At 49.7% G+C, this 276,499-nt stretch overlaps 14 protein-coding genes and 2 long non-coding RNA genes across 40 annotated transcripts in view; 4 read left to right on the forward strand and 12 right to left on the reverse strand.

The window, feature by feature from the left end:
* The window catches only part of CDK18 (cyclin dependent kinase 18), an 18,444-nt gene extending 13,999 nt beyond the window's left edge, over positions 1-4,445 (forward strand). Inside the window, exon 15 of the mRNA XM_033009349.2 lies at positions 1-4,445. This exon is cut by the window's left edge and continues 545 nt beyond it. The gene's annotated coding sequence lies outside the window, so the exon portion shown is untranslated.
* Positions 4,446-8,221: 3,776 nt separating this feature from the next.
* On the forward strand, positions 8,222-32,080 carry MFSD4A (major facilitator superfamily domain containing 4A). Of its 2 annotated transcripts, none has more exons than XM_033009347.2 (10): positions 8,222-8,520; positions 16,065-16,263; positions 16,400-16,639; positions 22,081-22,249; positions 23,952-24,067; positions 25,121-25,294; positions 27,233-27,380; positions 28,048-28,118; positions 28,337-28,457; positions 29,088-32,080. In XM_033009347.2, exons 1-10 carry the CDS (start codon positions 8,468-8,470, stop codon positions 29,150-29,152), a joined length of 1,356 nt encoding a protein of 451 aa, XP_032865238.2. In that variant the 5' UTR covers positions 8,222-8,467; the 3' UTR covers positions 29,153-32,080. The 2 variants fall into 2 exon arrangements, with proteins under 2 accessions (XP_032865238.2, XP_032865237.2); XM_033009346.2 differs by lacking the exon at positions 8,222-8,520 and adding an exon at positions 9,553-9,890.
* A 1,995-nt stretch (positions 32,081-34,075) lies between these two features.
* Positions 34,076-66,988, reverse strand: ELK4 (ETS transcription factor ELK4). 4 transcript variants are annotated; one of them, XM_033009352.2, is made up of 5 exons: positions 66,887-66,988; positions 44,428-44,643; positions 42,068-42,991; positions 40,765-40,881; positions 34,076-39,593 (listed from the first exon to the last, which is right to left on the reverse strand). In XM_033009352.2, the coding sequence occupies exons 2-5, from the start codon at positions 44,632-44,634 to the stop codon at positions 39,495-39,497; spliced, it is 1,347 nt and encodes a 448-aa protein (XP_032865243.2). In that variant the 5' UTR covers positions 44,635-44,643; positions 66,887-66,988; the 3' UTR covers positions 34,076-39,494. The 4 variants fall into 4 exon arrangements, with proteins under 4 accessions (XP_032865243.2, XP_032865242.2, XP_032865241.2 ...); XM_033009351.2 differs by lacking the exon at positions 66,887-66,988 and adding an exon at positions 54,324-54,343; XM_033009350.2 differs by lacking the exon at positions 66,887-66,988 and adding an exon at positions 53,947-54,218.
* LOC116965557 lies at positions 51,838-52,809 on the reverse strand. The gene is made up of 2 exons (XR_004409468.2): positions 52,524-52,809; positions 51,838-52,433 (listed from the first exon to the last, which is right to left on the reverse strand). It is a non-coding gene; the product is annotated as an uncharacterized LOC116965557 (long non-coding RNA).
* On the reverse strand, positions 63,780-71,009 carry LOC104358798 (Krueppel-like factor 15). Of its 3 annotated transcripts, XM_042800337.1 has the most exons (4): positions 70,975-71,009; positions 70,635-70,751; positions 66,887-67,907; positions 63,780-64,171 (listed from the first exon to the last, which is right to left on the reverse strand). In XM_042800337.1, the coding sequence occupies exons 3-4, from the start codon at positions 67,798-67,800 to the stop codon at positions 63,994-63,996; spliced, it is 1,092 nt and encodes a 363-aa protein (XP_042656271.1). In that variant the 5' UTR covers positions 67,801-67,907; positions 70,635-70,751; positions 70,975-71,009; the 3' UTR covers positions 63,780-63,993. The 3 variants fall into 3 exon arrangements, with proteins under 3 accessions (XP_042656271.1, XP_042656272.1, XP_032865246.2); XM_042800338.1 differs by lacking the exon at positions 70,975-71,009 and having other exon boundaries at positions 70,635-70,752; XM_033009355.2 differs by lacking the exons at positions 70,635-70,751; positions 70,975-71,009 and adding an exon at positions 68,012-68,170.
* A 2,421-nt stretch (positions 71,010-73,430) lies between these two features.
* Positions 73,431-105,312, reverse strand: SLC45A3 (solute carrier family 45 member 3). 2 transcript variants are annotated; one of them, XM_042800093.1, is made up of 7 exons: positions 105,252-105,312; positions 104,545-104,726; positions 104,331-104,440; positions 84,910-85,331; positions 83,820-84,653; positions 82,014-82,279; positions 73,431-78,433 (listed from the first exon to the last, which is right to left on the reverse strand). In XM_042800093.1, the coding sequence occupies exons 4-7, from the start codon at positions 85,079-85,081 to the stop codon at positions 77,987-77,989; spliced, it is 1,719 nt and encodes a 572-aa protein (XP_042656027.1). In that variant the 5' UTR covers positions 85,082-85,331; positions 104,331-104,440; positions 104,545-104,726; positions 105,252-105,312; the 3' UTR covers positions 73,431-77,986. The 2 variants fall into 2 exon arrangements, with proteins under 2 accessions (XP_042656027.1, XP_042656026.1); XM_042800092.1 differs by lacking the exon at positions 105,252-105,312 and adding an exon at positions 105,020-105,097.
* A 15,319-nt stretch (positions 105,313-120,631) lies between these two features.
* On the reverse strand, positions 120,632-139,652 carry NUCKS1 (nuclear casein kinase and cyclin dependent kinase substrate 1). Of its 2 annotated transcripts, none has more exons than XM_042799957.1 (8): positions 139,362-139,652; positions 131,435-131,484; positions 130,272-130,377; positions 128,424-128,479; positions 127,947-128,099; positions 127,532-127,684; positions 126,571-126,720; positions 120,632-125,869 (listed from the first exon to the last, which is right to left on the reverse strand). In XM_042799957.1, exons 1-8 carry the CDS (start codon positions 139,376-139,378, stop codon positions 125,670-125,672), a joined length of 885 nt encoding a protein of 294 aa, XP_042655891.1. In that variant the 5' UTR covers positions 139,379-139,652; the 3' UTR covers positions 120,632-125,669. The 2 variants fall into 2 exon arrangements, with proteins under 2 accessions (XP_042655891.1, XP_042655892.1); XM_042799958.1 differs by having other exon boundaries at positions 126,571-126,717; positions 139,362-139,650.
* A 2,125-nt stretch (positions 139,653-141,777) lies between these two features.
* RAB29 (RAB29, member RAS oncogene family) lies at positions 141,778-151,289 on the reverse strand. 2 transcript variants are annotated; one of them, XM_033009614.2, is made up of 5 exons: positions 151,131-151,289; positions 149,089-149,160; positions 147,232-147,413; positions 145,964-146,085; positions 141,778-145,279 (listed from the first exon to the last, which is right to left on the reverse strand). In XM_033009614.2, the coding sequence occupies exons 1-5, from the start codon at positions 151,252-151,254 to the stop codon at positions 145,162-145,164; spliced, it is 618 nt and encodes a 205-aa protein (XP_032865505.2). In that variant the 5' UTR covers positions 151,255-151,289; the 3' UTR covers positions 141,778-145,161. The 2 variants fall into 2 exon arrangements, with proteins under 2 accessions (XP_032865505.2, XP_032865504.2); XM_033009613.2 differs by having other exon boundaries at positions 151,138-151,240.
* A 1,573-nt stretch (positions 151,290-152,862) lies between these two features.
* SLC41A1 (solute carrier family 41 member 1) lies at positions 152,863-177,165 on the reverse strand. 6 transcript variants are annotated; one of them, XM_033009460.2, is made up of 12 exons: positions 175,363-177,165; positions 174,544-174,674; positions 172,436-173,670; positions 166,675-166,782; positions 162,564-162,635; positions 162,099-162,243; positions 161,856-162,002; positions 160,934-161,081; positions 160,333-160,412; positions 159,385-159,519; positions 158,258-158,406; positions 152,863-156,597 (listed from the first exon to the last, which is right to left on the reverse strand). In XM_033009460.2, the coding sequence occupies exons 3-12, from the start codon at positions 172,811-172,813 to the stop codon at positions 156,412-156,414; spliced, it is 1,548 nt and encodes a 515-aa protein (XP_032865351.1). In that variant the 5' UTR covers positions 172,814-173,670; positions 174,544-174,674; positions 175,363-177,165; the 3' UTR covers positions 152,863-156,411. The 6 variants fall into 6 exon arrangements, with proteins under 6 accessions (XP_032865351.1, XP_042655880.1, XP_042655879.1 ...); XM_042799946.1 differs by having other exon boundaries at positions 172,436-173,200; positions 173,589-173,670; positions 174,544-177,165; XM_042799945.1 differs by lacking the exons at positions 174,544-174,674; positions 175,363-177,165 and adding an exon at positions 174,224-174,286.
* A 4,234-nt stretch (positions 177,166-181,399) lies between these two features.
* Positions 181,400-193,873, reverse strand: PM20D1 (peptidase M20 domain containing 1). 2 transcript variants are annotated; one of them, XM_033009555.2, is made up of 13 exons: positions 193,639-193,873; positions 192,137-192,223; positions 191,298-191,530; positions 189,782-189,868; positions 188,844-188,977; positions 188,275-188,394; positions 187,429-187,504; positions 187,144-187,205; positions 186,811-186,889; positions 185,667-185,738; positions 184,751-184,919; positions 183,935-184,034; positions 181,400-183,103 (listed from the first exon to the last, which is right to left on the reverse strand). In XM_033009555.2, the coding sequence occupies exons 1-13, from the start codon at positions 193,841-193,843 to the stop codon at positions 182,974-182,976; spliced, it is 1,554 nt and encodes a 517-aa protein (XP_032865446.2). In that variant the 5' UTR covers positions 193,844-193,873; the 3' UTR covers positions 181,400-182,973. The 2 variants fall into 2 exon arrangements, with proteins under 2 accessions (XP_032865446.2, XP_042656160.1); XM_042800226.1 differs by lacking the exon at positions 183,935-184,034 and having other exon boundaries at positions 182,987-183,103.
* A 1,938-nt stretch (positions 193,874-195,811) lies between these two features.
* SLC26A9 (solute carrier family 26 member 9) lies at positions 195,812-219,104 on the reverse strand. 2 transcript variants are annotated; one of them, XM_033009365.2, is made up of 21 exons: positions 219,019-219,104; positions 210,976-211,102; positions 209,806-209,945; positions 209,383-209,493; positions 208,911-209,086; positions 208,327-208,491; positions 207,589-207,741; positions 207,110-207,192; positions 206,684-206,831; positions 205,839-205,952; positions 205,298-205,375; positions 204,860-204,955; positions 202,448-202,554; positions 201,803-201,872; positions 201,478-201,570; positions 200,921-201,037; positions 200,030-200,347; positions 199,745-199,799; positions 199,199-199,344; positions 198,351-198,428; positions 195,812-197,735 (listed from the first exon to the last, which is right to left on the reverse strand). In XM_033009365.2, exons 2-21 carry the CDS (start codon positions 211,098-211,100, stop codon positions 197,688-197,690), a joined length of 2,421 nt encoding a protein of 806 aa, XP_032865256.1. In that variant the 5' UTR covers positions 211,101-211,102; positions 219,019-219,104; the 3' UTR covers positions 195,812-197,687. The 2 variants fall into 2 exon arrangements, with proteins under 2 accessions (XP_032865256.1, XP_032865258.1); XM_033009367.2 differs by lacking the exon at positions 208,327-208,491.
* A 10,633-nt stretch (positions 219,105-229,737) lies between these two features.
* On the reverse strand, positions 229,738-235,114 carry RAB7B (RAB7B, member RAS oncogene family). 3 transcript variants are annotated; one of them, XM_033009370.2, is made up of 7 exons: positions 234,984-235,114; positions 233,381-233,644; positions 232,258-232,319; positions 231,981-232,107; positions 231,489-231,704; positions 230,992-231,117; positions 229,738-230,505 (listed from the first exon to the last, which is right to left on the reverse strand). In XM_033009370.2, exons 2-7 carry the CDS (start codon positions 233,390-233,392, stop codon positions 230,425-230,427), a joined length of 624 nt encoding a protein of 207 aa, XP_032865261.2. In that variant the 5' UTR covers positions 233,393-233,644; positions 234,984-235,114; the 3' UTR covers positions 229,738-230,424. The 3 variants fall into 3 exon arrangements, with proteins under 3 accessions (XP_032865261.2, XP_032865260.2, XP_032865259.2); XM_033009369.2 differs by having other exon boundaries at positions 233,381-233,647; XM_033009368.2 differs by lacking the exons at positions 233,381-233,644; positions 234,984-235,114 and adding an exon at positions 232,440-233,299.
* LOC116965559 lies at positions 233,997-237,116 on the forward strand. Its single transcript, XR_004409469.2, has 2 exons — positions 233,997-234,799; positions 234,890-237,116. It is a non-coding gene; the product is annotated as an uncharacterized LOC116965559 (long non-coding RNA).
* Positions 237,117-237,352: 236 nt separating this feature from the next.
* CTSE (cathepsin E) lies at positions 237,353-240,990 on the reverse strand. 2 transcript variants are annotated; one of them, XM_042800037.1, is made up of 8 exons: positions 240,864-240,990; positions 239,947-240,064; positions 238,873-238,991; positions 238,575-238,774; positions 238,192-238,314; positions 237,957-238,098; positions 237,747-237,845; positions 237,353-237,517 (listed from the first exon to the last, which is right to left on the reverse strand). In XM_042800037.1, exons 2-8 carry the CDS (start codon positions 240,062-240,064, stop codon positions 237,353-237,355), a joined length of 966 nt encoding a protein of 321 aa, XP_042655971.1. In that variant the 5' UTR covers positions 240,864-240,990. The 2 variants fall into 2 exon arrangements, with proteins under 2 accessions (XP_042655971.1, XP_042655970.1); XM_042800036.1 differs by having other exon boundaries at positions 237,747-238,098.
* Positions 240,991-241,297: 307 nt separating this feature from the next.
* On the forward strand, positions 241,298-251,593 carry RHEX (regulator of hemoglobinization and erythroid cell expansion). Of its 6 annotated transcripts, none has more exons than XM_042800229.1 (7): positions 241,298-242,579; positions 242,910-244,562; positions 246,957-247,432; positions 248,111-248,199; positions 248,737-248,844; positions 249,243-249,304; positions 249,597-251,593. In XM_042800229.1, exons 3-7 carry the CDS (start codon positions 247,416-247,418, stop codon positions 249,801-249,803), a joined length of 483 nt encoding a protein of 160 aa, XP_042656163.1. In that variant the 5' UTR covers positions 241,298-242,579; positions 242,910-244,562; positions 246,957-247,415; the 3' UTR covers positions 249,804-251,593. The 6 variants fall into 6 exon arrangements, with proteins under 6 accessions (XP_042656163.1, XP_042656162.1, XP_042656164.1 ...); XM_042800228.1 differs by having other exon boundaries at positions 242,910-243,011; positions 243,584-247,432; XM_042800230.1 differs by having other exon boundaries at positions 242,910-243,011; positions 244,173-247,432.
* Positions 251,594-251,687: 94 nt separating this feature from the next.
* On the reverse strand, positions 251,688-256,711 carry AVPR1B (arginine vasopressin receptor 1B). Its single transcript, XM_009970727.3, has 2 exons — positions 254,065-256,711; positions 251,688-253,167 (listed from the first exon to the last, which is right to left on the reverse strand). The coding sequence occupies exons 1-2, from the start codon at positions 255,041-255,043 to the stop codon at positions 252,860-252,862; spliced, it is 1,287 nt and encodes a 428-aa protein (XP_009969029.3). The 5' UTR covers positions 255,044-256,711; the 3' UTR covers positions 251,688-252,859.
* Positions 256,712-276,499: the final 19,788 nt, after the last annotated feature.

Genomic DNA, 276,499 nt, shown 5'->3' on the forward strand with positions numbered 1-276,499 from the left:
ACGAGCTGGAGGCATGACCCAACCTGGCAGTGGCGAGACTGCACCTGAAGCACAAAACCCAGGGCAGCCCTCCCTTCCTTGCCCTTGCCTCTGCCTACGTAACCCCTTTTTCTCTCCCCATCTTTGGTACCTGAGTCCTGACAAGGATGGAGCAGCTGGGTGGAGGGGGGGGGCTTCCCATTGCTTCCCCCAGCATCTCCCCCCTCCTTGCCACCACTGTGTTTCCAAATTCAGCCAGCTGACTGCTCCCCAGGGGCTGAGCAAGGGCTGGCTTAGCCCACCTGGGGTGCGGGTACCTGCTGCTAGGGCTGCGTGGAAGCAGGGACAGACGAGCATCAGCTCCGTGCTGCCTCCCCTTGCTGCGCCGAGCCCTTGGGCCAGCCTTTCCCGGGCACTGATGGGGCAGCCCCTTTGTCATCACGCCCCCCCCCGCCCCCCCCAAGCCTGTGACCCTCTCTGCCATCGTCACACGGGGCAGGACGCCGTTCCCAGCCGCTGTCTCAGGAGCTCATCTCCCCCCGTCCTGTCGCTGAGCCCCACGCGACGTGGCGGAGCCCGAGCCGCTCAGCCTCTCCGTACCAAAGTGTTGCGCACACCCACCTCAGTGCATTTCTACCCGGAGGAAGGGGGAGAGGTGCCAAACCTCCCACAGCTCAGCTGTGGGGACCAGAAATAGACCCAGAGAGAAGCAAATCATCCCTCAAACCTCGTCGCCCGGCCTCTACATTTGTAGCCAGCGCCAGATCGTACCAGCCCTGACTCAGATCGATGCCGTGGGACTGAGGAGCGTGCTTAGATCTGAGCGTGCTTTGCTGGCCGAGGGCTGCTCCTGGTGCATTTTCCCCTCCGTTCACTTCAAGAACGTGCCAAATCCATCCTGAGCGAAGAGGCCCTGCTGCACTTCTCCCCCACAGCCTGCAAACAGCCTGAAATGTCTTCAAGTGTGTGAGCGTTGCAAGAAGTCTCTCTACTGTATAATATTCACGAATTTTTCTTGGCTGTCCTGGGTGACTAGTCCTCTCGCCCACCAGTCCTCCAGCCCATGGATGTGGCCAGGAGACTCTGGATTTGGCAGGTGTTGGGACTGTCACCTGGGACTGGGACTGGCAGGACATGCTGCTGTCTTAACCCTTCATGCTCCCAGCCTGGGAGGCATTGCTCAGGGGATGGTAACTTTCCATGCCACTGTTTCCCCATCGAGCAGGGAGTGATCTCTGTTTTCTGCTTTGCTGTGCAGCATTTCTTCTGTGATCCTCAGAAAACGCAAAGCGTGAGGATAAAAAAGGAGACCCTGGAGCTCCCCAAAGCTTCTGGGGTGACTCCTCCCTGTGCCAGTGCTCGATGCGATGCGCTCTCTGAGCTTCCCCCATCAGACCAAAGCTGTTAATTCGGGTTTGTCCTAGACAAGCATCCAGACGTCTGCATTGTTTGAGGTTTGCCCATCCCTGCTCAGTTCCCTTCTCAGTATGTCCAGCGTACAGCAGGCTGAATAGTTCATTAATTGTTTCCATTTGATAGGGAAGAGCTTGAATCGCCATCAGCCACCAGTGACGCATTTCACCCTGGTGTCAGAGCAGTGTTTCGCATGGTGCCCTACCCCCGGCTCCTGCTGCCGTGGGGCTTTTTGGTAGGGAGGTTCACAAAGGGAGGTGTTGGCTGGAGTTAGTCTGAACTCTCACACTGTCATCTATTCTTTCACAAAGGCATTTTATGCAGGAATTTCCTTGGCATGGCAGGGATCTGTGGTGCAGACTCGCTTTTCCCAAGGCAGCCAGCTGCCGTCAGGAATTAGCAGCTCAGCAGGCAGGCAGGCCAGCTCACGGGCGCAGTGTCTCCCGTGCCCCTGCGGCACCACCCTCAGGTACATGGGGCGAAGAGTTCTGATGTGTCTGGGGGGCCGGAGCCCCCGCTGGGGTCTGTGAGCACAGGCCGGACAAGGGGGAGCAGGAACCCCTTCCACCCGCTCCTGGGAAGCCCGTTCAGGACATGTTTGACCCGTCTTCGTGCTGTTTTCTTGCTCGGGGCTACCATCCCCGTGCTCTGAGATTGCCGTGGGCATGAAGCTTGCTGGGGCAGAGGGTGCCCAGCCGAGCCGTCCCACTTCCACACTGGGAGGACAGAGGCAGACCACACCAGACCAGATTGGTGTGGTCTCAGCTCTCCGCCCCCGTAAGAGTATTCCTGCTGAAGGGCAAGGTCACCTATGGAAACTGCTGGGGAGAAACGTTGGGGAAAAGACCTAGCAATGACCGTGTAGACAGGACTGTTTTACCCAGGATCAGATAGCAAAGACAAAGGACCTGTTAGCTGCTGTTTATTCTTTCGTAGCCTTTGCCTTTCCTCCTACAAATCCTCCCTATAGGAGACACTATTATTTATTAGCCCTGTGCGCTACTAACAGCCTGAATTGAAGATAACCCCTTTTGTTCCACTGCGTTTAGTGGATATTTGATCTCTATTCAGGAGGGCGATAGTGTGTGTAAATATGTGGTACCCCGCTGAACAAGGTTTGATTTACAAGCTCCCGTCACTCCTGTGCTTGCACGTGTCAGCTGGCAGAGCCCCGAGTGTCTGATCTCCCACGGCACGCTGCCCGCCGAAGCCTTCCCGGCTGCGAAGAAAAGGAGCTGCAGGTTGGCAGCGATTAGAGCCCGGAGCCAAATCCCCCCTTCTCCATCTCCTGGAGAGCGTTACGGTCCCCCTGAGGACCGCGGGGTCCGGCTGGCTTTGTGAGGACCAACATCCCTTGGATTCCCCAGTTTATAAAAGCCCCGAGCAGAGGGGGACCCTGCTCCTCGCACAGGCAGAAATTCTGCAGCGGGGCTCCCGCTGCCGATGGCATCGCTCCCTGCCTGCTCCCACAGCACATCCCCGGACAGGCTTTCCCCAGTTTTTGGAGCCTGGCTCCCCGGTTGGATTTTTAAAGTAGCTTAATGAAAATGCTGGGAATGTCTGTGGCTCTCCAGCATTTTTTTTCATTTCATGGGTGCTCCCAGCCACCACTTTGCAGAGTAGCTGGCTTGCCTTGCAGATGGGGAGCTTTGGCAAAAGGAAACTGTTGCTTTGTCTTCCAGACATTTTCTTGCCTTTTTTTTTTTTTTTTTTTTTTTTTTTACCAGTTCTGGTCAAAAATGGAGTTTTGGCTGTACCCTCAGGAAAGGCTGTATCCTTTCATCTCTCCGGCTGATAACTAGTTAAAGAAATGTAAGTAAATAATATGTAAAGCAATGTCTGTGTTCTGGGACAATAAAATTTACAGGCAGAGCTATTTCATTTCGCTCTCTCCATACACACACGCCTTTCCTGGCCCAACCCATTGCCAGATCTATGTTAAGATTTTAAATAACAAAACTACATTGTATCTTGGAGACCAAGGACAAAATAAGTGGATTTTTTTCCTCTCCCTTACACATAATGAAAAAAAAAAAAAGAGTAATTAGGAGACCATTTTCCCAAGCTTCTCAAATGTTTTGGGTTTTTAGGTTTTCTGTTTTGTTTTGTTTTTTTCCATGACTTCTCTTCAGTCAGAAACAAGGCTAGCATAAAACAGGAGCCCAAGCTCCCCAAGCAGGCTGGGAACAGGCAGGTGGGAAAACATTTGAGGAAGGATCTAACCCGCCGGACTGAGTAACAGAAAAGGTTTTGTGTGTGTGTCCCGGAGCACGGGGAGGGGTCCGGCACTGGGGGTGGGAGCCAGCCCAGCCGTACGTGGCCAAACTCTGCTTCTCAAGGCCGGGTTTGCTCCGAGCGCGGGGCCAGCGATGGCCGAGCGGGTCCCGCAAGGGCCGAGGGGTCTTGACCCCGAAATGCCAGAGGTTAAAAGGTGATCTCACCCCCCCAAAAGCTGCGGCTCTGCCTGGCCGCCCCACTGCCCCGTCCCGGTACACTCGAGTCCTGCAAGAAACACATTTGAGTGTCCCCTTAGTGCTCCCCACTAGCGATGTCTGGGCACCAACACTATGAAACCCCCTTTCTGGTTCCCTCATTGCCTTCTTCCACCCTCAGCATCAAGCTTGTCCTACAGCAGGAAAAATAGATCCAAGCGGCCAGGATACCCATACTGTGAATGTTCTCTGGTGTCTTTCATTTGCAGAATACCAATAATATATTTAACTAGCATTGTACAAACGAAAGATGCATTTTAAAAGAAATGATTTTAAAGATTTATTCCAAAAGAAGCAATGATTTTTTTATAGAAAGTTTTTCTGGAATAAATGGAAAGGTACAAAAGAAAAAAAATAAATAAAGGATTGTATCCATCTATCAATCTTGTGTCTGAATGTTTTATAAGAATATTTCAATTTTTGTATTTCAGATGTGACATGGACTAGTTTGTGGATGTGCTCATTTTATTGCTAAGGCTTCTACTACAGTCGTATTGTGAACGCTCCAAAGCCAAGATTGTACAATAAACCTTACTGAATACAGGATAGTTTTGTACAGGACATAATTTTTCTCTTTTTTTGGTAGGAGAAGGATCCCCCTTGGGTTTTGAATTTCAGCTAGGTAGCACTGATGTCTTGGGCACGCAGGTCCCTTGGCAGGCCCCGAGCGGTGAGTTGCTCCGTGGTGGGTGTGCAGGGGCGGCAGGCTGCCGTGCTGCGCTGTGCCATGCCGTGCTGTGCCATGCCGTGCCATGCCGTGCCATGCCGTGCCGTGCCATGCCATGCCGTGCCATGCCGTGCCATGCTGTGCCGTGCTGTGCCATGCCGTGCTGTGCCATGCCATGCCGTGCCATGCCATGCCATGCCGTGCCATGCCGTGCCATGCTGTGCCGTGCTGTGCCATGCCGTGCCGTGCCATGCCATGCCGTGCCATGCCGTGCCATGCCGTGCCATGCTGTGCCGTGCTGTGCCGTGCCATGCCGTGCCATGCCATGCCATGCCATGCCGTGCCATGCCATGCCATGCCATGCCATGCTGTGCCATGCTGTTTTTGTGCCTTCCCGCAGAGTTATGCCCCACAGCTGCTTTCCGTGCAGCTCCAGGACACCTTTCATTTTCACTCCTGCTAGCAGGGCATTTTTTGGCTGGCTGTAATAACCTCCCAGACACAGACTTGGTACAGAAGGAGTTTCCCACTACCTGACCTTCGCAGGGGGTTGGAACATGAGACCTCAGAAACTTGTGCGCAATAGGAAAAAGTTTCTATGGTCTCTTGCATGGATCCTAAAGCCCTAAACAAATATTGCCATAAGCCTATCAGGCAAATAAAACAGAGCTGACATGCCCAGCCCATGGTTGCAAAGCAGCTGAAGGGCAGAGCTGGGGAAGGGACAGGGGAGCCCTTTTCCCACAGCTCTAGAAACTGAAAATCTCCCGGAGGTCAGGGCTGTTCAGCACGGCAACCCCCTCCCCACATTCCTGCTCTCTGGCCCAGCGATGCTGAAGGGGTTCTGGGGACCTGGGAAGAGCCAGAGATGGGCTGCGGGGGGGACCTGCGGGGTCTCTGGGGACAGACCAGTGAGCGGCTGGTTTGGGGAAGGGGGCAATGCCCTTCATCCCCCTCCCCGGGCTGCACCCCGCCTGCCTGAGTCACGTCCAGGCACTGGCGTGGGCAGATCCCCAGTAACAAGCCGTTCACCAAACCAGTTCCTCCATCTGCCGCTCTCATTCCTCCAGTCTGGTGGCGGTGGCAGCTGCCAGCACCGGGTCCGGGAGAACATCACCGAGCGGTCCCGACCCCACCGGCGTCTGGATGCTCCCGGCCACCCAAACAGCCATGACCTCCCCTCTCCGGGTCCCTTAGCGGGGTCCTCCAGCCTCACAAGGATCCTCCAGCCAGGTCACCCATCGCTCCCCAGGTCTCTCAGTGTATCTGCAAAGCGGGGCCGATCCCTGCTGCCCTCAACGAGATTATTTGTGTGTCATTAAATTACAGGTGCGTTTCGGGAGGCTCAGCCCAGTGGTTTCACTGCAGCCCGCCCTTCTCCGCCGCAGTTTTTGTGCAGTAAAGGAGGAAGCACATTGATTCCAGCTAAATGGCAGTGGGTGTGTGAATTATTTCAGTTGGATGGTAGGAAAACGTGTAGGTGAGTGCTTCCTCCTTTTAGACAAGTGTTACAGGATCTGTAATAACTGGGCCAAGATCTCAGGCTAATGTTTGACCTAGAAGTGGAGCCAAGCTTTCTGGTGTGTTTTGAAACTCTTGACCCCAAAACACATAAGGTGAACAGCTCTCTCGTGCGCTGCAGTTCCAGCTGCCCGGCCCATTCGTGCTGGGTTGCTGGGCATCTTACACACAGCCTAGAACAATTCAACCCATCATATGGTGAGTTTACCCTGTGTTGTAAGAATCATTGTGTCTTTTGTCAGTAAGGTTCAGTGATCCAGGGTGGTTATTTTCTTATCTGCTCAAGCTTGCTTGGTGGTGGGTTTTGGGGGCTGAGTTACAGCTGTTGAAAGGCATCGGCGCTCCCATCTCCAAACGTGCGTGCAGCTCTTCGGCCGGTCACACCGGCACGTGTGGTCGCTGGGACACGCGTGTGTTGGTGCTTTGGCGGGCATCAGCCCAGATTTGCCCTTTTTGGTCTCTTGATAAAAGGGAGACAGTGGGAAAAAACCTTCAACAGTATCTCAGCCCCAGGCCCTTGGCCACAGCTGCCGACCCAGACATTCGCAAAAGCCTTGAAGGAGCCTGTCCCCGGGTACCTGCTGCCCCAAGCCAACCTGTGGGGCCTCAGCTGGTTCCACCCCAAGGAAACCTTTAGAAAACCTGTTACTAGAATTGAATTTCCCTCCATGTTGAGACTGGGCTAAGAGAAGCGATGCTGGCATCACAACAGCAAATCTGAACAAAATTTGGCTTCTAGGTTGAAGTCCTATAGAGCAGTCACTGCAAAGCATAACCAGTGAGATTAAAAGAAGTAGTTGCTCCACTGGCTGAAAACATTAGCTGATACAGTGTGAAAAAACCCTGCTGTGCCTCTTGCAGCTCCAGGAACGTGCAAGGGCACGGGAAGCAAAAGAAAACTGTTTCTCAAATGCTGGTGAGATCTTTTTGAGCAACACGCACCAACTGACGCTGCTGTCTCTAATCATGCTGCTCTGCTATTCCTTCATTCATGATTTCACTTTCAGTTTGCAGCAAGCGCAAAAATGTGGGTGTTTAATTCATTGCAAGTACAACATCGATTTCAGTTTGGAAAACAGCCTAAAGTGCCTCCTCGTGAAGCTAATTCTGGTATTGCATATACTCATAGTCCTGTGGCTTGCATTTTTATGAGCTACCTCTGAGGATCTGGGTTTCAGTATGCAGAGCCAGAAAGGATCTGTGTGTTCTTATGCTGACTAACCCACCTACACTTTGTTTCTTATTTGCAAGCATATCTTGCATGATCTGCGTTATGTTATCCCTGATAAAATAGCCTGATATTCCTGGAAGCAAATGTGCTGGCCTTTAGGCCACTGCTTAGCAAAGTGGGGTCAGCTGTTGTAGGTGGGGGTCAGGGTCGTGCTAACGTTTAACCTCTCATGCCTGGATGCTGTCTTTTCGTCTGAGAGTGGATGCAGCAAACCTGCAAAGGCAGGGAAAGCATTGCTCAGCCATTTTGTAGCTGGGGAGGGTCAAGGCCCAGAGAGCTGATGCTGTCGAGTGATGGTGATGCAGTAATGAAAGCCAAGAGTAGAGTGAAGGTCTCCTGACTCCCTGTCCCGTAAAGGGAGAACCAAGCTCAAGACAGATCAAGAATGTGGTCCAGGGAAACCACAGGTAAAGCCTTGTCAGCCCTTTCCTTGGGGCATGACACCTGGTGTGTGGAAGATAAGGATCTGCTGTTTCATCAAGTAACTCCAGCTCCACACACAAGGAGACATATGGTCAAAGTGGGGCAGGAGATGACCTTCCCAGCACCATTTTGATGGAAAGGCCTTTACTGTCACCATCCTTCTTCCCTCATGCTGTTTTATCCCCGCTTATGGATGGGAAAAGAGAAGCTGAGATGGTCTGTACTGGCTTCTCAAAGCTGGTTACTGCCTGGCAGGGAGAGCCTGAGGCTTTTGTTCACAGGCTTCTGCATCAGCCTCCTCCATCCTGCCATTCAGGCTATTAAGGAAGGTGGTTTACCACGTAATGATAAACCCCAATTTCCGGCCATGCTGTTGACTCACTCTATGTCTGTAAGCAAATCCCTTCATTCCTTTCTGGCCCTCAGTTTCCCCGTCAGTAAAACAGAATAACAACAGTGCTCTGCCCCTCCAGGCAGCTGAGCTGTTTCTTTGATTGCTTAATGGTTTCAGGTGTGGGTGCCCAACAGCCACAGGAGTTTTCCCTCAAGGGCAATCAGGGCTTTATTGCCCACCTGCTCTAGGCTATTGCCCACAGTCACTTTGTTCACTTTGGTGGTGGAAGAGGACATGATCCTGTTCTCCTTACTTTGGGAAGACTCCAGCGGGTGCCACAGGGAGGGAAGAACAAGACCTGGGACGCAATTTGGATTAGCTAAACATTAAGCTATGTCCAGGTGGAAATGAGCACCTGTGGCCCCGGAGCAGCATTCCTGCAGCACGGGTCACGGGGCAGGTGAGTACGTGTGCGGGTCCGCTGGCACGGGAAGGGACCTGGCGTGAGAGCTGGAGCCAGCCCTCTGCCATGGCTGAGCTCCATCGATTCTGCTTTGCCTGGAAAGAGTGTTCTAAAAATTGCTAGTCTTTCCTAGCTAAAGTAGGTGAAATATTTATAAATCCATCCTCTAGAGGAGACCTTTTGCGTAAGCGTCAACCACTCCGACTTTAAAACATGTACACCCCCCCACCTAAGCCATCTTGTGCTTCTCATCCAGAGAAGGGGCAACTTTAATTGCATTTGTCTGGAACCGTTGCACTTATTTACTGGTATAGAGACGGCCAGCAGCAGAGAAAAGGGATTTCTGGGCCGCCTTGGCTGTGCTCTCTATTGCATCAGGTTTGCTGCCGTGGACGTAGCTCAGTGTCATCCGTGCCGTGGGGCGCGGCCCACGCCGCGGGGGGGCTGCCCCGCTTTTGGCAAGATGCTGCAAACCCCGTGGGGATGGTGGGGGTGGGGGTGGTGGTGTTGAAAGGAGCCCGGGGATGCACTGATGGGTGCGGGGGCGGGGGGGTCAAAAGGAGCCCCGGGGATGCACTGGTGGATGCGGGGGTGGGGGGGTCAAAAGGAGCCCCAGGGATGCACTGGTGGATGCGGGGGCGGGGGGGTCAAAAGGAGCCCCAGGGATGCACTGGTGGATGTGGGGGTGGGGGGTCAAAAGGAGCCTGAGGATGCACTGGTGGATGCGGGGGTGGGGGGTCAAAAGGAGCCCCAGGGATGCACTGGTGGATGCGGGGGTGGGGGGTCAAAAGGAGCCCGGGGATGCACTGGTGGATGCGGGGGCGGGGGGGTCAAAAGGAGCCCCGGGGATGCACTGGTGGATGCGGGGGCGGGGGGGGTCAAAAGGAGCCCCAGGGATGCACTGGTGGATGCAGGGGTGGGGGGTCAAAAGGAGCCCGGGGATGCACTGGTGGATGCGGGGGTGGGGGGGGGGCTCCGCCCCGGCCCCGGGAGGAGGCGGCGGCCCCCGGTCCCGGAGGCGGAGCCAGAGCCCGGCGCGGTGCCGCGGGCTCGGGAGCCACATCCTGCACCGGGGGAACGGGGCACCGGGACCGGTGGGAACCGCATCGCCGCGGCCGCCCCGCGCCGCCGCCCACGATGTGGTGGGACGAGCGGGTGTCGGCGCGGTTCCGGAGGAACCTGCAGCCCACCCTCACCTACTGGAGCGTCTTCTTCAGCTTCGGCCTCTGCATCGCTTTCCTGGGGCCCACGCTGCTGGATCTGCGCTGCCAGACCCAGAGCTCCCTCTCCCAGATCACCTGGGTCTTCTTCTCCCAGCAGTTCTGCCTCCTGCTCGGCAGCTGCCTCGGAGGGGTCTTCAAGAGGACGTAAGGCGCCTGACAAACTCATCGCACCTCCCGCGGGTGGGCTTAGCTCTCCGCAACCCCCCCCCCACCCCCCCCCCCCAACTCCCTCCGGGTTTGTATGGCTGAGCTGGGATGCTGCGGTTTGCGTGGGGAAAAACCCTGCCTGAGTGGAAAGGCTCCCTGCGTGTCCCGGGTGGGGGGGGGGGGGGGGGGGGGCCACAGCCCACTCACCCGCGTGGCTGGGAGGGAGGGGGGGCTTCCCCGGAGATGCGGGGCGGGAGTTCTCCGCTGCTGCCCGGGTTTGTACCCTCGGAGAGAGGCTGCTGGTTCCCCTGGAGCTCAGGACCTTAGTGTGAAGTTACAGCCAGAACTTCCCGGAGGGTATTTTCCTTAACCTCATAGTTTATCACAAAAATATTATTGGAAGCCTGTTTTAATAAACCCGGTGTCGGAAACTGAGGCATTGTCCGTGCTCCCCAGGAATTTGGGCAAACACGAGCGGTCCTCGTGGTCTTGCTGCTGCGGGGGACGAGGGCAGAGGCAGTGCCTGAGCCGAGCGGGGTGGCCGGGGACAGCAGCGTACTTCGTGGGCCAGCGAGAAACCTGGGCACGGCCAAACCGGGCTTTGCACAGAGCCTTCTGTCCAGGATGTGTTTAAAATAAATAATACACGATGGCTCAACCCGAAAGATCGCCAAACAGGCGTTTGATTTGAGGCTTAATGACAGTTGTGCTCTGCTGGGGATCAGCTGATATTTACATTGTCACTAATTCTTCAGGCAGTGATGTAACGTGCCAGCTCCATGTGTGTCTCTGATATCCATGTCATGTATATGTTTATGTGTATGAGACAATTTTGCATGAATCCTTCGCTGCTTTAAAATGCCTATTTAAAAATGTTTTGTTAAAGTCTCTTGCCAGTTGTGGAGAATGGTGGCTAATGAAGATGGCATTAGAGCACCTGTTAAATTGCCATCCCGGGCCACTGAACTGTCCTGGTCCCCTGGCCCGGACAGAGCCCAAAGGCTTTGTGGAGCCGCAGGGGCTGCTCTCTTGTTGGGCTGTGCAGGGGGGAGGAGATGCGAGGTGGGGTGCACGGGAACGGGGATGGCACGTGGGAGCCTTGCCCGGGGTCTGACACGGATCGAGGCTGCTGGATCAGCAGGCAGTGCCATTGCCAGCCCCCGGTCTGCTTCACATACGTTTGAAGGAGCAGTGAAGGAAAATGCAGACTTGTTTCCTGCCCTCAGCTTCCCACCCAAAGCCCCTGCCCTTGGCCGGCAGGTTACGCATCCCCGTCTTGGGGTTTGTGCTCAGAGACTCCCAAACTTCTAACGCGGCAGCAGCACGCTGGGGAAAAGCAGCATTTTTGTTGCTCGCTGTGGTTACGAACCAGGATGTGGTTGTGATCGCAGCCTTTTGGAGCAACAGGCTTTTGCAAAGTGTCTGTGAGCCCCACGGAGGAGCCGCAGCCCTGCCAGGCAGGAGGGCATGTTTCGGATAGTTGTAGCTTGCGAGCGTTGTGGGGGGGTTACTCGGAGCTGTGCAGCGTACAAACGTGTGGGTTTGGATGAAAATATTAACTCTGAGAGCTCCTGTGCTATCCCCTCTTCAGGGATGGACAGATTGACCTGTCCTGCTAAGGATTTCTACTTCTGGGCCATGCTGTGGGTTTACAAATCAAATTATGCCGTCCCTGGTGCCGGGCAGGGAGGAGCACTGGACAGGTCATCTTTTCCAGTTAGGAGATGGATAGCTGCTGGTAGAGGATCCCAAAGCGTCGCCTGCCTGCAAGGCAGCAGAGCCAAGGTCTGGCTGCAAGCTGCGTTTAATTTCTAATGCCTGAGGAACATAGACTTTGTTGCTTGCTTTCGTTTAAAATATGTATTGGTCTGAGCTGTCTGCTCTGAATGTTGGACTCGTGAGGGGAAAGGAGTGTTGTTACTGAGCTCTGCAGCAGAACTGGGTGGTGGGACCTAAATAAGGGTTTGGTTCCTCTCACCAAGAAGTTGCTGAGTGCTGGGTCACGGTCTCTGCTCTCGCAGCCCAGCTGGAGCACTGGGAAGACAGAGCATAATGATGGCATCCGTCCCTCCTGTAACTCAGTGTTCTGGACTGCCAGAACTACCTCCAGAATTCCCTCTCGTGTGAGATTTCAAGGAAGAGCCCCGGGTTTGCTGCGCGGTCCCGTCCCTGGCTCACAGGGAGGTGCGAAGCTGGAGCTGTGGGAAGAGCAGCTCCTCACGTAGCTGCCAGGCGCGTTGTTTAAGCTCTCGCTCAGGTTCGCGACAGGCCGCTGCTCTCTGGTAACTCACGCTTGGGGTTTGCTGGGTCATAATTACAAGCTCTGCTTTAGAAGAATACAGCTTTTTACAGGGTATTTGCATGAGTGGGGTTGGGGTTTGGGGTGGAGTGCGTGTCCTGGCTCAAACCCTCGTGGTGTTGGTAGAGGTTCCTCGAGCAAAGAGAGCCCCGGCAGCAGCTGATGCCCTCCGTAAGGAGCCCTGCGCACCTCTACGTGAAGCATGCTGAAGCTTTTTGTTTCCTGGTCCTACCTGGACTAGATTCTCAGAAGTGCCTGACATGTCGTGAGACTGCAAATCCAGCCAGCAATGTTGGGGTGGGAGTGCTGAGAGGACTTGAAACCCTGCCTAGACCCAGAAACCCAAGCGGGAGCTGAGCTTTTTGGTAAATCCACCCCCTAAGCGCCTGGCACTGCAGACTCCTGGGGTGAGCTCTGGGCACCTCTACCCCCCACTGCTCTCCCTCTTGCTTCCCTTGCCTACCCCTTTTCCTTCCCCATTTGGCTGGATTTTAAGCTTGCATTGTGAAGTTAAAGTCACGCTCTCCCCGTGCTGCTGTGCTACACGCGTTTGTGACGGAAGCACCAGAGTAACTGAGCACCCATGTCTCGCTGTGCTGCTTTTTTAAATTCAGAAACTGCATTTTTGTGTCCTCTATTTTTTTGCTTTTGCTCCCAGCGTTCGGGTCAGCCCTGAGCTAGTCCTGCTGTTATTAGCTGAGGAGAGGAGGGGGCTGGTGGGTCTGTTGCTGTGTTGGAGCCCTGAGCAGGCTCCGCACCAGGACCTGGAGGGCTGATAAGGTGGTGGGACCCTTTTACCCTTCTTTCTTTACCCCTGGGTATCTTTGCACATCAGCTGAGAGCGGATGACCCTGTTCTCTCCCTGCCCTGCTGACTCCCATCTTCTGAAGGTTTCTGTTTAGGCATGTGGCTGGTGCACGCAGGACAATTCTCACCACAAAGGAAAGTAAAGCCATTTGTTGAGAGCAGGGAGCACGGGAACTTGAGGATGAGCTCCTCAGGGGAGGCAACATTTCCCAAGCCTGGCCAGTGCTTTCGTGCTGGAGACGAGGGTACCTGAAGGCAGATGTGGGATAATCCATCCTGCCTTCTTTCTCCACTTTCTCACCTCGTCCCCTTAGGGCTTTAGGGTTTTAATTATCAGTTTTGCAAGTCTGAATTAGCCTGATTATCATTTTTCTTCTTGATGTGAGGGACTTAGAAAATGCTCTCTGGGATGGGAAAGAATATACTTGAAGTTGAAGGGTGCCTGCTGCGACAGGAACGCTGAGGTGGGGGGTTTATATACGCTGTGAGGGAAGGAAGGGGGAAGCTTTGCTGGCTGTGACTACAGGACAGCATTAACCTTCCTACTCCCTATAGAGATCAGCTTAAACCTTTTGGGGGGAGCTACAGGTCTTCCCCGAGGCTTTGTGGTGGAGCCAGGACGTGCTCTGGGTGGTCCTAAAACAGAATCCATGATGCTACAAGACTCGTTTCGTACGCTGCTGAAGCGGAGCCCACCCTGGGCACAGCCGCAGCTGGTGCAGAGCTGTGCTGTGCATCCTCTCAGCCAGGGAACGTGGGGACCGCGTAGTGATGGGGAGGGCAACGGGGACACAAACAAAACCATGGCATAACATCAGGGTTGCTTTTTAAGCCATTTGGAGGGAAGCATCAGTTTTGCATCATCAAGACACCCCCTCTGAAATTCATGAGGGTACCTCATTGCGGATACTTTCAGGTTTGTTTCTAAAGAAATCCTTCAGCTGGTGGTGTGGTGCCTCCCTGGGTGCTGAGCAGTGTCCTTCAACTACATCCTGGGGATCTGGCATGGGAAGCCAGAGATTTCTTGGTCCCCCTTCATGACAGAGCCAGGGACGGGGACAGCAGGGCTGCGTGCCAGGCTGGGCAGGGGGCTGCTGGTGTTTGCAGAGGCAGGAATTTTTGCTCTTTGGGGAAAAGTGAGGTGATCTTTTTAATGCGTTTTAAGGACATAACATCATCTGCAATTAATGTTTAACTCCAGTAATGAACGTGCTCCCTGGCCAAGCACAAGCGGTGCTGTGGTGGTTTTGCTAGGGCTGCAGAAGAGAAGAGGCATTTCTGGGATGTCTCCGTGTACCTTTCCCTGTTTCCCTGTCACTCCCAGCCTCAGATTTGCCAGCTGCTAGTGCCTCTGCCTCTCTCCCTTCTGCTGGGCTCCTGCTGTACCCTGGAGAGTGCTGCCTTGTCTCTCCAAGCCTGAAGCTGCTTCTCTCTATTTGCTAGTTGTTTTTCTTGCTGTGACTGTGCACATCTCGCTTTTCTCCTTCCCTCCCCCAGAAATCCCACACTGGTTCCCCGTTTTGCTGTCAGAGGAAGATCAGTAGTTATGGCTTTGCAAAACATTGCCTCCTCCAACGTGGTCTGGCTGATGGGTGAGCAAGGCTGGGCTGGGAGACGTGAGCACACCAAGATTCTGGTACAACCGGGTTTGTGCCACCGGGCAGGAGACTAAAGGAGACGGTGCCCTTAGCCTGTTCTATTCCCCGGTGCTGTTGAAGTGCAGTGTAAGCAACAAGCAGGATGGGGAGGGCCAAATCACTCTGGGTTTGCAGCTGAATGAGGGTCATGCAGTGACATGCCCAAGGCCAGGCCGTTCTGGACGAGCAGTCAGGGCAGCGGGGCTGGTAACGTGGTGCCCGGCAGCCGCGGAGCCTCTGTGCCGCCTCGTAGCCTTCTCCTCCCTCTTTGGGCCAAGCACGGGGCAGAGAGATGCAGGTGTTTGGCTTGCTGGGGACACACCTGTGCATTGCCAGCCCTTTGCTGTGGGCAGACAGCTGTGCCTGCATCCCTCAGCAGCAGACCCCAATTGCTAATTAACATCTCATTACAGCAGTCTCCCGGCTAGAAGCCACGGGCTTCTACCAGGCTTTGGGAGGGGACATGCCTGTGCTACTCACTCTCCGCTGTGACTTTATAGTCCCATCTTTCTGCTAGTTTCAGTGTTTTGCTGTCTGGTCCCTGTTTCCTTCCTTCCTTCCTGCCTTTCGACTTGGCAGCTCCGGAGCAGCGCGGTGCCAGCCTGGGCTCGCTAGCGCCCGGCTCGCGCCGCGAGCAGCCTGCCTGCGCTGCTGCCAGACTCGAGACGTAATGCGCCAGCTTTACCTCTGCCACACGCGTCCCCTTGGGCTTCTCCGACGGACGGCGTGGCTTGGAAAGTGGCCGCCTGCACCGGGAACGGCAGCAGTGCTGCATCCCCGCCCCGCCGTGCCGGGGGAAGGGACGATGCTGAGGGAACAGAGACGGCGCGGAGAGGGAACCGCAGCGGCTCCCTGGGGAGGCAGGACGGGACGTGCAGGCAGATCCGGGATGACACGGTGACGTGGGTGCCAGCAGCTCTCTCCCTGCTGGGAACTGGGGTTGCCCAGCAGCTCTCATGCCTGCTCAGCCTGCAATGCAGCCCTGCATGAGAAATGCCCTGGAGTTGCTCAAAGGTCATGATGTGGCCTCGCCTGCTCGTACCCGTGTCCCTTTCCATTCCCAGACAACCAGGGAAGGTTCTCAGGCTTTACTCTGCCTTGAAATGAGCACAACGCAGGTTTGAAGGGGTGCTTACCCTTCTCCACAAAAGCTGGGTGGAAGATCTGCCTCTTTGAGGCATCACCCTCCACGCAGGAGATGGCAGTGCCCTAGTCTGGCCACGGCTGTGACGTGGAGGTGCAGGGTGTGGAGCATCTCGCTTGTCTTGTCGGAAGAGCATGTGTTGGAGCTACAGCTTGTGGGTGCATCTCCTGCTAACGCCTGCACCACCGACTGACCTGGGACTGGAAACGGGAGGCAGGGCTGTGGTGTGGATGCTTCTCTCGTGGTAGTAATTGTGTCCTGTCTTTCCTCTTTTCCTGTGTCAGGTTGGCTCAGTCCTTGTTTGCACTCTTTGCCTCGTCACTGGCAATCTCCTTGGTCTTTGCCATCATCCCTCTGTGCCACAATGTGGTGGTCCTGGCCGTGGTCATGGCTGTGGCAGGACTGGCCATGGGTTGCATTGACACTATCTCCAACATGCAGCTGGTGAAGATCTACCAGAAGGACTCGGCCATCTTCCTGCAGGTGAGCATGGAGCCCGAGTCTCCCCTCTGGCTGTGCTTCCTCCTCTGAGGAAGAGGAATGAGGGGCTCCAGCCAACCTCCCTGCAGAGAAGAGCAGTAAAGTCCCCTGCCCTACTTGCATGTCTCATCTCTTGCAGGCCCTTCACTTCTTCGTGGGCTTTGGAGCGCTGCTAAGCCCACTGATAGCTGACCCTTTCCTCTCGGACACCAACTGCATCCTCTCAAACTCCACGGCCAATGCCTCCAGCAACCTCCCTCACATCCGCAAGTCCCTGGTCCCGCACCATCCAGGCAACCTGTCTCATTACGACCTGCCGATGAAAGGCATGGTGGTCACACGCGTCTCCTACGCCTTCTGGATCATGGCCCTCATCAACGTAAGTGCTGCAGCCGGAGTGGCCCAAGATGTTTGCTGGGGTCATCCCTGTTTCTCGGCTTTGTAGATGGCTGTGGTGTTTGGGGGGTGTTGGTGCCTGGTGGGTGGTCCCAGTAATGGAAGGAGGCGTGAGGATGGTTACGCTGGTCCACAGGAAAGTTTCATTTTTTTGTCAAGTGTCCAGTTTCCAGCAGGTGCCGGGGGCAGGGCTCTGCAGAGCTGAGCCAGCGGTCAGCACACCATCTGAGATGTGATAGGGTCGATGTACCAACCGGGGGAGGGGGATTTGTCTGATCTCTCTGGGAGCAGGCTGTACCTCCAGCATCCCCCGGGCAGGAGTTATATCAGCTAAAGACACTCGGAGCCTTCCTTGGCCTTCCTCCCTGGTCAGTCTGGGGAGGAGTTTGGTGGCGTGGGGATGGCTTGATGGGAGGGCGATTTGCAGTGGTATTCATGGGATAGTGCCCATCGATGAGCTGAGTTACTGGGGCCAAGAGCTTGATCAGGGTGTCTCTGCCTATTTGTTACGTTTCCCTGGTGATTTGCAGCAGATGTAAAAGCCCTGTAGCCTTTCCTTTGTGAGAGAGACGGGGGTTTAGTGCCCATCCTCTTTCTCTGCCCTGCTGAGTCCCAAAGCTGATCTCCAGCAAGCTGCTTTTGCCTGCAGGCTCTCTTTGAAATGTCACCCTGCTCCTTACCCACCTGCCCCCGGTTAACACCCAAATCCCAGCGTGGTGAAATACAGCTGGTCCCTCGCGGGGCTGTGGCCGTGGTCGTGCCCATCCCGAGTCCCCCTGCAGCAGAGCTGAGCCACCGCTGTCATTTCCGTGGCAGCAGGAGCGCGGGTGCGATTGTCCCCGTAGATCCAGAGCGATCGGAGCAGAGCACGGTGCCGCAGCGAGCGGGATTCCCCCCCCCCACACCCCCCCGTGAGCAGGGCAGAGCCAGCCCATGTAGCCCTTCCCATGGGGAGCTCTATTGCCTGTTTATAAAGAGCGTGCCAGGGCAGGGACTGCCAGACTGGTGCCCGTTTTGCTCACCTGGAGACCTCCTGTAGCGGAAGGGAAGGGTGATCCCGCCTGTCTGCCCTGCAGCCCCTTCCCTGGGCAAGTTTAGCTGTTGCCTTTCTGCCAAAACATAAGGATGTGCTGGTGCTCCTTCCCCCTGTCCCAGGCCAACCAGCGGCCCTTGATCTCCCACTGCTCCGTCCGCACCAGGCAAAGGGATCAGGTTTCTCTGTGCTCTTGGTCTTCCCATTTGCTGAATAACTAAAACACACCCCAGTACCCCTAATCCAGGGGCTTCTGTTAGACCGAGGCCCATGCAGCTCGCTGATGTGAGAAGAGGCAGCCGAAATAGCTAGGTAGGTGCTGTAATGAGTTGCCTTGCAGAAGTACCAAAAGAATGTTCTCTGCCTAGGAGGAGAAGCCAGCTTTAATTACCTCTGACTCTGCATGTGCTATGGGAAATGTCCTTTTAATTACACCGGAGCGTTATCTATTTTGCCAGTCAGTCCTGAGCAAACTAATTTAGTTTGGAAGGCAGCATTTAATATCTGCATTGAATACGACAATGTGTCTGATATCTGGAGCACTGATGGGAGGGTGGTTGTCAGATCCCACTCTCCTCCTAGCAGTGTCCCTTAGACACTTTGGGAGCAGGATGGGACCCTAGGCTGAGTCCCGCTGTGCCCAGCAGAAGGTCACGAGCTGGGCTTTTCGCACGCTCAAGTGCTGTTTACACGTGCAGGTGGTTTGCACGTGTGTGCACACGCTGCGTGGGATCAGCAGGAGCACTGCAGGGAGTCCCGGGGTGCTGGGGGACTGATGGGGTTTGGGGGGTGAGGGTTGGGTAACAAACATAAGAGGAGAGGGGAGTCTGACACACGCCGTGCTCATGGCTCTTGAGCGTGTCCCCTTGCCAAAGCTGAGCTTATTGCCTTTCCCGAAGCCTCGCTGAGGGAGCTGACTTGATTCCTTGTTTAAACTAAATAACCCAACCCACTGGCTGGAGATACTGAGAGTAGCTCAGCTCTAAAACTGCCGACTCTTCTTTAAGGTGTAAACATCAGAGAAAGATGATGATAATTGATATGTAAAACCCCAGGGAAGTGGATGGAATGAGTAAGCTATAGAAATGGAAACCAGGACCAGCAACTTTGTTATAAAAGGCTGAAAAACACATTTCCATGCCAGTTTCACAGGGTTGTGTGTATTCTGACAAGACACAAACTGAAATGATTCATTTCAATTTCTTGCTTTGTTTAAATGTCTCAATTTGACTTTGGCATAAACGCAACGTGTAAAGCTGACAGAATAGTTGTTTCGATGTTATTGAAGCAAAATGTTTTTGCTTTAGTAAAATTGAGCGGTTCAACATTATCAAAATGAAGTGCTTGGATGACTCCTGGCCAAAATTTTTCATTCTAACAGAAAATCATCCAGATTTGGAACAAAAACATATTTTAAAATTTGGTTTCCCACAGAACGGATATTTCATCATCCAGCCCGTTCCAAGGGGCTGGAAATCAGGAAAATGTTCCTCCGAGAGGGATGTGTTTGTCCGGAAGGTGGTTTCCCAGGGGAAGTGCGGGACACTCCATTGTGCTTAGGTTGCTTAAAAGTAGTCTGGATACAATAGCAGGGACCAGTCCCGTGCTCCTGGGGAGAGAGAGACTGAAATAGAAACTGGAGGGAAGGAGCCTGGATTATACCCACACTTAATTGCATGATGTGGCAACTTGTTGAGTTTATAATAACGGTTAAAAGCTGCCAGGGGGAGGGGAGCATCCCTGGCAATTCGGCGAGTGGAGCTGGAGCGCCGGGTCCGGGCAGTGCAGCTCTTTCTGCCTGCTTTGCCCTTCGGCCCGTGCAGATTCCTGGCGGGATGCTCAGACATCCCTCTCCCCCTTAAAAAAAAAAAGAAAAAAAAAAGCCTTCTGCCAAAAAAGGTGAAGCACAGTTGCCCTGGGAAGAAAGGCCGTGAGCAAATGGTTTTCTCACCCAAAGCTCTGCCTGCTCCAGAGGGAGGGCTGGGCACTGGTGTCCCGCGTGGTTGGGGACGGTGTGGGGCACCGCCGGCTCTGCAGGGCAGGGCGATGCTTTGAGGACCGATGTCTTTATTTTAGGGGCTGTGGCTCATCTCTGGTTCCTGCCGTTTGGGCTCCCTGCAGGGTGGGAAGGCTTTGATAGCCCTTTGCCTCGTGCCGGGCAGCCGGCGTGTCAGCCCCAGGGAAACCAAAGGTGCTGTAGGATCCTGTCCCAAGCTCGATGGCCTTGCCCCTGCGTATCGTGGCACGTGTCCTGGGCTGGCGAGGTTCCTGATCGCCACCCAACATCTCCAGTTGGGACATGTGGGAGCTGCGGGTGGGGAGAGGGGCTCAGCACCCTCCCGGAACCTCGTGGGCAGTGGAAGGGACAGTCCTCGAGCTGTCCTTGTCCTGTGGTTGGGGTAGGCTGCTCCTCCGGGGTGGATTTGTCCCTTTGCTTGGTGAAGCATGCCCTGGCAGGGCTCTGGTGCTCGGCTCTGTTTGCTCTTCTCCATCTGCCCGTGTAATAACTGAACTGCTTTCGTGGGTGCTCCGTTCCCCTGTGCACACCCCAGATTTATGGGTGGCCCCTCCTGGGGGTCAGGTGGCCACAGGGGACCGTCCCCCAGGCGATTTGCCAGCCAGTGTGCAGGACACAGGGCTGGCCCAGGATGGGGCCCTGCTTTCTCTTGTGCTTGATCCTTTGCTTTTCCCCACTTTCCCGAGTTGGCTCTGACGTGGTGGCAGCCCGTGGGTGAGGGCTGCACTGGGCTGTGGGTGAGACTCCAGCTTTTGGGCGTTTCCTACCAGAAACGGCCAGTGCTGGCGAGCAGCTCGTGGGTGGTGGGGTCAGAGCACTCGTGCAGCCGAGGTGCTGCCAGCTTCAGGATGGTCCAGCCTGGATAAAGCAAAAGGGACCTGCTTGCTTTAGAGCTGAGGATCTGGGGAGCAGGGACATGCCTAAGGTTTGACTGGGAACCGGGGGAGTCTGGAGATGGGGCCCTTTTCCACAGAGGCACCAAGTGCTCCTTAAGGCTGGAAGTGCCCAGAGACGTTATCTGTACAGCCAGTCCCCCTGCTTGGGTATTTTTTTGCAAAATCTGCAATTTAGAAGAATAAAATCTGGTCCTGACCTCCGGAAGGATTAGAACTATCAAGCAAATGCGTTTTTCTTCCATGGGACCGAACTAACTGTTCCTATTCCCATTGTTCCCAGAACAATGAAGTCCTCGTAAATGAATTCAGGCAAGAGAGGCGGGGTGGGGAATTCTCCATACATTTAAATCATGCCATGAGCCAACAAAAGGCAGGAAATTTGGAGCTAGAGCTCACACTTGCTCACAGACATGTAGAAAACAAGCGCTCAGCGGCTGGAGAGTGAGCTGTCACTTAGGATTTCCTGGCTTTCTCCCCCAGTTTGTTGCAGAATAAACACCACTTGGTTGCAGTGGGAGGAGAAGGGAGGGCTGGCGAGGGGCAGACCCAGCTTCATTTGCTTCCCTTTGGTTTCTCTCCAAAAAAAAAAAAAATAAAAATCAAGTCCCTCTGGGCTTGGAGGCACCAACGAGTCGTGGGTGTGTGCAGGGAGCAGGCTCGGGAGCTGGGTGCTGGGTCCAGTGGGCAGGTACAAGCCCACGATCCCCACGAGCATTAGCACAGGGAAATTGGGAGCCTTCCGTGAGCGTCAGGAAAGCCCTGGTCGTGGGGGGGGTGGGGGGATCTCTGCTCTTCAGTCCCGGGTCCCGCAGCAGAGCCTGTACCGAGGGGCTGTTTGAAGCTGTTTGGCTGTAGTGGTGCTGCTGCTGTTGGCCTGGGAACCGCGAGCTCATCTCTTATGAGATGCTGAGCAACCTCTGCTAATGGCTGGAAAGGGGCAAAGCTGCTTGCTCTTCCCTCGCAAAGAATTTCAGCTGCAGGAGGTCTCCCTTTTAAAACTTCTGCTCTCCACAGGCAAAAGCTACTTTTACAGTTTTACTCTTTGGGCAGAAGTGGCCAAATGCTTGAAAAACAGACCATTTTGGTTTTGAAGGGCTGATCTGGTGCTTTATGAAGTTTGTATTTAGGTGCTTTCTGTTCGTGTCCCTGACCCCATCCCAGGTGAATGGTTCCCATCCCACAGGGACTGGCGGGAGATGCCCCCCCCCACCCCCAGCTGCTCTCCGGATCAGGAACTTTTGCTCTCAACTTACCTTTTTGGGTTCTTCCCCTCCCTAGTAGCTCACCTAACAAACCTCCATCCCTCCTGCAGTGGCTCCTTACCCCATCGCCAGCCTCTGTCCTCTGGGAGGTTCACTCAGGCACATCTATTGCAGATGCTGGGCGCAGCTTCCTAAAAGGCGGCTGTGGCTGTGGGAGTGGACTGTGTTTTGTGTGAGGTTTGTCGTGCTCACCTGCCCCTCTCTGTTCCTCCCCAGCTGCCGGTCCCCATCGCGGTGTTTTTCTTGCTCTACAAGGAGCGGATGGTGCCGTGCTTCAACAGCAGCAGCCACCCACTGCTCTCGGCCGACGAGCTGGCGATGGAAACGCGGCCCGTGGAGAAGGACGATCTCTCCACCACCGTGCAGAGACCCCAGGGAGCAGGAGGTGAGCTGGAGGCACCTCTCTTACGGGTTTGGAGGAGCAGGGAGGGGTGAGCAGGGGGAGAAAAAGCCATATTGCTGGGTGTCTCCGTTGGGTTTAACACGTGAGATCCATCGCCAGTGTCTAAGGAGGAAACTTTCCAAAACATACACGTGAATGTAATCCAGGAGTACCCGAACAGATAATTCGGTGCCCAATTGCCCTTGAGTTAGATGGGACCCAGGAACAGAGATTAGGATCTTGCTGTTGGGATTCCAGGCTGTCCTAAAACTAAACCTGGGCTCCCACGTTATTTAAGCACTCGTGAAAGTTGTGCCCCTTCGTTTCGTTCTGGTTTTTCAGTCAGGTTTTGAGCTGGCTCTGCTGACTCTTCAGTTTAGAAGCGGTCATCGTGCTGCAGAATGTTGTTTTTTATAAAACTGAAAGGAATAAGGACAGCACCCTTGTTTGAGGGGAAAATTTAAACTCCAGCAAATGTTTGCTCTTGAACTTGTGACTACACCCTGTTTTGGGGACAATAGTAACACTGTTCTTTGTCACCCAAGAGAAGCATATCAAAGTAAATTCTTCAGCTAAATCGTGAATCTCGGAAGTAATCATATTTTAGGGTTATCAGAGGGGCGTTTAGTGTTATTACAGAAGAGATGGCTTTACCTGGACAATAAAAGGAAATTTTAGGGGGGATACTTGGAGAGGGAGGCACTTAAAGATGTGATGAGGTGCTACAGGGGGAAGGATCATAGGTGTCCCTAGCAGAGTGGGTTCTCTGGTGTCTAATAATGTTGTGCTCATCTGATAGCATTTCCCTTAGCTGAGACACTGATGGTTTCTTTCCTCAAACCAGCTGCCCATTTTCATACGACCCATTGGAGCTTCACATTCTTCCATCTTCCTCTTAAATGCAGTTGAGATTAATCCTTAGAGAAGCGGGAAGGCTGTACGCTGATTGCCGCAATCTTTGACAGACGCGTCTGTGCTGGCAAAATTCTTCCTTCCCCCTAGAATTAGTGAGAATTTCATCTTTGCCACTCAGGACCCACTGTCTCACCTGCACCGGCCTTCCAGTGCCGCGACCTTAACGCCAGCCCTTTGCACGTCCCAGAGTGGTGTGATTATAAGCACGAGGATGGGAGAGTCAGGGATTCCTGGGGTCCTGACCCCCAGCTTTGGCAGACTGTCGCTCCCAGTGGTCTAATTAGAGGAGATGACGCTATCTGTGTATTACTGCTCTCTTTTCCAAAGTTGGCTTGTTTGGTTAAATATCATTTACGTGAGGAACGTCAGCTATCCTGGGCAGGGCTCTCCTGTGTGGTGCTACCAAGGACGAGGGGCTCTGAGCCCTGTGCTGTGGCCAAATGGGCTTGTTTCTGTTGACTGTAAGAGCAGGGCAAGCAACGTGGAGCTCCTAAATGGGAAGAGGAGCACAAGCAGCTGCAGTAAGAGAAGTAGCGAGTATCCTGGAGAGCTAGGATGCCGGTCTGTGGACAGCAGCCCGTAAGTGTATCAGTCTTCCTTCTGAAAGCTTAGAGGTAGGTAAAGAAAGAGGTGGTGCCAGCAGAGGTTAGCAGTGCTCCACATTGTTCACCGTCCTCCCTGAATCTCTGTCGTGCGGCTGAGCGCAAAACAAATCCCCATTGCGGGCTGGCAACCACCCAGCCCCAGGGGGACCTTCCAGCTAAGTTTGCTTTGCATTGTTTTTCACCAGGTCATGATGACTTATTTAGCTGCTGCCAAAGCAAAAACTTCAGAGGGGCTTCTTACACCTACTTCGCAGTCCACATCACTGGGGCTCTTGTTCTCTTCATGACTGATGGGATTGTGGTGAGTTCAGCTGATAGAGGGATCTTGTCTGAGCAAAGCTATACAGCTTTCTTCCTTCCAAACCACTTGTAATAGCCCAAATGCAGCACGTGCCCTCTGCGTGCGGCGGGCTGGACCCGAGGGTCTGCCGCTGCAGCAGTCGGGTTCCAAAGGTAGCTCAGTCAAAGCTAATTAGCCAGGCTGATACGTGCCCTGCTTCTTGGGAGGGTTTTGTGGCTTCTCCTCGGCTCTGTGTGGTTGCAGCTAGATTGCTCCTAACCTAGCCAGTTTAGAGCTGGAGTTTTGACGACGTCTACTTGAACGCAGTTGGAGGTCTCTTCTCACTTCAGCGAAGGGGCAAGAACAGCTTCGTTTTGTTTCAGAAGAAAAGGTGGCTTTTTGTGTGGTGGGTCTCCTGAGCCCTCAAAACCCCAGAGGAGAGCAGGCGGGGATGGTGCAGTCTCTCTGTAGCATGTCCCCAGCCGGCGCAGTCCCGTGGCCTTCGCCGTGTGTAGCTCTTCTGTCTGGGCGAGGAAGGCTCGCTCTTGGCTGGCAAGGGGCTGTTCTTTTTCTTTCAACAGTTTTGTGTCAGTCCCCTCCTGGTAAAATACTGCTGGGTCTTACTAGGGCATGAAATAGGGTCCTGAAAGATGAGCAGGGATACACAAAGCACCTGTCAGATACGGGAACTTGCCAGGGTCTCCACCTTCAAGGATGATCAACTCCAGGTTCTCAGTGCGGTCTGTTTTTGAGAGCATGCAGTTCCAAAAGGACAAGACAGTCCCTAGGGAAGAGAGCATCTCTACGGCTAAGGGCTGAGCATGCATTTTACCTAGTAATGCTGTTAAGTCTTGCCCTTTTAGGAGAGCTTAAGTCCTTCTATTTCTGGTGGATGCCTGTCTCCAGCTGCAAACCCTTGGGAACAAGGCTCACTGAGATTTAGCAGCAAATCCGTAGGTGGGCTCTCCAGCGCTATCACAATAATGTGAATAATTGAGGGAGAGGTTGAAGTTAAAGTTGCAAAGCCTGTGAGTCATCACAACAATGTGACAAGCTCTTTTGTTTTCCTTGCAGGGAGAGTACTCGGGCTTCATTTACAGCTACGCGGTGGAAGAGCCCCTCTCTGTAGTACACAAAGTGGCTGGCTACCTGCCCAGCCTCTTCTGGGGATTCATCACGCTGGGCAGGCTCATCTCCATCCCAGTGTCCTACCGAATGAAACCAGCAACTATGGTCTTCATCAATGTGGTAAGGCTGCTTTTGCTGGTTTGTTTTGGTTGGTTTTTTTTTTTTTGTTTTGTTTTGTTTTTTTTGTTTTGTTTTGGTTTGGTTTTTTTGTTTTTTTTTTTTTTTCTGCTCGCCTCACGAGATGCCGTCTCGTTTTGGTTTTGATGCGCAGAGCTACAGCTACTCCCATGGCAGACCCAGGGGAGGTTTGCGCCAGGCAGCCGTCCCGGCTGAGCTGCATTAGCCTTCCCCTGCATCGCCGATCTCTGCATGTTCGCAGCTGCCCCTGATGCACGAGGTCACCAGGATGTACAACTCGATTGCGCTGCTTTTCTGAGCTTGCTCCTCAGTTAATGTAATGTTAGATTTGTGAAAGAACCTAGTGAGGCGTCTGCCAACTTTGTTTATTTTGCACGCTGTCTTCTCTGGCATCTACGGGGAAAGTAATGCTGGTGTTAGCCATGGGAAAGGGAAAGCAGATAGGACTGTAGCAGCTGTCAAAGAAACCGATGTGAGGTTTCTTAAATTAATAAAACACATTCACTTGAAGAAAGGAGAAGGAATCCTTTAAGGGTATGTAAGAAAGATGCATGTAAGGATGTGGCAGACACCAGGGAAGGATTTGTTCCCATTCACACTTCTTACAAACAAAAATAAACAAGTGAGAAAGCAGTTAGTTTACAATTTATTTAAAGCAGAAGTTATTTTGGTAGCAAGCTTCACAGTTAATATTGCAAGGCCAAGAATATATGACAGGAAGGTGAGAGAACAGGAGTGACAGTTCACACTGGGACATTTTGAAGATGTAGGCTGATGTCGTCTGCAGGCAGGTGAGGCAGGCTTGGCGCTTGCTCCTGGGCACTTAGAAAACTGAGCTTAGACACCAACAGATGCAAGTGAAATGTGGTTGTTTTAAAAATGAGTGTAACCGCCTACTTCATCACCCAGTCGCTACTTACAGGGGAGCAGGGAGAGCTCAGCACCCGCAGATCTATCGCGGCTGTCTGATACGGACAGGCCTGTGCGTCTCCTTGATGCCTTACTCACTTCTCCGCACTGCACGACTGCTCTGTGAACAAACCTGAGGCCAGGAATTCTGCTGTAGCTGCTGCTGGTATTTGGGGAGAAGAAGGAATAGCTTCCAGCCTTGAATCAGAACCCTTCTCTTCCCCTTAAAGGCAAGGGTAGTAGTATCAGCCGAGGACAGACAGTGACTTGACTGACACTGAAGCCTCCGCGCAATGCTTGCTCGTTGGTGCTGCTGTATACGGGAAGACACACCAGCTCCTGGAGTCATTTCAGCATTATAGCAAACCGCAGTTTAAATTCAATTTCTTTAGAATCCAAATTGCTCTGGTGAATGTGCACACACTCATAATCCAGGCCTAAACAACTAAGAAAAAATAACTTGAGTTGGTATTGCAGAGCTCCCTCTGCTGTCTCCCTGTGCCAGGGATAACTTAGTGCATCGAATGTTTTTGTTATTACTTGTGCCCTACAGCAAGCCAGAGGGGAGGGCAAGTTTATTTAAATTTAGTTGGTTCTTTGGCTTTACTGCTGTGACTGGTTTCTGAGCAGCTAGTGAGAATGAGTTAATTCTTTAACCTGCTGAATGAGACTTACTAGTGATTGAGACATGTTACTATTATGGAAGTAGCAGTACTATTGTATTTAAAGCTGCAGATAAAAATTATTTTTTCAGATACAATCTTAAGTCTCTACTCAGTGCAGCTAAGACTTATGCACTGAGTTATGTTATAGAGCCCTGTTATAAAAAGTACCAATTTTTTTACTGTAGATTAATTTTATTTGGCTAGTTACTTCTGTTTTTCAGAGATCACTGAAAAAAGATCAGTTTATTTTCTTTTCCAAACTGTTTTCTACAAAAAAAAAAAAATTCTAGAGCCTATTACAACTCAACATTTACTTTCTTAGTGACCTTGTGTGTGTTGTTCACAGGTCGGAGTCCTGATAACCTTCCTCCTGCTCCTGATTTTCTCCTACAGCGTTGTCTTCTTGTTTGTGGGGACTGCCTCTCTGGGCCTGTTTCTCAGCAGCACGTTCCCCAGCATGCTTGCCTATACTGAGGACATCCTCCAGTACAAAGGTGAGCAGGGATCTGGACATGCCTGGCAGGCTCTGAAAGCAGTGGGTGTTCAAGAGTAGATACCATCACACCTAGCAACTCCTTCCCTCTGCAGAGGCTGAAGGATCTAATTTCAAATACAGTGTTTATTCAAGCTTGTAGTCAGAAAACCAGACTGCACAAATCCTGGCTTCGTTGTAGTAATAACTTCTACAGACAGGGATCCAGACTGGCTCTTAGTTTCCTGCAGCTTTAGGGTGCTCGGGGACTGACAAGAATGTCTGTGTGAGAGGCTTACGGGGTGCTAGTTTTGAAAACATTGTCCAGATTATCACTGAACTGAAAATCCTTGAGTTTGGCCAGGTCTTACAGGAGGTCTCTGCCAACCTCCATCTCTGGGGCAGTGATACAAGAGAAGGAAAATCTTATCACCAAGAAGCGACATCACCTCTGCCAAGAGACGGGTAACGGAACAGGAGATGGTTTTCTGGCTTCAACTTTTACCTTTCTGCACTACCGCAGGTTAGAAGAGGCATTCTCAACACTAAATGGGAACACACATGAGTGTTTGTAAATCTTGTATGGAGAGATCCATGAAAGAGCACTCTTAAGAAGCTACAGGCTGATCCGATCCTGCTGGCTGTTTCTCCTGTTCCCTGCCAACAGCACTTGCACCATTTCTTTGCAGGCTGTGCCACAACCGTGTTAGTGACCGGAGCTGGAATTGGAGAGATGGTACTGCAGTTACTGGTGGGATCGGTAAGTGTAGACAAAGGAAAGACAAGGCATGCCAAAAACTGACTGCAACTTTTAAGCAGAAATCTTGGTCCTACTTTTGGACAGCTGCTGGGGAAAAAGCGATGCGTTACCCTTGAGCTATCAAACAGTAAACACCTTGCTGAATGCTAATGAGGAATTTGAATGCTGTGATGACATACCTGCTCCCTTTCCCCCCCCCCCCCCCTCTTCAATTGCAGATTATACACGATCAGGGCAGCTACAGCTTCCTGGTCTGTGGGATGATCTTTGGAGGCTTGGCCTTTACCTTCTACGCTTTCCTCTTGTTTTTCCACAGGATGTACCCCAAGCCCTCATCAGGTAAGAAAGCACCAGCACTCAGCCCTGCTTTATAATGAGAGGAAGAGTGGCATGTGCATCAATACATAACCAGGGTGCAGCACTTCAGCAAAATGCAAGGAAATGTTTATTTTACTGCTGCTTCCTGTCCCCTCTTCCTGCTTTGACTTGTCCACAAAGCCTTGGCAGCAGCAATTCAGGGTTTGCTTTTTCTTTTCTGTTGGAGAAGCAAGGGAAAAAGTAGGAATGGTCTGTGGATGACGGGAACTATAAACCACGTGGGAGGCTCGCTGTGGAAGCATTACTCGGCTACTGCACAGACAGCACAAGCTTCCCTACGCTGTTCCCTGGCTAAAATCCAGGGAGTGATGGGTCTGCCATCCAAAGGCAGCTGTCAGGCTCCTGAGAGGAGCCTCACTGATAAAGGATTTCTCTTGCCTTATCACCTCAGTCTGCATATGCTATTTGTTTCTATAAGCACCTTTTACAAAAGGAGTGCTGCGTGACAGGCAAAAATCTTGTCAGAGTTACTGGTAAGGGGGGCTGGGTGACAGAATAGCAACATTCAGGTCTGGGAGAGCTCGTGTAGGTTCTCTTAAAGCTCAATAGAATCTGTACCTTCAGATGAAGGATCCGATATCAATTTTGCAGATATGGATGATGCCTCACCTGACAAACCAGCAGTAATGGATGACACAGGACAGTATCAGCGCTAAAGAAGTGGCCAAGCTCCAGCCAAGCAATAAAACAACACCCAGTTAAGCATTACTATTAAGGATGATTTCACGTTTAATGACTGAATCACGCAAGTTTTCTGCAATCAAAAGCACATTAGATTGGGTAAGTCAGAATCAAGAAAACATCCTAAAACACTGCATCAAGCTAAGCACAAGCTGCCCCTCTCACATGTACCAGAACGGCATCTGTAACCGTCAGCCTGACCCTGTGCCTGGGAGGCCACGGTCCAGGGCAGGGGTGCTGGGACAACAGTCACTCCTGCAAATGAACTTTCTTACCAGTTCAGGATGGGGAAGGAAGAGGTTCTCTGTCCCATCTCTAAGACTGAGTATCTCCTGATTTAGTCACTGAACTTATCAGATTTTTTTCTTTTGGCCTGTAACATACCTATGCCCCTACAATTTTACAGCACAATACTGGATTTGAATTAATTTTTGTGTCACGCTGACTCAAGCATGCACACTTCCACTGGGGAAAAATGACACAATTGGTAAACCCCCTCCAAGTGCACAGTGGTAGCAGGACCTATCTCTCTTTGCACAGTTGATTCTTGTATATTAACAGTATCAGACATGTTTGCTAAGACAGTGTCTTATTCAGCATGCTAGGGTCTCTTGATTATTAAAATCATTAGCTTTTTTTTTTTTTTTTTTGAGCCAAGATTGAGTTGTGATGGTTTGTTTTGCTTAAGTCACTAGTTTAGCTGCTACAGTTGCAGTGTCTTTTAGGGTGGTTTTATCGCTAGCTTCCAGTTGAAGCTTAAACAGAGGTATTTGGGAGCCAGCCTCCAGCTGCTTAATCTGTGCAATACTTATTATACCAGGTGCCTTCTGTAAGGTACTCTCATAACCCACGCATGACCTGTTACAAGCTATGAAGAAAGGACTGGCTTTAGAAGAGTATAAAGCTACATACATCTATTTCTTCAGTGAGTGATTGGACATGTATTTTTTGCTTTAACTGCTGTATGTGGATGTACATATGTACGTGTGTATATAAAGCAGTGTTTAATTAAAGGTGATTGATTGCTAGATTCTCAGCACGACTGGGCTCGGGTAACTTAAGCCGTTTCTGGCCAAGACTACTGGCTACTACCTTCACCAGTTCTAGCTTTCAAATTCCGACTGAAGTTTAACTTAAACTAGTTCTAGCATTTCTGGTTTTCCAAGTACTAGGTCTTACCTTCCATAAAATATCTTCACAAGCTCCCACGGGTGGTTCTGTAGAAAAAGACTCAAGACAGTAGACTTGTGGAATTGACTTTGCACACCTAAGGCTGAGTGTGCATCAGCCCAATGCAGAAGTGGATGAAGGCGGTTGAACTCTGGGCTTAACTCAGCCACGGACCCCAGGAGCCCTCCTGCCTCACAGCCAGTGCAGCCCATGCTGTAATGCTTCTCTAGTACCACAGGATGCCACTGTTACTCTCCTTGAGATATCCAGAATGAAAAAAGGATGCACTGCAAAACCCACTTGCAGCAAAAAAACCCCAATCTGTCATTAACAGAGCTCCTCCCACCATGACAGCATTCTCTCCATTCCTATACAGAGGAAATGAGCACAAAACAATACAACGAGGGAGTTTGTTTTGAAAGAAGTCTACTCAGATTACATATATATCACACCAGGGACTTGTCAGCTATTAAAAAAAAGCTTTCTGTCCTTGCAGAGTGATACTACATAGCTAAATGCTATTGCCGGAGTAACAGTGCTTTTGTTAGAAGTGTACTTGACAATTCAGATCTCTGCTTTGCTATCGGCGCTAGACAGAACAGAGCTACTCACCAAAGGAAATTTTCACCAGGAGAGAACAGTACCTGATCTGGCAAAACAACTGTGCAGCCACTTACAAAGCCAGCAACAGCAACTCCATCCCGGTCTCCACTGAAGCAAGATGTGAGAGCCGGTGCTGCTGGGCACAGATGGGTTAGCTCAAGGTCTGATGAACTCCCCCTTACCACAGAGCGAGCTGCCCTGCAGCTGTAACTTTCAATTTCCTCTACTGAAAAACACAGCCAAAAGATCAGAAACTTTGTTAAAAATATTTATTTAAAAAAATACAATTGTTTTGCATGTCTGGTTGCACATAACTATTAACATATGATTGACTTGAATAATTTGCTACAATGCTTTTTTAAAGCCAGCTTGCATTATACAAAGCAAATCCCTCTGTCAGTTCTTACATAAAATAGTTTTCTTTAACTATTCCCACCCCATTTTTAAAAAAGATTGCAATACATTGATTTTTTTTTTTTTTTTTTTTTGCACAAAAATTGAAGCAATAGAAAAGTCACCTGATTTCTCAGGAAAGACCTTCATTATGTTTGAATAACAACTGCCAATAACGCCACTCTTTAAAAGCAGCTTCTGTTACTTTGAAGAGTCATTACAGTGCACTTCCTCCAAAGTAAGTTTTGCCTCCAAATTGTATTCAAACCTGAAATGTGTTCAAATAACTGCATATCTGCTATAAACAAGTTGATCAGACTTTTTTCAATATGGTATCAACATGCTGAAGGTCTTCCTAGTATGTTATCTTGGAAGGTTAAATAAAAGCAAATTTAGTAACACTGAACAATTACTGAAAACTTTGGCTATTTATGTACTTGCATTACATACCAGCATTTTTTTGAAAACACAATGGCATTAAGATACTCTTATTATAAGGTATTACTTTCAAAAAAGTTAGACTGAGAAGCTATTCTCTCCCCGGCAAGTTTACCCAACTGTAATAAGAACACCCAAGCGGTGTAAGATTACAGTTGCCTCTAAAAGACCAGGTCTAGAAAAAGTCTCCAGTGTAGGAAGTTAAGACACTCACTACAACGTAACTTGCTTTGTCTCTTGACTCGGTACTGTATATATATATATATCTATAAAAAAAAAATGCAATTCTGTTCTGGAAAGAGTAACTGAAAACATTATCTCTGCTGCTGTCAATGCAATTTTTACCACTGAAGGTTCTACTAAAATTACAGGAAAATAAACTGGAATCCATTCCAGAGTTAAAAAGTAAGTAAGTTAACTAGCATTAGTGCCTGCTCAGCCTGTCCCAAGCAGAGACATCAGAGGTGCTGTAGTATAAAAAACACCGCAGACATCACCTTGCTGATTTGCAAAAAAAACAGGTTAACCTAAAAATTCAATTGAGGAATAAACACTAAAGGCATCAGAAAGTCACTTTCCAAAGCAGATGTGCACTTTAAAAATAAACAGAACAACTGTCGCACGTTACCACAGCTGATTAGGTTGCTGAAGTTCCCTAAAATTTCACTCCAACTTCTCCCCCCTGACTCTATCTGAGCCATAGACGAAAAGCTGCAAAGAGCAGATTCTCAGCCGGTGGCAGTCAGAGCAGTTGCAGCGAAGCCAACAGATCGATTCTGATTTACACGCCTCTGGCACACGCTCCCCATCTGCCAGCGCCCGCTCCCAGATTCTCATCATTCCCAAGACAAAGTCTCACGCTGGTTAACGATCCCTGTGCAGAGTTGCTTCAGTTCCAAATTAATTCCAGCTGTCCTAATACATATTAGAGGAGACAACCACTATCCTTACCATACATGTTGCTAGAATTTTCCCATTTATTCATCTCTATTATTAAGAATATACTTCTCAGCTATAAAAACAGAGGGGGGGGGGGGGGAGATAAGCATTCAATGTGCTACTGTACTTATCACAAACACTGTGACGTACATAAGGCCATCTGGTAACACTGCAACAGAATACAAACAAGATTTTAAAAGGGAGTTTTAGAATAACAACTTTTTTTTTTTTTTAACTACAATGAATAATCTCAACCCTGTTCACAGAGAATTAACGTTAAAACTAGTACATCATCTATATAAAACTCTGTGCAACTGAACAACAGCAGAACAAAAAGTCAACACAATTCTATAAAGCAGTTTCAAAGCCTGAAGATTTAAGACATGCTAGCCAAAAAAAACACAACACATCTCAAGGAGCCTAGAGCAAACCCAGGTATTGTAACCCCCCCACCCCCCAGCACACAGCACACACTAGGAACCATGCAGAGGCCGTCCTCAAAGCCTTCCTGTGTTCAAAAATGAAAGAAATAAAACAAACAAACAAACAAAAAAAAAAGAACCCCAAACAGAAACAAAACAAAAACAAAAAACCCAACAGCTTCCAGTTATTAGCACAGCACGGCTGCATGTCCTGCTCAAGGACTGACACGGGCTCCGCACGCGCCTTCCAACCTCCCCTCCCCGCGCTGCTTTACAGTCGAGTGTCTCCACTAGAAGACCCCTGTTTTCCAAAGGTTCATAATTATCCTGTTACACCCCCTGCTAAAGACCCCACTTTGAGATGAAAACCTTCTGCAACGCGTGGTCTCAATAGAAAAGCAAGTGTTTTAAGTAAAAAAAGAAGTTCAAACTTTTGTTCCATGAACATAAAAGTATTCAAAGACACATTTATGACACTTTTGCTTGGAAGATGCGGCGTACAACAATGTCAAAGATGCATTTAAAAATAACCTTTGGCAACTAGTTAGTGCACACTGTGGTATAATTGATTTGAGTACTCTTAAAAAAAAAAAAAAAAAAAAGTTCTGGAAAAACCTCACCAGCGCGTGCAAAACGTTTAAAAGCGGCAGCTGCACTGTGCAGTACCTGCTCAGAGTGAACACGGGAAGCGTTCGTTACCCGACTCGGGAAGCCAGACTACACAACGAGCACACATCCTCTCAGGCAGCGAGCATGTGCACACACGTATGTTCACACGCAGAGAGCTAGCCCAGGCTCAGTTAAACGATGCATCTAAAAACAAGTTTTCAGCTCTCAAAGGATGCTTTTTATCAGATCTCTGGAATAGCTCCACAGTCAAAGCCTTCTACTGCATTTCTTGGGAGGGGGTAAACAAAAATAAATGCTAGTCAGTTTTACTTTTTTTTTTTTTTGGTAGAATAATTTATATGCAGCAGACATCTTGCGATCCCAAAAGGGAAATACATTAGCATACACATTCAAGAAACACTGGGCCCTGCCCAGCTTTCTTACCTTGTGGGTCACATTTTTTGTTTTGCAAAGCATGGTTACCGTCAGCAAAGCTGCATCCTCCAAAAAGAATCAACATTCTGCAGTGAACATATTCTCCCTTATTTTTCTCTGGTTTTTGTACAAAGGCAAGACTAATACTCCTCAGTTCAAGATCCACTAGACACCCCAAACCAAAGCTCAACCTTTCTGCTTTAGACGGCACTAACACAGTCAGGAAATTTCAACAGGTCTGTTGATGATAAACCCACATTGCAGAATGCGGCAGCACTGCCCTTACTGGGGCTTTGTAGCTCCTGTGTTATAGCCTTATGACTAAAGGCAGGCTACAGAGAAAAGACTGGGTTCTATTTCCAAAAATTATTCTCCATCCAGAATCAGCTTTTACGAAGGGCTCCTACACAGTCGATACTACTCACTCAGACAAAGCGGGATGCCGTGTCCACAGACGTCGATCCAAGACAAAGCCTTTGCAATGGTCCTGAAGGACGCCGTAAAACAACTGTCACTGCACTTTATCTTTTCATCTTCATCTGACAGCTTCTGATTTCAGCAGATCAACTTTGGCATGTCACATATTAACCACACTCAACTTGATGGCAGTAGCCAAAGGCTTCCACGTTAAGCAGATCTGCTAATACTGTTTAGACTAAACAGCAGCCATTGCCAATTGCTGTTTAATTAAATTCAAATCAAACCATAAAAATTCCTGTTTAGGCAAGACATACTACACCTCATTAAAACATCCCGAAGAGCTTCTAAGCAACATGATTGCAATTCTAATGGATTTTCAACTTATCTGCCAAGTGTAAGATCCTGTGGGGCTCGGGCTGTTTGTTTGCAACACCGTGCTCCGTGATTATTAAGACAAAATAAACTATCTCTGCCCACGACCTTAGAGGCCAGAAGGTACATATATTTCTTACACAGGAAAACTAAGGAACAAAACAGAACAAAATTGTTATGGACACCCAAAACTCAAACATCAAGTTTTAAAATACCTGTCAACTTGGACAATGATCCTTAACTACCGATGTAGTTTATTTTCATAGCTGACAATACCAAGATAGCTTCTTGATACAACACTGAGATGTGTCTTGTAAACAAATACGCATTAACAATGGAAGAGGTTAAATTGTATAGTAAAACATGAGTACATAAAAAAATGCTAAAAAACAGTAGCAAAAGGTAGCTAAAGGATACATGAATAAACCATGGGTAGCCAACAGACCGTCAGAACTGCGGGTTCTGACCTCAGCACTAGAAAAATGCTACAGAAGAGGATCACAACTCTGAGCCTGTGCTCACCTGAGAAACCGCATCAACGCGCTAGGCTAGCTCTGTCATCCCATCGCAACCCGCAGAACCTCGCGCACCAGAGTGGAAGTCATGAGGGAATCTGACATTAATGCATCTCGCTGCATTTTGAAAAGCTGTGTAAAGGAACACATGCGCATAAGCAGCCTTCACCGTGGTTAAAATGAACGCTATACAAAGCAAGAAGAATCTATTTGCTAGCTATCGGAGGTTTAAAACATATCAGAGGGAGAAATTATCCCAAACAAACCACTGAATAACCAAAACCTTTCATATGATAATGCACACTCCATTATACCAAAGTATATGGATACTGGAGTCTTAGGACGCTCGAAGTTAAAACAATGATTTCTCAAATTCAAGGAATTTTATTACTTCATGACCTATTGCAAAATGCAACTCAAATGTGCCAAAGACAGTGCATAGGAATTACATTCAGCCATCACTGCTGAAGACTGATTTCCGAAACAAGGATCTAGACTTAAGCTACTGTTAAGAAAAAAAACAAAACAAAACAAAAAAAATGTTCCTCCCACCACCCTCACTATGAGGATCACATTCTTTGAAAACAGGTAAGACAGAAGAAGTATGGTTCTATAACCGGAGGGTATTAACAACACATTTCTGCTTTCCACGGATTATTTCTGCTAACAGCATCTGTTGCTAGTGGCATCCTGACAGTTCAGGATCTCAAAAAAAGCCAGACGTGGCGCACACAGCAACAGCAGTGCAAGCTTCCTAACTCTGCAGTACTATTATACAGCAGCAGTGACACGTAAAAGAGATTTCCAGAAGCAAGACAGATGTTCAGCTTCCATGCTCATCAAGTCTAATCCTACCACCATCTATGAATTAACCAATGCAAATATTATCAAGCATTCAACAATACCATGGCTACTTCAGCAACACGAATTGCAATGGAATAAAATGTTTCTGTAATGCTGCATTATTACTTTTTTAAACCAACACGGTACTATACCCATATTACAGACTGCTACCGTGATAATTAAAAGCCTATATTAACCCCAACCTTCCCTACACTAAATTAAAAACAAGTTGCAACGAGCTGCAAACTGCTCCAGAAGTGAGCTAGTAGAGTACCAGCAATTCACAATAACCAAGCTCCAAGAAGTCACAGCAACACTGTGCTCTGTCAGGAATGTGATCCAAAAAAGCTGGCAGTTATATACTTGCTAGTAAATGTGTGTTTAATGAAGCAGCATATATACAAGATAATATTACCTTAAGTGACCTGAAAGTTGTAATGGAGAAAAGGCGAGCAAGCCGCTCCTCTCCCACCTCCCCTCCCCTTTCAGTTGCTTTCCCAACTGCCTCCTGAGATTATAATCCTACACGGGACTTTTATTTTCCTAGGCAGGTGCTTCAGAAGCAAAAGCAATCATCTCCTCAGTGCTATCTGTCTGGAAGTTGGCTATTACCACTTTGAAACCAACACATACAGGCTGCGTTTTCATACTAACTTTCTCAGAAGAAGGTATTCCCGAAGGTGAGCGTGTATCTCAACCACCAGCTCTGGCAGTGCAATTTTACGAAGCTACTTGGAGAAGAGCATGAAACCAGGCCAAGCACAACTGACAAGCTATGTTAGCATTTGGTTCTCTTGCATACCTATGCTGAAAGTGATAAAGTTTACAAATAATTAAGTGCATGTGTGCACATACACAACTTTTAAACAAATAAACTTGGCTTTTCTCCATAGGGAACAAGGAAAGGGAAGCAATTAAATTGCAAGTCTTTAGTGCTCATTAGTTATTTTTAAACTCTATTCCTAGTCTGCAATGTTGCTCTCAAATCCACACACTTGGTGGGCATAAAATTGGCCAACCTAAAACAACCATTAAAAGTGCTGTTATTTATATATAGCTATATATATTTTCTAGAGCAGACTCAAAAGCCATCATGCAAACCAGAAAATTCCAGATGCCTGCTCTTAATTATGATCTGCAGCTTGCTTTCTGCATAAAAAAAGTCAATATTGCACATTGTCATTTTAAGAGCCACTGGCACAGGAACTTTACCCTGCATCTACTGATGTTTAAAATGCAAAGCAGTATTATGCCTCTGCCATAACTGAACAGGAAGCCAGTTCACTACGTGAGCTCGCTCCCTGCCATCTCCACCGAAAGAAGGCAAACTCTCTTCACCCACCTCCCACCGGGCAGGGGATTTTCTGGATGAACAATGCCCAAAAAGCAACTCCATTACACCCACCTGCCTCGGGTGTTATGTCAGGAACATACTAAGTGGTTTACATATTTCAATGCTAGAATACAGAAAGATAATGTCACTGCAGTCAATTAAGTCTTGGGTATTGTCATACGCTTTAAAGTGAATTCAAAGTCTGCAAAAGTGGCAAAAGGAAAACTCTGGAAAGCTAGAGTTCACCACTTATCCACAAGACAGGTGCAATATATACAGCGTACACTGTCAGCTCCTCTTGCTGTAAAGGTACAATCTTCCTCCGCTCATTAAAACTTTGAAGACAGCCAGTGAGAATGCCAAAGGAGAGGGGTGGGCTCCATCTGTTTTCTAGTGGGCATTTTACGGAGAAGATTATTTTACATCACCAACTCAATGTACACAGTAGCCATCAGAAGTTGCTGCCTGACATCAGACGCCTGAAGCGGAAGGGCACGCTGCCCAGCACCAGCAGACCACAAGTCATCCAGCCTCCGCGGGGCTGTGAGAGGAAAGTCTCTCTCCTTTCGTTCCTCAGTTCTCTCAAAAGGCCTCCTGAGGTGTGAAAAATCTAACTACAAATTTCAATTCCTCAGCGTTTCAAATGGCTCTGGAAACTAATCTTGTATTAATCCACACACGTGGCCATCGAGAAAAGGAACGTAAGCTCAAATTTACAATAAGGTTCAGACGCTACCCCTCTCAGCTAGCTGTACATGCTGAGCATAACTTATTTTGGGTCCGAGTGCTTCCTCAAATAAAAAAACAATAGATCTAATGCCAAACTTGAGATAAGAGATGGTAGAAGAGGAGCTTCTCCACTTCAACTGTGGGAAAAGAGCAGTAACGTTAATGCTCGGACGTTAGTGTTCTCACCCACTCTTTGGGTCTGAAACTCTAGCATCAGGCAGCAACCTCACCGAACACAGACACACCCTCAAAACCGCATGTAAAACCCACCATCCTGCTCATCTTCTAGCAGTGAGATTACAGGCTTTGTAACGGGTCTCTGGCACAAGAAATGTTTGGACTTCAGCATTCAAACTTTCTGAGAACTGAAAGGAACTAATCCCACCATTCATTTGTCTCCAGACCCTGACTCCTCACCGAAGGGAGGGCAGGGAAGCATCCAGAAGCTAACCAGTCCACTTCTCCGAGGGGCTGGACTGCCGGTAGACAATGCCATTTAAAAATTGTCCGTATCTCAGTAACACAATCCTTGAATATTCCTTGAAAATTTCTCCCTGCAAAAAGACAAGATGTTTTTACAGCAGAAAAGACGCGGGCTGTTTTGTTGCTGCAGAAGTTATCAGGCCCCAAGGCAAAGCTGAGTGCACACACTCTTTTCCCAAGCATTTCCTGGAATGCCAGCTTCTTTCATGATTAGATTTCTTCTTGCCAAGCACAGGAAGCAGAAGAACACAGGGTTTTTCCAAAAGTCACAGAGAAAAGACTTCTCCGCTACCGTTTACTGCAATCGGTGCAGACTCAGTTACTGCAACACCAACTGAAACTCCCTTTAACCATAGAGAAGTCTCCCAAGCCAAGGAGGGACGAGAAGAGACTGGAGCTTCAGCTCCTATTAAGGCGTTTGCATATACATTCCCAACCTGGGTCTTCAAAAAAGGGAATTTTGCAAAAAAGGCATTTTATTTGGGAATGGCAAAAACTATGATTGTTGATAATCTCTGTGGAATTATAAATCGCTCATTTAAAAAACATGGTTAAATATAAGTGTCATATCTTTCCCTTGCTTGCCAATATGTCCTTTCCATGAGTTCATGTGCTATGTCTTCTGTAAATCAGGGGAAAATGGGCCAGGGGTCGAGGGTCCATCCAGTCCAGACAGAGTAAATGGGCCGTGACTGTTCAGCACTGATGGAAACTAAGAGACAAAACAAAAATTATTAGGGAAGAGGCAATTTTATTTTACTGTTCCCCTCATATCTGTGCATGTAGAAGCTCCCTCATGAAAAAACAGAAGGAAAAAAAAAAAAACCAACCCCACAAAACACAACAAAGGAAAAAAAAACACCCAAACTTTCAATGAATCTTCTTGGCTTCCTCCAAGTAATTTACTTTTTAAATGTGACTGCATCACACAGACTGCAGCAATCCAGCTATGATAACCAGTGTCACCAGAAGGACCCAGTCTGTAACTTCTGCACCGAGCACTGCCTCTGTCTGCAACTAATAAGTGACTTTAACACAGGTTGTTGGGAAGCCACGGTCTAAATTGTTCCTCAGTTAATTATCAGCTATTTATAGAGAAAAATGTCCAGTGCATTTTCAGACCTACTTGTTTATTCCTCATGGTACGTATAAGCTATTTCCTTCATCTCCATGGAGATAACAGATACAAACCCAAAAGGCAACTAGTTAAATTTTACCCTTTGCCTAAGCAGATTCAGGCAACAGATATGGCTATTCTAATTCCAAAGTGGAAGGTGAAGAAAGAACATGTGTAATTAAAAAAAAAAAAAATCCTTTAGTTGTAAATATAGGGGAATTTTTTCTTATATATTAAACAAAAATATTTATTAAAAACAGTGAAGCTGAGAATTTCCAAACAGAAGACAGCAGAACACAGAGATCAAAGAACGGTGCTACATATCGCCACAGAGATCACACACACAACCTTCCCTTTTACTAGTGGTGAGATTTAATGTCTTTCAACAGAAGAGACTGTTAACAAACAATTAAAACAATCAGTACAGCAGCAAAATTAAATTTCCAGGAAAAGCTCAACCTGTAATGTTACAAGGAGGAAAGTTTTACAGAAAGGACAGACCTAAACAAAACAAAAGTATCTCTAACTACAGCACAGACTGCTACTAATTTAAAACATTTCTGAAATACTAACATTTACAATATACTTAAATAAAACTGGGTAAACACTAAAATTAAACACTTTCAAAAGCTAAAAGAGGGGGACAGAAAACAGAAAAACCCCTATTTTGTTTCTGCATTGGTATTTGGGCTAATCGATTCCTGCAGGTCTACTGAGGGAGGTACTGAAAAGCATGGAGAGATTGGCTAAACTTGCTGGAACTTACCTGAAAGAGTGTGTTAGCACCTTGCAACCTTGCAGGACTGAGAGGAGCAACTGGGCTTAGCGTACTCCAGAAGTGAATACTGGAGAGCAAGGGACTCGGGGTCAGCAAGATGGGAGTCTGCAAAACACATGAAGAGAGTCAGCTGTGGGAAAGCTGCACTGTGAGCAACACGTAGCACATGTAAATCCAGCCGCAATAATCTCAGCTCCTACAGCTGCAGAGGGCTGGGTCCAACTTTCAGGAACTCCCATTCCCTCCTCCCGCCTCCTCCCTTCAAAGCCCACAAGAGCAGCAGCAGTCATCCGGCTCTCCCTCCCCTTGCTGAGCAACTGGCCCCCTTTTCCCAACAGCTGCCAAATCCCGCTGCAACCTACGGCAAATCGGCTCCTCCGGCAATTCAGTCCACAGCACCTGCAAGTGGCTTTGGAAAACTCAAGTCTATGAATTTAAAAAGAGCAGTGGGCACACGCACACACGGTCTGGGTAACACCGACAGTGTAAGCCACGACAAAAGACTTTTACATCCAGCTTCTGAATATTCTGGATGTTCCAGGTTCACCGGCCAAACACTTCAAAAGGTGCCAAAAGAGCAACTCCACTTGATTTTTTTCCCCTCTCTTCAGCCATTTCAGTTTTCAATCAGCAGTTTCCCTACAGTTTCACTCTAAATCCAATTTATTACAGGAAAGAGATTAAATATATACAGAACAATTTAACAGCCTAGCTGGATTCAGTTCTCTTCCAAGTTTTCCATGAGGCATAAAAGCATTCCCTTCCCACACAAAGATAACAACCAAATTAAGCAGCCGTTCTTATTGCTGTTAAGTCACAATACTCCGGTCTTAAGTAAATGACCACTAAATCAAACAAAAGAAATCTGCTACACAGACACCTTTGTGGTTCCCCATTTTTAAAGCATTTTCAGAATCAGCCTGCAGGATCAGGGCAGGGTTTAAGGTTTTTGAAATAATTCAATATCACCCTGGCAAGATTTACAAAGGATCCTGCTGGTGCTAGTTTGGGTTTTGCCTCCACATGCTAACACTGAACAGACATGTACAGCTGACATGCCACTTGGGCACACTTTGGGGTGGAAGCTAATACCGATTATAAGCAAAATTTATGCGTTATAAAAAAAATAAAATAATGGGAGTGACATTCTGAGTTTCAGAACTCCAGATACAAATCTACTGACTGTTCATTTTCCACTTGGTTTCCCCTACTGTTTTAAAATATAACATAACCACTATTGTTACTTTAAAAAAAAACAAAACACTAAAAAACAGGAAGGGAATTGGGTTACCTGAGAGAAAAGTGCTGGAGTAAGAGAAGCAGTTGGGAGAGAAGGACTCAGAATCCCCAGGGGACTTGGATCACTGCCTGTAATGACGAGGGTAGGAGCCAACTCCAGCCCTTTGGGTTTTTTAGATCTGGAGAGGTGATTGGCAAATTCCTTCTCCAGCACAGATGAATCCTGCTCTTTGGGCTCTGGGGATTGGTGCTGAAGGCTCTGAGCCTGCTCCAGCTGCTGAGAAGCCACGGATTCTATGTCCGTGTCAATGTCCAGGTCAGGATTAGAGCTGAGGGGCGGCGACGGGGGTGTGGAAGGAACTTGCAGAGTGGGAGAAACTGAGGATATGGGTGGAGTTGGGGTGAAGCTGGTGGTTAAGTTTGGCAAAGGTGCTGGACCTTCAGGGACAGTTAACTTGGGTAGAACAAGCGTCTCCAAGGTCTGGAGAGTTTCTTCCGATCCCAGAGGAAGAGAGGATGCGGTGGAAATGGCAGGAGCGGTGGAAGTGGCAGAGACCGTTGAAGTGGTAGAGACCAGGGGGACAGAGGAAGGCTTTTTGGAGGGCATGGTTACAAATTTGATGACAGAGGGTGTTGGGTCCTGAGCAGGTTTCTTCTCTGTCAGCTTCTCAGCTGGATTCTCAATCTTGATGGACCTGAAGAGTTTTACGCTGGAAGAGTTCAGGGAGTTCAGAGTAAAAGAGGAGTACAAGCCTGAGTGGATATAGTCATTGCGGCTGGAGGATTTAGCACATGACTGAGACTTCTCCTTCCCACAGTTTTCCACATCCTTTGGAGCACTGCTAACTTCCGCAAAACCAGTCATTTCAGGGTCTCCTTCTATACGGCCCACGACAAGTGGATCCATATTTAAAATCTCCGGATAAGAAACAAACTTGTACACAAACTTCTTACCGTTCACTTTTTTAATGATATTCTGTGGGTAAGAAGATATATATGTTTAGACCTTCTTCAGATTAATTTTCTTCCTACAAACACTGCCTAAAATAGACTGAGAAATTAGATAGTCTATAATCTTTCATCAAAAATTGTTTGTTTGTTTTTTTTGTTTTGTTTTGTTTTTTTTTTTTTAAAAAAACAAAACACTGCATTCTTGTAATTCAGTTATGCTCCCAGAATACAATTTCCAGAGCTCACAGACAAAACACTAACACAGGTGAGCTTAAGATGACATTAAATATACTAACAACAGCCTGAAAAACTGCCAAGCAATTCTGCTTAACATATTTTCAAAGATCAACTAAGTAACAAAAAATACCCATTGCCCCCATCAAAGATCACTGACCTGGGTACAGGAAGTGTAATCTAACAGGAGAACCCGCAGAATTAAAGCTGACAGGTTTGCAGAATTGAGAGCTAATGCCTCAAATTGAACCACCTTTATTCTTAATAAGATGATAATAAAAGAAAAGAAGTAGCTGAGCAAGTCAGCAGAACGTAGGCTAATCAGCTATTTCAATACCACAAAGTAGCATATGTCGAACTCGTTTTGCTGCTAAGTGAAATGCCACACACAATCTGGACCTAAGGAGATTCTTATTTATCACACAACTATTATTACTGAGACCTCTCAGTACAAAGTCAGATTTGTGGCACCCAATAATAAACTCCAAGCAACTTACCACCTGCTACAAACTGACAGGTTCCTCAGAAACTGTGTTTTATTTTTTGTCTGGTGCACCCACACAGTAACAGTTGCGGGATAAATGGCTTATTGAAATGAAGGTAAGACTCCCACACTGTGGTTCTAGTTCAGCTTTTTGACACTACCTGTGCACTAATGAAAGGCTCTCGCGAGTTATTAGAAGACATTAGCTAACCCCGAGAAGCATCTTACTCTGCTGGAGTAAACTCGCTGACCACATTAGAGCTGCAATTCTGAATATATGGAGAAAACGAAAAATGCTTTGGGCTGCTTCACTGAAAATCCTTATTTTGATAACCCCTTCGTAGAGACAATTGCAGAAAAGATCTCAAGGCGGTGAAATATTCACCACCTCAATCATCAAAATCATTCTGTTGAGGATTTTAACCCTTGCAAGGGCACGTATTTTCAGAAAGGGGATTAGTATTCAAAGACAGATTCGTATTAGCAGAGACATAAATCAAAGAAGATAACATTTCACACAGTGCTATCTAGAACCTTATAAACTACCCACTGGGGAGGAACCGTGGCGCAAAGATAAACAAAAGAAAAAAGCCCTCTAAACGTAAACTAGTACACCTTACTTAAGTCTGGGAGACAGCCGTGACACCTATCCCCTTGAAGAGAATGAAAAAGGAAACAAAGCTCATTAGGTAGAAGCTGGTAAGATGGATAAGGATTTGAGGTGGATTTACAGACTTTGTTACCTTCACATAATAGTATCTGAGAGCTCGGCTGAGTTTATCGTAGTTCATACTGGGCTTGTTCTTGCGGATTCCCCAGAGTCTGGCCACCTCCTCTGCCTGCAGCAGTTTGAACTCCCCGTCGTTGGAGGTCCAACAGATGATATTCTTGTTCTGAGGCTCTTGGAGGAGTTGGAGGAGGAACTGCCACAGGGTGATAGCACTGTCCATAGCAGTAAGCTGAAATTCAGAAAGGCAGATAAGAGGCAACAGATTAGGAACAGCGCATTTTCTTCGTCTCCCTAGAAGGGGGTAATGGAGCAGAGATGTTATTTCCAAAGCCAGCAAGAGTAAAAATTATTAGTCACCAGTCGTGAAAGATGTTCCCTGCAGAACAGAGAGGCTGAGAGCCAACTGCTGTCGTCTCCTCCCACATGTCAGTACTTTTCACATGGGTTATATTTAGCCTCATTTAACTAAATCAGGTCACTTTGGGTAAGTTGCAATGAGTCACTATCCAAAAAAAATTTTTCTAAGTTGTTCCATGTTCACCCACTCTGACATGTACTGCTTTATGAGAAACAGCTCAGGTGCACCCAGGTAAAAATCAAACCACCCACTCGCCTCCTCCCTTCCTTACCTGCACCCACCTTCAACCTCAGTGCCTTTAAGAAAACAGAGCAGACCAAGTAACTGCTTAAGCTGCGTGAAGATGTCAGTGCAGAACAACTCACTTTTCCTTCAGTTCACATTTCTATGGCTTCTTTGTAAGCAGCCCTCTCAATCAACCCCCAATTTCCTCTCTTTCCAATCTCCTTTCTGTTCCAGATATCTTCCCTATCTTTTCTCAGAGAGTAAACATGAAAATAAATAAAGTAATTTCAAATGCTTTTCTCTTGATTCCGGCCACATCTTAACTACATCAGTCATTTAGGCTGAGACTTTCTAGGACTAGTATCTGTCAGTTGATTCGTGCATTTCCAGCATGGTTTTCTTGCACTGAAGCTGTCCATGTATAAATTCATCAAGGACAGACAAGGCAGCAGAGATGACGTTTTTCCTTGACCATATCTGACTACACAAAACAGTACTTCCACAAATATTTTTAAGCAGAACACCAATAATCCTGTCTGCACATGGGAAGTATAAGATACACTGTGAATTAAACCAGATGAAATTATATTAATTCAGCATCCCATACGGATTCTCTTATTCCAGAAGAGAACAGCTTCTATTCATGCAGCTTATACTTCTTCCAGTGAAATAAAAACAAACTCAGCCGCTCTGGAATAAGAACCATCATGATGAATTACACTAAAAATGTTTTGATGTGTGTAACTGCTGGATTGTTTTGGTTTTTTCCCCCCCTACACAGTCAAACCTCAATAAAGGCAAACCTAAAGAGTACAGGGATTTCCATCTGGGTGAATCTGCAGCCCAGGCAACCAAGCGCTATTCACAAGCAGAAGCTCCAAAACAAAGGCATCAAGTCCAACTTCAGCAAGCAGGACCCACGCCCATATTGTTTGAAGTCCCCGTACACGCAGGGATAAGTTTAAGATTCAGTCGGGACTGCCAGTTCATCTTTGTTACCAAAGCCTTTTATTCCAATCTCATTACTGCCCAGCACTTATCCAGCCCTATATATGGAAGAGAACGGTCTACATGTCAGAGCTTCAGAATTTAGTCAGCCCCGTAAAAGGATTACTGCTGACAGTTTACACAGGACTACGCATTCTTACTGAAATAAGGTGCCCTAGGGCAGGTACTTTTTTGGGCACAGCCCATTGCATTTAACCTATTTTTAAGAATACCTGCCTAATGGGACGCTTACATGACTACACAGGGATATTACATTGATCAAGTCAGTTAAATTGCTGCAATTACAAGGAACAATCTCAAAATGAAGGACACCCACACCACCTTGTTACGCTGGCCTAAGGTGCTTTTCTTGTTAATTACTGTATGCATACAACTCCACGCTTGCCCAAATTAATTGCTGGGTACTCCAAGAAAATATCAGCTGCTGAACGCTATGCTTTGAGACTCTTCCCACACTGCACTGTGGCATGCCAGCTGAACCGTAGGGGAACTCGGGGCCAGGCAACCACATTGAAACTCTTCCAGGACTACTTCTCCAACTTGTATTCACATTTGCCAATAACGTTTCATATCTGCCTACTGGCAGCACAGAGGACGTGCACGCCACGGAGCATCGCAAGCGGAGCCTCATTATCCTGTCAGGATGATGCACATGCATGGGGTGTTGTGTAGACATAAGGACTTGATTCTACCATTCTGCAGAGCTGTCAATACTGGTGATATGTGCTAACAGAGAAAGAGCAGGAAAATGAAGTTGAGTGATTATTCCCACGCTACATTTATCTACAGCACTTTCAAAACCCATAAGCAGCACTGCACCAAATAGCACTGACTGATGCAATGGGAGGCAGTCGCATAGAAATTAGATTAGCAACAATTTCAGAGTGGCACCGGCTTTTTTTTTTTTCCCTCCTAAACATCCATGCAGATTTCACCCCAGAATTTAAATGCTATTATTTCACTGGGCTGTTTCTCTTCAGCAAGAAGTACCTTGCCATTGTCTCAAAGCTCACCAACCTCTACCGCAGCCAAGCATTACTGCCTAGGTCACAGCTGGTTTTGAATCCAGCTGCAGAGGCACAATGCTGACAGACCTGCAATTGGACAGCAAAGTTCAGCAATACAGAGTACTCGGTGAGTGACTGAAATGATGGAAGATACAAGATTTTTTTTTTTTAAATCACCTTTCCCAGTGATGCACTATGTTGTTCTGACGAACATTTACCAAAATAAAAGAGTTCATGCTGCCTAAATCCCAAACACTGCAGCTTTCTGGCTAGATGGTTCCTTCTCCCAGGGGCAGAGCTAGAGACTATAACGGAGTGTTAGGTTGATCGAGTTACTCCTGATGTTTCTGGCATTTACAGGCTTTAGGGTTATCAACATTCTGTTCATCATTTGGAGGATACATTGCATATTGTCAGCACCCCCTACTTTAATTTAAAGTCTTATGTTAGGCACATTAACAGCAGGGTGAAGTTTTACTTATTCTTTGGCTGTCACAGAATGAGAGTAGAGAGCACTTTGGAATTTTTAATGGATACTTTATATTGCACATGAGAGACTTAATGTCCCTCTGTTAAATATTTATTGCGCGCCTCTACAGGAAACGATGGAGAGATACCTCAATGGAACAGGGAGTAGAGAGTTTTTCTGAAAAGTATATACAGACAAAGGGAAGGCCAGAAAATAACCCCCCGAGTTGGTCCAAGCAACAGGCTCACAGGTAGATCTTGCCCCTTCGGAGTGCAGGAATAAGCTGTAACTAGAAAAGTATAATATGTGTATGTGAAATAATGTTGCATTATGAATCAAGGCATCTCATTTAACTTTTTTATTAAAGTTGCTTTGATATGGCACAAGAATACATCAAAGAACTGTTGCTTCTTCAGAAAAAAGCAGAATAAAAAAAACATCACACAAGATGTAAAGTTAAAACCAGTATAGGCGAGATGTGCACTTCTCTTTGTCTAAGAACTGACTAGCATCCTAAGAAGCTTCTTCCTTCTTCAGCACCTGGGGCAGAAGGCAGCAGCAGCTTTTCCCTTGCAACCACAGGGACTGAGCAGCGGTCCGAGCTCCTGGCACCATCCACGTCTTGCAGAACATCTTCAGCTGCCCTGGCACAGGGGGAACCAGCTGCTAGAGAGGCTCCCGTCCACACCATAACCGCTGCCAGGGCCACGTACTCAAAAGCATCCCCCTCCTGCACTGACACTGGAAGGAGTTCAGAAGATGCCCTTGTCCTTTTTTATCCAGACATACAGCAAACCCCACGCTCTTCAGAGGTGTCACAGGCCCATTAGTTAGCAAAACGGAAGAAATCGGGATGAGGACAGGAACCCACCGTCCCACTCCTACTCTACATTACGAATAGTGAGATGTTACTTCTCTCACAATTTGTAAACAGCATTTCAGCTTCTTTCAGAACTACTTCTCCTTTCATGAAAAGGCATCAATCTCCTAGCACAGCTCCCTGTCAGCATAAAAACCCTAGTAGTTTGATTTCTTTTTCTTCAAGATGAATACACCAATAATTAGAAGCACAACACAGCAAACCAGCTTTTTTTTCTGAATGTTATTTTCTTTATAAGAGTCCATGGAGAAAGAAAAAGGTCTCATTTGAAAAGACAATGAGGGAATTAGGCAGAGGTGCAATACTGCTGCTTATGATGATGGCCTTTCCACTTCTGCACCATTTGAGTATGAAGAAAAAAATAGTTGCTAGAAGCAGAGGGCAGTTATACTTTGTAATGAGTATGCTAAAATAGAGCACTATTATTGTCTTGAGATCTTCTCTGACGCCTACAGATGACCCTTGAAGTATACCGAGTAGCTGACAGAATTTGGCTGCAGTACCTTAAATACAAGCACTGCAAACTTGAGCTTTCTCATGTTGCTGCAGCTTTGTTTGAGGCCTTGACTTTACAAAGCCTTGAGTTCACAAAAAAGCCAGGACACGAGATATGTATCTTTTCCGGTGACTTCTCCTCAAGCACCTGCACCTCAACGTGCTCCACACAATCCATGTGATTACAGAGCCCCAAGGCTTTGCATCTTCTGTGGAGGGAGAGTGCGCAATCACTGGGTGGCAGAGCAGACAGGAGGAACAGTTTAGGAAGTGGCGTATGATAATCTCTCCCGTGGCCAGCAGCTATACTTACTATTGCAAAACAAACTCAAGGGTTCACCCCTTTATGCTCCAAAAGCAGGGGGACACCCCGCTACGCCCCAGCAAGGCAGCAGCCAGCCTGGCCTTGAGAAGCTGGCAGAGGCAGGACTGGGGAGGAGGGTCTGCCCTAACCCCCGTCTTCAAGGTCTTCTGGCAGACTTCCCGTGCTTTGACTCAACACCGAGAACAGCTCAAGGAATCTTTCACCTCAATTTGTTCCAAAAGCCTCTTAATAAGCATCTGCAGCCTAATGACTTCTGCAGATGGACTGAATAAAGCAGTCAGGTCTACAGCCTTGTCAGAACCCAAAAATAAAGGAAAGAAAGGATGTCGCACAGATGTTGCACAGTGAGGACAAAACCATCACTACCATGTATTTAAATGGCAGGATTCCAGCTGTCCGGGTATTTACACAGAAAATGACTTTGGAAATTTACTCAAAAAATGACTCTGGAGGCAGCACAGAGGGGTGAAAGAGAAACCTCTTTTCAGATCACAAATGCTTAGTTACAAAACAAAACAACAACCACCACCACCACTACCATACAAAAAACATTCCAGGAAAGCCAGACTTGCTGTGCATACACCACCTGAGCACTATGCACATGCACAAAGCTGAACTGCTGAGACTTTACTGTGCAAAACTATTCCCATGGTTTCTTAATAGTTTAAGATGGACATGGTGTGTGCACAGAAGGAATTTGTGGACAATAACTCCTGCTACATTGTGCAATATTCGTGTGGACACAAGGCCTTGACAGTCATTCCAGGGAAATAAACAACGAAATAACTTTGGTTGTAGGAGATTTTTGGAGGTCCCGGGCCCAACTCCTTGTTCAAAACAGGGTTAACTTCAAAGACAAATCAGGTTTTTTAGTGTCTTTATCCAGGCAACTAAATAAACAAATGGATGCCCTACTCTTTTTATTTTAGTAAGGGGACAAAGGTGTAACATTGCTGATGAAGCATCTAATTAAGTGGTTATCAACACACAACCAGGCAACAGTTTCATTAGCACAGCACATAAAACACCCCACTGCTAATAAGCCTTTCATAAAATATATTCAAGCTCCTGGGACTGCAATTCACCTGAACTAGCACTTTTAGGATTTTATCAGTTTTGATTCATTTTTAGAAAGAGTCTGCTACCTCACATGTACAAAACCCACCGCCCAAAGCCCAGCCTCTTCAGGGTGCTAGTATCTAGCTACTGATGCACTCTGGCGTAGTGGGAAGCACGTAAGGGTATTTTAGCCCTTTTCCAGAACACACAGAACACTGTAAAAATACTTCAACTGCTGTCACACTTGTTCCGTCAGCTTATTTCCCAAAGGCAGGTGAATTATCAGTTAAAAGCCTGTTATATGTGCAAAACAAAGTTACTATTTACAAGGAATTAAACTAGAGATGCAGACTTCTACATCTGCAATACCATTGTTACATTCCAAACCCTGACAGCTTTCCCAGTGGTAATCAAATCATACCTTCTCTAAATACTAAAATCAGGCAAGAATAAGAAAAAAAACACCCTAGACTCCAATAAATTCTTGTCTTCCCCTTGGCTCTGGCATTCACTGCACCGTTGTTTCCAAACAAGTCAGGAAAATCAGCTTGTTCTGAAGGAGAAATCATGGTTATCCAAGGAGCTTCCTGCCTTGAAGGAAATGCTGGAGGATATCCTCATGATAAGAACTGCTCCAGAGTTTTCACTGCCTAATTCCACTCCAAGTTTGACAGTTTTATTTACTTAAAACAAACATCGCGACAGATTTTGGGTTCTTGGCTCAGAAATTAAGTCACTCTACATAAAATTAAGCGATTAGCAAATATTTTAGGTTTTAGGAGAAAATTGTTTCTACTTTAACTCCTATTTGATAAATTAGCATTTCCTTTTCTTAGTGTTTTCTAGTCTTGTCCACCTTTTGTATTAGCCAACAAGCCATGAAGGAGAACAGTGGCATCAGGATTCTCACTAAACTTATGGATGAAGACTCAAGTTGGTAGAAGTAGATGAGCCAAACAGCTTTTCGGGTTTTTTGAATCTTGATAAAGACAACAGTGCCCGCTTTGCTATCTAATACGGTTTTGACCAGCACACGCTGACACTTAAAAACATTTAATCTGTTTGAACACAGCCAATAATGGAACTTCAAAGCAGTCCATGTACTTCCTCCAGCTGCTACAAACATTCTGATCCTCCATCCCTGGCTAAAGATGACTGACAGGCCAGCCTAGCTGGTTTTATGGACAGCAGAGCTCATTTCCCTGCTTTTCTGTACTTTGAGGAAAAGTCTCTCTTCTCTACCTCTCCCTTTTACAGGATTTGAGACCGAAGAGAACATGGGAAGGTTTGGAACAAAGAGAGAGAATAAAATGCCTTTGCTCAGTTACTTGGTTGGTTTCTGACACTGATGTGATTGTTTCTGAGTAAGCCATAAAAATACTTATTTCCATGGAAGCTCCTCTCCAAGTAGATTTCACTTGCTTCCTCCTTATTTGCCACAATGGGCTAAGTGGAGTGTTTACCAACAGCAGATTAAAACAGCTTCAATAGGCACAATGCATCTGCTGAAAGTAAAAGCATCCTTGTTTAAGAGTAAGGGGTCAGGTCTCTGCATCACGCAATGGAGTAAACCCCAAACAAAAGGTTAAATGTTTTATGTTGATCCTAGCTTTATTATGAAAAGGAAGTCACATTTAAGATGGAAAAGGTTTCCTTTAATAATGTTTATAATACACTCAGCCTGGTTGCTATGACGATGGAACAACTATTCTCTACAAACAGGCGCTAAGACCCTAAAAATAAACAGGCCGACAAAAATCACGAACACACAGCTTTGTCAGGCAGGCTGTGCCTGGTGCAGGGATCGTGTTTGCTCTGAATATGATGAAGATAAAGAAATGCTAATGACTAGATCCTGCACCCACTGAGCAGAGCACTTGCCTACAAAGCGATTCCTGTATTTCTCAGGAGCTGCTGCTGAAAAACGACACCACCAAAGCCAGAACTCTGGATTCCCCCCCCACACACACACAGCGGGGCAGGCAGCAGCACAACGGGGACTATCAGAAGTCAGTCTGTGAAAATAAGGTAAGTATTGTGAAAGTAACGCAGGGGTACAGGTATATATGCGTGTGTATGCACACAAAATAATAAAAGTGTAACAGCGTGTATTTGCATACTTTCTCCACGGACTCACTTATTGATGTGGGTAGGCATCCACCCATTTCAAAAAGAGAGATGAGTACTGAAGTACTAAAAAAAAAAAGAAAAAAAAGCAGAGTCGGGAAAAAAAAGAAAAAAAAAACCAAACCCCCAGTCCCTGGATCCCAGTGCGTGTCTCACATCAGCAAAGGCGGGTCAGTCCCGATCGGCGACGCTCCGAGCACGGCTCGCCTGCTCGAACCCCAAATCACGCCACGAACACGCATGCAGAGGGCGCGGGGGGCCCCGGGGAAGGCTTCTCCCCCCTCCGGCCCTGCGTGAGCGGCGTCTCCCGTGGGGGGGGGGGGGGGGACACGACGGGGACCGGCCGGGGCCGCCCCGCAGATCAAAGTGCCGGGGCGGGCTGCCGCCCTTCAAAGCCGCCGCCGTCGCTTTCGTTTCTCGGCTTCCTGAAACACACGCAGACCGACACCCCCCCCCCCACGCACCCACGCGCCGGGGGGGGGGGGGGGGGGCCCATCTCTCAGCCGTGAGATGCCCCCAGCCCCCTCAGAGACACCCCCCCCCTCCCCTCCGGGCCCGTCCCCCCACGCGCAGGCCGGAGCCCGTTCGCTCCCCCCCCCCCCCGCCCCCACTCACCGAGGAGGAGCCCCGCCGGTCCCCGGGCGTCGCGGTCCCCTCGGGGCGGGCAGGTGCTGGGAGCGGCTCCCCCGCCGCCCTTCATGGCCGGGCACCCCCCCGGCGGGCCGGGCGCCGGGCCTCCATCCCGGGCGGGAGGAGCCGGGCGAGCAGCGAAGGGAAGCGGCGCTGGGGGGGGGGGGGGGGGGGCGGGGGGAGCCGGGGGGGGGGGGGAAGCGGCGGCGCGTTACATGGCGGGACGCGGAGCGCCCGTCCCTCCGCCGCGGAGCCTCCGCGGCCGCCGTACCCCACACTTCCGCCCAGGGCCCCGCCGGCGGGGGCGACGGCCAATCGCCGCGCCGAACGGCGTCGCCGCGGACCAATGGGGCGGCAGTGTCCGCCCACCGCTCGCAAAGCCCGCTGGGAAAGGTAGTCCGCGGGGGCCTAGCGCCCGCCCGGCCCCACTCGCGGCCATGTGCCCGCGGACCGGGCCGGCCGCCCGCGGCGTGGGCTGCGCCCGGCGGGGTGTGGGGGGCGTGTCTGTCTCGAGTGTCGCGCAGAACGCGGAAGCCCCCGCGGTCCCGTCCACGCAGGTCCCACTCCCGGGTGGGAGCGGGGCTGTGCCGCGGCGGGGTCCCGCAGCGAGATGCCGGCCACGTCAGGAGAGGGGAAGGTGCTCACGGTGGACCGAGCTGCAGGACACTGAAACGCTTTTCGAAATTAAATTTAAAAATAAATTTTAAAATTTATAAAACAGAAATCCTGCAAAGCCAGTGAGGCAAAGCTCCCAAAGACTGGGGACAGCCCGACACCATCGCTCCCCACTCCAGTGCCAACGTGCTCGGGCAAGCAGAGCTCCCTGCTTCGCACGTAAAAATATTTATTCCCGGGAGAAAGGCACCGCCGTGCGCCTGTCCCCTCCCTGGGGAACGCGGTGGCACCAGGACGCTTGGTTCCAGAAACCCACTTGGTTCCAGAAACCCACCTGGACGTCCTCCCCGCAGAAGGCCGGGGGGCTCAGCCAAGGCTCCGTGGATGTTCTCTGTCCCTGGATCTTCTCCATGGCTCAGCCGGCCCCGGGGTGCTGGTGGCAGAGGCACGCAGCCTCCGCGCTCCCCAGCCCGAGCAGAAGGCAGAGGCGACCCCGGGCTCGCTGCAGAAGCCTGCACACGCAGCAGGAGCCTTAATCACGCTGAAGCTCATTAAAACGGCCCGTGCACACACACAAGTCCCCAGGAAACGGCTCTGCCACGGTCAGGTTGCTTATTGCTAAGGTGCGCTGCCTTGGCCTACGAGATGAGCAGTCTCAGTTCTGAGGTATCTACCAAAAAAAAAAAAAAAAAAAAAAAGCACTCTTCATACCAGTTGGAGCGCTGGGTTATGTCCCATTGGATCAGGCATCGGGAGCAGAAGGTGAAGCGCCGAGCAGGCAGCGCTCTCCCACTTCCCTCCGATGAGCAAACAGCCCTCGCTGCCTCGCCATCAGATTCACGCCCATTGGCGGAGAAGAAGAAAAAAAATTTAAGCAGCACTTCACTGTCAAACACTACACATGCCAAAACACGCAGCTTTCGGTTTCCTAGACACATGCCGGTAAAAGGTTAGCCGCGTTAGTGCAAAGTCTTCTCTGCACATCGCACCCAACTGCTTTCTCACCAACTTGGGCCCTGCTCGATACAAGCCAAAGCACCGCACAGCCCGGTACATTTTTGTTGGACAAAACACACAAGTTGTATCTCGGAGCCTGGTTAAACCCAGCTGCAATTAATGCTGTTTCTATGAAGGCAAATTCTGTATCATTACCAAGTCATCTCCGTCAGCTGGTCCATTTTCATGGGGCAAATAACAATCAAATGAAGTGAAAGGAGGTTTGTAAACTCAGGAGCAAGATGGGGAACACAATGTTGCATCTCACAATACCTTTAAAGAACCTTTTGTCATCACTTACTGCACAGTCACAGGGTATCAGAAGGGAGATGAAAGCAGAGCAAGTAAAGAAATTTAGGGAATCGAGATGTCTTTTGACTATAGGGAAGAAGTACAGGCTTTTTCCCCAAAGCATGCTTTCTGTCATGGGGAGAGAGAAAGTTTTCAACCAAGCTGACCCTTATTGATTTACAGAAGTTAATTTTATTTTAAAATGTGGTAGTGAAGAGAATAATTTCTGGTTTTCCCACCTCCACTTTCAAAAAAAAAAAAAGCAAACCATGAGAGATATGAGAGACCAGGCAGGGATGGGAAGAAAAGAAAAAGGTAAGAAAAAAGGACAAGAAAATCCTCCACAAAAGTCCACAGTTTCTTCAGCTTTCAAAATAACTAAAGCCCCTTTGAAATGAAGGTGTGTGCTGTTTTTTTTATTTTTTCCCCCGTGGAAAGCATTGCCATTATTTCCACAGAGCACTTGACGTTATCAGTACTGCTTTTCCCTTGGGAATGCCCAAGCCAGGAATCACTGACCCAGGAACAAAGGTCTGGAGCTCGGGAGGCCCTTTTGCCACGGCACTGAGCAGGACCCTCCTCACCTCTACCTGATCCTCGGCAGTGCAGATGACTCAACTACAAGTAACACCCCACGGGTGAGCCAGACTTGCTAACAAACACCCCAAGCCTTTGGTCAAGCATTTCCCTGCACCCATCCCTCTTTTCTGCTGTGCTCCATCCTAACCTCTGGCTCTGTTTAGAGTCTGGACTCCTTTCTCCCACACAGAATAAAAAAAAAAAAAAAAAAAAAGAGGAAAATAAGGAAAAGCCGTGTGCTCTCTCAGACTCTTCCTGTAGAGTCGCACGTGGGAGGTTTGCCAACATCTGCATGTGTGTACCTCAAACAGAGCTAAATCCACTTCTTCGGGAAGGGATCAGCACCTGGGTTTGCACAACTCGCTCAGGGAGTGCTCCTGAAACCAGCTGGTTTCTCCGGGAGCTCCCGTAGCCTTTGCAGTGATGAACAACCTACGGGACTGGCGCGCACCATGCCGCTTCTTCGAGTATCTTCTCCTCACTTGGCACTGAGCATCACTTACGTGCAAAGTGGGAGAACGATACGGCTCCGAAAAGGAACATTTCACAAGATATGTGATCACACAAACCCGGTGTTTCAGCACACGTACCAGACTCAAGCGGGGTCTGAACATGTTTTGCAAGGCAAACAGCAGAGCTCCATTTCTGAGCGCACCACCACAACTCCAGATTCTTCCCTGGCTTTGTTTCTACTTGCCATCAGCAAAATCTACCAGCACACCCAAAAATTTCATATTTCCTTTGCACTCAGTTAGGAAACAATGCATGAGCTGAACCCAAAAAGACAGTGCAGGAAGAAGGACAGCACACGAAAATCAACTCCACTCCAGCCTAGCATCCAAAGGACCTAAAGGCCTTCAGCTACAGCCACATCAGCTGGGGTAACTCCAATAACAAACAATCAAAGCATCTTTTTTAGACAGATAATAAATTTCCTACTTTGTGCAACTCTCACTTTGTTCTGCTTCCCCTGCCGTGGGTTTGCAATCCAACGTGGGCTTGTTCCTATCTTAGACAACATCACAAGGGAAAAAATATAGGACAGATAAAGGGATGGAATAAAATCAAGCAAGCAACAAAGCAGGATTTGGAAAAAGCTCATACGCAAAGACCTTTTTAAAACGCAGCTCACATGCAAAAGCATTTTAAAGAGAAAGAGGCAGCAGAAAAAGGAAGTCAAACAAATACATTTCACTTGGGATTTCTGGTGAAGGTTAATCAGATGGCAGCACCTAGAAATAGATTTTGCAAGTTCTGAGGCAAGGACAAAGTCATGAAGTGATACGTAACTGCCAATTCTAGGAAATCACAGGACAACCTAGTCAGAAAAGCACAGACATTTCTAAAAGCACCGACTTCTCAAAAAAGAGAAATCTTACAGCAAGGTTCTAACTTTGCCATCACGCGGTCATGGATTGAGAGAATGATGGGAGGGAGCGGGGAAGCCAGAAAATTATGCAGCAGCTAATCAGACCCTAACGAGCCTCACTCCAGAACACAGAGGTGCTATTTTGATGCAGCTCCCAACTCTGAGACCAAGCTTCGCAACGCTGCTGGGAATCTCAAAGTCATGAAATAAACAGAACAGCTACGAGAGGTTTTGTGCCTCATTAGTGAGAGGAAACACTCACGAGGGAAAAGCCTTTGGATCAAGGAAGGGTTATTTGTTCGTTTTTAAAGTTTCACAATGAAAATCCACTTGTTGCTCTTTCAAGAGCGACGCTCTCAGGAAGCTTCACGTTCGGCGCCTTCCCGGATCACGACGGCTTCAGTTACCAACATTAGCACCTTCTACCACAGCTCCCAACGCATCCTTGGAGGTGAAAGGGAGGGGGAAGGCAAATCCCCTGCTCGCATTCGGAAGGGGCCTGCGAGAAGCCCACGTTGCTGGACACAAGCGGCGGGAGCAGCCCCAATCACGCAGGGATGCGCAGCAGGACGGGCCGGCTCCGGGGCTGCCAACCATCCCCTCACCCTACAGATGCTCTACCAAAAAGTGGGCACGAGTGCTAGTTTGCCTACGAGGCCTAGATGGTGCTAGTCATCAACCTGACAAGTTTACAGCAGGAAATCTGCTGTCACTTGGTTCAGAGCGGCTCCCCACCCGGCTCACAACCCACGGCAGAGCTTTGCAACCCAGGTAAACGCAACGCTCCTTGTAGAGATGCCAGCCCACCGTGCCAGGATGTGGCGGCACTTGCTCATGTGGGAAGTCATCACTTCACAGAGATCCCAAAGACGCTGCAGGATGCCCACGGAGTGTTACAAAGCACAGAGGGGCCCACAAATACCAGCTGCCTTTGCTGAAGCTAAAAGGAGCACCTTGAAGAAGAAGATGGAGAAGTAACTCGGTTCCCATCCTCGTGTTCTCTTTCGCGCCCAAGCTGCCCATGATCTTGTAATTCTCAGACCCAAGAAAGCCTTTTTGCACTCTGGTTTTTTAGCTGTGTTTCCTTTGCAGAGAGCAGCTCTGCCTCTGCTTTGGTGTTTCCTGACGCTCTCAAAAAGCCACAGATCCGCACTGGTTTCAAACCCTTGTTATTTCTGAGTCTACAAATGCAAGAGCCTCTACCTCGAGGACCAGGCAACCTGCCCACTCATGGCAGATAAGAGGGAGAGAGAAAGTTCGGTGTCCTGCAACAGGCACAGCGTGGCTGATACAGTCCACCAGCCTCCATCTCCACTCCCCCAGGAGATATTTGACTGGGGCAAGCCCAAGGCTCGTCAGCAGACAGACACACAGGGGAGCTCACGGCTCTAGTAAAGAGTTAAATCCTTTGCTGAGCAGGACGTGCAATGCCCAGATCATACAACAGCTGCTAATATTCAAAGGTACGCTCAAGATTTCCTTTCAGGAAAAAGCAGATTTACCCAGTTACATGAGAACCTCACTACACAGGGAGGGACTGGATATAGCAGGAGAAAGGCTGGGTTTCTTTCAGAAGGACTAGTCTCCACTGACTCAGATGGGCTTGGAGCTGGTGTCAGGTGCTTATGAAAGTTAAGCCCTAAAGCTGCGCACCAGGGGATCTCTGGTTATTACACAACGTTGCCAAACTAGTTTCTACCCTGTTATCTACACAGCCCTTCTACTAAAAGCACAATTCCCCTTGTGAAGTTCCCACATCCTGAATAAAATTCTTGAATACAACTCTTAAAAACTTCGCTGGCTCTCCTCCTGGCCCGACCCAACAGCACCATCACAGCTGGTAACAACAGGGCAAAGTCAGAACCCACTGTGATCATTTAAATGACATCTAGATTTTCATTTCAGAGCCTGTTGTTTGCGCAAACAACCCAAGGTCTGAAATAGAAGAGGTGAGAAGCAGACTGCAGTGCGCTCAGCTCGCTTCGCAAGGAGCTGTGAAACTGCAGTTGGGGAGAAACTGGTGCAGTTCACAGAGAAAAGCCAACGTTTCCAAAAGTGAACACAGATCTGTGGATGTCAAACCACATAACTGATTTCCCCCCCTCCCTCCCTCCCACCACATACTTTCTGAGCTAAAAAAAGGCTTTATCTGGGTGGATTTTCCAGGGAAGCAGGAAAGGATAAGCCCTTTCTGTACCACTGCCCAGTTCCTGGATCAAACAACAAGAAATAGCACAACTGACCAGATACTCTCACCCCCATCCTCTCCCACAGGGCTCCAGCCAGGGAACTTATCACATCAGCTTGGAGAAAACATCAGAAAGCAAAGCATTTTACCTGCACAGGCAGTGAAGAGCAGCTCCTAGGAAAGGTGCATCCCTGCACACAACCTGTCCAAAGTCCATGCTAAAAAACAAGCCTCCAGCCTGGGGTTAGGATCGCTGAGCCCCGCCGGGCAAAGCCACGAACAAAAGCCAATTGCTCACTAGCCTTATTCCTACCCAGAGATATTCTTCCCTGCTCCAGCCACCCTGGGAGTGGACTTGTGCCTATTTAGAAAGCTGAGTATGAAGTCATCTAGCATGGCCAGGCCAAGTCAAGCCAGCCAGCTGTTTTAACTTAGCTCTTTTGTTCATTAAGCTTCGCTGTACCCTTAACCCCTCTGTTCCCAGGAGCTCCCCCAGAGCCTGCTCACCGGCTGACAGAGGGGAAGAGGCGAGCAGGGCACCAGGTGTGAGCTATTGCCTCAGCTGCAGCACAAGGCCATGATATACTCCACTTCTTTGCAAGGAAAACGTTGCTTTTTGTGCTTAGTCCTGGCTCCAGAAGAGCTTGAACCATGTCCCGGGACACATGCAAACCAACAAGAGGCTCCTGCCCCTTTTGCTTCGAGCTTCAGGCCCCAGAAGTGCTGCTGAGCCACCCGAGGGTTAACGCCTTGCTGATGGGGCTGCAAACCTTCTCCACCTGTTTCCCATTCCCACCTCCGACCTCTCCTTACTCAGGGCCAGGATCAGGCCCAGCTGGCGGTTTGCTGGTAAGGCAGCAGAGGAACGCTCAACTGACCCTCTTTTCTCTCGCAAATGTTTCCCTGTTTCCCTGCCTGTGCAGTCCCATGCCCACAAAGGCCCTTTCCTATCCTGAGAAAACTCCAGGCTCTGGTCTGCTCCCTACCCCAAGCCAGCTTCTGCTGTTTAACCCCCCAAGAGAAAGAGAAGTTACGCCAAGAATTGCATTTAGTCCCAATAAAACTGGACTCTGGAAGGGAGAATCATTAATAAAAATCCAGTTCTGACTTCACTGGGGCAAAAAAAGAAAAACCGAATGATCCGTCTCAGAGATATATCTCCAAAGGGTCCCCAAACCAAACTGTGGATTTGCACTGGCCCTTATCTCATCTCAAAGGATGAGCAGCCAGCACGAGCTCCACGTGGGCTGCAGCTTGGGGATGTCAGTGCTGTCACGCTGCTGAAGATGGAGGGCTCTGCACTGCGTACTGCTATATCTAGAGCCCCAGCTGCAAATTTAGAAACATTGCCTGAATTTCTCTTTGTGCTCTCCCACGTCCTGCCCTGCTACAACTCCTGTCTGCTTGCATTTCATTTCTTAAAAAGCACTGCTTAGCAACCTGACAGCCCTTTCACTTCGAGCACACAGCAACCAGTTCCTCCCATTCCCACTCCTCCAACTGGGAAATCATGGCAGGCACGTGGCCCCGTTGGCTTAACAGCACCATCTGACACGGAGCCGGGGTTGTAACAAGGGCAGTTTGTGTCACCTCTTGGCAACTCCAGTGTATTTTTGCCCATGGGAAGACAGAAGGGCCCATGTCCCTCCCGATGCCACAGATCTCATCTGCCCTTCCACAACGAACGTTTCTGCTGTGGAGTAATATCCTCACTGGAGTAAAGGATAGGTAATTATAGAGCCTTCAGTAAACCTTTTAAGCCATTCATCCAAAGTCCCCAGAGGGAAGCAGGTGAGACTTATAATACGCATTGCACAAGAGATACATATCTAGGGTATTTTATTTTATAAAAATCTCTCCCCTCCCTTTGTGGTTTGTTTAAAAGGAATGGCAAAACAAACCAGGTAAGCTGCAAGTCACCGCTGCCAGCACTTCCAGCCCTGTCTTCCACGGCAGATCCACCCCAGGGCCGGCGTGGACTCTGCGGGAGCTGCTCGGCAGGTAAACTGCTGGAGGACAGAGAAGGGCCTCGGACTGACGATGAGGCACAGCTCTTCTTGCTCCACAGTTTGGAAGCGTGCAATCTCCCCAGTCGCCTTCGGCTGAGAGCTGAGGGAGGCAGGATGGGGCAGGTCCGAAATGAACAGGGAGTGCTGTGAAAGAGTCTGGAGCGAGGGAGAAGAGCAAAGGGGGACAGATAAAAGCACAAGGCGGGCATGAGTCATGTTGGCATGTGGCCTCTGAAGAGAGCCCTCGAGCAAAGAGGGTATGAAGTAAATCCCCAGTCAGGCAAAAATCCACTGAAACAAAAGGCAACCCAAAATAGGCTCTTGCATACCTGTCTCCTCTGGCTCATTGTTAAAGGTTCAGCATCCCTCAAACTCGGGTTGCGTTTCTTGCTGGCATCTGGTCACGCTTGGCCAGGCCAGGGCAGAGGTGGGAGCACTCGGGGTGCGTTGGGAGAGCGCTCGCTCCCCGAGGCAGGCCCCGATCTCCAGCTCACTGTTGCAAAAGCTGCCTTCCTCACCCAGAGGGGAGAGCTCTCTCCAAAGAGTCAACATGAGGGTTGCGGGGCTTACACACTTCCACTTGCACACACAGGAAAGAAACCCCGCTGCAGGCAGCAACTTTCCACTCAGCCTGCCCACATCTACCCGCTTACGAGCTAAAGGTGAAGGAGTTTAAGCTGGGAGCCAGAAACCAGCCCTCCCAGACCCTTTGGGGAAAACTTGGACCTGAAGTCAAGCAGCGTGGCTCCAGCTATTTCTGTCGTAAACCCTGCTCTCCCGCCCGGGGATTGGGAAAGCAAGTAATGCAGGTGTTCTCCCAGAAACATGCAACCTGGGCACGCCAGCTCTTTGGAAACCTAGCAGCAGATCCATTAGCTGCGGCTCCCGGCTGCAGCCTCGCAGCTGGGTGAGCCACAAGCCGGTTTCCCGCTACGCCGGGGCTGGAAGCTGGCCAGCGAGCCTTCCTTCAGCTGCTGGCCTGCTTGTTTTCACCATGAAGAATCCAAACCCCAAGCCAGCTTTAGTAACGTTTCTCCTCTGCGGAAACAGCATTTCTGCACGCTGAATTTTTCCACTTTAGAGAAACTTTTGCTGTTTATAGGGGCCAAAGGCCTGGGGGGAGCAGACCCTTCTCTTTGGTGCTTGTATAGCGGCCCGCAGCACCAGGTCCTGGGCTGGGCTGTGGCTCTGCAGCACTGGAACAACAGCAGGAGAAACAAGTTCATCGTGGGGACCCGCAGCGCACCAGAGAACCTCCCTGGTGCAAAGTGCCCTACCCGCCCCGTCTCCAATCTCCGCAGCAGCAGCATCTCTTTCAGGGGCAGCGTAAGCACCCCCAAATATTCTAAACTAAGAATAGCTCGAGGATTTTCCGCTCCCTTGCTCCTTCTTTCCCTGAAGTCACACTGTGGTAGCTTCTCAACAAAGCTGGAAGAGCTCTGGTCACTGCGCTGAGGAAGGAGCAGCCACCAGCAGCAAACACCTCCAGCTACACGACGCTGTCACCAGGATGGATTGCTTCACAAGCTTGTGCTCTCTGCACAGAAGTTTACTGTCTTGTCCAGAGACGTTTGTACCAACCCTTAGAGCAGGTCACCGTATCCATCCCCGCCAGTCTGGCTTTTTCCTTCCCCAGAGTCAAAAAGGGCTGCAGGGACCAGGGAACAACCTCTTTGCTGTACAAACATGCCCTCCACAGGGCAGGGAAAAGAGTTTACCTTATTTCCCCATCCTTATTTTGGGTACAACCCAACACTCCTCCCTAAAGCCAGCTCAAGGGCAGCTTGAGACAAGTGTGTGAAGTCCTACTCTGGAAAAGCACTGGGGTAACAGCAGAACAGCACGAGCACACCTGAGTTGAAAAGAGCCTGCAGGCACTAAATATCAGCTTGAGGCATGCTGGCAAAGCCACGGAGAAAGGGCAGACTGCCTAGCTCAAACTCCTGACGCTTATTCTTTGTTTGTACAAGCACCTAATTCCCTCCCAGATGTTTGCAAAAGCTCAGGAAGTTGGCACAGTAGCAAAGAGTTGGCCTTTAATTAACCAGAAGTCAAATACAAAAAGGACGTAAGCACTGCTCGCCCTGACCGGGGTGTTCAGCTCTTCTGTGGGTCCGTACACATTGGTGTCCCTCCACACCGCTGTTCGTTCATGCCAGCATGTAAGAAAGGACTTTGCTGGGGCTGCTCACACTTCTCCCGATCCCCTTTCAACACGCACCATCGAGTGAGCTGAACAGAACTCATTTCCTCAAACCCTCCCCCCCAACTGTAGCTGCAGCATCACGCTGCCCGAGGCCGCCAGCACGCCCGATGCCAGTCAGGTGAAAAACCACCGCCGCAGAAAAGCAGAGTTAGGGACAACACGAGCACCAGCTCAACCAGCCCCAGCGTCTGCCTTCAGCCCCCCACGGCTGCTGCACAACACACAAACACCCCCCTCCATCCCCGGCTCTGCCAGACGGGCTCACGCACGCGCGGTTCTGAGCGGGTTCAAGCCAGAACAAATCCTCTCTGGCCGTCTCCAAAACGCTGCTGACCCAGCGCCCCGGGATGCTGGCTGGGACTCGCAGCTGCAGCAGCCCAGGGGATGCCCCACGCTGGGGACGGGGAGCTGTAAGCCAGCTCTTGCCTGTCACGGGTGTAGGTGACACCTGCAAGCTGTGCAAAGGGATTTGCAAAGCTGTCCTCCACCCCAGCCCCGCTTCCCTACACACATACACGCTCACCCGGAATTAACTTAGGTTTCCATCACCTGTATTTAAGAGAGGGACAGTAGTACCAGAAACAGGACGTGAATAAAGATCATCTTTGAACAGAGGTGTAACACTGGATCTGCTATAATTGGTTAGAGTCATTTCCTCCTCTTCATTAGTGTAGTGGGGTTTGCATTATTTGCCTGGCTTCAGGGCCCCCTGGTCTCAGCCTCGCGAGGATGAGCAGCAAGACTTAACTTCTGCCGCTGCCCTGAAGCGTCCGCTGGCTGCACGGCTGGCCCCGGTGGATCTTCATGTGTTTGGCTAAATGGTCACTGCGGGCAAACTTCTTCTCGCAGGCGGCACACTGGTACGGCTTGACGCCGGAGTGGGAGCGCTTGTGGCGGGAGAGCTCATCCGAGCGGGAGAACCTGCAGGAGGAGGGAAGCATGGGGGACCCAGCCTTCGCTGCTAGACAGGGCAGGGAACACGAGGACCCCGGCACGTCTCTGCCGCAGCCCCTTGAGGTGACCCCAGACAGGTCCCTTCTGCTCCGCTCCAGCCTGCCTGCCAGCAAGGCACAGGTACCCCAGGCTGGAGGAATGGAATGAAATAAACCCCTCCAAGGGGCGAGTTAGGGATAGGAAAGAGGGAAAGAATTCACCCACTGAGATCTTCATTTCTTTCCACTGCTCTTAAAGGACGGTGCCGGTCCACCTGCTTCCTTCGTTTGTTTTAGACTTGCTGCAGCCTTTGGGGAGCTGACAGCCCCAAGCCCAGATGCTGAAATGGCTTTTTTGGGGGAGCATCAGCCCAGGCTGGCAGTGACTAAAGGACACCATTCAGGAGCCTGGGTGGAAAGGCTTTACTGTAACTCCCACATCCAGCCAAGAGCTTCGCTGTTGAGAGAGAGCTTGCTTTTCCTGAGAGAGCATGGGTTCTCCCTGCAAACTTTGAGCATCGCCTTGTTCCTCAGAATGGCAGTGAGTTTTCACTGTCAGCCTGGGCTGGACCGGGAGCTGGGGAGAGAGAAGGAGAAGCTGCCTGTGAGCTGGTTTAAATATGAGCACAAGGGAGGAAAAGCAAATGCACCCAGCCTGGAGCACAGAAGCAGAGCTTTCCATGCCAAAGCAAGCTGACTGTTGTTCTGAGGATGCAGGAACAAGGACCACAGGAATACCCCGTGTTCAGGCTGCTTGTCTGTGTAATTCCCACACCTGGAGCAGATCAGCTGAACAGCCTGGAAAGTCCCTTTAACCACATGCATGTCCCCACTTAATTCTCCCTCCTTTCTTCCACCTGGCACACACAGATCCAGACCTGGGGGCACCTGCAGCAAGACGGTCCACAGCTGTTTTACAAGTGCCACCTCAAAGGTCTCAACAAGGCCTGGGAGCTGGCGTGACTTCAGCATGCTTTGCATTTCCAAGTGTCAGGGGAGTGCTGGAGAGGAGGACTGGACAGGATTTACTCCTGTTCTGCCTCTAAGGAGCCAACACAGATGGCAGGAGTATTAGGACGGAAGGGTTTTTCCATCTGGCTGAAACATGCCCACGCAAAGAAGCACAAAGCAAGGAGCTTGAGATGTAACCCCAGACTCCCAGCGATAGGATTTCAAGCTCACACCTGGTATGGTAAATACTGAGGCTGCTGACAGAAGGCTCTGTGAAAACAAAATGTGTCCCAAGGCCATCCGCAGGTCTTCCACGCAAACCACTGACTTCTTTTCCAGCTTTATTGCAAGAAATGAGTTCCAAGGTCTCAGCTCCTCACATAAAAGCAGGGCCAGGAGAAATGACATCTATATTTACAGTTAGGGCCACATCTAGAAAAGGGAGCACGGCCCAGAGAGTCGCAGCCACAGCTGAGGACATCGCTCGGCAGCGTGACTGCTCCCACGGAGGGCGAGGGCAGGGCAGCAAGCGAAGCGGAGCGCAGCAGCTCAGATGCCAGGATGCTATCGTGCAGGCTAGCACCATCCCCTTCCTCCTTCCCAGAGGGAAAAGTGACACTTGGCATCATCCCCTTCCTCAGTCCCCAGGCTCTGAGCGTCAGGTGCAGGAGGGTTTAGCAGTACTCGTTGGTACTGGAAAAGGAGCCGATGCCTATAAACATGTACTGCGGTTGTAGGTGAAAGGGAGGGATAATTGCTGATGGCAAAGGGACAGCAGCTTGGCAAGAGGGAGTCCAAAAATTGGGATTTAGTCTCATACCTCCCAGAGTTTCACCACCCCAAGATAGAAGCCGTAACGCACCATCCAGGAAACAAGGCAGCGAGCGTATGCCAAAGCATTGCATAAGAAACCAGGAAAGCTCAGTGCTGCCAGCACCAGTTTTCTTTGTGATATGCTTTGAGATCTGCTGATGAAACGTGCTACGCAACACCTGAGGATTATCAGCCCTTCTTGCCAAAGGCTGCACTGAGCATCCTGTCCCCCAGGACAAGTACGCGGTACCAGGAAGAGAACACCACAGCAGAAAAATAATCACAGAAGTGCAGCAAGATTAAAAAACAAGGTTAATTTAGGGAACACAGATGAAAGAGAATGACAACCACCATCATGTGCAGAGCAAACAAAAGTAAATGCAACATGGAGATATGCTACAGGCCCACAGGTGTCTGAGGGATACGAGCGGCCAGGGCAGGCAAGCAGCCATAGAAAGCAAAGGGTTGCTGGAACAAAGACAGAACTATGCACTGGCTCCTGAGGAAGCAGTGAGGCTCCTGTTTCCTGGGACAAATATTAACGGAAAAAGCCTTTTTTGTAGCCCAACTGCAGGAATTGTCCTGAACTAGACAGAGAAAACTTGCAAAATTCCAACATCACTTGGAAAAGCTGTATTGCCAGAGGGTGGTTAAGCATCCAGTTCGGGGGGGATTTGGGGTGTTTGGGAGAGCGTCAGCTACACTTCCCCAGCTGGGGGGTTCCAGCGCTTTTGGACCGAGTGAAAACTACGCAAAGCGCTCAACCAACTTTACTCCTCCAGGCCCTCTTCCAACTCTCACCTATAATTCACTCGGGAGAGAAAACTTGTGATTTTATCCTGGATTTTCACTAGCCAAGAGCTCTCCTGCATCTTGGACAGCAATGGCAGGCCTTCGGTGGGGACACCCACTCGCACAGAGTCCCGCGGCTCCCACTTACCGCCAGCCACAGTTGGGCCAAGCACAAGTGTAGGGTTTCTCGCCGGTGTGCCGACGAAAGTGAGCCTTGAGGTGGGAACTCTTGGTGTACATCTTGCCGCAGCCCGGGTGCGAGCACTTGTGGACACGGACGAGGGAAGGGGGGGCTTTCAGATACTCAGGGGTTGCCTCCACCTCTCGCACATCCCCCGGCGCCCCTGGCCTCATGGCGACGGGCAGGGGGGCAATTTTGACATATTTCTGGTCCATGACGGTCACGGGGGGCCGGACCTGAGGGAGGAGGGACAGGTTTTGGCCCTGCAAGCTGATAACCAGCTGGGCCATCCTGACACCACCTGCAGCACCCTGTGCTAGCTGGCTGCCACCGTCCATCTGCAGAGGCTGGATGTGGAGGACGACAGGAATGCTCCCGGCAGCTACTGCCCGGTCACTACCAGCAGCTGTCCCTCCAAGCTGAGAAGCATGTGAGACATCTTCTTCTTGAACCGCCCTGGAGACAGGCTGCTCGCCAGAGCTACCTAAGCCAAGCTCCGATTCGATGTCGACCTTCCCGCCAGCTGGGTGAAGCTCGCTTGCTTCGTCCTTGAGGAACTCAGCCTTCTCCCTCAGGAACTCCTCAATCTCCTCCAGGGTGGGAATGAAGTCCTGGGAGAGGCTGCTGCAGAAGTCAGGCAGCCTGAGGTGAGCCTCGCAGAGGGTCACTTGGGGTTTTGGGTCTTCCCCCTTCGCGCCGGCCAGGGGGAGCGGGGCGCCGTCCGAGTGGCTGGTGCTGCCGGCGAGGAGGCGGCCGGCCGCGCTGCCGTGCCCCGGCAGGAGGGACGGAGGCATGCTGTGTTGCAGAGCGCTGGCAAAGCTCTCTAGAGGGGACGAGCTGGTCAAGGAGTGTAGCAGCTCCTGGTGACTCACAGAGACCATTTGTTGACTCACGTCCTCTACCCACACAAAGCTCTTGGCTCGGCTGGATCAGAAGCCTCTGCAAGAGCTCAGCTGGGGCTCCTGGGGCTGGGGAAGTCTTCGTTCATCTGCAAGGGAACACCACCAAGGTTAATTTCTAAATTAAAAAACAAACAAGAAAACCTCAACCTTTGAATTAAATGGACTGTGCATTAGAAAGAAAACATCAAACCTAGTCAGTGGCCTTTGTTTTTGAAGAGTCTGTTGCTCAAAAAACACGTGCTAACCATTTTCCTATGCAGGACGCCAACTGGCTGCAAAGAGCTAGATTCCCCCCAGAAGCAAACTTCTCTGGAGAGTTTATTAAGGTAAAAATACACAATGAAACACTTCATCCCTCTTCTACCTATGCCAGAGGGCACGTACGTGCTGCTAGATGGCAGAGAGGATGACTTGTGGCTTACAACTAGGAGTTAATTGAGATCCAAGAGAGGGTGCTGGTTTCTCCACACTGCAAATGTCGGTGCAACCACAACCTGACGCAGACCCATCACGGCTGGATTAAAGCTAAATTGTCTGGGAACAGATAACAAGACAGCTATGAGAGTGCCTGCTGCCAGACTGCTTGGGGCTCTGGTGAGCGTTCACCAGTAACCACTCTGCTGTGGTTATACTGGCTATCGGTGCCTGAACGAGCGAGCCTAAAGCCAGTTCAGGCAGGTCTGCCCAAGCTCAGTCACACCTCCAGAAAGCATCGCAGACAGACTGTCTGGGGTCAGCTCCTGGGGCCCTCGAGGACACAAACACCACGTTTGGAAACAGGTGAGAATTATCCCAATACCTCCAGGTTAGACCCGTGCGAGTGCTCTCCCGCGACGCGACACAGCAGCGGCCGTGCCGCGGCTCGCAGGGTTGTGAGCACAGCGCCCACAGCAGCCACGCACCAGCCCTGCCCCTGCGAGAGGCTGCAGCCCGCTCCCGCAACACCTAAACCACCCGAGAAGGCAGGATCTTTTACACTCAGTGCAGAAAGTGAGTTTCCAAGGGAAAGAAACTATGCCAAAGTCCCTCATGAACCTTTTCCAGAGTAAATCCTTGAGATTTCTCCAGAGCTGCAAACCTGCTAAGCCAGTCCCTGTTATCTGTGCTTCCTCAGGGTCCTGAGAGCCAGGAAAGAGAGTTTTTGAGAAGCAGTCTGGATGGGATATAAAGCCTCTTCCCCTTAAGAAGAAATAATCCCCACGCTGTTCAAAATCTGCTCAGAGCAAGACGCCACATTGCTCGGGGCCATTTGCAGTGCTGCCCACAGTCTGTCTCCAGCACAACTCTGCACCAACAAGCCACGATGAGCAGAGCCCATCGCTGCTCACCTGAGAGGCGGGAGAGGCGTCTGGGCCAATCTCAACCTTCAGGCTTCAAGTTTTCATCACAACACAGATCCGTGCTCTGAACTATCACCTTCAAGGCAGCACACAATTCCGCTCCTTCCTTCACACCAATGTTATGATCTCTTTCTGCTCTCTGCCTCTCATCTTCTCTTTCTACAGGCTTCACAGGCTAGAAAAGCCTTCCCCCTCTGGCTACCAAACACTCCTGTTTACCTCTTTCAGAAAGTCTTAAAACCTGATTTTCCAACAAGGTCTCCTTGCAGAGCAGCTCAGGAACTCTCCATCCCTTCAGTATGCCCCCAGGACGACCGGAGTAAACTATAAACTCTTTAGCTTATAAGTCTCATTTAGTACATATCTTGCAAATTCAGAGCGAGCAGTTCTGTTGAACTAACAACATGAAGAAAAGCACAACCAGAGGGCAGGAAGGTCTGGCGGTTAAGCTGTTGGCTTGGGACTAAGGAGATCTGAGCAGAATCTCCTGCTCTGCTGCAGACTTCTCGTGCAGCCCTGGGGTAGCTGCTGGAGTGCTCTGGTCCTCAGTTTCCCAGCTAAGTGGGGGCAATAGTAATGTCTTACCTTGCAGAGCGGTGCTAAGGGGAAATGTGTGACCCGGAGGCGTGCTCCATAACTAACAGACTTTGTAGGTACCCATTACAGATGTCAGGGCCTTGTCAACCCAAGGCATTTTTGCAAAAACCACGTCAACAGTCCCGTCATCCCACATGAGCTACTGCAAGAAAATGGAGACCTAACTCAGGCCTTCAGTGAAGCATACTGCAAGGCAAGGTCAACATCATTTTCAAGCTTCACTTTGTATTGCAATTCCTATAGTTTTTCAAATCCCTAAGAGCACTCCATTACTGTATAAAATCAGCAGATGTGCAGTTTGAGCACAGAGAAAAAAGTAATTTGCTCAAGGTCAGCCAACAAGCAGGAGCTGGGAACTCAGCCGAGGGTTACGACTCTCCTCTCGTGACTGAACAACACGAACAAACACCTGTAACCTCTTCAGAGCCCTGAATTACATTCACAGTGTCCGCGCAAAACCCGGACTTATGAAGCCTTTCAGGACAACTACAAAATGCTAAATAAGTCAGACACAGCCAGTGCCATGTGTAGGGAGATAAAGGGGGATGCCCCACGCTTCGACCCGGCCAAGGACAAGCCAGCGTGAGCAAAGTCTGCCCCGACCACTGCCCCCAAACCCCACCGCGGGGAACGGAGCCAGGAGCCGGCTGGAAGCCCCCGGGGCCGGCGAGACCGAGCCCGGCCCCGGCTGCTCCCTTCACCCCCGGGGAGGCGGGGAGGGGACGGACGGACAGACACAAAAAAACACGAAACAAGAATCCCCGACCCAGGCCGACCTTGCCCCCAGGCAGCCGCCCCTCCGCCGCTGCGGGCGGCCCCCGGGGGAGCGCGGCGGGGCGGGTTGTGTCCCCCCCCCGCGCCCCCGCTCCCCCTTACCCGGCTCCCGTCCATGCTGGCACCGCGGCTCCCGCAGCGCGGGGGCGGCTCCCGGCCCGCCCCGCCCCGCCGGGGGCTCGGCTCCGGCCGACGGGCCCATTGGCGGCCAGCGCCGGGCTCCGCGCCGGGCATCGCACCGGACCCCCCCACCGGGCATCGCACCGGACCCCCCCACCGGGCATCGCACCGGGCATCGCACCGGACCCCCCCACCGGGCATCGCACCGGGCATCGCACCGGACCCCCCCACCGGGCATCGCACCGGGCATCGCACCAGACCCCCCCACCGGGCATCGCACCGGACCCCCCCACCGGGCATCGCACCGGGCATCGCACCGGACCCCCCCACCGGGCATCGCACCGGGCATCGCACCGGACCCCCCCACCGGGCATCGCACCGGACCCCCCCCACCGGGCATCGCACCGGGCATCGCACCGAGCCCCCCACCGGGCATCGCACCGGGCATCGTACCGACCCCCCCACCGGGCATCGCACCGGACCCCCCCCCACCGGGCATCGCACCGGGCATCGCACCGGACCCCCCCCACCGGGCATCGCACCGGGCATCGCACCGAGCCCCCCACCGGGCATCGCACCGGGCATCGTACCGACCCCCCCACCGGGCATTGCACCGAACCCCCGTACCGGGCGTCGCACCAAGCCCCACACCGGGCATCGCACCGGACCCCCACGCCAGGCATCGCACCGACCCCCCCACTGGGCATCGCACCGAGCCCCGCACCGGACATCGCACCAAGCCCCACGCCGGGCATTGCACCGGGCATCGCACTGAGCCCAGCATCAGGCTCCGCATCTGCCCCTTGCACCGGGCATCACACCGGGCATTGCACCGAGCCCCACACCAGATCCTGCACCGGGCATCGCACTGGGCTCCTACCGAGCCCCACACCGAGCCCCCGCACTGAGCCCCACACCAGACCCTGCACCAGGTCCCACACTGGGCTCCACACCAGACACTGCACCGAGCTCCACAACTGGCCATTGCGCTGGGCATCGCACCGAGCCCCGCAGAGTCCCACGCTGAGCCCCACACCGGGCACTGCACCGAGCCTCGCACCAGCCCCTGCACCAGGCGCCACACAGAGTCCCACACCAAGCCCCACACCGGGCACTGCACCGGACCCCACACCAGCCCCCTGCACCAAGCCCCGCACCGGGCATTGCACCGAGTCCCACACTGGACCCCACACTGGGCATCACACTGAGCCCCACACCGGACCCCTGCACCAGACCCCCACACCGAGTCCCACACCAGACCCCACACAGGGCCGAGCTGGCTGCCCCCCGGGGCGGCCCTGAAAGCCCCCCCAGCCCGGGAAGGGCAGACGGGCTGCCCGGATCGGGGTTGTCCCGGCTCTGCTGTCCCGTCCCAGTCCTGGAGGAGATGCCTCGGACCCTGCCGCAGTTTGCCATTGTTTCTTCTCCCTGTTAATTCACACTGGGAACAGTCCAGATCTCCCCACGGTTTCAGGAAAGAAAGCGCTGGCAGGTAGCAGCAGCGATGGTTGCTGCTGGCATCCATCTGGATACAGGTTTTCATTTCAGGAGGGACAGTTTTGGCAGGGCCACGGCGTGCGGTGACACGGAGGTGCGTGAGGTCTCCTGTCCTCAGCGCGGCTTTACAGCCAGGTCACGGCTTCCTGGGGGAGTCTTTGCCAGGCTGAGCTTGAGGACGGGCTGGGGGCTGCCGTGGGCTGAGCCCCGTGCAGAGGAGCGGACTCGCAGGCCGCCCAGGAGCAATCCTCTGCCAGCAGCTTCAGCTTTCCGGGCTGGCGGGGTCACTCTAAAATGCCTGACGGCCCTTACGGCATCACGGGAGCCACATGCCCTGGGATGGAAAGAAGCACGAGAGTAACAAAAATGACGGCGTGCTGCCCCACGCACGGGGCAAACACAGCGACTGGAGGGAAGGATCACGTTTACCTTTTGCTCTCTCAAGCCACTTGTAGGGTTCGGTGGTGACACTGGTTTCATGTTAAAGATTTCCAAGCAGAGGGACAATTTTGAGGCAGTCAGGGCCCCTATTCCCTACAGGGGAATTTCTCTTACCTCCCACTGCCAGCCCCGTAAACCCCAGGAAGCAAGCGCAATTTCTCTGCTTTGTAAGCAGCGTGAGATTTTTGAGCCTGAACAAAAGCCGCTGGATGAGAGTAAGGCTTCACATTTGGAAAACAAAACCAAACCAACCGAAACACCGAGGGTGCACGGTCATTTGGGAAGAGCAAACCCAGCTACTCCCCTGCCTCGCTGCTGCCTCTGGCTGTCACTTACTCCGCTCCACCACCTGTAACGTAAGTGCTGATAACACCTAAATCCCTCGCAGGGACTGGGAATGTTTTAGCTCTTCCAAACCCCCCGGTCCTGCCCGCTGCAGGGGCCAAACGCGAACGGCTGTGGCTGACACCGCTCCGCAAATCCGCTGGGGACAAGAAGAGGCAGCAAATGCTTCCCCAAGGTTTGTACCGCACGGACGGGCGCGGGCGGCTCGGCCCCGCCGGTGGCGACAGGGGCAGGGACCGGGGGCAGCCCCCCCGTGCCCCCCATGTCCCCCCGTGCCCCCCATGTCCCCCCATGTCCCCCCGTGCCCCCCCGTGTCCCGGCCGCCCCCGCAGCTTGTGTCCCTCCGCGCACGGCCGCGAGGAGGCGCCTCACAGCCAGGAGTCCTCCGCGCCGCGCCCCGGACACGCCCCCCGCCCCGCGCCCCGCCCATGGCCACGCCCCCCGCCCATGGCCACGCCCCCCCGGTGCCGTTCGCGCAGCCACACACACCCGTTGTCCCATTTAAACACCTTTTATTTCCTCCTTTTCATAAAAATTTGTAATAGCCTTCCTCTTACATCGTATACAAAATATTTACTCTACTGAATAAATAAAACATCTTGCAGACAGCACATGGTCTCAGAAGAAAAAAAAAAAAAAAAACAGCATCCAGGCATCCTTCCCTAACCTAGAGATTCACAATAGTCCCACATTAAAAAGACATCCTCCCTTCTCCCCTCTGCTCCCCATCTCAGCTCTCAAAACCCCCATCTCACACAAAAGGAAAGGAGAGGCACAGCACGATTCACCCGTGAGAAAAAAGCAGAAGTGCACCTTCTACCTGAAAGAGAAAAGCTGACGGTAACCACCTCTGCCCAGCCTGTACCAGTACCTGCAAGTTGTACAACAGAATCAAATCCTAGAGGGATTTCTGTGCTCACACAGGTTATTTCAGTAACAGCATGTAAGGGATGTGCTTACCTTTACCCGTGTCCCTTGCTGGTCTATAGGTGATGCTGACACAGAGCAGCTCTCCTTAGCAGAAGCAGAACTCCTTAGCAGAACCTAACTGGGTTAGGCAGAAAGAACAATCTTACCAAGACAGGAGTTTGTCAACACTCTGGAAAAGGCCTCTCCTGTCAGCCCCAGTGACAGCCTGAACTGGGAAGAAATGCTTTCGGCAGGAACAGAGCGGGCAGACGGGGCCATCGCGGTGACAGCAAATTTAATCCCTTAGCGGGGTCGGGGAAGGCGGCTGCCGACAGCCCAGCTCGAGCCCTGAGCTCAGACTACACACCCAGCTCCTGCGCCGTGGTCGGGATCACGCTGGGGTGCGGGTGCGAGCAGGGGGGGCTATGAAGTGCTCTATGGACAGGCCAAGGCCACAACAAGGGGCACGTTCCCACCCGCTGCCCGGGCAGCCTAGTGCCAAAGGGCCACGTCCAGGGCAGAGCCAGCCCAGTTCCAACCAGTGCCCCGTACCAGTCCCTCACGTTGCTACAGACCTCAGCTCTCCCCTGAACCCCCTTCTTCCTCCTGCTCCCTCGCCCTGATCTCTCCCCATTCTCCTCTGAGTCTGCTCCCTTGCCTTCCTTCCCCGCTGAGCTCTTATGGAGAAAACTGCTCCCCCAACTTCCCCCACCTACCCAGGACCTGACTCAATGCAGCAGTTTCCTGCACCCCTCCTCTCCTCCTGCAAACAGCCCAAATCTTCTCCTGGTGTCACAAGTGGGTAAGAAAGAAAGGAGCAATTATGGAGTTCAGTGGGTTTCAATCCAGATGGAGAAATGGGAAGAAGGGTGCCAGGGGGAGAGGAGAAATCAAACTCTTGGTGGATAACCAAGTAGCTCTTCCCATACTTGCTGAACTGGCTAAATAAAGTAAGAGCAGCACAGCCAGAGGACAAGTGGATAAGGAGCCCTTGGTTCAGACTGGATCATGTCTCTCCAGCTGGATCGGGGAGCTCCAGAGACCGAGCTCTGTTACCAGCCCAGTCACAGATCAGGCCAAAGCAAGGTGATGGGCGCCCGTCTGGGATGCAGCAGCAAAGAGCAAGAGCAGCTGGCTGCAGAGCCACAAGTTCAGTCGCTCAGTGATCTTTTCTGAACATAAATGAAGTAAATGCAGGCACCTCCCTGGAAACATATCTGAATTATGAGAAAACTGGACAAACCCAGCCTGCCCTCTCCCAGTGAGATCAGAGCCAACACTCTGGATGCAGACAGCAGATTTGCTGAGGAGATCTGGGTGCCAAGTCCGTGACCCAGCGCAGCGAAGGGGATGGAGGAACACAGAGGCCGAAGGCATGCTTGATCTGTCAGGGAGGGACAGGTCTGAGACCCAACCTGCACTGACTAATCTCAAGCCCTTCAGCTCAGCTGTGACCCCGAGCCTGCTGCATGTGCTGTGAGCCCAAACCTCTGCACGGCCACCAGCCACAGCCACCTCAGCAGAGGGAGGGCAGGTCAGCCCGGGTATCTGGCAGGCTTACGTCTTCTCCTCTCGAGAGACAGGTAAAATTACGGATCAAGAACTGCAGCATCTTGTTCTTTCACGTTCCAAACTGAAGGACATTATAAAATAAGGCTGTCTCCCCCCTCCAGCCTGCTGCCTTATCACTTGGATGTCTGTAATGAAGCATTCAAGGCCTTTATCATCAGACCTGTACACCTGAAGTTTGGTGTGGAAGCACTCTTTAGGCACTTAAACAAATGGCTCAATTATCAAAAGCACTTAGCACTGTAGCAGCCTCTGTGTGTGAAGGTTCCCCACATTATACATTTTACATCAGTCAGAGGTTACTGATCACGAGGAGCATTCACCCAAGAAACGCCCCACCTTTGGCAATAACATTTTGCCTCAAAAACTTCCTCCTGAAGCCTGAAGTGGACAGAGAGCAGGGTAGGAAGTACAGACGAGAAACTGTTTCTGTAGGTGGTTAAGCAGCTGCCAAATCCATCCCCAAAACAGCTGCATTTCAGCACACAAACCTTGTTGTGGGAAAGGGAGGCTGGTAGGCATATAATTTGAGAAGAAATAAAACAAAAACAGTGACCCTTTACGGGAAAGAAATGTTTAAAAAACTTAGGCTAAGCACTCTCAGGACCCATCTGCAGACAGCAGGGGAGTGACCTTGCTTCCATGCCAAGAAATAGTCTGACAAGACTTTGCAAGAATAGTAACATTTTGCCCTTCAGCCGAACCTCACAAGAGCATCTCGCTGCCCACACACCTCCGCAGAAAATTAGTCACAAGCACTTTGTTTAGGCCAGCCAAAATTAAGGACTGTTGAACAACGTCAGTGTACTCACAGCCTAGCCTCCTCAGGAGCTTTCCTCTACGCGTTGTAGGCAGAGTTTGGATCATTACAAAGTCTAAGTGCTGACTGTGGGCCAGGACCTCGACTCCTACGTGGCGTACAGGTAGTCTTTGAGTGGAAGACACCTGCCCCCAGCAGAATTATTCCAGCTGGTCCACTTGTATCTGGAGTGGGACTGGCCAGAAGAACACACAGCTGTAGCCACTCTTCTGCCAGTGGAAGATGACTCACACCTGGGAGCTAAACAATCTGAACAATCCAGGAGCATTTGGTCCCAGTGCTATGGCAGCAAAAGGCACTTTGCCTCACTTTAACAGGTAACTGTGTTTATGCTGTGCCTCAGTAAGAATCTTGACTCCTGTCTGGAAAGAAAATAAATTTTAAAAAGCCCAAACAAGTATAACATAGTAAATACGTAATCTGGATTGGCAAACCACAGGCACAAACAGCATCAAGTGTTTCTGTCCTGCTCCTTCTTTGGTCCGGCACACCAAGAACCAGGCTCGCCCTGCTCTGCGAGCAGCTGCCGGAGGGGCTGGAGGCACATTTCATCCTGCCCACCTCCTGTTTACCATGCTGCTTCCAGCAGCCTCTCTGGGCGTGCTGGGAACTGGGCTGCGGTGTGCTCTGCAAGGTGCGCTCCTGCCAGCCTGCAAGCGCAGCCGAAAGCCCTTCTGTGGGGAAAGAAGAGTCTGGTCTAGAAGGTTGCTTTGGGAACACGTCTTTGAGGGAAAACAGACGCAGCCAGTGACCAACTCCAGGTACCTACTCCAGCAGTGACAGGGAGCCCTGCAGGAGAGCTCTTCCTGTCCTGCTTCACTGTCACAGGGCTGAAAACGCTGTGAGAACAGACATTCCTTGGGATATGGCTGCATCTTTTAGGGGCCAGGTGTGTAAGAGGCACAACAGTCTAGATCTGCTAGGGGAGAGAGCAGGCAGCAGTTCTGAGCGCTGAGGAGTGAGAGGTCAGAGTTGCGGAGAACTGTGTGAGAAAAGCTAAAAACAATCATTAGAAAAAGAAGTCCTTTCTATCTGATGCAACTTGATACATAGGTAAAAGATAAGTCACCTTTTGGAACTGGTCCTAATGAAACGCTACTTGTTTTTCCAAAACAAGACACAGTAACTTTTCTCTTAAATGGTTTCTCCCAGTCAGATCAGAGGTGGGGAAGGACGGAAGCCTACGTGCACACATATGCACCCCCTTTGGTCTGTGGTGAAACCTTAGCCACCCATCTCTTTTTTTTTTTTTCCAAGGAAATCTCCTCCCAGTGTCCTATTTGTAGAAGTATTGCTCAAGAAGTTGAGTAAAACTACAACAAGCAGGGGAAGAGGAGACAGCTGTAACTGGAAAACAGGAGAGCCAGTGATTTCTTCCCTCCCCTTTCCGTACCACTGCCTCTCCTGCTCAGAAACACGACCCGTTATTAAAGGAAAAGTCCGTTTCCTTTCTCTCCCCTGTACAACCCCCTTTGGTGCTGGCTCTGCAGTGCTTTCTTTTGATAAAGGCACCTTTGGAAAGCACTGATGGTCCGAAGCACAATGCCCCGATGCCTCGTATTTACACCTGAGATTAGCTCTGCTGCATCTCTCCTGCCCCCAGCCCCAGAACTACCCCCCAGGGCCACGGCAACAGCATGGCGAGAGCAAGTGCCACACGAGGCTTCCCACAAGTGCCCACGTAAACACACACACACGCATCTCATTTTACCACGTGCAGGCACCCACGTGCCGCCCTTGTGCCTTCCACGCATCACACTGAATACTTCGCCATGTCACTCTTATCAAAGACAACTTTGGTTGCAAAGTAAATGGCTACCAGGCCAAAGCCGGCAGCTGACACCATGTAGGCAGTCACTGACTGCGTAAACTGGACGATGGATCCCATGAAGAGGGAGGGGACAACCTGAGAGAGGAGGAAAGCACTGTCCAAAATAGCCAGGTCCAGGCAGATCCCTCGGCCAGGAGGCACCGAGTCCGGTTCTCCCACCATCATCATGAGCGAGACGTCGCAGGAGGAGCTGACACACAGAGCTGAGCTGGCGGCTGGTGGGGAGGAAGAAGAAGAGAAGAGGCTCCCAGCGTGTCCATTCTGGTAAGGAAGCTTCTGGCTGGAAAGGAGGCCTTTAGAGAAGGATGATTTCTTGTCCAATCGAGCTGCGTCTTCCACCTCTTTGCTCTTGTATTTATGCAAAAATACCTAAGGGAAAGAAGGAGGGCACATGAGGAATGAGTCGGACGGGTAGAGCCCGGCAAGCGAGGTGGGGGGAGAGGGGGACCCCGGTTTTTGTGCAAAAGAGCAAAACCACCCCGTGCTCTGTGCGTGTCGGTCAGGCTGTGAGAGGTGGGGAGTGCCGGCAGCGAGCCTGGCCCACGTGAGATGGCCTCCAGGAGCCAGCCTGGCTCTCCCCAACTGGCACGGGATTCAAAGCAACCCTGACTCACTGGGGGAACGTGGCCAAGTGGTGCCGGATTTGTGCTGGAGCTCTGGGGCTCAGCAGACGGCTGCAGCCCAAAGCCAGCCCAGGCTCTGCCTGGGGACGTTGTGCTTTGAGCCCTGGGTTGTCACCTCCTCACTGGGTGCCAAGGGAATGTGGGCACCAACTACTGCTCACTGCATCCTGAAATCAGCTGAGGCACACTCGCAGGACAGAGTGAAGGGCCAGAGCCCACTTCGGGCGTATCACAAAGCCAGAGAGTCCACTCCAGCACAGACAAAAGTGTTTATAAAGTGTCTGACTGGGAACTCAAAACCTCCCTGCAGAAGAGCCCAAAGGGCAGACAAACAGCTCAGAGCCCTGGATGCATGGCTGCTTCTTAGTATCTGGGATACTTAAAACTGACACCAGCTGAGATGGCACAGTGCTGGGAACTCAGGGAAGAGCTCTTTTCTCAGCTCTGCAACAGCCCGTGCATGCATGACCCCAACTGAGTTGCTTCATCGGCCTGACCTGAGCTTCCTCACTCAGGCTAGAGAAGAGGGGTGGAGGGGGAAGAAAAATCTTTTTCTTCTCACCCTTTTTTGCCTCAGTCTGCTCAAGCTGTGAAATCTCTGGGGCATGGCTCACGCAAGCAGTACTCACACAGAATATTTGGATCAAAAAGCTCCCCACGTTAACGCCAACAAATAATGGGCAGTCATGTGCAGACAGTGAAAACGCTGCAGAGCTCCAGCTTTAAAACTCCAGGGCGTTTGCAATTATGCACAACCACTGGTCTGCATGAGGTAGAGCAGATAACGAAGGATACGTTAATCCATTATCTGCACGGTGAGATTGAACAAACAAAATAAAAAGGAGAAAACACCACCTGTTTGAGAGCAGAGAGTACTTCACCCCACTGCAGGGCTTGCCTGAGCTATCCTTCCCCTTGCTGGGGGGGCCCGGACACAGCTGAACAAGAGGGAAGCGCTGGTGCAGGAGTGTGGGCACCCCGGCTCTGTTGCAGGCCATCCCAAAGCTTTCAGCTGCCTTGGCACCCACCCAGCTACACCCAGCCCTGCCCTGGTGTATGTCAGCACCAGCCAGTCTGTTCATGCTGCCCCAGGCCATGGCTGCAGATCTGTAGCACAAACAGTTTCAGATTCAATCGGAGAAGAGAAACCGGATGAGAAGAACTTCACCAAATAGCAATTGGCTTCCAAAAGCTTTACCTGGGCTCTGCTCAGCTGCTCACTATACTCCTCAAGTCCTGCCTAGGCTTATGAATTTATGCTTAAATGCATCAATCCAGAACTGTCACTTACCTTATGGGGAGCTTAAAAATCTTCCCAAGTGCCTCCTATTGCCACCAGACTTCAAAGCAGCTCAAAAACCAGCACAGAAAGGCATTGTGTGACCCAAACTAGGATGTTCCCCACAGTTCCAGCCCTTTGTTTTTGACACTGATGTTCCCAGAAGCCTGCTCAGCTGCCCCGAAGGCCCACACCACATTTTCTTGGTTTCTATACTGATCCAGGCTAGGACTTCAGAGATACAAGTTCTGGCAGGGGTTTTTTTCTTTCTCCATCTAGTGTAGAGAATTAATTTAAACGTAGAGAAAATGGCTTAAACTCATACTCCCAGAAATGAGCTCAGTGAGAATTTATGCTTTAAAACCACCCCTTGTAACACAGGATACAGCCAGAGGAGTCACTCGTGCCTCAATCAACAGCTTCACCTCCCTCTGTAGTTGATGGGGAGTGGTGGGAATGAGGAACCTAGCTCTCCCTCATCTCCTGCAGAAGGTGTGACTGCCCACCATCCACCTCACCTCTAGCAAGCTTTGAGGTGCTGTTGGAATATGCAGATCTTTTCCTCCTGTTTTAGACCAAGTTTAGCGACCACGTGAAGCTGAGAGGGGATGCAAGAGAACAGAGCGACTTCCACAGCCTCTGCAAAGCAAGGAGCTCCAGCCGAGGTGGCCTTGCAGGCTTTCACCAATGATCCCGCACAGGGTGGAAGCAACAGCCACTTTGGATGCCCCTTCCACTGATTCACTTCAGGAGGAGTGTTTAAAGTTTAAAAAAAAAAAAAAAAAGTGAAAAAAAAGAGAGGGAAGAGAGGAAGCAGGAACGAGGGAAGGCAAACAAAAATGATGACAGAATTCAACAGTAAGAATAATGAAGAGAACAGAAATGGGGAAGATGGAGAATTTTCTGCAGCAGGCATTTTAGGGACTACTTCTTGTGGGGTCTCCCTGAAGCCTGCTGCAAAGTAGTTGGTAAAGAAAGGAGGAACTTTCAAGTTAGGGAAAACAGAGAGACCAAACCCAGCGATACCCCACACCTCATTGTACTAAGAGTGTTTCCCTGTCAAGCCTTTGGCAAACAGTTGGGCATGTGGCCTTCGCATTCTCAGCCTGTGGAGTTTGGTTTTCATTCTGCTGATATTTTGTCCATGGAAGATCTCAGCCAAACTACAGTTTTTGCAAAGCAGAACACTCCCTTGTACCCCTATTAGGACAGGGTGCCTGGTGCAAATTGGGACGTGTTGGTCAGAATTATTTGTTCAATGTGAACATCTGGATGCCTGTGGTAAAAACTCCTACTTATTTCACTGCACAGTGAACCGCCTGCCATCGGGATGAAAGATCTGCTCTCAAACCACAAATTAATTTTGCATTTGCAGCACAAGAGAAACTCCTATTAATCCAGTGTGCAACTCAGGAACCTCCTAGGACTCTTCCACAAGGATAACATCTGTGGGACAGGATTATTAGCTTTTGTGTTGGTGTCAAACGTTTCACAACGTTTATTCTTCTTGGACCAAAGGAAATAGGAAGAACCTCAGTTTTCATTTTACTGATCTTCATGCTATGGACAAAAATTGGAAAGCAGGATCTCCAGGGGCTGAAAATTCTCGAGTTTTTTAGCATCCCATGCTGCCAGTGCTGCAGATGTGACTTGGTTGCAGAACGCACACATGTATAATTGGCCTGCACCAGTTTCCCTAAAAATATGCAGAACATGGAGGAACATAGGACACCCCTTTTGACGCACCAATCCTGGCTGATTTCTCCCATCTTACCCACTCCCACTTTTTAAAATTGCACAATGCTTGTTGTGAGCAGGGGACGCCTAAGGAAGGAGATACTGAACTCTCTTATCTCCTCCATTTTAGATGAATCTTCAGAGAAGACACAGCCTGGAGACAAGAGGCACATGTAGAAAACCTTTGCACGTAGGCATGTGGTTTTCTTCCACGGGCTGAACTGACCGTACCAGCTACAAGTGGCAAGAGAGGCTGGCCAAGCTGTCCTCACAGCTACCTGGCACAGTGCGCTCCAGAGCAGATCCCTACCTGTTTTTCATGATGATACAGTGATGCCAGCGTGTATGGCAGGATCTGGAGTGCAGAGAAGGTGAAGCCCGTCAGAGCAGCCGAGGCGGTAACAACGATGACACTGTGGGAAAGGCACATGACGAAGGCAGCCACGGGGAAGAACACCACGCTGGCCAGGTAGACTGCCCGCGTCCCAAACTGCTTCACCATCCGGTCCATGATTGTCGAGAAGAAGATGGATGTGATGCATTGCAGGAAGAGGCCCAAACTGCCCACGCGGACACCTGCGGGTAAGCAGAGGTGGTGACAGACGCTGCCCTGACTGCACCCGGGCTCCACACAGCCACGCTCCTTTGGGCTTCCTTCCCTCTCCTTCTCGTCCAGCCCACGCAGAGCCTGGCACAGCCGCCAGCAGCCCAGATGACCACATGGCTGGGTCAGGACACAGAGCAGCATCACCTAATATACCCCCGGGGTTGCATCAGCCAGACTGCGGCTCCCACCCTCCACCAGCAGCGAGTATTTCCTACACGTGCTCCTGGGCACCCCAGTCTAACCAGAGGGGCAACGGGGGATAGAAATCCAAATGCCGTTCTTGTCTTTGGAAGCTGTTGTTCGCACCTTTCTACTCTTGATCCAGGATCTGTTACCTGCTCATGAACCAGGATCTGTTGTTATCTGATGCTGAAACCAGCAACAGAACAAAAGGAACAAGGAATTGTGCTTAAGCCAAGGTAAAGTATACAACATCCACTAAATGACTGCAGTATCCGGTAGCAATCCGGACCTTACCCTTTGCAAAGATCTATCAGATTTCAGGGAATTAAAACCATTAACTCTTTGCAGGAAGGATCACTACTCAACACATGTTTCTACGACAGCTAGCACAATGGAGTCCTGACCTGCTGGAAGCTATACAGTGCAAGTGTTAAATAATAATTAAGCTCCCTCGAAGTTAAACAGACACTCAGCACAAAGAGGCAGTGTACTGGCGAGCTCACGGAGGCAGTGAGTGGAAAACTCAGAGGGCAAGATATACAGCTGGAGGAGGAGGGCCAGGAAGGTGCCTCCAAGAATAGAAGACTTAGATCAGGGAGAGGAAAAGAAGGGCTAGGCAGTGAGTCAAGGCTCTGGCACAACACAGCAGCCAAAATAGGACAGCAGGCAACAGCAGTAAGCAGGTAGCATGCTGCAGTGAGCAGTATCCCATGATGTGGACGTGCCACCTAGAGATTGCAGTGGTGAGCGCTATCAGAAAGCGCTGGAGAGAGGGGTGAGAACTGGGGAAGCTGCTCGGGGGTTCCCCAGATGCATCCGTGAGATGGGAATCTCACCGTAGCATGAAAGAAAAGCAGCAAAGCCCACCTCACTGCTACTGAGCACGTCCTGGCTTTCCAACCCCTGCTCTCCAAGAGATGGGGAGCACCATCACCCCTCATTTAAAAAGGAGGGAAGAGCAGGGAAGGGACCTGGCAGCGGCGACGCCAGCTTGCAGACAGAGCCAGATATGTCCTGTTCAGCACACAACCTGCCAGACCATTCTGCCACTTAACAGTTCAGCCCCAAGCCAGGGCTGCACTGCCAAATCCAGCTCTGTGCTGGGTCGCTCGGAGGACACAGAGGTGTTTCGCTGCTTGGTCCACTGTGCAATGCTCTGGGAGCCACGGGGGGAACATTTTTTCCAGACCCATCTGCAGAAAGTCTCGTTTCCTGTAATGTTTTTTGGCGTTACAAGCAGAGCTGAGCCCATTCCTAGCTCCCACTCAACGCTCCTGTCCTAGGGAACAGGTGCTGCAGCCTCAGAGCATCTGGTTCACTTCTCACCTTCATCGTAGTGGCGTCTGGCGTCTGTGCCAGGCTTGGCTCTGGGGACGCCGTGGTACAGCCCTTCCCCAACGAAGTCTGTGTAGAACAGCATGAAAGTCATGAGTGCCATCCAGCTGCAGAGCTCGGCCACGAACAGGCGCCGGATGACTTTGGGGATGCGGCAGTAGAGGCTGTGAAGCCGTGGCACCAGTGTGCAGAGGTTCCTCAGGGCCTGCACCATGTGCCTGGCCTGCAGGAGACAGGAGCTCCTGGAGAGCTGGCAAGAGCAGCAGGCCAGAGGCGTGGGCTTAGGGGGAGCATCCTTCAGCGCCGAGCCATCCAGAACATCTGCCTGGGTGGCTGCCTCCTCTGTCACAAAGAGTGTGGCCAGCACACAGCCGAGGAAGATGACGGCGAGGAGGCTGAAGAGGCAGGTCTCCTGCCCTCCCAAGTATGGGGCCAGAAAGCTGCCTCCCCAGTCAATGGCTGGAAGCAGGTAGCCAATGCAGCCCCCCAAGCTGATCATGAAGGCATACATGGAGAAGGCCTGGCGGCAGTTGTCCGGCTCCTGGAAGAGGTCTGAGAGCAGGGCTTCCAGTGGAGTGAAGCAGACCTGGCCGCAGAAATCCAGTAACCCGATGCCCAGGATGAGGAAGGCAATCTCCAGCGGGCGAGTGTTGAGGGCAAACAGGCTGGCCAGGCTGCTGGCATGGGGGATAATGAAGAGGCTCAGCAGGACTCCCAGGCAAAGCATCCAGATGAAAGGTCGCCTTCGGCCATAGCTGCTGTGCCAGTGGTCACTGGCAGATCCGATCAGTGGGACAAAAACCAGGCCAAGGACAGGTCCTATCCCTGGAAAAGAGAAAGAGGTGGTGTTAGGGGGGCAGATCTGGAGCGCACTGGTGTGTATGCACTGTACAGAAAGTCTGGGGCGTTTCAGTAAGCTTCACTGGGTCACAGCCCCCTCCTCCAAACTCAAGGCTGCCCTTGACGTATCCGCAGCCCTGCAACCATCCCTCAGAGACAAGCCTCCGCGCCCTTATTCGCCCCTGCCCTCCAGCCTCGAAGGGGGAACGAGCACCTTGAAGATGAGAGGAAAACCGCCTACCCAAAACCATGGTCATGAACTTCTCCTCCACACCCACTTCCAGCAGCAGCGGGGGCACGTAGGTTATCCCTGCAGCCAGGCAGACCTCCAGGCCGAACGTCAGGGAGTTGACCAGCAGGAGCTGGGTCTTGCGGTTGTGGAAGAGCATGCTGACCCAGGCGCTCTGAGCCATGCTGCCCCGACCCCCCTCACTGACAGCGGGCTGTATCGCTGCAGCACTCCCAGGGATGCCCCACAGGCAAGGTCTGGAGCTTCCCTTCCTGGTCTGCTGGACAGATGCTGCCTCCCATTTTTAGCAACAGTGAATGAACCGTCTTTTCCTCTTCCTCTTATTGCAAGATGTGGCCCCAGCAACGTCAAGTCCAGGCGTGGGCAGGCAGGGATCCCACTCCAGGCTTCCCCTTCTGCTCACATGCTGTGGGCTGAGAGAAGAGAGAGCTTGTTAGGCACAGCGGGGTCCAGGGCAGGGGAAAGGGCTAAAACCCAGTACCACACAGACACGTCATCACCAAAAGAGACAGCCCCCATCCCAACAGGCCTGCAGGCACGGGAGGATGAAGACAGGACATCTGGGAGAGCGGCAGGGTTAAAAGACACGAACTACATTGGTGCCAGGCTTCTCTCCAAGGGCTTGCGAGAGGTGAGACAGGCACCTGTCAGACATGGTTTGGGAAAATCCAATCCCGCCTTCGGGCTAAGGGAGGTCTAATGGCCTCTCAGTGTCCTGTCCAGCCTCATCTTACAGATGTGCAGTTGTAGCAGAGAGACAAAGGATTTAGGGTCTCCTCTCCCAGTGAAATCAATTAAAAGTCCCCTTCGAGGATCAGGGCTGCAGGCATTTGCCTGCATGCCACTGCCTAATGACCGGGGCGTCCTCCGTGCTGCTCCGCAGGCTCCCAGCGAAGCAGTTTCACCCAAATCCTGCCTCCAACCCCTGAGACGGGGTGCAGAGAACAGATGGTGCCTCCATGGAGTTTCACAAACAAACCTGACCCACTTTAGCCTCATCTAACAGTGAATGGCAATTACCTTACTCATTAGTCTGAGTCATTTATTTGCCCTGTAACATGCTCCCTCTCTCCAGCCTTCTTCAGAGAGCAGAGGCCACCAGATCAGGACAGGGGCTAAGCAGCTAAGGCAAGAGTAAGCAGATGCCTCTTATGAGCCTGCCACCATGTCAGTCTACAAATGTAAGAAATCCTCGAAGGTCACCAGTGTTTAGGATGGTCCATCAAACTGCTGTTTTCCTAAAAGCATCTCGGGAAGATGGTCTGTAGTTATGCTGGGACAGGTAGAAGGGGTTAGCAAGAAGGGTGACATTAAGCTCCTGCACAGACATCGATTTAGGAGTAAAACAAACTGCAGCCTAATTCTCAGGATTCACACGGTCTAAACTCTCACCCTAAATGAGCCACTACTGAGTTTCTCCGTGGGGACAAGGCGTAACAGGTCCCACTGGCCTGACTGTGCGTCAGCTTACAACCCACTCCTGGACTGTGCAGTGTGCTCCCAATTTGCACGGAAGCTTCTGCCTCCCATCCCACCACAGCGCAGCCCCCGAGTGCTTTGGGTCCTTTGGATGAAGGAGGCTGAACAGAATGCGAGACACGCAGGCGGAGGAGTTTATCTCTGCTTGCTCCCTCCCTGGCTGCGGGAAAGCTGTAACTGCATACCTGCCTGTACACCCCCTCCATGCCAGAGCAGCTAGCTGGTACTGAGCTTCCCCCAGCTGCAGAGAGTGAACCCATCAGAAGGCACGAGGTGAAAATCCAGTTTTGCAGCCCCATCGCTCTCTTGAGTTCTTTGCCTCTACTACAGGGGAGAGGAAAAGACGACTACAGGGAACGTCTCCAGGCCAACACTCCAGGCCTTGCCACAGCTGCGCTGGGCAGAGATAAAACTCCACATTCTCACCAAACGTGGTGCAAATTAGTGTCCTCTAACTTCACGGCACACGCACTGACCTCCATCGCTGCACGAGTGTTTGTAGACAGGTATAGCTGGGACAGTTTCTGCATTCTCACTTTTCTCTTTCTTCCCCTCTTGCCCTCAGCCAGATAACCCACGGGGAGATGACTGGGTGAAGCTGAGAGTGTGGCGCTGAGGTTTTTGCGAAGATGGAAGCATTGCTCTCTGCCTCTTGCTGCCGCAGAGGAGAGGCAGCACGCCTGAGCTGAGGAGTTGACGGGCTGCCAATTACACACAATAAGTACAGATTATTTTCCTTCCAGGATCCCTCACCTTCCCCTCTCCACACTCATTTTGACCTCGTCTGTCACAAAACATATCTCCTTTTAACAACTGCGAACATTTCAATGACTTGCCCAAGGTCAAATAGCAAGCTAAAGGCAGAGGGGAACAGCAACTGTTTTCCTCTAATCACTAGACGTGGCTTCAGAGAAATACTCAGAGGCCCCAGATACTCTCAGCATTACTTCAGATGCACTCTATCTGCAAGGAAGCAACTGGGGGCAGCAACCACCTTTCTTAGATGTGGGCTAGACACAGGATGTCGCAGCCTTGTTCGTTTATGATGGGTGCCCAGCTGGCTGACAGCCTTAGGACAGGAATTTAAGCTGCAGCCCTACAGCTCCAGCAGCACAAGCCTCGGTGCTGTTAGCTAGAGAAAGCAGACTCACGTGACAAAATTAACTGAGCCACCATCACTCAGAGCTAGACCTGGAAGGGAGAGGTAATATCCACTGTCTGCTGTAGTGCAGGGTCTGGAGGGCTTACAGAGGGGGACTTACCCCAAGGTAAACCCCAAACATTAAGTAAAAGATCTCATACACACAGGAAAAAAAACCAAAACTTCTTCCCTTTTATCACAGTGGTATCTCTATCACTGGGGAGGAGGCAGGAATCTGTACATCTCCCTGACTGCCTGAAAATTTCAGGTTGAGGCAGAGAGGCTGAATTTTGTATGGGTTGGTAAGAGAAGATCTGTTTCTTCCCCCCTCCACACCCTCAGATGACTTTAATGAAAAAATAAATCCCCGTGTACCCAGAGGCAGTACTCATGCATAGCCAGGGATAAGAAGCTGTCAACAGCAATCAAGTCGTAGAGACAGTTGCAAGAGATTATGAACCCTTTTCTGTTTAAACTGCATTTTGTCCCAGTATCCATCAATTACTCTATTTTGTTCACAGAAGACAGAGAGCTGGATTGGCTCAGATGGAAGAAAATGCCAGTGCAAATGAGGAAAATCATCTGAACCCCTGATCTGTAAGGACAGGGGCAGAGAGATGGAGAAGGAAGATTTGGGAGGCTGGCGGGAGCCAGGCTGAAAGGAATCCAGAAGCCAGGACTCACCTCCTCCAGGCGGAGCAGCGAGAGGGGCTCCCAGAGCCAGCCCCGGCACACAGCACTCAGGAAAAGCTACCGGAGGAGTCTGCAGGCAAGCAGAGGTGGAACCGAGCTGCAGGTACACACGCGGGTTTGGTTTCAGGGCCCTCCCTGGCTCCGGAGAGCACGGAGCGCTGGTGTGTTATTAGCACCACAACCACACCTGCGCCCGGGCCCCGCGCGAGGGGTGCTGAGCAAACACAGGCTGCAGGCACCAGCCCTGCGGACCCACGGATCACAGACCCACGGCTCACTGTCCCACAGCTCACAGACCCACGGCTCACTGTCCCACAGCTCACAGACCCATGGCTCACTGTCCCACGGCTCACAGACCCATGGCTCACTGTCCCACAGCTCACAGACCCACGGCTCACAGACCCATGGCTCACTGATCCACAGTTCACAGACCCACGGCTCACAGACCCACGGCTCACTGTCCCACGGCTCACAGACCCACGGCTCACAGACCCACGGCTCACTGACCCACAGTTCACAGACCCACGGCTCACAGACCCATGGCTCACTGTCCCATGGCTCACGGACCCACGGCTCACAGACCCACGGCTCACGGACCCACGGCTCACTGACCCACAGTTCACAGACCCACGGCTCACAGACCCACGGCTCACAGACCCACAGCTCACAGACCCATGGCTCACTGGCCACTTCACCACTGCTGTCCCAAACCAGCTCAGAAGGCAACTCCAGGTCTGGACTCGCATCTGAATTTTGCCCGAAGCCTTGCCCTGGTGTTAACATTTGTCACCTTCCCCTGCTGACCTGCTGGCACTTCACAAAGAGCCAGCAGAGAGAGATTTAGTACATGGGATTATTATTTTCTTTTTAAAGACAATGAGATGTTCCCTGCAGTTTCGCAGGTAACAGTCTGGCTCTAAATAACAGTCCCAGCAGCAAGACCAAACACTTCATTTAAACTGTTAATCTCTTCCAGGACAATTTATCTGGCAGGCTAGGCGGGAGGACTGGTTTGGGTCTGGTGCTCTGTAACTTTGTGCTGATGTGGAAGGAGTCAGTCTGGCAAACCATCTCCTGGCTGGGAGATCCTGGTCTGACAGCGGCATCTACACATCACACGCAAGTGAGCTGGCAACAGCCTGTCCAGCCCAGTGGGATTTGGCATCCTGTGATGGGGAGACCTTTCCCACTCAGGCAGGGCAGGTGGCTGGTCCAAAAAAAATGCCTGACAGCAGGCACTTCTTGCCTTCTGGCCTCAGTTTCCCTGAACTTCTACAACAGGGATAGTATTTGTCCTTCTCTACAGAGCACAGTTCCAAGCACCTTGACAAGGATAGCAGCCAGCCCCTCCAAAAGGAGCATACCAGCCCTTCTGTGTAAGGTTTCCTGCACACAGAAGCAGAAGGGAGCCACGTGTGGGGCTTTTTCACAGCTGCACATTGAGCTGTCGTGCCATGGGGATATTATCTGCTGCTGAGTGTCAGGGCTCTTTCTCTGCTCTCCCTCCCCAAGGAGAAGTAAAGCATCTTTACACCCAGGGTTTCTGTTTTACTTTTAAGCTTGCAAACCAAACTTTTCCTTTCCTTTCTCTGCAGAGAAACAACAGATCAACTCTGAGAGGCTGGTTCACCTGGCAGCCAGGTAGGAGGGCGGGTCCTGGGGGCAGGAGCAAAGCAGCACAGTGCCGGACAAAGAGAGCAGAGGGCTCTCTGCCACCCCCTGGACAGAGCAGCCTTCTCAGCAATGGCAACCAAAGCAGAAAGGATTGCACCTCCTGCAGTCCTGGGGTCTCCTGTCCTCTCTCTTGTCTCCCACTTAAGCACCCAGGACAGGAGGAAGGCAGGCTGTCTGCCCCTGCGGAGCGCAACTCCCCGAGCAGCACTAACAGGGAAGAAGGAGCAGCAGCAGGGAAGAAGCACGGGAAAGCAGTTCTGAGAGTCCATTTCTCTAAAGGCAGTGGGCCAGCAGATTAGATGCACACATTTCCCCTACTCAGAGTTTGTTCTCTGTTCACATGCCACAGAAAAAGTTTTGACAAATGTCTTCCTGTGCTCGATGTGGTACAGAGACGCAGCAAGGCCCTGCCTGCAAAAACCCGCGATCTGAATTTGAGAAAAGCACCAGCGAGTGCAGAGACACACACACGGAAATGGGACTGAATTTACTGGTGATGTCAGGTGTACGCACTCATTTGCACCAAGCAACACCATCGCCAGTAGAAGTTCACTTCCCACTTCCTTTCTCTCAGCCGGCGCAGACGTTGCTCTGTGCACCCTCGCCAACGGACTTTGAACCACACCTTTTGCTTTTAGAAGAAACAAACCCTGAGACACGTGAGGAAAGTGGACTACGTGCAGGGCGCTGATGGACATGCATGAGCAAAAACTGAAAGAAGCCTCTCCTCTCAATCTCCTCGAATCTTTCCAACATAAGATCTTAGAAGTAATTGCATCTAAACAGTGCTTAGACAGAATGAAGATTGAGGGACAGACATTTTAAATATAAAATTTGGGTGTAGCTACGTGGCAGAGAAAAACTCATTTATTCCTCAGAAGAATGCATATCCCACTGCTCCATAATCCTTCCAGTCTCTCACATGAATGCAGAAGGGACAAGAGATGTTATTAAATGTGGTAGCAGCCTCTCTGATTTATGACGGTCGGGCACCTACCCTGCAGTTCAACAAACAGCCACAGTAATGATCAGACAACAGAGAATTAGATTCATCAACTATTTGTGACCCATCAGGGCTCTGTAATAACCTGAGCCCTGTCAAATACAGGAAAAAAATTACCCCACAAAAGCCTCTGCCTTAGCAAAGGAAAAGCCTTAGTTTTTTGGAGAAGCATCCGAGGCAGCTGGTCCTGGCCAGCGCTGGAGGCAGGAGATGGTGCTGTGCGGGGAGCTCAGCGGGGCTGCTCCGGTCCAGCCGTTCCCGGGTGACACGGGCCCACACCTTGGCTCCCCACGGCACGGCAGGTTTGGTGCAGAAAGCTTTTGTCCCAAGGGGCAGCAGAGGGAGGGGAGGGCGAAGGGCTCTGCTAGCCGTCGGGTTTCCATTCATAACCGCGACGTTACATTTCCAACCTTCCAAGGGGCTCTTTATGAAGGTTATTAATTCCCTGCTCCCTGGACGCCCTTTGGAAGAAAGGGTGGGAGAGAGCACAAGAGCGAGTGCTTGGGGACGGGCTGTTCATACAGTGCCAGATCCTTTCACAGCTATCAGTGTCCATTCACTGCAGCTGAATGTGAAGTACACCATGGAGAATAGCTCTGGCAGGCTTGCGCGGGATGAAATGGAAAACTCACCTGACCTCTCCTGACCCTCTCCCCTTCCCCCTCCCCTCCCAAATCTCCTTGACCCCATTCACAGTGTGGGGAGAGGGGAGTGGTCATTAAGCAGGGATGGGAGAAGGGAGGTTTATTGAGTCTCTCTGAATTAACTCTGCGTTTCCTTTGAGCTCAGGGGCTCCATTATATCGGCCTCGGCAGCTCGGCTTAGGGAAAGAGCAGCAGCGGGTGGAAATCCCCTCAGACAAGAACAAGGAAGACCCGGGTGCCCCAGCCCATTTGAAATTCCCTCCCTCACCCTACAGCGCAGCATCCAGCAGCCCAGACACCAGAGTATATTAATCCAGGACAAATGCTAGATGTTACAGATTCATCCAGAGTTACGGGAGGGGGCAGGTCCCCACAGCAGCTCAGAAGACCTTCCACACAGTTTGGTTAAAGGGAGACATTTGAATTTGTCAGGACTGGGGGTCAGTTCTTTCCTGCCACGCTGCAATTCCTTCACTGCACCACCTACAACGTGATCATCCTGCTTTCAGAGATAACTAAAAGCCAGAGCTTAGTTCAGGCCCTTTTGCTGCCCTCCTGATGCACAGACCGATCCCTGGCCCAAAAGACACATGCGCCAAGACTGAAGGCAGTTCACTACCATCCCCATTTTGTGAATTGAAAGTAAGAAGCCAAAGAGAGGGGAAGGGGCCAAGTTTTAAGCACCTGCAGCTAGCAGCTGATTTTCAGGGGGGCTGCATCTCCCACTCGCTGTGGGCCACTAAACCAGACTGCACCCATCCAGACAGTGAGCAAAGATCTTGTCTCCCATAACCACGGAGCCACTCACCTTCCCTGCAGATGGCTGGGGCCCACCGACATGGAGTTTGAGATGTAATCTCAGGTCCTGCCAGGTTCCTGCTGCCGTGACCACAGAGTGCAAGTCATTTCAGAGCTACCAGAATATATCGGCAACTGCCAGGGAGCAGAGGTAGGGCACAAGCCACCCGGTGACCTTCTCGCTACCTTTGGCCCTCCTAACCTGGGAAGCTGGTTAGTCCTGACAGTTAGCAGGGTTGGGCTGTTCCAGAGCCAGCCCAAGGGACTGGTTCATGTCTGCAGAAGCTTTGGGAGGCATTTTTTTTGCTATCAGTGGTTCCTTCAGGTAAAGGTGCATCTGTGAAGGCAAGTGACTGCTGAGTGTCTTCTGTTTTACAGTAAGCAGCAGGGGCATGTGAAACAGGACACTGCCCCGCAGTCATTAACAGGATGAAGCAAAGGGACCAGGAAAAGGCAAGTGAAGGTCCCTATGAGATGGATGAGAAGGTCAAAATATTTATTAAGAATGGGAGTTAGGAAAGAATGCTTCCCCCAGCCCGGCAGGCTGTCAGCAACAGTCTTCACTCTGCCTAGGATAGAGAGGATGCTTTCCACGGTGGAGAAACATCTGTCCCATTTGCCCTTCACCCTGCAGGTCTGTGGTATCTCACGCACCTTTCAGGAGCCGTGCCAACAGCTCTGTGGATGCTTCATCCTCACCCCGCAACACGAACATCAAACAGGCAGCAGGGCAGCCCGCAGGCTCCGCTGACCTCCCGTCCCACAACCTGCTTCTTCCTCTGGCAGACAAAGGAATTGCTGCTGGCAGGAGGCTTTCTCCCAGGCTTTGGCTGCCTTAGCTCCTGTGCCCGCCTGTTTGACCAGCAGAAAAGATACAGCAGCAGAGTGGCCAGTTCCAGCCCGTCCTCCTCCTCCTCCTCCTCCTCTTCCTCCTCCCCTCACCGTTAGAAACAGGAACCGCCTGTCTGACTAACAAGGTCACTGACTCAGCAGAGGCCACACTGACACTTTCAGAGCTCCCCACGCTTCTCAAAGGGACAGACACCAGCCCAGCACACGCACCACGATGCCAGCGGGGGTCATTAACTGCCCGGCAGTTGGCAGGAGTCACTGCCACGTTAACCCAGCGGCAGCAAGAGGCGTCAGGCTGCCCCGGGGGATCCGGCTGCGGGCCACGCTGGGAGAAGCGTGGCCCAGATTAGACAGGGTGCAGAGAGGAGCTGGGCACCGTGCTTCCTGAGGCTGAAGGGCTGAAGCCTTGCCTTGCTGGTCTGCAGCTCAGCCCCGTTTCCATCAGGGACGCGGCAAAAAGCTACTGCGCCGGAGGGCCCAGTTCAGCCGTGATGCAACGAAGGACTAAGTGCCCCAAGAAATATCCCACAGCTGAGCTCAGATGCAGAGGGATCTTCAGACCACGCTGAAGGAACCGCAGTGGGACTGCTTGTGCCTGCCACACGGCAGGATGGTCTCGCGTCATTTTACCTGCCCAGGTCCAGCATCTAATCACCAAACTTCACCAAGAACCCAGGAAGCCTCACACACTCCTAAACACACGCAATGCAACCAAAGCAGCAGCATTTTTTAGCCTCCGCTCTCAAGAGCCTCTCTCCTTCTAGTCACCCTTTCCTGAGTCGGCGTCAGGTCTGCTATAAACAACTCAAGACCTCCAGACAAGGCTGGCTGGCTCTACATCAGAGCTACAGCTTTGTTTTGCTACTGCATGACCCAAGCCCTTGCTTTTATTCATGAGAGGAGCCCCTGTTTTTGGAGCGGGAGGGGAAGTGAGAGACGATCTGGTTCTGCTTTTCACTTGAGCTCGTTTTTGGTGTTTATATACCGTGCCCATCACCCTGGCATTTGGTCTGAGTCAGCCTCTCCCCCACACCCTCTTTTTTTTTTTAGAATTATTTTTAGCAGAAGAATAAAAATGTAAATTGAACTGGAAAGGGAAAAAATAAGCCCCCTCCAGGTGCCCCCCTTCTCCTCAGCGTGGTAACGGGCACAGATTATATCCAGCACCACATGACCAGGACCCGTATTTATATGTCAGTGCGTAAAACCTACCCTGCTGAGCCGCCTTTTCTCTGCCTGAGGCTGGGGGCTTCTGCTACGCGTCTAGTCAAACAGGCCCACAAAGGGGATTAAGGAGAGCCCCTCAGAGTAATCCATCAAATTATCCCTTGTTGGCGTTGCTGTCCTCTTCAGGGGAAAAAAAAAAAAAAAAAAAAAAAAAAAAAAAAAAAGCCCTCCAAAGGCTTTTAAAGGCACTGAAATTACACTTGAGCCTGAAACACTCCACCCAGCTGCTGTAGCCCACAGCACAATGGGCTGGTTGTAAAGGGAATACCGGGAAGCGAGGGGCAAGGAAAAAGAGATGGATGCTGTTAAAAAGGGCAGCAGCCTCCCCTTGTCTGAAACTCCCACAGGTGGCTCTGACCCCCCCGCTCCCGGGACCCCGCAGCAGAGCCGGCCCAGTAACGCCGGGCTGCACCTCGCACCCACCCGTGCTCCCCTGTGGAGGGAGGCCCTGGGGCTCTGGGGCGTGTTTGCTGTGCCCGGACGGACCCACAGACACGTCCCCACCCGAGGCGAGGCTTGCAAAGGCAGAGCCTGCATCCTGCCACCCAGGAGCATCCGACCCTGTCCTGGCAGGGAGCAGGGCTGGGGCCCGGTGCTGCCCCGGACCGCAGGCTGTAGCACTGTCACCCCGTGCTACCTACACTGTCCCCAGAGCCCTGCAGCCAGACAGTCCTTCAAAACCCCTGCAGAACCCCCAACATAGATGTCAGGCTCGTCCGAGGCTCTCCACCGGTGTCCCCACAGGCAAAGCGAAGCCAAAGACACCACACTCACCAAAACTCTGTGAATGTCTATGTGGACACCGCATCTGTATTTTCTTCCACTGCAGCTACCTAAATTGCACATGAACTTTTGTGCTGGTCATCACCACTCTATTCTGAGGTATGAAGACCTCTGTCCACCAGCCCTACCTAAGCAAGCACACGGGATGCCATCGGTTTGCATTACTGTAATCCTTCTTAGGGAGAAATGATCACCAGGAGTGAAACAGGGAAAGCAGATGGTTTGCTTACCCCAGCAAACTGGAACTGGTAAAGAGAAAAGCAGACCAGTTCTGATAGAAGGTTGTTACCACATACAGAGAAAACACGGCTGTCCCACTGCACACTACACGGGTCACCTTAGCACTGAAAGGAGTGACGCACAATTTCTGAGTTTTAATCACTGGCGTTGAGTAAGAGGAGAATAATTTCCCCCATCTGTTACACAGAAGAGATGGGAAGGCAGAAACTCTAGCTGCTTTATTGTGTCCACTTTGCAATGGCTGTTCATAGGGTTGGGAAAATGGGAAGTGAAATTGGAACTTCTTGTTTCCAACCAAAGCACAAATGCTGCGTAATGGGACATCTGACTCCCCGGAAAGCCAGCACCAGACTTTGGCTCCTCCTGCCTCTGGCACACTGTGGCTCCAAGGCAGCTCTAGGTCCTCTACCCCATGATAGAGCTTCGCAATTTCTGTCTTTATTTGGAAAGATGCGACAGTCATGGGGACAGCTGAGTCTCAGGACCAGCCTTGAGGTGGAGAGGACAGTTCTGATGTAGTAGCAAAAACCAGGGGCCCGGAGCAAAGGCCACGGCTGGCACTGACATGTCAGACTGCAAATCCAGACCATCAGCCGTGGATCCCCCACCAGCATCGACCAAGAGCTCTGCAGAAACAAACTGCCCAGCCCCAGCAGGAGAGCTGAAGGGGTGCTCATTAGCCCACACAGTACCCCAGCGGGCTTATTAAAAGGTATCAGTGAGAAGTCTGACAAATTAAACCACAGCAGGAGCTGCTGTCACCTAACACTGAAATCTAACCCTCCCTCATTTTGCCAGAGGTAATGTTTGCCCAGGTCTGTGCCTAAGAAAGAGGGAGGAAAGCAACCAGCTGAAACTCCACACATAGCAGTCCTTGGAGAGCATCAGTCAACAGGCACAGACTTATACGGTCCCTTTTGCTTAAAAGTTTTGGGAGCACGACCTCGTGCTCTTCCTCAAAGGATATATATACTTTGAATCCTAGACACACACACACAGAACTAATGGGTTCTTTTGTAATCACATGGTAGTTAGTCCATTTTTTCATGGTAATTTTCTGGTCTGCAATTCCAGTTATTTGTGTCCCTGCCGGAGAAGTTTGATGCTAACATATCTCTCAGCAAGCCCTTTGACCTTCGCTGGCAGGTTGGTGGGTTTCTCCCTCTCTGTTTTCTGTCTCTAAAATGAGGTCATGGCTTTGAATGAGACAAAGAGCCTTTGCAGCATGAGGAATAGCCCCAAGACAGCTGTGCGTACAGAACCCCCATCAGTCACATCAGACCCTGAGTGCAATGAGAGGCAAGCGAGCTGGGCAGCAGCCCACAGCTCTCCTGGGAACGGCTGGGTTTTACCCCCCTGCTCTGAGCGGAGATCGTGCAACTGGTCGTCTCAGAGCCGGTGCAAGAACGGATGTGGAACAGGCAGCCACCCATGGTGGAAGCATTCAAAGGGGGAGGGAATAAAGCAAAAGTCTCCAAATACTTTGGGCTGGGAGTTGCTGTAAGATATCACTGTCACCACCGCCCGCCCCTCTGGCGGAGTCACCGTTCCCACCCTGGCTGCTGGCTCTCCAGCCACCCGCTCCCGGTCTGCCCTCCAGGCTCCAGGGGAGGTGGGGTTATGCCAACGTGCCCGACTGTCAGCAAGGCACCTTCTGTCCCACCAGCCACGGGCCAGCACCCTCTGCCAAAGGGACAGGTGAAGAGCATGTGTGCAGGGAATAACAGGATCTCTCTGAGGTTCGTTAAGGGGAAAAGTCCTGAGATCTTTCTTACAAGAACAGCAGTTTTATGTGGCTGAAGGAGCAAAAACTGCACAAGCTCTGACTTCTGCCTGCAGCACACCGACTTCTCTGTGTTAATGAGGGCCCTCAGATCACTGCTGGAGCAGAGAGAGCCTCTTCCTTATCATGACAGACCAGTCATGAAGGCTGGGTTGGAAAACATGAGATTCTATGATTTTACTTCTGCCTCAAATTGTCTGGATAATTGCAAAGATAAGAAGCAATCAGATTTTATTTTTTAAGACAGGTAAGTTTCACTGGAAGACCTTTACGGGAAACTTAAGAAGCCTTTTCCCTTCCCCATTCTCACTATCAGTCTAATGTGTTACGGACTCCAAACATGCAAGGATTTAACATTAAGCTGTAGCCATTCACACAGAACACACAGCAGCACGAAGTATCTGGAAGGGGAGTTTTCCGCTTTTCAAAAGACAAGGCTCAAAGCTGCCATTCTTACTGGAGGTGAATGGAGCAAGGCATTTTTACCACCCCCCTCACTCCCCACCCTGTCTGTCCTTACAAACAAGAACCTAACCTCCATTTTGAGCCCTGGAAAGAATATCAGCTCTAAATTATTAGCTTTTCAGTAACTGATCATGGAGTTCAAGGTCAAAGCTCCCTGGATTTTGCAGAGCCCACTGAGCAGGGGTGCTCAGGCCTTATGTGGCACATGGTTAGTTGCTTGCTCTGATACAGAGTACAAACTGCATCTATCACTGCGGACAGGCAGGAGGGTGGTCTGAGCATCGAAGTTACTTAGCACTTGCTGAAAAAGTCTGCTGTAATGGCAAAAGATAAATGAAAGTTTGTGCATTTCAGACTCTGAGTAGAAGCAGGATTTTCTCTCCATGGCTGGCCTCTCTCTCGCCCATATTTACTGGAGTAAAGTTCAGCGAGCTACAAATGAAGCAGAAAGACCTCTGATATTTCCGCAACACGCTCTGGGCTGCCTTGGGCAAACAGCCAGGGCACCTCGGGCAGGCACAGTGCTGGCTTTGCCCAGTAAGAACTGGGAAAGGGCTTATCACCAGCACCGCGCCGGGCCGTTCTGCTGCGCATCGGCATGTGCTAACTAGCCTCACTTACAGTCTTCTCTTAGCAGAGGGGATAGCTAGCATTCCCTGCTCCTGCCCAAAAGGCTTATACGCTGCTATCAACATTGGCCACAGACAGTGATGAATGGGAGTATCTGGGGGCAGCACAAATGTAGACTGTGTTCACAGAAATCAAAGATGAAAGAGGCCCTGTTGAATCATCTTCCCCGGGGCTGCTGCAGGACTGCTCCCAACAGCACATTCTCCAGTGATTTGTCCAGTCTGGATGGATGGATCTTGAGCACTGAGGTTGCAAGAATTTCCCCTGAAACAATATCCACAGGCTAAAGAGATTTAATAGCTGGGAAGCATCCTTCCTTCCTTCCCTCCCTCCCTCCAGTCATCCCCTGCGTAATTCCTGTGCTCTCCTTTTTATATGCATGGTCAGACCCCTCTTCCAGACTACGTTTAGGCACTCTCCTAAACCTAGCTTTAGTCAATTCTCACGGAAAGCCACCCTTCCAGGCCCATTAATTGCTCAGTCGGCCTTGGCTGCAGCACAGCAGCCTTTTGTTCTAGCATTGCTCCAGCTGCTCCCACCGCCCCTCGCACACAGGAGTCGTTTGTCACAAACATTCCCAAACGCACCTCTGGAGTCCAACAGCAACAGTGCCCGCACAAAGCCCGCCGCTGTCACGCCAAGAGCCAGGACCTGGTACGCACAGACTGCTGCCCTGGAAAGCCACTGTCATCTCATTGCTCCTTTGTGCTCCTTCTCTTTGTATTTACGAACTGCCTCTCACCACAGACCTACAAGGAAGCTCTCTCTGTGACCAGAACAACCCTTTCTTCTGTTTGCACAGCCCTAAGCAAAGGGGGGATTTTTTTCCAGAACTCAGACCAAGGTGGCACAGCAGTAACCAATACACCACCCAGGCAGGGAGAGCACTAACAGAGGACAGCCAGCAACAGCAGCATCAGCTCAGGTCTCGGGTATCCCCTCTCCAAACAGAAGATCCCAACAGAAGTGTCACTGCAGCCCTGGGCAGAGGGGAAAGAGAGCAGCCTAACATCCTGGGTCAGTGGCAGATGTTTCTCCAGAGGCAGAACACAGCCCAACATCTCCAGAAAGAACGCTGCTGATGGAAAAATCATTAAATCACCAGCACGGAACTCGTACACAGGTTCCAGAGTAGTGTAGAAGCTTTTGGTCTCTGTGCAGAGAGAACTGAGTGAGTACGCTTACATCCACTGAAGAGCCAGTTCTGCCCATTGCTGCTAAAATAGAAGCAGGCAATTGGGAGATGGCAGAAAAGTGTTAGATTTGAGGTTTAATCACCACCTCAGTTTCTTTGATGTAGCAGGTCAGATGCCAGCAGGAATCACTCCTGATGTTTGGTAAAGAAAGTACAATCCACGGATATTATTGCATGCACCATTTCACCAAAGTCCTAACCCATAAATCTAAAGCAAGATTTAGATGTTATCCACAACTATATACACATAATTCCTGAAGTTGGCTCTAGCCTGCTCTGCAAGAACATTAATGTATTTTGAGTGCTGACAACTAGCATGGATTTGAGTCACTGCACTCATTATATTTGCGTTTTTCTTTAAGTCCTAGCTCCTGGAGACAAACCACCATAGAGAATTTCAGCTTCCAACAAAATAAAGGTGGAAAGAAATCTGCTCCCTTGACTGAAGAGAACAACCTTAGACCTCACAAACCAAACCCAATGTCTGTCATAGTTTTATGTTCTCAAACAAACCTCACTGTTTTGCCAGAGGCCATCCTTACACCTTCTGAGTATTCAAAACCTGGCAATTATGAGAATTCATCTGCAAGTCACCAGAAGCTGGTTCTTTCTTAAATGGACAGAGCTGATTTCATGTGTTACTCAAACAAGGTTTCCCCGGATATAAGACAGGGCCAGGTCCTCGAGAGCTGGACTAACGGCAGTTTCTTTTAGCACATGTACATGGAGAAAGAAAAACTGTTCAGAGCTGCAAATCAAGCACCTGCTTATTGCTGTGTGTGTTCCAGCCGCCCTCCAGCACTGAGACAAAGAAGCCATTCGGACCACATTCCTACATTACATTTCCTATTTTGCCAGACAATATTCATGGGGGTCTGTTTCTCCTCTTCTGCAGGCTGGCAAAATGTTAAACAAATATTTTTCAACTGCAAGAGGAACTGACATTTTAGGATATGAAAACAAGGAGGAAGGGCACAAATTTAAGGACCTCCAAGGAACAGCATGCATACAAATAATAATAAAATGGTGACTTTGTAGTTCCACTTAGTTATGTTTTTTGAACAAGCAATTCGATAGCTTAGTTGGTGGACACATCAGCTTTCTGCTGTTCTGTAATACAAGATCAGGCTCAGATTCTTACAGCTGTGAAGAGCAACAGCAGCACAAGAAATAGAACAGGTTTTAAGTGCTACATGGATTCAACATATTGTTAGTCTTAGATGTGATTTGACTGAACAATACAAGCACCAGGACACAGAACTACAAAATTAATCCTTTGGTTTACTGTCTTCCTATTCTTTTGTTTGTGGTGAGTGCAAGATTTCCTTTAGGCTATGCAGATCCATGTTTACAGGCAGTCTTCTATTAGCACATATATGGCTTGACTACCTTGCAGAGGCTGTTTTAAAGTTTCCCCATTTTTTAAAACCAAGGATTTCTCCATGAGGGTCTCTGTCGCCTGTCTTAGCTGAGCCCTAGGGTTCCTGTTTTCACATGGATAGCTTTGATGTCTGATATCAAGTATTCAGAAATCAAGTAAACACTGAAAATAGTTGACAGCTGCTCACAAGCTTCTCATGACTCCCTTGCTCCACTCATAGCACAACCCTGATCATGAGTTTAACTGCACGGCTGAGGGGTCACAAAACTCCACAGGTTGGCTGTCTAGGGTCAGTTTTAGTTAAAAGTAGCTGTCTTAATGCTGATTGCCACCCACCTCCTGCAGAAGTCACGGGTCACGATCATATGATGGAATTATTTGCAGCAGCAGATGTGAACGGAGATTCGCCAGATATAACTCTTGTTTCTGCATACCCCTTTCCATACCATCTTACTTCTCTCCATCCATACTTACTTCTCCTGAGGTACAAGGCTTTACAACTATTATTGCCTGGTCACCCCTAGCACTACCTGCAGCTGCTCTCCTCCCGTCCCTCTGGTCTTTTTGCTTCTGCTCCCTCGTAGACCTGAATCCATCACAAACCTCCACAACTTTCACCCAATGGGTCAAGTGTTTCGCTTTCATGTTGCCTTAGCCAAGATAAGGAGATAGCAACACACACATTAAAGAGAATCCAAAACAGTCAACTACCAAAACAAGACACTCCTTGGATGAACTGCTCCAACACAGAGAAAGGTGGGGGATAAAACACAAACAGATGTTACTCACACCGCTTACAGCTTGTCTGAAAAGCTCTACAAACCCCACTGTGACAAAGCGGTATAGATCTCTGAAGAGACTAAAGTCAGAGGAGTGCATTAGTACCATATCCATTGTTGTGTATGAAATACGTTTAAATTGCCTGAGAATATATAGTCAGCGAGAAAGAGAGGCCATCAGCAAATTACTTTGCCACATCCACGATGTGTTTTTTCACGTCATTTAAGCACTGGTCTAGCCTGGTACTGGGCCTGACAGACTAATAGGCATCTTGAATCAAACCAACTGCTTGTCGTGTCCAGGGAAGGATACACAAACCCAGCAGTACTCTGAAGTTCGCTGCCACATCACCGCCTGCAGTACTCCTTAGAAAGGGAGTAGTCAGGAAACTGCCACAGGCATAACTTTTCACACTGTTTTCTGTCAGTGTGAAACTATGGAAGCCAGAGATTGAGACTAATATAATCCAATAGATTAGAAATACCACGTCTAAAGACTACTTTTACGGAGCACTGATGATTGTCTTCCTTTGCTTTTGTACATTCCTCAGAAGTAATTTGCAAACCCTCAGAGCTTTGTGGGGATCCAACACAAAAGGCTCTGGGTTAAGATTTTCAGAGTGATGCAGGCACGCTGCAGACAGGCTACTATTTCCAGAGAGGCTTTGCAAAAAGACACACGAGGACACCCACACAGTTATGTTGGAAGAGTAGTTTTTGCCCTGTTGCTTCATCATACAATGGATTTGATGCTTTTAGGACCACCTTTTTTGGTCCATATTCTGCACAATGCTTCTACTAGCAGCTTCATTACAAAACTGGGTGTCTAAGTTTACCTTTTTTTTTTTTAAGAGCATGCACTCACAATGCCATCAGCCACAAGAGTCTAGCCATAACCGTAAACTTCATATGGAGGCTTCAGTCAAAGAACAGAGATGTGTAACTAAGAGAAAAAACAAAAACACCAACCCACCCCTCCCCCCCAACACTGCGACTTGAGTGCTCCAGCGAAACAAACAGTTTGGGGAAAAGGTTAGCAAGAGTTTACGCTAGACATCCGTATTTTCTAGGGACTCTGGCAAAGATAAAGCTGACTAAATGCTGTATTTTCTAACTCGGTGATCAGTCCAGTGATTTCAGCTTCTCACACTATGGGTATAGCATTTCTCACTGCCAACAAAAATTGACTGCGTACCTTCAAAAAGATGCTACCAGTGGAGGTGTCCGGTGCACACTGCAGAACCTACTATTACTCTCTTCCATCACAGTGATGATAACCTTAGAGTCGGTAAGACTACTGTGCTGTTCACAGATAATGTTGCTGTTATCTCTAGGCAGCTTCTACACAAAGCCATGTGCCTTGTGCCTTCTAGCAACAGCTGAATGTTGGGAAACACCTTGACATTCAGGTATTCTAACTGGAACCCCTTCAAGAAGACAAGATGCTCTCACAGATGACACAGCACAGGCTACGTAACAAGCTGTAGGGGAACATACCCACCAGCAGACAGTGCAAGAAAAACCTCCCTACAAGGAGAAGTTTCCTACTAAATCCTAAAATTGGGTTATGCCCTGAAATACGGGGATTTGTATCCCTGTAAAGCTCTCATTTAATTTGCTATTAATTCTGGAGTTTTTTGTTATCCATATCAAATTTCTAATCCTTTTTTCAAATCCCATAAGCCAAGCACTCTTGGTTTCCATGATACGTTGTGGTAGTTAAGTTCCAGAGTTTAAGGCACTGCCTGGAATCCAAGCACGGGGCTGGGAATCTGGCCTTCCTGGCTTTGCCACCACAGCCACTCCCCACCGAGTAGAAGGGTACTAGCTATGGATGATGCAAGAAAGTCCAGGTAGCATCACCCATTTAAAAAAAAAAAAAAAAAAAAAAAAAAAAAAAAAAAGAGAAAATTGCAGGTAGGGTGAATAATAGAAAACATTTAAAGGCTGGTACATGTTTTTCAGGAGTGCCTGCATGACTTCAATGCCCAGGTCATTTGGGTACTTTTGAAGTTCTTACTCATGCTCTATTTTTATAAATTTCTAGTTATTCTCATGTTACACATAGAAACTCTGCTCTCTTGAACCCACATCTAGAACAAGAACAGTGCCAGAATGGGACACGATTTGAGCCTGGCCACTTTCTCTGTACTGCTCATGAGTGTGACAGATCTAGATGAGGACCAGAAAAGCGGTTCCTGATACATTTCCCTTCTTTTTTTTTTTTTTTTTTTTGTTTTGTTTTGTTTTGTTTTTGGTTAAACATAAGCATAAAATCAAGTGTCTCGCCAAGTCTGGCCATCACCAGTGTAGAAGTATTAGTTTATTCTGATTCTTTTATGTTCCTCCTAAAGCTGTCACCTGCTGGAAGATAAATTAGTGTTTCAGTTTATGTTTATGGTAAACAACTAAGGCATTTTACCACCGAAGTCTCTAGTCATGCCAAAGCCAGTAACCGATGGAATATCCACGTTATGATGTTTAGGTACCATTTTTAGGAAGACAACCTCCTCAAGCTCCTGCTACAGCTGAAAGGGCAAGACAGGTTAACCTGGCAGCAAATCTAAGTAGAGCCTACAATCAGGTGCAACGAAAACTTCCCTTTGTCAAGTGCTGGCTTCCTTTGATTGGAAGGATTCACTGACCTGTCCCCACAAGTCCTCAGGATTTCTGGAAGCCCACGGTCACATCACGCTTCCCAAACTCTTTTCCCGTTCGATAATCTTCAAAACCAACTTGGTCACAGCAGATGTCTCTGTAACAATGAAAAGTAAGGAAAAAAACTCATGCCACGTCCACGCACGAACACAGCTATGGGAGGCGTGGAGAGGTGCAGGACGCGGTGCTGAGCAGCCCTACCTGCGGCCGCTCTCGCTCCGCTCCCCGATGCGCCAGGTGCTTCGCCTCGTTTGTCGTTTTCCCACCGCGAAGGCAGCGCCGGATCGCCGGGAGCATCAGCAGGACCCGGGATGAGTCTGCAACCGCCCTCCTCCCAGCAGAGCGACCGTCCCCGCTCGGGACCCGCGCTCTTCTCTTCCCGGCTGCAAGCACAAGCGTCGCTCGGACCCCCCCGAGCCTGGACGGCAGCCCCCGCTCCCCCCCCCCCCCCCCGCTCCCCGGCCGACGGGGGAGCCGCTCCCGCCACCGCAAACTTCGGCAGCCGCATCCCCGCCCGCCGCGGCTCCGGCTCCGGCTCCCCCCCGGGCTTGGGCGCGACCCCTCCGCGGGGTGCGGAGCCACGGGCCGGCCCGTGTGTGCGTGTCCGTGTCCGTGTCCGTGTCCGTGTCCGTGTCCCTGTCCCTCTCCCCCCCCCCCCCCCCGCTCCCAGCCGTACCTCGGCGGCGGCAGCCGGGGCTCAGCCCGGCCCCGGTGCGGCGCCCGCGCCTCCGCCGCCGTTTAAATGGGCAGGTTGGGGCCCGGCAGGGAGCATGCGCTGCCGCGGGCGGAGCGGGGGGGGGGGGGGGGGGGGGCTCGGCCGCCCCGGGCCGCCCCCCCGTCCGGGGAGAGCAGCCCCTGGCCCGCGGAGCAGCGAGGAGCCCCCCCCCCCCCCCCCCCCAGCCCCTCACCGCGGCCACCAGCCTCGTGGCTCCGTCATTCAGCGGGGACGAGGCGTTCAAGGCGAATAACTCGCGTTTTTAAAAAGCCCTGCTTCTTCCCCCCCCCCCCCGTTTCTTTATGCTCGAGAATTACCCACAGCATGAATGGTTTCTTGTTGTGTTTGGTTTTACTAATCTATTCATTACTTGTAATTGCGGGGATTGTATGCAAATGGATTCTATGCTATGGGAAGCTTGTGACCTGGCCCCTGGACATTATTCATGGTAGATGACTGCTTAAAATCACATGGCGTGTGTGCATGTGAGGGACACGGACGGAATATATATGCTTATACCAAGAGATCTAGACATTATACCAGCACCTAATTGGTCTAACAATAGCTGAACAGAACCATGAGTTGAGGAAAAATGAATGCTCTTATGCATACATCCAGCCCTCGAGATAAGAAGCCTTAGAAGGAACAGCCTTCCTTAAACATCTGCATCAACAAATGTCTTTTTCTATGTGAACACTCATGAGCAGAAGATAGGAAAACTGAGACAAGAATGCAGTTGACAAAACCAGCTGTTCTTAAATTAATGTTTGCAAATGCTTAGGCCAGCTCTCCAGTTAATAGGTCATCAAAAGACTTGTACTAGTTTGTACTATTTAAAGATCTGGCCCTCTGTTTTGCAATGTATTGATCCAGCTCCACTAGTTGCAGAAGCTTTAGAAAGATCTAGTTATTTTTAATCTTCACTGGCTCCCTCCTTTGAGCAACTTTGTACCTCTCAAGGTCAAAAATCCCATTTCCATGTCACATTTCAGCTTGGATCAGCAGGATAGTCTTGTTTTCACTGTGAGCAGCTGTTCCTTCCCAAAGTTTGCTGAAAGAACTCGCCCTACATAGGAAAAGCAGAGAGGCACCTGCATTTGTTGTCACTTGAACTGATGAGAACTCACTCACTGGAGTGGCTGACAAGGAGAAATGACACTGCTGTTTCCTGAAAAAAAAAATTTGGCACTCCAGATGCAGCTAGGAACTCACTAAAAAGCCCCAAAACAAACCCAACAGAAAACACTGAAGAGCTACACTATGACCTAAGTTGGTAAAGTGCCAGAGCCCAAATTTGGGTGGGGAGAACTGCCCCTGTTTTCTAGTCAGGGAAGTTCACAAGCAATTAAATACCTATTAGTGCTGCCTTTTTTTTTTTTTTTTTTTTCTCCCTCCCCTCTTTTGCACTGGAGCGTTGACTCTCCTGAGGTGGATTCACAAATGCTGTGCCTACACTGAGCTCGAGGAGCTCGGCATCGCAGGGCTCAGCGGTTAGACGAGCAGCATGAACTTGAGTTTCCTATCTTCTATTCCCAGCTCTGACTCACTGCGTGATCTTGGTTCAGGCACAAGCAGCTGGTTTTACAAAAGAAATTGCAGGCTGTGGTGGTGGATGCTCCCGGACTGTCACTAAGAGGAGGCTCTGCTCGTTTCACCGATCGCCACAGTGTGCTGGCACTGATTCAACGGGCCGGGAGTTCTCCGAAGCTCTGCAAGTCAGAGAGCAAAACAGCAGCTCCACGTGTTGTCTATACTAACAACAGGAGGCAGGGCAGGTCACAGAAAGTCTTGCTTGTTACTCTCAAAAGTCATGAGATAGATTAACATTTACAGTTCCGTACCAATACATAAAACCAATATCTCCTGGAGACAGACAGGGTTTGTTCAGAAGTGGTGGTCTGGACCAGAGTCAGGGGAACTGGCATTGCTAACAGGCAGATAACATTTTCTAGACTTACCAGACAGAAAGTGGGTTTAACTATGGCTAACTGAGCAGATTAGGACAACTGATACTCTGCTACATCAAATACTAGTTCATTCGTGCTTCACTTAAATTCCTAGCACATATGACCAATGCCCTTCAAATTGAGCCACTATAAAAGTTAGGTGCTACTCCAATATTTCAGCCTTCCCATCTCATCTCATTTGCCCTTTAATAAAGCAGTGATAACAGTATTTATGCACTCTGACAAGCACTTGGCAACTTGTTGATAAAGGTTCGAGTTGGTTCAAATGTATCTTTATTGCAATAATCTCTTTATATTCCAGCCAGACATGGAATATATGCAATATTCTGCTCCTCCATGGAAAGCATTTGTGGGTTCTAGCTGCAGGTGAACACAGCTCTAGTTCCTCCCACTTCACCAGGGCATTTTCACACTTAGCTTAAAGCACCCCTTCATCTCACCTGGCTTCTGCTGTACAGGACAATCTCTGTGCTGAACTTCTACATCTTGTACTAGTTCTCGGTACAAGGAGCACAGAAGGAAACCTGAGCTCTGCTACATGTTTTTTCTTTGCACAATTTTTGCCCCTTTCTCTCCATAACACCACCGCTTTCGTTTACTGCCTCCTGCTCATGATGGTTAAATTCTCTGGGGCAAAGCAATGCTTTTTTTTCTAAGCTAGTAGCAAGGTACTAGTCCTGCGTAGCTAAATAAAAATAAATAAATAAAAAAAAGGCAAAACAAAACAAAAATTACTCCCCTCTGGAGGAACAAGCACTGGTGTTACAGCCAGAGACATATGTAAGAGCAACTAAGGTGGCAACACATCAGGGATGACACTTACAAAGCTGTGAACAAGCACAAATTCAAGTTTCATGGTCCCCAACACAGAAGGGACAGCCACAAGGGCAGCTTTTCCCTCCACTCCCTCTCACCCACTCGCACACCCATGCAGCGCTTGAGTGCCGATGCTTGCCTACAGGGCCTCAGCTGAGGCCTTCCACGTCATTTCATAAACGTTACCAGAGGGAAAGAAGGCACAGAAGTAAAACACAGCCACGTCCTGGTGGAACTTCCACTCCTCCCTGCTCAGGTCCTCCTTCTTTCCACTAGTTTTACAGATCTCACAACCGCCAGACGACGCTCCCCGCAACTGAGCAAGACCAAAGGACTAGGCATTCCCTGAGCCTTCTTACGTGCTCCATAACTCATCCATCAACCAACCAAGGATTTCAGAGCACCTTACACATTTTCCCGTCGCAGGGCTCCATGCTGACAGCTACTGAAGATCCCAGACCTAGCTCTCAGAAACACTTTGGCAAGGACGCAGTGGGATCTTTTGTGGGATCAGCAACTCCAAAAATTTAGACCATATATTGTGTACCTAACATGGCAATAAGTGCCTGACATTATTTATACTAGTGGTTTTAGTAGATCCAGCCTGGGTTTATAAATGGACTTAATATCTTTGCTGAAGTAGGACTAGAAGGTTCAAAACATTGCAGGATTGAGCTATCATGGGAATCTGCAAACTAGATTAATTTATCAAAAGGGGGAAATACAGAGCCAACTGCCATCTCAGCTGCTCATGCCTGATTAGATCATAGCATAGATTTTCCCTGGTTTTATCTAAATCTCATGTACCCGGCCAACTGGAGCTTGTGGTATTGGCTAGAATATTGACGGGGTTAGGCACCATCACATGTGGCAGATTAAACAAGGAGCCAGAGAGCTGGAGACCACCTCAGCTTCACCCTGGGTGCGCTGTGACAGTTTAGATTCCTCTGCTGCAGCTACGCAGACAGAATGCACAATCCTCGTCTCTACAGATCTTAATCTTGCTACACAGAGGGATTTCATGGATGCTCTGATTTACCCTGGAAGCCACCACAGCCCCAGATTGGCCAAAGGTAGCTGTAAGCCCATTTTGTCCTTAATTACAGAAAACACAAGTCCTCAACTTCATTGCAGGCTGTCTGCTGACTCACAATGGGAACCTTTCGCTCTCTTTAAGCGAAGAAAATAAACCCGAAGAAAATAAACCCGTCCTCAGGACCCCACCCAGGTTGGTTAGGAGTGACTGTTTACAGAACACTCAGATACCGAGGTGGAAAAGTGTTAGAGAAATGCAAAGTAGAAACATACTTTGGTGGAGCTTAGTGATGTTGCCTTGAGAACAAAGGTGGAATTAATGGTGGACATTCAGGGCTTTCAGGAAGATTTTTTCCTGGAAAGCTGACAGCCCCAGACCTCTCGTGCCAGTCAGGAATGATGCTGCCAGAATATGGACTTTGTATAATTGTGTCTAAAGCACCTTTAAAGAGAAAAAGCCACTAGAACAAACAAAAGCAGCGCCCGGCTGTGCAGGCTGTTTATACTTGAGGTAGCCAGAGCAGGCGGCTGCACTTTAGGGCTTATCTTCACTCTCTTTCTAAACAGGAAATGTATTTTTGTCTCAAACATTTCAGGAGAAGCCACCAGCCTAAAACTTTCAGAATGTGGGGTGCCAAAAATGAGCGTTTCAACTCCCTCATGAGACCTGAGACAAGGCGGGTGGGTACCCAGAACAGCAGGAGTATCGCCTCCAACCACAAGAGGAACGTGGCAGGGCCAGGAGGGCCAGCTCTGCTGTGCACCGGGGGTCCTCCAGCACCTCAGCTGGAGGAAAATCAAGGGATGCAAGTGAGGCTGCCAGATCAACCCTTGTGCATACAAAAATTGCCACGGTCTGCATAATTGAGGAGGGAGGATCTGGGGCAGGGAAACTACAGAAATTGCATTTTCCGTGGCAGCGGGGGCTCCTCGGTAGGGGCATTACCTCCGGCTGGAGTGGTGCCAGGCTGGAAGGTGCCTGCTCCTGAGGACTGAAGAGAACCGCACACATTCCTGCTTCCTCTCCCACAGCAACTGTAAGCTGCAACATCCCACAGGTTTCCTATCTCCTTGCTTAGTGCCGTCATCCCCAACTACTGGTGCAAGCAGCCGGTCTTGTCTGTATAAGACTGCAGGGAGGACACTGTATCAGCACTTTACTGGCTTTACACAAGTTTTAGCTCCCCCAGTTTTGCCATAGGTTTCACGATACTTAAAGTGCTTGGAGTTATGGATTCAGTGAAGTGTTTTGTTTTGTTTTCTCATTTTCTTTTTAAAAAGATCCGTTTCCACATCTTTTGGTTGTAGAGAAAAGCTTGGAAATATGATTGGCCATGAAGTGCCAAAATCAGAAAGCAATTAATTTTTTTTTTTTATATAATTGTGAGTCTCAAGACTTAAATAATCTCATGATTTTTGAGACTCTGCAAAGCCTGCCTCATATTGGAAAGGCTGGATTTGGTTAGAGACATTTTCTTGTTTGGTAGGGAGATGGGGTCACTGTGTACCACTTACTGGATTCCAAGGCCTTTGCAGCCAAGCAAACAAACTTGTTCCCTCATCAAAATCCTTATTGATATTGGAACAGCTCCCACTGTTTGCCGCTTAGCATCAACGTTACTGTCCCTGCAGGCGATGCAGAAAGAAAGAAGCTGTCCATGAAACTGTGTGCATATGAGTGTTGCTAACCCAGGTTTGAAATCTGGGCATAGCTGCTATATTTACAGAGTGCAGGACAAACATTTTAGCATTCCCCCTGCTGTTCCCTGGGCTGCATTCTTAACCTCTGCCTCTTCTAGCCAACCTCCTTTCCCCATAACACAGTATCACGTGCTCAGTTGCCTTCCCTGCCTTTCAGAACGTGGCCAGAGTTTTGAACTGTGCCACCCACCAAGCAAGCTGTGGTTGCCCCTTGCCCGGCCAGGAGGGCACTGCAGAACCTGGCAGGGAGCAACGTCCTTGCTATGAATGCATAAGGAGAAAGAGCCAACCACAACAGCAGCAAAAGATCCAAACAGCTCCACTAAGGGGAACTTAGAGAGGAACTGAACAACGGCTCTGCTGAATCCTCTTCCCTCCACCGTTGCTTTACCTTTTTTTTTTTTTTTTTTTTTTCTTTGCTGTCACCTCCAGTATGCAGGTAAACCCAGATTTCCCCTGTGTAAAAAGGAAGCGCAGCTGTTTCAGTCTCCTGCCTGACAGCAGCCACAGACTCCAGGAGTGCAGGCTCCAGCTCTCCAGACCTCTTTGGCTGCTGTGAACTTTAATCCTGAGCATTTATCTTGAACTTTAATCCTGATTCATGTCCCCCACACCTGGCCTCTTTAACCCTCTGCACCCCAAAGACAGCCAGGTGCCACTTAGGAAGGCCACTGTAAAGATACAGATCACTTTGCACCACTTTACACCCTACAGTGCATCTCTGATCCCACCCTGCCTCTCCTCCCCTAATAGATCTCTCCTCACCCACCTCAGTCCTACAAATGAGGCAGGGAAGAATTTCCTGGCCGGTACCTTCAGCAACAGCCTGGTAGATGCCAGGTTAGACATCTAGGAATGGTCCCACTGCCCTCTGATGCAGATCAAGCTTTCCTCACCAGAGTATTAGGTAATTGCTCACATCCTGCCCACCTCCTTCCCACTCTTACCCCAAGGGGGTAGATTTTATTTCACTGCATCCCAGAGCCACATTGTCATAGGGCAAAGCAGACAACTCTGGATTCAGTTTACTATTTCCAGCTCACAGGGTAAGATTTGTGGACCTTTCTCGTGAAATAGCCTATTTTGATTCAAATCTGGTTAGAGAAATCTGCATATGGATCGAGCTCATTCCCACCCCTGCATGTTTGGTACCTGCAACGTAAAGCTACTCTCTGCCTTGCTGCCCTTTAGTTCTGCTAAGCTAGAGACAAAGCAATGGGATTTCTTTCGGGTTTGGGTGCCAAGGAAACTGTCAGCTCCCATTCAGTCTCCAAACCTTTCCCTGCAACACATTTGCTCAGCCACTTGCAAATGATGCACCCCACGAGCCATCCAGGCAATTACCCAGGGCAGCTTCAGCGGCAAGTGCTGGCCACGGGACCTTGGGACATTAGGTGGGTAATAGATGAAACCAGGGGCCCTGGTATGCAAGAGGCTGATGACCTTGACTGAACAATAACTCACTAATTCAAGTCCCTCTTGAACAAGGACAACTAGATGAAAAAGCAGGTCTTGCTGTTTGTTCCAGTTGGAGGCCATCTCATTTCTTTAAGGAAAGTCTACTTATTTGCAAAGGGACATAAAAAGTTCCAGTGCCTCGAATAAAGCAGGGCCTAAACAGTGAGAAATGCCCTCTTTGATTACAAATCCAAACCCCTTCTCCAAGCAGTACCTAATGCTACAGCACTCAGCTCACCCTGGAGGTGTCCCAAGACTCATCCTGACAGTGCCCTTGGCTTTTCTGCCCCACTCAAATTTTTTTCCTTCCCACCTCTGCTTCTCTCGCATAGCCACAACTCCTCCAGTCAATGTCCCTAGCTTCTGCATCAGCAAGCCCTGCTGCTTACATGACTGTTCTCAGCTTTGCCAGAGAGTTTTGTGCAGAACTTGGAGTCAATTCTTTCAGAGTAATTATTTGGCTCCATCACAGGCTTGCGCACTCCTGCAAATGTCCCAACAGAAAACAAAAAGGTGGTTCTAGGCCTAGATCTTGACATCTGAGTATATGAGGAGGTAGGATAGATGGGAGTAAACCAAACAAGACTGCAAGTTAATTACCTTGCATCCCCCGAACAGTCTGGGATGTGGTCCCAATACACAGCTTGTACTGGACCACTGGGCCCCCTGTGCAGCACGCTGCCTCCTGCTGCAGGGGGCACAGTGGGATCTGCCAAGGGGAATTACTGCTGGAAATGGGGTGTCGGGGGCCTCAGGTGCAAGTCAGCGCTCACACTGCTCATCTGTCACCCTGTGAGGCAGCAGGAGACATTCAAGACAAGTGAGCACGGCCTTGGGAAGGAGGAGGGCAGCAATGGGAATGAGGAGGAACTAATTTTGACTGAAAGTCCATCCTAAAGCAAAGCCCCTGACGGGGTCTGAACCATCACGTTTCTAAATGGAACCTCCGATTTCCAACCTCCTGAAGCCTTGTAAAACCTCCAGGCCCACCTGGTGGCATATAGGCTGAGAGGAAGAACTGCCTCTCCAGGAGCAGAACACGTATCTTCTGGCCAAGAAAGTCAGATTGCCTAACCCAAACACGCCACGTTCAGATGGAGTTTACACTTCTCATCCCTGCAAACCGACTTGCAAGATCCTGTTTGTTACCGCAGCAGCCACGCAGACATCCACGTGCCTGCATGCAACACACCACGCGCCGAGACAAACCCATTCACGAGCTTTCAGCCTGCCTTACTGAACGAGGGCTGAGCTCCCAGCCTGAAGGACCTGTAGGAAATGATAGATGTCTAAACAAACATTTTACAGTCTAAACTGAGATCAAACTCCATCCGTGAGGTGAAGAACTGTTCATTGTTGTGGATACTGCCAGAATGAAGAGATTTTCAAGGGTATTTGCTCCAGCTGTTAGGAGCAAAAATAAAGAAGGCAGAGAACTGCCACAATTCATGATTACTGGATGAAGCAGGAAACTGAAACAGAAAACAACTAGAACATACTTACAGAAAACACCCCAACCATATTCACAGAAAAATAATTTTCATCAAACCAATTGATTAAGAAGAAATATCTATGAAACTTTACAAGAAAAAGAATTCCCTTTTCTTGACTATTATACAATTGATGGGCAGATATTTGCTTCAGGTAAACAACATGCACCCTGTTTATAGCACACAGTGCAAATATTTCCCAGCATGTTTATTCTGAAATACTTATACTGTACAGACAGGAAGTGATTGCAGAAGAAAGACACCCGAGCTATGCTCCTTTCCAAAGGACTGGCTGGAGGCAGCTGTTAGATAAGCTGCATCTTTGCTGGATGATGAATCCTGCCTTAGTGGAACTGAGATACTACAGATGGAGAAGAATGAGGCCATACACCTGCCTGCAATGAAACATGAAAGTGATCCTGTAGGATCGGGAGAACCTTGATTCTATTTCATTGACTAAAAAAAAGGGATCATCAAAAGAATGAGTTTTCCATTCAGATTTCACAATGACAGCCGTGTTTGCCCTGTTCTATCTCATTTGCTTACCATCATCCCAGGTTTCTGTGTCTTCATAGGTCTTGCCCTTCTCTCCCTTTAGTGTCTCCAAAAGTTATTTTTCTTTCTATATCACACTTCTCTAGAATTTTTATTGCTATTCACAGCACCAGGAGTCAGGAAGGAGGTATTCTAGAACCAGCCAAGGCATCAGCTCCCTTGCTTCTGCTATTCCCAAACCAAATAAAAAAATATTAATAGTGAGCATGCATTGATAACTTTGTGATTAATTCACCTCTTAATCAGCCTCACTAACTTAAATTCTAAGGATGACTTTGACCTGAATGTTAAAAATTGTTCCATGATGAACCTACCAGATATTATTATTGACAATTCTATGTCACTCCCAGCCCCAGCAGCTTGGGAGACTTACTAAGGGGTCACTGGCATTCAACAAATCACTTGTTTAACAAAGGAATAATGGAAGAATTGCCTGGGGTCAAGACACACAAACATCATTGGAGACTTTCCCCAGCAGTGGTCCTAAACAGAGTCCCCCCTTTTTCCATATGGTAGAGTGATTGCTCAAATTTGATGTAATGAGCACTGTCAGAATGGGATCAGCTACAGAGGATGATCTATTACCCCCCACTACCATGACTCCCCTTATTCCCTTTTTTATTTAGGCAGCCAAGAAACCTCTTCTGGAATGGATTTAGCTGTCACTTGCCTTGATCTTTATAGGGAAATTTTTCTCTTGCTAAAGACTAAACATGAGAGCTGGAAAAGATCAGACAGCCCTGCCACCAGAATTAACACAGCACTGCTCGTTACCATGCCTTCTCTACAGCAGGGCAGCTCAGAAGTCACCAGCTGATAGGCCACTGCCACTTCTCAGGAAAATTCAGAAGGAACATCTTAAAGTGCTCCAGCTGCGTACAGAGACAAGACACATGCTGAGAGGTGCACATGATTCAGACAGTATCTGAGTCAGACTCGTGAGGTCAAGTCTCCTTGAGGTCCTTTCTCCTCTTCCTGACTTTTATACAGCATTTCTCAACTTTTCCACCACATGACCCCCAGCTACAAAGACAGACAGCAGCTTCTTTCTCATTGAACTGCAGCAAAAGGGTAGGGCTGCAGGGGCCTCACAAAGTCTGCTCCTCAGGTGAAGAAGATTTCCAAGAGCACAAGTAATTTTTTTCAACTGGACCTTTTTTTCCTTTTCTTTTTTTTTTCCAGTCAGGGTAACTTCAGATATCTTCCAACAAGGAATGCGCTGTAACTAGCAGCAGGTTGAATCCACATTTATTATCAAGGCTCACTACACACTAGGACAAACTTTGACTACACTAACAAGTTTTTAACCTGCTATACAAGCACAGCCCCCTGGAGCAGATGCAACATGTGCCTAGAGGTGGCATTTCCCACCCCTTCCTTATTGTAGGTCCACATACTTCAGAGAAAAGCCTGGAGATCAAAGTAAGTTTTGGGAAATGTTGCAGTATCAGTGACGAAAAGGAGGTGGTGACTGTATTTTTTTTTTTTTCAAGTATGTTATGCCAACAGCTATTCTGCCAATGCTGTCAGATAGACCAGGTTTATGTTTAAAGCTTAGTTATTTGTTTTGGTGTCAGCACCACCTTTGAGCATTTAAAATCTTGGGAATTTTTGTTTAATTAGTACAATGTTCTACCATCAGATCCCACCTCTTCCTTGTTGGGTTTGAACTAAAATGACTGAACGTGCAAAGGGAGTAATTCCCTACAGCCCACTTCCCATGCTGCACTTGTCAGGCACGTTGGCCTCAGTTGCTCTCTTTCCAGCCATCTACATAAAATTGTACCTGGGGAAGCAATACCAAGAGGAAGACTGCTATCCTTTGACCAGTCACATTTGCCAGAGGTCAAGGGAGCTGGTTTCTCCTCCCCAAATTGTCTTAGGGTCCAAGCTGTAACATGGTTTGGGCCCCTCTTAAAGGAATCTTCATAGTTTCTGTCCTCACCTACGCTCAGCAGAGCCGTCCAGCAGAGAGCTGGGCAGTGGAAGGCAGAATTTAAAGCAGACTGAAGACGTATTTCTGGAAAGAAAAAGATATCCAACAAGCTCACCTTAGATCTGAGCCAAGATAGCAATATTTACCACTCATATAACAACTCTCTTTTTCAAAGTGATCTATTCATGTTAAGAATATTTATGTGAGCATTTAACGGTCTTGGGAAATTAAATATACGAGGTAACACAAGTTGTTAAACTCTGCAACTGGGTCTTCTAAAAGCCCTTGGTGGTGTGAGGAGAAAGATGCAAGAGTGAGAACAAGGACTTGCACCCACAGATATTTTGTTTTTCCTTTTGGCACCCTTGCTCAACAAAAGAAGGAAATGGGAAAAATGTTTAAGAAGTCATTTAAATGGTATTACGCATTCAAGGGTGCAAAAACAGTTTAATGTGAATGAGACTGAGAGAACCTGAGCCACTTCCAAATATGAGACCTAGTTTGCTTTTGAGAAATGTGTCACCTATTAGATTAAAACAAATGTACTGAACTGTTCCTGAGAACAGAAAGAACTATTTCAAATGCAATACTGTAATCAGCAGTGAAGTAAAATTAAAAAAAAAAAAGCCAGTTTAGGGAAAAAGAAATTGTGGCTTTATGTAATAAATAGGATTATACTCAAACTATTCCTTCCCTTCATTCATTTCTCAGGAAGTGAAGCACAAACACAGCATATCCTTTAGGAGAAACTACAATAATAACCTCTTTATAAAACATTCAGAAGACCATTTAGCTAAAAAAAAAAAAAAAATATCCAAGCAGAAAGAGACAATTTTTAAAAAAAAATCAGTACTAACTCCATCACACAAGAAGAGGAAGACAGAAGTTCTCAGACATAAAACACTCCAATTAATCAAAAATGTTTGAAAATGTTTGTAATGAACAAAGCTAACAGACCCCACTGTTAGGGAAAGGCACTAATTGCTAATGCTAACCGAAACCGCCTAACAAGGCCAACTGCTTAGTTAGAAATGCTTAAGGAAAAAAGATAGTGTGACAACAGGAAATTTATTGCTGCTGGAACTGTTATCTTATCTACTCAAAACATAAATGTTATTCAATCTGAAAGACATGAGATTATTCAAAATAAAATACCAGTCTCTCTTCAAACTACAGAATTTGCAAGCGAATACAACAAAACTTATAATTTTGAACTATAAATGAAATATTATTGAAGATGCAGAATAGAAAATGGCTTTGACTTTGTGCAAGATTGTTTCCATTTATTGTCCATCAAAAAACATGCACACGCAGGAGACCAAACTGCAACCACAGTGTAAGGCCAAGGGCTGAATTTGACCTCGAGACTTTAATTCAGCATTGACTTTAAAAAGGAGCTATCTCTTACTGGTCTTTTTCATTCATGGCGGGAGACTGCATTCTGATGCTTGCCCACAGTGGGATAACAGCACTTGAACTTGACCTGTATCTATGGAAAGAGGAAAAAAAAAAACCCAAAACAGACAAAAAACCATTTCCTGGTCTACATAAAACTCTGAAGCTGGAGATGTGTTAGCCCAGGATGTGGTTATGAACTAACAAGCAGCACTCCCAGATCAAATTCAAGTCTAACATAATCACACATTACAGATGTTTAGTGCTTGTCAATCAGTGCACGATGAACAGACACCTTTCAGAGCTCTATGTTCTCCTTACCCTGCACCCCCAGGATAGCCTTTGTGCCAACTCCACAGGAGTTTAGGTTATTAGTGATATCTTTCGATACTTGATTTATCATATTGCATGGTACAAAGACCCCCGATGCCAGTGAAAGAAGTAAAAAAATCCTGTTCACTTTGTGGTTTGCTGCATCAAAATTATACCTAAAAACACACTTCTGAAGTACATGGAATTTACTGGGAGATCTCTCCATTTCCACATTTTTTTCCAGGTTTCCTTCAACATGCAAAATGGGCAGGAACAAAACAGAAGCTCTTTAAATCAACTCTGTCCCATTTACTTTCAAGGCCACCTATAGGGCCAAAACAAGCTGTACTGCAGAACACAGATCTAATCTTGAATTCTACCTTTTGACTTTATTTTCATCCTTTAACCAAATACTACCAAAAGAAACACAAACAGGATATTCCCGAGGCAAAATTATGTTAGCTTAAAACTTAACAGTTAGTATTCTTTTGCCAAGGGAATCTCATCCCCCCCCTGGCCTGGCAGCACTCGCTGTAGTTACAAAACCCTATGCATGTCCACTTCTCAGGTGCATACCCATTAAATGTGAAAACAAATCATTTGTTTCTGGTATCAATTCCCTGTAAATACTACTACAAAGCCAATGGGAACTTTTAACTTATGTTGGCAGAGCATCTGCCTGTTGGACTGAGCAGACGGTAAGTACACTGAGTTCAAAGGAGCAATACTGAGGAGAAAAGCAGCCAAAGGCTGCAAATACTAATAGAATGGTCAAAGAACAGTAGCAGTGGGGAAAAACAGTTCACAGATCCTAGTATTGCACCATTTCCTAGAGTTAAGTAGTGTTTACTTCTGCGGACAAAATAAGTGCCACACCTGCTAACTGCTAATTAATCCTAAAACTGCAGTAGTGTAGCAGTCCCTGAAGGTAACTCCATGGCTGCTCCAGGTAAAGGATCCATGCAGATACCATAGCAGTGAGGTAGAAATACCTGTCAAGTTAATTGGCTGGTATGCTTATAAAGGAAAGAGAGGAATGCCATAAGCTGCACAATTAAACCGCTCCGTTCCAGAAGCCTGGACCATCACTGTCAACAGCAGTATCTGACACCAAGCACACCTATGTTGCATAATCTCATTTTGCCACACTGTGGAATAAAATAAACAGAACGGGTAGGGAAGCAGAACGTGCAGCCAGGCACCAGCTGTCAGCAGGTGTATGGGAATTTGTGCTGGGCAACAGAGATGGCATTTCGCAGAGTGCCCCAAACAACCCCTGAAAACAAATACACCAACGATCCCGTCCTGCCCTGGGGGCAATGGCAACCCGGTCTCCTGCCCCACTGTATCGAGCACCAAACGTCTCGGACTGCAGTTTCATTACGGTTGAGTGTGCTGCCGAGCTGGGGCACGTACAAGACATTGCAAAGGTCCTTGCTCAGTAGGGTCACAAGCGCAAAGTGCTTTGCCACACCGGGCCCTGAGGAAACGCAGGCCCCTCAGGATGCGCGAAGCCGCTTCGTCCTAAACCCTGCGAGAAACAAACCCCTTCAGGTCTCCATCCCGCACCGCAGCTGCGGGCTGCCAAACGCTGACACGCGCGCGCACACACACGCGAGCGAAGCGCGAACGCAAACGCCAAATTTGGGAGATTTGGGATTTCGGGTGCCGGTGACGCCGCTCCCCCCGCGGGCGGGGCGCCCCCTGGCGGCGCGGCGGGGCTGGAGCCGCCGAGCCCGGGGCGGCGCGCGGAGAAAGGGGCGTGTACCGGGGCGAGTTCGTCTGCGTGGGAAACGGTGAACAGGTCCCGCTCTGGCGGGACAGCCGGCGGGTGTATTTACTGTCACTGCTGGGACACACACGGCCAAAGAGAAAGGCTGGCGATCGTGGAGGGAAAGCATGACGTGGGAACGGGTTTGTCTCTCCTCGTCATTGCTTTTCGTAATTGGTTGTGAACCTGAAAACCTCAACTCACACCTCTCGTGGAACAGCCTGACAAACTAAGGATTGTGTTCTTTACAGCTAACACTGAATCTTCCCCTTAATTCATAGGTAGTAATGGGAAGGTTGTACTTGCCAAACTGTTCTGGCCAAAACCTGACTTACCCTCCTCAGAGGAAGCTCAAACTCTGCAAAGGAATTAACCCCCAAAGCATCAGGCATCCTGAAAAATGAACACGCTTTCACATCTCACTAACATTCACAAAATAAAAAACAACCGCAAAAGAATAATACCTTTGATAGCAGAAAAACTACACAAGCCATGTTTACGGGTTATAAAAGCCCTTTTATAAAGCCATTTTTAAACAAAACCAAAAAGTTTACAAAAGAAAATAAAAGATACAGAAGAATGAGTTGCTTAATATATTCCAAAAAGGAGAAAAATAAAAGAGGGGACACAATTCCAACATGCTGAACAATAAAGGGTTCTTTTTCCTTGTGGTTTTTTTTAATACAAAATACAAGCGAAGGATACACATACTTAAAACAGAGCTCAGGAGCAGGTATGCAGTCCTGGGAACCCTTTCAATAAAAGCAAAGCAGGGTTTTGTTATTTTTTTTTTTTTTTTCTTTCTTTGCAGGTACATACAGAGACTGGAATATGTAAAATTAAGTAGCACAAAAGACCATCACACAATTCTACCAATGAATGTTGCATCTATAAATTCACGAACATGGTCAACAGTCATGTTCACTTCAACCCCTTAGGAAAAAAAGTGTTGTTTTTATTTTAAATAAAGCATTAATGTTACATTCAGACTTAACTCCTAGTACCATGCGGTAGATCTCTGTATTGTCAAGGTATTGCAAGAGTCGCCAACCCTATCGGGCCCAGTGATGTCACCCCCCCCGACCATGGGCCAGCAGCACTGGAACACCGTTCGCAGCTGCCCCTTCTTCTGTCTGCTTTTGAGATTTAGAAAAAAAAAAAAAAAAAAAAAAAAAAAGAATGGGGAGAGGAACTGCAAAGAGCCTGAATTTTAGAAAAGCTCAACAGGGGATTGCAAATACTCAAGACAAATATTCACTGCATACCATATAGTGATGCCTTGCCGATAGCCAAAGGCCCAAGGCCCTACCTGGAGTCTCCTCCTCTACCTTCAAAGTCATTATTCAGGGTTTGCTGTGACACGATGTTCATGATTAAACAAAAATTATGTAGCTCTTATTTACAATTTTTTTTGTAACAATTGCTTCTGCAGGGGAAAAAAAAAAAAAAAAAGTAAAACTCACAAATCTTCAGAACACAAAGGGAATAAGATGTCAGACACTCCCATGCGCGCACTCACACCCGCGCACTCACACACAAAATACTTCAGGGGCTTTTACACACATTATTCTGGCTTAAGCTGATTGAGTATTTCTCCATCCCACCCACTACCCCTCCCAAAATATATATATAAAAAACCCTTGCCCCAATATACAAAGCATATGCACAATGGTGTTTTGCAGTCACACTGAGCATGCTCAGACCGATGGACCCACTCGATTCACTGCGGCTGGAGGGGGCAGGCAGTCTAGAGAGTCGCTTCCAATAGTGGTTGATACACAGAGTCAGCACATGGCGAGAACTGGACTAGACTTAGAAATATTTGTGTTTTGTTTTTAATATAAAGAGTTCAATGAAAAGACATTCAAATGCCAGTCACCTACTGAAGTGGGAAGTCTAAAACGAGGATACACTTGATCTGGGGAGGTCTCGAAAGGACACTGTCATCTGTCAGAGCTCTGATACTCCTCATAGTACTTAAAAAAAAAGTTATCTTGAACAGTAAGAACACAATAGTTAGTTTTTCTTCCTAATTTCATTAGCAGAACTTGTATTTAAACCTCCCAAAACTGTAGGAAAATATTAAAAGTTCAGGGAAAATTCTCCATCGCATATAGAATATATGATTTCCACATATAGATGTGACCTTCCCAACCCAAACTACCATATCCTATATGCCAGCAGCTATTTCGTGACAGTGTCCCTTTAAATATCTGTCTGCTCACATTTTCATATCCTGCCTCCCCCAACAGATGAACATCCACTTCTCAAATATTAAACTCATGGATCAGTTTGTAGTTTTTAAGAACCATGTGTTCAACAATATGATCTGTTATAAAAATAAACACTTCACAAACAAATTACATAAAGCAAAGCACCAGTTTCTACAGCTCAAAAGCTTCCAGCATGTTACAGTTTACTTCCCTCCCTCCTTAACCTGGGTGCTTCAGTGTCTATTGTACCTTTGTGACCATCACCAGTGGAGGGGGGAAAAAAAAAAAAAAAGAAAAAAGGAAAAAAAAAAAAAAAAAGAAAAAAAAGGAATTCAAGCGCATCTTCTGCCACTGCCCTGGTAGTCCATCACCTGCGGATGTGGCCATGTGGTGGCACAGGAGCTGAGCACGCTCAGACCGTTACCTGGCACTGCTGAGGCTCCCTAGAAGAAGTCACCCAAGTGTGCCGCTTCTCTCCCCAGACACAATTCTGCTTTAAGTTAAAACAACAAAATTAAAACCTTCTTGGCTGCTCCATTTTTAAGTCTTGCTCTCACCCACAATCCATTCTGAAACCCATTTAACTTGGCATGTTTGGCATTCTCATGCCGATCAAAGAGAAACTGAAGCAAATAATCTTTCGTATGAAATTCCAATTTAAATTACAAATTTTTACTGATCAAGCCTTGTGGCCAGTTAAAGGCAGTACTATTGGCATCTAACTGCGAAACAATGTGGTGGATTCAGAAACAGAATGTAGGAAAGGATTTATAACGGTAGTTAGTTATGAACTACCATTTTAAGAGTAAGACCAAGGCAGAGCACTAGATAAACTAAACTTTGGAATAAATCCATTTACCTCTCTGCAAAGGCTCCAAAGCTACAGCTGTATAACAGAAGACAACCTTTTCAAAGCCTTCTTCTGTGAATGAAACTTTCTGCTCCGTGAAGAACTATTCATGCTCCTAAACAAAGGCATTTTTACAGCTTTCCTTCAAAAAATCAGAATGCTTAATACAAATTAATTAAAAAGGACATTTAAAAATGTTATGTCTGAGCTACTGAAAAATGTCGTGTACTAAAGAAAAAAATTAAAGTAAAAAAAAATATAATGTATTAACCTTCACAATTTTCTTCTATCTGTAAAAATGTAAACTGCTGTATTTCTAACAGAGTAACCAAGAGACCATTAGGGCTTAGTGTTTGCACAAATCAGCAAAACTGTGAGATATAGAAAAAGTTACAAAATCCCAGAAGTAGTACAGGATTTACATAGTGTTTAGGTTGTGACAAACTCAAAGATAAGCATCATGCAGCCTGTAACAGCCATGAGATGAACGTATGAGAAAGTAGAACAGTTTTGTAAGATATAGGGCCAAAATTGCCAGGCATAAAATAATCCAGTCCAAAACCTGAACTGAGAACAACAGAAACACATTTTTCACAGCCTTAACTTTAGTTAACTGTGTTAGAAAAAAACCCAAAAATATATTTCAAGTGGAATTTACAAAATACACTCTTCAGAAAAAATCTGGTCTAGTGGATAAACAGCTGTTTGACCAGATCAGCTAGAGGTATTCTACTTTTAAGTAATCCTTGTAAATTTTATTACCAAAAAACCCCTAAGAACCCAATAGACAAGAGTAACTTGAAACATAGTCTGGACTGAAGGGGAACAGCTATGTGGACCAGATATTCACAAAAGTGTATGCTATCCCCAAATTTAATCCAAATGTTTTTTAGAACTTGGCCATTTGTTTTCCCATATTACCCAAGAAGCACTGGACTAGGAGTGGAGGGAATGCAAGAGACTCTGCTCTCCCAGAGATCTGGAAGGTGGGAAGAGGCGTGAGAGAGGAGAGGGGATTAGATTTACTTTTTCAAGACTGACACTTCACTCCAGCCTTAAGCTGTTCTGCAAAATTAAACCACTCTAAAAAAAAAAAAAAGATTTACAATGGAAACACCGATCATCTTTATTGTAACGGCAACAGTAGTTTCATTATAGTAAAGAATGTTAGAGAACTTAAATTTTTATAAGCCAAGGTAAAGTAATTTACCAGCCTCAATAAAATCCATGGCTATGAATCACACAAGACAATCACTCGGCTGTTATATTAATACTCCGTTCCACATTTTAGGCTCCACACTCTGCTCAGCATCTTCAGGCTCCCTATGCCATTCAGCCAAGTGTCTTTCCTGGTCGTATTAGTGTATCATATCTAAAAGCTCTCTAAAAGCCAAACAGGATTAAAAATCTGGTAGCATGTGTACCAGAAATCCAACTAATTAGCTGCCTTATGTTACCTTCAAGAGGCTGGTTACAAAACATGTAGTTCTGTGACAAAAAAAAAAAAAAAAAAAAAGATGCAAAGCTTGTCAGCTATAAGGTAACTGTGAGCAACATACAGAAAGCACAAAGGGTTTAAGAAAAAAAAAAAAAAGAGGAAAAAAAATGGCAGGTCCAGTTTTCAGTATTTCTACCAACAAACATGGCAGCAACCTCTGTATTTGGGTTTGAAAACCAAGGCTTGTGTATTTTAATTAAAGTTTTTTAAAAAAAAAGGATATGGCTGCTTTGATAAAAACACATAAAAATGCCACCACACATCTCAAGTGTCTTGCATTTAGAGGGACATCCTGATTTTATAATAAAACGATAGCCCTGCTATACTGCTTCCAAACTCCACTTCCTCCCAGCTTCATCCTTTAATACAGTTCCCTACTCAGCACTTCTTAGGCTTAGGGAGCAGAATGATGACCAACAGTTAGAAGCAGACATGTCGACGCGGGAGCAAAGCCTCCCACACTGTAGGATGGAAGATGAAGAAATGGAAGTGGTATCGTGGTGATGCTCACTATCGATGGAAGTCTGCTGTCCAACACTGTAGCTGGAGAGGCTGAGAGGTATGACTACATAACCTTTCTGAGGACAGATGGAGGAGAGAAGAGAAACACTTAAGCGTGACTCATGGGATCCGAGACTGACCAGAGCATTACAGGAATCCTTTGCTTCACATTTATAAAAGGACATCCCTCGCCCCAAAAGCTAAAGAATTTAGGTTTACACTACCCATTAATATTTTTTCCTTGGAAAAACTTTAAAGACATCTTCCACAATATCAAATGGAAACCAGAGATTTAAAAATGGTTTTCAATTTCTCTTCCCTATTCTGCCCATCTATAGAAAACCTTGGAAGAAATATGTTAGTTAATGGATGTGAGAAGCTTGTAGGTTATGTATCTGAATTTGTATAGAACGAACCGTAATTTGCCTAAAGCAGAATAGTAGTCTATCCAGCAAAGACAAAAGATCTCGCATCCTAATTGGAGGGTCTTTTCTAAATAAAAGACAGTAGACCATCTACAATTCTCTTGATTGCTTTCCATGAAAAACGTGACTGAATCCAAGAAACACAGGTTTCCTCCCCATGTTTCCTCTTCCTCAATTGGAATTCCTATCAACTACATTTTTTCTGAGAGTGAACTTGTATCAACAAAAGTCTGTTAAAGCATAGGTTCATTTTTTCCACATATTCAAATACAGAATAATAGTTTTAAAGAACTCTTACCAGCACTGGGAATCTATTCTACTTAACGATTTGTAAGTATGGTTTCCACGTATCAGTCTCAAACCTTATTGCTTCACAACTGCAGTATCCCTTGAAAAAAATATATATTTAAATGGTCTGTTAATTTGTCTCAAATGGCTTTCAGATTTGGTGGGGGAGGGAGAACGGAATGGCCAACAGAGAACATTGACTTCAAAATATTACTGTATAAGGGTTTCCTCTTATTAAAAAAAGGATACACTGTATTAAACAGCTGAAAGTAAAGACAGCATTCAAAGCCCATGAGTCAAGCCACAGCCAAAACCGTGTTCTACCCCTAAGTATGTTTTCTTTTCCTTTTTCTTTTTTTTCTTTTTTTTTTTTTTAAACAAAGATTTCCTCAACTGCCATTTAATCTTCACCAGAGGGTGCTTCATCTTCAGATCCCTCATCCCCTGACTTCTCTGGTGGAGGGCTGGCTGATTTTTTCTTTTCTGGGGGACTTTCAGGCTCTTCATCCTCTTCTTTGGGGGATGGGGTCTTTTCTTTTGTTGCCTTGGAAGCTGTGGGGCGGCCTGCCTTCCCTTTGCCTTTCACTGGACTGGGGGTCACTGGAAAAAGAAAAAGCTTATAAAAGTTATGATCAGCAAAGACAAAAAAGTCATATGGCTTTACATCAACAGGATTTACAAGGCACTTAGCAGCAGATTTCATTTTGCTTTGACCATACCCCACACACAGCGGTTTTTGTGCTCCATATTAGTAAATCTGAACTGAAAAGTTGTTAGCTAACAAGATTTAAAGAACTATTTAATTGCAAGTCCTGAGTAATTACTGGATATGACATCATAAACTACCATAGCTAGCCTCCTGCCAAATCAGTACATAGATCGCTATTAGGATTTTAGAATTCCTGCAGAAATACATCAAATCTCCCTTTGGTTCAGATTTCGCCACCTTTCTCCACCCTGAAAACATCATAAAATCCCTGAGTCCCAAACAAACCCACAAATTATATTATTTGGCTGTGATACATTGAAAGTCAGACTGCAGCATCTCAATAGGGAAGGTTTTGCAATCTGTGCAGTTTTTGCAACAAGACACAGACACTAATTCAATCTCTTAAGTAAGAATTAAAGCCACCTTAATATTTCACAGCGCTGCTTTAAATCATGGCACATTACATGAATTAGTCCTTCAGCATTATATGTGAATGCCTACTGACCCCCAGATTTCTACTGAGTCTTCTATAGCAGGAAAGAAAATACTAGCTGCTAATGCAAACTGCCTAACTTTCTTTGCACAAACTCACCTGTAGCCTTTAGCCTGGGCTTCGGCATTTTCTTTTCTTTCCTCTCTGGCTTGGATTTCTTGGAGACCTTTTTATTTTTCTTTTTTGAACTGCCATAGTCACTATCATCATCATCTTCCATGAGGAAGTCTTCATCACTTCCTGAATCTGCTGAAACCACAAAGAAATTTAAGTTTTTTAGAAAAAAAGGAAAGGGAGCAGAAGATACAGTTGAGAGATTTGCTAGTTAAACTGTGGAGACAGGGCAGTAGGACTCAGTGACCTTATGAGCTTCTACCTATCTGCTGTGCTAAAGAAATCTGCCATAGCAGTAGATTTTACCCTGGTAGGGACAAAGCACTAGTATGACAAAATGGAAAAGTGTCTTGAGGTCCTCAAAGATGCTCCATCGCTTCAGTAAGTAACCCATCTCAAAATAAAGAGAATCTCTTGACAGAGTAAGCAATTTTTTTCAATGGTGCTCTTACTCCATTCTGAAATTATGTCTGCACTCAGTATTTCAGGAACTTACTGCAGTTCATTAATAGCTGCACTCACCTCTTCTTATGAAGCAAACTGTCCTACTTTGATCAACCAAGGATGAAAGTACTTTTACATCGTTTGAAAGTAGCATCAATGCCTCAAAACCAATGGGATAGCAAGAAGCAGCAAAAAGCATAAATGTCGTGGTTTGGGCCACCAGAACTTCACAAGCATCCCTAAAGGATTATTGTGAAGACATACATACATCTTTGTGGCAAACTTCAAACAAAAATCCTAGACGTGAAAAATTAAAGCCTGGTCTGTTGGACAGATATGCAGTATAACAGTAAGTTACTGAGAAGGACAACTTATGTCTTCACTGTCACAGTCTAAAAGTAAACTGTGTTCCTTTTGCTGTTTGGTCAGACCCATAAGCTCATTGTCTGGTACTACACCCACGCCACACTGATTTTAACTTTTTACAATCCCATTTACTCACTCTCCTGGAACGGTGCCTCATCATCCTCTTGTTCTTCCTCCTCACTACCCACATCATCCATAAGCATCTCTCGTTGTTTAGAAGCTGCTTTGGATGCTGCCTGTCGTTGCTGACGCACACTTTTGTGGTCTTCTTTCTCATCCTCACTGTCCTCTGCAACAAAAGTCACCAGGTTATAATGAAGATACAGAATACAGACCACCTAACTGTCTTGAGGTATCATGTGGGCAAAACAAAGGTCAAGTCACTCATGAGAAAGTTAATCAAGAGGCTTGTTGAAAAACTGAGCTGTAAGAACCAGGTCACATTCAATCTAATAAGCACATTTCTGGAGTCACCCAACAATGTCCCAGTGCAGTATCTTTCACTGCAAAGACTAGCAACCCTTTTTTTTTTTTTTTTTTTTTTTTTTTACCTGCAGGCCTTTTCCTGGATTTGGAGGCTGCTCTCTTATTCTTTTCTGGTTTAGCCTTTTTTCCTTTTTTGCTTTTTTGAGAGCTCTCATAGTCACTGTCAGCTTTGCCATCATCTGCTCCTAAATCATCATCTTCACTGCCAAAATCTTCATCTGGGAAGAAAAGGTAGGAATGTGAATTTTCTTGTATCATTCTGCAATACAGACGAGAACTACCGGGAACAGATTAACATATGTCTAGCTGCCTGTGAGGACAAACATTATAGCAGCATCATATTACACAAACAAAAGTTATCCCAAACCAGGGCTGGAAGTAACAGTGGTAGAATCAGCATCCGGCTTAAGATAAGTGTATTAGAAAAGTGCATGCTTCTTCAGTCAGAACAAATTCTTTCTTATGTTAAATCCTACTCCCGTAACACTTACAAACTGGTCTTTATTTAGAAGATATATTCTCAGTACAATGTAGTTAGTTACCTGCCGAGTGAGAATCATCTTTCTTAGTCTTCACATCTTTCTCCTCTGAATCCTCACTGAAAAGGAGAGAAAGACAGGGTTTGACTGCTGTTTTAAACTTTGGTTTCAGTCACTGCTGTACAGAAAATAGGGATTTTCAGAGAGCAAGCTGATCTGTAAGCTGGGAATATGCATTTGTCCTGGACATTACCACGTTATACTTCAGGATTACTCAGCTGTATATGTAGTTATCATGGTTGGAAACTAATGTTCAAACTCTGAATCACATACAAACTTACATGAAGACAAGTGAACCAACCAGGAAATAATAAGGTTGAGAGGAACCATGCACTTCACTCTAAACCTACCAATAATCCAGATGTCTTCTATTTTACAGTTAGAATTTTCAAGCAGGTACTCGTGTTCCATCCTCATCCAAACCCTCATCATCAGTGATTACCACTGCGCAGAGAGGGTTTTCCTTCCCACATCTAAGTACATGCACACCAATCAGAGAGCAAACAAGTGTTTTAAATGGGAATGATGAATGCTCTGTTGAGGGCCACTGATGTACCACATATGCTTCAGGAATGGCTGAACTGCAGAGCGTGTCAAGGTCAAGAAATACAATAGATCAAACCTTTGCTACTTTCAAATGTGGCAGTTGGAGCTGACACACCACACTTGTCAAGAACTCTAATACAGTTTAGGTAACTTGTCACATTACAGCCCCTCAGGCCCATATGTTTTCAGTCTTATATAGACAACTGTGGATTTCAAACACTTAAACACATGAGTTTGTTTTACATGCAAGCCTTCTACAATGTTTGTGACACAGAGGAAAGTTCTCACATACTTAAAAATCCCAAAAGCTAACAGGACATCAAGGTCAACTATTTAGTTGCTTTGGGAGCTGCCTTGCCCAATTTCTTTTTACGTTGTACTCATTCAGTATTTAATTCCAGGTTTTACAGGCATTTGCCAGGGTGAAAACAGTCTCTCCCTCTCAGCTCACAATAGCAGGTGGACCATGCAAGTATTCCCATGCCTACATTCAGCTTTCAACTTACAGAACAGGAGCATGACAGAGAAGTCTCGTAAGCATACCTGCTGGTGAGTTATCTATATTCCAGCAGAGTGCAACAGGATAAAAAGACAGCTTGGGCTTATAGAGCAAGAGCCAGCTGGCAGAACCTCCATCCCTGAAGTTGATGTCTGTCATGAGAGCAGTCAATTGACTTAATTGGTCTTATGGCAATCATTTGCTGACCATGGTTAATGTAAAAAGGAAGATACCTTCACTCTACAGGAAAGACTTTCACTATTCAGTAGAGCATCACTTAGAACCCAGTCCTTTCACACTGCTGGGGCAACTCAGTTACCAAAATAAGTTACTTTGTTTCTGAATTAGACAAAATCAGAGGGAAAAACAAAGAACCACCAAACTAACAAACGGCCCCTGCTCCTGACTGCCACTGTAATGTCCCATTGAACCTTTAACCACAAGAATGCTCTGAGCATACTGAAAAAAACATGCAAAATAAATGCATCTTGCCACTAACTTACCTGGATAATTGTACTAGTTGCCAATTTTTGTAATTCAGATCATATTCCTTCCCATTCCAACTGTCTAGCTCCAGAAAGCTATTTTAATAATGAAGTACTAGAGACAAGTACTTTACACATGATTTCCCTGTCTACTCAGATAAGGAAGAACCACCTCAATGTCCAAGCTGGTTATGCAAGCTTTGTATCTTACACTGCAAGCCTTGAATTCCACTTACAATCATTACTCCTAAAAGGTACTGCTCCCCACACACAGGACAAGGTTTGAAGACATGTTTGTAACAGATGAAGTGCTGCTTTTACCTGTCCTCCTGAGAATTCTTCCCAGATCGCCTCTTATTTTTAGCCTCCCGGGGAGACGAACGGATTTTCTTGGATGGGGGACCTGAATCTCTTCCATAATCTTCATCTGGACGGGACAGTACAAAATGGTTTTGAATCAAACTCCTAGTTCCCAGCAAACTGACTTCCTCAGCTATAACTTAAACTGACCATTTCATGCACATCAAAAAGAAGCCCTTCAAAAAAAACAAAAAATCACAAAGCTTCAAACAAAACTTTATAGAAGCAAAGTCCTGTCTTAAACTAGTGATTTACCTTTTCTTCTGTCAACAGCACAATACAAATGCTGTACACAATCAAGTCTGTATACCAGGGTATTAAGAAACATACAAAAAGCCCCACAAGAGGACACAGTACCTCATTTTACAGCTAGTCAGAGAGCTATTACATAAACCTACTAAAAGTTAACAACCATATATATTTCTACATGTTTTTAACAGCAAGCACTTTATTTACTGTCATATGATGAAAAAAAAGAGTATATTATGTAGCAGTTTACAGTGTAACTTTTTACAACTATTACACAATACCTTATACAATATGAGTAACAGGACTGCAAATAAGAACTACGTGTATTTGTTTCCATTAATTATCAGTGCAAGCTCACTTAGCAAACAGTAGTAGTATGTCCATTTTTTAAGAACACAAAACATATTCCATATGGCTTCCAAAAATATTTTGTTAATTCACACAGAACATAAAGATTTTTATTTTTTTTTAATATGTAATTCACAAAAATGCTTGACATTATGGAATTAACTAGAGTCCACTAAAATAAATTGAAAACATATTTTACTGGAGAAAAAAAGTGGCACTGGGGAAATTCTGCCACAGACCATAGCATAGACTAAGGAAGAAGACAGTTGCTGCCAACAGCCTCAAGGCACAACAACAATACAAGCATTAAATAATAAGATTTCTATCACCATTGTTTGTTTAATACAAAACATATGAGAATCATTATATTTTCAAATACTTATTAACAATTCAGAGACTGTGAAGAGCAGAAACTCCTTAGAATTTAAGTTAAAGATGTGACTAGAAGCAAAACAATTAATATGCAAAGCAATAAATGAACTGCTCTAGCCCAAGAATATTGTATTGTTAAGAAAAAAGTCATTTACCAGCATCATCTGATTCCTGAAACTGGGAGTAATCGACCACCTTCCTGTTCCTGTTAAAAAGCAGGGGGAAAAAAATAAATAAATTAGCAATGCATAATCTCAGAGATAGAAAAGATTTCTTCAAGTAACAAGAAAGTGCCATATCCTTGCTTCCAGTGCAGGATTTGTAGCCCAAAAACATCCCAGCCTTTGAAGTCAGAAATGAACACACAGTATATTCTAACATTTTCCTATGGAGCTATTATAGACTGGATTATATTCTCAGAATTGGAAAGTGCTTTTTGATAAGTAGCACTCTCTTATGGCTCATGACTGCAGCGAGGAAGAGCCATCTTAACCTATGCTCCATGGTTCTTTCATTATTAAAACTGTATTTATCATTATATTTCACTATACTAGTGAAAGCACTATTTTAAAGCAATGTCTGCACCCCAAGATGAATGACACATTTAAAGAATGCATCAGCCTGAACTTTAAGCCAGAGCTCCCCCTAACACCCTGTCTCAAAGCTGTGATATTTGATACTAGGATTCCAGATATAAAACAAGTACACAAATAGTATCATGAATTAAATAAACATTTCCTAACTGATCTTTTTTGAATCTCTGCTTCTCACAGCTCAATATAATCATGCTTGCTCTCATACCTTCTTCTCCTTGAGATTTTTGTTTTCTTATGTGATCCCTGTTTCTAGCACATTTTAAGCTTTCACCAGGGGCTTCTAGGAGCTTTCTCATTTAGTTACTTTGATGCTCTAACAAGATGCAAGACAGCTGTTACAATGCTTAACTGTATCACTAGGCACAATGAAAAAAATATGCATTTCACTTAACCTATCTTTTTGGACAGCAAATGAGTATGGACCCATACTTTCTTTACTGCATCGGCACCTTCTCTGCTCTCTAACCAAACTGAAAGTAGCACAGGCAATAGGGTATCATTATCAGTGCAAACGCCCATTCTAGACAAAATTAGTTAACTACAGAAGCAGCTATTATTGAAACCAATGCCTCACTTGTCAACAAAATTGTATCTGTCTCTCTAACCTAAAAAAACAAAACCTAAAACCCAAAGTAATTGTTAGCTATTTTCCCAGCATCTACCCCAATTACTTTATTGACAAGACCTAACTGCCCTGTAATACAGCTACTCAAGGGAACCAAGACAGCTACATAAATCAAATATATTTGAGTTCTAGCTGGTAACGCCTCAATCAGACTCCAAGCACCCACCTCTTATGGCTGACATACAATGGGAGGAGGCACAGCTGAATAAGGCACAAGATTCAGACAACCCTCCACACACACTTTTTACAATCCCTTTGACCCAAAGCCAACAATGAACTTGATTTTACAGGAATCATCACATGAGCTCACTTCTACAGCTAGAAAAATCAGGCAAGCGATAGATTAAGTGATCTACCCAGCACGACAGACTTGAGGATCGCTGCAAAGAGAAGACAACACAAGCTCCATCCAACACACAAACCACAATGCCCTTCCCCTCTCCTGCTCTGCACAGCATGACTGTTGGATTTCCCAATTAGTTCCCATAACTGAACTGCACTTTGGATTAATATCATGCATGGCTAAGACCGTTTAGTCGAAAGATCCCCCAAAAGTCTTTGTTGTATTCTGGCTGCTGATCCATTTGTAATCAATTAGAAGTCATGCTCCTGTACAAGTACCTCTATTCATGGCTTACAGCAGCAGCATTCAAAAGATGAAGGAGCATAAATTATTTTATTTCAACCCTATACCAAGCCTCTTAAAAAAACAAAACAAAACAAAACAGCCCCCAGCCCCTCAACAAAAAAACAAACAAGTAAACAAAAGTAAGGCATGACCAGTCATTACATTTCTACAGGTTGAATCCCATCCAAGCTTCAGAGTACATGTGAGTGGAACAAAGTACAACAGCAATGTGCTACAGAGCACTGTTTGCTCACTCACAGTCCGAATATGGTAAAACACCAGTTTAGGAACACAACTATTGGCAAGGCTTGTTATGGCGTACTGTCCAGGGACTCAAATTCCTGTTCCAACAGGTAGTCTTCCTGAAGATTGCCTCCTGACCCATCTCACATGTGAAGACACCGGTTTTATTCCACTAAGCATATGAAGAACAATAAAGTTACTAAATAGGATGTTTGATTTGGTGTAAGTCAGGTACTAGGGTTTTCCTCCGAAAGCATAAACGGGGAAAAAAACCAGGAGAATTGCCACATACTGTGTTATAGCAGCTTTGTAAAACAATGGTTTCTAACATTCCTTTTCTAATACACAAGATGGAAATTGCAATATTGCCATCTTGTAGTAAGCTGGTCATACACATTTTCATCTTGCTTTTTTCAGTCAGAGACCCATATTAAATCAGGTACTGAAAAGGTAACACAGTCAGATAAAACATTAACGAAAAACATTGTCCCTAAGGAAAACATCCTTCTTTCTAAGTACTGTACCCTATGTTTTCAGCTGGAAAGTAAATCACTATGGCAGAAGAAAAAAATAAAGAGAAGGCTGTTTGGCTTGCTTTATCTTATTTTGCAGGGCAAGAAGGGTGGAAGAAAGAAGGAATATCTACACTGCTATTACTGAAGATATTACTTGCAAGTCTTCCCAACAGAACCAGAGAAGCTCACAAGGGGAGAAATATCAAACAAACTGCTCTTGCATCTGCCATTCTCCTCACTCTGTACTCATCATTCACTCCATTTAGACCAGCTTATGTTTTCCTTCAGAACTGTCAACAGCACTGATGTGCAATGCTTAATAACTACAAGTCTGCAAAGAGAGACTGCATCTTTTGTTACACCAAGGTGATAAAAACACAGTAGATAAGTTCACTGGAGTTAAGAGCCAGAAAAAAAAAATATTGCTGGTTTCATCAATGGAGAGAATCTCTTTGCCACTAGCAAGAACTAGAAGATGTTAAGGCAAGCAACCAGACATAAAAACAAACTATTTGTTAAATTCAGCTAGATTGAGCATAAAAAGACCATCTAGCAGACATCTGGGATGGATATTGTTCAATCTGGTTTAAAATATGCACTATTTTAAAATAACTTGTTAATCCAGTTTAACGTTTAAAGTGTGCACGTGAGAAGGAAATGGGGGAGGAAAGCTATAGAGGGAGGTCCCAATAGCATAAGTTTTTAGTAACAGCTGTCAGCCCAATATTTCTGGAATAAAGAGTAACTCATCTAGTAAACCATCAACACATTACATCGGAAGCACTTACTTAGCAAAGTAATATTCAAGTAATTTAATAAGAACTCAAAAATGCACAGTAGTTCTCACAACCTATACTGGATGCCTACCCAGCTGATACTGTTAAATGATGAAAAGCAGTATTAACATTTAAAAGGACCACTAAATGCCAACACAAATGAGTGAGGATTGTACAGTAATGCCCCCGTCTTCAGCTAGTGAGGTCCCTAAACCCTCAGTCTTTGTAAGTCAACATGTCAGAATACAAACTAACACAGTTAGAAAACTTCTGGGGATTTTTTTTTTGGGGGGGGGAATATTTAGATCCCCAGGTATTTAAATCCATAGATAAAGTCCAAGTTTAAAAAAAAAGTACATATACTCCTGAAAACCAATGCTAAGGAGTCTTCAGAAAGCTAGTAACTGATCTCATCATGCACTGAGGACTGTTTAGGTCAAACAATTATCAGCAGAAGTAACAACCTATCGTCTTATACAACGTGACAAGTAAATGAATGACAGATTAAATAGTTACTGAGGGGGTTTTTTTTGTTTTTTTTTTTTTTTTTTTTTTTTTTTCCTCCTTAACTACAGCATTTAACCAACATAACTATCAAACTAAGCAGCCGTGAAAAAACATTAGGGACCTTCCCCGGCCAGGCTCCGTGGGGCTCTGGCCCAGAGTGGCCAGTTTCACTTCCTGGTTCTCACCGTGCTCCCTTTGAGGTCAACATATTATCGATAAATATTGCCATTAAAAGCACCCCTTTGGTGCCTTTTTTACACATAGATAAGAGAATAGATAGGAGATGTTTCTTATAGGTGTTTTCAAAGTTGTGCAAAACAATACGCAGTGCTAGACTTAGGCCTCAGATGAACATTCACTTACAATTACGCATCAGAAGTTGAAACATCGAAGCCTAGTGACAGTTATGTACCTAAAACACGTCACTATGGTGTTAGTCTATTTAAAAATTGGCACAACTGTACTCAGACAAGACTCACCGACTAGAGGTTCCCAATTACAGAGGTCATTGTTTGGGTCTGGACTTGGTGTAACTCCAAACGTCTGTAAGACTAGGCACTGCTCATGGTATCTGCAGAATTTTTAGGGATACACATGACTTGAAACTCCATAAAACAATTAAATGATTTATGCAGCAACAGTTTAAGCAGTCTTGTGCCCATCCTCCATTTGAACCTAACTACAGTTGAGATTTTAAAATGCAATATAGAAATGTTCTGATGCAGAGCAGGGGAGAAACAAACAAACCCCAAAAACACACACCAAACAAACAAACAAAAAAAAATCTATTCTGCAACCTGTGTTGTTCCTGGTATTTTGATTTTTATTGTACTTCTACCTTGCTCCCTGCTTCTCTTTAGACTGAAAGTTTTCAGAGCAAGGATTGTATCTTTTTACTTATCTGGAAAGTGTCTATAGCTTACCTCTGGACACTACCACACATTATTACTCAAGTTAAATGCCAATCCCCAAGGAAATGTTGCTTTCCTGCTACCCCATGACAGTTTTCCAGAATCACAATATTTACACTTTATATTGTCCAGGTACAACACTGGCAACAAGACAAGTTATATTTAATAGATAAATGTTGGATTTTTTTTTTTCCTGCAAGTAACATTTCAAAGGACCACCCTTCCAATATAGTGCTAATGCAAGAATGGGATTCAAGAGCTACTAATAAAGAAAAATTAAGTACAGAAAGCCTTGAAGCACTGAGCTAGATCAATTCATAACTGGCTTCAATCTTAAAGTGAACAAACAAACCCCCCTGTTATTTCCATACTTGCCCAGTCCCACTCTGCAATGTCTGCAGGAGGGGAACACCAGCAAGTGAAAGGGAAAGCAGAGGCAAGCTGCATGGAATTTAAAGTCAAAATTCTTACTTAAAACACATTGATGCTATATATAAAAACAGTGGCTCAGAATGTTTTATTTCATTTATATTCCAGGATAAATAAGGATATGATGATGTAGCCACCAGCTCAAATGCTCTTTGCAGTACTTGAGAAGAACTAGCTACAAGATGCAGAGGTTCAAGAAGCGTAGTACCTTTACTTTTTACTTCTTGCTGTTTTCTAACAATAGTGCAGCTCCCATCGTTATCCACCCAGGAGAAGTTTAATTGTGTAGAAAATACTTGGCTCTAAGTACCAGGCCCACGAAGCCTGTAAATATTGGGATTTCATTACTACTTCTTAACAATTTTAACAAACTGTTTTCAACAACCAGACCCGGTCTGAAGGCAGTCAGTCTTCTACTGACAAGTGGAATAGAAACTGGGGATATCTGTTGGATTTTATTAATTGTTTTAGATGCCTATATATTCACTAGAAACTAACATATATAATAAATTAATTCAAAGACCACTTAAAAAAGGACACTTTTCCAACACTAAATCTCACTCTGATGAGGAACCTTTCATCAGAATTTCATAATACCAACAATAAGTTAAGATAGCCAGAAAAAAAAAAAAAAAAAAAACAACATACAATTTTAAGTTTTGAATTTAAATATATTAGGAGAGTTCTCCAGTTACTACCTAGTAGAGGAATATAATGCACTAGCCACTGAATATTTACATTTTCACCCCTGAAAGGGCTATTAAATACAGCAGATTGCTAGATCTATTATGGACATGCGCCAAAAGGTTTTCTGCTACTAACAGTCTGCCGGACTTTGGCACTTAATCTTCCTGGACACCAGTGCCTGTCAACTGAGGGTAAGACAAGTCAGATCTTTCACAACACTGCAGGACTGTAGTTTTTTGGGGTTTTTTAAAATTATTTTCTTAGAAATGGTTGCTTACAAAGTTACTTAATACCAGAAACCTTAGAAGCTATACTTTTAAACTTACAACACTTTCCTTACCTGTAGCAAGACTCCAGTGCTGGCGAGTAAATCACCAGCAGAACGTACACTGAAGTGTCACCCTGAGCAGCAATGTCACATCACCACTGTATTTCAGAACACAAGCACTGTCATTCAAGATCAGACCACTAGTCCATAGAGTCCAACATCCTGCCTTGCCTTGCACAAGGCCAAAGCCTGATGCTTCAGAGCAGGCAATGCCCAATCCTATCAATCCACCTTTTGGACCCGAGGCAATTCCTTAAGACTGGAACTTTGAGCCTTATTTACCCTTACCTTTGCATGCAAGAATACCCTATTGGTCAAAAAAAGAGCTATGAAAAACAACTGTTTCACCAATCACTGTGCCAAACCTCTGTATATAGCAAAGTAGTTCCAGCTTCTATTTTTTTTTTTAAATTCTCACATATTAGAGGTATTACTTAAATACAAAGGCCACCCCCTATAAACATATATATATGTAAGTTTTATCGCCACAGTTCATTTCATATTTATTACTCCAAAAGATCCAAAATACCTAGGATCCACATACTAGATCAGGCTTACTGGCAAGAACAACCAGTTACTCAGAGTAACTTGAGCATGAAAAAATTTCAGAGCATTCAAAGAATACTGTACGAAACCTCTTACCTCCTCTATAAAGACAATTTAAATCACAAGTTCACTCTCTTCTGTACTTTCCAGAGAAAAGTAAAATAAAATACACTCCTCTCCCCTCAGTAAACTTTCAGGTACATGGCAAGTTCTCTATGCCATAGATTTTCAAAGTTATCACGATCCAACAACGCAGTTCAGATTCCCCTGCAACTCCACGCTCCAGGTCCAACGCTGTTTAACTAAAGACACAAGCACCACAACCTACCTCCTTTTACTGTCGGGGGGAATACAGCCCGTTTAGCTAAACGGCCCGCGGTTTCCTCCTCCTCCTCCTCCCCACGACCTAAAATCAGCCCTCTCGGGGTGGGTGGGAGAAACACCAGTGGGAAAGCGACCGGGGGAGTGCAGTGAGCTACCAGGCGAGAGGAGAAGGGCGTGTGTTCAGTGCTGTTCCTACCAGAGTGGGCGGCTCCTCCCAACTCCTCCCCTAAACGTGGTTGAACTCGCATGCACAGCCCCTCTCCTCCAGACCCTCGCTGGTCACGGCACATTGCATGCGTGTCCCCTCCCCCAGCCCGCGCGGCGTGGTCTGCTCTGCCCCCCTCTACCCCCCCCCCCACACCCCCCTTTTCCGTGCCCGGGGGTGCAGGGGGGGCTGCGGCAGAGGCCCTGCTGCCGAGCACCGCCTCCCGCCCTGCGCGAAGTGGGTCGCGGTGGATATACTTTTCCCCGTTACAAAATGTGGGACGCGGCGCACGCAGGGCCTCCCTCCTCCTCCTCCTCCTCCTTCGCACCCCCCGCCCCGTAACGGCGCAGCGGGGCGCGCTGCCGCCCCCGGGCTCCCCCCCCCCCCCCAACCCCCAGGCGATGCACAGCACCCCGCGCCGGCCAAAGCGCCTTACAAATTAAAAAAAAAAAAAAATTAAAAGTTGTAAGGGGAAAAAAAAATAAAGGGGGGAGGGAGGGACAGAGGAGAGCACGGCCCATGCTGCATCCGCGCGGCCTCCCTGCCCCCTCCGCGCCCCACGGCCACGCAGCCGCCCCCCGCCCTGCGGGAGCCCGCCCCGGGCACGGCCTGCGGCGAGGCCCGGCGGGAGGGGCTCGGCCGGGGGCCGGGCCCGGCGGGGGGCGGGCGGGCAGAGGCAGCGCTGGCGCCGCGGGGGAGGAGGGAGGGTGGGGGGGGGAAGAGAGGCGGGAGCGGGGCCTCCGCGCTCCGCCAAGGACTCACCTGACAGGCCTGGACATTTTCCCCGGCGGTTCGGGCCCGGCCCGGGGGACGCCGCCTCAGCGCTGAGGGGAAGGAGGGGGGAAAATATATAAAAATACTAAAACAAAAAAAAAATAATAATTAAAAAAAAAAAAACAAAACGGTGTCGTGGTGCGGGCTCGGCGTCGCCCGTCCCCTCCCCGCAGCGAGCGGGAGCCCTGGGCCCAGCGCCTCAGGCCGCGCCTCCGGAGCCGCCTCTTCCCCCTCAGGCGCTGCCGCCGCCGGCCCGCGCTCCCGCCGCCGGCGCCGCCCGCTCCTCCGCGGGCCCCCCCCCGCCCCCGGTCACCGCTCCGCCGCGGTCGCCGCCGCCGCCGCCGCTCGCCGCTCCCCCCCGCAAAATGGTCGCGTTCGCACCGCCGAGAGGATGCGAGCGGGGGGCGGTGCAGCCTACCCCGCTGGCACCACCTCCCTCCCCCGCTCACTGGCCGCGGCGGGCGGCTCGCCGCCTGCTATTGGCTAGTTCGAACCATCACGGCGGGCAGGCCATGCCCACTCTCCCCGCGGGGAGGGGGGGGTGGGGGCGAGGACGCTCCGCACGCTCAAGCTGCTGTGAGGCGGCAGCGCGGGCCGCGGCGCCGCCGGCAGATTCGCCACCGCCGCCCGGTTCCCCCCGGTCCCGCCCCACCGCCGCAACCGGTACCCGGCTCTGGGTTTTCCCCGCGGCGTCACGGGGAAGAGGAGGAGAAGAAGAAGAAGGAGGAGGAGGGGGGGGGGGGGGGGGGGGAAGCCGGCGGGGCCGCCGCGGCAGATTCGCCGCGCGGGGATGCGGGGGGGGGGGCGCTGGTTTTGGAGGGAAAAGGCGGAGAAGCGGCGCGCCGCCTCGCAGCGGGCCCCGGCGAGGGGGAAAAGCGGGGTCCCGGCTCCCCTCGCCCCAACCCCCCCCCCCCCCCGCCGCGGCAGGGCTGCTTTAGGGGCCTCGCCGCTCCCCCGCTTCCCCCCCCCCCCGGGTTGGGGGTCTCTGCGGGGGGGCGGGCAGCAGCCGTGCCCTCGGGGTGCACCGTGCCTCTCGCGGCTTAGGAAGGGAGGTTAGGGCCGGGGGTGGGGGGGCGATCCCGGCGCCCTCCCGGCTGCCGCGGGGCTTTTTGTCATGCAAGCGTGCCGGAGTTCAGGGCCGGAGCTCGGCGGGGGCCGCCGAATACACAAGCGGGGTAGAGCCCGGGGAGCGGCGGCATCGACCCGCCGGGCCCACGGGCACCCGGAGCGGCCGCGCCGCGGGGACACCGCGAAATTCCACCGCGCCTTCCTTCGTACCCCGACACCCCCACCCAAGCAGCACCCCCTGCCCTGAAGCGAGCCCCTCTACGAGATAAGATTACACTTTCCCATGGAATTTACAATCTACGCACTGCCACAGCACATTACTCTTTTTTTTTTTTTTTTTTTTTTTTTTATGTTACACCGATCAGGCCTAGATTCGGTGTGAAGTATTTTTCATACGAAGGAACGCAGAAAATTAATTTCAGCAGGCGTAAGTTTTACCAGTACTGATGGCCACTGCCGCTTTTCCCTCTGCTAGTCAGCAGATAGAAAGAACGTGCACAACTCATGCAAAGTCCAGGGAAGTTTTGGGTTCTTCAAATTACCTAGAAACCCCAAATTACTCATTTTGTTTAGAAAAGGAGCTGCTTTTGCTAGGGAAAAATAAAATGTATTTGAGAGTCCATTAAAATGGCAGCTCTGACCATGGCAAGTCACTTTTGCTTTGCACTTCAATCTTTAGAGAGACTCGTTCCTCCATTTTTTTAAAAACAGTACATAAAACCATTTTTTTAATATATTAGTTTATCTGAGAAGACTGGCTTGACAATACAAATATGGCCATCTTTTTACCCAATTATAGGAGTAGAGTAGTTTAATGCCCTGCTTGAGCTTAATTTGTCTCCTTTGGAATTACTGCCATTTTTGTGATCAATTCAGATGTGCCCTGTCCCTTGTGCAAGTCAATACTCATGAAAATCAAGCTGATCAGGAAAGAAAGAGGGGCATTCAGAGCAACTGCCTGCCTGCACTGCCAGCCCCAAAATACACTGTGTGAATTAATGAGCCATAAGGAGGAAGGTGTACTAACAAACAACCACATCAAGGAATTCTTTTCTTTCTCCTCTTAGCTGGATATATTGGATTAAAAGCCACCATGACTCACTCACAGATGTGAAAGTTTTGCATGCTTACGTCCCACTTGTAGGTTAGCAAAACTACAATAATGCAGATGGCAAGATGTTTCAGTGAAAAGCATCTAATTTGTTTTGCTGGCAACGCAGGGCAGTTCACACTATGCTTCATACATACCCTGTTATTGACTGCAAGACTACTTTCCAGTTTGAACTTGTGAACCCATTTGGTAGGACTGTTGAGACAGGAAAACAACAACAGCTACTACTACACAAGCAATGTCAAACTTTTATTTCAAACTGTTGCAATGCTGCATTAATTACTGATACGGAAAAAACCTCCCAGAAGTTTCTTCTCTTTATATAAACATGATAATACTGCAACTTTACAGTAATCAGAGCCCTGTCTCTAAAATACTTCTGCATAACTGCAAGCCGTGTAAAAATAAATAAAAAAAAAAAAAAGCTAAGTTTTGATATTGTTGACTTATTTCTGAACTATAGCCTGCCTTCATGCTTTCAGATTCTCTTGCAGTAAAAATTTTCAGCTATGTGGACCCACAGTGTGCTGTCATCAACATATAAAATACACCGTTAAATTTCATGTGGTTTTGAGTCCCGTGACCACAAATTAAAGTTATGGGAATGAGAAACAACACATGGAAGGAAGGGAAATAGGTATAGCTGTCCCAGAGTCACACAGAGAGTACAAAGACAAAGTAGGCACTGCAGAAGGGAGAATCAAGTGCTTTCATTTTCAAAACAGGTCATTCCTGACAAAGACACCAGTGAAACAGTTCACCAGAATAAAGACGAGGCTTTTCTGATTCATATTTGAAAGATTAAAGTTTTTATCGGTCTGCATGAATGAGACTTTATTTAAAATATTTCTTAGAAACTGCTTCACTCAAGTTGGCTTTTCCCTTCCAGTTGTTTTAAAAATGAGAATTATTTCAACTAGCACAAGCTGGGCACAATCAATTTCACAGGCAACCGTTCTTCCCACACTGCCTATCTCAGCAAAGAGCATGTTTAGATGGGGCTTCTGAGTCAGTTTGTTTTACAGGACTAAATCAAGGGTTGGTTGTCTTGTTTTGTTTTGCTTCTTTAAGCACCTTATGTGCCACAGAGCAAGCTCTGAAAAAACACACATCTGCACAGTAAAATCGTTTTCCTGTCTGGTTGGGTTTTTATACCCATCTCAAGCAATGACTGTTTCTGTTGTGCAGGCTTGGTTTTTGACATTTGTCTACTGTGTCTATTAAGATGTTAGCAAGCAGTAAGCAGTGTGGAAAAAAAAAAAAACCAAGGCATACACTGGTACCGGAAACCACTGGGCAAACCAGAAAATATGTATAATAGAAGAAAACCTTCAAAGATCTTGCTTTGGCTTTTTGCTTGTTTCTGAGAGGCACTTACGAAAGAGAGGTCCAGATTAAGAGGTCCAGACACCAAAGAGGCAAAGGTACAGAGATGCCCTTCCCGCGAGATGCGTGGCCTAGCAGCTGGGCCACCAAGACAGGAATTAGATATTCTCCTTTCAGTGCCAAGCTCTTACTGACTTGAGTAGTTAGTTCATCCCGGGCAGAGATTTCTCCGTCTGTAAGGACAGCTCTAACACTTGACTTCTTTGCTGAAATGCTTTGAGGTGCTTATACAGAAATCAATAAATAACACATGAATCTCAGTGGTTTCATGACAGATCCTTTAAGACATTAGACTCTTCTCCCCATGTACCATAAACAACTAGAAATTATTTATAAGAGTAAAAAAATACTATTTTTTTTAACAGTGTTTAGGAAGTAAAATTAAACAGGACAGTTCAATTTTGTTGTTAACCAGTTCTACACATTTCATACATTTCTACAGTGAATCCAACAGCACAGAAAAGGGTATATTTAAGTGCCTATAAAGATGAATTTGGCAATATTTGCATAACAGAATCCTAGCCCAGATGTTTTAGCTTTTATTTAAAATGGTGGAACACTAGTTCTAAATTTCTTAGCTCTTACTGTTTACTTATTAATTCTTTTCAACTCCAGAGAATGAAAACACAGAATTTTTTGTGCTTAGTGAAGGCAAACGGTTCCTGTTCTTACCACCTTCTCCCCCATAGATTACATAAGGTAAGAAAACACAGACAGAAGGAATACTTTGCCAAAGAAAAGCGGTTCTAACTCAGCAGGAGTGGGGACGAACCAATTTAAAGTCCTGTTTTCAAATTAAGCTACTTGAGAAGGGGAAAACGTTATTGAAGACCACTTGTTCAAATCCCAACCTAAAACATGGGCAAGACAATTCCATAGCATAGCATGCTTACATAAAATGCACGCAACGCTCTATCACTCCAGCCCTACAGCCTGTGTTTCCTATTAATTCTCCCGAGATAACTATCTATCTAGTGTGCTTTTACCAATTTTTTTGTCATTGTTGGCAAGAACCGTTCTCACCAATGAGTACCCAGGGACACGCTGGGGAAAGCCAGCACCAAAAGGCAAGTGGGGAGCAGTTCTCTCCCCTTCCTTTTGTCCTGGAAAATCTCCTTTGCTTCCCCCCTTGCACTGCTAAACCCAGCGCGTGGGCTTTCGGGGAGCTGCCTCTCCTGCACCACCCCAGCTACCAAATTCACTCATCGCTACAGAATAATTATGGGAAGGCAATTCATCAGCAATTGCAAAGCTATTTGAGATGGGAGGATACAGGGTGTTCGAAAAGTGAAAAGGGCTGTTGTTCTGTCATACAAAGGAGTTTACAACCTATTCCCCATTCAGCGCTCCGTGCTCTAATAAAGTGGCAGCAGAACAGAATACACAGGATTGTGCTAGACAGAGGGTGAGTGAGAAGGAACAAACAGAAGGCAACTGGGCAATTCTTGACAAAAGTTTGAAGTCTCTGCTGTTAAGCATCACCATCAGTACACAGGAAAGCGAGGGCCGTGCTGCACCATTTCTCAAAATTCACACTGATAATTTTACAGGTCTGGTTAGGTGGGACACCAATGCTAATCCACAACATCTGGCTTCACATTTTAAGGACAGTTAGTGGCAATGATGTGATGTGTTGGTCTCTCCAGGACATGGAAACTGAGGTATATAGTGCCAGAGCATGAAGTCAAGAGTTTGCTGTAATCCCACCCCGGGAATCCACAGGCACAGGGAGATTGCTTGAACTCTGCATGCATCAAATGAAGGTGACTATAGTGCTTTGGACTGGTGCCTTGTGTATGGTGGGTGCAGGCGGTGGGGAATAAAAGGTGCAACAATATTAAAAATACTCCTTCAACATCCTTCGCCCTGCCTGAGACAGGCCACTGCATGTCAGAAGATGAAGTGCTCAACATTTAAAAAAAAATTCATCCAAGCCATGTGCTTGAACACGGACCATACTACATTACTAGCAGCAGAGCTCCCAGTTGCTGCTACACTAGAAGAAAGAGGAATCTTCTCCTCTCTTCTTTCCACTCCTCACTGTAGCAATGCTCTACTGAGAACGAATACGCACTAAACAGAAGACAGTTCACAATCATGTAAAAAAAAAAAAAAAACAAAAAAACAAAAACCCAAACCAGTGACAGCCAGTTTAGGAAAAAATGATGATAATAATAAAAAGACATGCTGCCAGACCCAAGGCAGATGGTGTAGTCAGTACATCTAACAGCAAGCCCAGCCTGGTGGGGTTGTCTCTTTTATGTTAATATAATCCCCACTCCCGGCAGCAGAGGAACTTCCATCTCCAGTGGATGAAGACATCATCTTTTCAATCAGGACTCTAGAAAACAAACATATGTGAGTTTTGTTTTGTTTTCAGAGAAGCACCATTGGGCCACAGGGTTTTTCAGCAGTACAAAAGAGAAATAGCGATTCATTCTAGAAGGACACAAAAAGCCAGAACTTTAATGACTGAAAAATCAGGTTAAGGAACCTCATAGCACTGACAGCAGCATTACTGCTATTACCTGGCAGCACCAGAAGACTCTGCAGTGACGGGATAACTAACACCACCTACTGCAACCACCTCACGAGGGGTCCAGTTTAGGACTGGGACACGGCAACAGCCTTCCTAGGTACCAACTGCCCAGCCTCAAGATCAGGTGCGAATACCCAGTCTGACACCTTCCAGAAGAGGCCAAATTCTCCATCAAAGGATTGGTGCATCACAAAACAATTTCTAATATCTTTGCCCATGAATTCCCATCCTCCTGGTAGAGGCCAGCGTATGAAAAAAACATCCCTGGTATTGTTCAAAGAATTTCTGTTTCCAAAAGCACGTCGGAGCCTAACCAAGGAGAGAAAAACTTCTGAGCTTTCAGAATTCAGTTTCCCTTCAGGAGATTTACTCGCGTATTATTGCTGCTATTTGTTACTTACTGACAGCATCTCCCCTCACCTCAAAGATGGCTGTGTCTGAAAGAGGGAATTAACGCTCAGATGTGTCACCAGTCATTGTGCCTACCTCATGGACTCATTAATATTCTTGTTTTCCTTGACAGAGGTCTCCACCCAACCAGAAAAGCCGTTTTCTTTGCTGAACCGATCCACTTCCTCTCTTGTCACTGCCCACGGGGAAAGGTCGCACTGTAAAATAAGAATCAGTCATTTCAAGTTTCGCCTTTTACTTTTGAGGCTGGGAGGGAAATGCTCCCCCTCAGCCATTTACTGCCCGTGTGCAGGCGGGCAGGCAGCAGGCAGGCTCAGCCCTCCACATCTCCCAGATCGCAAGCTGATAGAGAGTTCTTAGGGCAGGGTTGTTAATGGGATGTTGCAAGCAGCGATATATTTATCTCATCTGAGATACTGACACACCTCAGTCAAGCACGCATGGAATGGAGGTTCATCCAGCACAGGACGAGAAAGCATTGTCACCCATCCAAAATCTGCCTGGCCCCTCAGCACCAAGGAAGCGCGTTCCCGGTACGGTGCCACCCAGGCAGCCACGCCAGTGCCAAGGGGACGTACAGGGAGAAAACCTGTCCCATAACAGCTCGTATGAGGGTGACTGCAGCACGTCCAGTCACACAGACTTCCCCACTGCAGGCGAGAAAGTTACCTTAAAACAGCTATCGGGGGAGAGCATCTTTTGTGAAGAAATGGAGAAGAAAAGCCACTCTCCTGCCCACCCATCGCATTTTTTGAGTCGTCTCTAGTTTTAGGCTCTCTCAAACCAGTCAAGTCTCAGACTGAATCTGGAAAGGGCTGCTAAGCCAACGCTGGCACATGAAGAACATAAAGGTGGTTTTTTAAATCAAAGAAAAATAAATCACTAAAAGACAGCAGCTGATCTACACAGCAAAACTTGAGGCTGCATCCAAATGAAAACTGGACGTTCCTCTGGCAGCTCTGAACAGAAACGTTACCTGAACCATCATACACAGCCTTCCCAGGCTACTGCAAGTTAAAGACCAAAAAAGAAAAACTTCATAATCCAGGAGCTACAGAGCTTGAGCTCCGACAGCACAGCACAAGGCACTGCATCCCAGCACAGAGCGGCTGGTAACATCCCCTTAGTGCTACCTGCGCGTTCAGTCCTACCAGTGTCTGAGTTACAGAGGAGAATCCTTGCTGGAGAAAGAAAATTCAAGGAGAGTTAAGGAAAAGATTAAAAAGACCACAGGCTATGGGACAACTCAAGGCAAGGCTGAGTGCTAGAGGTGCCTCCTTCCATCCTGCGCTCCCCCCCCGGGCACACACGCAGACACACCGAGCGCGGTTAGAGCTGCTCACTTTGTTTGCCAGCAGCAGGCAAGGCACGGGGTTCCCATCTGGCAGCATGAGCTTGCTGTCCAAATCCTGCTTCCACTTCTGGCTGTTGCTGAATGTGCTGATGTTGGTGACATCGAACATGATAACGCAGGCTGACGCCTCCCTGTAGTACAGCCGGGTCATGGATGTGAAGCGTTCCTGACCTTCGGGATCAAAAGGAAAAAAATTTATCCCCTGCCCGGAGTTACCATTTTTAGATTTGTTCATGCAAACAACATGGCACAACATTTTCTAAGTTGACAGTAACAATCTCCACCTAAATAATAAGGAAATACGGGCACCGAGGTGCATCCTGCCTGGGGTGCCTCAGCAATGCAGCGGCAGAACTGGAACAAACTGGGCAGCTCTTCATCCTGACCCAGGCACTCAGATATCCCAGAAATACCTGCATTGCTCCCGGTGTAACAATTTAATTTTAGTGTCCCCGACCACACTTGGCCACCACCCGTGTCCCTGCGCCGGCAGGACCGCGCAACCAGCATCGTCACATGCCGCAGCCTGTGCCAGCACAGCGTTACAGACCAGGCTCTCCGGGGAGAAAAATTTGATACTAAAGAGAAAGCATCACGACTCACGTACGCTGTTATTGCTGCTTACACCTTATGGCCTGCCCGTACCACCAAAACTGCATCTGGAGAGTCACTCCACCGTGCTGCTGCGCGGTTTGATTGTCCTCGTGCAGATACAGAGACATCAGAGCGTTCACATCGCACCCAGCGGGTCAGGGGCATGGTGAAAACCAGCATTTCTGGCGCCAGAGAGATTTCACTGTGGGCCCTGTAGCTGCTCAACAGGCTTTTCCCTCTGAAGCCCTCGAGATCTGAGCATTTCGAGCCACCTCACACCGTCGGAGTGTCTCTGCACACCTCTGCGAGGCGGCAGGGACTCCGGTGTGCGCGTCCCCTTCTGCTCGGGGCACGACAAGAGCACCGTGACCAGCGTGGCCCCTCTGCTTTCCAAATCTTAAAACGCCTTTTTGGGGCTGAAATCGAAATCAATTTCTTGCTGCAACCCTCTCGCTGCGAACTTCTCCTTCCTGTTTTCTTTTTGAGGATTCCAGATGCACGCAACCGAGCAGCGAAACTGGAGGAAACCACAGCCACTGTTTTCCTCACCCCTCCAGACCCAGAGGTGCCATTCTGGAGATGCTACTGCACCGACCTGGCTTCTGGTGCTAGGGAAACTGGGGGGCCGCGTGTCTCTGCGCCTCTCCAGAAAGTGGGTGCTCCTCACCCCGCTTCCTCGCGTGTAACGCTGACCCCCGGCGTGTGCCCCACTGCCGGGCCAGCCCCACCGCCTCGGGAGCACTCAAGGGTCTCCTCTTGCCATCACAGCTCCCGAGGGATCCGCTGGCTCTGCTACACAGAGCAGCCAGGTTGCAACCTCGAGCCCGTGCAGCCAGAGCAGCGCGAGGTCAGCGGAGCTGCTCCACACAAGGATCAGGCTCGCCTGGCTAACATGCCAGAAATCAGGATTTTAACAGAAGACTCAGAGCTGAGGAATCACATATCCAGCTACAGATGAGCCTGTTTCCCCATTCACTCTGCTCTGGCTTTGAAATTGAAAAGAAAGTCTGAATAGAATTTATCATCTGTGCTGTTCCATTCTTTGCAGATGGGCTTTTGATTAAATATTCAAATTATTACTGCAAACTAGAGACAGCACTGCAAGCCAGGGCAGTCCTGCCTCTTGAATCAACAGGCTTTTAGGGTTTATTTTTGTAGCAGACTCCTAGCAAAAAAAAAAAAAAAAAAAGGCCAAGCCATTGAGAGCTTTAAATTCTGCTCCTGAGCAGCTTCGTGGTCCGTGTGAACATACCTGCAATGTCCCAGAGCTGAAGTCGCACTGTCTCCGATTCCGACCACTGGACCACCTTCAGAGCAAAATCCACTAGAGAAACCCCAAAAGAGAAAGGAAACCTATTTAGGGGCATTCTGCACCACAGGGCTTGTTCCTCCACAGACTTTCACCAGTTCCCAGCACAGGCCAACCCCGTAACCGCTTTCACAGCCACAGCAGTTTGTGGTGGCCCATCACAGACCAGTCACAGAGCTGGAGGGTCTGCAAGTGCTGCCCCGCTCCCCCATCGCAGAAAGCTGCAAAATAAGCGTTAAATCTAGAGGGCTCCACAGTCTGTCCGCTCCACGCCCTGCGGAGGAGGATGACCACACGCACACAAAATGCCTCCAGATAAGCAGAAGTCAAGAGCGTTATCAGCATCTCATCCCTCCCCAGGATGCTGCGCTGGGCTTGTCCCTTCCTGAACTGCAGATTAAGAGAGAATTAACACAGCGGCTGGAGCGGCGTCCCTCCCCGTCTCGCAGAGTCCCAGCCTGGCAGGTTTGCTACCAAACGGCAGCAGAGCTGCTGCTCTGCAATTCTTTGGGAAGGAGCAGGGCAAGGTGGAATTTTTCCAGCAAACACAGCGCTGGCTGGACTCCACTCCCCCCGAAGCACGGGGCTTTTTGGGATCCGGGACTGCCAGGGTCTGTCACCATCCCAAGCACAGCGCCCTGTGTGCAGCAGGGAGCTCTCACACCCATTCCAGAGCTCTGCGGTTGTAACCCCGGCACTAGGGACACTAACCAAGCGCTAAGGAAGCAGAAATTAAAATACGCAGGAGTAAGAATTCCTCCAGCACATAACCCTGAACAACCACAGGCAAACAGAAACCTTAGTGCTTGGAAAGCTTTAAGGAAAGCTTCCCTTGCCCAACTCCAACCACCGGTAAAGTGCTGGGTGTGCTGCTCTTGCCTGGTTTTGCTCTGCACTGCCTGGACTGTGGAGCTCTGCTTGTCCTTCACACCCCCCCGTGTCCCACCACCCACACCCCAGCTGGAACCAGCACTGAGAGTCCAAAGGGGAAACACTGTGTTTTTCTCAGATTACGATGCATCAGGTTTTCACTGCAGGGGGAAAACTGTCCTGCTCTGCTGCCAGCCATGCTCAACAGGGCTGGAACTTATTGAAGCCAGGAACTAATTAAAAAAAAAGTTTTTTTTTTTAAAAAAAAAAAAAAATGGAGAAAGAAAACAGTCTGCAGCTCTTACTACTGGGAGCGACGGGGTGGGCACAGCCCCCGCTCTGCCCCAGTGGGATGTGGCTCTCCAGTGTTTTCAGCTTTTAATTCATCCCCTCTTGGTTCATGAATAAGATTTAAACAGCCGTACTCGGCCCCCACTATTTTGGGTCCTCAGGGAGATTTATTGGGTAAAGCCTTGGCACCTCCTGCTCCTTGCAGGTTATTCATTTACACCAATGTTAAACAAAGACTAACCGATCCCGCTTAACCTTGTTCCCAGCCTCCTCGTTACAAAACTGCTGTTTCCCCCATCATCTTTCCAGAGCAGCACCGATATTTCAGCGGTGGTTTCGTGCTGCTAAATAAACGCCACAAGGACGCTGTTGTTGGTTTTGCTGGGATGAGCTGAGGCTCTAACCTCAAACTCTCCAGGATAAAACTCCCGGGGGCGGCTGTTCCCGGGGGAGGGGGCTGGGACCCCCCCGAGCCTGTCGTGAAGAGGGACAGAAGTCACCAGCTTGTCACCGGGGCTCACTGAACCCGGGAGCTGCAGCTAAGCGCTGTGTGAGGAGTTGCAAAATACCGCTCCTTTCACAAATTCTTGCTTCCACGTCTTCAGGGAAGGAGAGGAGCGAGTCTCCCACCAGAGCCCAACGAGCAAGGGGCGCTCAGCGCTAAGAACCGCAGCAGCCCCCCCCCCCCCGGGCGTTTGGAGCCGGACGGGGACCCCGGCTGCGCTTCGGGAGGGGAATTCAAAACGGCGCGGCCGGCGCTGGGTGTGCGAACCGGCGCCCGGCAGCTCGGCGGCCCCCGGCCCCCCCCCCCCGGCCCCGCTCACCCCCCACCGTGGATTTGTAGTGCCGGTTGAAGCTGTCGTTGGCGTAGCGCTGCACCAGCGAGGTCTTGCCCACCGTGGCGTCCCCCACCACCAGCACCTTGAACATCCGATCGCGCTGCCCCATCCCGGCCCGGCCCGGGCCCCGCCGCGGTCACGTGACGGTCAGGTGGCGGCGGAACGGCTGCGCGCCCGGGGGCTGCCGGGAAGTGGAGTCCTGCACCCCGGGACCGGCCCCACGCTGCACCCCCAGACCCGGCCCCACGCACCCCGGGACCGGCCCCACGCCGCACCCCCAGACCCGGCCCCACGCACCCCGGGACCGGCCCCACGCATCCCCCGAACCCGGCCCCGCGCACCCCGGGACCGGCCCCACGCCGCACCCCCAGACCCGGCCCCACGCACCCCGGGACCGGCCCCACGCCGCACCCCCAGACCCGGCCCCACGCACCCCGGGACCGGCCCCACGCCGAACCCCCAGACCCGGCCCCACGCACCCCGGGACCGGCCCCACGCACCCCGGGACCGGCCCCACGCCGCACCCCCAGACCCGGCCCCACGCACCCCGGACCGGCCCCACGCATCCCCCGAACCCGGCCCCGCGCACCCCAGACCGGCCCCGCGTGCCCCTAGACCCGGCCCCACGCACCCCGGGACCGGCGCCGTGAACCCCTAGACCCAGAGCTTCGCACTCCCCAGCCCCGCGTACCCCAGACCGACCCCACACACCCCCCGAACCCCGCCACACGTACCCCAGACCGGGCCCCACGCACCCCCCGGATCAGCCCCGTGTACCCCAGACCAGCCCCATGCACACCCCCACGGCCCCAGACCCCGTCTCATGCACCCCTGTACCCCCAGGCCAAGCCCCTTTGCAACCAGCAGACAAATAAAAAGAACCCACGACCTGTGCACACACAGAGGTAGATATATATATATATATAGAGATATATATATATATATCCCCATATTTTAAAGCAATGCCAGGCCACTGCTGGGATGCCTTCAAGCTGTTAAGCGACTCCACAGTGTTTCTCTCTGTAATACCTGTTCAGCAGCTTCTCCCCCTCAACCAAAAAATGCAAACACCCCCCCCCTCACTGTCCCCAGGACACCAAGCTCTCCACCGACCCACCCTGCGCCTCAGCACCCCGATATTTAATATTTACTGCGTGTGGGAAATGACCCAGGGGCACGGCGCGGGGCCAGAGGAGTTCAAGCCAGCCTGGCCTCGGGGGCTGCTCCCCAGCCCCCCACCTCGCTGCGGCTTCGTTAGGACTACTCCTGCCAGATCCTCGTTGGGGGGAGCAGCCAGGGGGCCCAGCCCTGCGGGAAAACAGCCCACAACAGCAAACCCCGCCGTAAGGAGTGGGGAGTCCTTCCACTGCCACTAATTCCTGAAAATTCAAGGGTTTCGCGTGCCCCCCACATACCTTAACCAAAGTCCACATCCAGGCATCAGTCCGCAGCGAGTGGCTGGGAACAAACCCCAGCTCCTGCCGGGAGCCCCCGCGCAGCTACCGGGACCCAGCCCAGGGCACGGCCTGGAAATCTGCCCTTCTCACTAATCACAGTTTGCTTCGAGCACAGCAAGTTATTTAATTTTTTTTTTTTTTTTTTTCTTAACTCTCATTCCACTGCATATCGAAAGAGTTTCGGTGTAAGCTAAAATAAGCTGCAAAATGTGAAAGAGAGACCTTTAACCAAGTAGAGGCATATGAAGGAGAGACCGCAGTCCACATAAATAAATGTCATCTTTATTTAACCAAATATAATTTATCAGTTAAGTTGACACCTGTCAATTCAGTTATAGGAACTATAAATAATTAAGACAGTCTTTTTCCTTTAATAAAAAGAGTAAACCAGTATTTTTCATTTGCAGTCAGCTGTAGAGTAGGCATGCATTTGAGTGCAACTGGTGGGAGAAGTTTTTGACCATCAATATTCTTCCGTTTTAAACTGGATTTTCCCCTGACCTATTCCCCACACACACCTTAGACCTTCCATAAACGTACAGATGCCACCAGCCCAGCAGCGCGACGGCGCTCAACCACCTCTGGGTCTCTTCATTTTACGGGAGGCCATGAGCAGTAGCTTCTTCCTTTGGGCAATCTTTTTTTGGGGAACTAAATAGTGATGTGACACCTAAAAGACCAGGAGGGTTTCTCTTATATATACATAAAAGCTTGAGTGTTAATGGAAGGAGTCTCATATCTATTCCTCAACATTAGGCAGAGAAATCAGGTGAGCAGCAGAGAATACTCCAGAAGTCCCTGGGCTGAGACTTCAGTACAGCAGGGTTTTTTGTTTTGTTTTTTTTTTTTTTTTTTTTTGAACAGAGCTTTGGCCAGACAAGATGCGTGAGAAGTCACGTCACCAGGGTGAGGAGTATGAGGTTCGGAGCTCCTGCCACAAAGGACATGCTGCAAAGAAGGGGAGGGGGGAAAGCAAGCCAGAAAGGGGAAAGCCATCTCAAAAATCTATCACCTGCTCTTCTGAGGGGCTGAGGGGGAGCAGCCTGACAGGGCAAGGATCCCGCCTTGGCCCCTGACCACCGCAGGCAGCTTCAGCAGCAGCAGCAGAGCTCGGCGTCACCCCCCGAAGCAGGAAAGAAATTTTCCACAGCTTCAGAGAGGTCCTTGGGCCACCACGAGCCTGGCGGCCGTTTGGTTTGGACACGTCTGCGCCAGTGGCTTCCCAGAACTGGTTTCCCACTCACTAATCCTGACCTTCCTTTCCAACACGCTCATCTCTAGAGTAAGGACCAGCTCTGCAAGCAGATCCCCAGGCCAGGACAATGCCCAGTCCCAGACTAACTCTGGTCCTGACTTGGCCCCTAAGGGAAGCATTCAGCTCTTTTCTGGGGGGAGGCAGGAACTGTTCCTAACAAATCGCTCCTCACCTAAAAAGCAAAACTGTCTGCACTTAGGCAGGGCTTTGTAGAGCTCAGCTATTTCTGGCCTTGTCCAGAATAACAAACAGGTCTCCCAACCTGGCCTTATTTCAGAGGAAGATCAACATTCCCAGCACCACACTGCACCCTTTCCCAGCTGGGCAGAGATGCCCAGCGCTGCAGCGACAGAAAGCCAAAAGGAGAAAACAAGCATTGGTTTGTATGAGAAATACAGAAGTTAATCGAAAGGAGGAAATTAGGCCAACCAAGGATGGTCGTGTTCTGCTGTGAGGAACACACTTAAAGCAAGAAGAAAAGCAGCCAACCACAAATCCAGCAGCTTTCAGGTTACGTTCTGGAGCTGCAGGTTAAGTATGACAGGCAGTGTCCAGACCAGGAGCAGAACTGCGGCGCTCCAGGCCTGCACGGCTGGCTAAAACGAGAGCTCGGCTGTCGTTGCGGGATCAGGATGCAAGATGCTACTACGCTGAATCCCGTGGGCACTCTCCCAGCGTTTGGGAGGATACAGGCAGCTCCCCAAGCTTTGCACAGTGCAGCACTGAAATGAGGCTCTGTGGGATATACTGTATTTTCCCCATGCTCGACAGATGTTAAGAGCTTCCCCCCCATGCACGCTTATGCATTCAATTTGTATTTGTGCATTAGAGCCGGTTTAATAGCGCTGTCTGCTCGAGCACATCATTTAAACTTGGTGCAACTGGGTGAAGTTTCCAAGTCGCTAAGGCCTGCTCACATCTAACTGCACTCAGTTTACTGAATTGATTTATATCCAAATGGGAAAATTAAAATGCATTTGAGCGCCGACAGCATTCAGGAAGACCATTTACAAAAGCCTTAGTCACCCAGCCAGAACAGGTTTTCTGTCATTACGCCACTACAGACTGCACCAGAGTCCTTCCAACATGCACTAGCAGTGAAGAGAAGGGATCTCGGCCATCACCGAGCTGAAGAGCACAAAAAAGCAGAGAGGAAAGAAATGGAGCAGGGAACTCTGCGCTCGCAGTGCTCGGCCAGCACTTACAGGCTGAGCTGTAACCCTGATGCCAGATTTATACTCCTGCTCAAGGGTAAGTGGGTTCCAGTCCCGAACAGAGAGCTGCACCAGGAACCAGGGCTTTGGAAACCTGACTGTGTCTGCTGACCTGTTTTCCAGCTGGTGCCTACACAGAGAAATCCAGTGGCTGAACATGGATGTCCTTTTCTAAGAGACATCGAGAGCATAATGCTCCCAAATTTGAAATCCCTCAGGCTCAACTGGGTGAGGTATTAGGTGGCTTCTTCCCAGCTGCAATGGGCCCATCAGCAGCACTCAGCAACTGAAAGAAAATCTTAACACACAAAATAGGATCTATTTTTCCATCCACCCGTGCAGGAAAGGAAAGTCAACTGAACTGAGCAGGCTGCCATGAAAATAGCGCTGTGCCCACACCAGCACGGAGGAGAGGCTTGCACACAGCATCCACGACGGTTCCAGGGGATCCTCTCACAGAGCAACGCCAGGCAGAAGGGGAGAAGGATGGATGGGGAGAGCTCACGGCCTCTTCCAAGCGCAGAGCGTATCCCTCTGCAGGCAGCAGCAGCGGAACTGAGCTCGGGATGAGGGGCAGAACAAGCAGTCTGCAGTGTGACACGCTGCCGGATGGCTGGCAAAAGGGCGCCTAAATGTGTCAGCAGAGACCAGCCTGCTCACAGCCAGGTTTTGGGGCTCTGCTGTCCTCAAACCTGAGATCACTCACCGTCTCTGCGGGCACACAGGACTGGGTGTTTCGCCACAGAGGACCCTCCTCACTACCATCACTAACTCCTCTACCGGAGGCTTGCGTGCTTTGGATGCTAGGCACAGGAGGGGGATTCAGAGAGGGAACACAAGGGAGGAGGGCGACAGGGCAGAGAAGACAGGAGATACCCCATGCCCTCATCCATGAGGTTGTACTTTGCTAGAAGGTGCCCGTTCAGTAAAATAAATCTGAACCTTACCTCCAGTATTTAAAACGCTTATGAAGCGAAAAAAGCAGCCCTTCACCTCTAGTGACTGGGACAGGGTGGGCTCCCTGCATGATCTGACTGATCAGTATCTTCACTGTAACCTTGGTTCAGACATAACTACTATGAAATTGCACTTGGTGATTGTCTCGTTACACTTTTTTTTTTTTTGTCCTTCCTAAAACTAGATTTATTTTCTGTACAAACTTGGCTTGAAATATAAACCAAATAAAATTCCCATTGAAAATAATGAGAATCCAGTATCAAAGATGAAGTCTCGAGAGAGACAGGGTGGGGGGAGGAAGCCGAGAAAAGCAAGGGTGGAGGAAAAGAAACAACAACAAAATGAAAGGAGGAGAGCTGTGAGAAGAGGGGAAGCAGGGAGAGCTAGTCTCCCACATCGGAGTCCCGGTCACCGATGAGCCAGAGGATGTGGAAGCTGAGAGCGAGGAGACCTGTTCCAATCAGGTCCCCCAGCGCTGTCAAGTATGGGATGGAGAAGTTGTCAGGATCGAGGTCCCTGCCCCACATCCAGTGCACCATCCAGTCAGCAATGTACAGAAGAATGAGAACCTGGGAGGCGGGAAGAAAAGAGCCACATCAGCCACAAATCCTGACCTGTAATCCCCTGTCTTCACGGAGCACCAGCTGCGGCAACTCAGCCGGGGAGGCCAGGCTCGGAGACACACAGCCTCATCCCGAGGAGCGGAGGCGCCGGGAGGTCGGAAGCACCGTGCTGAGCGCCACGCTCCAGGAGTTTGTTGCGGGCTGCATCCTCCAAAGCAACAAGTACAGCACAGAGAAGAACCTGGCGAGTTTCAGTGGGCCCTTGGGCAACCAAATTGTCCGTGTCCTTAACAGCCTCTGCCCTATCCTTCTTTAGCTTCACACGTCACCATCAAATGCAGGCTTAGAAGGGAGAACACTGGCACCCAAACACCAAAAAGTCTGAATTCTGCACCTCATTTTTCAGATCTAACCAGAATAATCTTGAAGAGATATGGGGCAAAGAGGGGACCCGGAAGCACACAGGATGCTTGGGCAGGGACGGCAACGCCTGGCTTCCAGAAATAAAAGAGCAACAGCCCAGGAGCTGAAACCACCAGAGCGTGATGCTCTCCCCCATCTGCTTCGCTGCAGTCAGAGGCTCGTATCAGTATCTACAGACAGAAGAAATCTGCATTGGATCCTCTCAAGCCCGAGGTCTGGGACAAGGATTTGAAGTGGCCGCAGCCCTGTTGCTAATGCCTCTGGTGTCTGTGGGGCTGGGAGGGTCTCGCTCGGGCCACAGCAGAGCTCAGGACCGCAGCCGTCGGCCCACGGCAGCCCCTCTGCTGCTCACGGCCGGGGCCCCGGGAGCGGCTGCGAGCGGAAGCCCCTCCAAGGGCCCAAGCACCCCGCAGCAGCTCACGGCCTAAATTTAGCCTCCTGGATGACAGCGCTCCGCTCTTGCCGCCGATGGACGCTCTGACTCACTTCCTCACGCTGGCTTCGGTTGTTGATTTTTAGGGGACACTGAAACCAGGCACAGCCTCCACGGGCGGGGCGGGGGAGCAGGGGGGGAGCGTAGCTGGGCTCAGTAGGAAACTCCCTAACCGGAGTGTCTCTCTCCGCCCTCCAACTCAGGCAGCCAGACTCCTGCAAGCGGCTGCTGGATTTCTGCAGCATGAATACCCTGGGCTGTGCACGACCCTCCGAGCAGCCATCGCCCCGGGCTCACGCGGCTCCGACGAGGAGAGCGGCAGCCCCGCGCCGCAGAGCTGGCGGGTCTCTACCCTGCAGGGGGGCAGGGAAAGGGCAGGACAAGCCACACAAGGCACAGGAACCCTGCAAATTTCACATCCTGTTTTTTTCACCAGGAGTTTTAAAACTGCTAAAGTACCTTATAGGATAGATTAACACGCACAAGGTAAACATTTCTGCTATCAGGACTTAAAAGAGACAAAAGACAGATTCAAAACTTGCCAAGAATGGTAGGAAGGAAAAATTGTGTGTACAGGTATCAACAAAGAAGGATTTATTCAATTTGATACCAGCTTATTTGACAAGTACAGTCTACTTGGCATACCTCCCCCCAGCATGTAAATCTCTTACCTAGGGATAGGGTATATCACTGTGCCTTCAGCAACGTAACTACAAGTCAACTGGCTGAACAGGCCCCCGGTGCAGAGGACATGGCAGCGTCCCCGTATCCCAGCCCGAGGGTCACAGCCCTGGAGGGGCTCCAGCTTACCTGGAGAAGCGCGGCCGTCATGTAGAAGACTATGAAAATCAGGGTGAGTGTGGTGTGTCCACCTTGCATGGAGCTGATGGTGTAAAGGAAAACCAAGTGTCCAGGCACCACCAGAAGAAAGAGCACACGAGCAGAGCGGGAATTCACATCTGAAAGGAAAGAAAGATGGAGTTCAGGCTAATGATAGGCTTGAACACACAGCAGCTCTGCAGCCTCCCTGGGCTCCAGGGGACAAGGCAGCACAACTGTGGTCAAATCAGAAGCAGAGGCCAGAACACTGGACTCTCACACTGCAGATTTAGGCTGGAAGGACTGACCCAACTGTCAGGACACCCAGAGGCTCCTTGCACCAAGCTCAGTAGGAGAGCTTAGTTCTGTCCCCAGAGCAAAATCTGTTCTCAGACCTCAGCTGCCAAAAGGACTCATGTCCCACCTCTTACAGTGCTGTCAAGAATTTACTGTGAACACTGAATTCCTCGGACCTCTGTCTGTACCTTGCCTGGTGATCAGTTTTCTGACAGACCACCACCACTGGAGACCTCTCACCCCTCCTTGCTCTTCAGGGACAGCCTTAGCCCAGAAGGCCAGGACTCAGGCTGTAGACTATCAAGCCTCTCTAGGAAGTTTGGACAGTAAAAACCTCTGCCTGCACTCTGTGCTGGAATGCAAGTTTGGGCTGTGCTCTGCCACAAATAACAGAGCTGCTAGGAAGCCTTTGTAAGTGAGAAGCTTTCTGTATCTGCAGCTCTACAAGCCCAGCAGAGCTGCAACACTCGAGCAGCTTCAAGGCAGGTTTCAGTATCCTGGACACATCTGGAAAAGATTTAGAGGGTGGAGGATTTACAGTATTTGACAGTCAGGGCATGGGAGTTCTGCACCATGCTTTCCTCCTCCAGCAGAGCTACGTCCTCTCGCACAACAGCTTTGCTAAAGGTCTGACTGTCTCTAGAGGGCAGGGCAGGCCAGAGGACCAGCCACATCCATGAGCTGACTGCTGCCTCCCAGCAGACTTCAGCCAGCATCTCCTGTGACAGGGCTCCAGGGCCTGCCACAGACAAGTTCAGCCAGCCAACTGCAGCAACTGCTGCTGGCAGAAGTCAATATAGTTCAAGACCTGACTTGGATACCTGAGCTGAAGAAAGTGCTGCAAGGGCTGGGGCACTTGCGAGGGGCTGTTTCGGAGCTCTCTCCAGGCATCCCACTCATGTGCAGGTAAGTAGAGATGCGACTAGCCTGCACTGCCACCAGGTTGCCACCCACACCTGCAGATGAGGAGAGAGCAGTAAGATGAGGTCTCAAACACATCAGAGAGCTATTTTCAACAGCCAGCAGATCTGGAATTGCCAGGTGCTGGAATAATGTAGGACAGTCTATTTTTGACCTGAACTCTACTTTTGCAGGATGTAAAAAGCGGAGACAAAGCACACTGTTCTATGGTTTCCTTAGGCCCCTTAGTAAAATAGATGCAATTCTATTACTGCAGCTTTGATTGGATGAAATACATGAAACAAAAAAAAAAATGACAAGTCAGCCACCAAAACAGACACAGGAAGTTTAAAAGTATTATTTTTTTGCATGAGGCTTAATGAAATTGTGGAACCCACTAGCACAAGATCCACTGGATCAGAATTAACTCCATTTATTGCAAAAAGTAATAAAAAAAAAAGTTCATTAGGCAGAAAGGAGGTCAAAACTTTGTATCAGAACCAATTAGATTTCCTGACACATGAGTTGTAAATCCAAATCTTTATGTTGCCAGGTGCCACACGGCACATTTCTTGGAAGATGGGGTTCTTCCACCAGCCAGGAGGAGTCAGGAAATGAAGACAGTTTTTGTTGGGCCCCCGAAAAACATGTCTTTTAGGCAGTAGCCTCCCAGACTAGTCACCCTCTGGTGAAAGGCTGGCACCAGGGGGAGCTGCTCTGCTGTAAAGCTTGAGTCAAACCACCATGTCTCACTGGCCATCAAAATAGAGTCAGTCTCCTCAATCTGCCTGAAATAAGGCACGTGGGACAATTCCACTGTTTGCCAGGAGACTCCAAGAGCTGCAATACCGGCATGGAAAGGAACTCACCATTAATAACTGGTGTGAAGACAGCCATCCCAGCAAAGTTTGGATCCGAGACCGTTCTGTCCAAAATTAAACCCCCGACGCTGCAGAGGGAAGATTGAAGAGGTCAGCACTGAAAGCTTGTTAGGAAATACTCACACAAAGCACCGAGGGTTCTTCCTGCTGCAGTGTGTGCACCCGAGGGTGATATATACACATATTAACATGCACCTATGGTTGCAGTTGTTGCACATGATTTCATGATTTTAAATCTCAATACTTGGTAATAGTTATCACATTTGACAGATGGCTCAACAGGATCTGTGTTTACTCTGTGGCCATGCCAGAGTCTCCCTGTGCAGCAGCGGGGACATTGCTAAAGCCCTGGATTCCAGCAGCCAGCTGCTTAATCCCTCCTGTGCCTCGGGACCTAGAACCCCCTGTTTTTGTCTAGAAAACACAAAATGACCTCCAGTTTCCTGGCAGTTTGGACTGTTGAAGCAGAAGAGGTTTGGTTCCCACTTGTTCCAGAATCTACCAAGGGTTAAGAGGTTGTAAGGACCAGTGGAAAGGGTGCATTGCCTGTCTGTGTTCGGGGGAGAGGAACTCCTCCATGCCATCCTACCTGCTAATAGCCATTGCGATAATGACTGGCTCCCAGCCAGAGTACAGCACCTCCCGAGTCGCTGCATTCTTCTTGGCAATGATGATCCAGATGGGCAGCAGAGCTATGAAGAAGGCGCATACCAAAGGATTCACATAGGCTTTGCTCTCTGAAGGGGAAAATAAGCAGAGGCAACACATCAAGGCCACATCCGGCTGCAGTGGGGCGGGGTGCTACTTCAGCTGAGCTCATCAAGCCTGCCTACAGACTGCTGTCACCCCTGGAGTCACAAACTCCAGTAAGGGCAGGAAACTTAGACCAGACCAGCCTCAGCTCTGCAGGACGTGGTATTTCCTTCTGCTGGTGTACTCACAGGGGCTTTATCAACAGATCCGAGTGAGATCTCTTCAGTTTCAACTGCTTATTCCCAATTCCCACTCCTGGGCAAGAACTCCCAGTGTTGCTTCACCTTTGGCTGAACCTGGCTGAGCTGCACCCCCTGCATCCCAGCTGCCAGGGAAGGAAGGTGGAGGGGAAGGAGGAGGAGGAAGTCTAGAGTCTACAGCTGCAGCTCTGCACTGAGGATCCCCAGCTGGTGCTGACTGCGCAAAAGATGAAATCCAAAGCCGCCTTCTCCCACTGCTTTAGCCACAGTCAAGCCCCTGGCACTTGGAAAGGGACAACCTCTCCCTTACCACTTTACCTGGTGAGAAGGAAGTATGCAGATCACTGCCAAGACTGTCTGCAGCTACAAGGCAGTAAGAACGTCCGTTTCCTTCCCTTATCAGTTCTGACTAGGTCTCACTAACTGAGGTAGCTTCCAGGCCAGGCATCCTATACACCCCGAGAACAGAAAGGGTAAAGGAAGAGGGTGAAATGAGAGGGAGATGCAGCAGCACACGGAAGGACCAGGGAGAGACAGAGGTCTCCTGTTGCTCCTCACCCAGCTCTTTGTACAAGCCCCAGCTGATTCCTGAAAGCAGAGCCAGGGTGATGAGATCCCCTAGGCTGGCAGCAATGGGTGTGGCAACGTTATCAGGGTTGATCCCCATCTTCCTGGATCCAATGATGACCCCAATCATAATCATGCCTACAGCCAAAAAGAGCAAGAGAACAGGATGAGGCCAAAGGGAGCCCAGCATTTTAGAAAGAGGTGCGTGGAGGGTGTGCAGGGTCTGTCTCTCACCCAGAACAAGGGAAGCAATGAAAGCAGTAGCCACGCTGCTGGCACAAAGCAGGACAGCATGGTCAATGCTGAAGTGCCCATCTGGGATCCACCCGAATACCACGGCTGCGATCGAGGCCAGGAAGCCAACCACAGTCGCTTGAACCTGAAAATAAAAACCTAGACAGTCACCAAGAGGACTAAACAGCAAAATAGTCCTGGGGTGAGGGAAGAGGGAAACACCACCCAGGGTACCACTGCAGGTGGATTAGCATCCAGCAGGGAAACGCCAAGTCTAAACTACAGGACAAACTATTATGATAAGATGACCGTGGGACAAAAAGGTGCCATTTGCCTCCCCGTTAGACATGCAGTATTGACAGTTGATAGCAAAAAACAGATGTTTAAACCTTCTGATACTTGCCATAGTTGGGCTTGCACCAACTACCAGTATTTCCACATTCTCCTCCTTTCACTTTTTCTTACCTGTATCAGAGCCATGTTCCCCGTTATCATTCTCCAGAGCTCTTTGGGTGTATCCATTTGGCCAATATTAGCCTGCAAGAGGACATTGCAACATCATTGAAGACTGACAGCATTTTGCACTTGCTAACAGTCAAATTCCTGCCTTCCAGCTATGCAAGTTTATGCCAGGAGCAGGAGAGAATAATGACCTCAAATCCTTTGCTCTTACGGGGAGAGCAACTCAGTAGAAAAGGGGTGTGTGTCTGTGTGTGAACGTACGTGTGCACAGTCAGGGCACAGCTCTGCAGTAACACCCCAGCCTGGGAATGTCACTCGGGCCATACACCCTGGGTAACTACAGCACCACTTCCAACAGTTACTCTGGTCTTGTACTCCAGGACACCAGTTTCAGCTGCAGCACCTTTTCCTTCCCAGCTGCAGGAATGGGCTGACGCTCTCCCACGCGGTAGGAGTGGAGCCAGACGCACTACAGAGCGGGTTTTGAAGGGAGTGTAAAGGGGAGTTGTCGTCAATAGAACATCTGATGAAAATCTTGCAAAAGCAACAAGATATACTTTGTCCCTGTGCAGAGTCATGCATTGCTGCTTATTTACTCATTGAATTCACTCTGCCGGTGATTAAGCCAGGCCTGGCTCAGGCCCAGCTGGGTCATGCTGCCCCTCAGGTCAGCCAGCCAGGAGGGAAATAGGGGTGCACTGACCCTCAGGTCAGCTGTGTGCCCCAGCTCCGATACAGACCAAGGCCAAAGTAGCATCACGTGGGCAGAGGAAGCTGGCAGCAAGAACTACTGTTTCAGTTAAAAGCTGAGTAAACAAGGCTAATGCCACGTGGAGAAATAGTGAGTAGCGGGAAGCAGGCATGGCACATGGGTCATCTGGCACCACTACAACTGTGGGAGATGCTAATCAGACTAACCAGAAGAGATGGAAAGTTGCTTGAATTCCCTGGCGTACAATCCAAAATAACCCAGCAGGATCACTGCAGGTTGCTGGTTATTGCTCTTCCCCAGAACCTTCTGCCTCTTTATGGGAAGTTGGAAGAAAGCAGAGTGTATAACCTTATACCCAATTTTGTATTATTAGAAGCTGATGAACATGAAGAGGCAACAAGGGAGGGGCTCAAACAACCCGAAGCGGTAAATGCATGTTGGAGTTACTGGCTGACAGTGCCAAACTCCAACTTCTGCACAACAATACAGCAGCAATTTCTTCTAACCTCTCAGGTTTCCTTGCTGGTCTCCAGAAAAACAAGAAGTCAGTGATCAACTAATCCTTCCACTCTCCTTACTGCATGAGCTTGAGCGAACCTCCAGCTCTTTTCAACCAGCACTGAGCTATGCCCATCTCTGGAGTGAATTATTCTGTTCAGTTTAGTGGAGAGGAAGGAATGGGGGAAAACCAACAAAAAGTTGACTGGAGTAGCACTGAGCACATCCAGCACAGGAATTTCAGCTCCATATGAAGTCTGACCTTAGAATTCCAGCCACATGGCAGTTAGGTTGGGATTAACATAACCTAGCTGTAGTCACTGGCAACAGGGTTTTAATCCTTTACCTAATGGGAGAGTTTTGCTTCTTAATCGTGAAAGGAATTTCTGAGTTGTCTTAATGCAGTATTAATTAGAAACCCACAGTCTGAGAAACCACTCCAGGATGCTTTCCTGCGGAGAGGGCACGAGACCCACACTGTGAAGGCCCTCCGCATGCCTCCCTGTGGGTCCCCCACGCTGAAGGAAGAACAGGGCAAGGTAAAGAAAAAGGAAAACCCAAAAGATCATCTTATCCCACCATGCACAGATACAAGGAGGTAGAATGCAAGGCTAGGAGATTCGTGGGGAGGCAGCACAGGCTTCTTTCCTGCCAGGGCAAAGGAAAGCAGAGGATGAAGCCTGCGTGTTGGCTCACGAGGCTAATGTCACCCCACAGTCATCAGCACAGGGGCAGGAGGAGGCACCAGGGGACCAGTGCTGCTCGGCACAGAGGGGCCGGCGAGCTGGGCAGGTGCTCTCTGCACCAGTTTCCTCACGACGCTGCTGCAGCCACCAGAGCAGACAGGGCAAAGTTTTGCATTCCTGTGACTTTCTGCAGTCTTGTTTCTCTGCCAAGACTGCCCCAGAGTTGCTCTGTGCCAGCCCCATAAGGGAAGAGGATGGAGAAGTGCCATATTGCCTTTGTCCCAGGAGAGCCAAGCACTCACCCTGATAAGCCAAAGCTCAGAAAGTGCAAGCTGGCCAAGGCCAAGAGGGAGAACGGCCTGTGTCTGGGACAGCAAGGACCCTGACATGATCCAAACAATAGAGAGCGAATAAAACAAAGGGATTTGTTTCCCAGAATGAAGGAGCAAACAAAGCTCAGCCTGCAACACAAGCTGCAGTGCTCAGCCTGCCCCTGCAAGCCCTGTCACCCGTGCACAGCTGGGCCAGGGGCAGCACAAAGCCTCCCAGCAGCTTTGTCCTCCCCAGAAGTGCCTGGAGAGAGGAGACCAGCACCAAGGGGAAGCAGCCACAGCCCAGCTACTGCCAGGTAATGCTGGAACAGCCACCCCCCAGGCAGCTCAGCACCCCACTCCTTCAGAGAATGAAGAGCAAGGGCTGAATCCAAGGAGGAGGTGGCCCCCACAGTCAGCAGAAAGCAGCAGGCAGGGGCTGGGGTGCAGAGGCCGAGCCAAGCGCTAGTCCAGGGAAATGCTGTTTGCCTTCCTGCTCCCCAGGGACTGCAGGGACAACCTCAGACTCTACAGAACACGATGCTCATGTGCCACTGGTTCAGCGGATGAGAGCAGCATCCCTTGGGGTACACACAGGGATCCACCGCATGAGGGACAAGAGAAGCTGCCGGTGACAAAGGCTGAGCAGCTCCAAACGTTGGCTTTGCTGCTCTCCAGGAATGCACCAGAAACCTTGGGCCTCAGAGGCCAAAAAGAAGCTACTGAGGAGCAGAGTCACAGCTGGCATCATCCCATTGCTCAAGATGGGAGAAAAAGACCCAGGAGAGCAGATGTAAGAGACCTTTTCAACAGTCTCCTGCAGCAACCAGTAAGGGGAAGGCTGAGAGGAAGGCAGCATGCTGAGAAGCAGTTCTCTGCTAGCCAAGCTTGCTGCTACTACCCAGGCAGGCAGTCCTCCATCCCTACATCTCAGTGAGCACCTCCTGACCAGCTCCCTTGGGCCAAGGTGCATCAGCTCCTTTGCACTGTTAAGGCCAAGACCAGGCTGCTTGCAGCAAGGGTTCTCTCTTCCAGCAATTCACAGCATAGACAGTAGTGTTAAAAAACTTGGCAGCAGGCAGCTAACACCTTGCAGATGTAAGATTCAAAACTATATGTACTCCCGTCATGGGAAACAGAAACATCAGGCAGTCACTTGCTGACATGCTCAAGCAGAAGATGCTTTGCAGAAGGAAGGAGTATTATTGTCCCTGCTAGGAGAGGATGTCAGTCTCTCTCCAGCACCGCTCAGCTACAGAGACAGACTGCTGTGTTACAGAAACATTTAAACACAAAGCAATTCATTTACAGTTGGCCTAACACAGTATTCTGAGGAGCTAACAGAGCCTGCCCCCATTCTCACAGGGAGCTCACTGTTTCACGGGAATTATGCTGAATTCCAGCAAAAGAAATGCCCAGCCATCCCTCTCCATCAACTTCAAGAGGCTGTCAATCCCCCTGCTTGTTCTCACTGCAAGCTCCCCTCCATTTTTGCCTTTGCTATACAATTCTCTCCGGGTTCTCTCATCACCTAGACCTCCTGAACCTATCTTGTTTTAGCCTGCTTTGATGACATGCCAGCACTCAGCTTCCTCATGAAGAAAACTGGATCCAAGCACTCCAGACATAAAACTGCCAAAGCCAGCTCACACACCGTGCCCTCAGGCCCACGAGCAGCCAGGACAAGGAAGTGAACTGTCAGCAAAGCTTAAGGACTATTAAGCCTTCAAATCTGATCAGTCCAGTAGGATGAACACACCCTCCCAGCACACTAAACTCCAGGCTCTGGTTTCTGTGGTCACTAACTGGAAGGTTTTTGTCTGCCCAGCTACCACACACACATATGTCTTCCCATCCCTTCCCAAACGAGGTATCCCACTCCCTCCTTCCACTCCCTGGATACTCACAGCTGTCGACAGGCGAGACGCCAGAGTCATCTCCAGGTTCCCCTTCAGGCCCAGTAATGCAGGTACTAAGATAAATACCTCAGTCACGTATTTGAAGACATCCCAGTGCTGCAAGATTAAAACAAAGGCAGATTGTTAAAAAATAATCATGGCTTTGGACTGACTGTCACTTACTCATCCGCCTTTGCAACCTGGCACTGCCCGTGTGTGGCCCTGAGCAGACAACCCAGTTCCCCTTCTGGTGCCACGCTTTGAATTTTGTAGCAATTTTACTGGTTTTGACGTTCGTGTAGCAGTGACCACATGTTCCTGCTGAGCTTAAAAACGAGATCTCAGTCTGCAACTGTCAGTTAAAAATCCCCCAAAGATTAACCACTGACAAAATGTTTATGCACACAGAGGCCAAAATAGGGAAAGATGAAGAAACTTTGCCCAAAACTTGCACTTTTTTGGCAGAATCAAGTACTGAAGTTGATCAGTCTCAGCTGAGAGCCATTCTCTACATGTATGTCTTACAAATACATTTTGGAACAAGACCTTGCTGCTCCCTGATCCTGCCACCTTCAAAAAGCAGCCCACAGTGGCTCTGTTCCCCCCTGACCTCAGCGAGGAGATGCGTGCCTGCCCTCACCTGGCACCTACATTACTCAGGGATTTCCGAACTACTCTGGCTCTACAGTCAAGTCAGCTTCCTTGGGTGTGAGGCAGAAGAGGCAGTCATGGTTATTTAGGAAAAAAGGAAGAGTAATTGCAGGGTAAGCAGACTTATAGGAGAGCAGCTAGCTTCCATGAAAACACAAAACCACCCCCAAAAAAACTCACAACTGCATTTAAAAAAAACCCGCAAGCTACATAAACCTCACTGCCCGATTCCTTATTTTTGTGAACGTTTTGGAAGAAGGCCCTGTGTCCAAAATAACTCCTGCTTCCCACATTGCCTGACTGCCACAGTCCTTAAAGGACACCGAGCACAGCTGGAATTGCACTCTCAACAGCTGGCTGCTGCACTGAACATGTCAACAGTCACGGCTCTCTCAGCTTTCTTCCTGCAAACGTTACCTGCAACGGGCTCCATCTCTCGCAGCGCTCTCCTTGGCAGTGCCAGACCGTCAGGTTAACTAGCCAACAGGACATTTATTTCTTTCCAGGACAAGGAAAACTATCAGCCAACAATTTACAGTAAATACAAGTCACTCTACCTGTATGACTAACACCTTCCTGTGGGGAAGGACTTCAGTTATTTTTGTTTGGTTTTCCATCCTTTGTGCTGCTTGCCTTCATCACCGAGCCAACAAATTCCAGCTTCCTGCCAGATCCTTTGCAATACCACATTCAAGCTGCACTCACTTGAAAAACCATTTGAGAGAAAACTGTGATCACAGGAGGCAGGTAAGTGCTTGAGATGGATGAACTGGGACCGCTTTTCCTCAAAGGGAAAAAACTGTTTTCCAGTCAATAAAAATCTCCTTAATGTTTCTGACAGCTTGGTAAGACAAACTAGCCATGCTCTCCAGCTCCCAGGTGCACAGATGAAAGCTGCTCAGCTATTTCAGGCACAGCCACAACCCTCTCCCTGCTCGAGGCCGAGGCTCCTGAGGATACCTGGTTTCCAGACTCTACTTATGCAATGAGCAGTCCTCTCCCAGCCGCTGTGATGGGAAGCACCTAAGGAAAACACCATGGTCCCTGCAGCCACTGCTCCAACCACCCAGCTAACCTGAGCTCCTGACTTGGGAGACCTTTCTCCTGCAGTCAGAGGCATTCTGAATGGGTATGACTCTGCACGACTCTCTGAACAGGGGACATTTGAGTTCAGTGCTCACTGCTGAGCAGGACAGGAGAGGCAGGAGGGAGAATCAGTCTGAAATACTTCATCTGACACAGTGGCACATCAGGCCGTGCTTCCTTTAAGGTCACATCTAGGAACAGGCAAGCTTGGCTCTCCTTGGTCTATTTTTAGGCAGGCATTATGGTTATATTTTGCTGCTGCTTGTACCGGTGAATCCTTTGCTGCGACTTCTCTCGGCAGTACTTAGAATTCCATCTACAAGCAACACGTTCCCGCTTCCCAGCAGGATGAGCTGGGTGTCACCAGAATCACTTAGCGAAAAGGAGCATCGTCATTAGTCAGACCGCAGGCTGGAAGTGCTCTGCAAAAGTTTCCTGGCTCTTTCTGCCTCCACAGATCAGAGAGGCAAGACCAGGCAATAGCTAGCACGAGTTCACAGCCCTCCCTCACCTTGTACCAACCCCGGCTTTGTAAATTAACCTTTAAAGGAGGCTGCACTGCAAGCTGGTGCCAGAAGCTGCTGTAACTGGAGCCTGCTAAAGCAGCTCCCTGAGCAAGACAGGGGTGTTCCTGGAGAAAAGAATAAAAATTATTTTTGGGGAAGGAAAATAAGATTTCTGCAGACATCAGCAGCTTGCTCACTGCAAAGAGCAGGACCCATGGGCTCCTGCCAACTTTCTTAATATAAGATGTTATACAACACTGGTCTATGGGCATTTAGTATGTCTTGAAGGCCTCCCTGGCTCCTGCAGAGACCTGTGCCCACGATGTGGCTCCGAGGGGAGAACCAGAGCCAGACTGTTTGGGGAAGACAGAAAAGGGAAAGAGAAGAGGAAATACGAATTTAAGTTCAGGACATCAATCTGCTCAAAACCCTTTCCCCGCTATAAGAGCCCCTCTGAAAAGCACAGAAATGAGCTGTTTTCAGGGGTGAGGCGAGAGGCTAACGTAGCACATGAGATCCTCTGAGTCTGCTCCATGCAAAGGGGAACACCCTGCACTGGGGAGCACGCAGGGTCCTGACTGGCTTTCAGCAGAGCTGTGGAAGAGAATTGCAGGGAGAGACACTTCATCTCCAGCACCTCCTCCCTGCTCTCTGGGGTGGGGGAGCAGAGAGACTATAAGCAATATAGGTTTAACTTATTTCAGCTTAATTTTCTACTAAGCCTGTGGTCCCCTTGAACACAGTTCTACCCGGTTACCAGAGCCACCAGACCCTGGTCTCTCCTGTGCAGCACTGGAGGGGCGAGATGGGACCCCAGCCTGCCAGAGGTTCTGGAAGAAACATCAAGCCCCAGGTGGTGTTTAGCAGTTTCTTCCAGACTTGATGCCTTTCAGAAGCTTCGCACCTGCAGATAACAGATATTTCCAGGGTAACAGCTGCATCTCAGCTGCTGTCATTTTCAGTCGCTGCGTGAAAAGTTAAGGCTTGCAAGAGTTATGAGTAACAGCGTGGTTTCGCTCAGATTATAGCGGATGGTGATTCATGACAGCTCAGAGGGGAGGGATGTGCTGCAGGTTGGAGCTACGACTGCCTTGGTGTGGCTGCTTCGCACATCACACTTCTCCCAGCACCCTCCCTCCAAAAATCCAAGGAACAAGCTGCCTTAACAGAAGAGCTACAGCTCCAGGGCTGGCACTCCCCGCCGGCCCCAGCTAAGACCCACCCCAGAGAGATGCTAACACCAGAGGTGGTCAAACAGGAGAAATGAATCCCTCCTCTATACGAAATACTGTCCATCCCATTCCAAAGAATCTCCAGGGAGCAGACAAGTCTGGAAGACAACAATCAGACCCTGCTGGGAGAGGGGACTGTGCCATTAGGCCTCTACTGTACACAGAAAAACAGCTGGTATGCTCACATGTCACCTGGCCCAGAGGTCTCTCCAATCCCAAAGGGAGAAGAGGCAAATTCTCCTCCTGAGAGGCAAATTCACAGGGATACATTAATGGGACAGCATGGCCAGAGGCCAGGGCTGCTTGTTTTCACAGTGGGGAGACCAATTACAGCTGGCTGATTAGTCCATTTATCCAAAACAGAGGAAATGGAGTGTATCGAGCCCTCCATCCATCGCAAACCATGGCTGCATCCAAAGCAACGGGACTCCAGTCTGCCCCAGTGCACCAGCTACCCACTTCACATGCTTCCCTCTTTTCATCCAAGGCTTTGAGTCGCTGGGAAACCAGTTATGGAGATCAGCTCCCCAGACTCTGCAGGCAAGCAAGCCAAGATCACACGCTTCCCATCCCCCTTTTCCACCCTATGGCATTTAGATGCCTCACTTAATCCCAAGGGAGTTAGAGGAGTTGGCAGGACAAGCTGCATAGCCACACGCTGAGCTGTTGTGGGACAGAGGAATTATGAAACTTTATTTCTAATGGCCACAAAAAAAAAGGCAGGAGAACATAGCACTATGCCACAATACTGCACCCCTGCCCCGCTCCTCCCTGGCCAGAGCTGTTCCTTCTCCAGGAAAAGCTTTAGGCTGGGTTCAAATCACTGGCCCCAGGAAATTGCCAGAAGAGCCACACATGAATTTACAGGGAACTTGCAAAGGGAAACACGCTTGAAATGTCTTTCTTCTTAAGAAAATGATTCCGGTAAATCTCTTCTGGAATAATTTAGCATGGCCAGCCTTTCCTGTTTTGAATCATTTCACAACTCTCTTAACAGGCTGCTTCAAGAGGAACCGTAAGGATGACCAGAACTGTAAGGATGACCAGCGTGCAAAGGCATGCAGGGAAATAGCCATTAGGGGCAAGAAAAGTGTCTGCTTGACCACCCACAAATACAAAAAACGCCTGACTTACCCTGCTGGCACACAGCTCGGGTGGAGATGATTGTAACGGCCAGCAATACAGACAAGTGACTGACATGGGAGTCTTTCTATGCCAACACTGCGAGGGCTTGTTTACCCCACTTAAGCAAACAGAGGAACTTCAAGCAGAGCATTTTTGGTTGACCACAGCTCCAAAATGGCTGCCTCCTCCATCCAAATAGTTTCATAAACCTACATGGCACAGATGATTGAGTTTTGTGCCTCAGTCACCGTTCTGGGCTGGGTATCAAGGCAACTCTGCACTGCCTGTCTCTCAGAGCAAAGGAGAAGAGGTTAAGCAGTTGATCTGAAGCCAGAGACACACATGCTTAGAAAACACATGCTAGAGAGACTGGCGCGGGAGCCACATAGTCGCATTTCCCACATAAAAACCTAAACAAGCTGCACGACTACCAGGTTCCCAGTGTCACATGCCATGAGAGACCTAATGAGAGATCAGGTCTGGTAACACATCAGTTTTCATCCAGAGGTAACAGCCAGCTCCCTGACTGGCCTTTCCTAAGGATCGCCTCCACACACCTCTCAGGAGGAACCACTCTGTCAGCCCAGTTGCCCCTGGCCACTTCAAGAACAAGAGAAGGCAGTGTAGGGGCCACTCAGGCAGCCTTTGACCTTTGGAGAGAGCCACCACACAAGTGTCCTGCACACACTGTGGCAGGCGAATCATTAACCTGGCTGGCACGAGCCCGGCGTGCTGCAACAGCGCCGCATACATTGCAGATGGAAAAGGGACATAGGACGTGAGGAACCAGCAACTGGGACTGGGATGTCTACAGCCACCAGCAGGGAAGTGCTTTATTTGAATCCGTGATGGACAGAGCTGTCTCAGTTCCCGGGCAGATGTTTTGGCTCCACATGTGCCAGCTGCACCCTCCTCCTCTGAGCTGGAGCAGGGCAGCTGTGGCACAGGGGTGCCCATGGCCTCTCCTCCCTTCACTCCAGACATCACCGAGCTCCCCCTCCATCTCTCCCTACCCCAACCAGCATGCAAGGTAACTCATCTCCTCCCTTCACAGTTGCTATCTGTTGAACTAGCCTTGGCATTCAAGTCTCTCCTAGCTTAGGATCAAGCCATGGTCTACAGAGACAGGATTCAGAGCCCAGTGTCCTGCCAGGGAAGTATCAATCCTACCTGCACGATGTCCAGCACCATTCCAGCAGCAACTGTCCCAAAGCCTGCCAGGAGGAATGGAAAGAGGACTTGAAGCCCGATGGAAAAGGCGGTCTCCTTGAGGGGCGAAGCTGGCTCAGGACCTCGGTCCGTGCTGGTGTCATCACTTTCATTGCTCTGGCTGCCATTTTCCAGCAGGGCATCTTCTTCTCGCACCCCTTTAGCATTGGCACGGGACTCCAACACCACCACTTCTACGCTGTCACCATCAGGTCCCAGGAAATCGGAGGGCTCCACCAGCTGCCCCCGGTCCGGACTGGTGAGACACTCCACGGGCACAATGGGCAGCACAGCCCCGTTGGCCTGGTGGGTCTCCTTCTGCTCTGGCTTGGAAGACATGCTGCAGAGAGGCTATCCTGACCCTTGGCTTGGTGGGCCTACAGCCAGCAGCTGTTCCAGAAAAGATCTTCAGCCAGGAGCTTATAGAAATGGCCTTTCCAGCATCTAGAGGCGACCTCCTCTATCCCTGCTTGCCTGCTTTTGAGTGCAGAGACTGCTCCTGAAGCAGAGATCCCCATCAAGCAAAGTCCAGGAATGGAGGACACCAACCACTGAGCTAGCAGGGAACACTGCAGGAACCGGGAACTACAGCAAATTCACTCTAGCTCTCCTCCTCTCCAGCACCATGCGGTACAGCAGCCACTGAGGCAGGATCCAAGTTTTTCTTCTTTGATGTGTGACACTTTAGTGTATCTTCCTGCAGGTCTTCTTCCAGCAGCACAACTGCTGTGATGAGGTACACAAAGCAGAGAGAAAAACAGATGAAGAGCACTGAATAACACAGAAGCTTAAAGTGATGAGGAAGCAGGGAGTAGATACGAGAGAGACTGGCTTTTAGAGATGATACAATCCAGAAAATCTCTTCTTACTACCAGGGCTTTGTCACTTTCTCCAGTAGCACTGTCCCTCTGCAGAATTTGAGTCTGAAGGCTCCTGTGGGCTTTTGCTCTGATTCAGCCTGTTTTGTGCTCTCTGCCAAAATGGCCAGCGATACCAGTAAGCTCCAAGTGTCACTGTCGTCCTCTTCTTCCAGACGATTTTCTCACCTTACAGCACGAGGCAATGACAGTTCTTATTTAAAGTAACAGCAAGCTCCCAGTTAAGGTTACTTAACTGAGCTGAGCAGGCTGTAGGGTGGGAGCTGGCATTTGGACAGCCTTGGATTTAACGTCACTCTCCAAGAACTCGTCTTTCACCTGAAATATATGGGAGGAAAACAGACATTCTATTGGGTCTCGCAGCAGTCAGCGTAACAGCTCATTCATTCAACAATCTTTCCCTCCAATGTACGTTGAAGGCACAGCCATTAGCCGTACTATCCCTCCACTCCTCAAACCTTCTTTCGCGACCCTTCACACGCCTCCGGGGGGCTGTGTCAGGGGAAAAGAGCAGCTCTCTCCTCCCCCTGCCCCCAGAAACCAGCACCCGAGAGACACCTGGAGGGCTAAAGCCCCGCACGGAGCCACCGGGCACAACCGCGGCAGCCAGCGCTGCCTCCCGTGAGCCCAGACCCGAGGGCGGCCTGCGGCCGAGGGGGGGGGGGGGGGGACGGGACACACACTCCGTCCCTTCTGCGGGTGCCGCAGAGCCCCGCAGCCCCGAAACCCACCACCTCCAGAGCGGCCCCCGCCGAGGCCCAGCCCTGCCGGCGGGGACAGCGCTGCCCCGGCCCCCTCCCTGAGGCACCGGGGCTGCCCCGGCCCCCCCCGGATCCCCCCCGAGCCCTCCGGCGAGCCCCGGGCACCTCACCGCCGCTCCGCGGGCTGCCCCGCGCCGCCCTGACATCACCGCCCGCCAATGGTGGCCCTGCCCCACGCGCCGCGCCGCGCTCCCATTGACCGGGCGAGCGTGGCGTCACGCACGGCCCCGCCCCACCGAGAGGCGCGCCCCGCCCCACGCAGCCAGGAAGATGGGGGGGGGGGGGGAACCGCCCCGCCACGCCCCTTCGCGGCGCGGGGGCGTGGCCTGGGGAGGGTCACGTGAGGCGGCGCCCACGTGGAGCCGGCGGGGCGGCCGCCATCCCGCTCCGCACCGCTCCGCCGGGCTCGGGGCGCTCCCGGGGGCTTTACCTGCTCCTGGAGGGGAGCTGCTGATTCTCTTCTGGGGCGCCGTGCCGGGCGGAAAGGCTCCTGACTTCCTTCTTCCCCGCTGGCCGTCTGCCGCCGCTCTGGGGAGCCCCTCGCCGTGTCCTTCACCCCACCTGGGAAGAGGGGTGTCACAGGTCAGGGAGCTGGGGTGGCCCGGCTGTGCCGGGGTGCGCTGCCGTCCCCCCCACAGAGGTGCTGGGATATACCTCCCGCCCAGAGAAATACATATATTCCCATCCAGGGAAACACGGCTGGGCCAACGCTCCACACCTCCGCGGCAGGAGGCTGCGTCCAGCCGTACCTCACACCCGGGGGAGCTTAAAATTACCGTGAAATTGCAACCCAACAGCATTTTGTCATTTTAACTCTGTAACGTATTAACTAAGCGCAGCTCTGCTATGTTGTACTGTACTTCTGGGCTGAGGCCCAGGAGCACCAATAAGGGGCAAGCGGGATGCGCTGGCTTTCGGCCCCCCTGCCAGACTCAACGGCTTCTTTGAAGTAGTTCACCAAAGAAAACGGGGAATGTTGTCATGTACTCACTTTGCATCTCTTTACCCCAACCTGCCCTGCAACAAATACATACATAGAAAGCAGCAACTTCTGCTACAAAGGTTAGCATCTTACTGTTCTGTAGAGTTCTGTATTCTTGAATGAAACCAGCTCTTCTGATTCAACTTTTATTTCCTTTTTTTTTTTTTTTTTTTTCTTTTTTTGCATGAGTGGAACTTTTGACCAGTTGTTATTTTTCCTTCCTGCCTTTCCTTTCCTCCCAGGAAACAGTCAACAGCAAGTTATTACCCAGAGCGATTACGTGATCCCCAACTCTGTGCCTTGGAGACAGGTCTTGAGCCAATAACGGTCGCTGTGACACCAGCATGCGTGCGAGGGGAAAAGGGAGGGCAGTGCAGGAACTGCATTCCCCCCAGATACACTGAGTCCAGCGTGACTAGAACTGGTGACTTCATTTCTGAAAATAAGGAAATGAAGGTAGTCATAGTCAATGGCAGCAAGAGATCCATTGTGATCGAGACCCCTCTAAAGATGTGGGCTGTGCTACTTCATTTCTCTCTGGTCGAATTAAAAATTGAGCATGGGGAGCCTCCTTTCCTGAAGTACTTGTTGCTTTGGAAGAAAAGGCTGGCACGTGTGAAGCAGAGCAGGATATATAACTATAACGCAGCAAAGACAGCTTAGATAAACTCACTTAGGTCTTCTAACATTCTCAGGCCCCAAAAACCTTTGCAAACGTGTGTCTTCTAAGAAAGCTGAATTTCTGGAGTAGGTGAGCAGTGTGCTACTTTCACCGTGGTACAGTAACTGGCAAAGTGCCCTGGGTTTTGTACCTAACTGCTGCTACACAGTCTACCCGAATCCAGTATTTCAAGGGGTGATGAGCACCTGCAGTCATTTAACTAATTCTCAGGACCTCCTGCTGTGACACGAGCAAAGAGACATCAAGGAAAACTTGACACACAGAGATGATGTCTTAGCTAAAGCAAAGTTCCATACTCAAGCTCTGAATTCCATCTCCAACCCTAGCCTCCATTTTCCTTTGTGCAAATAAACCTGGTCTGTAAGGCTCTCCTTCCGCCTTCATCTTTCCTTCCTGACTTGGAAAATCTGTATCTCCCCCGGAACAACCATCCATTCTTCCCCCATCCCCCTAAAAACAACGCGCATCAAAACATGACCTTGCTGATTAACAGTCCGGCCAGCTGCACACTCAGGAAGTGGAAGCATGGAGACAAAAGCTGCCTGAGACAAAAAAACAGAAATAGATAAAATCCCCACCAGCGACATTGACGTGCAGAGATCAGAAAGGCAGAGGATGAAAGGGCAGGAAATGGGTTTCCAATTGCAGGGTAGCAGGTACCAAAGGCAACAAAACGCTTGGAAAGAGTTTACCATTGAGCTATACTAGATCATGAAATGTCGTGGCTGTTTTACAAGCAACCACGTGACTTGAATGCTACCAAGCTGTCCAGCTCTGGGCAAGCGCTCAGTAATGGCCTAGGAGGCCACAATGTGTATAGGATGATTTTGCCCTTTTCACAGAAGAATCCAGCAAAATCATGGGGTTTGGCCAAAGTCACTCAAAACCCCCATCTAACAGGATCTGACAGTGTCCTGTCACACCCTCTGCTCTAGCTCCACCGCTGTCTGTCACATCTAAATGCTAATCTGAATGGAGTCCCAGCTGCCTTTGACCAAGGATTCGTAGGGAACTTATTTTTTAATTATTTGTAACCAGGAATCTCAACAGGCAAACTCAAAGACTGAATAGGTTATGGATAAAGACTTACCCCTACAGATGTCAGTCCAGAACAAAAGCATTTCATGAGGGCAGGCAGCACCACCAGCACCTGACCCTAATCTGGTCCTGATCTGGGAGAAGAAATGCAGACCACGGAAGTTCTGTTTTATCAGCCTGGAAGCAAACAAAACCATCCCCATCCTTTTTTCCAAGGTCCAAATGACTACCGCTCCCAGCTGTGTTCATGTGTCACCCACGTGCTGTGCCTGCCGTGACAAACACAGGTCGACCTCAGCCAGGTACATCCCTAGGGCTTTTTGCCACGTGAGAGCATCTGGCAGAGAGGAGCTGAAAGGTCCTCGCTTCCGGCGTTCCACGAGGCCAGCAGTTCCTGTGGCAGCAGCTGCTGACCCAGTGACAGCATGGACACCTGCCACGGAGGCACTGAGGACATGCCTCACATTTCTGCTTTGTTCCGGACATAAGCTGTGAATTCATTTATATTCAGAAATTAGGCCGAAGAAAGAACTAACACCACAAGGCTGATCAGGGCAGAGACTGATATTAAAAAAAGTATCAATGAAAATCATCCCTTAACTTCCCCCTATTTCCTACTCCATGAAGACCCTCTCAACTCCCAAAATCCCAAAGAGGACATTGGATTAACTTTTTCAGATGTCTGTATACAACTAGGCAGTAATGTAGTAACAATGTTTAAAAATCTAAGTGGATTTGGAAGGATAAAAGTTCTCCAGGGCAAATAATAATTACTCTTCCTGAGTACTTAAACAGTTTGTGAAGTAGGCTAAACTCAGACTTATCCTGAAGCTAGACTAAGATCAGTAGGCGAGCTAGTAAGTTTAAAGGTAGTTTACATATGTACACGTACACCAGATGTAGTGGCTGCAGTACAGCTAAAATAGTTAGAATCTGGAAAACAACATTCAGGTTTTCTCCCATGGGTTTTCTGGAGGAGTTCATATCCCTTGCTCTGGCCATTGGCTCAATCTGTGATGGTAATCCACTGCTGCCTTTCTCTAATCATCTTCACCATACAGAAAACATGAAAATAACTTGTTGTAACTGTGGTAAGTGGACAGAGAGCATGTAGAGAGCCTCAGCACTGACACGCAGTCAGCACAGTCACTGAGCAGAGGATTACTGCCGTGAACTAGAAGGAGGTTTTTTGGTTACTCGGTTAAATAACTGAACTGCAGCCAGGCCCCTCCATGTGGTTGCCTTTCTAGTCCAAGATCAGGTACAGTGTTCAAGCAATAAGAGCATTTACAGAGCTACTATAAAACATGCAATTGTGTTGGATTAAAAATACAAATTAAAAGATGTGTGAAAAGCCCCCTGGGATATGCTACACGACTTGTGTGTTGCTTCTCATACCCCACTGCCCAGGCTGTGACCAACTCATAGGTAAATCCATCAGTGACAAAGAGCATTTACCCTTTGTCCCCTACCCCCTCCACTAACCACCCTTCCATGCGGTCATTTTCCTTCCTGCTGAGAACTGACTGCAGCTTCCTCTGGGGCCCAGCATCACAGCTCTTAAATCAGCCAGAGCAATCTCTCCTGAATGAAGCAGGTCACTCCCTTCCCCACCATGCTGAGCTCTTTATCTCTGCCACCCCTGCTACCCTGGGAAGCTGTGGAACCGGAAAGCAGAGCCAAGCCCCCTGCACGGCAACTCAGCTGACACACAGCCTTCACTGTGCTCTTCAGTTAAGGAGAATAATTCCCTGGGCAGCACTTTCACATACCTCCAGGCCTTGCTATGGGCACTGAGAGATGTTGGCATGAAACTATCAATGCTATACTAGGTCATAGCAGTGCAGTTTCTTTAAAGGGTTATTGTGAGAGCCTGAATTTGGGGACTAAAATGACAAACACGTCTGTAGAAGTTTCAAAGTACCAGCAAGCTCTGCATAGGAGCTGTGGATGAGGACTGAATGTATTGGCAAGAATCTGTGCAGAGTTCAACCCGGCAGCAAGCAGGTAGTACTGAAGAGCACTGAAGGTCAGGATTAAGGGTCACAGGCTGAGCTACAGGTGAGGACTGCTTCTCTATAATGGCAAAGGGCACTGCTGGCTATGACTGAGCAGCATCCAGCTTCCTCAGAGGATGTCTTGCTCTACGGCACTGATAAGACTTAGCGGCATGGGCTGAGCTGATTGGGAAGTTTTCATAGCACCTGCTTGAGAAAGTGGATTTCACCAGCTCTATAAAATACCAAACAAAATGGCAAAAGAGCAGCCAAGAATGCAAGTGTCAAACACAAGGCTGGAGGAAACAACTTTGTAAACACCTTGTTCCTGCATTCTCCTCCAGCTCTGTGACTGAACTCTCCACGGTCACTTGGCGCTGAAAATAAACCAAGTCCTTTGAAATAGAGGCCAACAACAGCTTTCTTTAGAAAATGCAGGTGTGGAATGTGACCTTTTCTCCATAGTGTAGCAAGCCCACATGACCCTAAATCGGCTGGTCTGCTAGCTAGCAGGCTGCTATGGCTGGACAACTACAGACATGTTACTTTGAGTAACTATTGTCAGAAAAATGGCAGCTCCGTAGACTTGGCTACAAAGCAGGGGCAAAAAGGAAGTTGCTATGGATATAACACAGGAACATGTTAACACACTGGAATTGGACTAACACAAACTGTGTTTAAAACTCCATCAGGTATGACACCAACTTATGTGTCTTCACAGCAGAAAAATCAGGCTTCTGCTTCTCTGGTGAATCAGAGGTAATTGCTCTACGTGCTCAAAAACACAGTGACTCAGTACAAGAAAAAGCGTATCACACAGAGCTATTAATCTGTGTTTTCATGATGTACTTGGCATTATTAAGTAACTACTCATGCAATGCGAAGTTGTATATGATCTTAGTAGAAAAGGCCAGCACATCATCCTTACACTCTTATTTACGTGATGACACCAAGATTTCAAATACCACTCAAGATGAGACATTATCTGAAAACATCTAATGGGAGCAGTAAAATGGGGTGGAAAGAAAACTGTTCTGTCAGGAGAGGTGTGCAGATACCAAACCACTGAGCAACCCTTCAGAATTGTGCCAGATAAGCATGACATGGCAGCTAATATGATAAAATGAGACTTAAGAATAGGAAGGACAAAGCTGGTGCATGGAAAAAAGCACCAACAATTATCAGAAGTGACCAGAGAAAATGGGCAAAGATGGGAATGGGCTGCTTCACCACTGGATCCTGCAAGACAGGGACTGTTTAAAGCAGTTTAGTGGCTTCAGGTTGCTGTAAAGCTCTGCTGAGCGTTTACTCAATGCAGAGGCATGATTTCAGCACTGGCTGATGAGCAGCACTTAATGAGGTTCTGCAACAAGCTGCATTAGCGAGAGAAACCTCATGGCACACATTTGCACCGTACCTGCCAAACCCAACCCTGCCTCTCAAGTGCTGTTTGCCCTTCGCTTTTCCTTCAACAGCAAAATGAATCTTCAGATGGATGTCCTTTAAAGAAACAATCCTCACCAAAACAGAGATGAGTGATTTGGGGTTGGGGACAGAAGATTACAAAATACAAAGGATGTTTTATGTTTTTAGGACACATTTACTATTACAACAGGCAAAGCAGCCCTCCTTCCACACACCACCACCTTCACTGCACAATAGCATGACCCAAGTTAGGATCAACCTGTGTGTTGCAACACAATCACAGAATGGTTGAGACTGGAAGGGACCTCGGGACATCATCTAATCTTTACTCCCAGGATGCTGTTGGCCTTCTTTGCCTCCAGGGCATGTTACTGGCTCATGTTCAACCTGTCCACCAGGACCCCTGTGTCCTTCTCTGCAAAGCTGCTTGCAAGCTGGGCAGTCCCCAGGACGGGGTTATTCCTCCCCTGGTGCAGGACTTTGCACTTCCCTCTGCTGAACTTCATGAGAGTCCTGCTTTCCCATTTCTCCAGCCTGTCAGGGTCCCTCTGAATGGCAGCACAACCATTAGGTGAGTCAACCATTCTTCCCAGTTTTGCATCATCTGCAAACTTGCTGAGGATGCACTGTCCTATCACCCAAGTCATTAATGAAGACATTGAACAATATTGACCCCATACTGCCATAGTCGAAGTGAAGGCTTTAGACTCAGTTGTCTTTATAGAGACTTGACAGAGAAGAAAAAAAATAAAAACTTTTCTCCACCTCCCACTCCTGGGGATGTTTTTTATTCTGTGCTGTATCCTGACACATCACTGTTGCTGTGTCTGCAGTGCGAGTTTGCAAGAGGAATGACACCTTCACAAAAGAGCCACAGACATGTGGCTAAACAAATTAATGATGTTAGGGCACAAAGAGAAAATGCAATAAACAGTAAAAGATGCAAGCTATTTACTACTCAATAAAGCATAAACAGAGCTAGATAATTTTGTATAGAAAGGGGAGCACCAGGGAGGGTGCAAAGATTAAAGCAGGCTGGAAAATATGTGGATTTGTTTTGATGGAAACTTTATGACTTGCTCTAGTGTAGAATCAGGTATGGAAATGACTCCACTGCGAATATACAGTTACATAAAAAGACTAAATAATAATCAGAAGAGAATCTGCATTCCTTGTTTTATTAGATGAAAATGCCGATCTGGTTTCAATTATTTAGTAGATTGACACAGTTTTAGCCCACGGGACATACTGATAAGATCAGACTGCAAATAAATAAGAGAACAGTGAACAGAAAGAATAGGAATCACAGTTCCATTGCTGTTTTTCAGAATACTTTTCAGAGTGTTTCCTGTACATTCCACTATATTTTATAATATGGATTTAAACCAGAACAACCACTTACTCCAGTGTATAATTCAAACTCTGAAAAAGAGACACACATCTCTCCAACAGTGCAAGAGGAAGAATTGCACTAGAATCTGCCTATCAGTATAACAAAGCAGCTTTCACTCAGTTTTTCCTTTAGCTGATATCTGGTTCTTAATTATTTGTTTAATTAATGATGGTAACTCCAACTAAAGAGACTATCAAGGCCAAAAGAATGCTTAACCCTTTAGTGCTAACAGATCAGCATGCTAGTGCAAGAAGTGCTAGATGAAATAGAGTCAACATCAATGGCCTGTCTACACTGGGATTCCCAAAGAGCTGAGTCAACAGAAGTGCTGCAGTAAAGTGAAAATCGCTTGCATGAGGCAGCGAAGGAACAAACACTCTCTGCTCCCACTAACCTGGAAGAGAAGGGCTTCACCATCTTTAACAATCAAGTTCTCAGAGGAGAAAGAGAAACATACACAACAGAAACTGAGTGAAAAGAGAATACATATGAGCAGACAACACTTGTTTACTTTCTTATTAAAAGCTGCAATTCTTATTCTGACAACCAGCTGCACAACACACCCTGAGCCATACCAAAGCATGACAGAGAAAAAAAAAAATAAATCACTGAAAAAGCAGGAAGAAAAGCTTTCAGCACCTCTGAGATGAGGTCAACATCAGTTAAAGCAACATAGCTAGAACTTCTGGAGCTCAGTATTTTAAAATAGTCTCAAATCAGTGCGTGCATGGGAGCACTCAGCAGTTGCAAGTTAACACTGACACTGGTTGAGAGCACCGTTGATGCTGGTTGAGAGCATCACCTGGGGGGGAAGCCCAAACCAAGCAGCAGTGCAACAAACTCTCAGTATAACTCTACCAATTACATGAAACCTACACCATGTCACAAACCTTTCATGTGAGCTTTTGGAAGACACATCATTTGTGAAAAAACAATTAACTGTATAAAACAAGTTTGTCAAAAGCACACGTAGGAAGATTCACCTCTTTTACTGATAGTGACTGCTGATTATAGCTTAGATTTTTAAGTGACTGCATATTTTAGAGGCTTAAAGAAAGTGCTGAAAAAATTAATACTATCAGATTAACGGCTGCATGTCAGACCAGCGAGGAACAGAAATCAGAGTTATTTGTTGTGCTTTGTCCAGGTTCTTAACACTTCCTGGCAAACTCCACATTTACCTAAAGCAGTAATCAGCAGTTTTTCCATCTGTATGTAAACCACAATATACAAAACCCAAATTCCAGACACAGCTCAATACACAACACACAACTGCATGTTACAGCCCAGACCCCTGCCATCCCAGAGTCCACCTTAGTAGCTGCTCTTCTCAGGTGTGTTAATCACAGCTCGTGGGAGTTTGCGTGAGGCTCCGGAAGCTCATCAGTGTCACAGTTTTTAATCAGCTGAAAGAGGAACTCGACCTGTTTCTCATAATTCTCAACTGAGATTCTCTCATTCAACCCATGGATCCTGTAAGAGAAAGAATGTTTTTCATTTCAGTCTGCATGCGTGACCCACCTGCATATATCCAGCACCCTACTTGCCTGTTCACTTCATAAAGCAATACACAATATAAAAATACAGCAATACACACCAAATACTGCACTGTAACTGCAGTGTCTACTCCTCATGCCAACCAAATGTCGATTCTAAGGCTCAGAGCAAAACAACTAAGACCATGGTATATGTGGCAAAGGAAAAACAGTATTCCAGCTCTCTGCCCATTTCTTGGCCATTTATATTACTGTCCTGTACAGTTACAAGAACACTCTACTCCTGTATTACCCAGACCTCAATAAAATGACAAATCTAGTACATGCTAAATAAACAAACAATCCCTTGCATGGTGATGTTCTTAGTTATCACTTTACTCCAGGAAACCTAATTTACAGCTTTAAGGAGCAAACAAATTCAGAGGGGCATGTATCCAAACATACAGATAAATCTCTGATACAAGGCAAACTACCAGACCACCACCTTTCACACTGCTGCACTATATAAAGGATCCAGTCAGCTTTACAGCACTGCTGCACTACTGACCGCGACACCTAGATGAGGTCCTGCCTGCATCTAAAGAACAGAAGAGTAAGGGCTAACACTCTTCCAGTGTAATTACCATCCCCTATTTGTGCAGCACCCAAATCTGCAGGAAATGGGTGGCCTGACAGAATGTGAGGCAACACCACCACCACGCCAAGGTATACAAGGTTGGGTTTCCTTCTTCTGCCTAACACGTATCGATTTTCTCTTTTGCTAGTCCCCACCCCAAACAGCTGCCCACGTGCAGACAGAACACAGTACCTGGGAAGATCGTCTGATTTCAAGACCAGTGGGTTAAATCGATAAATGGCATTTGTGACGTTAGTGAAATGCCTGCTGTCTGTGTTTCCAATACACGTGCCTGGAAAAAAACCCTTGGGTTTAATTTGCATGGGAGCAGCAATTTAATGACCCACACTTTTCCCAAGAGAAAGGAAAGGCATCTGATAATAGTTCCACACAACCCCTAGCTACACCAAAAGCAAAACCACTAGAAACAGTTTATTGGTACATCCTGGAAGAACATTCTCTCCTGCATGAACAGGAGGAGCTGAACATACAATTCAATCATTCTAACAATGGCCATGATAGTCAACCTCCATAAAAGTTCAAGCTTCAAACTGCAGTCCAATAAACAGTGCAGAACTAGGAAGGAGCTGCAAGAAAGAGAAGGGGCTGAGATCATAAGGAACAATACAGAAAAGCAGGAATGGCTTTGCCAGCTATGAAAACAATAAAAGAAGAGCTAAAGCAAGAAGACCTCCTACTCTCCCTCACAATTCCTTTCTTCCCTGAAGAGATTCCTTTGTATGTACAGAGAGTCAAATTCAAGGCTCATTGTTTCTGTCAGTTTCCTGTTTGCTTTTTTACTTCCGCTACTAACAAACAACATTAAAACTTTTAAAACATAAAGAGGGAATGGAATAAAAAGAGGAAAAACCAGCTGTTTCCAGTAGTTAACAGCTGGGGTGGAGAAGTACACAGAAAATGGAAACAAGTCAGTATCAGGCGATGGGGAACAGAAAAGCAGGGCGGAAGCTGGAGAGGAAACAATAATCATCATGTGCTTGCTGTTACCTGGGACCACGCTGTCAACATCTGGGAAAGTATCCAGAATGGTTCTTTGAAAAATATGGACTCCAAATGTCTGGTCATCCCAGGGACTGATGGGGAGCGGGTCAAAGGCCTCTACTACATCAATCTTCACTCTGTCATCAGCAATAGTGTTTCTAACTGTCTCTAGCACCTGTGGGTAAAACACAGAGATGAAATAAGCAAAAGAAACGGGAGAGCATCCCTTCTAGATGTCCGCAAACGTTCCACTTTCCAGAAGACATTTGTCTGTGAACTGCCTGTTGTGGCTGCAAATACAGACACATAGTTAGGACCGAAACCACATGGCAGGCTCTCTTCCTCTTACTCAGTGGGTGGCTGACACTTAAGCTAATTTTCTTATCCCCAGTGTAATCAGATGCACATCACTGTCTCAAGGTACTCCATAACTGCTTCAGTCCTGAAAGGCAGGAGGTCAACCTGCTGCTACTTGGTAGGTAGGTCATCTGAGGAAATAATCCAGAAAAAGCTTCCAGAGAGGTAAACTTTCATCAAAGGCCTGGGGAGTGAAGATATTATTTCCTGACAATGCATCACAGCTGTCCTTGGTGGGACAGGCATGTCATGCCTACTGAAGTGTGCAAGATTCCCACATTTCCACAGGTGACAAACCTTAACATTTCCATTCCATAATCACATATGATCCCTGTTCTCTTTGGCACAAAAAGACTTCCCAAATCTGCTCGATATAACTGCAAGGCATGTTACAACGTAATTGCACAAGTCCAATTCCCAAATCTTCCCCTTTTACTGCTTGTATGAACACAGGGAGAGGTGAAGAGTATTCTTACAGCACAGATCTGCTGCCACAAATGGCCAAGCGCCACTCTGCTCAGAAAGGGATGAAGAGCAGCCCTGTGTCGGGGGGGACAGTAAGTACCTCAGTGGCCTTCTCTGCAGAGTGGATCCGGAAGTTCACAGTTGCTTTTGCAGAAGATGGGATGACATTTATCTGGAAAAAAGGCATGACCAAAACTTAAAGGGAAGTTAAAAACAGATTAAAGTTCCAACTGAAAACTCAGAAACTGCTCAAGCAACTCCAGGCCTCAGATTAGTGCTTTACTGTTTCCGCTAACATTGAGTGTGACCTCTCTGCACTCTGTGTTAAAATACTGTAAATCTCATCTATAATGCTGATAATGACAAAAAGAAATATTCATCAATTCAACAAAAATTAAGTTGCTGTTACATAGTTTTCTTCTTGAGATAAGCCCTCTCCCTTCAGGAATTTCATACTGAGAAATTCTGGAAGTTTATGTCGGCTTTTTTAAGCAATATTTTTACCTCATTGTCATATTATTTTTCCTCATGTGTGAGACATGTAAGTCACTTAACAAATGATAGTACTGAAGACACATAACTCTTCTTTTCTACAGAATGAATATCTTTAGAAAAAAACAAGAAACCAGGGTGTCACTTCTCTCCTGGCCACTCAGTGTCACTGTTCAGTCACTGCATCTTGTTTTCTTGTCCAGTGATGCTTTTCAGTAACAAATTTTTTCAGGGACACACCAAACAGCCCATTTATTTTCCAGGGCTACAGTATTTCTGGATAGCTACACCTCCTTATCAGGGCAAGATCTGTATCAGCCAGAACCTGTTCTCTTTCAGTCCAAGGTACACACCAACCCTACTCTAACAAAGGGAAATGCCAGACCTGTGCTGACAAACACAAGACCCCATCTGGGCCATGGAAGTGTTTATGACTGTGACCATTTCAAATACTGCCATTGATACTTTGAATGATTACACAGAAAACTCTCTTCCTTACCCATCCCAAAATATAAACAATCTAGTTTACAGAGATCTTCTTATCACAGAGATCAGACACTTCTGAAAGGAAGTGATTTTCAACTGTAGCTAAACCCAAGCCACATCTAAAGTGAAAACGGGACTGGTGGTGACACCACACAGGGTCTAAGACCAGGGCCCCTAATGATCTTACAACTGGATATAAATAGGTGGAAGCCAAATGTCCTAATTGTCTCATCGTACTACATGGAGAGAAATGAAAATAAAGCTACCTTGATTCCTGCATTGAACATTGTAACTGCAGTAGTCGTTCGAATCAAGGCATTGGTGGAAGGTTTTGAGGCAAGAACTCTTACAAAAAAGAAAAAAAAAACCACAATATTTTTCAAAGAATCTTAATAACGATAAAACATAAGCATCGCAGTTACATAGGCAATAAGCTGAATGATGGTCTATTCAATTAACAAAGCAGTTATTAACAGTAAAGCACTGACTATACTATGAAACGGTATAACTGATTTCCTAGAAAGACTAGAAATGGCTAGTGGTCTTCACCTTTTAAGGGTGAGAGGCTGGGAATCGTCATCAAGGATATATTTTCTTACCTGCTGACAACAGGTGAAAACAGCCATAGATTGCTCATGATGAGATTGAGAGGAAAGCTGAACTAAGTGGAAGAAATAAAACCACAAATCAGAAAGTTTCTAATTTTCAGGAAGACAGTGTAGTCACTTGTCTATGGTTGAAATAATTCCAGCAGAAACAATTATCTGGGAGAAAGGCCAGCTTAAGTTTTCTCCTTTCCAGGGACAGCTCTAAACTCATATGCTGGGTTACTCTTCACTTACTAATATGAAAATCTGACAATGAAATCATAGTTCTTTCCTCACCTCTGATGCAAGGTGCTCCACAGTCATGAGTTCTGGCCCGTGGCCAAAGAGATTGCGCAAGGGATTCTGCTCCAGCCTACAGCAAAGCAAATCACATTTGAAATTTAAAAAATCTCAATTATTGCTCCAGAAGGTTGATGGGAATTTGATTTCTGACATGCATCCCTGTATTTGAGATGCAATCACATTTTCATCTCCTGGTAAGTAAATCTGCAAGCACAGGTCCAGGACAGATTTCTGAGCATTCCAAGTCACATGCAAAGACTTTCTTTCAAGAACAGATGAAAAAAATCAAAAAGCCTGACTCTTCTAAATACATGGAAACCTAGAAAAAATATCACATCAAATTCCATCGTACCTGGACCTACTAAGTTTTTCTAAAACATGTTTTTATTAGCCAATTTGATACCTACAGACATGTAATGAGATCATTTACCCAACCACATTCTGACTTTACACCATATTTATTGGCTTGGTTAATTACTAGCTAGAGTTAGCAGGTATGTGCAAGAATAAATTCCAGAGAATTTCTGCAACCCAATTAAAGCAGTATCTACAGAGTAAATTATGGTAGACACCATGATGCAGTAATTGTCTTGGTTTTCAATAATCAGCTGACACTAGGAACAGCTGAAGTGAAAAGACACTCCAGACACTTGGCTACTGTTCCTTCATGGGGGGGTTGCATTTCTGCCCTTCAAAGTGAGCTACAAATTGCAATTTCAAATATATAACATAAATTTGAAAAATACTCTAAATACAAATATTAAAAAAGAAAGTCTCATATCGGTGACTTTTGAGTCTGCTTGACTGTCTTCAACATTTAATGGACAGGGAAGGTCTCACCTGGACATCGCTGCTGCAAGAATACCAATAGTTGTCTCCTTAGGAGGAAAGGATGAATGTCCTGGCTCTTTTTCCACAGTGAAGTTCAGTGTTATTGAACCCTTTTCTGTGATAGCAATTCTGGGCAGTGATAAATAAATAAATGATTAATGCAACTCCAAACACACACGTACAGACTGTAGGTGAAAAGAATGACTCTGCATATTTTTCATATCATAAAAAAGACCGAAGAGGCAGCAACAACAAATCCTTCAACACAATCTGTAAATGTCTGGAGGACCGATATATGGGGTGCTTCTTCAGTGATCAGACTTTACAGCATACAGTTAACATGCTTGCACTACCTAAGTGGAACATTCTGCTTTTACCAGCACAGCTGTGATGGACAGCAAGCAAACTCTGGAGGTCCTTTGCTTGCACTTTGTGCCACTACTGTAGCTTTAACAATGCCAACACTGCCACATGCCTTGAAAACATATTTTATTGACATTGGCAAGGTCAATTCTCACAAATTAATTATTGAAAATGGATCACTTCCATCATGGTGAATTGTATTCTCTTTTACTTACACAGCTACTGGCTTCTTCACTCCTGCAATGATGCCATCTAGTATTGCGCTTCCCTCATCTAATAAGAAGGAGAGTTTCACCCCTCTAGCTTCCAACAGAGCTGCAATCTCCATTGCTCCCTTCCGACCAAACACCTGTGAGAATTCAGTCAGAGGAACAGGTCAGATTAAGCCATGTCATTGGGAAAGATACTGGCAAACATCTAGCTGTTGACAGTGGCCAGTGCTACAATGCAAAGAATTCAAGAAATTCCCTAGTGAACAGCTCTAGAGCAACCTGTCAATAAAAGATTCTTCCCAGAAAAATTCACTGGAGGTTAACAGCCTGGGAGCAGACGAATTTACATCCACGCCAAGGAATGCTCTCGTTCACAAGTCACTGAATGTTGCTTTGAATCCTACTAGTTCCTGGACACAATATCTCAGAGCTACAAGCTCCACACATTAGTCATTTTAAAGGGGTATTAATTTTAACTACTTGCAATTCTTTGTCTTTATATTTTGAAAATGAATAAACAAAACCACCTCATCTGTCTCTCTGTACTGTTTACTAGGGGGCCTACCCACACTAAAAGTGGAACATTTTTGTAAGCTCTTCCTGATCATTTGGAACAACCATGTAAATCTTAAGACAGCTTTTCACGTACTACATATATTCCAAAATGTGACTCCTGCTTCACCTTCCATGCAGAAAAGAATTTGAACTAACACTCTACTGTGTTCTTTTCCCTTTGCTCATCACACCAAACTCTTTGTCCATGTAATTTAAAGCCAAACAATCAATATATAACTATGGCCACGTGTCTGACACAGTATCTACCCACATAACCAAGATAAACAGGAAAGACTTTCCAGCTAAACTATGTTTAAAAATTAAGCCTTGTTACATACACGAACAACGCAAACAACTCGTTATTTTGATGGAATGAAAGAAAATACCTCTTCATCATGTCCAATACCAACATAGAAAGATCTACGGGGTCTGTAATTTCTTCTCAGCAAAAATTCTAGAGCTTGAAGAATACCCTGCAAAGAAAAAAAAAAAAAAGGCAGAATGTATTGCACTCTTCTTGTGTGTTAGTGAAGAGAATAAATGTAAAAGAATGCAATGCAACATAAAAGAAATATGATGCATTCACAGCCCTTAAGGAGACTTTGTCCTGTTCACAGTTGAGCTTTTTTTATTTCTCCAACTCCAACTGATGATATTCAGATTCTCTGGAAAACACGCTGCAGTATTTTTGGTCAATAATGTTTAAGACTTAGTGTGCTACACAGTGTCAGTGTAAATACACAAAACACAGTGTAGGCTTGTTCTTGCTACAGATGAATTCAGTGACAAACTGTACAGGAAGCATGACAGAGTTATAATTATCCAAGGAATTCACTGTTCCTTCAAGCTGCCTATCCAACACACAGTTTGTCTCTGACTTGAGCTACCAAATCCATCTATTTAATGAGCAGCATATTTTGTACAAGTAGTGCTAAGGTGACAGAAACAGAAGAATGAGAAATTTAATCTGGAGAATGAGAAACAAAAGCTACTATTTGCTATATTATTCCATCTCACCTGTTTTCCAATTTAAGCTAGTTATTTTTTTACATTAGAAGAAACTGTATCACCTCTACCAAGTCAGCACTCATTTTTGACATGTTCACTGAAATTGTTGATTTTTATTGTCCATTTGTGGAGTTACTTGTGCAGTTCACAGAAGAAGGAAGCATGAAACAAAGTTTTAAGTTGCAAGGCTTTGAAATTGATGATTAAACAACCTGAAGAAACTTTATAGGAGTATGGCCTATAAGCAGCCACGGCACTTGTGACATTTGTTTGCTAAACACCTGTTTAAATTTAAATACAAGGCTGTCCTGGTAGTAATCTTTGCAAGTCACAAAGGACTATTTTCTTTAATAATTTTTCCATCAACCTTTTCCCAAATGAGAAATCCTTCACTGATCAGTCTTTTTTGTACTTTATTCCTCCCAAATGTACTTAGTACAACAGTTCTTTGTTCTGCCACAGACGAGATAAAAGATACAAGGTTATTTGACTACAATATTGAATAAACATTGTTTACTCTGAAACTCAAGCCTTTTCAAAGGGCCAGGTTTGGCTTTGAATGCCCATATGACACCTGGGAAAAAGTAAAAGGTCTATCCCTGATTTCAAACACAGCATTTGACATAAAATTTAAATATGGCATGTAACCAAATACATCTGCATCTCTCAACATCTCTTTCTGTATCTTCTAAGAGCTTTAACTCTGCCTTCTTCAGTAATAAAAGACCACTCCATCTGGGATAAAACTGCAGGGCTTAAGAATTTTTCACTAACATCCTGCTTTTAAAGCGGGGCAAGAGGGACAATATAGTAAATGTCAAGAAAACAGATTCCTTTAGTCTACCTTTTTCAGACTTTATATCTCTCTGAAGTGATATTACCAAGATGACGTACTATGGCAGAATTTTTGTTATCCAGCGTTCCTCGTCCATAGATGAAACCTTCGTGCTCTGCAGCTGAGAAAGGAGGGAAATCCCAGCCCTCTGGGGGAGCAGGCACAACATCCATGTGTGCAAGCAGCATATAGGGCATCATTTCAGGGTTAGAACCCTGAACAGTAAAGAGATGGCTGTATTTCCCAACAATTTCATGTTGAATGAACTTTGAAGAAAATACTGCCGGGAAGACTGTTAAGAAAAAAATTAAAAACACGTGAAAAAGAAAAATTAACAATAATGTCTAATTTTATCATTATACACTCCATTGAGTAGACATCTATTTAGTCTCCAGGGCAGAACTGTAAGACTGACCACAATAAATTCACTTCAGGAAGCAGATGTGCAGCTTCATTCTCACACTTCTACCAATTCATCTCACTTGGTATTTAAGACTTTCCTAAGCAAAACCAGGAACTGTTGGTTCACCAGTGCTGCAGTTGTTTTGCAGGTAGCAACGATGGGACTGCCAAAAAAGCAGGCTGAAGCAGGGGCAGTCTTTTTTTTTTTTTTTTTTTTTTTTTCTTTTAAATAGCAAGGTCCTTTAACCATCTCAATGACCAAAAACCACCATTGCAAACAGACATTTGAACCTTCTCTGTTCTAGCTTTGGCCACTGCTACACCAAAGTACACTGCTGCAGAGGTGACTTATGTATGCCATTCTTTCCAGTCCTTTCCTGAGAAAAACAAAATAAGAATCTCTTCCATTATGATCAAGAACAATATATACTCTCTTCAATTTGTTTGTGAAAATAAACTTGAGCAGCAGAGATTGCTAAGAAAGAAAGTTTAGTACCTTCCTGAATGTAGTTTCCAAACTCTGCCATGGCAGTTGTATTCAAGTCCTCTGGAGATACAGAAACAGTTGGGATTTTAATAGCACCTTCAACAAAATACAAAACAGAAATCATTTGACACTGAAATCAGTCAAACAATACTAGAATCTCTTTTCAAAGTGGAAAGTAATATTTACATTCCTGAATATTTTCCAGGCTTTAAATATTATTTCACAGGATAGTAAATGCTGCCACTATCAAAAAACCACTGATATACTTCAGCTGAGCTGTGCACATGCAGCACACCAGTATTTCCTTGCAGTTTCAGCCAATGTATTTCTCCAGATACTTCAACTCCATTTTTCATCCTGAAGTGTTGAATGATATTGTTAGAAACACTACTGTCCAGAAGCAGTTGCATTTTGCTAGGGTGACCTGATTCCTCATAGTCATAAACTATTCTGGCAGCTAAGCAGGCAGCTTAGTGGGCAGTTCAAGGTCCTTTTCCAATAGTTAGTGAGACTGTGATGGCAAGATTGTTATAGCACCTTCTTTCATAGCGCTCCAACCTATTAAGATATATAAACAGGCAGGTCTTTTGTTCGTTCTTCCAGTCTGCTCTGTCATTTAAACAGGGTCAGACAAGGCTCCTCTCCAACATCGAGTCACTGTCACGCAAAACATGGGTATAACTTAGTCCCAACCATAGCTGCCTTTCCTAAAAGCATGTTGAGTGACGTTACAGATTCTTTTAAAGGTTGCCTTATTCAAGAAGAAACATAAAAATAAGTATCTCTTGTATTCCTGCATTTTCCCATTAAAAAAAAAGCACATAAACAGAATTTCCTATGTGATAAATCTTACAAACCAGCAACATACCAGCTCTACAGAACCAAACCCCTATTTGAACAGTCCAGAACTATCACTTCATGCCAGACTGTGGTTTCCTATAAACTGCCAACCCTCATAAGATCCAAATACACTCAAAGTCTTCTGCAGAAGACTGCGTCAGAGATCACAAACACACCCTGACTTGTTATAGACGGGTGGCGTGCAGTGAAGCGGTGTGCAAGGTTTCAGCCAACAGGAAAGAAAAAAAACCAAACCAGACTGATCTATCCCGTGGACAAACAGATGCCTAGCAAATGCAGTCACAGGGTGCCTGAAGCATTCTGCATGTATGAAGGGGAAACGCTAAAGAAAATCAACGTGGGAAGAAAGCTGGCTTCAGGAGAATAACCAACCAGCTTCCTCCAAGGGGAAAGGAGCTGAAGAAGTGTCCTTCACTGCTGACCCATTCCCACCCGTGTCCCATGGCCGGCCCTTGATGCCAACCTCTCTCCCTGCAGTGACCCATCGCAGCCCCAGGGCGAGCTCGGGACGCCCCAGCCGCGACGCCGGGGAAACAGGGGGCTGACAACAAGCCCTGCCCCGGGGATGGCGGGGGGCACACAGGCTGCAGGCCCCTGGGGAGGCCCCGGAGGGTGTGGGGAACCAGGGCGGCCGGCCGGGCCCCCCTCACCTCGCAGCGCCTCCTTGAGCTCCAGCCTCTCGCCGGCACTGAAGGCGGAGGTGCCGCCGCGCCGCGCCCAGAGCCGCGGGATCGCCGGGGAGCGCAGGAGGTAGGCCCGGAGCAGCACGGCGGCCGCCAGCGCCATTAATACCGCGAACAGCCCCAGGCCGACGGCCCAAGCCGCCGCCCGCCGCCGCCCGCCGCCGCCCGCCATCCCCAGCGGACTTGGCCCGCCGCCCCCGCGCAGCACCGGACGGGCGTGACCGAACGCCAATCGGCACCCACCCGCCCCAGAGGATGGCCAATCGGCAGGTTGGATCCGCCCCCCCCCTTCGCGAGTGCTCCTGGGAGTTGTAGTTCCGCGCCGCCGCACTTTTGAAATGGCGGCGGGAGGGTGGGGAGGGCGCGTTGGATTTTTATTCCTTCTGTGAAATCGCCCGTTTCTTATCTCGAAGGGACGTTTAGGATCCGTGGCGGACCGTATTTGCTACCCACGGCAGCAAGCAATAATGGGAATGTTCCCTCACCCTGGCTCGGGCTGTGTGTAGAGACCACTAGGAGGCCAAAAGTGTTGGAGCTCAGGATGTTGCTCCCAAAACGACGGGGTGTTTGAAGGCAAAGGTGTGCCCGTGGAGAATAACCACCCCCAGGTTCAGGGGTCCACAAGTTAGGCAGGAGGACACTGGTCAGTCAGGACTGGGCTGAGGGAAAGGCCGGAGGCATGCGTGGTGGTGTGCCAAACCCACTCCCAACAGGGTCTAAATCCACCTGGTTTTCAAAACGTGTTACTTCTTGCCTGGTTTCATCAGGCAGCGCAATGGAAAAAAATTGTTCTTCCTTTCCTTACAGCTGCCTGGTACTGAATTTAAAGATTTATCCTATCTTCCCATGGCATAGACTGTCCCAAGATGTTTAATACTGCATAGGAGCTGCAAAGGAAAGCCTGCTCCCTAATCAGCAGAAGAAGCAGATGATTGTTCACACATTCTTTATTATCAAAAAAGAACAAAACCAATATTAAATTAAATAAATTACAAATATTTGTGAGCTGGTTATACATCATGCATTTATCAAGTAAGGCTTCAGCGCCATTACACATCAACTTCACTGTTACTTTTAGAGCAATAAAGGGACACTGGTAATTAAAATTTTTCCACCCCAGTGTGAATTTGAGCTTCCCTAGTTCTCTTGCCTGGGTTCTTGGGAATTAAGACTTTGAACTGGCCACATTGTGCTTCCAGCAATACCATTTGCCTACTGATGTTACATTTATTGCCAGATTTGGCCCATGACTACCAAAATGAGGTATTCTTCCTGAGCCATCAGAATTGCAGAGCATATAGTCACTGCTGCTACTTTCAAACCACCTCTCTTGACATCCCATCCATTATGTTTGTAGGAACTTCAAGAAATACAATCTCTTTTTTATACATGGTCTGTTGCTCTGAGGCTTCCTGCGTTTGGCCTGTCAGGCCCTGAGACTGTGAAATCAGCCTCCTGTAATTAACCCTGAATGAGGAACTGGAAATAGGAATTTTCCTCATTTAACATGATGCCACCTCAGAGATACAGAAATATTGATTAGCTACTATAGGAATTTCTTGTTCCATTGTACCAATTTCTTTGTGGCTTTTTTCAAACGAGTGAGTAAAAGGAGCACTCAGGCAGTAACAAAAGACCATGAGTAATCACCCTCAAACATAGTTTAAGAGAATTAATCTCTTCATTTTACCTTACAGAAGAAGCTGTACATGGTTCTGGAAAAATCACTGCTTTTTAAGATCAAAATAAGTAATACCCATTAGTTAGTGGGTTTTTCCTTTTGGAAGCTAACCTTTGGTTTTATTACTCTCTCCTGCACCACATAATCAGAAACTGAGGTAGAGAAATGGTTACTTAGTTAATGAGGTGTTATATAAAACCAAACTGTCAGGGTCCTGATGTTGTTTCCTTTAATGTTGTCTAGCCAGGATGGTTCATGAAGCTCTATTTTCCCTAAAAATGAGACATCTGGGAGCAGTAGGAAAGCCTCACTTCCTCTGCCCAGAATGCTTTCTAGCAATCTGCTAGTGAATCAGCTCAATAATGTATATGTACTTCAAAACTGTACATTAAAGCTTGCTAATATTTTTAATATCTTAGAGTAATAAAATAGAAATGACTTTTAAAAATATAATTTACTTTCATTATTAAGGACACTTTTTATTTTTTGCACCCATGGAAAGATAACAGACTGTCCAGTTTTACTTCCATTACTGTTCAGTTTTTCATGTTGACTCTTGCATCTTATCCCAGCACTGGAAATACTTTGGAGGAAGATTTGAAATTCAAACAAAAGAAATTGGTTTCATTGCAATTGAAGACATACCAGTATGTGTCTTTATCTTAAATTTTTTATAACCTTATTTTCATAAAAGCCATATTTGAGGTTGAAATGCACTGAAGAAAGAAAGGTTCCTTTAACCCTTGGCTTGTGCTTAGATTTTTCAGGCTTTATATTGTCATCTTGTCATTACTGTCACCACATCAGCACTGGGTAAGAAGGGAAGGCATCAGAAAAGGAAACTAAAATAGCAGTTGTTATTAACATCACTCAAATATGAAAGAATGTCAGATTTTTAGAAATGATTACTATCTCAGCTGTCTTTCTCTGGGTTATTGAGGCAGGCTTGTTTGCCTGAGAGGTAGATGGTCCTGGTAGCATCAGTCTGTGGTGAATTTTAATGAAAATATCAAACATGAAGTAGAGAATTGTTATGGATATATCACATACTATACAGGAGTTTTCTCTTGCTGCAGAGGTGACCATTTGAGAGCTTGTTACCAGAAGCCCTGCATAGCACAGGGTGTCACTTGGGCTATTCCCTAGTTGCAGGCGTAAAATACACTCAAATTTCAGTGTTACTGCTCTGGATCGATGGCATCATGAAAAGCATGCAGAAGGAGCTTCCTTCCTTGTCCCTGAATTTGCTACTCGTGATCAGAATGATTCAGGAAAAACATCTTTCCACAAAGCACTCATCCATGTTCTGGACTAAATCTTTTAGTTGCTCCAGTCAACAAAAAGATGGGAAGAGTCAGAACACCATTGGGATTAATGGTTTCATGCCATTCACAGCCTAAGGACCTTATCTGAAGCACTGTTCCGTTGGTAGAAAGATCTCTGAAAAACTTCAGAGGGCTTTGAACCTGACCCTGGGTCTTTAGAACATTTACTCAACTCACTGGGCAGGCAGGACAATATGTGTATGTAACACGCAGTAACAAGGAATTCTTATTTCTGATTACAAGCTAGTCCTATTACTAAGGAAAAAAAATGCAATCCTGCAAGTAGCCCTACTGAGATAGAGTACCAAGGTCTTTGGAGTATCAGAAATACAGGATTGGTTTGAGGCAGTGGTTTCTGGGACACAGAGAGAGCAGTGCAGGGGTTGTAGAAGAGGGGCCTCAGGAAAAGCAGAGGTGATGCTACACAGACATGCAGGGAAATCCAGGGGTTTGCCCTTACCGTGCAGACACTGCGAAGGTCAGTGCACCTTTTAGAACAAGGTGTTGTGTCGCGGCACCTCGCAAGAGTTGCTTTAGCTCGTGAATCAAAGCCGTGAAAGGGCCTTAATATTTGCTTTCATTTCACTTCATCAGGAAAAGAGGGAGAAGGGAAAAGAAAGAAGGGGGATGCCCAAATTACGTAATGCCTGTGTGGGCAGAAGGGTGCAATTGTGTGAGACAAAGGAGAGCACTTAGCAATAATGACTAATTGTCCCATTTGTTAAGGCACCTGACTTCAAATGAACTCGCTTCTCTTCTGTAATTAATGAGATGGCATTTCCTGAGTTCCTGCTTCCGTAGAGTTCTGTTGCCTGCTCCAGAGTCCAATTGCTCTGAATACCAGAAGCAGAGCAGGAAGGAGGGAGGAATTTATCAGTTCAAGAGGTGTGATGGCCTCTTGCTTTGCAAACTTATTGTATCCCCAGGTAGAAGTGTAGCTCTTCACGAAGGGATGGGAGACAGGAGTCTGTTCGGGAGGGTTTGCCCGCATGCTGATGCTCCCTGTGCGCTCACAGAGCTGTCTGGGTCTCTGAGTGGAACATGCTTCCAAACATCTCCTAAAGGGCACACAAGGCACGCTGGGTTAGGGCTGATGCTGTGGCACAAACCCAGCAATGCAGCTCAGCAGTCGTTCAGTCACCCAGTGAAATGACACCAGAAACTCCAGCCCTTCCCAGCCCTCCTCCAGAAGGAAAAGCTGGCCCTGGGGAGGTTGCTCAGCTTCCAGCTGTGTCTGCTAGCATGGGGAAGGTCAGCACTGGAACGTATCTCCTCCCAGGGCTCTGAGTTCAGTGGGTGCAAATCGCTTCAGCGTTGACAAAGGCTGTGCTGAAGAACTTGACCAGTGACCCTTTTTTTGGGCTTGAGCTAAACCTGGTTCTCCAAGTTCCCCCCAGTGCATGGAGACCACAGGTCTGACTGTGAACCTGAGCTATGTGGCCCGGAATGGAGTACAGGATTCCCCTGTGGCTCCTTCATCCAGGTGTCTACCAGAGCTCCTCATTACAGGGATTTTAAATTACTTTTTCAACAAACTTTTCAAAGCGTTACCATTGCTAGCAGTTTGTCTTACAGTGGCACAGGGGACTTCCCATCTAATCAATCCCAACCATGACTTCTGATTTCCACCTTATGTCCACAGCTGAAGAAGTGACCCTGGCACTAGAACTAACCTCCTCCAAGTTCTTGAACTCTGTGCTGCTTTCGTCCACAGACTCGTCATAGATGGATAGCTCTGTCTGATTTGGCCTCTGCGAAGGAAAGAACCCGATCCACAAATTAGCAGAGTGCAGTGTTGAGAGAATGAAAAAAAATACTAACCCAGGCTTAAAACATCACTTGTGCTCAAAGGAAGAAGGGGCACAGAAGGAATCCCGTTTCAATTGTTTATCTCCTCTGACTGAGCTGGCATTTACTGCCAAGATACAAGATACCTTAACTTACTCTCATGAGATAGCTGGCTAACACCGCCCTGACTCCAACTCCAATTATCATGCAATAAACCAACCCATATTTGGGGAAATAGCCTGTCTGACCCTGTGTTGTCAGCATGTACCAGATTCCTGCCTTGGCCTTTTCTCCTCCCACCAAGTGAAGCATTCATGGATGTTGGGGCTATTCAAGGACAGGGGCATGTGCTTTTCTTTCATTTCTGAGGGCCAGATGCTTCCTTTGTGTGCAGCTGCATGTTCCATCCAACACAAAACTGAGGGTGTAGTGGTGGAACAGCTCTGTTGCCTTCTCCAGGATGGAACAACATTCATCTCCCAGCTAGGTGTTTGCAGAAGATGTTTATACTTCTGAATTCCCATTGAAATCAATTCAGTCCGTAGGCACTTGGCCCATACATGAGAATTAAGAGGTGAAATATTTTGTTGAATTTAGATCTTTACCATTTGAGATAAATAAAAAACTTTATTAGGTGTAGCATTGAGTTGTTATTCTTCCTTTGTGCTGATGCAATGTGTAAACCTAATAGTACAATACTGTGAGCTGGAGAAGGATTGGGGAGCAAATTTACCTCTTCTAAGATGGGCGTGTGGACAACTTCTTTGATATTTGCTAGTGCAAACAAAACAGCATCATGGATCGTCAAGAAGATGTGACTTTGGTCCAGACCTCCTTCCTCAAAGACTCCGCCTGTGCTAATGTCATTGTACACCTGGGCTGAAGAAAGGAAAAGCACATGAACAGGAAGGAAACCAAAGAAGGAAGCCTTTGAGGTTGTACATGGCTGGCAGTGGTCTTCTGAGTTAAAGCAAAGCTGGGATGCATAGGGAAAAAGCAGGTTTGCTGCAGAAATGAGAGTGTAGGGATCTATTTTTCTACATGCTAAATCTGGAGATGTTACAGTCATATCACTTCAGAAATGAAAGGACCTATTTCACACACAGAGAACAGTGTTTCTCTTTCCTTTCTTCTGTTCTCTTCTTTCATCTGGTCTGGTCTGGTCCAACAAAAGGCTAACAGCTCACACAATTTTCATAACACAAAAAGATCTCCTGTCTGTCATGAGCATACAAATGGGGGAAGATCACATGGAAATGTGTTCTTCATGGATTCTTACCATGCACGTTTGCCAAGAACACTTTAATCCCAATCTTCTGATAACTGGAACATAACTAGAAAGGATGAGAGGGGAGAGAGAGGATTAATAACACTGCTGCTCCAGCTTTGTGTTTAGACATGAAGTCTTTTACCCAGGGCTTTACAAGTGTCCTGGGGATGCTGAAGGAGAAAGCCACACAAACCACCTACTGAGGAAGGTAAACATCTTTATCTGAGCTGCCCAAGAGAGTAGAAGGTACCTGGGCGATATGTTGCTTGACTGTGCTTGCAGTACAGAACTCACCTTGCCCAGTGCTTTTGTGCCCATGAGGTCAACAAAACACACCCCACTCATGTCCAGGATGATGGTGTGAAAGCTGATGTAGGGTGGTGCTGTCATCATAGGGTCAACTTCTGCTGTAGGCATGACACTGAAAGTGCTTCCTTGCAGAGTAGTGGTGCTGCCCAGCTCACTGGAGGTGTGCACTTGCCCAGCACCGTTGGCAGGTGGACGGAATGTGATATAGGAGATGCTGGCACCATTAGCAGTCGTCTGGTTGTTATTGGTATCTGTTGGAGAGGTGCTTTCAAAGTCTTTCTGGAGCTCTTGCAAAGACAAGGTCTACAGCAAAGCAGAAATGCAGAGTCGGGGTGGGGCACAGCTATCAGCTCCAGCCCAGACCCTGACATGTGAATGCACCTAAAGTATTCAGTGGTATGTAGTGTTTTAATCTGGACTAACTTCAGACTGATGCTAGCCTGAATGTCCCTTGGGATTGGAGTACATTAGGTTGATTTTTAAGTTATTCCAGTTCACATGCTTCAAGATGGCCCAGAAATGCAAACCAAATGAAGCTGGGATGACTGGGAAATGTGCTTCAAAAGGGCGCTTCTGTACTGAAATGCTAACGTAGGTTCATCTGTAGAGAAAGAGGGCAAGCCCAGTTTCTAGCAAATTGTTCACCATGTTTCTGTTCTAGCCATCTCTATGGCTTTCTTGCTCCCAGCGGTTTCCAGTTCTCCTGATCTTAAGGTTTTGGCTGTTGGAAGGAATGAAGATACGGGTGGAAAGGAAAGGAGGCAAAAGGTGGTAAATGTGGCTAGGAAGACAGTGTGGAAAATCCTATGTGAAGCCGAGCTGTTTGATGGGGACTTGGGTTCTTACTCATCAACGCAGGAACCCAAACTGAGTTACCTTGTTCTGGCGCAGTAAGAATTTCGGTAGCTTTGTTGGTGCTTGTGCTGTCCCCTTCTCCTGCCGTTTCACATGTTTCTTCCTGGCTAAGTACACCTTACCAGGATCAACCCCGGTCTGTGGAAAAGAGAGAGGGTTTTCTTCAGAAAAGTCTGTTCAGCCCCATAGTCAGGGGCTGCTATTTCTTTCCTGCTATTTCGCAGCCAGTGGCACGGGGCACAGGAGGACAGCACCAGCTGGAGTGAGGTGATCCTGATGGCAACCAAACAACGACATCTGCAGTGACTCAGGGTGCCTGCACATGGCTTGCAGTAGCAGGAGGACTCTGCTTTGGCAGAGCTCGGAGGAGGATACCCACCAGGACTCAGGCATAACCTCTAAAATGAGGTCTACAAACAGTCCTGAATATCAGGGAGAAAAGGATGGAAGAGTAGAGGATGGATGTGACCATCTTTCACGATCATCCTAGGCTTAATTATCCCAATGTAACAATGCAGGAGAGAGCAAGGGCCATTTGGGACTGGCTGAAAGCAGAAATTTGTTAGGGCATTACTCACCTTAGCTATAATTTTCTCACGGAATATCTCTGAGTTGGCAAAATATAGCGGGGAGCAGTAGGTCACAATTTTAATCCCATTAAGTTCATGTACCTGCAATAGAGACAAGAGCTCAAACCAGGTCTGACGGGGTGGGGGGAGTGCAGGGTGCTGGGAGTTTGGGCAACTGGGAAGGTCAAACCGAACAGCAGCTCTCCTGCTGCCCCTGGCACAAGCAGCACACAGCCTTGCTGAGACAGAAACGCAGACTTGAGTTTCCTGATCACACCGGGAGCCAGTGGCAAAGAACAGCATTTTCTCTGAGGATGCTTTAGCTTCTGCTTACCTTGTTATAGGCTTTAGGGTTCTTGTAGATGTCAGTGGAAGTTACTTGGCCCAGGGCAGAGCCGTTACGGCTAGGAGAAAAAAGGTGATCAGAATTAGAGTAAATGTTGCAGGGGTAGAAAACTGCTTTGCTTCACATTCCATACCAGGATTTAAAAGTTTTCTTTATGAAAATACTTAGATTTCATCCCTGCAGAGTCTACAGGGCAAAAAAAGAGTCAGCAGTTTGAGATCCCAGACTGGGAACTATTAATAAAGAGCTTTGATGGATTAAAAGTGGTGTGAAAACATCACGCCGGTCTCTGCACATATATGGGGCTCTTTCTTTTTACGAGCAGGATTTTCTGCTGAGAACTATGCAGGTAGCTTTTCGTGCTGAAGTAAATACCTTCAGACTTCCCCTTGCCTTGGGATGTGCACATCACAAACCGTGGGCAGGAGTGGGAATGCAGGCAGTAAATTAACGCCTGCCATTCCTGTTTGCACATTCCAGGGGCTGGGGAGGACACCTGCACTCCCCCAGGCTCCTGCCGCACGTTCCTTCGAAACACGGGCCAGAGGCCAGTTATAAAAGTAATCTGTCGTTTATTCTGCAACTGGGAAATTTTCCTTCTCTTCTGGTTTTTGTAGCTACGCTGGTACTTACAACTGGGTATGGAAAACCACAACCAGCACGGAAAATCCCACGCCCACAGCAACTCCGTAGGGAAGGCTCAGGAAGAAAGCGGACAGGAAGCTCACCAGCCAGACCAACTGCAGAAAGAGAAGAGCATGGCAGGTCATTTTACTGTACCATGGGCTGGAGCACGGTGATGGATGTAAAATGGCTTTGTGCTGATATTCTGGACCCAAAGAACTACACAGCTCAGGATCAAAAGACCAAGACCTAAATTCTGCAGTTATTTTAATGATACAGTTTATTACATGCTTTCGTGTGAAACATCGTTGCTGGGAAGCTTGCCAGAAGCCCCAGTTTTTCAGCCGTAAAAGCAGCCAGTGCGTTTCTTCACAGCTGCATGAACACCCGCACCACTCATTCAGTTCAAAAAGTCTCAGCCTAACTAGTCAAGAAAAGGCTCCTGCAGATCAGACCATCTGCTGCTCAGTAACTGCTCCCAACCCCAAGAAAGCTCCTGCTGGCGGTCAGAGCATTTCAGAATGAGCATCTATCTGAAAACCGTCTGAGCACCAACTATAAATGACCTGAACACAGAGCAGGTTTGATGACAAATTATGACAGAGCATACCAAAACCTGCTCCACCTCTCAGCTCAGAGCTCTATCATTTGTCATTTTTATATATTAGCACTCGAGCATCTCCCTCTGTACAAAATTAGTTCTGCCTAAGCATATAAACGTGCCCTCTGAGAATCATTATCAGGTTATTATAATCCCATTCTCAAGAGTGATAAAACCTGACTTTGACCTTGGACAAATCGGGGTAGCTTTGATGACTTCAGCATCTTCATTTCTATGCGTTGTGCATATAAATGGCAAGTAAGGGCTTCCCTCCATCCAGACTTCACACTGGGCTGTATCTGTGGTGTGATCCCTGCAGTTAGCGCTGAAACACGACCGGGCTTGAGGTAATGAACACCGATGCTCTGACATCACCCAGAAATGGTGTTCCTTGTTTTGGGACAGGACACTGAATCTAGTTCAAATTCCAGGGAGATTAAGGTCAGGGTAATGCAGTTCACTCCTTTGGCATCTGCCTAGTCCCCATACTCCCTGCACCTGGAGGCTGTTCTGCCAGGCTGTCCGTGGTTGCTGGTAGCAAGAGCTTTTTTCCAGCAGCTCGGTGGAAACACAGCACAGCTGGAGCAGCGGGTCTGGCTGTGCCGTGGAGAACAGGTGATTCGCACGGGGCAAACCAAAGAGGTTTCTGACAGCTGTTCACCTCTGCTGTGGTGCCCACGCCTGGCAGAGACACGCTGGCACCCCAGGCAGCTCTGTGCATCTCTGCTCAGTGCACCGAGCATCTCCGCTCAGCCCACCACGCTCGGGTGTCTGCCAGGGCTTGGAGCTGGGCGCTGTGGGGCCAGGCTGTGCTCCCCTCTGCGAGCTCTGATAAAGGGCAATAACTTCGCCTGCCCTCACATGAACTGCCAGAGCCAGCTGAGACCTTCCATCCTACCCGCCAGGCCTGAGCAGAACCCGGTCAGAGATGTGCTTAAATTGCCATAAATGATTCCTGACAGAGAACCACTTCTTCCCATCAGCAGCTTTCCCACTCTGCCGGTTCTTGCCCGCGTAACCGTCTCAGCTCAGACCTTGCACGTCCCTGGTCCAGCCAGTCTGCCAGGCTCACTCCTAAGAATGGACCATTTTTTTGCAGCTCGTGCCCTGTGCTGGAGTGTGCCTTCACGTCACGATCACACCTCTGCCTGGACTGCTAACCCAGCTCTTCTCCAGCACCTGTTTGAACAGTATTTTGGGAAACCTCTTGATGACTCAGGTCAGCCCCTTTGGACTCCTGATTTCCCAGATGAGGCAGTTTGTCGGGACCTGACAGGATATTGGCTCAGTGTCCACACACACCACTCAGCCGTGGGAGTCCTGTTCAAACACTGTCTTTTTATGTCAGACATTTCCAAATTCCGTTCTCACTCCCCCGCACCCCCTGCCTGGGTTTATACATCAACCAGTGCCTGGAGTCCTTATCGCTGTGAAGGGCTCTCCTCACCCTGGAGGGCTATTGTGTGAGTTTTTAAGTCATGACTCCTAGATATTGAGCAGGGCCGGTTTGGCTAGTTCTGGGCAAACAGGCTCCTGCAGTTGATTGGCATTTAAACAGAGCAGGTAATAGTTCAGACCTCTCTGATATGTGCACTAAGCACCAGAGTGCTCAGCTGGGCAGGACAGGCTCTGCCACTGCTCAGGACCTCGTTGGCAAGGGGTTGGAAGCACGATCACACTGAGGGAGCAAAACCCACCTTCTGTGGGGGACTCAAACCGCCCTCCTGCCCCCAAACGCCTGCCGGCTCGCCCTGCCTCCCGTGGGCTGAGCTGCCAGCGTCAGGCAGGCGGATGCCTCCCACCCATCCCCAGGCACTCACGCAGTCCAGCTTGCTCTTCTTCCACAGGTAGAAGGGATCAGCCAGCTGCTTGAGGGAGTTTTTCAGGTTGACCGCGATGAGGGCTCCCAGGACAGACTGCGGAGGAGAGGGGATCGTGTCAGCGAGGATGTGGATGTGTCGTGGGGATGTGCCACGTTCTGCAGCAGATGCTTTCTGCAAAACCTGCCCTCCTTGGTCCAGTGACCACAAGGGAATGGGAAAGGGTGATGCTCACAAAGATCTCACTTGGATCTGAGCATGATAATTTAAACTATTCTTGCTTTCAGAGACTGAGTGCAGACAGGACCCCAGGCCAGGAACAAACCATGCTGGGCAGCAGTTTGCATCAGGGTTTTTTGGAGCAAGACTGTGCCTTCGCTTGGGTGTGTAGAGTGTGTGATGCAACGGCCGCGCTGTTTGCACAGATGTTTGTGTTACCTTTGGAAGAGGTTCAAGGTAGATCCCCAGAGCCAGCATGGTCACCATAACCACCAAGGCCACAAAGAAACTTGCCACCTGTAAAAAAGAAAGAAATCACTTCTGCGAACATCAGGGTCTTCCTAAACCCCCTCTGGGTCTTTCCTCTTCTGCTGCTTCAGCCAACGGCACAACTGGTCGCTGTAGTATTTTATGTGAGCAGACAATTGCCTCTGAGAAATAGGGTAGGATTTTGCAGATCTCAGTGATAACCCCAAACTTCCCTCATGTGGTAGCTCTGCTCAATCAGGGAAACCAGACTGGGAATGCAGATTTACAGCCCTACATCTGTGACCAATTCAAAGAACTGTCCGGGGAACAAAATGGGCCTGGGGAGGGAGGAAATTCTGCTTTAAAAACAGTAACATGAAGCACTCATGTGTGGAGCTTCTCCAGACGTGCAGCAGTGATGCCAGGCTGGCAGCATGCAGTAGCTACAGGGGTTTGTGGTCAAGTAGGGTCACATAGGGAAGAGAGAAGGAGGAGGTAAGGAGGTACTAACTTGTGATTTCCCTCCTGCCCCATCGACAGCGAGAGTCACGGAGAGAGCACAACAGATCACGTGGATTTTGAAGAAGGATCCAAAGAAGTTGCTGCAGCCCAGGGCCAGCATTTCCTGTGGAGATGGAAGAACGTGATCATCAGAAAGAACAGCTACCCGTCCTGCCCTGCCAACGCCTGTGAGCTGCCAGGCAGGAGAGTGGTGCCGGAGTCTGGGGTTTGTGTGGCCAGGGAAGGGACCTGGGTTCCCTGAAGTATGTCCCAGACCCTTTCCTTCAAGAGCTGGGATGGGCTTTGGTATAGCAGGGAAACCTGGAAGCACAATTCCACATAAACACATCGTCATCTGTTGACACACCAAGGGCAGGGCTTCGTGTGGTATGTGTGGCTGTTATTGAAAGCTGCCACTGTGCCAGCGATGCCAAAAGAGGATTATTCAATGTCCTGCCTCTCAGAGTATCTAGGTGACACACCAGGAATCCAAGTCTTTCTCTGCTCAGTGAGAAATATGTGTGCCTCGTTGTGCTCCAACAACCTGCAAAAATGCCGTCTGTGCCAGCGCTCGGGGCTGAAGCCTCAGGGTGGGTGGGGGGAGCAAAGCAGAGAGCAAAACCTGAGTCTTTCTTCCCTTTTGCAGGCTCTCTTTAGCCCATGGGAGATGGATCGGCCACGTCCTTTCGACCTCCACGTGGCAAGCTGCCACGTGGGCCTGCATGCATGGGAGCAGCACGTCTGTTTTAAGCAGAGCACGTTTGAAAGCTTCCCATTCATGCAGCAAGGTTTTCATTTCACGCCTGAGAGCAAGGGGAACGGTCCTTGACTGCGTCCTTCCAGACCAAGCGTTACCTGGTTGGGGTCCACGTCGTAGCCATGCTTGGCTGCCAGCGTTCTCCCCATGGCTAAGTTGATCACGTAGCTCACGATGGCAAGCGAGAAAGCTGTGCCGATCATGTCTTTCCACTTGTTCACCAGGGGCAGGGTTGGCGCTGGGAACCTGCACTCAGAGCGGAGGCGAGAAGCAGTTGAGACACTAGTGTCCGGAGGCTGGTGAAGTGGGTGAGGAGCTGGTGTGTTCAGGAATGACATAATCCGTGTCTGCACTGTGCACAGCTTGAGTGGATGGTGGCAGTTGTGTAACGGGACACACCAGTGCTGCCTGACAGTCCTGGAAGGGGACTGTCATACAGCAGGGAAGAGTGAGGTGTCTTCCAAGATGCAGGAGGAGGAAGGAAAATTATCTGGAAGCTGAGTCAGACCTGCACATGCACTTACCCCATGCTGATCTTCCCAACTACTGGCATGCCATACTTCTCGGGCATGTTAAAACTGCCTGAGATTGCAGTCGCAACTATTACCTGAAAGTACAGAGAATAAAAGAGCAATAAGCAGAAAGAGCATGAGTTCTCTCAGCCGCACTAATGTTGCTGAACTCCTGGGGCTGACAGTAGAAAATAAGCACCAAATTTGGGCTAGGAGAGGAGAGAACCTCCCCAGCAGGAGTTATGTTCCTCATCCTCAGCATCTCCAGGATGCAGGTCCAGTCTGACGGGGATGAGCTGGGCATCAGAAGTATCCTCCATGAGGATGGCCCAATTTCTGACCCCAAGGCACGTGGGGGTCATGTCATATCCACTGGGTAGATGCTCAGCGTGATGGGCTGTCTGTGAGCAGAAGTGGGTGTCCCAGGGCTGTAAGGTGAGGGGGGAGACTGTCTCCTGGAGGCTCCGAGGGACAGCTCGTGTGTCACTTACGATGATGATCTCCATGGGGATGGGCATCCGGATCTTCTTCATGTACTTTAGGTTGAGCTCCTTGACAATGATCAGGAGCACAGCACTGACCAAGGCGTAGGCCAGGGAGGCCACATTGGTTTTGGGCAGACCTTTACAAATATCAATGAATGTCTAAAGGGGAGAGAAGAGGAGAAGGCGTCATGGGGAACCAGAGACTCTGGACAACGTGGACAGCACAGTGGAGAACACTTGTTACCATAATCAACTGCATACACTCTGAGATGTGACGAGGGTGAGAAAAGTGCTAGAAACCCTGCTGCTGAGATCAGCAACCAGCCCTGGGTCTGTGGTGTCTGGTTAAATACAGTTCTATGGAAATGTATCCATGGAAGATGCAGGAAAGCCCCAGAATGGGCAAACCTGCTCATAGGAAAAATTTCTGTTGCTAACAATTGTGCAAAACTCCTGCTGCAAAGCAACACAGTTCATATTCTCCCCAAATCCCAGACCTGTTTCATTATTTCTCACTAGAAACTAGCAGACAAGGGCTCAGATAATACTGTATAGGAAATACAGTGGCAGCATTGTAGGCGTGCTGGGCTGGGGGTGGTGCAGCCAGGCATTTTCCCCCTCCCTCCACCCTTTCCTTCCCTTCGAGCCCCCCTTTCCCTCGCACGGGTGGCAGCGATGCCTGCGGTGTGGTGGTCACTGGGGGAGGAGGCGCAGGGAAGGCCCCTGTCCAGAGCACCCACTTACATAGACGATAGCTAAGGGCCCGGTGTAAGATGGGACTGTCAAGCCGAAGACGTACTTGAGCACGGAGATGAGGATCTGCAACCCTGCTGCTGTCATGAAGCCCCTGATGAAAGACTCTGAGAGGTAGATAGCAACAAAGCCAAACTGCACGAATCCCAGGCACAGCTAGGGTAGGACAGACAGGGCGTTATTAGAAGCATGCCAGTCTGAAAGGGCGAGGTGCAGAACTGGGAACCGGGGTGCATCCCTCCCACGCAGCCACGGCGCGGGCTGGGCCGGGCTGAGCAGACTGTCCCGGAGCAGGGATGGGGAGAGGAGAGCTGCAGGGTGCTGAGGTGTCATCACTGGCTGCGATCCTGCCCCAGGCGCTGGCCTCACCCTTGGTTCGGAAAATTTCACACCAAGACTGCGGCTGGGGCGGGATCCCCCCCCCCCCCGAACCTCTACGCTGAGGCATCATCCACTTAGCAGTGGGGCCTCTTGTAGCATCTGCTGCCACCATCTCTGCTCCAGGGAGAGAGCTCGGCTGACTCTGGCCAGCTCTGGCCAGAGGACCCAGCACAGGCGGTGCAGCGAGTCCTTACTTGTATAACGGCTGTCAGGCAGGCTAAGGTGGCAGAGATCTCCAGCCTGGCCGCTTCCAGGGCTGTGGTATTCACTCGGGTCTCATTGGTAGCATGGTTGAAGTAATGGAAGTCCGACTCTGGAGCCAGCTCATTGCAGACATTGCCAACAATAATGCTGATGACTGCAAAAGTACCTACAACACGACACAGTGATGTCAGTAGTTTTTTCTAGAGAGCATCCCGTCCTGGAAGGCACTTGGGCAGGTTAGGCTGTCCAGACCTAGTCACCCAGCCCATCGCTGAAGCCAGCCCCGTGGCAAGATGGGGCAGCGGCTCATTGGGGTGAGATCCTGCTGTGCTGCCAGAATCAGGGATCCCATAAACCCCCGACAGACCAAATTTGCCCAAACATCTCTATTCTGGGACACGCCGTGTATTCCCAGCCAGTATTTAACTGCCTTGTGCAGATAATTGCTCTTCAGACTCTTACCTGGGACCATCTGATGGATACCACCAAGGAAGAGGTATGTTATCAAGGGAAAGAAGGAGGAGTAGAGCCCATTAACGGGGGGCAGATTGGCCAGCAGTGCGAAGGCCATCCCTGGAAAACACAAGGGAAAGGGGCAGGTCACCCAGGTCTGTGCAGCCCCCTGCCCTGCTCACACTCACATCAGCTCCTAGAAGGTGCTGTGGCCAGCACAGACTGCTGCTTTCTGGGCAGGAGACGCCAAAGAGGGCCAAAAAAGGGCACCACAGAGAAATATAGGGACAACCTGGTTGGAGGTAGAGTTTAGGTTCATACATGTCAGCAGTAGAGGTAGCTAACCCCCCCAGAGTGGACATCTACAGACCTTTCCTTCAACTGGCAAAGTTCTATCCCCTCTCGGTGACCCAGAATGTCATTGTGTCTCACCTTGTGGCACCTGAATTGTCCCCGCGCTGAGCCCACCGAGAACATCAGGCAAAATGTAGTCCTTAATTTTATACTTGGGAAGCCACACAAGTATTGGGAACAGGCTAAAGAGGATGAGTTTGAATCTGGAAGTTGAACATCTACAGGAGATTAAAAAAAAAAAAAAAAAAAGAAGCAACAAATAAGTAAAGAAGAAAGGGAGCAAGTGATCTGGGAAGTGAGCAAGCAAGGGAGCAAGGAAGGATCTTCCTAGGAATGTTTCAGCCTTTCTCCCACACCTAATCCTGAGCCCAGTATTTGGTACACAGCCCTTCCCTGCGAGTGCAAGGGTCTTGCGGTTAACCAGCTGTATCTGCCATGGAGGATTATTGTGGGGACCTTCCTGATTCGGTGGGAGGTCCCCAGTGCTGCCACAGCTGGAAGCTGCACAGAATGAAAGATTTACCTCCCCAGTATCCCCATACCCTCCAGATAGGGGATAGGTGAGCTGTAGGGAGGAAACGCAGCTCAGAGATTCATGGGGCTGTTGTGAAGAGACAAAGATGAACTTTTTCAAGTGCTTAGTCAAAAAAACCCCAACTGTGTCTGAAAGAAGATTGGTTTTGGGTTGGCACATACAATATCTCATATCTCTGCCTGCTAACATGTATGTTCTATCTTTCCTGTATTACTGCCTTTCTTTTTCCAGGGAGTGGAGCTACATTTCCAATACATTGATCAGTAGGATTATTAATCTTTATTTGCAGAATTATTAATCTTTCTTTAAGGAAAGTCAGTACTGTTTTTAATCAGAAAGCTGATAAAAGGAAATCCTAGCTGAAAAGCTTAAAGAAATAATCCACATACCCATACCTACATCACCAATTGTACTTTTTTCACTATTTAAAAAACCTTGGAAAACAGAACCCCAAATCCCAAGTGCACTTAGTGCAAACTGTTCTGCTTATTTGCCTTACAGCCTAACAGGAGAGGCAGTGAAAAGAGTAACCAGTTTCACTTGCTTCAGTACAATTTGCGTTTCTCCTGTGCTTTTCATCCATCAAAGCCCTGAAGACCATGGAGAAGTTTTCCTGGGATAAAAATGGGAACTATATCCCCAGGTCTGAATTATATCCCAATTCCAGACCAAATCTGGTTTACATTTGCCCCAGCTATAGCATTCTATGTTACCTGAAAAGGTTTTTCAATTTTTCCCCAACGGGGTAACTTCTACTTTTCTTCTCAAACTCTTCATCAAAGAGGCTGACCGAATATGCAGGACGTTCGATGACATAGCGAGGCCTGGCGTGGCTCATCTCTGGATCATCCAGATTTTTCCCAGAAAATAGAAAAAACAAAGCCAAGAATGTGACTGGAGCTGGCCCCACCTGCAGTATAACAGACCGGACACCTCCAGCGTCTGGGAGCCCTCCCCGAACATCTCCACCCTAAATAGTTTCCCTGTGGCGCAGAGGCAGGTCCTGGGAGTGGCTTCTCCCAGCACCGGGGGCTGCTGCTCCCCAGCACAGGGAGTTTTTACCACCTATTTTGAGGTGATGCTAATGAGGGATGCTGCATGAAGGGGACAGGAGCGCGTCCTGGATTGCCTGGCAGATGAGCATGGGTGTTAATCTGAGCTCTGCCAGTGACTGCCTTTTCGCCTCGGGCAAGTCACTTGACCTTTCTCATGCCTCAGTTTCACCATCTGCCAGTGAGGTTGGTGAGACTTGGCAACACTGGGCAGCCCTGACACAGTTTGAAATGGTAGATACTGTCACCGTGATTAAAGGCAGTTTCCATCTGAGGTGTTCCTGCTACACTGCCTTCAGCAGCCTTCCTATTTCTCACTTGCTGTGAGAGGCTGTGGATGAGTCCTTGGTTTATTCTAGGAAGCGATGGGCAGAAAGATAACTGTTGCTAATTTATCTCAGTGATGAAGATGCCAAAACATCTGGATGGACTAGTCCTGCCCAGTATCTGGGTCTCACCAAAGAAAGATGATGAACTTCAGAGAACCCTTACTTTACTATGACCAGTGGTGCCTGGGAAGAGGGGAGAATCATTGTGAACAGCAGAGGCTGAGAGTGGAGGGAGGAAGTGGTCAGGTATAAAACGAGGATCTTGGTAATTATTTGTGGTATGGTGTGTATCTAAGTGGGTCATTGCCCAACACAGGACTAGAAGAGGGGGTGGAAAAAGCTGGTGATTCAGGCAGAAGAATGTATCGAGAAAAAACAGCTAGGTTGCTGAGAGCTTATGGAGTGATTTGAATGTACCACATCCTCCTCTCTCCTCTTTAGGCACTGTGAACACTGCTGAAGTCACTGCACAGCTTGACACCGAGTTCGCTGGAAGCAGGATGAGCAACATGTCTGTCTGCAGGACTAATGTCAGTCCTCACTGATGAGCTGTTACCCTGGTGTGGGGGCTGGAAGACGTGGGTAATATGCAACAAAGCGGCCCAGCAGACCAGGGCAGGAAGGAAAGTACGATGCAGGCAGCCGAAACTTTGGGGAGAATTTAGGTCAACAGAATCGTTACGCAAATAGGAGCTAATGGGTTTAGAAAGGGAGGTCATCAACCCCACTCTTGCAGTGGATGCTTTAGTGATCACAGGAGCAATCAAGTGCAGTTTTCTGTAAAACAGCTCCAGCAATGGTGTGTTTCTGATGCCAGGCTCTGAGCTGCACCCACGCTGACTCGGGAGGGACCCCAGCGAGGTGCCAGCTAGGGATGTGTCCCTCTTCCTGCGTTACCAGAGGCTCAACCCAGTGCCCTCGGCAGGCGTGCACACACCGGCATCCCTGCTGCTCCTTGTCAGCTAGAGATACTCTTCCTAGAGCAATTACAAGCCTCACCTTTTGGAGGATTGGTGCAGGCTGAGACTAAGCAGTGACCTAGGCTCTTTCTCAGTCCCTATACTCATGCCAGAAGCCCACCCAGTCATTCTCTGGTTTTCCCATGTCAGTCTGCCCAAGTCTTGTCCCAGCCTTATAGCCGTGCTCCAGATCCCATTGCTGAGCAGGTTCCCAGCGTGCCCAGCCTTTCTCCAGGGCCCAGCCCCACAGCCCTGCTCTAGATTTCCAGTTCTCCCTTGTGCGTATTTTGTATCCCAGGCCCAGGCTTAGCAAAAACTTCTAAAGGGGTGATGAACCCAGCCGAGTTTCTGGTGCAGGAAGTTTCTCTCAGCTTTATTTCTCGGCTCCATCACTTGCCAAGTAGCATGCCGGCCATCAGACAGACTGAATCAGCCAATTATACCACAGCTCTTTAATGAATTTCCCCTGCTGAGCTAAAGTGCTGGCAATCAGGAAAAATAATAAACAAGGCAAGTATAGAGGGAAAAATATCCCCATGATTAAATTCCATCTTAAACAAACAGGCTAATGATGTCAGAGTCTCGGACAGCGTCAAGTTCTTGACTTGGCTTATCAATGGCCTTGCCCTAGATCAAACAGCAGGTTAAACCTTTGAGATTTCGGAATTAAAGAGAACGAGCTGTGTGACTGCTCCTTGAACAAAAGACAAACCCAGCTGTCCTGGTGTTGATGGGATAAGACCACAGCAAGCTGCGGAGCTGGTTTAAATCCCACAGCTGGGGCAGGACACTGAAGCAAATGCAATGTGTGTGGGGAGAAAACCAGAGTGCCATAAGCTGCTGCTTTGCAGGGACCAGGTTTTTCAAGATCTCTCTTCTAGTATGGGGATGGCAATAATGGATGAGGTCTGGGGGAAGAGCTCCAAGTGTGGGGGCCCCATGACAAGCTTTTCAGGAAGCCCATTCCTCCAGTGTGTTGGCTAGAGTGGATGATGCTGAGAAATGTGAAGTTTGGCCTCACTGTTAAGTCCACTGAGCCCAGGGTCTTGGAAAAATTGTGACACACTGAGTACGTGACTGTGAAGTGAATACTGGGAGCAAGCAACAAATGAAGACAGAACTGCTTTGCTCTCAGAATATGATGTGGGTGAGAGATTCTGTCCCTGTAGGTCATCAGCAAAGAGTCCCATCTGTTCATACCTGGCTGATCCCTGCCCTGCCAGTCTCAGACCAGCCTGTGCATGCCAAGCACAGACCTTTTCTCCCAGTGTTCATCTTGCAAATGCATTTACTAAGTTCTTATCATCTGGCCCTGTGCTGGTGATAGCTGTGTTTGGGAAGAGGAAAGTCACATTGAGGTTTCTGACTAGTGTTGATAGGAGCCATTGGCATAAAGCCACTTTCCTGTACTGGCATAGGCATAGAAAAGGGACTCCAGCCCAAGGAGTGTGAGTCAAAATTTAGTGGGAAAGCAATCTGATCACTGCCTTTTGCAGTAATATATGTGCTATAAGGGCCCAAACTGATTCCAGTGCAGAGCTGGACATTCAGGGACTGCATCTGCTACATTTTAGGGAGAAAAAAATCAGTGTTCTGGAAATATTCTTTCCTCCTTTTTCTGCCCCCTCTCCATCCCCCCTTCTCCTTGCACGTGCAGATCTCCTTGCTGATTGCTTCTCAGCTGATGGAGTTCAGAGGTCTGGTCTCTTCTAAATCCTGGGGAAATCTTCATTAAAAACATCTCTCTCCCAGCTCCATTGCTCAAGAAAGGGTTGTAAAAAGCAACTCTCCCCTACCCCAGGAGACAAGGTCTGTCTGGAGAAGTCAAGCCCAGGTGCAAGGGTTTGGTTGCAACACCAGGACAAGGTCTTGACTCCTGCTGCCCCGAATAAATCAGTGTCCTCAGCCCCGCGCCCGCCGCGCCGCCCGGCCTCCCGCTTGCGGCTGCGGCTGCAGGTGCCCTGGAAGCCCCGGGGCAACACGGTGAAAGGGCCCAAGAACCTCAAGGTTGGGCGAGGAAGCTCCCGTCTCCTCCCCTGAAACCTCTGCTGTGCTTCTGCACCGAGGCACGGCGTGGGGAAGGACGGGGCGGCTGCAGTGCCAGATGCTGCAGTGCCAAATGCTGCAGTGGCAGATGCTGCAGTGCTGGGCTCTGCAGTGCCAAATGCTGCAGTGCCAAATGCTGCAGTGGCAGATGCTGCAGTGCCGGATGCTGCAGTGCCAGATGCTGCAGTGCCAGATGCTGCAGTGCCAAATGCTGCAGTGCCAGATGCTGCAGTGCCAAATGCTGCAGTGGCAGATGCTGCAGTGCCAGATGCTGCAGTGCCAAATGCTGCAGTGCCAAATGCTGCAGTGGCAGATGCTGCAGTGCCAAATGCTGCAGTGGCAGATGCTGCAGTGCCAAATGCTGCAGTGCTGGGCTCTGCAGTGCCAAATGCTGCAGTGCCAGATGCTGCAGTGCCAGATGCTGCGGTGCCAAATGCTGCAGTGCCAGATGCTGCAGTGCCAGATGCTGCAGTGCCAAATGCTGCAGTGCCAGATGCTGCAGTGCTGGGTTCTGCAGTGCCAAATGCTGCAGTGCTGGGCTCTGCAGTGCCAAATGCTGCAGTGCCAAATGCTGCAGTGCCAAATGCTGCAGTGGCAGATGCTGCAGTGCCGGATGCTGCAGTGCCAGATGCTGCAGTGCCAGATGCTGCAGTGCCAAATGCTGCAGTGGCAGATGCTGCAGTGGCAGATGCTGCAGTGCCAAATGCTGCAGTGGCAGATGCTGCAGTGCCAAATGCTGCAGTGCCAAATGCTGCAGTGCTGGGCTCTGCAGTGCCAAATGCTGCAGTGCCAGATGCTGCAGTGCCAGATGCTGCAGTGCTGGGCTCTGCAGTGCCAAATGCTGCAGTGCCAGATGCTGCAGTGCTGGGCTCTGCAGTGCCAAATGCTGCAGTGCCAAATGCTGCAGTGCTGGGCTCTGCAGTGCCAAATGCTGCAGTGCCAGATGCTGCAGTGCCAGATGCTGCAGTGCTGGGCTCTGCAGTGCCAAATGCTGCAGTGCCAGATGCTGCAGTGGCAGATGCTGCAGTGCCAAATGCTGCAGTGGCAGATGCTGCAGTGCCAGATGCTGCAGTGCTGGGTTCTGCAGTGCCAAATGCTGCAGTGGCAGATGCTGCAGTGCTGGGTTCTGCAGTGCCAAATGCTGCAGTGGCAGATGCTGCAGTGCCGGGTGCTCCTCCAGACTGAACTCTGCCTCACCCCCCCCGCCTCACACCCGCTTCCCTCTCCCTTTCACGCCTCTGGTGTCGAGCTGGGCTCACAAAGCACACAGGCAGGAGGAAGAGGAGGTTTCTGCTGTCAGTCAGTTCAGGCATTTCAAAAGGATGTTGTATAATTCACCTCCACTATCGGGCGCCGATCAGCCCAGCGGATCCTCCCCTGTGCTCCCGGGTTGTTCACTCTCTCTGACCTCCTGGCATCAGGGACAGGCCAGGACCGAGTCCAGCTGAAGGGCCACAGCGGGTGCTCGTCACCGAGGGACCCCCGGCACGTTCCTTCAGGTTAGTGGTTAGTGTCTTCAGTTGGGCCGTTTGGCTGCGCACACCTTTTTGCTCACACTTAAAATCGCTTTGATTCGATTTAATTTTGTTTTACCTCTGGCTCTGAATTGCCATAGGGTTCATCTACAAATGAACTGATTCAAGAAGAAAGCACCTTTCAGTGGTAAAGCCAGATTTATAGTCTTATATGTCTGGCACAAGTATATTGGTAAAAAAACCCTTTCCTAGTAATAAGATAATCTGGGGAAGGGGAAGAAGGCCAAAGCAGGGAAGCGGGGGTTGTATTTCAGGGGCTGAGCAGTTGGCTGCGTGCATGGTGCCATGCGCTGAACACGCACAACATTTGGCCATGGGGTTTAACTTTTTCTTGACCTCTGTCCTTTGGAAATAGAAGAGGCTGATGCTAGGAGAGCATATAGACCAGTTATGAAAAATATCCTCTCCCCAAAACGGCCTTTAGCCTCAGAAAAGGCAGAATGCCAAATTGAAGCAGTCAAAGCTTAGCTGCTTCAATCAACTTCCCACAAGCAGCACACGGGAACCATCATGATGGCTGGTGGAATAAAAGCCAGAGATAGAGGGAGAGGGTGAAGGAGGGAGCGGGGTGCGGGAGGTGCAGCGAGGAGACCCCTCTGCTTCCCCCAGCTCCCACCTTCCCATCTCGTTGCACCGTGCTGCAGCCTCGGCTTTAACGTCCCCCTCCACTCCTGCACTTCTGCCACCGAGCAGCCAGGCATTACATCAGTGTTTTCTTTTTGTTTAGATTAAATATTTGGAGTATTAAATAGGTGATTTCCATAAGGCAGATGGCCCTTTTCTTTTTTTAAGTGACCCAGCCCAACGCAGGCACTGGGCAGGAGAGCTGCACCGTACTCTTGTTCTGCCGTCGCTGGGCCAGTGCCAATGTTTGATGTACCACTTCACACGATTTTCTAACCAAACTAGCTCTGCACTTGGTAACCAGAATAATAAGATCTGCAGACATCTGCCAGCTCCTGAAGGTGAAGCCAAAGTGTTTGGCTTGAAGGGTGTTTATTAAGTGAAATGCTTATATCCAGCAGCTCAGCTTCTGCTCTTTTTAATGTTGTTATAAATGCAGCAAACGCCCTGGGCACGGAGGATCTGCCCTGCACTGACACTGGGGTAAATGAGCCCAGATCTGGACTGCCCTTTCTGTGATTTGTTTGATTAACCCACTTGTTCCCAACCCCACCCTAACTCTCCATTGCTTCTGTGGTTGCATCCAGCACCATACCTCGCCGAGGGAGGGCTGGGCTGAGCTGAGGCAGCGGGTGCATGTCCTGGGGTGCTGCGGTCTGGGGTGTAGATATGGCCCCATCATAGTCCTCCGAAAGCCACCAGCTTCCCTGCCCTGCCATCCCCCAGCGGTGTCACCTTGCTGAGCGTGACACCGCGGTGCTGGGATCAGGCTGCCAGCTCCTTGGCAGGCAGAGAGCAGCGCCTGACCTTAACGGCATCGGAGTCTGTCCTCTGAAAAGTGGTGTGTCCATCCTCCCCAGCCCCTTGCCGCTCCCTCGGCGTACAGAGCCCTTGGGATGGGGAGGAGGGAAGGTTGGAAAGTGCACATAAAAGAAGGAGAAGTGAAACCTTGGCATCCCTTGCTGCCATGGGTCTCTGCTCTCCACACTCCTCTGACACAGACCTTGCCCTCCGCCTTTGAAGAGCAGGTGGGCAGTGTAAATCCCAAGGAATTAAAAAGTTTGCAGACTGCAGCATTCTTGCACTGCCTGTGAACACTTATCCGGGATGCCTGCTGAGAGCTCGCTCCTGCACACGCTCCCTGCCCCTGCGGATTTGCTCTTGGAGAAGGAAAAACACCTCTGGGCTCACCCAATCCATCCTCCCCCAGAGGTAGAGGATGGGATGGCATTTCTTTACTGAAAATCTCTGACCTGGGGCAGAAGCACTGTGTGGCCAGCGACAGATGTCACTCCAAGGTCTTATCTTCAAGGGAAAGAAGGACAGGTCCCCAGCTTAAGTTTTCAGCTTGCTTACAAATATGGGGTGGACAAATTTTATCAGGGCAGAGCAGAAAGCATCCCAGCTACGTGAGCAGCAGTTTACCGCAATGGAGCAGGCTTACAGGGATATTTTCTCTTGCCTATATACGAGTGAGCCTGCACAAACTGGTCCTAAACATCCCATGAAATGGCACTGGAAGGAGCTGGAGACCCTGCACCCAGTCTGACAGCTGTCACTTTAGGAGCATGTCTCATTCCCAGCTTTAAAATTCCCTCTTAATCCGATTGCGTGCCCAGAGCCGTGCATCCATGCACCAGGATCTCCCGCGCAGCAAAGACCCCTTGCCTAGGTCAGATTCCTGTGCACGACCAGTGCTCCTCAACCATTGCCTGCAGGTGCTGGGCTCCACATCCTTTCTCGCCATACCTGTGTGTACAAAGTCGAATTTGGGCTGCAACATCCTCCAGGCAGGGACCACTTTACATAGTCCCATGCACAGAAAGTTCTGATCCTAACAAGGATCCAGAAACAGAACGTTTCTCATCAATATTGCCTCTCCAATACCAGGCAAATCCCCCCCCAGATCTCAGCAGGAGCCAGCCAGGATAAGATGGCAGGATTTATTCTAGTAATAATTAATTCACATATTTGGCTCTTCCAACCTCTCTTCATAAATCAATCTCTTGGATCATTGGTGTTGCTAATTCCTGAGTAAATCTGCTGCTATAAATCCCCTTTGCAAAAGGAGGGAGTAAAAGGGAAGGGGGGAAAAAAAAAAAAAGTACCAGTTCTCCAAATACTGAAACTCACACCCAGTGGCTGTGCAACCAGAGTGTAAATCCCCCACGCCCACCCAGACAAAGAGCACAATTGTTGGAGCTGGGTTACCTGCGCCTCGCCGGGCGGTGAAAGGGCCGATTCTGTGAGGGGAGCTGCAGATGTGGCAAGAAAGCCCAGGCAGAGAGGTGCTCCCAAGGAGGTGTGCAGAGGTCTGTGCTCAAATAAGCCAGTGAGTCATTTATAAATCACCTCAGTCAAGGGGACCGAGGGCTGTGCTCGGCGCCTGATTGGCTTGGAGGAGGTAATTGCAAGCAAGTACACCCAGGCTAAGCCCAGGAGATAGCCAGGGGAGATAAGGAGAGATCTGAAGAGGGACAAGGGCTTTTTTGGATGTCCCCCCTCACCCCACCCCTTCCCGCTCAGGCCTGGGCTGTTTGATCACCTTTGCGGGTCCCTCCATGCTCCGGGCTCTCGGTGACAATAGCTCATATTCACCGTCACCCCGGGCCCCCTCCCTCAGCTGCTTCGGACTCGGGGCGGGAGAAGATGCTTTTGTTGGCCTGGGCGAGCTTCCCGGCGCGGTGGGTAGCATCTCCCCGGCCTTTGTGCCCCGGCCGACTCTCCGCCTCCGGAACGGACAATGGTGCGCTTTGTGCCAGCGCCGGACCCCGCCGCTCGGGCTTTGAAGATGGGATTGGCAGAGGAAAGCATTTTCTTTCTTATTTCCAGGTTCAAAGGGATGAGAGGAGTGGGAAAGAGAGGCGAAGCCCCCGCTACCTGCCCGGGAGAGAGGGCGCGGGCTCCGTTCCCCTGCGTGGGGAGGAGGTCGAAGCCCGCAGCGGCGCGGGGACGTGCCGGCGCGGACCAGGCTGGGCTATCTGTCATCAGCCTTGCAGGCACGGTCCCCAGGCAGGGCCAGGCAGGAGCCACCCCTGCGCCACGTGCTCGTCGGGAGGAGAGTTTGACGAGTTCTTCGGATGCCCCTGGCAGCGCACAGGGATGGAGCGGGGAGGCGCTGGGATGGGCCGCCCGGGAGCTGCAGACTCGGGGGTCACCCCCAGAGGTACCGCTCAACCTCCTACCATGGGAATTTGCCCATGTCTCGGGAAATGCAGCGTTTCGAGCTGAAAAAAAGTCACTGGTGTGACGTGCTTGTTGGCAGGGAGCATCCAGCTCAGACTAGGGGAAAGGACTCGTCCCCCCCCCCGCCACCGTGTCCCTGACCCGCGCTGGCACCACCCTCCCGAGCTGTGTCCAGGCTCGTGGTCTCCTCTCCTCCCAGAGGGATTTGAGAGTGTGGGAGCCAGGTCCGGATGTCAGAGATGATGAGGAGGATGGGGACATCAGCGGGGGACATCAGCAAAGGAATAAGCCACTAGAAGGAAGCTGGGGAGGGTATTGGGAAGGAATTGATCCTTCGTGTTCCCTTCATCCCCAAGGACAGCTCGGCACAAACTGTTTATAGGGGATGGCCCTGCTGCCCTCTCTACTCCAGCTCATCCCCAAGCGCAGACACAGGGCGGGTGGGATGTGCTGCCACCTCTGAGTGTTTTTTGGCCTGGGTAGAGGGAAAAAGAGGGGAAAAGAGAGAAGAGAGAGAGAAGGCAGGGCACTGAGAGAGCGGAGAGAAGGAGCAGGGCATGGCTGGGGCGGGAGCAAGGGAGAAGGCAACGATGTGGCCTTTGGTTGCTCCCAGAGGCTGTCAGAGTAAAAATCTCTGGTACCTTGTGCATGCACAAGGCATCAGCGTTTAATGCCAGGAAACCTAATCTTACGGGAATCAATTGTTGTGTCCAGAACATGCCAAAGGAACAGCCTGGCAGAGGGTGCCAGCGGAAAAGGGGCTGCTGATTCATTGCCATCTGACAGACAGAGGTAATAATTGCCAAGCAGTTATCCCGTAAATGTCATTAATAACCCATATCAAGTGGTTTTTTTTAAAGGGCAGCCTGATATGCATGGAGCCCTTTGAAACGGGAACTCATGACATGGCAGGAGGGCCAGCCCACAAGTGTGCGCAGTGGTCCCTGCCATGGGGCAAATCCAGGGAACCCCAACACCAGCACCCAAAGGTCCCAGGCACAGGGGTCCTGCTCACAAAGCACCACAGACAGAGAGGAAACAGCATCTCTGCTGCACAGGCAGTGCTGGCATTGCTGAACTGCCTGGACAATCAACTAATGATAAAAGGGACTTTTTTGACATCATTGAACTGGCACTTTTCCTAGCAGAGCTCCACCAGTGAAAGATTTTTTTCCGCCTCACTTTCCTAAATAGACATCCCAGTGTGGGCAGAGCTGTGGAGCTGGAGAAGTGGCCATGGGAATGGCAGGAAAGCAACCTGCTTGAGAGCAGTATCTGAGCTTGGAATAGGACCACAGAGCCCTGAATTTAAGCTTCCATTCAAATCACAGCCATCTGCCTTTGAAAAAAGAGAAGCTGCCAAGCAGAGAGGCTGTGCAGCCAGTCTGCGAATCCAGAGGGGACAGGTCTCACCTGGGGACCAGCCCAGCTCCGAGCTTTGGGAGCATTGTCAGCTTCATTTCAATCTAGCTGGTACGAAGAGTAAAATCCCAAAGCTGGCTCACTGCATGAGCAAAACAGAAACAGCTCCAGGCGAGGAAGCTGCTGGTGCTCCTCATGTCTGCTCTTTGCATCAGGCCCTGGACAGGCACGTTGTGTAGGACCCAGCAAGGTCAGCAGTGGGGGTGCCAGGTCCGAGGGGATATCACAGATCCCCGGCAGACGGACAATAAAATGCAATTACACTGGGATGCAAAACCAAACCAGTCAAAGGGATCCAGTGGTACAGTTGCCTGGGGCTTGGGCTGGGACACTGGCAGGGCAGAAGTCCGACTGGTTGGGTTTCTTGCCCACCCAGCATTGGCAAAACCTGAGGAAGCTCTCAATCCTGTGCAAGGTAATTTTCCCGTAGGGATGATTTGCAGGAGACCTTTAGGCTTGCTCTGTCCCCTTCAAATCCAGGTGTCCCTCCCACCCAGACAGACTCACCACGGGTTCCCGCTGCATGAGCTCGTGGGGAGGGCTGGCAGCTCCCTGTTGTGAGAGCTGCTATGCCAAAGTCCTGGTGGGTGTGATCAGGAAACTGCAAGGTCTTGCCCTATGGAGAAACCAGCCCCATAGAGCCACCAATGGTCCTTTGGCATTTCTTGCAACGGGAGGTGCAGTCCTGGTCAAATTCCAGTTTCGGTAACTATAAATACAACCACGGTTCTGCCTCTTTCTGCTTTTCCCAAACTCACCGGGTGTGGCCCAAGCCGCTCTGCTGGGATTTGCCTGCCAATAGACCTTCCAGGATGATGTGCAGGTCATGGACGAGTGTCTGGGGAATGCCAGGCCTGCCCAGAAAGCCAGGAGGCACTGGGAGATGGAGAGACACCACAGGGACACCCTGCAGTCAAACATGGGTGCACAGACTGCTGAGCTGTTTATCTCCTGGTCTGATAACAGCATACCAAGTGCTGGAATGTGTGGATTTATTTGCAGATGATTAATATTAGCAGATATATTGCACTTAATGAGGGTAATAATTCAATGGTAATTTACTGCCGGAAAATATGAGAAAGCCTTCTTGGAACTTTGAGGTTAGAGTCAGTGGGAAAGGCAGCGCATCCCCCGGGGCGGAGGGGGCTGGTTCCTGGGAGCTCTGCTGGTGGTGGGACCTGGAGGCAGCCTCCATCCCTCCTTCCCTCCCTGGGACCTGTGGCTGGAGCTGCTTCTTGCTTTCAGGCAGTTTTGCCAAGGAAATGGGGCTTGTGCGGGCACAGGGCCTGGGATGGAGATGCTGTGGGGGGAGTGGGGCGGCCTTTGTGGAGAGAAACTGGTGCTTCCAGGTGGATCTGGGAGGTCCTCAAGGGCTGTTGCTCCATATGGCTCAGGCTGTGACATCTGCCCAGGGGGCATCTGAAGTTAAGCGGGGTGTCCTGCTTCCCTGCCCGCCCTTTCAGGAGCTCCTGCAATCGGTGGTGTGCCTCAGCCAGGTGGGAGAGCAGAGGTTGGAGCTGCCAGATTCCCACGGGAATGAGGAACGAGGCGGCCATCCCTGGAGCAGGGCGTTGGATGTGCCCGGTGCTGCGGGATGCTCGGGTCTGCCGGCTGCGAGCAGAAGGTTGGCGGGGCTTGGTACCCACCGAGGACCCGCAGCGTCGCCAGCAGTGTCACCCGCGGGGGCCGTGCGTCACCGCACGGAGCCTGGCTGGAGCGGTGAGATTCCCAGGGCTGGTTATCATCGTTTCCTTCTTGCCCTGGAATGTAGCTCCTGGGCCCGGGACAGATGCCACAGTCTCGCTGGCAAATATGGCCAAGCTGTTGGGTCCGCGGTGCCGGGCGATGGAGATACAGGTCTGGATTGCAAGGGAACCGCCAATTTTTAATGCTTCCCAGGCTTCCCCCTTCACTGCAGGGACACACAGTTGGTCTCACCAGCTGGCACAGGGGTCAACAGCTTTATCCAGGGAGGAATGAGGAACACAGTGTCCCGGAGGGAGACAGCAGGATTATTTACAGCACCAAAATAAAGGGTGGAATGCAGAAAGGCGTTGGGAGGTTCAAAGCTGCCCCTATGGCTCAGCACCACGTGGATGTTTCGTGCAGTTCATTTCATGGTGTGAACTTAGAGCCGGGGAGAGGCACGACAGCTTTCTGGTTATCTGCGGGAGGGGATTGCTGTGTCTCATCTGCTCACGGCCATTACAACCTGCCTTAGCCCTGTGGGAACATCTCCAAAGGCAAGGGGAGGGGCAGCCTCCTGATGAGACCGTGTCTGCTGCACGTGTCTATCGAACAAGCCCCATCACATCAGTGCTGGCCCTTGTCTTCAGAGGGAGACCTCCTCCCGGGAGAGCCCTGCCCCACAGCAGCAGGGCTGGCACGAGCGCAGGGTGCAAGTGCCTCCCCGGATTGAAGGCTTTGCAGCGTAAGACGTCCCAGCTCGGCATCTTCTACTGGTTAGAGTCAAGCCCAGTGACTCTGATCTCCCTCTGGAGCACAGCGAGGGTCTCCACAGCAAGCAGCACCCCCAAGAAGACCCTGCCCAGCCTGGGGACAGCCCCCAGAGAGCATCACGGAGCAGGCCAGGGCTGTTTGTCCTCGGCAAAGTGCTGAGGCTGGATGGCGTTCTGACAGCCCTCTTCCCAGCTCTGCCTCCAGTGACCTTGAGCAAGGGCTGTTATCTTATTTGTAAAATAGGTGCAAGATAGCTGCCTTCTCCGGGGGAGCACACAAGTGCTCGGCAAGGTCTGCACAACACCCAGAAACACGAACAGTGCTCAGCGGCGGGGCGAGCTGCTCCCAGGGGCTGGGTGGGGAGCAGCCCCAGCCCACACCTTCAGTCAAAAATGCATGGCCTTGCAGCAGGTCGGTGGTTGGGGGGGCTCACCGGCGGCAGGATCGGCCCCGGCCCGCAGGCTGCAGCGCGGGGGATCCCACTCGCCTGGAATCCAGGCTCGGGGGTGGCCCCGGGCTCTGCCTCCCCCCCACCATTCATTGCTTCCCCCCTCGGGGCTTTCTGCCCACTCTCCAAATTAGGCGAGTCAACCGAAGTGAGAGTTTTTTGCTTAAACAGTTGAATTCCAGTAAAGGGAAATTTTCCAATTTTCTTTAAAAAAAGAAGAGTCTTTCCCCCCCAAAATATGGGAAGGTGGGTGGAGGACTTTTGGAGAAGCTCAGCAAGGTGCAGCTTTTCCCTCTTTTACACCAGCGTTTGTGCAAGAAGGTACAAAGCCGGGGAGCAGGAGGGGTATGGGTGAAAAGCAAATGTGGTCCTGGGGGGAAAGAGGAGCCATTGCATTTGTACATCACTGCCTGCTACGTGGCCTTGGGCAACTCATTAAGGCCAAAATGCTCAAAGCTCGGTGATGGGAGATAAGCTGTGAAATAAAACGTCTCATTGTTCAGGGCTCGGGAGGTCAATATCTTCAGAAGTACTCAGGTGTTTAAAGTGAGGATGGCTGCCGTGGAGGTCCTGTCGCCCCTGGTTAGAGATCAGGATCCAGCTTTTAGATGAAAGAGCCGGCAGCCTGCTTGGCCTTTTTCAGAAGTTTTAGGCAGGGTGTTGCCGTGCTGCACCGATGGCCGGGAGCCAGCGGCACGAGGCCAGGAGCCAGCTCAGGCTGCCAGCCTGCCTCGAAAGAGTCAGCGGGCAGTGAGCTAAATAAATTATTTCTGGCCAGAGAGGTGCAAAGCCTGGGGGAAATCTGGCAGGAGCGTGGTTCTCTGCCCTGAGCCTCGCCCAGGGCTCGGAGGGAGGCTGCAGCCCCGGTCCACGCGTGCCCGGGCTCCTGGTCTGGTGTGGCCACGTCCCCAGGGATGCCGGTGGCCTCACGCAGGATGAGCTTTGCAAGACCCAACGGTGCTCAGCCAGGGCAGCCAGAGGAAGCGTGCCTGCATTTTCCCTTCGGTCAGCGGGAGGGGGTTAACCCAAAAGGCTGCAAGTCACCACAGTTCACGTCTGTCCGTGCGCTGAGGAGCTCCGTGTTTATGCAGGACAGAGTCTGGCCCATCTTGAGCCAAAAACAAGGGAATTTGGGGGCGGTGAGCTCCGCATCGGGCAGCAGGCACACCTCAGTGTGAGGCTGAAGCTGCTCCCGCTCTCTGGATGCCGACAGCACCGAAACCCCTCGGCGAAGACAATGTCCACCCCAGCGCAAAGGGCCACATCCAGCCCGTGGTGAGCACCACTGCGTGCCTGATCCTGCCTCGGCCGAGCTGCCCACTGCTGTGGCACGGGGCTGGCGAGCTCGCACCCGGCCTTGGGCTGGCCCTTTGCACAGGGAGCAGTCCCACCCCAGTGAAACCAGTCCTTCCCGGGTTTCTCCAAGTCGCTTTTGCTGCTGTTTCTCCTGCCCTTGGGTCTGGCCCGTGCGCAGGACCCTTTCCACAGCACTCAGCATTTCTGGAGGGCTTTGCAAAATGCATATTGACTGCAACAAGGGGCGGAAAACCCTCCAGGCAGAACACTGCCCCAGCTAGTGCCCCACGGGATGGTGGTGCAGCCCCGTGCCAGGCTGGCTGGAGCAAATCTGCCCGTCCCAGCAAACTGCGCTTTGCTGCGGTCCCGTGCACGGCGGGAAGGACACCTGAGGCTCAGGCTCGCTGCTGACTTCAGCATGTACCTTAGCTGACTGGGGGACTGGCCACAGCCCCTAATCCTCTCTACGTGCTGGCCTGCAGACCTGCCGTGTCCCCCAGCCCCGCCGCTCGCAGCCCCTGGGGCCGGGCAGAGCCCTGAGGCCCCGCACGACCCCGCACGTGGACGCCTGCTGCAACGGGGACATGGTAACAAAAGCTCCTGTGTGGTGGATTTGAAGGAGACCCATCAATATTTGCCGTGAATAGGTGGACAGTGGAGCAGAGCGATTCAAGCAGGGGCTAATTGCATGTCCCTGGCAGTTGCAGGGAGCGGGGGACAGTCACACAAATCCCATTAGTGTCACCCGCAACGGGCTCTCTGCTGCTGGGTTGAGGTGGAATAATGGGGCAGTGATCGAGGAAACAAAGTAGTCATTCAGATAATTAATAGCAACAGCAGTGCTCATGTAAAGAGGTGCCAGGGTGCCACGGGGTGCCCCGGCACGGCTCCGTGCCCGGCCACACCACGACACCAAACCCTTCGTTAACGGGTGAGCGGTGCCGGGCACGGGGCTGGTGCTGCCACGGTCCAAGCACCTCACAAAAACGGGGGCTGACACCCTCCAGATGCAGGCACATACCTGCTGCCCGGTGGCACTAGAGGGCAGGGTTAAGGCTTTGATGCCATGATTTTATTTTTTTTTTTGTAATCGAAGCTTTGGAAAGGTTACTTGTAACTTTGAACCTCTGGGGTTTATCACATCTGCTTTTAAGACTAACATCTTGAAGTGGCTGAAACCTCTGCATTACTCAATCCCAGATTCGGGTTAATGGGGTTTCTCCTTCGGAGCAGGAAAACTTGATTTTTTAAAATCTGCTTTGCAGACTTTAAGCGACTTTACGTTAACTATCACAAGTTGAGTAAGAGAATTTATTTCCACCCAGCGGCGGGTGCCGCGGGCTGGGGCGGACGGACGGTGCTGCCTGTCCTTGCGCTGCTGGGACGTGTTTGCAGGGAGGGAGCTGCAGGGGGGCTGCTATCTGTCAGCCCTGCAAAGAGGCAGTTTGCAATGCAAATCCACAGGCTCTAACCAGAGCTCCCACACCTGGAACCAGTCAGAGCTCAACCAGTCTGGTCACACGAGATAAAAATGGAGTGCATGCTGCATTTTTAGAGTGCATGGGATGGTGGAGGGTGGAAGAGCTGTTAGGAGTAGTTAAACTTCAGAAGCACTGAAGCAAACTGCAGCTGGGAGTCAAGGATTTAGGGTGAGTGTGAGGTGCTAATTCTGCAAATACTGAGGGCAGCTCTTCTGTATGTGCCGACAGCGTAGGGATGGTTTCCGTTTGGTGATCAGCGTCCTCAGGCTGGGGTTTTACTGATTTTTGTGTGTAGCTTCCATCGGTGAATGAAAACTTGTAAAGGCAGAGGTGCAGCCTGGCTGTGCTGGCCAAGCTGTGTGAAGCACAGAGTCCAGCATCGCGGCTGGAAAGTATCTCTGATTTATTAAATGCAGCAGTGTGGGGAAGGACAGTGGGAGGGCGAGAGCTCGGGCTCGTTTGGTTTCCTGACTATCGCCATGGGCCAGGCCCTCTGCCACGGTGAGCTGGTACCACTGGCTGCACAGGAACTCACTGACTCACACAAGGCAAATATTTTTCCCTTTGATTTTCACCCTGAGAAGATCTTGAGCTGACCTTGTTAATCCCACGTGTTACGAACCTCTCCCCCTTCCAGTCCTTTATCAAGTTTCAGCTGCGGGATAGTATTACCACCTTAGCACCTCTGGTTGCTCCTGCCAGCATCCTGCCTGGCGCGGTGCCACCCCAGCCAGGCTCCCGGTCTTCCCGGAGGGAGGATTCCCGGGGCGATGCTGACTGTCCCAAGGCTGTCAGGACCACGCTGGTGCTTCTACCTGGGAGGAATGGAGGGAGAAGAAAAGCTGGATGGCTGCAGTCGGCTCCAGCGTGGTGCTGCACATCTGCAAGGTGCATTATCCGGGGTCTCTACAGGGTGGTGATGCCGTTAGAGCTCCTGCCAGCTCCCAGGCTTGCAATCTCTTATGCAGCCTTAATTTCTGTGTGTGGAATGACGGTGTGTGGGCACACAAAGTGCTTAGGCCCCGCTGTTCTCCATCCCCCTCCGTCTGAGCCCAGCACCTCAGAGCTCGAGCAAGGGCTCTAGAGCGAGCTGTGTCTGCAGTCGAAGGTCTGGCTTCAGCTCGGCTGGGTGCTGCGACGCGCTGCTGGCCGTGCCTCCCCGGGGCAGCCCGGTCTGCGGGTGGACCCTGAGCTGAACCAAACGTGCAGCTCCCGCCTGGCCCCGGCTCCTGCCGCTCGCGGGCTTCGGCACCCTCGGCAGCCCTGGGCTTGTGCCAGTGGCCGCTCAGCCCCGGCCGAGGGAGCAGCCGCTCCGCTGAGTGCATTTGTTTGACCTGCTGGGCTCTGGGTGTCCAAATTGCTGCTTGCTGGAATAAAACGGATCAAGTTTGCGTCTGCCTCCAGCACCGAGAGCTGCTGGAGAAAGGGTGGAATTAGAAACTCTAGCGCTATTGATGGGGATGGTGCTTTGCACCCGTCGCCCAAACGGCTGAGCGCTCTGGCTGAGGCTGAGCCCAGAGCTGTGCCAGGATGGGGCTGAGCGATGCTGGGTATGAGGGGGGGTCTGGGAGGGGGGGCTGAGCCCGGTTGGGGGGCTGGGGCTGAGCCAGGTGGCAGTGGGGAGGTGCCGGTGTCCCGCTGCCTCAGGGATACAGGGAAAAAGGGCGTGCGGAGCTCAGGGAGGAAATAGTTAATGCCCCTCTCCTCCCAATACTAAGGGACAAATCCTCTCCCCGGCCTGGTGCCCAAATAAACAGGCTGAGTGTTGCATAAGGAGGAGGGTGGGAATATCTCTACGTGCCTCTCTGGAGACTGGCACTCTAATTACGGCGTTGTGGCTCCTGTGCCCCCCCCGGTCTCTGGTCTCGCCCTGCCAGCCCCGTGTCCTGCCACCCAGATGGGTGCTGGCCCCAGTTGGTGGCACAGCTCAGTGGTCCTGGGTGGGGAACAGCCACGATGGGGCTCGTGGAAAGGTCCGGGAGGTGGCAGGGCAGAGCCCCCACGGCCCCCGGGAAGCTCTGTGGGAGCGGTGTGGTCAGTGTGGATGGGTCTGGGGGAGGGTGGTGAGAGGGTGGGAGGTCCCACAGAGACCTATGGGGCAGGGAGCCTGGCTGGGGGATCTCCCTGGGTCCACCCAGCCCTACGGCTCTGCAGCGAGCGGGGTGCTGCAGCCCCAGGGAGGAGAGTCCCAAGGCCGTGGGGAAGGTGGCACGGGGTGGCCATGGCCACCTCACTGGCCAGCCCCAGCCTGGGCCTCAAAACTGCTTCTCAAAGGTGCCTGAGCCCGAGTGGGATGGATGCAAGGAGGGAAGCGGGCGCTCGGCTCCCAGTGGGCTCCCTCTGCCGACAGCCACCCCAGCCAGCCCCCACGCCACCGCTGCACACCCGCTCTGCACGATGCTCCGGGCGCATCCTCTCTCCCCTGGCCCAAAAATTTGCACCGGGAAAAAAATCCAGCCCCAAAATGCATCCCGCTGCCCCCAGAAGCTGGCACAGGCTCAGAGCTGCCGGTCTTGCCAGAGGAAATTCTGGAGCACAGCCCATGGGACAGTGCAAGAGTCCAGAGCTGCCCCCCCATCCTCCTGCTGCTGGACCACAGGAGCATTTAGTGACGCATATATATAAATACAAATGAAATATTTCATTTCCTTTTTTTAAAAAAAAAACCAAATACCTGACAAAGTGCTTGACTGAGGATCCTCATCGGTGAGGCAGGAGTTGGAAGGTGTTTGACAGGAGATGTGTATGAGAGCAGGGGAAACTGAGGCACAGCATGGTTATATCCACAGCGGCTGGCCCCAGGAGGGGACCCGGCTGCTCTCAGACCTGAGCCGTGGCCACCAGCCCCACTCCTCCCCCCAGGACAGTCCCGACGCCCCATGAGTGCCGCGGGGCCACCAGTCCACGTGCTGGGAAGTGTCACCCATGGGACCAAGGTCATGGTCTCCAAAAAGGCATCAGGAGCTCTGCCCGGCTCCCTGGCACTGTCACCGCAGGGGGATCCCCCGCTCGGGTGCCAGATGGCAGCGGATCGAGGGGGGACGGGGCCACCGTGACCCAGCAGCGATTTGGGAAGCTGCTGGTTTGGGACAGCAGCTCCGGAGAGGTGGGAAGCAGCAAGTCCTGGGATGCGCAGCCGGCTGGTCCCGGCCCGCCAAGTGGCAACTGTCCTGTGGCCTGGCCTGGCCAGCCTCTGCGGGTGGGCTGGGGTGGGTGGGGGGCTCAGACCCCCCGGGCAGGGCTCCAGCCTTGGGCATCATGGGGTCCAACAAGCCTGGGCCGTGCTTGCGCAGGACAGCCCGGAGCGCGGCAGCATGCCCGGGGTCAGCAGCAGCTCTTCTTGGGCTTGTCGTTGGGAGTGAGTTTGATGGAGTCGGTTAAATAACTCTCAAAAATCCCTTTATACTGGAAAAAAAAAAAAAAAAAAACAAAGAGAAAGGGTGAGTGGCATCAGCTCAGAGCCAGCCTGAGTGAACCGCAGGACAGGTTCAGCCCTGATTTGTGATTAAAGGAAAAATCCAAGGAAAAGCCCAGGGGTGGGGCCACCCCTTTGCTTGGCGTGGGGACACGAAGGTCCCCGTGGGATGGCCACTAGAGGACAGTGCTGGCACGCTGTGCGGTGCCACACACCCCATTCCCATCACCGTGGGCAAAGAGAAATAGCAATTCTTACTCTTTTCTAGCTGGTTTAAGGTCTATTTTAAGAAATCGGACACTGAGGCATTTCTCTTTCCTGGGGCTCTCCTGTATGTTATAAGTAGAAGCTATTCTGCATCAGAGGGTGGGCTGGGGGGGGTCTGTCAGGCCAGCTCCGGGGGGTGGCTGAGTCCGGCTCCCACCCAAAATAAATCCCTGCTGCCAGCCCGGGCTCGGAGCAGGCGCGATGCTCACCGTGGTTAACGCCTGCTTTGCGAGGGTCTCGAAAGCCTCTGCGACGTTGATGTTGTTCTTGGCGCTGACTTCAAAATAAGGGATGTCTTTCTCCTTGCACCAGGCTGAGGCAATCTCCTTGGGGACCTGCAGGAAAGGAGGATGGAGCCACAACACAGCCGCGGCTGCTGGGGGGTTGGCAGAGGGGACCCTCCTCGCCCATCCGGGCATTGTTGGGTGAGGGCAGGGTGCAGGCAGCTATCTGAGATGTTTAATTCCTGCTGTCTTCAGCAAGGACAGTCTCTGCCATGAAGGGCAGCGGGGGGGAGCGCTGCTTGTGCCCCCCCGAAAGGCATGGGGGAGGTGGCAGCACTGAGTGCCCAGCAGCTCCTCGCCCAGGAGCCCTGGTTTTCAAGTGGGCATCAGAAGAAGGCTGGCTCTGCTAAGGATCAGCACTCGGAAGCTGTTGGGGCACAGAGACACCCCCATCTACTCACCCCACTCCCCCCCACCCTTACCTGGCGATCGCAGATGTCTATTTTGTTCCCCAGCACGACCATGGGGAAATCTTGCTCCCTTGGAATGACCTTCTCCAGAAAGTCATCTCTCCAGTTGTCCAGGGACTCAAAGGACTCCCTGTCCGTCACGTCGAAGGCCAGCATGCAGCCATCTGAGCCTTTGTAAAAGGTCGACACCATGGACCGGAATCGCTCCTGTCCCCCCGTGTCCCAGATCTAGGGCAGAGAAGAGCACAGGTATAGACACACGATGCGAGCGGTGCGGGTGTTTGCAGCCCTGTGCTCTGTTAAGCTCAGGGGACCAGCTTCAGGGGAGTGCTGAGCCCCCAAAACTCATGTGGGATTTCAGTTTAGTTCATGGATGCTCAAGGCTGCTGAAAATCAGGCCCTGCTAATCCCCCCCCACACCTCATGGCACCAGTTTGGGGACAGCAGGACAGGGTGGGACACACGTACCCCATGGGCACCCCGGGCAGTCCCAGCCCCCCTCACCTGCAGTTTCAGGGGGGTGTTGTCCACTGCCACGACTTTGGTCAGGATGCTGGCGCCCAGCGTGGTGCGGTAATCTTCGTAAAACGTCTTGTGCACGTACTGGTGCAGGAGGGAGGTTTTGCCCACGCTGGCGGGAGGGGATGGACATGAGCGAGGATTTCACTGCAAAGCCAAGCTCAGGGGGAGGGTTGCAGCAAGGACGGGGCCTGCGCACCCCCAGGCTCCCGAGCCAGCGCACACGCGGGGCTTCCCTCCCATCGCCAGCGCCGCTCCTTACCCCAGAGCTCCTATGATAATTATCTTCAGATCCACCTTCTTGCTGGCATCCATGGATGGGCTCTGTGGGACCAGAGGGGGGGTCACCCGGCTGTGGGGATGGGACTGGCTCCCGGTGAGCCCTGTGGTGCTGGTCAGGTGTGGGAGCAGCCGCTGCTCCCCACGGCCCCACCCCACTCTCACCCTGGCCATCTCGGGTCCCCAGGTGCCACCGTGTCTGCACGGTGCCAGCACCATGTCCGTGCCATGCCAGCACCCTGCTGTGCTCCTATCCCGGCGGTGGTGGGGGCAGAAATCCCCGTGCCAAGCCCGGCCCACGTCACCTCCCGGGACCGGCTCCTGCGGTGCCAGTGCACGTCCAGACACGCCGCCGCACCGCACCGAATCCTCACCATTAAAAGCTGCTGGGAAAAACTTCCCTGCCTCTCCCTCTAAAGCGCAATCCCACCCCCTAAACGTGACACACAGTGCGTTCTGGGGAAAATTACATTTATTAAAGATGACCACGACCGGCTGGACTTTGTGGGTGCCCCGAGCACAGCCCAGGGATGCCACCCAGCCCGGGAGCAACCCCGAAAGGGTGGTGCTCCCCACAGGCTGCATCCCCAACATGTCCTGGTGTCCCCACGTGCTCTGTGCCCGGCTGTCCCAAGCACCCACCCCCAGCAGCCCCTTCCCCAGGCAGGGACGAGCATCCTCCATCGCTCTCAGCAGCTCCGCAGCAGCGCCGGCCACGGCACCAGCCAGGGTGCAGATGGAAGCACTTACTGACAGCCACATCTCTGCATTTTTCCCCGATGCGTTGGCCAGCCCTGCGCCATTCCCCCTTGGCACTTTGCCCTTCCCAGGGCGGCTCTTGGCCAGGGGGTCCAGGCTCTCCCGCACCCCCTCTGCCACCCCAGCCCGGCCGTGGGCATCATCCTTGGCACAGGCAGAGCCTCGTGTCTCAGCCTGCGCAAACTTTCCAGTTGTTTTGCCAGCTTTCTCAGAGGCCAGGCGGTTTTAAACTCAAAATGGAGTTTCCCAACCTTTTTGCCCACCGACTGCTGCGCCAGGGGTCCCCCGCTCAGCTGCGGTCTCGGTGGCCGAGGGGAAAGGAGGGGACAGAGGGCGATGCCACTCACCTGCCGGGGCATCCGTCTGCCGGGCGGCCAAGGCTCTGGGCTCCGTTCCAGCCGGCGTCCCGGGGAGGGAAGAGAGGAGAGAGGAGGATCCAGGGAAGGGCGGCCAGCCCCGGGGAAGGCGGCTGCGGGGCCCCGCGCCGTGACATCAGCAGAAAGGGGCCGAGATCCTGCCGGAGCTGGCGGAGGAACCGCGGGCGGGTGCTGGGATGTCAACGGCGTTTCCCTCGGCTCTGGGGCTGTGCCGGGCGCTCCCAAGCTCCGGGGCTGCTAGGGGGGAAAGAGAACAAGGCTCCTCTCATTCCCCCAGGGTTTGGGATTGACTTTTGGCCTCTCTTCTTCCTCAGGATCCCCTGGTACCTTTTACCCACCTCCTGGGGACCCCTTATCTGCGTTCCTGCTGGGGGATTATTTAGGGCTGAGAACAAAACCCCAGCGGGGCTATCAGCAGCATCCCTGGAGGAGACGCAGGAGCCACCTTGGACTTTGCTCAGGCAGCTCCGATAGCGTGGGACGGGATAAGCAGCCTCAGGAGCTGGGGACGGGGCGGGGGGCAGTGGCAGGCACGGTGGGGCTCGGGGGCTCAGCCTGGCAGAGAGCGGGGAGAGGGGACTGCGGGCTCTATGTGGCTTTGTCCCCTTTTACAGGCAGGGGAGGGGCAGGGTGAGAAGCAGGAGCGTTTGCAGCCCCTCGGTGCACCGTGCCACATCCCTGCAACCCCCAGTTCTTAGGGGCTCCCACCCAACACCCACGGTCAACACCGTCATCCCATGAGCATCCCAAAAGGAGAGGACCACGTCAGGATGGAGCCCCAGGAACCAGAGGTGGTGGCAGCTGCTGGAGGATGATGTGTTCAACCCTCAGGTGGGATTTTGGGGATCTCACTGCCACCACAGAGCAACCGAGGAAGCCTCTGGCCACCTCTCCGAGCATCAGGCTGGTGGAAAACCTGCTTGGCCATGGCTGCAGAGGCAGAGCTGTGCTCCCCGGCGTGCAAGGGCAGGTCCTGAGCCTCTGCCAAGCATTCAGTAGGATTTGGGGTTTGTACCGGGAGCAAGGTGTTCCCCCATCTGTGAATCCTTCTGGCTCCCTCACCCTGAACAACAATGTCCAGTGGCCTCAGTGGGACCCCACACCCAGGGACCTGGGGGTCTCCCAGTGGGGGTCCCTCCTAGGCCACCGACTTTTGATTTTCCACTTCTTTTTCTGTAGATTTATTTTTTTCTTTTCTGCTGTAGACATTCTTTATGGGATCTCAGGGAAGATTGCTGCACTCAGCAAGACAAATCCTCCTCCTTCTTTCCAGGTGTAATTCTGGGACCTGTCTGGCCAGAAAAATCTGTTTTTCCCTCCACAGGGCAAGCATGGGGAGGAGCTGGGGTGAGACAGGAGAAGCACCTGAGCCAGTTCTCACCGGTGTGGGTAAGAAGCTGATGTTTCCCTGGAGCAGATATCTCCTAATCCCTATTTTCAGCCTATTTTCATCATGCCGCTTTACCTTTGCCCCTGCAGCAAGACTCTGTTGTCCAACCTCCCACCCCGACTGCTTCTGCCCTCGTTCCTGTCCACGTGTCCCTCTGAGCCCGGTGGGATGGAGGTTGCTCACCCGGTCAGATGATTGATGCCTCTCCACGCCGGTGGGGATGGGGTTTGCGGTTGAATTGCTACAGCTGATGCCTGCAGCCACTTCTGCTTTCGGGCAGGAGGGGCCGTACCCCTCAGGGCACCCAGCCTGGGCTCAGCACCGGAGCTGTCTTTTGTTCGATTTCGCAAGAAAAAGGATTTTCCCAAAGCTCCTGCTCTCCTTAATGCTCCTGTGTGAGCTTCGCCCCAGATGAAGGCAGAGGGAGTGGTGGTGTAGAAGAGATGATGGCCAAGATGTTGCTCAGCAGCTTCTGCGACCACAGCTACAGCCCTCTCTCGATTGCTTCACCAAGTCAGCAATTCTGAGGAAAAAAGCGTGGTTTTTTTGCCCTGTGACTATGAGGAAGATCTTGCAGCTAGGAGACAATGGAACACAGACTGCCACGTCCAGAGGAAAGGCTCGCGTGGACAAGGAGAGGACAGGCTGTTCCCTGCGGCAAGGCTCGCAGGGCAGTGAGAGCGAGGGAAGGGGAAGAAAGCAAAAGGCATCCAAGTGACTAATCTGTTCCCTACAGCTGTCCAGCCACTTCTGCTCCCTGGAGGACAGCGGGAGCTGGGATGCTCCTTGTTGGGATGCTCGGTATTTGCCGGAGCAAGATCCCCTGAGCATCTGCCATGTGTGGGGAGGAGGGCTGGAGAGGACCACCCAAAACCTGGCAAGCAGACACGGGATGCTTGGGGACCCCAAGAGCACACAGCACCGGAGCAGTCCTGGGCAAGTCCAAGCTGGGCCACCTCCTGCTGCTGGCCAGTGTTTGGGGACACTGAGTGGTCCCTCGTTGTGCTGGGAAGCTGGATGCTCCCCTGCTGCCTATGGCTGTGGTGATGGGCTGGTGCCCAGCAGCACCTTGGTGTGCTAAGAGTTAAGCTGGAAGAGGGAGAAGAGACCTTTGTCCAGCTGCCCCTGCACCTTATCTGCACCGGGGAAAGCACAGCCGAGGTGAAGTCAATACAGGAACAAGTTACAGAAACCATATGCTGGTCAGTGGCACAATCAGTGTTTCTGAGTGAGGCAGATAGTTTCTTTTATTGCAGACCACAAGGCTGAGCCGCAAAGTTTACAACCACATCTGATTTTTCCAGCACTCTCGGACCCCACCCTGAAGTCTGCTCCAGTTTGGGAAGGGTGCCCTGGCCACGGGAACCCCGGCACCTCGGCCCCGACGCTGCAGGGCATCGCTTCAGTGCCAGCCAGGAAAGCTGAGCGAAGGCACAGATAAAAATAACCCTTCTCTGTGCTTCCTTTTCTCGCTGCCTTCCCTGGGTGTCTCAGGATGCATCACGCATGACCCACGATTGCTCATGCTTTCTCCCGCATCCCTTGCATCGTCAGCAAGTCACATGCCCCGTGGTGCCTCCCGGGGAGCCCTGTGGCCAGCAGCTGCCCCCCTTCCCCTGGGCCCCCGAAGTCCCCTGGACCCCCCACCCTCCGAGCCAGCCCAGCCTGTGCCCAGTGGCTGCAGGGCTCGGCAGCACGCAGCTGGTTTGCCCTCTCTTGCTTCGAGCACCCACTGACCGCATTGTCTTTGTGAGTGCCCTGGGCATCAAAGGAAAATTAACGGGAAATCACTGTTTTTTTCTGAGAGTTTTGTGGCACAGAAAGAGCCCCAGGGTCTCTCCAGTTTCCTCATTACCTTCTTGTTTACCAGCATCAGCTCAGCCTGCGGAAGTGACACATTTCTCCCCAGCCCCAGCCCTGCCCCTGCCCACAGCCGTCGCCTCAGGCTGGCGGGGAGCTCGGGGGGGATGCACACAGCCACCTTGGGGGACTTGCTGCTCTACCTGGGCAAAGTGTCCCCTTCTGCCCATGTGGAAATCCCAGCTAAGGACCACAGAGGCTGACCTTTCAGATCCAGCGTCTCCTGAACCACCAAGGCTCCCTCCAGAGAGGGGAAACTCCAGTAGCACCGGGCACGCAGCCCTGGCAGTGCCGTGGGTGCACAGATGCTTTTAGCTCGCTGCGGGGGGAGGGCAAGGTCCAGGGAAGGGGGATTTAACACCCCAGTGCAACCCAGCTGAGATCTGCAGGATTGCTGCTGTGCTAATCAACATGAGCACGGCAGGTTTTGCTTTATTAAAGCTTTTATTGACCCGTGTTTAAAAAAATGAGAATCTGCGAAGCAGATCACAGAGCCGCTCAAGGCATTTTTATATTCATTGTGAAATGGCTTCCTGGCATTCACTGGACTTCTGCTGGGCTCTTCAGCTGCGGTCCCCAGGTGTCTTCATCACCTCCGGGGACGCTGCTGCAGCGGTGAGATCCCCTGCCCTGCCCGAGGGCAGCAGCCCCGTGGCTCCGTTCCCCTCCTGCCCCCCCGGGATGCCACAGCCCTAAGGGACAGCGGGGGCCAACCCCACCCTGTTGTTGCCACGGTCAAAGACGGAGTAAAACTGACGGATGAAAACGTCGCCCAAAATCCAGAGGGGTCCGGCGGGAGGGGCGATGTCCATGCCCTGGAAGCCGCTGGTGCAGAAGGCCATGCCGTCGCTGTACTCCTGGGGAAGGAGAAGTGCCAAGCTGGGGACGAGGCTGAGAGCCTCGTGCACGTGGAAGCACGCAGGGACGGTGACTGCGGGTCCCGTGCACGAAGCAGTGGGGCTTGCAACCCGCTGGGACCCGTGGCTCAGCTCCCAGGGTGGCTCTGGGCCACCCTTGTCTCCAGAGCCATTGGGAATTGGGGGGGGTGGGTGGGTGGTGGGGGTGCCGCTGGAGCCGCAGCCGTACCGTGAGGGTGTAGGCCTGGGCGCCGAGCGTGTAGGGGAGCCCATTGATGGTGAAGGTCACGTCGGGCATCACGTTGAGGTTGCTGCACTCCACGACGTACTGCGAAACAGCCGGGCAGCTCAGCGGCGCTGCTGCACGGGAGGTCCCTCCCGGCAGGGTTGGGGTCCCAGGGCTTTGCCCCCCCCCTCCTCTCCCCACCCTTGCTGTCACCTCTCCGTCCACAGCTGTGGCGCCAATATAGCTTTGCAGTTCTTTTATATCCTTGGTGGGGCCCGTGATGAGAGACGTCCCGGTGTCCACGATGGCCTGGCAGCCGTCCACGCAGAAAGTCACTGTCCCACCCAGCTGGATGCTGGAGGAGGAGGAAAGAGAGAAGGACCAGGAGGGATTTGTCCTGCTCCCCTGCCCCAGCCCAACCCTTCCCTCCCTGCCCAGCACCACTCACTTGTCCAGCTGGATCTGCCAGTACCCTTGCTGGGTGACTGGCACCCAGTTCAGGGTCCCCGTGAAGCGAGAGGGGTCAAAGCCACCAAAGAGCAGCTCTCCTCCCAGGGAGGATTCGGGGTTCCTGGTGGGAGGAGGAGACATGAAGGGTTTCCTCTCTTTTATTTTGCACATTGCGTTTTAAACAGGTGGATTTATACCCACTCGCTTCCCACAGATGCCTAAGGTCATTTGCTTTATTTCTGCAAGGCCTAAGTTCTATGATGATCATCACGATGCCAAAAAAACCCCCTTACTACCTCAGTAACATGTCCTTATTTTAGCAGCCCCTTAAAAGCAATGCCAGGGTCTAAGCAAAAGCCTGGAGCAAAGCCATGTCCGTACGTGCTCAGGTAGACGGAGAACATGGGCAGCTCCACCAGATTTTGTGCCATCATGTTGTCAAAGACAGGGGTGACCCCATCCACGGCCAGCGAGGGGTAAGCCAGCCCCAGGATCCCGTCGAACTCGGCGTCCAGGAAGGCTTTTCCTGGCTCACTGACGCTCTCTGCAAACTGCTGGTTGCTCACGGTAAGGCCCTCAACCTGGGAAGAGGAGGAGGAGGAGGCTCGATGGTGGTGCTGAGTCTGTAGGCACATCCCAGGCACGTTGTCCAGAGCAGGAGAAACCAAAGATAACTCACAATTACTTGGTCAGATCCAATGACTCCTGTCAAGCTGCCGGTCCCGTACTGGATGGAGAAGGGGGTCCCTATCGCCTGGTATGTGCTGGACTGGGATGGCTGAAACTTGGTGTGCTCAGCTGGGGAAGGAGACGGGAGCTGTCAGCAGAAATGTTATTTATCTGCACGGCCACGGGTGCCAGGACCCCCCGCCACGGCCAGTGGCAGTGACCGGCCTCGGAGCAAACCGATGGGGCAACGTGGCATCGCCGAAACGCCCGTGTGCCGGGCGTGCTGCCGGGGGACAGGGCTGCTCATAAGACAACGGGGCATGCCGGCGTTTCGAGGAGGGATAAAACCCACCCCGTGTCAATCTGCCTGAAAGATGCGAGGTTTGTTAAGGGGAGCGGGCTTAGCTTGTGCAATATTTTTATGAGACCTGAAGATCAGCGCTGCTGTCCCTGTTTTACAGGCAGAAGCAACACCAAGGGCACTGCTGTACCCAACAATTTTCCCCAACCTGCCTTGGGCTCTGTTGGAAGCACCCAAGGAGCCCAGGGGCTGCTCGGAGCTGCTCCATGTCCCAGGACAGCCGGGCTGGACTTGCCAGGGCTGGCTTATCACTGACAGCCTGAACAAGCCCAGTGCCTGTCACCCGCCGAGCCCCTGGGCAGCCAGCCCGGAGCCGTGCCGTGCTCTGCACCCGCCTCGTTCCTGCCACCCAACCCCTTGCTGACAAGCCCTATTATGTGCTGTCATCTTTGCTTGTTTGTTTAAAGGCTCTCCCATAAGAATGGCCTGAAGAGCACGTCCGATATCTCCCGCAGGCTGATGGTGCTGGCGGTGTGATCACCGCCTGCGCCCGAGGAAACCAACCCGCCGAGGCTCCCCCTGCTCACCCCCCCCCCCCCCCCCGATTTCTGTTAGCCCTGTGTGCCTTGGAGGGCTCAGCTGGGTGGGGAGATCCCCCCAGAGTCCCTGGGCTGTGTGTGCTGGTGACCCCACAGCCTCTTTGGGGCCACCCCAGGGGTGTCACCCCGGGTTCCACTGCAGCCAGCCGGAGGGGGGACAGTCGGTTGGGGAGCCCCTACTCACCGCAGGCTTTGCTGACGCAGTAGACAGACGGCACCCAGAGGTTGGAGGAACCCGTGTCGAATATCACGGTGAAGTTCTGGGGGGGGGTCCCGATGGAGATCTGCCCGAAATACTCCATCTAGCAAAGAGCGGAGCCGTGAGTCGTCGGCACGCCGAGAAATCCTGGCAAAGGGGAGCCTGTGCCTGGGTGTCTGCAGAGAACTGATGGGGTTCAGTGCAGGGGGTGGCTGGTACCGGGGCAGCGTTTGATCTGTCGTGGCCACACTGTGCCAGGTGAAATAAAGGAGCCAAATATTTAAGGCAAGCCGGGAACAAAAGGCAAGATGGTGGCTGCAGGTGCCATCCTCTTCCTGCTGGATTCAGCGGGAAGGCTCTCATCATTAAGGTAATTCGCTTTATTTCTGCAAGGCCTGAGTTCTATGATGCTCATCACGGCACCAAAAATCCCTCATCCTCAGGATGCAGACAGTGACGGGGGCTTTGGGGACAGGACCCTCAGGCTGTGGGGGATAGGAAGAGCCCGGGGAACACCCTCCACCTCTGGCTCTGGGTCCTTTGTGGTGGGGTCTTCCCTGATGCGTGTGAGGTGTGTTAGTTTTGGAGGAAATGTGTCTGCCCGCCGTGTGCTCGAGAGCGCCGCGGGCTCGGGGAGTGCAGAGGGCAGGGAGGGGGCTGGCAGCGCCTGCCGTGAACGCGCTGCCTCGTCCCCTCTCATCATCACAGCCCTGGGAACAAAGGACCGGCGGGCAGGGCAGCGAGCCCTGGCACGCTGGGGCACGGGCTCCGTTAGCCGCCGTGGGCTTTACGGGCAGCGTTTGGGTGGTGGGGATCACTCATGCAAAGTCATGCCTTTCGGGGTGTCCGCGACCCGCTGCTGGGACTCGGCACCCCGCAGCCCTCGGGGCCACCGCGCTTACGTCCAGGTAGTTGATGAGGGGCTCGTTGACCTCCGTGAAGGCAGCGCAGTCCTCGCTGTACTGGACCGTGTCGAGCCTGTGGGCTTTCCAGAAATGGGAGAGCTGCCCCCGGTCCCGCAGCAACTTCCGCAGGGAGCGGTGCCGCCTCAGGGTCACCCTGGGGGAGCAAAGGTCCCGGTCACTCGCCCGGGGCTGCGGATGTTGCCAGTGTCCTGAAGTCCCCGTGTTCACCCTGAAGGTCCCAGCATCTCCAGGATGCAGGTCCAGAGCCTGCTTCCCCGCACCCCCCACTGCAACGCTTTCCAGCCGACAAGGGGGGGACTTAATCTGTTTGAGCAGGGTGCAGCTGGCAGGAGGGCATGCGCGCCCCAGCACAGGCCTGCTCGCAGCGGCGGGATGGGCAGGAGCTCAGCGTGACTGGTGGAAAAGAGCCTTCAGGCTGGGAAAAAGGACCAGGGCCAGGGTGAATTCGTGCCGGTGTTTTCTGCCCCGTCTGCTCTCACAGGCCTCGGCTGCGGCCGGCGGCTCGTCCTGCTGAGGGGGTCTGCCCGGGGGGATGGACACGGCCACGGAGCCGACGGACCGATGGAAGCAAACCGACAAAACATCCACGTGGTCCCCGCAGCCCCGGGGGGAGCTCAGCTCTGCTGTTCATCACTGCCCCGCTCAGCGCTGGCAGCTCCCCGGCAGCGAAACCCCTCCGAGAGCCGGGGGGGAGCCGGGGTGCACCCTGGGGACCCCCTTACCTTTTGAAGCTGCTGGCCAGGGAGAGGCAGAGCACGGCGAGGAGGAGGAGGCGCTTCATGCCGGCGACTTGGCGGGACGGGTGCGGGCAGCGCCGCGGCGTCGTTCTTATAGCGACAGGTACACCCGCGCCCCGGTGCACCAGCGCCCGCGATAACGCCCCTTTCAATGTCAACACGGGGCTTTGGCAGCGGGAATGAATCACGGGCCACGTCCCAGGCGAGGCAGAGCGAGGGCCCCGGGGTCAAGTTTGGTTTTGTGGGCGAGGGGCCGGCGGAGCGGGGCGGTGAGCGGGGACCTGCCGGGCTGTGGCAGCTGCTTTTGGGGGGGGCAGCGAAGGTCCCGCTGCGGGAGCAGAACGGGGTCTGCACCCCAACGCTGGCTCCTTATCCCCTGGAAATCGCACAGCCCAGCTGAGCGGGTGGAACGCCCCCCCCAAATTGCTCTGGGGGAGCCTTTCCCCTTTCCACGGGGTGCCCCACACCCTGACAGCTCTGAGGGGGTGCAAGGAAGGAATGTGTCTGCAGCATCCGGCAGCTGCTGAGCAAACTTTAAAAGGTAAAGGCTAATTAGCAGTGATGAACTGCTCGGGAATCTGCAACTTTCCCTTTTAAATAGCCGTCAGTGCCATCAAAGCGCAGTCAGGAAGGAGCAGCTTTGCACAGGAGACAGTTACATGTCACTTTACAGCCACTAACGGGCTCTTCCCCAGTGGCTGATTTTCGTTTAACACAGGACGGCCGTCTCATTAAGCCTCTGTGAATGCGAATAAAAAATGCTAACGAACAAATAAAGCCTTCAGATCCAGAGGGGAGGCGGGTGGGGGGAGGCGAGGATTTTCTTGCTGCCACCATCCCTCCGACATGCGGCTGAAGGCTTGTGATGGTGCTGTGTCATCTTTGTGGTTGTTTTTCACGTTTCTGATGCTACAAGAACTGGTGACGGGTGTCATGAAGGGAGTTGTTTTACCCAGTGAGTATCATTCATGTAATTGGGGGGGGGTTTTTCTACCCTTACTGCTGTGCTAGTCGATTTTCCATTTATCCTTTTAAATCTGGTTTATCTAATTAAAGTCCTCACCCTGAGAAATTGAAGTCCTCATCTGTGAGGCGCAGGTACCGGCGGGGCCGTGAGCCCAAGGCGGCCCCACGCAGCCCCGGCTGATGGGGGGTGGCCGGAGGGCGAGCTGGGTCGTGTCTCCTGTTAGGGGGGACTCGTGTCTCCATCCCGGGGAGATGCTGACGCGCTCTTCCTCTCCCTGGCTTTGCCGGGAGCTTAAGCTTAAAAAAAATCTTATCAAAGGTTTCCTGGGTGTGAGCTCGGAGACTCAGAGTCGGCGCTGATGGCAGTTGCAGCCGTTTTTTCCAAGTCAAATGAAAATTCCCTGCACTTCCTCATGCCCAGGTTGGTAGCTGCAGTATTTTTACTGAGTAGCTTTTATACACATTTATTATTTATTTCTCTTTAAAGATACAGTTTAATGTACTGGCCCCCCTTCTTGTCCTAATCATATGTTCCTAGGAGGGATTTTAAAAAATCCTTCCTAAAACAAAAGCAATTGCAGCAAGTGCCAGATCATCTGAAAGCAGCAAGTTGATTGTTGCAGACACTGTTTATAATCCAAAAATCCTGTAATAAAATCCAGCCTGAAGGATCATTTGGCTTCTGAGATAAACATGAGTGTGAGTTGTAGTAAAGACAAGCTGAATACTTTAAGCAAAATAGTTTTTTTAGTGGAAAAGATCCTCAATTTAGTCATAATAATCTGCAAACTCATGACAGTTGATTCAGTGTTAAAATAAGAAGATGAAAGAAATAAAGAGGCCACACATTTCATTCAGAAATTTTTGAAGTTAATCAAATCTGTTTCTATTTTTGTTTAGTTATTTGAAAAGTAATTTTAAAACCCAAACCCTTAAAGGTAAATCAAAAGTTTTATTTCAAGTCGAACAAAACGGGTTTTTTCTTTCTTTCAGAATCCAGTGCAAGACTTGGCCATATTTGTCCAAAAAATTGGGGAAAAAAAAGGCTTTATTTCATCCATACTTTCAACTGTACCTCAGTGTTTGCAATACACTGCATATGCAGATGGAAGAGCAGCTGCGTTTTCAGGACACGCTGCCCGTCCCTGCCTGCGCCTGGGGCATCTGTGCCGCCTTTACGGCGGAGAGAGCCCAGAGTGACGGAGCCCAGCGTGCAGAATTATTTATAAGTCTGGGGCCTTTGAATCCATCTTGTTAATAAAACAGCAGAAAAAGAACCTTACATTCAGTAGAAATGCAATGAAACATGACTGCCAGCTACTGGAGCATCCCAGGTCTTATAAGAAATATATGGCCTATATATAGTCCTGTACTGCTTCCAGGCAGTAGCTGTCATAAAGAGTGTCTTACCCCATCCAGCTTTACATACTTTCTCTCAGATATGTTAGAAATAGCTTATGCACCTTGCGTGAAAACTATGCTTTACTCATTTTAAGAAACCTGCTTTCAGGCTAAAAATAAGTTTTCTGTGTTCTTTTTTTTTTTTTTTTTTTTTTTTTAATATATATTTCCTTTGGTTTAGCCACTTTCACGATTAGCTCTGATTCAAATCGTACCCAAGCAGCATTTTCTGAAAGGCCTTTTTTCTCTGCTTCTCAAATACTTCTTCCACCTGTTAATCTGTATATACATCACTGAGCACTTGAAAGAGTGAAACCCTGCAATAGCAAACACTCACTTTAAAAAAAAAAAAATAAATAAAAACAAGCAAGCTTCAGTTAAATATTTACCCATGGCACAGAAGTGGTGGGTAAAGCAGGACTAAAATCCCCCCGTGACGGAGCTGATGGACGTGGTCCCTGCGATCCCAGGGGATGTGAGGGAAATGTGGGCAGCGACTGGGCCACGACGGGGACCTGGCAGGGGACCCCAACTCCTGGGGATGAACCTCGACGGTGGCTGGCACCTGGGCGTGAGTAGTGATTTAGTGATTTGCAGGAGCCGGTCTTCTCTTTGCCTTTAGAAAGTTGGGGGGATGCACTGAGCTGCTGGGGTGCTATCTCCCTGGGAGAGGGTCGCTGTGGTGGTGTGGGGATGGTGGGGATGTTTAAACACCAGCAGGCACCGTCCCCATGAGTCAGGGACCCCGCGAGAAGGGGGAGCCCCTCGCTCCCTGCCCATCTCCTGCCAGGGAAGGAGCGCAGAAGCTGCCGCAGGGCATCTGCAGCACCAGGACACTGCTTGGGGGTGAGAGCTGCGAGATCAGCTCCTACGGGGCAGAGGCATCACGGTCCCCAAATCTGCTGCGAACTGACAAGAGTGAGTCTGCCACTCTGCCGTTTGCGCCCCGCCGTTATTAACTGATGCCACAAGTTACTCCTGACCAGAAAATTTTTCCAGAAAAAGGGCAGGTGGTGGCCCATTCACCCCCAGCAGACACCAAGCCATGCCAAGCTCCGGACCCGCGGCCCTTATGATTTAAAATGTTTTACCCCTATAGCAGTCTTTTACTTGGAAGCACGCAGCGCGCTTTTTGGGTGTCAGCTGAATTGCTCGGGGCTGACCCAGCTCCACCACTGCTGGGCAGAGCTCTCCGCCCTCGGGCACCACTTTGCTCCAGCAAATCTCAACTGCATTTTAGCACAAAACTGCTGGAAGACGGAGCAAGAGGGGAGTCACCGCCAAGGAAAACAACCCAGGGGGAGACAGCCAGGCCTGATCCCCAGCCCCGGATCAGAAGCAGGCGCAGAACAGCAGAGAAACACCCAAATATATGTAAATGAGCCAGTTGACAGAGGGGAAGCGTCACGGAACCTCGTGTGGGCTCGTTCCTGCCATCACCATCGGGGTAGGGCGAGACCGCATCCGGCACCGAGCCGGCGAGCGCCTCTGCTCCGCTGGGCCCCTGCGGCTGCACGGCCGCCCAAAATGCTGCCAAAACGTCCTTAATTCCGGCTCCCTCCAAGGCCCTGGCTGCCCAGGTCCTGGGGGAAAGGGAAAGTGCGGGAAGCTCCGGTCCCCCAGGTAAAACACCGTTGGATATTGCTTTCCCCCCGCCGTTGCATGCGATGCCTCGGGAAGCGGAGGGGTCGTTCATCGGGACGGGAGCTGGGTTCGGCGTCGGTGCCCGAGGGGTGCCTGCAGGCGTGCATCACTGCCAGCCTGAGCTTTAGCCTTAACCCGGGGAAGCAAGGCCTGGCTCAAATCGGATTAAGATAATTTGAGGCACTTCTGTGATTTTGTTTACCTTTAGATTGAGCGTAGACATCTTGGATTCACTACAGCCAAGTAGGAGCTCTTTACAAGCCTTGATTTCAGAAGGACATCTTGCTTGAGAAAGGGTTAATAACCTGGGGGCTAGAGGGAGGGAGGCTCACAGCAAGTTTACTCTACACCAAAAAAGTACATGTGCTGCTGCCAGCATCTTACTGGCTGTTATCTTCAAAATAGATATTTCAATACGTGCCTGTGTATCATCTCTTCAATCTCGCCATACCCCATCTCAGCAAAGAAGCTGCCTGCTACTGATATTTGGATTCGGGTCTTATTTTGCAATTTCCTTTTGAACAGCTCATTTTTCAGATTGTTATCTCCTGCAGCAGCATCTCCTGCCCCACAATAGGAAATGAGCCATTTAAGAATGACAGCCATTTGAGAAGGATATTTGGGGACAGATCAGTTCAATAAGGGAGGGGGAAAATTCCAGCAAGAAATGTACTTTTTGCTTAGCAATTTCCAAACTGTTTGGGTGAGTGGAATTCCGCAGGAGACTGATGAGGCTATTGGTAAAGCTTTTGATAAATTACCCTGGGAGATATGTCATAAAGAAAATCATAGAATCTGATCCATAGGATGGATAATGCCTTTGCTTTAACTATCAATCTATCTATCCGTCTATCAATCATATTATCATGGCTCCTTAATCATCGTATCAAAGCTTTAGTTGAAGATACCTCCCTATGTTAGCCATTTATAAACACTAAGTATGTAGGCATTGAGTGAAGATTTGAAGTGCTTTTTTGCAAGAGAAAGCTCACAAAATAGATGCCCTGGTTGCTGTTCATGATTATAAACCTCTTCAGTATTATGGCCAAAAGTTGCAAGGCAAGGGGCTCAGCTCAGGTGTATGTGTTTTCTGATTATGCACCTTAAGTCCTCTTAACTGCAACAAGATTTAAGCACTCGCCTAGAATTAAATCAGAGGTGTCTCAAATGCAGAGGTGTTGAAGGGCCCTGACCTTTCTCACTGGATCTCGACCAATGCAAGATCCTGACGCCAAACCCATGGCCTCCTTTTGGTTATTTTCTTTTATGGGATTTTTTTTTTTTTTTTTCCCAGATTACAATTATAAAATATTTTTTGCAGATTTAAAAAAAAAAAAAAAAAAAAGAATCGCAAGAGAGGATTAAAGCAAGAAGAATAAATTTCAGTTCTTGCTGCTATCAGCGCTGCGGTGGAGCCCAGAAGCTCCAGTCACCTATCAGATGTGACCGAGGCGGCAGTGTATCAAACCATTAAGCCCAGTGGTAGCGCCGGGGAGGGCGCGTGGCTGTGTGAGGGGTGCACACGAGAGAGGGACTCGCGCAGAGGGAGGGCTGGGAGCCTTTCCCCCACGTCTCCCACGCCGGAGCCCCCCTTTCAAGCGGCGAGCCTGATCTTCAGCTGACGTGGAGCAGCGTGGAGCTCCGTGGCACCATTTTGGTTGATTGCCACCAGGGCTAGCTGCCTCTTTCTCTGTGCGTGTGCGTGTGTGCGTGTGTGTGTGTGTGTCCCAAGACCTCCGACGCTTCGCCGGGCATCGCGCCGAGACGCTGGGCAGGGAGGATGAGCACTTGCGAGTGGTGAGTCCAACCCCCCCCGGGGTCCAAAAGCCGCCGGCCGCCCTTCGCGGCCCTCCTGCAGCGAGGGGAGCACTCCGAGGTGGACGGGGCACCTTTCTGCCGAGTTTCTCGGTCCTCGCTTGGCCGGGCTCGCGGATGCTGTGCTGGGTGTCGGGGGGGGTGGCAGAGCTGGCGGGGGGGGGGGGGGGGGGGGGGGGATGATGCTGCAGCCCCCGTCGCTGGTGACACCGCGCCGGCTTTTCGCTGTGCCGGGGCTCTCACGCGTTCTCGCTGGCCGGCCGCGTTCAGCAGACACACGGGCGCCTGTCTCAGAAAGGGCTGATTTTGGCCGGAGTCACCTTTGTAAATTCTCTCTCCCCACAAGCACTTGCACACATACACACCCCACACCCCCCCCCTGCTCCCCCTTCCCCCCCCCGCTGGCAATGAGACTTCTGAAAGCCCTTCTTAAGACAGGCACCCAAAAATGGAGTGCAAGGAGCACTAGTCGTTTTTGAAAATGAAGCCCCAGATTTTTGGGCCCATCACCTCCAAGACAAAAAAGCAAAACGAAAAACTGTACCAGCAAACCTTGGTCTAAAACATGCTTTGAAGCAATGGCAGGCAAACTGTACCTGAAAGTTTTCAAATAATTTGGTTATTTCTTCCACTTAGACAAAATATTTTTCTCTCGTTCAGGTGGGTGCTTGTTGCCATCTCAGCTGTCACCTTGATCCTCTACGCTCTCCTCTTGCTGACACTTTACATCATGCTCAGCAGGAAAATAGGTGAGCAGCTCTAAGTGGTGCGGGCAGTATCGGATGGGGTTATACAGCCTTTCATTGTTTCAAACCCATTTTCTTTTATTGCTCTTGTTAGTAAAGTGGTGGAAAAATACCATCAGAATCCGTTTGCAAAATATTAGTTTAGATGAAGATAAAATTTCCAGCAGGAAAATCTTTCACACAAAAATGCTGCCCACATTTGTACGTAAACAAGCCCTGCTTGGCCCCATGGGTCAAACTAATTTCCAGCTTGCATGGGAAGAGTTTGTGATGGCGTGATTTAACACTGGGGTGTCTCATCACAGGAGAACAGGGCACTCGCTTAATCATCTCAGTAATTGAACCGATAGATATTTGCCCGCTCCAATAGATAATAACAATTGTTGCTGTGCCAGCGGCTTGTGTGGAACTGGCTGTGCCGTGGGGCAGTGCTGGGGCTCGGGGAGCGGGCGGGGGTCCGAGCGGCGTGGTGCGTGGGGTGCGTGGGACACAGCGGGTGTCGTGGGCCGGGCAAGGTGCTAACTCGGCTCCTGGTTGCAGCCAGCCACTCCGGCAGCGAGGCGGCGAGCAGCAGCCCCGCGGCACGGCCCCAGCCGCCTCCGGCCTCCGCAGCGGGAGGGGAAGGGGTGCCAAGACCAGCCTACGTGGGTAAGGGGACCCTGCAGCCACGGGGTTTTCTCCTGGCACGTGAATCTAAATGTATGGTATTGCATTTGTGCAATCCTCTCTTCCTTGACTGGCTTTGAAAACCCTCATCTCCTGGCCTTGACCTTGGCCTTGGCCTTGACCTGGTGGAAGAGGGAGCAAGCGGCCGGGCGAAGGGCAGGCGCAGCAGCACCCCGCAATTCCACTTGCCTCCCGCCTTCCCTGGACTCTCCCTGCCCGGATCCCCACGGGCAGGGGGATGAAGAGGGGAGGGATCCCACCGGTGCTTTTTGGATTTTCAGTTTTCACTCTCGAGTGCATTTGCTTTTTCTCCCTGATTATTTTTTTTCCCCCTAACGCCCCAAGCAGCGATGGAGGTGGTAATGTTTCCTGTTTTTAAGGGAGCAGCGACACATCTTCAGAGACCTCGGAGGACTCGGACAGCAGCCCTTCCTGCTCGCAGGTACGGCCGCGGGCAGAGGGACTTTGCCAACAGCAACCGCGGCTCCTGCCCGGCTCAGGACCCACCGAGCAGCAATGTGGGGGGGCCAAACGCATCGAACCATGCTGAAATACCGGCCGTGAGGCTGGGGGGGTGGTTGTCACCTGCCCTACTCAACGTTCCCCATTTATTGGGAAGCATCCCCAGGGGTCAGGGAGATCCCTGGGCACAACCTTCGCGTGGGTTCAAGGGCAAAGCCCCCCCCCCGGGCGGGTGCTGGTGCCTGACCTGGGGTTTGTGTCTGCTTCCGCAGGGCCCTCGCTCAGAAGGAAACCTCAATTACACATCCCTGGTCTTCCCGGGGAAAGGCCACGGGCCAGGCTCCACCAGGGACTACGAGAACATGAAGATTAGGACAGACTACGTCAACGTGGACCCAAAGAAGAAGCAAGTGGATTTCTGGCCCTGCTCCAGCCCCGTGGCATCCGATTCCATCGAGTACACGGAGATGAAGCTGTGACACCCAGGACGCTGCTGCGGGGTGTCGGGTCAGATGCTGCCAGGACGGGGAGGTGCCCGAAGCCCCCGACAGCCGCACGCCCAGGGCTTCCCCTGGCCCTCGCCTCGGCCAGCGCCTGGCACGGGCTGACGCCTGCCAGCTTTTATTCCTTGTAACACTCTAACCCGCTGATACAATTTGCTTGGTGTTTTACTTAAATGCATCACTGTTCCTGAAGGCTGCTGAGCATGGGATGGCGCAGGGAGGCATTCCTCCTACCCAGGCTGAAAGGTACTCTCCAGTTTTGTGTGATGGCCCTTTTCCTCATTTCATGAAAGCAAGTGAAACATCCCCCCCTGCCCTTCAAAACGGGATGCAGTTCTGGGAGGGAAATTCATTGGTCTTCAAAATTCCCACTCAAACTGGCTGGCATCTCCTCTGAATGACGCTTTCTTTGCTGATCGCTGTCACAAAATAATTTTAAATACAGTTCCTCCACCAGCTTTGCCCTCACTGCCCGACAAGCCCTGTTCCATCAACCTCTCCTGCTCCCCTTTTCCCTGGATGCTCAAAATCTTTCCAAGTCCCCGTCGTCCTCAGAGCTGTCGCTGGGGCTGGGGTGGCTCGACCCCTGGCTATGCATCAAAGGGGATGCCAAGGAAGGAAGGTGGCCCTGCCAGGGAGCTTCCTCCCCCAGCTGAAAGCCGTCGTCATCAGCCCAGCTGGCAAACAGCCGAGGGGTTCCCAGGGGATTTATATCCCCCCTCCTTGGGTGGAGGGCCTGGGCTGGCTGCTGGTGCCTCTGGGCTGTGAGGGGGGCAGGACTGGACCAGAGGTCTCCCCAGGAGCACAGGCAAGTCAAATCCTTCTGTGTCTGGTGGGGAGGGGTGATATTCCCTGTTTCCCACCTTTTGCTTTTCCTGCACCCAACGCCCTGGGTGCAGGAGTTGACCTCCCCCACCTGAGCGATGCCTGTGCCCAGCAGAGCTGTGGAGGGGGGTTCAGTGCCCTGGGCTGGGGTGCACACCGCTGTCCCCCGGTGATCTCGCACCACGTTTCACCTTTTCCTTAAGCACTGGTTTAATTTCTAGGGGAACTGAAGTGCAGTGCTGCAATTTTCTCTAACAAAACTGAGTTGGGGGCTCTCTAGCTTGCGGAGATAAGCGTGGGATTGTGAACTGAGTATGCTGGGAAGGCTGTTATCTCCTCAGAGGTGCTGCTTCCCCTGCTCATCAGTGATTACAATTGTCGGGTCACCTTCATGCTCCTGAGGTCCAGAGAGCCAGTGCCTGTCTGGGGCTCGCTGTCCTCTCCCTGCCGCAGCAAATTGCGGCTGCAAATGGGGCCCAGTTCCTCCCACCACGCTGCTTTTTGCTACTTAGGATTTTTCAAGAAATAAACTTTCAAAGTGCTGGGGAAGGGAAAATTCTGCAGTAGCTGGGAGCTCTGTTAGGCCGATGGAGCTGCTGTCTCCCGGTACAGCCCTCCTTCATCAGGGATGGAGCTGCCCCAAGAGCATTTCAAATCGGCTCAGCGGCGATGTGCTTTAATGAAAGGTTGTGAGACAATTGATTTGGTATTGATCTCGGGGTGTGTCAGGCACTCCTGGTTTTAATGACCTTGTTGTGTGGATCTGGCCTAACTTGAAGGACACACAAAGGGAAATGTTCTAAAACCCCCCAAATCTCTGGGAAACATTGCTGAAGGCCAGGAGAGGTGTGTTTATGGAACTGGAGGTGAGGCCAAAACCAGCTAGTGGGAGTTTCTGGAAAAACTGATTCAAATGCTTGGTGATTAAAAATTGAAAATAATTTAAGATTTCAAAATACTTTATTCCTAATGATTTACTTTTATAGGTTTAGCCTGTGATAATAGCAGGAATAATGCATCTTGCTTGCAGGGAATTTGCTGGCTGGGGCACTGCTAAACCCCCACCAGCAGCTTTTGAGCTCGATTGCCAGAGCAAATAGATGCTCTTGCCTGTTTCACTCCCACTTTCTTCTTAAACAAAACAGCTTCTGGGAGCCCCCCAACATGCAGGGAGAAGGGCAGGGGCCGGGCGGCACTGCAAGCCCATGGCTCGTTCCTGGCCGCCCCTCCTTTGTGCTCCCAAGTGCCCTGAAGCCATCTCTGAGCCCTGGGTGGTTTTGGCACTCGGATCTCCGCTAAATAAGACAAAAGCGGCAGCAATTCGAGAGCAGGGATTTAATGGGAGGCAGCAGCTGCTGAACAGCGCGGAGCAGCCCCGCGCAGCGGCTGGGGGCTGTGAGTAAACCTGTCGGAAAGTGTCGGGGCACGGAGGGAGGCAGGATCTGCCTGGGCGAGCTGGAGCTGGGCCAAGGCTGCTCCGAGCAGCTCTTCGGTGGTGCCGGTGCTGCCTTTGGGATGCTCGCTGCAGCGCGATGCCGCTGTGCGGTAGCAGGACAGTCGTGCGCAACAGGAGAGGACATTCGTGCCCTGTGGCTTTTGCTTCGGCCCTGGGGAGGTGGGCAGGGGGTCCGGGTCCAGACCTGCCTGTCAGCAGAGGGCAATGCCATGCGGCACGGAGGGGAGAGTGTGCCGAGCCCCGAGGCGTGGGAAAGCGGCGTCTGCTCTGCCAGCAAAACCCCGAGGGTGGGAGATGAGCAACTTCCAGGGAGCTCTCAAGCAGATGTAGCCATGCTGCGTCCTGCTGTGCTCAGCCTGCTTTGCTGGCATCTGTTAAACACCCAAAACTCTTCCCTCCAGGAAGACACGCTGGCGCAGCATCCCGCAGCAGATACCTGGGGTGTGAGGCATTCTTGGAGGAGGGCAGGCAGGCAGTGAGGGCGTCCCTAAAGTGCAAGAGAGGTGGATGCTGACAGACAGCAGCCCACGGGGCTCCGTGCTTCTCCCCCAAAGCTCCCAGCAGTGTGCAGAATAGCAAGCGCACAAGGAGAAGATGGACGGTGATGCCTTCTGGGTTAAGCACCCAGCTTTCTGCAAAAGGAGGTGTTACCAGGCAGGGAGAGAGACAGCTCTGCAGTGACAATGTTTGTGGTGTCACATCAGCTGTCCTCGGTGGAGGGACGTGCCCAGGAATGGGCCACTGCTGCAGCCTAGAGCGTGCCCGACTCGGTCACCACCTCCTCGCAGGGTGGGCAGAAGTCCTTGGTGCTGCCCCTGTGCAGGGGGAGGCCGGTGGGGCTGGCGTGGTGGCTGTGGCTCAGGATGGTGGTTTTCCTGCTGCAGAGGCTCCCGGTCGAGGCCTGTCTCCGCAGTCCGGGCCGGGGGCTGCCCCAGCAGGACAGGCAGCGTGCCGCGTCCTGGAGCAAGTGCCCGCTGAAGAACATGTAAATCCAGGGGTTGCAGCAGCTGCTGAGGCTGGCCAGCAGCATGGTGATGGTGAAAGCCACGTTGGTGGACTCTGGGAAGACAAGGGAGAGAGCTGAAACATTTACAAGGCTGGGCATGGTCTGGGAAGGGTCTCGGCGTGCAACAGGCAGGACCTTGGGGGCTCTTTTTGGCTCGGGCGCAGTTTCTTCATCCCATTCCCATCCCATCTGCTGGCATCTCTTTGGGTAGGAGAGTTTGCAGCAGGGCAGGCAGAGATGGGCTCTACCCTTGGCTGAGGGTTGCAGGTGGGTGATGTATTGTAACAGGGATGTGCTGGAGCACATCCTCAGGGAGAGTGTTGGGAGACGAGGCCCAACAGCTTTTCGACCTTCCTTCAGCCTGTTCGCTGGCCGAAGCATCTCCCAGAGGCCTTTCAATCTTGGGTAAAGTTCCTTCTACCCACAAACAGACTAAGAGAGCTACTCTAAATTTCCAGAAAAAGTCAACCTATGAAATTGGAAATCTACTTTTGAAACCTCTGCAGCTGGCTCAGCAAAAGCCTTAAGGGCACTTGATGCTACACATGAAGGACCCGCTCCAGCAGCGCGGCAATCGGGGCTGAGGGTGGGAGCAGCAGGTGCAGTAAAACCCCTCCCTGCAGTCACACACCAAGCACAGCAGCTCCCAAAGCAAATTCCCACACGAGGAATGAAGCACACGTGGCGAAGATGCTCCTGTAACATCTTTACACATCCCTGCAGAATGGTCAGAAGCCATTGCTTTTCTGTGGTTTTACCGCTGAAAGCAATGATTTGACTCCACAGTTTTCTATAAATGCTACTGGGGAGCAAATCTGTAGCCTTCCCCGTGATTTTTTTAAAACGACAAAAATAAAGACAGCTTTTGTTCATTAAAAATTCAAGGGGCATGCTGTGTGCTTCGGGTGCCCTGGGCTCCGCGCCTGCCCGGCATCCCCACCGCTACTCACCGTCATCAGGAGCATCCTCGTCCCACACCGACCACATCTGCACGCTGAAAAACGGTGCCCAGCAGGCGACATAGGCCACCACGATGACGAAGGTCATCTTCACCGTGCGGATCTTGGCGCGGGAGATGGTGCGAACGCTGCTCACCCGCGAGGGCTGCCCGCTGGGGCATTGCCCGCCCTTCTCGGAGGAGTAAGGAGCGGGAGGGGCAGCTGCTGCGGGCCCCCCCGTGCTGGGGGCACTGCTCTGTGTCTTGCCTTTGAGGTTCTTGCAGATCTCGTAGCAGATGAGGCCGTAGCAGACAGTGAGGATGCTGACGGGCAGGATGAAGATGCACAGTGTGGTCCAGGTGATGTAGGCTCTGGCTCCCCACGGGTACCTGAAGTCTGCCCAGCAGTCCAGCACCCCCGAGCCCTGGCGCACCTCCCGCAGGGAGAAGATGAAGATCTGGGGCAGGCTGAGCAGGCAGCTGAGCAGCCACGTAGCCCCGATCATCGCGTAGGCCTGGCGGCTGGGCTGCTGCAGGCTGTGCAGCGGGTGGCACACGGCCAGGTAGCGGTCCAGCGTCATCACGATGAGCATGTAGGTGGAGGCGAACATGCTCAGCACCTGCAGGTACTTGACTGCTCTGCAGAGCGGGTCCGGCCCCAAGAAGCGGAACGTCACCTCCCAGATCATCTGCGGCAGCACCTGGAAGAGCGCAACGCCCAGGTCGGTCAGCCCCAGGTGCAAGATGAAGAGATGCATCCGGCTCATCTTCTTCCTCAGGCGGTACATCGCCAGCAGCACCCCCATGTTGCCTAGGGTCGCTACAGCCAGGATGGTGGCCAGCACCCCGATCTCTGCCTTGGCCAGCTCCTCATCTCGGGTGTGCAAGAGGGTCAGGTTGGGGTCCCCTGCCAGGGTCTGGGGGCTCAGCAGCCCCTGGCTGTGCCCAGGCCGGCTGTGATGCGTGCTGTTCCAGCCCCAGCTTGGCTCCATCCCTTCGGGAAGCTCTGCAGGAGCACAGGCAGCTCTAATGTTCGTCGCTGATGGCCTGTTAAACCCTTCCCTGCCTCCCCAGAGCTGAGCTGTTGGGGTCAGGGCTGCCCCTGAGCACTGCTGCACCAGCTCCTCTGTCCCCAACCTGGGGGGCTGGATGCGCCTCCTCCAGCACTCCCCAACACTGGTGCCGGCTGTCACCTCCTCCACCTTGTGCTCCTCAACATCACGCTGACCCTGTGCCGTGCGGCTGCAATTCCCCTCTCTGGCTGCTGCTCTGTGCAGATGTTCCCAGTAGGTGAAGAGGTGCAAGAGCTCCTGACTCAGCCCTTGATCTTTTTCTCATCTGCACTAAACATCCCCAAATCCCCTTTTCTGCCTGGACTGCTCATCTTTTGCATCCTCTTGGCGCCCTGCACTGGTGAATTGAAGGGGAAAGGGGAGCCCTCTTTGTTGCTGCTTTTCAGTTCAGTAAAAGTAACAGAAAAAGCTGCAGAGGCTGCATCTCTTCAGCCTTGCTGTTCCGAGCGTAAAAAAAGCCAGGTGAGCGGTGTCCAGGTGTCCGTGTCTCTGGGGGAAGCGGGGTGGCCATCTGCCAGCAGCGGCTCTCGGTTGCCGTGTGTGGGTGCTGTCTGCCCGGTCTGGGTTTTATAGCCTGGCAGCTCCCCCCCCAACCCGGGGCGGCCCCCGGCCTGGCCACGCCGGCCCTGCGCCGTGCTGGACGCTGCAGTGGGCTGGGGGGAGCCGGTTCCACCCCCCCCCCCCCCCCCCCCAGAGCTGCCATCCCTGGGCTTTGCCAGCAGCTTTTGCCAAACGCGATTTCTGAGCAAGAGCCAGAGGCTGGGAATCCTCCTGCGCTTCCACTCCCGTCCCCTGCATCCCCTCTACTGCAGCGTATCAGGGCTGGGGATGCTCTGTCCCTACGAGTCGGACCCCCTCAAATCGCTTGCCCTTGGCTTCTCCTGGCCCAGGGAGATGCCTCTGTCCCGAGAGCCTGTGCACGGGGGGAAGGAGGGGGTGTGGGTCCCCCAGAGCAGTTCCCCCAGCAGGAGCCAGACATCCACTGGCTTTGTGCAGCTGCGTCTCAGCCCTCCAGCAAAGTTGGTGAAAACATCAAGTACTGGCATCGCGGCGTGAGGCTGCCTGTTTTGGTCTGCTGTCCCTTTCCTTCTGCGTAGGAAGAGGATGGAGATTCTCCCTGAGAAATGGCAAAAGTCTGATTCTGATGTTGCAGAAGCCTGACTCTGCCTGCTTAGTCCTCAGCTAAATGCTGTCTTACGCCATCTGACACAAAACTACCCTGAAGGTGGGGAGTGGGATCCTGCTCATCTGTAGAGCAGGCTCACCTTGAGTTGTCAATATTTGCCCCCCTCCCTCGTCTGCACAGAGCCTGGAAAAAAATCCATGGGAAAGGAAAAGCTGATGGGAAGGAGTGAGCTGAAGAGGCCCCAGCAGATGCAGACTTTATGCAAAGGTGGAGTGTGAGTCAGGGGAAAGGCCATGGACAACAGAAACGCGCTCAGTCAAAGGACAAACACACCATAAATTGTGTGGCTGAAAATACAGATGAGTGGAAATGCTCTTGTGCCTCGGCAGAGCTGTGGCTGGGCTGGGAGCTCAGGTGCCTGTTTGCCAGCTTCTCCTCCTGATCTTCCCTTCCCACTTTTTTTTGAGCCTTCATCGTGTCTTCCCACAGGGTGTGTGATTGCAATCTATTTTCATTGCATACATATACAAATACATGTGCGTGTATACACACAATTTCACTTTTGTTTTGAAACATTAAAGCTTTTTTTTTTTCTTCTATTTCAATTGATGTTGAATTATAGTAATAAGAAATAAAGCCATCCATCTATTTCCAGTGATTTTTCCTTTCTCTGCTGGGGAAAGATGACAGCAGCAAACAAAAGAAATGCACCACCATGGGCTTCTTCCTAGCGCTTGTCTGCTTGACATGGGCTTTGCTGTTTGCAGAGCCTGCTCCAGCTCACTGGCTGTGATATTACAGTTAAGTTGCCTGTTAGAAGGCTGCTATTTGCTGAATAAAGATTTGCAAATCACCTCTAATAACCATAAATGAGTGCAGTTTGTATCTAATTAAAAGACATTCATTCTTATAAGAGACCCTATGGATATAAAGTACCCATCACAGGAAAGTGCCTGGCTGAGGTGCTGGCGTTCGAGATAGGTATTTCAGTGAATAATGTAATTTTCTCTGTTTGTGATCAGACAGCTGATTTTCTGGAAGATTAATAGAGGGCAGTGCAAAAAAACCCTACAAAGCAATGAAAAACTAAGATGAAGGCAGAGATGGAAGGGCAGATTCTGCAGAGAGAAAGAAACATTTAAAGGGTTTTGAGGACAGACTCGGCTTTCACAGGCACCAGTTTGATTTGGGAGCAGCTCCCTCGGAGTTAGAGCTTTTACTCCAGATTTACTTAAGTTCAGTTGCAGGGAGAATACTTCTGCAAAGGCGCTTAGAGGAAAGTGAAGTTAATTTGCAAAAGAAAAATGATCCCTGGAAAATAGAAATTAATTTTCTTTAGAACGAGAGATTATCACAGCAAGGAAATTTTTCAAGCAGATGGATTGAAAAAATAAACTCATTTTCTTTCACTCTTTTCCTGAACGTTTTGACACATCACTAGTATTGCTAGTGCTTCAGCAAAACCAGAGCTGGGTTCTCCAGCTCAGGAATTACTGGCTGGGCATGGTGCTGGTTTGTTTAGTGCTCTGGGAGGTGATGGCTCAGCTGTGCCTGGGCAGCCCAGTCCAAGCTGCAGCTACTTAGGCTGTTTCCCATAAACCAAGCCCTGGGGGAGGAGAGGTTGGAGGTGCTGCAGGATGAGGAAAATGCTGCTGTTTTCTGGTGATACATCTCTTTGTGCTCTGTGGAGGGAGTGCCCAGTGGCAGGAGGCTGCCTGTGCTTGGGGCAGGTAGCTCTTGGGGCTCTGAGCTGCTGGTTATTGCTGCCACGGGGTGACACGAGCCCTGAAACACTGTGAAAACTGTTGTCTGTGCTTCCTCCCTCCCCCCTGGGTGTGATGCTGAGGTATGGGACCGTGTAACTGGATTTCTAAGATCTTAATGTTTGGTTTGTCAAGGTAACGCCGTATTTACGTAGCTAATTTTTGGCAGCTGGTAGCATCGATACACCATGAAGCATAACACATAAAATGCTGTTTCTATTACCAGCCAGCATCCTGCGCTCTTTTACTGCAGAGGTAGAGGTTTTGTGATTGCCAAATGATTTGGCACAGTATCTAGTTACTTTGCTTTGTGGGTAGCTTGCTGGTTAAAGGAATAAATTAAATTTGTTGGCTTGGGTTTATATGATGATTTGGCTCACTTTTCAACACAAATATTTTATTTGTGGTATGTGATGGTGTTAAACTTATTGCTGACAGCACAAAACATACTTGGTCTGTCTTTAGCATTTAATCACTGAAATGTCTTTTGTGGTTCGGGTCAGGAAAAAGCAAGATTTGGTCATTTTGCACTGGTTCAGATGCTGTAAAATTAATGGTGTTGCAACTACTTTATAGCAGCTTGGGAAGATTTGGTCATTTTGCACTGGTTCAGATGCTGTAAAATTAATGGTGTTGCAACTACTTTATAGCAGCTTGGGATCATCTCTTTGGAAAGACTGAGGGCAGGAATGAGGGCTGGGAATTCCTGGTATCTAATGCTACTTTTAATGCCAACTCTCTGTCAAAACTGAGCCACGAATGACTTCCCCTTCACCTTCTGAAAATATAAACTGCTGAGACTTTGCAGTTTTTAAAGACTTCAGTACCTTTAAAAGCCTAGCTCGCTCTTGCCATTGGCCTAACTCTATGTAGGACTGTGCTTCGTTTTTCTCCAGCTTGGGGAATTTGGAAGCTGAAAGCTTGATATAATTTGTTTTTTTGTTGCTTGCCATGTTTATGAAGAGTTCTCAGAAAAGTGGCCTTGTGGTGTCTGTCTTATTAGGGAAACAAATTTCTCTGCAGTGTGGTCATTGAACAGAGGATGTGATTGCACCTATTACTGGGAGTGCCGAAGGATTTAGTACAGCCCTGGTCCATCCTGATACCATGTGAAATGCCCCAAAATATTAAACTGTCTCTAAATGGACATCTGGTTCAATACTTGCACTGTGACTCCCATTACCCACTGGAGGGAGAAAACTCTGCTGTATAATTGGGCAGCATTATCTGTCAGAGGGCTCTGGGAACTGAAGACAGGAGCTCCTATAATTTTAAGGTAATTATAAACCAGATGTGTCAGTCAGTCTCCCCTTTTTCTCCCCCCTTTCCCTCATTCAGATTTTTTTTTTTTCCATTTAATTAAAACCTCTGATCCTGCTTAATATTAGAAAGCATGTCTGGGTGCATAAATAAATATGCTAAACACATGGCAAATGCCCCAGAGCGGTGCCTGTTAGGGACACGGCTAGGCAGAACAAGCAGTTTTGATTTTAACGGAAAATCCATGTGAAGCTGTAAAAATTGACAAGTAGAATAACAAAAGCTGACAGCGTTGCATTACAGAACTAAACTTTAAAGTATCAGTGCTTAAAAACATTGCCTGGAACATAAACCTGGGGGGCCGAGCTGCCGTCCCTGGAGGTGCTGTGTCCAAGCTGTGAATTTGACTCAGCCCAGCTTGCCTCAGAGCATCTCTCCCTGCATCCTCCACGCTGCTCCCAGCATCTCTGCTGTGTGGGGACAACCCTGCCCGCCCAAACACCCCGAGTCTCCCCAAACCATGCCCAGAAGCACACGTGCCCCCCCAAACCCCACGGAGGCAAGCCAGCCTCGGTGGGGCTTGGACCAGCCCCCTCTCCCTGGCACGGTCTGCAAGGTGAGCCTGAAATGCCTTGCAGGCTGGTGAACAGCACCAGAGGATTTCTGTTGGAGAAAATAAATCCGATCCTGGGGCGTTATTGCAGCTGATAACTCTATTACAGTTTACTTTTTCCTTGTTGTCTTGCTGTGTCTTTTCATTTGACCCATACGTATGGAAACAGTCTGCTTAAGTAGAGGCAACTGCCAGAGGAAAAACTGAAGCTACAGGCATCTTAGAGATAGCAAATTACTTGTTTATCATCCTTACGTTCTCCCTGTTGGTTTCTCTGTATAGCCAGGGATGTTAAAAGACTTTGGTAGCTGTGAAATGCTTCAATTTCCTTCCCCACTCCCTCATCTCCTTTTGCTGTTATCATTAGCATTTAAAAACCAGACACAGCCAGAGCATTTACAACCTTAAAATCAATAATAATAAAAAAAAACCCAAACCAGAATTACATTTCAAGGCTGGAAACAAATGGCTTTTTCTTGTCTTCTACTGATAGGTCGCTGTCGGCATAATATATGTCTGTTAGCTCTGGTGCAGACAGACAGACAAGCCAGTTAAGAGCTACCTGGCAGGCAGTGGGGACAGGGGAATTCACTGGGGCCAGAAGTGCCACCAAGGCAGCAGTGACACGGTGGTCAGGCTGGGACAAGTACCTTCTTTAGGTCCTGTATTTTGCTTTATACAGTAAAGATCTGATCTGTGTGTTGGATTTTTGGGCCCTACAGCCTCTAGAGATGAAATGTCCCGGGTTGGGCCAGGTTTGCACGGGGCCGGGCTGGCAGAGGTGGCCCCACAGGCAGCTCACGGCAGGGTGGGTGCTCGGGCTGCTTTGGGCATCAGCACCTGCAGCTGCTTCAGCCCTCGTCACCTTCCAGCATCTGCAGCTGGAATCGGGGTTGCAAGGGTCTTGCTGGGCATCCTTTCCACGGAGTGGAACTGCTGCTCTTACCCTTCTCCCTCCCCTTTGGTGCAGACATAGGACAGCACAGGATTTAAGATACCTTTAATTGAAAATCTCAATAGAGGGGGGAAGTGATCAAGAATCTTTCCATGACCTCAGATGTGTTTTGTCTGCTGTTCCCCATCCTGCCTGATGGAAATGCTGCAGTTATTCAGAACGCATTGCCTTCCAGGTAAGAGAGGCATCAATCAGGATTATGAAAGGAGAGGAGCAGCTGTTTCAGGACAATATATTAGAAAATGATGAATCATATGGAAAATGTCTGCAGTGATCTCTACTCTCCCCACTAAAGTAAAGTTCAAGGCTTCATGATTAAAGGTTGTTCTTTCCTATCTGATAGTCAGGCCCAGGTTATGCCCAAATACAGGAAAACTTGTCTGGGATTGTGCAGCTGATGTGGTGGGATCATTTCTCACTGAGTGACCAGCACTGAGGTCAGCTTGGATCATTCAAACACTGAGTATTTCTTACCTGCCCTGACATTATCACCCTGAAAGCTTTTAAACTGTCGAGATAAGGGACTTTAAGATGCTGGGAGACAAGTTTACAGAATCAAGACTCAGTCACTAGAAGTACTACTGTTAGATGTGCTGCTTTTCTTCAGCTGTTGGTGCAACTTCTTCTCTTGCTACCTCTTTGTGTACGTGGAGAATAGGACAAAATAAGCCCAATTAAAGCACATTATTGTAGTTTAACTAGTAGTTTAGCTCGACGTGCTTAACAGATCAGAAGTGCCAGTGGAATTACTACCTTCAGCTTGCAAAGAAATGTGGGTCTTTCCCCCCCCTATCTCAGTGTGTGAAAATCTCCTAGGAAACGTAGCCCTAATGGTCTGCCTCCTCCCTGTGCTGTGGTTCCTGCAAACGAAGCAGAAAGCTGTGCTCTAAATACGCTGCCTGCTTCTGCTGATTAAATGGCTGTGGGCAGAAGGTCCGTGTAGTGTTGGTGGGGTTGTAATGCTGGGATGCTGGCTTTTGTTTGGCAGTTCCTTTCTGTAGCCCTGGATTCTCAGGCATCCGTGGTTCGTCACTGTGCTGTGATGCTCTCCGCTGTCGCAGGGATTGCCGGGGGGGGAGGTCCTGGACACGGAGGCTGGAGAGCACCACAGCTCTGCACGCCGAAGGACACGCTGCCCCGGGTCTGTTCTGACTGTGGCCCAGGGGGGAGCGGACTTTCCTGGGCTGAACTGGGAGATGCAGCTTCAGCCCTTCGGACAACAAGCAGGGGGTTTGCTGAGGGGTGGCACCCCACCGGGGATTCCTTCCCCTACCCACCAACCTGCTCTGCCCAAGGCTGCGTGTGGAAACGGGCACCGGCTTTGAGGGCTCGCACAAGCGTGGGGAGCCCGTCCCCTGCAGCTTCATTAGCACCCACCCACCACCTCTTCGGCCTTTGGTTAGGACAAGAGTAGTTAATCCTCAGGCTGCTCTCCACTCGGTTCTCTGGCAGGCAGAGCAGCGGGATGGGAGCCTTCGGGAGGGCAGTTAATGCTGTTTAATCCTCTCCCGATGCGGGGTGTCTGAGGAGAAGGTGACAAAGTACAGCGGGTGCACGTAACGTACCGCCCGCGCAGGGCAGAGCCGTGCTGTCCCTGTTGTTGTTGTGCCCTGCCTGGGTTTGAAGACCCCGTGGGCACCGTTCCTCAGCATCTGGGGTGTTGAATGGACACTTGTTGCAGTGAGAATTTAGGATTACGCCCGCTAATGTTAGTGTTAGAGGTGGGTGTGTTTATCAGCTAACTCAGGTCTATGCTCCAGTGTTCAGGGGATTATTAAACTCAACAGGAAATCGGGTTTAAACTTTCCAGGGATCCACAGATAAACATCTGAATATTCTTCTGCACCACACTTTTCATTTTTTTTTTTTTTTTTTTAACCTGAAGTTCAGCCTTTGATTCCTTTTGGTCTCCTGTGAAGAACTGGCAGACACTGATATTTTTGGTCTACAAAATGGGAAGATTGTCCATCTATTTTCGAAGAGCTCCTTGTAGACCAGGACTTCCCTGGGGAGACAGCAGTTGTGTTTAAAAACGGCTGGTTGCTTTGATGGTAAACCCAAAAATCTAGAGCTCTTATAAAAGCAAATTGTTTCACTTCATAGTGATTGTCCAAAAAGGTATTCAAGCAGCATGGAATAGAAATTATTCTGCCCCCCTCCTCGGCAATTGATTTTAAGAAGTGTCCCACTTGGTCACTCTAAGTGCCTGACAATGGTGAAAGAAGGTAAAATCTGTGGCAGGAGTGTAACTCTTGTTTTTCAGGCAGATCGTAGATCGAAGGAATTATTTTAGTCAAAGGTTGGATTCATCTGTGGCAGTCTGGTTTGTGTGCTTCCAAAGAACACTGTTTAACATTACCAGACAATTGCTTTGTCTCTGACTCTTCCCTGCATGTACGGTGCTAATTGCCAAGGCATCTCTTAAAAGCTATTTTCATTCGCATTTGCACAACAGATTTGAAAGGCCATGAGGATGTACTTAGCACTGCTGCAAATGGGAAATGTTGCCCTGTGTTTCAGAATAATGACATTTTGGAACCTGCCAAATGCATAGTTTTATCACTTATAATTCAGATGATCTGTGGACCAGTATTTTTGGCTGTAATGGATTATCACTTCATCATACAAGCAAATCACAGTCTGTAGTGAGAGCCTGCTGGTAGGGAAACCACAGACTGAAATCAATAGACTTCTTCATTGGCCTTTACATTATCTCCCTGTCTCACCAAGCTGCTGTCATCTAGAAAATGAACCAAATTAACATGCAGGTCAAGCATCAACGGGTCATTTTTCTTTAGGGTTTCTGTATGGGCATGAGAATATGGGTATTGCTGTAGCAGCAACAAAATAATTACATCTGTTGTGCACCCTGTCTTCAGGGGAGCTCACACGGCGAGTTAGCCGCGGCAGCGGGTGAGCGTGGGGAGTCACAGAGCGTGTTTAAGGTCGGGGGTGGGAGGGAGAGACAGATGCTTGTTTTTTCATGCATTGGTTGGTTGAGGTTTTACAGGGTTTTGTTTGGCAAAACAAAAAAACCTGAGAGAGACCACGCTCTCATCATAGTCCTGTTGTTTCCAAATTAGATGGGGGTTTGTGTGTGTGGTTCTACAGCGGGACTCTCAAAACCGTTTTTGTTTGTGTTTAGTAGATAGTCTGTGTCTGGTTATATCTAAGGAGCTTTTGCCTTACTATCGAGCACCAAAGAGAGATCACCGTCGAGTCTGGCAGGAGTTTGGAGCCATAACCCAGAGAGCTGATGGCTCTCCTTGCAGACCATTCATATCAATGCAGGGTGCCAAATCCCACCCCCCCACCCCCCCCCCGAGGATTAACAAAGCACTGTGCCTGTCACACCAAGGTGAGAGCAAGCACAGCCTCAATGAGGGGGGTGGATTTGCAGCTAACTGTTGGATTAAGACGAAACGTGAAAAATCACTGCTAAAACCCTTGTGTTTAGCTAAGTGAGGCAGAGAGGCTTGAACCTGCCCCTGATGCCTCACGGGTCCTGGGTCTCCTTGATTGTTGGCTTCAGTGGTGAGACTTAAAAATAATTAAATTAATGTCAAAGTCCTCAAAAGCTAATTGGGAAAGGATTATCCTAGAAGGAAACCAGAGATGCAGAGGAAAAGCGACAGCTCCCTGGGGTGACCTGTGCTTGCTGCTTCAGCGAGTGAGGAGCCAGATGCTGTTTTCCCTCCTGGTGATTCACATGTAACAGAATCCCCTGCCAGTCCCAGCAGCTGGGCTGGGGTCTCAGCGAACCCTGGACTCAACTAACAACCTCTTGGGAAACCTGGCTTTGAGACGTCTCGCTGGATGTCTCTGCTAACCCCTGGATGGAGAGCAGAGCAGCTCTGAGAGTGCAGCATTTTTGAGGGGAATTATAACGCTGGGTGATTTCTGCAGCAGCAATTGCTTTCTGACCTAGCAAGTCTTGATCTTGCAAGCGTGCACTTATGCTAAGTGCAGGAGCAGCCCCTCGGCCTTTAATGGGAGCAAGCACAGCCTTTTGCTCCACTCGGGGATCATTCTTGTATCCCGAACAATTCGCTGCTGGGAGCCACCAGCACTCTTCTCATCTGCCCCACCTGAAAGACCATGTTCAGGATAGAAGAGCACGAGGTATTGCTTGGGAAGTTACAAAGGTCCCCAGAGCCCTGGGCAACCCCGTTCAACTAATATCCCAACTTCTGATAACCAATATCCACTGTCCTGCCCCCAAACTAATTAATTTTATACATGAGTGAATTTAACACCATCATTTAGCTCTGTCTGCTGGCAGGGACTTTGAAGTACAAACTGATTATGCAGGGAACAAGCTGGGAGCTGGTTAATAAGTTTCAACAAAGTGTGTACTGCTGGGAGGCCATGTTAGATTAAATGTAGAATTTTATTGTTGTTTTGTCTTGGACTTCAGCTTGGAGACAAGTGAAGCAGCAGCAGAGTCTGTCACCAGAGAGAGAGAACTGCAATGACAGTGTTGGGAAATGTTTAAAACCCACAAGTGTTAATGATCAGAATCCAAATCTGCTTTCTCTGAATACCTCATTCTTTACCTCATTTGCTTGGTTTTGCTTCACTTCAGGCAGGCTGGTTGTTAATGGAGGAAATGAAAGTGAATCAGCATGAGATTGCTCAGATCCGAGCTGGTCGGCTGAGGGTGCTGGGCAGCCCTTGGGCGTGTTGAGAGGTCTCGGCTGGTGCTGCACCAGTACTTTAGGGACAGAAAGTGGCTCCTGATTTCATCCCTTGAGATAGTTCTTCCCCACCTGAACATCTGGGGTCCCTGGGGACTCTGTGTTTGCGGTGAAGGGCTGAGGCACTGACCTTCTGCGGAGCAAGGGGAGAGCAAGCCCTGAACAGTCAGTAAGTATTTTCCAGGGCACAGGCACACCGGGAGCAGCTTGTGACCTTTTGGCCAAGCAGCAGCAGTGACCAGTCCAATCTGGGAAATTTAAGATAAGCTCAGCCTTTCTGACATTCTAGGTAATTCCCTTTTTCTCCTTTCAAATTCACTGTATGATCAAGGGAGAGAAGGGGACAGAAAAAAGGGAGTAGAATTGCCATGGGGAAAAAAGACTGTTTTAAGTAGTTCTTCCCACATGGTCCCCCAGGATGGCTTGTTTCCTGGAAAGCTCCGTGCTGCAGTGTAGATGCAAACTGAAATCGAAACCTGTTAAATTGTGAACCCCATTTTTGTGTGTTCTTAAATCCTGACACCCATGATTGCCTCTGCTAAAGGCCTTCTGTCTGGATGACCCCTCAGTAGCTGTTTTCTTTCGTTTTTATAGTCTCAAATAGGTGAGGAGATACTTAATTGGATTTAAATGTCTCTCCACTAACTATTAATCACTTGATGGCACTTCCGAGGGAAAACAGAGCAGTAAGTATGTGCTGAACTTCAGCACAAATTCCAAAAGAAGAGGTTTGCCAACGGGAATCAAGTCTCAGTCATCATATTCTCCAGGGATTATCTTGGTTTGGCCAGTGAAGGAGAGGTAATGGCAATTACGGTATTTTGAAGCTGTTTTGGTGAAGGGCAGATTTTCCATAGCCACAAAGTCAAAACACAGCTGCAAAAAGGTTTGTAAAGTCAAATTAAAAGACAAACCAGAAGAGAACTTTAGCAAAGACTTTAAATGAGCCATTTCTGAGACTCTACAGACTTTATTTTTCTCCTCATTTCTTATGTTGCTAATGGAGAATGACCTCAGAAGGAGTTCAGCTGCAAGTCACGCAGAAAGGGAAAGCTGTAAGTCACGAATTAGATTGCCTGCCCGATACGGACTGTTAATTTTCTGGAAAGTGGTGCTGCCCCCTCCACCCTGGCGGTGCCAGGTACCGGGGCTGCCTTTCGGGCAGAGGTGCCACTGGACGGTACTTCCCCACTCCGGCCGTATTTCTACCCCACGGTCACGGTAAAAAAACCTAAAAGACAAAAACAAACACACCACACCCCCCCACACCCCCCCCCACCCGAAAAAAAAGGCACATAAAAAAACCTCCCAATCAAACCAAAACCAAAAAGCACTAAACGACGCCAACCCAATTAATAAAGGTCATTTTAATTGTCTCTCCAGGGCCCGGGGGGGCCGCGCTGCCCCCGCGCTCCGGTAGGTGGCGCCGTGGCTCCGGCTGCCGCAGGGGCGCGGCGGGGGGGGGGGGGGCCAGTGTGCCGGGGGGGCCCGGGCAATAGTGGGGTTCAGGCAGTGCTGGGGGGGTGTGGGGGGGTTCAGACAGTGCCGGGGGGGCCCGGGCAATAGTGGGGTTCAGGCAGTGCTGGGGGGGGTGTGGGGGGGTTCAGACAGTGCCGGGGGGGCCCGGGCAATAGTGGGGTTCAGGCAGTGCTGGGGGGGTTCAGACAGTACCGGGGGGGCCCGGGCAATAGTGGGGTTCAGGCAGTGCTGGGGGGGTGTGGGGGGGTTCAGACAGTGCCGGGGGGGCCCAGGCAATAGTGGGGTTCAGGCAGTGCTGGGGGGTTCAAGCAGTGCTGAGGGAGCCCAGGCAATAATGGGGTGTTAGGCAGTGCTGGGGGGGGGGGGGGGGGTTCAGGCAGTGCCTGGAGGGGCCCGGGCAGTACTGGGGTGTTAGGGAGTGCTGGGGGTTGTGTGTGTGGGGGGGTCAGACAGTGCTGGGGGGGGCCTGGGCAATACTGGGTTGTTGGGGAGTGCTTGGGGGGGTGAGGGGTGTGTCAGGGGCAGTGTTGGGGGGCCTGAGTAATACTGGGGTTCAGGCAGTGCCTGGGTGTGAGTTGGGCAGTGCCTGGGGGGGGTCAGGCAGTGTGTGTGTGTGTGTGTTTTGGGGGGGGGGGGGTCGGGCATGGCGGCAGCGCTGCAGGGCTTGGCCGTGCACCAGCTCGGAGCCCCCAGGCCTGGCGCTAACCCAGGCTGTTAAATGGGGCTGAACGGGGGGGTCCGGCTCCTCTGCTGCCCCGGGGGCCTCTCTGGCAGGGGGTCACCCCCCCGGTCTGCTGCTCCCCTCGCAGACCTGGCTGCGGGCGGATGCTGGAAATCGTTTTTGCAGGCTCTGGAAGCGGGGGGACGAGGGGGGCTGCGGCGCAGCTTTCTCCCTCGCGTGCAGGGGCTGCGGTTCAGCTGCCCACACCCTTCGCTCCATCGCTCCGGGCTGTGGTTGCCCTCGGGTGTGCTCCAAAATGTGTTGCCCGTGGGGTCGGTGACAAGCGGGGAGAGCTGGTACCGTGTCTGTGCGTGGGCAGCGAGCGTCACCCCTGACAAACGCAGCTACCAGCGTGTGGCCAGACCGCGTGTAAGAGCTCTTTTACTATTTATTTTTTTAGACATATAGTGTTTGAGTCACTTCACAGTGTTCAAGGGAAGGGGTGACTTCTTTCTCCTCTCTTGGGCCACACGCAAAGCTGTGCCATGGACAGACGTTGGCGTTGTTTTCACCCAGCTCCCCTGACACTGTTGCCAAAGACATTTGCTCCCAGTCCACGGGCCAGCTATCGCAATGCCCACCAAAGTGTGTCTAATGCCACCGGGGTCAGGATTTTTGGATAAGTAAGACTTGCCAAGCGATGTTGCTGCCACTGCTTTCCCACTAGTTAATTCCTGGCCAGATCCCTTGTAAATGAGGTCTTTGCCCCGAGAACGCCTGCCATGACATTCTTTTGGTTACACATAAGCAGCTAAACATTTTGGAACTGGTTGGGAAATTTTCACCAGTTTAAAAGAGAGATTTGGTTGAGATTGTTTTGTTTCTTTTTGCACATGTGAAATGTCTGGATTTTTTCCTTGTGTCTGGCATGAGAGTTAGAGAATATTCATACGCTGATCTTGCTGACTTTCCTCAAGCTGTTTTTATTCCTACAACTACTCTATCCATATATTGCTTTTTTTCCCCATGTTCTGACTAAGACGAGAACAATCTTTTGCATGCTTCAAACTGTGAGGGGAATGGGTAGGGTTATTTTTGTGGCTGACTGGACATGTGAGACGCAGATGTTGTCCTGATGTGTGCGTTAACCATGCCTACACAATGCCAGGTTGATTTTTCCCTTTTCACCTTCCTCTGAAGCTTCTGACACAGCCCATGGTTCCAGAAGGACATGGCAATGAGGAACAGGAATATAAGCAACATTTCTTTTGATTTTAACAGCGGCATTTCCTACCCCTGCTGCATGCCTCAAGAGTGACTCCAGGCTTGGCCCTGCATCTTGCAAAACCGATTTGGCATTCTTAGGAGAGCTGATATTTTTGGCTAGTTGGAGCTTCTGATAAATGTTGGCACATCTGATTTATTGTCTGACTCGGTTCCCAAGGAGACCACATATGTAGCAGTCTGAGATAAGCAGCTTATAACCTAAAGGTGAATGCCTTAAAATATCAGTGTCCCTTTCTCTGTTTCCATTGATAGTGAGCTCTTGCTTCTTCCCCGCTATCTTTATTTCACTCTGTTATCAAAGAATTAAATACTTCATGTTGTATTGAGGAACCTTTCTGTCTTTACAATTGGCTGAAGTTATAAATTCAGTTGGATTTTCTGTTATCACTCTTAATGCAAATTTGTTGAGCATAATGCCAGTCTCTTATTCTGTAGACTGATGATGGCTTATCATGCTGAGACCCAGAGCTGGAAGACCCCCAGATCACCATGGATCGTGCACACACGTGCATTTGCCGTACTACCCCCACTCCCAGCCCTGCTTATTTGTGTGCTTCAACCTCCTTCTGCCTTGGTTAGAAGGAAGCAGAGTTGTCCTGCTCTGGCTGTGGGACTCCACCAGCTGGAGATGGCATTTGATGTGTGGGGAACAATTTCTGACAGTGGTGATCTCATGATGATGCTCTTCCCGTAATAACTTCAGCAGGATGCCTGTGACTTCAGCAACAGTGACACTGTCACCTCCAGTGTACATCAACACCAAGAGAGTACTGAAGGGGGATCTGAGGGTACGGTTGGGTATGGGGGCAACAGACTATCAGCAATTTACACCAGAAAAAAAAAAAAGAAAAAAAAAAAGCCAGTTTGTCAAGCATTAAACACTCACTATTTAGCACGAAACAATTACTGGTTTGTGTTTAGAAGTGGCAAGAGGAAGGAACTGGATTGTCTGTTTCACAAAGAAATTTGGTAAGTAGTGCGGGAGTCAGAAGTGCTTGGCTTAGAAAGTGTTCAAAACCTGTTACTAGAGCTCTGGAAGTAGAGGATAGCTATCTGGCAAGATACTGAGGTATTCATGCACTGTAGGAATAAAGACAGTTGTCTCATGAAGCATTAGCCAAGGCAAAGGGATGTACGTGAGTTAGAGGTACCAGCAGTCTGCTCGAGCGTAGCAATAGACCTTTCGAGTGGCACAGAAGTGCTCTCTTGCTCAGATTGGCGTGCCCAGACATCACTTGCTACAAAGCCAGCCTTCCCACCTTTCCAGTGAGAGAAAGGGTGAGTCTTGTCAACTTTTTATACACCTTTTTCCCTTGAGCACATTCCAACTGGTTCAGCACCTGGGGTCAATTTGCAAAGGTGTGCACAGACCTTGCAGGCTTGATAGATTCATCCGACTAAACCTGTACTTTATACTTTCCCTCCCACTGCTTTGTTACACCCCTTCAGAGGCCACGTCGTGCAAACGGCAGCCTCTCTTGCAGGAGCAGAAGAAACAAGATCATTCTTGATGTTGGTCTGTGTCCTGACCGAGAGCTCAAGCGCATGGCGCGGTGGCCTGGGGAGGAGAGGCCACGCTGGTGCGGTGTCTGCGCTGTGAAATACGGCACCACAAGGAATATCCTGCATTGGCTTTGTCTGTTGGTGGTCACCACGGCCCCATCGATTCTCCTCTGAGACATAAAGCACTGGGTCAGGCTGTGATCCCTCCAGGAAGGTGTTCTCCTTTTTCTTTCCAGCAGTGGCCAGGAGATTATGTCTAGACTGTGCAGTTTTGGGCTGAAGGGATGCTTCTCCCTCATTCTTATTAGGCAGAGTTTTGATTTATAACCCAAGCTGAAAGTCCTGTGATGCCATTTGTGAGTTCCCAGCACTGTCCTCTTTCTGTAACCAAATCAGCAAAAGGAAGATCACAGTTTCCTGATTGTTCTCCAGTCATACTATCAGCAGTGTCTGTGAAATGAGCACCCCAGTGAAGTTGCCATTTAGCCACAAACATCTCCCCTTCCGTGAGGCGGACAGACTCCCTCGCAGGGACTGATCTGACCGCTTTGCTGAGCAGGGAAGGTAAAGCTTAAGAAACGAGTCACTGGGTCTGTGCTGTGGCATCAAAGCCTGCGTTGGTGTTGAGTTTCTGTTCTTCAAAGCACACATTTTTCAGCCAAGATACACTTGGTTGATGCCGCTTCTCCCTAGGTCATTTGCAATCCAAGCTTGTTTTCATGAAGTAAATTGGGCCAGCATGAATTTTTGTGGGGGAGAGGTAAGTGACAAAGAGGGAACCAGTTCCTTTTCTAGAAGAGAAATTTTCAGACCATAATTAATGTGTCTTCTCCATGCATGTATGTGCATGCACACACCGAAACATAACTGTCTTTGATCTCTGCTGGGAGGCTAGGGAGAATACCAAGACTATAATATCAAACTTCTTAGGGACAGAGCATAGGGATAACTGCACTGCTTTCCCTTGGGCTTTGGAAAACGGCAGGCTTGGATCCACCTGGCATCTCTTGCTAGCCGTTATAGGATACGAAGAGGTGTGATGGCTTTAAATCCGCTGGCAAGGCACTGGAAGGGGAAAGTAATGCTGCGTTGTTGTCAAGTCTGGCAATGCACACTACAATTAATGCCATAGTCATCAGTGCCCACGTTTTGAACCCCCTGGCAGGAGCAAGAAGAAGCTCAAGTGATGCAGGAAGAGTGGCAGGTTGTTACCAAAGTGCCTGCCACTGTCCAAAAGCTGTTTGTTATTAAATCCAATGATTTTTGTGGTGGACTTACAGCACGTGCTGCTCAATTTGCTGAGGATTGCTTTGTGCCATCAGAGTGGCACAAACTTAAGGAGCAATTCAAATTCATGCACCACTGGCATGTTTGTATCAAATCAGAGTGGGGACCCAGTTAATAAGGTAAAAGGTTTCTTATAGTGGCCAGTGCCAGGTGCTTTTAAGCAGTTTTCAAATTTTGATTTCCCATAAGAACTGGAATAAAGAAATGGACATATTCTGCTGAATATATACTTCCTGACACTTATGAATACTGTCTTCGGGTAGCAGGTGAGATGAAGATTGTATTTATCTGAATTTTAAATTCTAAGCTACAAAGAAAGTAATTTGGACTTTGGATAAAATTTGAAGCAGAGTAAAATTTACTTCCAACCTGGGGTCCAATAAAAAGCAGAGCGACATTGTGGAAAGTCTTGTGATGGGCCTTTGCACAAGAGCAGATTGCTTAATTTTTTCCAAACATTTTAGGCACTCGTTAACATCTGAGTACTAGGGTGAATCTGCAGTAGCTTTCACAATCTTCCCTCAAATGTGACCCTGTGTTATTCCATCTGCATTTTTAACCAAATAATTCTCTGTGCTGCGTTCTTTGACCACCCTGTGAGGAAACTATTGCAGCTTTGGTGTTCTGGTGGTCTAAAACCATCTACTTCTCTCTCTGTCTACTTATACAGTGATGAATCATGAAAATAAGTGAATCTGTCAAATCAAGCGGCTCTAAAGCAGTTTAAAAATTCTGTAATTGAAAGGGCCTAGATTTTGTGTCTAGTATAGTAGCCTAATGCATAGTTTTGCTTGAATATCAGGGGTTTGAAGATGCATTCTTAGTCCTGTTTTGGACATTGATCCTATCTATTCTGCCTTGAAATGTCTTTGGGTCTCTAGCTTCACACACCATTTTTAATTTAGGTCAAAGTCTGCTTGCAGCACTCACAGTGCAGGCTGGCACTCTTCACATCCAAAGCAGCTTGCTGCACGCTGCACGCTATCTTGTAGCTCTTCCATTGCCAATGTCTTCTGAAAAAGCTTTCTGGGTATGTTCTGTAAGCATAGCAGAAGTAATAGGCCAGATTCATTCTTGCTGAAGCTTTGCTAGTCTCAGAACTAAATATATACTTACACTTTTTAAAAATTAAGACAAATACATTTGTAGTAAAAGAATGGTTACTGGCAGAACCTCCAAAAGGTGTAGACAAAGGGCGTGTGAGCTTTGTATTCCTGGTTTTCTCAGTGTCCTTTGGTCCCGAAATGCCTTTGCTTATCTGGGCAGTCTGTTGGTGGAGTGTGGTATTGGCTCTGAGAGGCAGGCAGACGACAGGAAGAATGAAAATCAGATGATTTCTTTTTTAAAATTTAATTCTTATTAGCTTGCTTCTGTGTATGGAACTGTCAGATGTGCCTGGTAGACACAGGACCAATCTCTCCTTGGTTTTATGTTCCCATATAAGTTAGGGTGAGAGTCCCAGAACACCTGTATTTCTAGCATTGTCTACTCTGTTAGTGGAAATTTCCTATTCCAAAACAGGCCATATGCTGGAGTGGGCTGAACTAATAAGCTTCTGCCATAGCACAGCAGGGAAGGAGCCTAGTGTGGCTGTAGTTACGTTGGAGCGATACTGGGTTATTTTTAATTAGCACTTTCCTCCAGGAAATAAGTGTAGTCAGAGAAATGCAAAAGATCAAGTCTTTTTTATCAGTCTTGCTTTATAACTGCCTGCACAAATTTCTACATACGTTGACATGCAGATGGCAGTGCCTGAGAGTGCTATGGTGCTAATTTCCCTTGTGTGGCATTACCCAGAGACATCAAGCTGTCAGCATTCAGATGACATAGGAAGTGAAGCACCAGAGATTTTGTTTGGCTTCTATTTGACCAGCTTTGCTCCCTGTTGGTTTTTTTCCCCCCCTCATTGCTGTCCAAAATGTGAGGCATGATTTCTAATGAGAAATCAATAGAGTGCAGACTCACTTTGTTAAGCTTGTGTCATGCATGCAAGATGACAAGAGACTGCAGACAGCAAAGCAGCTAAAATGTCCCCCTGGCTAATAGCTGCTCGGAAATGCTGATGCTTTTTCAGAGAACAGCAGAGTTGGTTTTTCCTGATGAGAAGAGGGAATTTTGGGCGGTGCAGCAACAACTTGGCGTTAATTTCACGGGAGGTGTTCGAGGCAGGCATCCTGCTTTTCTCTCTTGTCGTTCCTGTATACTGCATAAACTGAAGAGCACCTCTCTCAGTTCCATGAATGCTCTATCTATACAGGTTTGGAATAACTTGTTTTCTTTGTAGGTTTTTGATGAGTATTTGGCTAGAGGCTGTATCCACTTTGTATGCTAGAGCAAGAGAAAAACCTAACAGTGCAGCAGGAATCCAGAAACACCGGCATAGAGAAGGATCCTTGCTTAAAGTACGAGATGATCGAGTATGTGTGCTGGAAGAGCTGAATCTATGAATAGACTTGCAAATGGCTGTTGGAATAGGAAGAACTGGTCCACAGCTGCAGGAACAGGCACGGCTTGGTTCTCTGTTGTAGTCTTGGAACTAAGGAGTCTCCTCTTCAGGCTGACACAGTTTGGGCTTTACCTCTGATCTCTGATAGAGCCAGTGGTGCCATTCCCTTACCATCCCTTGGCTGCTTTGTTTACAGTGCAAGTTCTTGGAGTCTACAAGTCGCTGTGCTTGTACAGTTTCTTGCACAATAGGCGCCTGTAGCTGTTATACTATACTAGCCTGTAGACACTCCCTTAATCCAAATAATAGCACACAAAGACTGTTTACTCGGGATATGCACTGTTCCTTGGGGTATGCTTTCAGAAACCACACAGACTGCAAACGTAATAAAGTATGTAACAATGACCTCTCACGACAAAGTAATTGGGTGATTTATAATAAATGACCATTTTACTTGACTTTAAAAAGCATGCCAACTCCTGCATGCCAGAGCAAAGCGCAGAAAAGATAGCTTTGTAATTTCTGTCTCTTATCATAGGACGCTTTCTCAGATTCAAACCCTGGGACTCCAGGTTCTGGCCTAGGAGAGGTGACCCATCTGTCATCTGGCTCGAAGTGGATGAACTGCATTCCAGGCTGCATAAGAAGAGAGTGTCTTTTAAGTTGAACCTCCCTCAATAATCACCATATCGGTTTGTACTGATAGAGATCACATACTGAATTTCATTACAGAATGATGCTTACCATGGTCCTTGCAGCATGCTGTCTACTTGGCAGCTGCTTTGCATCCTGGAGTTGGCTGCAGTTCAGTGTTAAAAGAATTCCCAACTGTTTGTCATTGTAAAGCACTTTGGGATGAATAGTGTTACATAAATGTAAGATTATGATTAGGCATTAATCTGTACTGGAATAATGAAAAATATTTAAATGTACTTTTTCTAGTAAGTCTTATTTAATATGAAGGAGAATCAGTTTATCACTGTCTTGCCATGATTGTCTCCTACCCCTGCAGCTAGTATTGTGCACTGCAGATTATGCACTGCACGAAAGAAAATGGTTGACCATCAATGGCAGCATGATTGCACAGGTCCCCGTGATTTAAAAATCCGATCAACGTTATTTATCCTCCGTGGCTTTTGGAATTCTACTTTCAAATGTTTTCATCCAAACAAGTCTGTGACTCTGAGCCTACAAGTCTGTATTACACAATATCTTCCAGCTGCAGAGCTGCTGGGAGCAGACCGGGGACGTGGTGTGACCGACGCGCGCCCCGGGGCAGATGCAGTGCCAAGGGCATTAGGGCCGGCTGCACCGATAGCTGTGCTGCTGGAGCCGGGAGACTTTGGAAACTTTGAGGAAGCACTGATTTTGAGTCTAAAATTTAAGACCCTTTGCCTGGTGTTTCAGTCCCTTCTGAATAAAACCAGATCTGATTAGAGACACTAAAGTTCTTTAATTACTTGCCTTATGTACTTTAATGAGCAGAAGAGAAAGGCCTTAGGACTCCGTTCCTGTTTTTCAGCCTTGTGCTCTGCTTTTGACTTCTTTGGCTGTGCAGCAAAGATCATGTAAAATTTCACTGTAAAATCCTTACCAAAGATGACAAGAGCTGCCCAGCTTTTTCTGCATCAGACTGACCATAGATCTATCAGGCAGTTGAATCCTGCTGAAGTATTCATTCTGGAAGTTATCTGTCTTAATGTTCAGCATTATTATACCAGATGCCTTGCAACCTTCACCTTCCAAATGATTTACACCACATTTCCGAGTTTGTGCTACAACAAATGTATGTTGCATGTTGGAGAGTACAGAGAAAACAAAAACCCCCATGGAGACCTGAACTGTTTTATTTCAAACGAAGCTTTGGGTGAAGTACTTGGGAGTGTTTCTAGAAATATTGATCTGTATTTGTGCCAGTTGTTTAATGTTAGATGTATCTATCAACCCGGAAAGTATTTCCCTACACAGGGTGATCCTTGGAAACTTAACCCAAAACATTAGGGCCCTGTGAATAAGGAGCAGTGGCTTTACCACAAACTGCTTAGTCAGTTCTCTTTTTAATTTCAGGTAGAAAGTAGCCTTACACATGCTTAGTTTGTTTGGTAACATTCAGGACAGCTGGGGGAATAGATGATGCTTGTTTACCTTGTACATAATACTTACAACTTCTTTATTGTCAAAAAAAAAAGGTCTGAACTTAAAAGTTGGCTCATTTTTATTTTAAGCTGATGCCTAGTTGAGATCAACTAGCTCAAACAGGCCTGTGTAATTAAAGTAGTTCATAGTAGAACTTCCAGT

Source organism: Tyto alba, unplaced genomic scaffold, assembly GCF_018691265.1.
Source record: "Tyto alba isolate M040663 unplaced genomic scaffold, T.alba_DEE_v4.0 Super-Scaffold_30, whole genome shotgun sequence".
Taxonomy (NCBI): Eukaryota; Metazoa; Chordata; class Aves; order Strigiformes; family Tytonidae; genus Tyto; species Tyto alba.

Coding starts and splice junctions, on each gene's coding strand:
- RAB29 (XM_033009614.2), bottom strand. CDS start 151,254: ATGGGGCAGCGCGATCGGATGTTCAAGGTGCTGGTGGTGGGGGACGCC. Junction 149,161..151,130: donor CTACAAATCCACGGTGGGGG/GTGAGCGGGGCC, acceptor GGGTTTCTCTAG/TGGATTTTGCTCTGAAGGTG. Junction 145,280..145,963: donor AATATTAATGAGTCCATGAG/GTAGGCACAATG, acceptor TTTGTTTTCTAG/AGTCCTGATTGAAAAGATGA.
- ELK4 (XM_033009350.2), bottom strand. CDS start 54,024: ATGGAGAAGATCCAGGGACAGAGAACATCCACGGAGCCTTGGCTGAGC. Junction 42,992..44,427: donor TCAGATACTATTATGTGAAG/GTAACAAAGTCT, acceptor TCTTACCCACAG/AATATCATTAAAAAAGTGAA. Junction 39,594..40,764: donor GTGCTAACACACTCTTTCAG/GTAAGTTCCAGC, acceptor TTTGTCTCTTAG/TTTCCATCAGTGCTGAACAG.
- SLC41A1 (XM_033009460.2), bottom strand. CDS start 172,813: ATGTCTTCCAAGCCAGAGCAGAAGGAGACCCACCAGGCCAACGGGGCT. Junction 166,783..172,435: donor TGGTGCTGGACATCGTGCAG/GTAGGATTGATA, acceptor TTAATCTTGCAG/CACTGGGATGTCTTCAAATA. Junction 159,520..160,332: donor CTTCACACCAGTTATTAATG/GTGAGTTCCTTT, acceptor CCTCATCTGCAG/GTGTGGGTGGCAACCTGGTG.
- PM20D1 (XM_033009555.2), bottom strand. CDS start 193,843: ATGGCGGGCGGCGGCGGGCGGCGGCGGGCGGCGGCTTGGGCCGTCGGC. Junction 189,869..191,297: donor ATAACAAAAATTCTGCCATA/GTACGTCATCTT, acceptor TTTTCTTTGCAG/GGTATTCTTCAAGCTCTAGA. Junction 187,206..187,428: donor TGGAGCACCTTGCATCAGAG/GTGAGGAAAGAA, acceptor TCTTCCACTTAG/TTCAGCTTTCCTCTCAATCT.
- LOC104358798 (XM_042800337.1), bottom strand. CDS start 67,800: ATGGTCTCTGTGAGTCACCAGGAGCTGCTACACTCCTTGACCAGCTCG. Junction 64,172..66,886: donor TGGCCCAACTGTGGCTGGCG/GTAAGTGGGAGC, acceptor CTCCTCCTGCAG/GTTCTCCCGCTCGGATGAGC.
- RAB7B (XM_033009368.2), bottom strand. CDS start 233,036: ATGTGGCTGTCAGTAAGTGCTTCCATCTGCACCCTGGCTGGTGCCGTG. Junction 232,108..232,257: donor ATTATCATAGGAGCTCTGGG/GTAAGGAGCGGC, acceptor CCCTCCCGCCAG/CGTGGGCAAAACCTCCCTCC. Junction 231,118..231,488: donor TAGACATCTGCGATCGCCAG/GTAAGGGTGGGG, acceptor CCTTTCCTGCAG/GTCCCCAAGGAGATTGCCTC.
- SLC45A3 (XM_042800093.1), bottom strand. CDS start 85,081: ATGGCTCAGAGCGCCTGGGTCAGCATGCTCTTCCACAACCGCAAGACC. Junction 84,654..84,909: donor GTTCATGACCATGGTTTTGG/GTAGGCGGTTTT, acceptor TCTCTTTTCCAG/GGATAGGACCTGTCCTTGGC. Junction 78,434..82,013: donor TGTATCATCATGAAAAACAG/GTAGGGATCTGC, acceptor TCTTTCCCTTAG/GTATTTTTGCATAAATACAA.
- NUCKS1 (XM_042799957.1), bottom strand. Junction 128,480..130,271: donor AAGAATTCTCAGGAGGACAG/GTAAAAGCAGCA, acceptor TCTCCTTTTCAG/TGAGGATTCAGAGGAGAAAG. Junction 127,685..127,946: donor ATCCAGGAAAAGGCCTGCAG/GTAAAAAAAAAA, acceptor CTTTTGTTGCAG/AGGACAGTGAGGATGAGAAA.
- RHEX (XM_042800229.1), top strand. Junction 248,200..248,736: donor CATGCTCAGCAGGAAAATAG/GTGAGCAGCTCT, acceptor TCCTGGTTGCAG/CCAGCCACTCCGGCAGCGAG. Junction 249,305..249,596: donor GCAGCCCTTCCTGCTCGCAG/GTACGGCCGCGG, acceptor CTGCTTCCGCAG/GGCCCTCGCTCAGAAGGAAA.
- SLC26A9 (XM_033009365.2), bottom strand. CDS start 211,100: ATGAGCCACGCCAGGCCTCGCTATGTCATCGAACGTCCTGCATATTCG. Junction 200,348..200,920: donor TCTTACTGCGCCAGAACAAG/GTAACTCAGTTT, acceptor GCTTTGCTGTAG/ACCTTGTCTTTGCAAGAGCT. Junction 198,429..199,198: donor ACACGCCCATCTTAGAAGAG/GTAAATTTGCTC, acceptor TTTCCTTCGCAG/AGGCCAAATCAGACAGAGCT.
- CTSE (XM_042800036.1), bottom strand. CDS start 240,064: ATGGAGTATTTCGGGCAGATCTCCATCGGGACCCCCCCCCAGAACTTC. Junction 238,775..238,872: donor TTGGATCTGACCAAGTAATT/GTGAGTTATCTT, acceptor TCCTCTTCCCAG/GTTGAGGGCCTTACCGTGAG. Junction 237,518..237,746: donor CCCAGGCCTACACCCTCACG/GTACGGCTGCGG, acceptor CTCCTTCCCCAG/GAGTACAGCGACGGCATGGC.
- AVPR1B (XM_009970727.3), bottom strand. CDS start 255,043: ATGGAGCCAAGCTGGGGCTGGAACAGCACGCATCACAGCCGGCCTGGG. Junction 253,168..254,064: donor CGAGGATGCTCCTGATGACG/GTGAGTAGCGGT, acceptor TTGTCTTCCCAG/AGTCCACCAACGTGGCTTTC.
- MFSD4A (XM_033009346.2), top strand. CDS start 9,661: ATGTGGTGGGACGAGCGGGTGTCGGCGCGGTTCCGGAGGAACCTGCAG. Junction 22,250..23,951: donor GAGACCCCAGGGAGCAGGAG/GTGAGCTGGAGG, acceptor GTTTTTCACCAG/GTCATGATGACTTATTTAGC. Junction 28,119..28,336: donor TGCAGTTACTGGTGGGATCG/GTAAGTGTAGAC, acceptor CTTCAATTGCAG/ATTATACACGATCAGGGCAG.